Source organism: Lissotriton helveticus (genome assembly GCF_964261635.1).
Source record: "Lissotriton helveticus chromosome 1_1 unlocalized genomic scaffold, aLisHel1.1 SUPER_1_unloc_4, whole genome shotgun sequence".
Lineage (NCBI taxonomy): Eukaryota > Metazoa > Chordata > Amphibia > Caudata > Salamandridae > Lissotriton > Lissotriton helveticus.
Genome location: NW_027611681.1, coordinates 5016258 through 5304615, shown reverse-complemented (window position 1 = coordinate 5304615; position 288358 = coordinate 5016258). Strand labels below are relative to the sequence as shown.

General features: G+C 44.9%; 2 protein-coding genes, 1 long non-coding RNA gene and 1 pseudogene across 3 annotated transcripts; 2 read left to right on the top strand and 2 right to left on the bottom strand.

Annotated features, from left to right (window-relative positions):
* Positions 1-58920: 58920 nt before the first annotated feature.
* Positions 58921-80551, top strand: LOC144806016 (uncharacterized). Its single transcript, XM_078672473.1, has 3 exons — positions 58921-60459; positions 60540-60655; positions 80386-80551. Exons 1-3 carry the CDS (start codon positions 58921-58923, stop codon positions 80549-80551), a joined length of 1821 nt encoding a protein of 606 aa, XP_078528599.1.
* A 7750-nt stretch (positions 80552-88301) lies between these two features.
* LOC144806013 (guanine nucleotide-binding protein subunit alpha-12 pseudogene) lies at positions 88302-91561 on the bottom strand (annotated as a pseudogene).
* Positions 91562-99822: 8261 nt separating this feature from the next.
* Positions 99823-141509, bottom strand: LOC144806012 (uncharacterized). Its single transcript, XM_078672470.1, has 4 exons — positions 141370-141509; positions 140785-140854; positions 131489-131667; positions 99823-103230 (listed from the first exon to the last, which is right to left on the bottom strand). Exon 4 carries the CDS (start codon positions 101947-101949, stop codon positions 99823-99825), a length of 2127 nt encoding a protein of 708 aa, XP_078528596.1. The 5' UTR covers positions 101950-103230; positions 131489-131667; positions 140785-140854; positions 141370-141509.
* A 429-nt stretch (positions 141510-141938) lies between these two features.
* On the top strand, positions 141939-230783 carry LOC144806023 (uncharacterized). The gene is made up of 4 exons (XR_013605653.1): positions 141939-142001; positions 164221-164377; positions 195618-195712; positions 229078-230783. It is a non-coding gene; the product is annotated as an uncharacterized LOC144806023 (long non-coding RNA).
* The last annotated feature ends 57575 nt before the right edge of the window (positions 230784-288358 follow it).

Below are 288358 nucleotides of genomic sequence, written 5' to 3'. Positions count from 1 at the left end.
GTAGGCGAAAGAAGGAAGGCCCCGCAATTCTTAGACTCTCCGCTTGGGACTTGCAGGACCCGGACATTATAAAGGGGCTGAGAGCTGACGTGAAGGTATACCTAGCGGAAAACGTAGGGACCGTGGACCCCCGGGTGGTGCTATGGGAGGCGCTTAAAGTAGTGCTTAGGGATAGGGCTCAATGTAGACTGGCAGAGGCTAGGAAACAGAGACAGTCAGAGATCCAGACCTTGGAAGCCTTAATATTGCAACTAGAGACCGAACACTTACGCAAGAAGGACACGAGGACCCAGCGACACTTACAGATACACAGGCCCAGTACAGACAGCTGGTGACGAGGGAGGCTAAGACGCAGGCACTAGCCACTCTCCATCGCATTTACGATGTGGGAGATAAAACTGGCAAACTTTTGGCATGGCTTAGCAGGAAAGAGAGAGATGAACGCTGGGTGGACAGGTTACGTATGGGTCACGCCGATTGGATATCTACTGATGCCGGGATAGCTGACGCATTTGCTGACTACTACGAAACCCTATATAAGGCCCATGATGTGGGATCCAAACTGAACGCATTGCAATACATGTCAGACATCACCCTTCCAACTCTCGAAGACACTGACCGGATAGACATTGAATCCGATATCACCGAGGAAGAAGTCAGGGTGGCGCTAACGAAACTTCGAGTGGGGAAAGCCCCGGTCCCCAATAGATTCCCGGCAGAGTTTTTCAAGAAGATGGCTGACCTCCTGACCAGACACCTACAGGGCCTCTTCCAAGATGCAAAGAAGGAAGGACGGTTCCCGCTGGACCTCAGGCAGGCCACGATCGTCCCAATTCATAAACCAGGGAAACCGGCGGCGGACTGCGCATCTTATCGCCCCATCTCATTGTTGAACGTGGAAGCGAAGGTATATGCCACGATACTGGCTCTTCGTATGAGAAAGGTCATCCCGGGATTGATCCATCAAGACCAGACGGGGTTTATCCCAGAAAGGGCGACTAGGTACAACCTCTGAAGAACACACAACTGGCTCCGGGAGGTGGAAGGCAGATTAGAGCCACATTGGTTCTTGTCATTAGACGCAGAAAAGGCATTTGATGCTGTCCATTGGCCTTTTTTGGAGGGAGTGCTGGAACGTATGGGCTTGGGACCCAAATAAAGGCGCAAAATTGGAATACTCTATGTAGACCCTGGTGCCCGAGTAAGAGTTAACGGAATGATATCGAGGGCTTTTCCCATCCATCTGTCAGGGGTGTCCCCTATCGCCCCTGCTCTTTGCCTTGACTATCGAGGTGCTGGCTTGCGCTGTAAGACAAAATGAGAGGATGACAGGGTTCCGGGTGGGACCGGCAGATGCGCAGGGCGAGAAGTTATCAATGTATGCGGATGATGTGCTGCTGTACGTCACGCAACCACAGACCACACTACCGGCGCTATTTGATGAGCTGGCAAGGTATGGCGCTAAGTCAGGATATCAGATCAAATGGCACAAATCGACGCTCTATGACCCCCGAGGTCGGACGGACTGGCTCCAGCTACCACAGAGACTACAGACGACTGACAACGGATTCCAGTACCTAGGGATATTTCTCACAACAGACAGTGCCCTCTCTTACGACCGTAATGTTAACCGTGTCATACGTGACTTTAAGCTTGACGCCAATAGGTGGCAAACGCTCCCCCTGACGATACTTGGGCGGGCAGCTATGTTCAAAATGATCTCACTCCCAAAATTCCTCTATGCCTTCCAGAATGAATACTCCCTAGTCCCACCTGAGACCTTTCGGGATATTCAGACAGAGCTCCGGTCCTACCTCTGGTTGGGAAAGCACCCTAGAGTGGCATTGGCAACATTGCAGCGGCACCAGTATGATGGCGGAATCTCCCTTCCTGACCTTGAGGCTTACTACTGGGCAGAACACCTCACCCCCATTAATGATTGGATACACGCGCCTGCCACACACCCCACATATGCTTTGGAAAGGTACACCATGGGTGCACATTCATGCCTACACTACATATATGGGGGAAGGGTCAGACCAGACTACTACCGGCTACGAAGATCTACTTACAAGACCATTCTTCGGAAGTTAAGGTTAGTATTGGACAAGGTTCAGTTCAGAACCCACAGTGCACCACCAGCAGCACGTGGGCGCCCGGGTGCAGGTGCAAGTTCAAGGTTGGAAATCCAATCCAAATTAAGGGGGACGGGGGCAATCGGACAGAGGCTGCTTACAGGTAAGTAACAGCGGCTTGGGGGAACTAGTCTCTGGGGGTTGAGGCCAACATTGGACATGGCCCAAGGCAGCATCATGACTACACCACACCACCAGCGGCACAGGGACACAGGGTTCAAGATGCCAACACAGCATCAAAGACAGGCCAAGTTGGAAAAGGTCTGCAGGCTCGGGCCAGGAGGCCAGTCGAAGGAAACCAATAGCTGTCATGGTAAGTTTTGATTCTCTGGAACATAGCAACACCCTTTGTCCTCTTCACCGAAGCACAGGACTGATGGTTGCAAGGGTGCCTTTTGGTGTCAGAAAAGGCATACCAGAGCACATCAAGGTTGAGGGGTCTCCTTGCAGAGGCTGCAGGTAACGTCGAGGAGTCCAGATGAGGTCAGCTCATGGTGGACTCTCGCTCTAAACTAACTGGGAGCGATCCTCTAGAAAGGAGCTAATCTAACTAAGGGCTGAGCTCTGAATGCCAGCCTCCTTGACATGGTCCAATAAGATCCCATGGTCAACCCTGTCAAAGGCGGGCGAGTCCAATACCGCCAGTATTACGGTCTCCATTGAGTGGGCAGGCCGAAAACCAGCTTAGTGTGAGTCGAGATAGTTGGATTGGACAGGCACTTCACCACATGAGCTTCCAGTACCTTTGGTAATAAGATAATTGTTTCACGCCTGCACTCTGTAATTCTTTCTTTTTTGAAAAGTTGTTGCGTGCTCCAGGGTGTACCCTCCCTCAGGGTACTGATAATCAAATAGAGGGTCACGCATTTCTATCTTCCAGTACCTTTGCCAGGTCAGCAAAGAGATGGGCGGTAATTCAACAGGATCTGGGGGTCTGCCCCTGATTTCTTCAGAAGGGGAACCACAATTGCTTCTTTAAATGCCTTAGGGACACAACCCTGGACTAGGGACTCATTCAGAAGAGAGAGGGCTGGACCTGGGAGGGCGGTGAAGGCTTCTTTTAGGACGTGTGGTGGGCAGCAGTCCGTAGGGGATCCAGATTTTACTTTAGACAATAGGTCCTGGAACACCTGAGTACAGTGGTTCTCTGTAATCATCTCTTATGGTGCAGATCGGTAGAGCCCGGCTCTTCTTAGGTCATCCGGAACTGAAGTTCAGACACTGGAGATGCCACCTAAAAACTAGATTTAAGGGCGTTACAAGGGAGTGACAGGTGGTGTCCAATGGGCCCTTTGCCTGGGGTGTCTACGCCCTCTAACATGCCCACCTTCTGTGAGAGGAGGACACAGTCCTAGCCCTAACTGGATAAGTCCAATCATCTTCAAGATGGTGGGTACTGAAAAGTGTACTTGACCTAGCCTCCAGCACCCGAGGGGTGTAGTTGGCAGAGGGGGGCACATCTGCTCTTCTAACATGGGTTCCCGGCCTGTCCTGCTGCCAAAAAGGGGGTGAGGACAGGATGGAGGCCAGCTCCTTCGAACAGGAGAGGCTGGGGTTGCATTACAAAGGAGGCAAGGCCGCTGAAGCTTCCCACCACGGATGGCTCTTCCTGTGCAGGGGGAGACGTGAACACCTCCACCCAGGAAAGGCATTGTTCTAAACCTCAAAGTGGGCAGGCACTCTCCCCTGAGGTCAGAACACACTCTGGTGGTAACAGGCTGGCTCGGGCCAGTCAATGATCACACTAAGGATTGGTAGGTTTCAGGGGACCCCTCTAAGGGGCCCTCTGTATGCAATTTTCAATAAAATTGACACTGGAATCAGCACAAGTTTATTATGTTGAGATGCTTGGTGCCAAACATCACATATTTCAGTGAAGCCATCATGGAGCTGCGAACTCATAATGACGAGTGTCCAGCCTATGTACGTACTATGACTTCCCTGGTCACTTACAATATCCAGGAATCAACTAGGATATTGCAAGGGCATCAGGGGCATTTCATGCAGATATGCCCTCACAGGGGGGAGGGGATGTGGTGCAGCAGCCAGAGCTGACAACTCGGGAACTGGGGATCCGGGTTCAAGTTTCTGCTTCAGCGCAACATCCTGTGATTCTGGGCAAATCACTGTATCTCCTGGTGCCCATAGACAGCGTCTGTAAACCCTCACAGGTGATGAGCTGCAATATATAAATCTGCGAACTTTAACTCACTGCCTGAGATATGGGTAAGACATCCCTCTAGCAGTGTTCATGGGAATGGCACACAGGGATGTGTGCCAGGTCGGCTCTTCAGTTTTGTCAGTAGGTGACGGAGTCTGAATTTAATAATTGTCCCACTCAGTGAGGAGGTATCTATCACCCACTCCCCTTCTTCTCTGTTGTCGTCAGTTGTGTGCGCGTCCTCTGGTTGATGAGACATCGATGCCACCGGAGGGGGAGGCCTGATGATCGATGAAGGTAGAGGAAGAGGCTTCTGTGGGACAGATGCCGAGGGAGGAAATCGCGATAGTAGTCATCAAGCACATTGTAGCATGATGTGGAGGAAAGGGCAAGAGGCGGGTTTTAGTAACAGTGGGTTTTATTTGGCTGTACAGAAAGTCAGTACAAGTCTTTCTCCCGGGGAACCTTCGCGGGGATATACTCCTTATCGTGCTCCTCCTGGGGTACGGGCCGTCTTCTTCCCTTGTACGCCGTCGGGGACTCCGGTGGGAAGGAGGCGCTTCCAGCTCCGTGGTGACTCCAGGACAGCTGGCAGGAAGGAAAGAAAGAACAGGTATCAGGCTAATGTCCCGAGGACACAGTACTTCCAGGGAAAGGGAGTGCGGGAACAACACCAGTGTTACTTGTACAGGTTACGGTCACGGTGAGGGGAAGGAGGTGTAAGGGGAGGGGTAAGGGGATACTCGGGTCAGGGGACGGTTCTACCCCTCCTCTCCACCCAGCCCGCAATACGGCTCCGTACCTCTGTGAGCCACACACCTCCTGGCATGCGGCTGGGCGGCTCGTGATGCCGATGGCCTCCTGGCTCCGGTGCCGAAAACGGGTCTCTCCTCTTCTATGCCGGGGATGTTTCAACGACTCTTCCGGTCTTCTCTGCTTCTCTCCCTTCTCCCTTCGTCTCCTCACTCAACTCCGTTCCAATCGCCTCTCCTGTCCAGCTCCTCCTACGCCTCCGGTGAACAAGCACACCTGCGTGCTGTCTGCTGCCATACTTGACGTTGGTGTAGGCTCCTCCCCTTCGTCTGGTAGGTGCCAGTTAAAGGGACCGCCATCCTCATAGTCCTTGTCCCGGGAACAGTCTGGCTCCGGTGTATACACCCAATCATTCGTCTGTGGAGACAAGAGGGGGGGTCATATGATGAATCCCCACAAGGGGATGATGATCTCGTGGGCCGCAGGGGTGACGGCCTCTCCTCGCTACACACATGTTGCAAATTTGAGATGAGAGACATGGGTATTGTGATGTTTGCCTCTTCCCCTTTAATGCTTAAGGTTCTCTTCTCACATTCTAGTTCTCAGAACTTACATGTCTAGAAGTTCTCCCCATGTCAGTTGCTGTTGGCTGTTCATGGGATGAGGTTTTATTAAACCCACCTACTTCATAATTCATGGTTTCCTCGTTTTATTATATATATTAAATACTAATATTACACTGGCGACGAGGATGGGATGCCTCAACCTGGACAACATAGCAAAGAAGAATACCTCGCTTTCTCCTCCAGCGGCAGAAAAACGGAAAGAGAAGCGTCGACTTCCCAGCGGCTGATCCTTCACACTAGTAACGCGGTGAGGAGAGCGGGAGGACTATTTGTGCCATAAAATGTTCGAGGGTTTCTAGCGGAGCCGATAATTTGAAAGGAAAAACATTTATTTGGGGAATGCGCAAAACTAACGTTCCTCGGCTTTGCTCGCGCTAGATCTGCCTCGCGCTGCTCTCAAAGCTCGTGCGCGCATGTACGTCAGACACTGACGTGAGGTGAACGTGCGCTGCGTTTCACATCTTGGCAGCGTTGCGCTCCATTGCACTGTGATTCATTTCGACAAGCAAGGTGTTTCCCACGTCATAATGAATGCTTTGAAACACAATATGCAGCAGAGTTTGTGCACGTCATAATAAACATGTTGAATTACAACATCTGAGGAAGACGATATAAAGAACATTAACCAGAAGACAATTCTAAAATTAGAATTAACCTTTTATTGAAACGTTCCACTCACTGAATTAACTCACTATATGGACAAAAGAATAAATAACACTCTACAGTATCTGTTAAGCTATAAAGTCTGAAAAATTTGATTTGAGTATAAATAAGAAAGTGAAAAGAGAGTCAGTTTAAAAAAAAAAATATATATATATATTTTGTTTATTAAACAAAGTATTTATTACTTACCTAGAATTGCATAAATACACAAAATGCAGAATGTTACTCAGCCAGCATTTTTTCTGGTCAGTCCTGGTGAACCGAACGTGAAGTGGAAGAAGTGGAAAAAGATTTTTGCTAACTATGCAAGAGTATGTGGAACGAATCTCAGTGCTGAGAGAAAACATTCGCTTTTATTACATTGCCTAGGAGGAGAAGGGCAAGACGTTCTTGAGCATTTACCTGATCTTTCAGCTGCAGAACAAAGAAACCTAAATGAATATGAGATTGCCATAGTACAACTAGATAGACATTATTTACCTAGACTCAGCACAATAATGGAAAGATACCATTTTGGCCTGAGAGAACAAAAGAAAGATGAGTCCGTTGAGGACTATGTTTCGTCTTTAAGAAAACTTGCTTCCTCTTGTAATTTTGGTCAATCACTTGATGAGAGGATTCGTGATCAGTTTGTTTTAAGGTGTGCTCATGATGATATAAGAAAAGAACTTTGGTTAAAAGATGAACCACCTCTTGAAGAAGTACTTGAGATTGCTAAACAGGTCGAACACATGACAAAATGTGTTGGTGAACTGAAAAAGGAGAAAGATAAACCCTCTGTTTCTGACTCTAAAGAAGAAGTAAAGATTGATGAAACGATTTGCCAAGTTAAGAAAACTGATGGGACAAATCTTGATGAAAGAACATTTAGACAAATGAACTCTTCGAATATTAGATTCTTTTGTTTTAGATGTGGCCAGACTAATCATTTGGCTAATTCTCCTATTTGTCCTGCCCTGAAAACAACTTGTAATGTATGTAATAAAAGGGGTCACTATGCTAAATTTTGCAGGTCAAAACCACAAAGTAATGATAATCCTAGAAGAAGATGGTCACAGCCCCATGATCTCGCTTCTGCCTACCACCAGGTAGAGTTAGATGATACATGTCAGGACTTAACTGCCTTCATTACACCAATGGGTACTTTTAAGTTCAAAAGAATGCCGTTTGGCCTAGTTTCTGCGGCCTCAGTTTTTCAGAGGATCATGTCAAGAATTTTGAGAGGGCTAAATGGTGTAAAGTGCTACCAAGATGATCTGTTAATATATGGTGGCAGTGCTGATGAACATGATACTCGAGTTTCTATGGTTTTGAAAAGGTTAGAAGGTGCAGGCATGACATTAAAAAGGGAGAAATGCAAATTTGGTGTACAGGAGGTTAATTATCTGGGACATCGTATCACATGTAATGGTGTCTTCCCAAAGATGGAATTAGTGGAAACCATAGATAAAGTGAAGGAACCCATTTGCAAAGAGGAACTTCTTTCTTTTTTGGGTATGGTAGAATTTTATGGGAAATTCATTTTTAATTTTGCAGAGAAAACACATAACTTAAGAAAATTAACAGCAAAAAATTCTGTTTTTAATTGGTCACCTGATTGCAAATCAGAGTTTTTAAACTTAAAGAAAGAATTGAACAAGGCACCGTCACTTCATGCTTTTGTCCCTGGTCTGCCTACCATGTTGTTCACTGATGCAAGTGACAAAGGACTTGGAGCAGTGTTAGTACAGAAGAAAAATGGGAAAGATTCTTTGATATGTTGTTCTTCGCGTTGTCTCAGGGGATCAGAGTTGAATTACTCTGTAATAGAAAAGGAGTCTTTAGCAATTTTTTGGGCATTAAGAAAGTTGAGGAATTTAATCTGAGGGACAAGAATCTGTGTTTTATCTGACCATAAACCATTAAAGGAGGTTTTTTAAAAAAAGGGTTTAGACGCAATCTCTTCTAGGATAAGAAGATGGATTGTTTCCTTACAAGAATTTGATTTTGAAGTCGAATATATTCCTGGAGTTGCGAATAAATCAGCAGATTGGTTATCTAGGTTGGTGGACCATGAGAATTTAGAGCAAGATGAAGTGTGTGATCCAGAAGATATTGTAAATGTGTGTGAGGTGACTGACGGTGCCATTATCGAGTCTGAATGGAGATCTGAGTTGGAAAAGGATGAAGATATTTCAAAAGTTATTCTTTCTTTGAAGAATAATGTTCGTTTAGACAAACCTTGGTTGTTAGTTGCTGATGAGTTATCGGTAAATGATGGTCTGTTAACTCGGGGAACTAAGCTGGTTCCTCCTCATTCGTTAAGGGATAAATTGCTGTCACATGCTCATTGCGGTCATTTGGGCATAGTCAAGACTAAAGAGTTTCTTCGCATGCAATTCTGGTGGCCTGGCATGGATTTAGAAATAGAGAGATTAGTCCGTGAGTGTCCAGAATGCTGTTCTAGTGACAAGATTTTAAAGACAAGACAAATGCCTATGGTGAAGAGAGCACTACCTGCTCATCCATGGGATGAGGTAGCAATTGACATTCTTGGTCCTCTCTCTGGGGTGTCTGATACTCCTTATCTTATTGTCTTAATTGACTTATATTCAAGATGGATTGAGGTCTCTGCAGTCAGGGACATCACATCTAATTCTGTTATCAAATTCTTGGAGTCTTTATTTAATAAGGAAAGTTTTCCTAACAGTCTGCTATCTGACAATGGTCCTCAATTTTGTTCTTCCATATTTACTGATTATCTAAAAAAATGTGGTATTAACCATAAAAGATGTTCTCTTTACCATCCTGAAACAAATGGTGCTGTGGAGAGAGTCAATAAGACTCTGAAAGAGTCTATACAGCTTGCTCGCTCCTCTGGGCTAGATTGGAAGTCTACTTTACAAGACAGGATTAATGTTTATCGTTTTGCTCCCCACTCTACAACTGGCAGGTCTCCATTTGAACTGTTCAAAGGAAGGGTTCCCAACACGTTGTTGTGTCCTGGGTGGATGTGTCTTAACAAGGGTCTTGTTGATAATGATGTTAGCGATTGGAGAACTAAGGAAATTCTCAAACAAAATGCTAGAAAAACTAACTTTGATCTCAGGAAACGGGTATCTCCATGTGAGGTCAAGGTGGGTGATTTAGTAAAAATAAAGACCCCAGTAGGATGTAAACCTTGGTCCAAGTACACTGACATTAGGTCGGTTGTTAAGATCTTTAAAAATGCTGTTAAAACTGATGATGGTAGAATCTGGAATAAGAGTCGTATTGTTGTTGTTAATGCTGAACTTTCTCCCCTTGATGATTACCAGTGTTCTGGTACTCGTTTATGCACTAACTTTCCTTCTCACAGATCTACGTTTCCTTCCAGGAGAAGTCTAAGAGCACGGAAAGCACCATCTTATTTGAAAGATTATATTTAAGGCTGAATTCTATTTGAGAAGTTTCTTTCTGTTATTTCTCTGTTGTTTTTATATTCTTTCTGCTTAAGAAAGACATCTGATGTATTAATTTTCCTTTCTGTATAAGAGGGAGATGTGTGATGTTTGCCTCTTCCCCTTTAATGCTTAAGGTTCTCTTCTCACATTCTAGTTCTCAGAACTTACATGTCTAGAAGTTCTCCCCATGTCAGTTGCTGTTGGCTGTTCATGGGATGAGGTTTTATTAAACCCACCTACTTCATAATTCATGGTTTCCTCGTTTTATTATATATATTAAATACTAATATTACAGGTATCTGCACAGTTGGATTCTCAAGTGGTGCTTGAGTATTAGGCTCACGGTAATAATCATATCCTTGGTCATCATCAATATCTTGCCATTTGATGAGAAGCTCGGAAGGAGTACGAGCAGCACGGAACCGGTCATCCTCTTCCGAAACCTCCTCATTAGCCCCATAGTCAAAAAGCTCCACAGAAAGATTTGGAGATGGTTGAACTGGCAATAGATCCAAAAAAGAGTTCCTACGTTGAAGTAGGGAAACATCCGTCGTTCCTGAAGGTGGCAAAAGTGTTGCTGAAGATTTCAATGGGACTAGAGACATCAAAGCTGAAGGTGGAACCAAGGATGCTGCTGCCGACTCAGCGGTCGACGTTGAAGAACGTAGTTGAAGTTCCGTAAGGAAAGGCTTTTGTGCTGTCGACAAGGCAACCGTCGACAAAGCAGGTAGAGCCTTGAGAGCCATCGACCGTCTCGTCAGCGAGGAGGCATCCGTCAATGACTGACCGGAGATAGATCTCTTTTTTGTCAACGACGAAGTGAGGGAGGTGGCAGACGAGCGAGGATTCACCGACACCATGACAAACGTCGACGGTGAGGACGCTGACGACATAATCATTGTAGGTTGAGGAGCAGAGAAGGTGGAAGTCGTTGTTGTAGCAGTGGCGACGGAAGTCATCGTTGACAAGGAACCCATTTTTTTAGGCAAATTTGTCTCAGGAAGAGACTTAGACGCCTGAGACTTAGAGGCAGATCTCAGAGACGTAGAGGTAATAAGTAGTCCCTTAGAAGGAGCAGGAGCCCTTTTTGAGGAAGAAGTCTGACCTTCATGAGTAGAGGTGTGGTCTTTCTTGAGCATCTTAACCTTAGCAGATACCGTCTCCGCCTCACTAGCCCTCTTCTTAGAGATGACAGTCCTGAGAGAGGAATCACTCTCAACATCTGATAAGGGATTATCCTTGGTCTTGAGTTTCTGTAACCACAGAAGTAGACGTCCCTCTCTGTCTCATAAAGTCTTTTGAAGAAAAGTCCTGCAGATTTTACAATCTCTCACCTGATGTTCAGGGTGGAGGCAGTAGATACACTTTTTGTGGGGGTCTTCGGAATGACGCCGGAATTTTCCACAAGACTCACAGTGTCTGATGAGTGGCCTCTTTGTAATAGACAAAGCAGTGGAGATATTCTGAAGAGTTTCTGAAGGGAAAAAGTAGTTGTACTGAGCAGAGCTCAGGGAGACTCCCTTCACACGACGTGCGGTAAAAAATCTGAGAGCCTGAGCCTCTGAGGAGAAGGTTCCAGAGGGTGCTGTCGCCTGATTGGCTGGAGTTTGGACCATATCTAATGACTTGGACAAGTTATTAAAGTGACAAGTTTTTTCCTATTAACGTCCATGTTGCAATACTTCCTATTGCTCTTTTAGCTATGCTTTCGCTATGCTATTGCTATATTGCTATTCTATGTACCGTGGGAATCACACTTCAACGACGGGGAATGATTCAAGCATGTGAATCCATGAAAGATACCCCATTACTGGGGAACAGCAGATTTCTCACTACTGAAGCTCTTACCCAAGTTGCTTTAGCCTTAGCCATCTCTCACATTGACTACACTAACTCTTTACTTTGGCATTCCGGCATATCAATCTAAAAGACTGCAACTAGTGCCAAACCAGGCTGCTAGATTAATCTATCGCCAGCCAAGAATGCAGTATGTCACCCCTCTTATGAAAAAGTTACATTGGCTTCTGGTAGTCGAAAGCAGTGCATTCAAGTTGGGATGCCTCCTCTTTAAAGCGCTTCATGGCAACTGCCCAGTGTCTGTATCTACTCGGGTACAAAGACATATCCACATTCAGGATCTTAGGTCTTCCCATTTGAATCCCCTAGCTACTCCGTCCTTTAAACGCTAGAAATTGGGGGGGGACTAAGATTTGCGGGCCTGGCCCCTCAAATTTTGAATTCTCTTCCTCAGGACATTAGATTGATGTTATCATATTCTCAATTTTGGAAACTCTTAAAGACATGGCTCTTTCGCCAGGCTTATGAATGAATCACTTAGCGGCAGGGCTCCCTTGTCCGCAGCGCCCTGAAACCTTGTGGTGTGCGCGCGCTTCATAAGTATTTTTAACATAACATAGCATTTACCATCGTCTAAATGGGACAACCTGGAAAGTCCATCTGCATTGGCAGATCCAGGTCTCTGTTTCACTTCAAAGTCTATTCCCTGTAGGGAGATGGACTACTTTAGCCATGAGGGATTTTCACCTTTCATTTGCATGAACCATCGGAGAGGCCTGTGGTCTGTTTGAACTAGGAAGTGAGAGCCACACAGGTTTGACCTAAACTTCTCAAGGGACTAAACCACAGCAAAGTCGGCCATCTAAATGGCAGTTCAATGCCGCTCCCTGGGGATTAGCCTTCTACTGATGAAAGCCAGAGTCTGATCTTGACCTTGGTCATGTTTTTGGGATAGCACTGCTCCTATACCATGATCAGAGGCATCAGTCTTTACAATGAATTGCTTGACATAATCTGCAGCTTTCAGAACAGCTGCAGAGCACATCGCTTCCTTCAGCGTGTCAAGAGCCTTTAGACAGCTCACAGTCAAGTTCACTATTTGTGGCATTCTTTTGGAAGTTTGTTCTGTGAGGGGTGCCACAATGGTGCCATAATCCCTCACAAACCTCCTATGGTCGAAGGGAAACCAAGGAAGGCCCTCACTTGAGGCTGAGTAGTTGGAGCCACCCAGTCCAGAATGGGCTAGATCGTTGGATTGTAAGGGTTGAACCTGGTCTCCACTCACAAGGTGATCCAAGTATGCAACCTTTCCCTGCCCTATCTGGCACTTGAATTATCGTTGGCGGGTGGATGAAGCTCTCATAGGAGCTACTACAAGAAGAAAAGAGAAACCAGACCACAGATCGCCACAGGGTGAAAACTGCCCAGAAGCTGAAGAAAGAACTCTGGAACAGCAAACCTCCTCCACCCTGGAGATTCTCCAGGGTAAGAAAATTATGGTAATGAAATGCAAACTGCAGCATTAAGATCACACACTACAACATCTTTTCCTTTAAACCAAAGGTATCAGCCTACAAGAAAAAACTAAACAAAAAGCATCACAACTTGAAAATGCATTTCCAAATGCTGCAAAAGAGGAACAGTTAATACAAATGAAAAACATTAATCTTTGTTGGTACCTTAGTAATGTGCTTACTTCTGGGCTTCACTCCATCTGCAGCAATAACGCTCTGAAAGGAGAAATTACTGCTGTGAGTCTCAGAGTCTTCAGTGTTACTGGTCTCAGTCACGAAGACTGCGGTGTCGGAAGATAACTTTCTCTTATTTGGCTTTATAGTTCCACCAGTCACGCCACCACTTTTAGCAGACACGCTACTGTCGGCAGCATCACAACTTCAGGCAGATCAGCAATGCGGATCTCACCACTCACATTGGGTGAATATTCAACAAGTACGGTCTCGGCTTACCAAGCAGAACAAAAGAATCGGGTCTCATAACCATACCCAGAGCCACATTTAGCACTGCCGCCACTTGAGCGCACCCAAACACCTCAGCACTTAAGCACCAGTCCCAGGGGAGACCATCTGTGAAGTCCTTGTTAACTTGCACCACTCCGGGGTCAGCACAAGAAGCATCATGGACAGCGTCTAACACCGCTGCCACAAACATTCATCAACATCCAAATCCTCGTCACCCAAACTACCCAAAAGTGGCTTTCTAGATAAGCAGCCAGCCCTGTAGTGTCTGCCTCTGTGCACTAATTTGATGCCAAAGTTGTCATTTTAAAAACAGCCTTCGTTACATTACAGGGGCCTGACTGACACCAATATTGGGCATTCTGCAGATTAAAATATCACCCTCTTAGCTTGCAATATTCTCCATGTTCCGCCAAACACTGGCAGCATGGAAGAATGGCAACAACTGTTGTCGCACTCGAGTTTGATTTTTTAAGTCACGCCCCAATGTGCGTATGCACGCTAAGCATTGTGGTTCTTGCAGTTCAGCCTTATCACAACCATAGTGAATGCCGCTTATACTTCCCAAAATACAATTGTTAAAAAAGTTAATTAAGCAGCTTTTGTAGGTGATGTTAAGCTCTGCATTATTTTTCGCCTCACCCCAAACGGACACGCCGTTCCACACGCACCTTTCTAGGCGCAGACCTGCATGTTTGCAGTGGGACGCCATCCTGGCCGGAGCAGGCCATATATATTCCATATGAAAATGCTCAAAAGTGAAGGAGCCACACACGACGTCGGTTTTTCCTTTTATTAGGCAGACTGCAGATTAAAACACCATCCTCTTAGCTTGCAATATTGTCCATGTTTCGCCAAACGCATTTCGGGTAAGTACCCTTGACCTCTGTGTGTGCTGCTGTCTGCCATTAAAAGGTTAAATTGGAAGATTGGGCTCTTATCGCCCATTAGCACTCCTCAACACTGACTACAACGTTTTTGCATCACTATTGGCAAGGCGTCTATCTCCCGTAGTGAAAACATTGGTACACTCTGACCAAAACGGGTTTGTTCCAGCCCGGTGCACTTCTCTTAATATTCGTAATTTTTTAGAATACAGCAATATGCAACGCATAGTTGGCCTAGGTCGGGTTGCTTAGTTCTTGACCTGGAGAAAGCCTGTGACTCTCTTGAATGGCCTTATCTGGCAGCAGTCTTAGGCAAATTTGAACTGGGAGATCACTTTTTAAATACGGTTTGCCTATTGTATCAGCGCCCCAATGTCCGAGTCCCCATTGGTGGGTTGATCTCGGACCCAATCAGGGTGAGACGTGGGACACGCCAGGGCTGTCCCTTGTTTCCGTTGCTATTCTCCCTAGCAATGGAGCCACTGGTGATGATGCTCCGAGGAGATGGGGAGGCATGAGGCATTCCGTTAGGGGATGGGCTACATACTATTTCCCTTTGCGCGGATGACCTATTATTATATCTTCGGAATATCACTGCGATCGCAACGTCCATTGCAGATATACTGAGACCTTTTGAGGAAACTTCTGGACTCCGGGTTAACTGGACCAAGTCAGAGATGTGTCCCTTCAGCGCTGCCACAGCAGAGAAAGCTGTGATCTTAAATGGCTCACCTCTCACATGGTATCCCACCACGTTTAGATACCTTGGGATCTTTGTATATCGGATGCCTGACGACCTGTTTGAGGGTAACCTGATGAGAGCAATCTCGGCACTACGGGATCAGATGCGCTTCTTGAAGACACTTCCCCTAAACGTTATCAGTCGTATTGCGCTGTTGAAAATGATTGTGTTGCCTAAGCTGCTGTATTATTTTTCAAATCTCCCGCTCTATGTTCCGCCCAAGCTATCGAGAGTTAGAATAGCTCTTCCGGAATTTCATATGGAATAACGGGAGGCCGCGAGTGGCTCTGTGGAAATTGCATGCTCACACTGGTTGGGGAGGACTGGCTGTCCCTAATATGGAACTGTATTATTTGGTTGCCCAACTCCAATGGGCAACAAAATGGCTTGCTGGTCAGAATCTGGAGGACACGGCGGCCATGGCACAGCCCTGGACCCACTCTCAGATCTGCCATCTGTTTCACCCCGTTGCAAAACTTCCAAGGCCAAAACAACTACATCTCGGATTGGCAATACAATGTTATAGGAGAAGCTTATATATCACCCATGCGACTCTCCCATATGCCCCTATATTTCCGCTGCTCGGTACGCGACGTGTAAGGCTGGGTACATCAGAAACATCTCTGATGATCTGGCACGCTGCGGGTTTGACCACGCTGGGTGATCTTTACAGCGACGGTGGGCTATTGCCATTTGCGACACTAGCTGAAGACGCTGAGTTGCCGGCAGGTCAATTCCTTTTACACGCCTCCCTTCTGAAAGCACTATCAGCTGTCTGGGGGGACTTAACGGTGGAACCACAGGCACACTTGCTACTTCAATACCTGCATGTAATGGGGGAAGGCTCCCATGTGGTGCACTGGTTAGTGGAAGCGCTCCTCATGCACACACTCAAGCCCATGTTGCGACTTCGTGTTAGTTGAGAAACAGATAGAGGTCGGCCATGGACTGATAAGGAATGGGATGCTGTGTTAGCAAGCTCCAGGCACATACCAAGAAACCAATCAACAAAGAGAGAGAGAGGGTTCAAGGGCACTCTTAGTCCCCAGTCAGTAAGCAAATAAACAAAGGAAGAGTGTCCATTGGAGAAGCATTTAAAACTGATTATAGCACGTGAAATATGAGGCCAGATGAAAGTGGTCAGTTAACTAGACCAAATTTTAAGAAAAAATGCTAGATTTTTTCAGGAAACCCTCACTCACCCTAGTGGTGACATGCTTCATCATCGGGTCCACCGGGAGAGATCGAATACCTCCCCGGTGTGCTGCGACGCCAGGAGACTGCGGAGCTGGTTGTGTGAGAGTGGAGAGTGAAAAAAGTTAAGTGTGGTTAAAAATGTCTAAAGTTGTACCAAAAAATCATTTATTAACTGGTCAACTCGACATAATAAAATTAAATTAACTATGTGCAGGGAAAACTAGCCAAATAAAATATACTGGTGTTTCCCTGTTAGGGGAAGGTCAACATGTTTCTGCCCTTTGTATGTGTGAATTTACGTGGATCCACGAGATCCAGCGGGGGACAGCTAGGTGCCGAGAGGGTGCAGAGCGTTGCGGGCGGTGTGCCATTGTCGCTCCCACCCCCCCCCTGAATCTATGGGGCGTGGTTCACTGTTTGTACAAACTTCTAGGTTCCTCGCAACAGAGGTAACTCCCCTAGCCTACGGGTTTGTACTTTTTATGCACCAATTTTTACACATAGTGCTATTTTAACTTTCACTACCTTTGGCAGGGTGGGCCTTAGCGCGCCCACACCTGTCAAGGTAAACACTCGCTCATTGACCTTCCCCTAACAGGGAAACACCAGTATATTTTATTTGGCTAGTTTTCCCTGCACATAGTTAATTTAATTTTATTATGTCGAGTTGACCAGTTAATAAATGATTTTTTGGTACAACTTTAGACATTTTTAACCACACTTAACTTTTTTCACTCTCCACTCTCACACAACCAGCTCCGCAGTCTCCTGGCGTCGCAGCACACCGGGGAGGTATTCGATCTCTCCCGGTGGACCCGATGATGAAGCATGTCACCACTAGGGTGAGTGAGGGTTTCCTGAAAAAATCTAGCATTTTTTCTTAAAATTTGGTCTAGTTAACTGACCACTTTCATCTGGCCTCATATTTCACGTGCTATAATCAGTTTTAAATGCTTCTCCAATGGACACTCTTCCTTTGTTTATTTACATACCAAGAAACTCCAGATTCAAACTTATACAGACGTTTATCTTCCAGAGGGCGTATCTCTCGCCTGATAAGATAAAAAGATATTGCCACATTGCCACCTCTGCATGCCCACGCTGCTAACAACCATACGCGGATTTACTACACATGCTTTGGGCCTGCCCATCCCTGCAGCAATATTGACGGGGGTAGTTACTACACTAGCCTTATGCACAGGCACGCCCTTACCGCTGTCTTGGGAGATTTGCCTTATAGGACTCTATGCCAGATCAAAACACAATAAAATCACCTCAAGTTTCCGGGATCTGGGTTTAATCGCGGCAAAAAGACTAATAACCAAAAAATGGAAACATGCGGAGAGATTGTTGGCTGGAAAAGTTCACTTGTAACATGGGCACAGGCGGAGAGCACGGCGCTACACAGGGAGGAAACGGCAGGGCTTCGTAAATACCCTATCGCGCAGGACTGGGACTCTATGCTAGCTGCCCTTTGAAGCGGTGCTGCGGTGTGCAACCTGTTGATCTGCAATAGACATGATAGTACCCAGTGTCATGATTACAGGACGATGTTGCGCCCAGACATGCAGACAATCACGTATTCATAAGATCCCTGGTACATCAGTAGTAACCATCAAGGTCCGGCACACTTTTGGGAGGGGAGGTGCTAGCCGTTGTCTTTATGGCTGTACTTAGGCACATGCCTTTGTTTAGCCCCTGCATAGGCGAGCCAAAAGATAACAAGGTGCAGATAATGAATCATTTTGCTCAGATATGAAACGGCGACCCGACTTACATAGTTTAGATGGCAGTTAGTAGTATTGTATGTTTCAGTTTTGATTATATGCTTATTGGAGGTACAGGTCTTATTGGTATCCACGAGTGACTACCCACTGCGAAATGCCAATCTATATTATTTCACTTATATTGTTGTTCAAGTCTGAACAACAGGTTATTTTGTGTGTTAGAATAGAATGTACATCAAATATTGTAGTACTGGCCCCGATAAGATATGTAAGGATTACGCTATGTATGGCCTTGTTTCTGATTCATAGACCATGAAGTAGCAGCACCGGCGAGTAATAGCACACTGAGATTTTTCCATATGTGTCGAACATAATGTATGTATCTGGCAGCAGGACTGCAGTGTTGGTTTTATGTTCTCATTGTTGACACTTGCACTATTGAATGTCACAGGGGTTATATAATGTTGCGGTGGGCAACAGAAAGTACTGTATAACACTATGATGCCAGGTATGATAAAATCCGAAAATACCAATAAAGATATTTAAACAAAAATAAGCAAATAATAAGGCCACCTTCATCAGGACCCGCAGATTATCACACCAAAAAGTTCTCAAACACCCTGGGAAGACCTGGAAAAAACTTGTATGGAAACGTCCATCGGTTACTAGCCTGAGGCGACACAAACTCTTTATATATAGACATTGATTGGACCGAACACATGCAAAGTGTGATACAGTACACACGTGCCACCTTATACCCAGAAAAGATAGTGTCATCCATTATCAAGGTCATCCTAATGTGTTCATCCTATAAGGCTCACTAAGGCACAAAATAAAACACAAATTGTTAATCTGCGCCACCATAATCCCTAGAGTTATAAAAAAGCAAAGGGGGGAAAACCAAGAGCTTACTCCATTTGTCCTCAGATACTCACTGTAATGTATTATGTAACAAAGAGCACACGGCTCATCACTTAAAGGTTAGTGTGCCCCAATACTCTGTAAACATTCAAAGGTCTGCCTGGTTCCTAACAGGGAGAAGGAGGTGATATATCACGGTCAGATAATTTTAAACCTACGTATAACCCATCTCCCCATCAATAGACAGCTTTCTTACCAACAATATTATATTTTTTTTCCCATAGTTCCTTTGATATGAATTTGGCACCTACGGAACACCCTGTCGTAACATCGGGTTTCCGCCTAGAAAACGACAACTTGTCCGAGGATTTCATTAGACTAAGGCATCCTTTTATAGAGTGGTTAAAAGGATTCTCAATTAAGGACTTAGGGCAGGACAAAATACCTTGAATAAATGGAGGTACTCCCAACAGGAAGATCTTCTAAGAGTAGCGTCTCTGTGTACACACACAGCCGGAGGTCCAGAATCTTGGCTCCTTTTGTAACTTAGTTTTGATACTGTCAAAGAAAATAAAAATAAAAGAGGAGGAAAGTAATATCTAACCAAGCGTGGGACCCAGTCACATACCAAAATACACTAAGATCTAGGACTCAGGCATTGAAATGTAAACCAGCCCTTCAGATATTCCTATATGTCTACTACTCCTATAGCAAGACTGAATCAATAATAATGTTTGTCATCCCACTGTCTCAAACTGCATAGTGGTTAACCCATCCAGCAGGTATGTCGTAGAGTGGTTACCCATATTAAACCACCAAATAGGTGGTAGTGTTTGATAACATCCTCAAGACTCTAGTATGTTTCTTATACCGAACATGTCCCACAGGTTTTAAAAGGCAAGCTAGTAATATCTGCCCTCCATGCCGGTAGTGATTTGTGACAGTTTACTAACCTCCGCTAGACTGTACATACGGGCTGGACTCCCATAGGTTTTGCCCCGGTCGTACCGCTTCCCATTTTTTTATTCATACAACACATTTGCCTGTTTTACCTCTGACTGCCTCCAAGTTACACGGAGCATTCATGAAACCCCCTAAAAAATGCGGTACCGAAACTGACTGGATAACCCACGTCCCAAACTCACCTTCAACAACGACTTGTGTCTCATCCAAAATAGCGTGGCAGATCTGGGGTCTGAAGGGGGCAGATCTGGGTTCTGAAGGGGGCAGATCTAGGGTCTGGGGGGCAGATCTGGGGTCTGAGGGGGGGCAGATCTGGGTTCTGAGGGGGGCAGATCTGGAGTCTGAAGGGGGGCAGATCTGGAGTCTGAAAGGGGCAGATCTGGGGTCTGAAGAGGGGCAGATTTGGGTTCTGAGGGGGGCAGATCTGGAGTCTGAAGGGGGGCAGATCTGGGGTCTGATGGGGCAGATCTGGGTTCTGAAGGGGGGCAGATCTGGGTTCTGAGGGGGGGCAGATCTGGAGTCTGAAAGGGGCAGATCTGAGGTCTGAGGGGGGGCAGATCTGGAGTCTGAAAGGGGCAGATCTGGGGTCTGAGGGGGGGCAGATCTGGAGTCTGAAAGGGGCAGATCTGGGGTCTGAGGGGCAAATCTGGGGTCTGAGGGGCAGGGGGAGATCCGGGGGGGGCAGTTCTGGGAGGTCTGTGGGGTCTGAAGATGAAGGTAACTGCCCAGACAGACAGGGCTCCTTCCTCCTCTGCAGCAGGCTGGACACACCAGGAGAGGCCGGAAGGGATGTCAGCAGCGCTGCTAGTGCTGTCTCTGCCACCGCTGACCTCCTGAATGTCATGTATGTTCCTTTGCAGAAGTTTAAAAAAATGAACACATTGCTGGTATTTCACTGAGGGAGGGGGCAGAGCTGGCATGAGGGGCTGAATATGAGGCTCCTCAAGAGCACACCATGCCAGGGTGAGGCCTGTCCTTGGACTGTGAGTGTCTTAAAAACACCCATGTATTTGTCTTTACAGGCGTCAATGCTTATTTCCCTGCCGGTGTGCTATCAATAGACCCACCACATCTGTCTTTACACCCCCCGCGTTTCCACGCATGCGCAAATTTATGCGCATGCGTGGAACCCCCATGTCTTGGCTGCGTGTATTTTTAAGCTCCCCACTCTCCCAGCGGCGAACACTACTCCTGCTTGAGCAGCGTAACCACAACTGCCAGGCTTTCAAGTTGCTGTGCGTGACGTTTTTATTATTTAAGTGTCATTATCAATCCTCATGTTTTAAAAAATGAGCAACAGGTTAATGAAATAGTAAATAAGGTCGTATTGAACACCGACCCCATGTCCCATTCAAGCTTTTCTCACTGATCTGTAAACAAGCCACAGTTGAAACTTCAGGAATATTTAAAATGTTCTGTCATTGCAGAAACGCAATTCAAGCGCGGTTCCGGTAACAGAGCAAGAACAGTTGTACCAGCCCTACATAACTGTACAACTAAATAGAATAAAATCAGAATGGTGTTTGCCTGCAAACTAAACAACGACAAAGACTAAATACAACTTGCGATGGGTCAAATAAAACATTTTATAAAGATAAACATAACGGCATTTCGAAAATAAATTATTCCCCAGGATAACTGCTAGGTTACTGTGTCCTGTATAATGGTCCAGTTTGTTGAACATTGTGTTAGTTATTACTTTAAATACGTTAGTTTTTACGCTGCACATAGATGATAAAGGCATCCATCAAAAAGTATGTCTTTCTTTTAAAATTAATTGATAGCTCTCCAGGCCACCAACTGGTTCTTTTGGATAGGAGGCATTCTTATCTCAAAAAAAAAGTTCCACTGGTGTCATGGAAAAGGACTTACCACACCAAACAACAGCTAATTCTAGCCAACTACTGACCAAAATCTCCTTCCTGCCTTTTCTACAGTGCTGGAAAAAACATGCCAATTCCATCATCTCAGACTACCTTGAAAATAACAAACTGCTGCATTCCAGTCAGTCTGGTTTCAGAACTAGCTGCAGCACAGAAACAGCACTGCTGGAGGTTACTGAGCACATTAAAGAGAAGGTGAATTACGGAGGAAGGGCTGTCTTGTTTATGTTGGATCTGTCATCAGCCTTCGATATTGTCCCCCTGATAGACTATTAAAGAGGCTACAGAGAATTGGTAGTATGGCTCTAAAGCGCCTAACTTCATTTCTGGATAATAGAAGCCAGGAAGTGTGGATTCCTCCGTGCACTTCCGCCATCCAGAATCTGACGGTGGGGGTCCCACAGGGCTCAGCTTTGAGCCCTACACTTTTTAATGTCTTTATCCATGAAACCCCAAATTCAAGCAGTAGTAGGCACTTGTTTTAGGCTGCTACAAACCCTGAGGACATTTCTACCCCTTTTGTCACCTGACATAAGGAAAATAGTGATCCAGGCCCTAATCACCTCAAGACTTAATTATGGAAATGTCCTATACTAGGGTCTGCCGGACTATATTCTGAACTGCCTGCAAGTGGTTCAAAATAATGCTTAATCTGGCTCCCCGAACCCATATGTCCCAACATCTCAGGGCTCTACACTGGCTGCCAGTAACAAAAGAGGATCAAATTTAAGACACTAGTCATGGTACCTAAAGCCCTACATGGCAACGGAGCCAGTTACATCAGGAAAATATTATTGCTCTACACCCCTTCCAGAACTCTGTGGTGGTCATCTGGCTATCATTCCCAGGGTCTGCCAGGTCAGAATCTGAGGCAAATCCTTTGTGTTCCTGGGGGCCCAAGCCTGGAACCAACTCCCTCTGGCTCTTAGAGCCACAGCGGAATTTTCCTCTTTCAGGAAGCAACAAAAACCCTGGCTATTCTGCAATGAAGGGTTCCCTAGGTATTAGTGGGGGGATTCCTGACAGCTCCGGGACACTCTACGGAGTAGCTGTGTGCTTTATAAATGCTGTTTCATTCATACCTTTAAATATACTCATACTCCGATATTAACCATACCTAGGGTTTGGCCTCCTGAACTGGTCATGTAGTTGCTAAGTAGGAAATATCTGACTGCTAGCTGTTTACACTTAGAGATATAGCAGCTGTCTTAAATGGGGTATTTGCTGTACATAGCGAGGCTAAACAAGCAATAAAGAGCAGCTGACGACCCAAGGCAGGGGAGAGTCATCAAGAAATACAGATTAAAAGATTTAGGCAGCTCGGACTGGGCAGGAAAACTCAATAATGCTGCCGGCCGGTGTTAATATGGTCTCTCCTAGGCCGAGATGTCAAACAGGTTAATATTAAAATAAGTGTCAATAACTATCCGCACGTCCATTAATAACCAATAACTGTTCGTTTGTTTACTCCAAGTAAGGATTATTTTAAATGGCATAAACCGCATTGACACACATTTGGACAAACCGCTGCAATCATTTTAAACCTTTTTTTTTTAAACCTTTATTAGAACAAACCCATACAGCATTCCACATACAGATTGGTCACTTGAATACGAGGCACAATTCAATAAATTAAAATAGATGAGATCACACTTCACAGCGGGCATGACACATTAGAGTCTCAGGTACGGCCTAACATACGATGCAACGAACAATGTACAGCAGGGCCAAGGTACAAAAGGGGGAGTAACACAGCGAATAGGGTCCCAGTGCTTATAGTGTACAGTGTACGGTATCGGTAGACATCAATAACTCACATCAGTCAGTGACAATTCTAGTAATGCATATAGTGTTAGAGGTACAGAAGATGATAGCATCTTGGAGCCCCCCAAGCGTCAGAAATCAGCACCCGGCGATCACCTCTCATGGCACTCCGGTGCAGGCAGTGCTCAGCGTAATCAAGCACACCTCTCCATAGCATCAGCACGCATCCATCAGGGAGGGCTACACTCACACCACGCCACCCTGGCTATCACTGTCCGAGTCTGCCTGTTGCGTGGCCTTGGACAGCCAGTAAGTCTGCAGTGGGCTCCAGAAGTCCCTGGGTCTACATCGCACAGGCATCAAGTCAGCATATACAATCATTTTAAACCTTGCATTCAAAATGATCGCTCCTCAAAATGACCCTGGCTACTGCTTCGTAATGATCTTCTCCATCCAATGCCAGTGAAACTTGAGCCAGAAGGGCCAGCTACAGAGGAAGACCTGAGCCCACAGCCCCTGTCCAGAGCCCACCAGACCTCTTGTGGTGCCCTCACCCCGAGCTAAGAACTGTAGAGCGCCGCCAGGCCCTGGCAGTCCAGAGATTTTCCATATATTCCCAACTTTCCTACCTACTGATAGAGAAGGAAAACGTATGGGATATTTTGAATGAGAGGGTGATAGCCTTGGAGCCTGCTATCCTGAGATCAATGCTGACATCGCATTGACTGAGCAGGGCCCTGATCACGCCTCCCTACTAGTAACTACTGCAAACTACACAAAGAATCTGGAGTCAATGCTTGGCATTCTTTCCTTGAAAGCACAGGACTAGCCCCATTAAGCAACACCAACCAATGGATTAACCAACAACCTTGTGTTTCCAGAGCAGGGTGCTGCATATGGAGTTACTGGCTGTCAAATAGAGTCCCCACGATGGAGAAATTGAGTAGGGATATAATGGAGAGGGTGGTGCCAGGGGATGTAAGACTGTCTTTTTAGGTCTCACCTACTGATACCTTTTAGCCGTCTGTTGTCAAAAGACCTCTTGTAGACCCCACAAAAAAGTGTAACTTCTGCTCACTACTGGTTGGCTTTCTTGTTTATGATTTGATGGCTTTCCTTTCTCTTCTTCTATTATCCCTCACGGTGTGCATAGCCTCTTCACTGTGCTTTTGAACTTATGCATAATGTAAGAAATTGGTTCACTGGCAGGAGTGTGTTACGACCCACCACAAGGAATAATCACACCGTGTCATGATGAACTCCTCAAAGTCACTACTTTAACGAGAATCTAACCCCCACCCTCATAATCCTAGCACAGAGCAGAGAAGCTTACCTTAGGGCAACTTGTAAAGCATTTTTACAGTACCAAAACAGTAATAAAGTCAAAATGCAAAAACAAAAATCCCGAACCAAATTGAAAAAATAGAGCAAAATTTTAATAAGCAGAAGGACAAATACTGAATAGAGAAACTGGAGAATTTTGTAAATTGGCAACACAATGCACTAATGGTCACGGTAGACCAGGTCCTAAGCTCGATTTCAGGCTGCGCGTGAAGGAGCACAGTAGGAGACAGAAACTAGGTTCAGCCCAGAAAAAGATTTTAGCTTCTGACTTTGTCTTTCAAGTCCTAACCCACCACAAGAGCACACTTCTAAATCCTGAAGGACTTCAGAGGAGGCACTTAGAGACTTGCATGGTTTCAAGGCAGAGAACAACAGCAGTATCTAGTATGGGCTAGTCCTGGCCCAGATATCACTGGTCAGCTGGGTAGTTCCAGGAAAAGGCCTCTTGCAGCTTGTTGTCTTCCTGTAGCTGCGCAGGAGGTCAGCCAACTGGCCCTTGTAGTCCACTTTCATTCTTGGGTACAAGGGAGAGCAAGTCCAGTACTTCAGGGTTATTCTTGGATCACAGACAGCAGTTCCAATCCCCCTCATCTTCTGCAGGTCCAAAACGTTTTCTGAAGAGGGTGCTTAGAGACATCATTGTTATGCCTGGCACTAGCATTAGAAAGGTTTCACTCATGCATTTTTCTAGTCATCTTTACAATCAAGGAGGGAGATGGTTTTGGATTGGTGCGTCACCATGTTGATGCATCCGGACACCTGTGCTGGTGAGGTGCTGACAGTGCTTCCATTTATAGCCTGATTAATGCAAGCAACAAGACAGTTAACTGTGGCACACATGAAACACTTATTTTAGCTCTGATATGTGTTTGCTATTTTTAGTAGGTGTCTCCAATTGTTGAGTAAGGATGCAAACCTGCCGAGGACATCACTGCTAAGGCTTTTCTGTGATGCACAACATTCAGTAGTGTTCCACGATCCACTGTGTCGACCGCTGCCAACAGATCTAACAGGCAGGGCTTTCCTCCATCCAGGACACTGTAGTATCCCTTGTACCTTCAGCATCACTGTCCCTCTGCTGTAACTTTCTCTGAAATCAGAATTCTGGTTGCCGCTTGAGCCACAGCAGTTTAGTATTGGTTCAATTGTAAGGCCAAGCATGTCTCAACCCTTACCAGGTTAAGTTGATTACGTGCCTGTAGTTAGCTAGTACTTCTGGCCGGCATGTGGGTTCTGCAATATTGCGGTTACCAGTTAGCTTTCAGTTGTTTTTGAGAATTCATCTTGTTTCAGAGACGCATTGATGATATTCTGCCAGCGTGTAACAAGTAAGAAGGTATTTCTGGGATTGGACTTCTGAAACAGTCATGTGACGAAGTTTTTAGGTCTCGTGACCTTTATCAATGCGCATGCATTGATAGGTCACAAGACTATAGGGCTTTAAACAGACTTTAACTAACTGGCGATTTGGTGCTGTGCCCGTGCTCTTTTAGGTCAATGCGCAAGCGCATTGACCTAAAATGCGCGTGCACAGCACCAAATCGTCAGCCATCTGTTGCCCAGCTTGGTGCCACTCCACCCCCTGCGACATCAAAGGCTTTCACGGCCGGCCGGCCGTGCTTTCAGTTTCACGGCCGGCCGGCCGTGTCTTCTTTTGTTTTAACTTGTTTTATTTACCAGGCTTTCAGTTTCACGACCGGCCGGCCGTGTCTTCTTTTGTTTTAACTTGTTTTATTTACAGGGTATACGATTCGAACTCCAGTCCCCAAATATCTGTGAAAATCGCATTTTTCCAGAGCCTTGCTGTCACCTCGGCATTTTTAAGTATGGGCCTGTAAGAACGTATGTGAAACTTGGCTGCGGGGCAGAGACAGATCGATGGAGGCTTCAATAGGCTCACCGGTGCTCCATTGAGCCACGGCAAGCAACTACAATCCCAAACTGCCACAAGAGGCCACCACATAACAACAAAGTATTCCCTAAAATATTATTGTTCGAGGAAAAGAGCGTCAGAATACAATCAGAAGCTCTGCGCAATAGAGGCTCGACATTAGACACAGCTGGTGTGAAATCAAAGGCGCTCATTTATACGGATATTCATAACCGAGCCACTGAGCCTCTCTTCAACGCATCCCCGCCCTCCCGTCTATTTGCTCTCCTATTAGGAATACTCGTCTGTCCGAGACTTTACTGAATTCGGGCACTACTGCTGTTGGAAGAGGGTACTATCATCATACATACATTTACCACTTTTTGTCTGAAGATGAGTCATTCCCTTAGTTTAGAGCCAGCCTTCTGCTGGAGTATGCTGGCTTTCTCTAGAGTATGCAGTGGCGTAGCAAAGGCCCCAATAGGGTGGTGCGAGTTTTGGGGGCAGCAGCCTCTACCCTCCCCCGCCGAGGGGCGGCAACACGGAGACCGCCACGGGCGGCCAACGTGCTTGCTACCCCACTGAGTGTATGGCCTCGCATAGTTTTTCTGAGCGAAGAATCAGCTTTCATTAAGAAAGATGCTCTGGGAGGGGGCACTGCTACATCCATTAATACTACATCAGTCAGGCTGATTCGGATGGAGTAACTACGGATTACTCACCTTGCGTTTCTAGCCTCCAATAAATTAGCAGTACATCTGCTTCAGGAACATACTGTAAAAAGAAAATACTACAAAAGGAGAAGATGCTGCAGCGCGCGCGCAGGTCTTTATCTTCGCTCAGCCCATAATGAAGTGTGTTGAAATGATGGATGAGTCCCGTCGGCAGTGATTTGCTCGCCTTAGCATTAGCAAAATTGGCTTTCAGTATCCAAACTTTTATGTCAAGATGGTCTGCACTTGATACACGTGTGCTGGGGTTTTGTATTCAATTGCAAACACACACACACTCCCACTCACACATGCACACACAAGCATGCACAAACACAAGCACGCACACAGACACACCACCACTTTGGAAGTAAAACTAGTGGCAGGCTAAAACACTAAGTACAAAATAAATAAAAATCAGCAGATAATATTTATGACTGGTTATATGCTGCCACTGACCAAGGTAAACAAAAGTTAGCTCACGATCTGCGACACTGCACGTTCTTGTCTTCGCTCAAGTTTGGCTTGCAACTGCTTGGCACCAACATAACATTTTTCAAAATACATAAAATATACACCGTAGCACTTTGTACATTCCCCTTCCCCCCAAAAAATATAATATAATCTGACCTGTTACACTGCTAGGTGTGTGTTGGTTAGTAGGCGTGTTGGCACTGTTATTGGCAGCTCTGTGTATGAGAAATGGGTGGGGAAAGCTGCAGTGGCCTCCTGAGGAGAGCCCTGCACTTATTATTTTCACAAATTAAGCACTGACGGTAATCCTCAGGTGAACACATTGACAATGTCTTTAAGGTAATCTTCGGTCACCTTGGAAAGCCTGTCATAAAGAACGGATTTAAATCTAGAGAGCGCTTACAAACATAGACAGCATACACAAAACTTTCTCAAAATACAGCATGAGAGAATTCTTCACACACACAGACACACACACGCACTCACACACAGACACACACACGCAGGCACTTGCAAACAGACTCACATGCATGCACTCACATACACACACCCACATGCACACCCACACACACACACACACACATACACGTGTTACCATCCTTGTGGGGACTATGTGTGAATACCTGCCTTGTGGGGACTTACCTTTCCCAATGTTTTTAAAACACACAACTAACAGAAAAATGTTAAGAAAAAATTCATGATACAGGATCCTGCTTCAAATTTGCAAATATATTGTTATTTAATCGTGCGCACAGCACCATCCTTGTGGGGACTTGAACACGTGCTACCATCCTTGTGGGGACCTAGTCCGTAACACTATTTGTGATTGAATACAGTTGAAGGCACATGGCTAAATGTTTATTTTAGCAACAATATACACAAACAACATTGTAATATATTCATATATGAATTGCTGCATATATAACAGGGGTATACATTAAAGGCAGATTATCTTAATGTGTCCGAAAATATCATATCATGCTTAACGAAAGACACTTAAAGCTGCATTTAACCTATTTATTAGTGCTTAAAATCTTAGGAGATAAGGGAACTAACACATAAAGAAATTAACATATGGAACAAAGGAATATGGTCAAGTGGAATCCAGAGCTTGAGTAGCTGCTTACATTTTTACCAAAATAGATGTTTAAGTCCCCACAGAGATACTGAAATAGTGAAGTAGTGTGTACATTCAAAGCTTGAATCCCATTATAAAGGGTGTGAAGCTAATGATGTTCAAGTACACACAGAGGTTGTGTATAAATATAGAAATGCTCAAGTCCCCACAGAGATAGTGTGTTATCATAGAGATGTTCAAGTCCCTACAGAGATGGTGTGTTATTATAGTGATGTTCAAGTCCCCACAGAGATAGTGTGTTATCATAGCGATGTTTAAGTCCCCACAGAGATAGTGCATGAAGGTGATTGTGTTTAAGTCCTCATTAAAATAGGGCCCGATTCACAAAGGTAGACAAAAAGTCTAACTTTACTACTTTTCAGTATTCACAAAAAACCCATAAAGAGAATGTTAAGCTGATGATGTTCAGGTCGAAGCAAACAAAAGGAGATGATGGACGGAGTGGTGAAACCTTTCAGTCACTCAGCCCCAGTCACAGATCTGGGTTGAATCCATCATCGCTCTTTAGCTCAATTCGCCACCCCAGTTCAGCCCCAGCTACATGCAAATCAGTCTTGGCCCTGTACCTCATGGGAGCAGTCCAGCCCGAACTGCCAAGCCAGGTCTTCCCTGGATCGAAAACATGCATCCTGGGACCGGTTCTGGGATAACACCCCCTCATCAGCAGGCTAGCTTGAACCCAGTGGCAAAATGAGCAAGGGACCCACATCTGGGTCCCAACTTAGGGCGAACAAAACAAACACAAAGAGATGATGGACTGAGTGCTGAAACTTTTCAGTCACTCACCCCCACTCACAGATCTGGGCTAAATCCATAATCGGTCTTTAGATCACTTTGCCACGCCAGTTGAGACCCAGTTATATGCAAATCCGTCTTGACCCTGTGCCTCATGGCACCCCTTGTGCTTCAAGTCGAAACAGAAGTTGTGTTTAGTTACTTGAATGCTCAAGTCCCCACAGAGATAGTATGTTTTTATAGTGATGTTCAAGTATTATATATTTTTTTAAGTCCATACAAATACAGAGTGGTATTATAGTGATGTTTAAGTCCCCACAGAGATAGTGCACAAAGATGATTGTGTTTAAGTCCTCATTAAAATAGGGCCTGGTTCAAAATGGTTAACTTAGACAAAAAATCTAACTTTTGTACTTTTACGTTTCAACAATGTAAACTTAGACCAAAAGTCTAACTTTACTACTTTTCAGTATTCACATAGCCCCATACAGAGAATGCAAATTTGGTGATGCTCAAGCCAAAACAGAGCTTGTGTGTAATTAAATGAATGTTCAAGTCCCCACAGAGATGGTGTGTGACTATAGTATTACCACGGTCACCAAATAGAATGTGTGTGATTATAGACCTGCCCAGGTCCCCACAGAGATATTGTGTTATTATAGACATTCCCAGGTCCCAACAGAGATATTGTGTTATTATAGACATTCCCAGGTCCCCACAGAGATATTGTGTTATTATAGACATGCCCAGGTCCCCACAGAGATATTGTGTTATTATAGACATGCCCAGGTCCCCACAGAGATAGTGTGTGATTATAGACATGGCCAGGTCCCCACAGAGATAGTGTGTGATTATAGAGATTGAGGTCCCCACAGAGATAGTGTGTGATTATAGACATGCCCAGGTCCCCACAGAGATAGTGTTTGATTATAGACATGGCCAGGTCCCCACAGAGATAGTGTGTGATTATAGAGATTGAGGTCCCCACAGAGATAGTGTGTGATTATAGACATGCCCAGGTACCCACAGAGATAGTGTGTGATTATTGACCTGCCCAGGTCCCCTTAGAGATAGTGTGTGATTATAGACATGCCCGGGTCCCCTTAGAGATAGTGTGTGATTATTGACCTGCCAAGGTCCCCTTAGAGATAGTGTGTGATTATAGACATGCCCAGGTCCCCACAGAGATAGTGTGTGATTATAGACATGCCCAGGTACCCACAGAGATAGTGTGTGATTATTGACCTGCCCAGGTCCCCTTAGAGATAGTGTGTGATTATAGACATGCCCAGGTCCCCACAGAGATAGTGTGTGATTATAGACATGCCCAGGTACCCACAGAGATAGTGTGTGATTATAGACATGCCCAGGTCCCCTTAGAGATAGTGTGTGATTATAGACATGCCCAGGTCCCCACAGAGATAGTGTGTGGTTATAGAGATGTCTTGGTCCCCACAGAGATGCTGTGTGACTATTGTATTACCACGGTTGACAAAGAGAATGTGTGTGATTACAGACATGCCCAGGTCCCCACAGAGATAGTGTGTGGTTATAGAGATGTCTTGGTTCCCACAGAGATGCTGTGTGACTATTGTATTACCACGGTTGACAAAGAGAATGTGTGTGATTACAGACATGCCCAGGTCCCCACAGAAATAGAGTATGATTAAAGACATGCCCAGTTCCTCGCAGAGATAGTGTGTTTATAGACATGCGCAGGTCCCCACAGAGATAGCGTGTGATTAAACGGATGCACAGGGACAGCACACAGAGATAGTGCATGATTGTACTCATGTACAAGTCCTCCCAAATATATTTTGTGATTACAGTGACAATTCATTCCCCACAGTGATAATGTGTGATTACCGTCATATTCAAGTCTCCACAGTGATGTGTGTAATGATAGGTATGTTGAAAAACCAATACCGATCGTATTAATACAGATCGCATTAGTCAGTGCCGGAAAGGTGTTTCATGGGTGGAGTTTGGGTGTTCCCATGCATCCACCCATATATTCTGGCACATTCCCAGATTTACCACGACAAGTAAACCCGGGGATGCATTAACATTGTATGCCTTCCTGATAGAGGCGCAACAAGGAGAAATATCTTTATTTCTCTTTGTTTGTTCAGAATACAGCACACTTAGAAAGAGGAAAATGCATCTAAGGATTGCCTCTTTTCAGGAAGGTGTCCCTTCCTCAATAAAAACAATCTTTCCTGCAACACAGGCACCCTTTCACTACGGCACAAAGGTGCCTGAAAGGTGCCTGAGTTGGCACTAGGTAGCACATAAAATAATCCCGGTTTTATGGTATTTATTTTTTGACATTTCCGTCTGTATTTATCCAAATTTATAAATATGCACTCATGCTTGAATGTCTACTAGGTTTTCAGTGCTGTAAACACCCGCAGAAGAGAAATTAATGCACTTTTAAGAAAATATGTATCAACCTTGTGCAGATCTACTGCTGTTAAAGCCTCTTTACTAAAATTCCTTTCTTTTTTTGCTCCCTTACCTATCAATCTACACAGATATGCGCCTGGCAGTCATGGCAGACAGTATTTAGAATTACTCAAAAAGTAACACAATGTCTGTTTTTATCCACATTTAAAAATAAATACAGACAAGAAAATAAATGTTTTCAGTCTGTATTTATCTGTTAAAATCAGTAAAAACAGTAAACCGGTAGCCTTACACATAATGCAACAGCACGGTGAGAAAGCAGCAATGCGCAAAGTATTTATAAATATGACCCATTCCTGCCCTCTCCATTTGATGCAGTGCAGCATGTTGTCTTGCTGCTTTGCGCTACGTCAAATCTTGGTAAATTTGACCCTAACTCTGAAAGTTGGAATCTTCACCGTGACTTCGTCCAACGGCTCAACGAAAACGACGTCTCCTCTTTGGAAACCCTTGGCTGCCTTGCCCAGCTGAGCTTTAACTTAAAAAATTCTGCTAAATTCGAAGGTAAATGGAGACGCAGCCCAATCAACTTCTTGTATCCAAACTGTGGTCCACGATGAGATGCCCACAGTTGGTGCTTTGAACATTTAGGCACTCTTTTTCACTTTAAAATTTAAAATTTACAAATTCATAACTCTCATTCTACTGATAAAACATAAATATAAACTTAAGATAATATTCGTCCCATTTCAGACATTTCTCCATTACCATTACCTGGTGGACTATTGTTAATGTGTTTTTGACATGATTCTTGAACAGCCAACCTGTCAATGATCTTTCTCCTCATGCATCAAACAATTTGGAGATACTTTGACAGACTGCATACAACTGGCTTCACTAATGTGTTTTCTCAATAGCCTTAATGCCTCTGCTTGTTGCCTCACCCCCATGTAATGGCAAATCCATATTATCCCCTTCCTCCTGGGATTTTTTATATGCTGCACAAAGGAATAGAAGATGAACCATTCTTTCATCTGGCAAATTACATGCGGGCATGGCGCTGGACAGGCGGTATATGTTCTACCGTTTGGAACAAAAACCACAGAGTAAAAGAGCTCTGTCTGAATTTTACACATAACTAACTAGCTACAAGGAGAGTAATAAAGTAAAAATAGCGTTAATGAGAACCAGTACATTTAAAATACAGAAAGGCTACAGTTAGGAACTTCTGAGTCAGGAATTAGTCATTTGTTTCTTTGGCACAGTATTCAATGTGTTTTTGGATAGTGTTCTTTAGATAGTGGTTGGAAGTTCATCCTGTCTTTGTATTTCACTTCAAAGTCAAGTAATGTTAGCATTGACCACACACTTCTAAAACACAGGATTTTACATTGGTAAGAAATACCAAGTGTTACACCACTTTACCACCTTTTGATTTGAAATCTAGCCACAAAGAGAACATGATCGCCTATTTAAAAAAAGAACTATAGAACTTCCCGGTGATCCTATTCCATTAACTCTGCAACTTAGGTTGTCAATAGCCTTTTATTTTGCAATAAACACTCCCATCATTGATAATAAAACCCAACTTGGATCGAAAAGTCCCCAGTAATTATCAGCTCATACCATGTTATCCCAAACTGAGCTAGATCATTGAGAACCCAGTAGGATCACCACTCCAAGTGTACTGCAACCAATACCAGTTATAAAATACCTCAGTGTGGATTCCACCCAACGCTTGGACAGTATTACTGACTATTAGTGAATTTTCAGAATGATAACAGACAGAGGGGCATATGTACAAGCCCCTATCGCCACCACAATATCACTTTTTCTGACGTTGTGGTGGCGTTAGGGGCTTAGCCTTATTTACCAGGCAGCATTAAGCCACTTACCGTGGCTTAACGCTGCCTGGTAAATAAGGTCCCCTTTCATGCTATTTTTAGTGTGAAAGGTTTGGGCAGTGGGTGTTGGGGCGTTCCACCACAACACCCATTGATTTTGACGCTGCCCCCTATGTACAAGGGCAGCGTACATAGGAGGCAGCACCAAAATTAATACTAGGGAAAACCTGGTCTTAACTTGGCAAAACGAGGAGAAATGCATTATTTCTCCTCGGTTTTGCATTTTCCATGTGTGCTGCCTTGTGTAGGTCCCCCTTCTTGTACTTGAACAATCTGTAAAATAATGTCAAATATGAGGTGCTGAACAAAATAAAATGTGTGCAGCACCAGTAGTGACTATTACAGAAACACGGATGTGATAGGAACTTGCAGAACATAAGGACACTCACCAATGGAGATAAAGAGACTGCCTCAGATCTGCAAAATGTTTTTGTCTAGCACCGAAGGCACTGTTAAAAGCAATTGGGGCACATTTATGATAGGCTTGCATTGCGTTTGCACCACGCAACATTGTACATGTATGACACAAACTTCTAAGTCAGATTTTTGAAGCCATGGAAAGCCACATTGCATGGCCCTGAGTGGCTCCAAAAACCTGAAGTAACGCAAATTGCGAATTGCTGCATTGCGTTACTCTGCCCTGGGAAGGCGTTGCATGGATGTTCCCATGCAACTCCCATGGTTTTGATGCATCACCAGATTTACCAAAACTGGTAAACCTGGGAATGCACCAAAATATTATGCCTTTCCAGGGGCGGCACGACAAGGGGAAATATCTCTATTAAATAGGGGAGGGGGGAGGGAAGCGAAACTGCGAGGCGGGACCTGGAAAACTGGCAGGGGCCGAGGGGGCAATGGTGGCAGGCGGGAAAACTGTGATGCTAGAGAGCGTAAGGAAAAAAACCTACGCTACTTGTTGCACAGCTAAGGGCAGAGGGCCTCTATAAGATATTCAAATTATTTTTCAAAAAAGTTCATCATTTACCAAATGATTTATTAGTGTTCACTTAGCCTGGATTGTTCATGCAGTCTCAGTGTTAATGTACATCACATTTCTTTCTAGTTCATAAATCTAACACAAAATAATATATTCAGTCTAAGAGTTCTTATATTCACTCAATTCGATTGTATCACATGAAATAGTTTAGATTGTATCGAAACTCAATAAATACCCAATGCATTTTGGGTTCTGACCGAACCCTTCATCAGGGGGCAAGTGTTAAAACACATTTATAACGGTACAAAATTTCTTGATGACCGTTGTGTGGTTGTTGACTGGATCTACAACACAAAAACAGCAAAGTCTTAATGTTTCACATGTCATTAGGCTACGTACAATGCCTACAGTTTCTGTTGATTAAAGATAGAACTGGGGAATAACACCGCAGAAATCAAAGGGTGACGGGAAGAAAACGAAAAGGAGAAAGGTAAATAGGATTCCACACCCGTGCAAAGGCAAACAGCATGATGGGAAAATATAACTAGGGATGCCTAACTCACAAAGAGTGATGTGATTGTTTCTATGTTAATAGAATGTGTAGTCTGAGAGGAGATGCCCCGTGTACAGTCATCGTGACCTGAGTGTACTATACGTGATGTGGATACTCAAAAAATGTACCCGGTCTGCAGCCAGTGCAAACATAAAAACAAGTCTGCATTCTAATTAGCTCTTACCAATCGTTCTGTTCAAAATACTCGAGGTAATTGGTGTAAAACCACAATGAAAGCCTCTGAATGAAGCGGCGAATGTCCTGTAATAAATGGACTATGAATATGTGAATGTGCCTAAGTGTATAAACACTCTCAAAAGGTGCTCACAAGCTGACAAAATTCATACCTGACGGTTCTGAAAACAGCCGCTCGAATTCGGCTCTACTCCTTCAATGGTGCTCTGCAATTAATCAGCCATAAAGAAAGAAGTCAGTTCACACCCTGCCCTTCGTACGCTTGTGTGTCGATATTGAACAGTGAAGTTCCAAGATAAACACTCACCGAAATACTCGAAACGCCACCTTCATAACGTCTGTTCAAAAGCCCAAAACACTGATGTGGTCACATGATCGCTAAAGTTACGCGTGACTATTTCAGGGTTCTGCCTCAAAGCCAAGAACATCAACGATGGACTGTGTTTGCCACAATACTAAAAACGGACTACTAATCGATGCTGTAAAATGCTCAGATACTCAAAAAGCCGAAGTTCTAGTGTAATGTGGGTTGAAAACGGCCTCCATCCGATACTCAAGAGTTAATATGTAGAGTTCCAAATAACCACGGGCAAACGTTTAGAAAAACATGAGCACGTAAAAGATAGTGACAAGTGAAATAAACGAAATGAAATAAAATAGAAAAGTCAGAAGACAGTGACAATACTTTGTGCAAATAACATAGATACATATGAATTCAAGAACCAGGAAAGATCAAAGAAAAAAAAATAAAGAAAATAAGCTTGAAAGCAACACAGTGAAAGGTTGGAAGAGGATTTAAAGACGCAGTGTATTCCCTCACACTCTAACCAGTATGATATTAAAACAAATGTTTACAAAAAGCATAATAAATCGTAATGGTCATTCAGACCTCCTGGTATCACAGTTCCTAGGACCTTTATCCAATGGGTTTCCCTACGTGCTAAAACTGTATTTAGGTCTGTGGCTGAACCTGATTGGATACATTCCAAAACCGTAAATCGCAATTGGGGAATAGTGTGAGGTGTTTCTATCTAGTGTTTTGCAAGTGATAAATTAGTGTTTTTAATGCGGATGCGGCTTTTATGTTCCACTATCCGTGTCTTAACCTTCCTGCTAGTTCTGCCCACTTATACTAGTCCGCATGGGCATTTTATGGCATACACCACCCCTTCTGTGTTGCAATCTGATGTATGTCGCAACTCTATATTTTTACCTGTGTGAGGGTGTGTTCAGTTCTTACCCATCATGACGTTACCACATTGTCCGCAATTGTAGCATTTCATCATGCCTTTGTGCCTAATACGAGACGTTTCTTTGGCAGGTTTTAAAAGTTCTCTTAAATTGCTTGCCCTCGTGTGTGCAAACAATGGAGTGCCTTGAAATACTTGTTGGAAATCGGGTTCATTTTCAATCAATTCCCAGCGGTTTCTGATGATTGACTTAATTGCTGGTGCCTGAACCGAATGTTTATCCTCGATACCCAGAAAATATATTGAAGGAGGCTCAACATATAGTCTCTCAGAAATCGCGTGAAGATCTTTTGAGAACAAAAATCAAATCACCAATGAAACGAGAAGTATGTGTCATTAAACATTCGATTCAGGCACCAGCAATTAAGAAATTGCATGCACAAAAGTTTTTTTTATCCTATAGCACATTTAATTGTTGATACGTGCGGCTCTGCCGGAGTATTTGGTAATAACAATGTAGGTACTCTTTGTATGGATGAAGTTTCCCTATTAGAGCGAACTTGAGGTCACTCACTGTTAAAATTAAGACAATAAACTCATATGAAAAATGTAAAGCGGTACTTAGGTTTCAAGGAAATAGGAGACCACAGACTTTCACGAGATGGGAAAACACTGGGCTGTACCCCTCACACCAGCTTGACCTAGTGACGGGTCCTAATAAACTCCTGGAGTACACATCTTCTTTTACATCCAGTGGTTATACGCTGGCTAGTTTTAGGGGCACATTATTAAGGGAGACCTCCTATGCCCCTATGGAGTCTAGCATCAGGAACCCTTGTAAAACATGGTATAGGACATTCCCAGGAGATTATATTGATACCCAAGTCCCCACAGAAATAGCATTTAATTATACTCACTCTTCTGGCCTTGTAGACATAGTGTATGATTATATTGATGTTCAAGTACCTACAGAGATAGTGTGTGATTATTGTAATATTACAGTTACTGCATACATTGTGTGTGATGATAGTTACGTTGGATCCATATGTGATAGTATGTCTTAAGAATGATGCTCAGGTAGCCCCCCATTTTAGTGTGTTATTATAGTCATGTTCAACTTCTCTAAGAGATAGTGACTTAAAGTCTTGTAAAGGTCCCCACAGATAAATTGTTTGATTTTAGTCATGTCCAAGTCCCCAATGAAATAGAGCATTATGATAGTCATGTTAAATTCCAGGTAGAAATAGTCCACACAAATATACCATTTAGTAAAGTTACTCTCATGTCCCACTAGAGATCGTGTGGGGTTATATTCATGATAAAGTACCCCGAGACGTAGTATGTGATTATAATTATGTTCAAATGCCCACAGAGATGGTGTGATTATAGGCTGGTTCAAGTCCTCACATAGAGAGTGTTGTACTAGTCATATTCAAGTCCTCGTAGAGACACTGTATTAAAATAGTTAAACTTAAGTCCCTGCATTGATACTATGTTTTTATAATGATTGCCAGATCTCAGCACAGATAGTGTGTCATTATATTCATGCTTTGGTCCTGTAGAGATATTGTGGGGTTATAGTGAAACTCAGGTTCCCATAGTGATAGTGAAGATTAGAAGGATGTCACATCCTCATTGAAATAATTATTATAGACCTCTGGAGAAATAGTGTGATGACTGTCAAATTCAAGCCTGTGTTTGGATAATCTTTTTTGAAAGACATGTTGAAGACCTTATAGAGATGGTGCATGATGACAGCCATGCTTAAGTCCCCACAAAGATAGTGTGTGATTATATTGATGCCAAGGTCCCACAGAGATAGTGTGTGATTATAGTGATGTCCAGGTCCCACAGAGATAGTGTGGGATTATAGGGATGCCAGGCCCCCACAGAGACAGCGATCTGATTATAGGGATATCCAGGTCCCACAAAGATGGTAGATGCCAGTCCAAACTTGCTGAACAATCTTTGGCCATCATAAGGCAAATCAAACAATTGCTAAAGAACATCTTCTGAACAACATGCCATCAGAGAATGTTTAGGCAAACTTACAGCAGATCTAGTCTTATCTTGTCACATTTGCTCTGCATTCAAAGACAGAGGTCAAATTTCATGCTCTGTCTTACGAGGGAGCTTGGTGTTTACTTTTCTTTTTCTGACATAAAAGTTGTAGGATTTATGTGACAATCATGCTGGATACTAGATGTAAGAAAGTTTTTTTTTCTAGCACACAACAACGTTTAAATTAACGTTGCAAGTATTCCTGACTATTGCAGAATTAACTACATTTAAATGAAGGACATTTTATGTTAATTCTAAAGTGTTTTGGAAACAAATACTTTAATATGATCAAAACAAATCGATACACTAGGTGATGGCATTTCCACACAACATTGCTTGTGCACTGCCTAACTCTATTTGTAAAATGTCTGTGAAAATGTAATGGACATTTCAATTGAAATTTTGTTGTCTGTTATGGCAGGGCGCTACCATAGCATGCATACTCCATTCTGTTCTTCACCACTCCATGTCAATGCACTTTACTGTGCACCACTCCACTTTACACAACTCCATGCCACTGCACTCTGTGCCACTGCACTCTACTCCACTTTGCACCCCTTCACTTTATGCCACTGCACTCAATGCCACTTCACTCTACGCCTCTCTACACTATTATGCACAACTATACTCTATACAAATGCACTCGACGCCACTCTGCTCAACACCACTGCAGTCTTCGCCACTGCCCTCTACACCACTCCAGTCTAGCTCACTCCAATCTACTCTTCACAGCTCCACTCTATGCCACTCCACTCTACACCACTCTGCTATAATGCACTCTGCCACTGCACATAATGATAATATACTTCATCCCAATGCCCTTTACTCTGTAACACACAACTCAACGCCCTATGCACTCTACACCAGTCCACTACACTTTACGCTGCTGCACTTTACCCTGCACCACTTCACTCTACGCAACTTTACTTTACTCTGAAATAATCTATTCTATGCCACTGCACTCTAGTACTCTACTCCAGGCCACTACACTCTATGCCACTCTACTCATATACATTGCACTCTACACCACTGCACTCTTTGCCAATGCACTCCACTCTGCACCACTGTACTCTATGCCAATGCACTGTACGCCACTCTACACCACTGCACTCTATGACACTACTCTGCACTACTGCACTCTATGCCAATGAACTCTATGACACTATACTTTGCATGTCAGGAATTTACATCACTCCACTCTACGCCACTGCACTCTAGGCCACTGCACTCTACGCCACTCTATGCAACCGCACTCTCTGCCACTCTACTCTTCACCACTACATTACATTCTGCTCTGCACCACTGCACTCTACTATGCACCACTCTAATGTACGCCACTGCATTGTATGATGTTGCATTGCACTCCAGTAAATTCTATGCTGCTGCACTCTATGCCACTGCACCGTACCCTACACAACTCCACTCTACATCTCTTCAATCTGCTCTACCCCGCTGCACGATATGCCACTGCACTATACGCCTCTCAACTTCACTCTGTGCCTCTACACTCTATGGCACTTCACTTTACTCTGAAACAATCTAGTCGACATCACTTTACTCTATGCCACTGCACTCTACGTCACCCTACTCCACTCTTTCCCACTGCACTCTATGCCAATGCACTCTATGTCACTGCACTCTAAACCACTGCACTCTATTCTACCCCATTGTGTTCTATGCCACTCTACTCTATGCCACTGCATGCCACTCTACACCACTGCACTCTACGACTTTTTACCCTGCACCACTCCACTCAATGTCACTTAACTCTATTCTGAAACAATCTACTCTATGCCACTGCAATCTATGCCACTTTACTCACCTCTGCTCCACTATACTCTATGCCACTTCACTTTACTAAAAGAATCTACTCTATGCCACTGAACTCTATACCACTGCGATATATGCCTCTTTACTCCACTCAGTGCCACTCTGCCACTGCACCACTTCACTCAATGTCACTTCACTCTATTCTGAAACCAACTACTCTACGCCACTGGACTATATGCCACTGCAATCTATGCCACTTTACTCCACTCTGCACCACTATACTCTATGCCACTTCAATTTACTCAAAAAAACTACTCTATGCCACTGAACTCTATACCACTGTGAGCTATGCCACTTTACTCCACTCAGTGCCACTCTGCCACTGCACATTATGCCATTCTACTCTAAACCATTGAACTCTATGCTACTACATTCTATGACAATGCACTCTACATCACTGTACACTAAACCACTGCACTCTACTCTGCCCACTGTACTCTATGCCACTCTACTCTATGTCACTGCACTCTATGCAAATGCACCCTGAGCTACTCTACACCATTGCACTCTACGGCAGTCTACTCTGCAACACTGCACTCTCTGCCACTAAACTCAACTACAATCTACTCTGCACTACTGACAATGCACTCTACATTTCTCTTCTCTGCATCCCTACACTCTGCACCACTGAACTCTGCATCCCTACACTCTGCACCACTGAACTCACTACACTGCACAGCACTCTCTGCCACTCTACTCTATGTCACTCTAATCTACACCACTGCACTCTATGCCATTGCACTCCAAGCCACACCGGCCCACTCCTCCATGCACCAATACATGCTTCTATGCATCAGTCTAATCTATGCCACTGCATTGCATGACACTGAATTGTATGCCACTAAATTATAAACTGGTGAAGTCTACACCACTGCACTATATGTCACTGCATTCGAGGCCCCTCCACTCTCCTCTGCATCACTCGGCTATGCACCACTGCGCTCAATGCCACTGCACTCTACACCACTCTACTCAACATTCTTTGCCACTGCATTCTCAACCATTCTACACCACCGCACTCTACTCCACTGAACTCTATGCCTCTCTATTCTACACTACTGCATTTTAGGCCAATGCACTCTATACCACTCAATTCTAACATAACGTAATGTATATTTGTAAAGCGCACATTCACCCAGAAGGGCCTCTTGGTGCTGAATAACAGATGTTTATTGTTAACCAACTCAATGGTACTCATTTTATCGACCTAAGGATGAAAGTCAGAGTAGGCCTGCAAGGATTTGAACCTGTGACCATGTGGTCAAACACAAGCCCCTACAGTAGACGCATAAGTCAGACACGGCCTCTCCATTTTACTCCACTCTATGCCACTGCACTCTGCAACACTCGACTCTACGCTACTGCACTCTATGCCACTGCACTCTACAGCCCTATATTCTACTCTGCAACACTCCACCCTGCACTACTCCACCCTGCACCACTCCACCATGCACCACTGCATTCTACTGTTCAACACTCTACTCTATGCCACTTCATTATACGACACTGCATGGTATGCTGCTGAAAACCATGCCTCTGTACTCTACGCCACTGCACTCGATGCCACTATACCCTGCAACATTCTATACCTATGCATTCCACACCGCCTCACTCTACGCTACGCCTCTAGTGTACACCACTCTATGTGACTCCACTCTGCTGCGCCAATACATGACACTATGCCACAACCCTCTACTCCACTGTTCACCATTCCACTCTACGACCCTTCAGTCCACTCTTTCTACTTCACTAACTTTTAGACATGATAAACCGCAGCTATTCTTGTGTACAACATGGTTAAAATACATAGGCAAAGCCAATCACTCTTGCATAGGTAAGACCTATTGGCTTTGCTAATACTTGGTTTGTGTTGTCTTACTTTTCCAGCATGTCTTTCCATGTCAACCTTCCCTTATCTCCTTCTCATGACTCCTCATGTTTTTTCCAGGGTTTGAATGCAACTAATCAGAAAAAAGAAGTTCTGTTGCTTTTTTGAAATTTGTAGTTGCATATAGCGCAAACTCTACCCGAAAGTATTTAAGTGCTTTGTTTGAGCACCAATTACATTACACAAAGTCACGTTCGCACAGGGAGGTTAGGTTATATGCCCAGAATCATAAGAAGTTGAGCCGATACCAAGAGACCTCTAACATGGTTGCCAGCTCCAAAGTCGGTAGATTTGGTCATAATAACACCACCGCCAATCTCCTTATACTTTCCTCTCCCCTTATCCTGTTGCCACGTAATTATTTTGCATTTGCTGAAGCTCGGACATATAATTTTGCATGTCCAGTACATTTCTATCATAGAAACCATAATGTGATAGGGACTTGGAGAGTAGAACAGTTAAGAAGGGAGATAAAGAGACTGCGCAAAATATTTTTGTCTAGTGCTGAATGCACGTATAGAACGCATGTTTTCAGGAGCAAAAGTGTTAGCAATCTAAACGTTCCTGTCACAATTTATTAGGGCCCCCAAGTATTTTTCAATCGTAAATTAGTTAGTGTAAAATAAAAACGATGCTAGCTAACAGCGGCATCGCAGCATTTTACATGTAGCCAAAAAGGTCCTAGCCTGAGAAATATACTTTTTGTCATGAGACAGTCTTGCCATAGTCTTTTATTAAAAGATGCCATTGATATCCCTGTGCTGGTCTCCGAAGTATACGTTCACACAATGAAAGATTGAGAAGTTAAAGTGATGCATTTCAAATGTTCGTTTTTTAGAGTCAGCTTTTATGTTTTGTCCAATCCATTGAATCCACTCCTCCAGACTACAGTCTGGGATGCAGGGTTGCCCCGGGATGTGCACGCCCTGGCTCAGGGTGTGAAGTGGCAAGGTCGGAATGAAGCTGAGCGCCTCCAGCTCTCAGCCCTTTGTTATGCTGAACCTGGGAGCGCGCCCATTCACACCTGATCCACGGCCGTAGTCAGGACAAAGGCAGACAGAGGAGGCTCTGGCCTCTGCATCAACCTGACTGTGGGGGAGGGCTACCACGAAGGATGGGGCACTTCGGAAGAAGGACGCGCCTCTCGTCCTCTGTCATGAATGATTCACACATTCTCTGCATGTTCTCTAGTTGGCAGAAATAACAGGGACAGGGGCACAGAAACTTTCATTCCCTGGTTCTTGAAAGCGTGCATTTGAGCCCTGATATTTTTACTTTGGAATCTATTGTGAAAATCCATTCGTAAATCTAAGGCACATTTAAGAATACAATTAAAAATCAAATCGCTAAATTATATTCACATTCCTAGTAAATGCAATAAGTGTAATTTCGAATCGCATTTAGAATAATATTTTGTCTATCCGTATTAGTGAGAAAGAATTTTTGAAGCTTGAACTAGTCTGTATATGTGTGGGCTTTTCCCCCCATTTTCAATTTTATAGCTAGAAGTTTGTGAATATTTTTTATGTGGTTGTGGCATTGTTTCTCAGCATTGTATTGTTTTATTTTTCACATTCTGAAACTCGTAGTTTTATTTTTACCCTGACAGATATAGTATTACGACATCACAGTGAGAAAAGCAGATGAGATGAGAGCTGAATGTAGAATTACTTGATAACTATATGCATGTATGTTTATACATATGTTTGTTTATATGGATGGATGTATGTATGCATTTGTTAGTATGAATGTGTCTATGTATGTATACTTGTATGTATGTATGTATGTATGTTTGTATATATGTAGCACAAATCGTGCCAGAGGCAACAGGGTAAAATATGAAAGGTCACAGACACAGTAATGGCGGAATTGTTAGTATGATTTTAGGGCGGGCTGCTTTGCATAGGGAGGTAAAGGGGACTTTCCAAAAGCATTTTGTTGAAGTATAATCGAGTGCTGTCAAATATTTACACCTTTCTCAGTGAAGAAGAGGATGATAGCATTGCACTTGTCTATTGAATGTGGTATTTATCTGCCTGGTAGGGTTTTGGTGAAATGGTTAATTGTCTTGAAGAGCATTCTACTTTTGTTTGCTGCATATTTATTAGTATTGATGCGAATGTGTGGATTTTAGCAGAGTGAGTTAGTTGATAGGCCAGATTTTCTTCCATTTTTTCTTGTTAATAAATGCTGATCGATGTCGATCTACGTGGAGTACCAGGGTGCTTATGATTTGGTTACATACTTATGTGCTTTCATTAGTCCATGGATGTCTGCATAGTTTTGTAGTGAAGTCTTCAAGATGGGTCTTAATGTGGTAAGCTGAGGGCTTAGGTTTTAATGGCCCAAGAGATATGTTCAAACTGTAGCTTGACAAGAGGCACCATTGCCCTGCAGGTGCTTGGTGCTGTTCAGGTAGAAGAAGAGGATTTGGACCTAGGGCCTACCATGATCCCCGGTAGAGGACAAACCAGGGAGTGCTTTAAAGCAATGCCTTGCTCTGTCCAATTTACTGGAACCAGGTCAAAAGATGCAGTTTGCTGGGAATGGTAGCTCTAAGCCTAATGGAGAACTATGGCTTTATTAGCAGACTTTTGCAGAGTCTGACTGGTGGGAAACAATTTAAATAATGCAGGGTTTGTAGAATTTGTGGTCTGGAGCCAGGGTTGGACCGGAACGAAATATTGGTCTAGGTACAAAAATAAAAAGTGTCCCCTATCAGTGAACCAGATAACCCCCACACTTGCAAATCAGGCCAGTCTGAACTTGCAAAGACATGCTGTTTGGGTATTTGGCAAAATATGGGAGACTGCATGCATTTGTGTTTGCTGCAGCCAATGCTTGCTGTAATATCGGGGAAATCAACAGTAAAAACTAGCCCAGCTGGCCATAAAACAGGCTCACATACCAAATTGTCAAGCAAGTCGATAGGGTGGCCTTGCCTGATTGCCATCCATAATTGAGAAGGCTATTCAACAAGAGGGGCATTACAACTGAGAAGCATCTGTCTCCTGTGAACTGCAATTGGATTTGGGAGTATGGAGGAGGTTGAAGTTGATGAAATGCAAGGGTCTGGCTGGGGCATACTTTTGCATTATGAGCTGCTGGTGAAAGGCAGCTGAACCATATTTACATTTGAAGGTAAGGAAACTTTCCTAAACATTTTAAAGACATCTCAGGGACAGGTCGATGCATTTTAGATTTGCCCAAATAAAAATCATGTTTGGTTTTGAAGCTGGTGATATAAGTGGTTCTGGCATGTTTGAGCGAAGTGCAGGAAAACAGACGGATTCCCGTTAATGGATTTTCTTTTTTAGCAGTTTCAGCACTTTTGAGTACTACATATTGTGTATATTACTTTTAGATACCTTTAGGCGGCGGAACATGAATCAGCAGTAAGGGAAATTGTGGAGTCTATGGGGTTCTTGATGAATTGAAGGGAATTAGTGGTGATGACTGGCGAGAGACTTTTCTCCAGAATGTATTTGAATCAATCTGACTTGATTTCTTTCTTGGAGCAGAAATAGGAGGTGGGGTGTTCATTAGTGATTGTGCTGGGTACATGGAGGACTATATTGAAGAAAATAGTTGTCAAAGATAGTGCGATGGTCATACCAAATGGCAGGGATGATATTATGTACATGGTGAACTATGATGTCAAACAATGGCCTTTAATTTAAAGGAATGCAGTGATTGCTATTTCTAGGCTATTGAGATGGCATTTGCCAAAGAACTCTTTGAAGGATGGGATAGTTTGGTCTGTGGCCTGAAGTTGAATCCTCTATGGATAGCAGGTGACTGGAAGTGAGGAATAAGTTGATTAAGAGAGAAGTCTTCAAATAAGTATTGTGCAGGACTAGGTGGGTAAGAGTAAGTTCGTATTTTGATGGAAAGGTTGGGAAGGTCTTTCCAAGGATTCAAAAGAGTTTCTGTCACAGATAGTAAGCTTGAGAATTTGAATATTACTCTTATGGATAATGAGTGAGACATGCACTCTACCTTTAGTTCTGTTGGTGAGTTTGAGGGAGTAATTCTGTGGGCTAATGTGGTAAAATGTTGGAAGGGAGAAGGTAGTGACTCAGGTTTGAGTGGCAATGGGATAGTCTAAAGCCAGGCTGATAATCAAGTTGAGTTGGTGAGGTTCTAGGAATGTCTGGTGACATTTCTAGCATTAATAAGGCAATCCTGTACATTTTATAAGTTTCGCACACATTTAGTTTTACACTCACAATTGCTAGAGAAATGGTGAGAGTTTGGAATCCCTTGATTTTTTGGGGAGATTATAATGATTTCAGGGCTGGTAAAGTTGTAATAATAAAATGGTGCAGCTGTTCTGGCGGGTATTTCATAATCAAAGATATAGTATTCAGATATGGTAGTTGTACATATAAGTAATCAATGGACTCTATATGTCTATGTCACTGGAGAAGGGTGCTGGTTGCAGACCTTTCTAGGCCAAAACATTTAGTGGCAGGAGAAGGTAGTCATGTGACCAGCTAGGAATTTCTCTTCCCATCAGGCTGCTTAGAGACTGCTGATCCCAGCCCTTGCAGTTAATTGGCGGTCTTGGTATGTATTTCTAATGGGCCAATTAGACCCACCTTACTTTTCTTCCATACTTTGCTTTCTAGGGCTGAAGGCTGCTCAAGCTGTGCCTTCCGAAAGCACTGCCTCTTCTGCTTCTTTTCAATGGCCCAAGGCTCTCCAGTATACCTACATGGCTGTTCAGGCACTGTTGTACTGCAGGTTTTGCAACCAAAAAATGATTTGCCAACCCCAACTGACAACTGCAGCAAGTCTCCATCCTTTTCGCAATTCAAACAAGTTTCATCCACACAAATCTATGACCTCATTCTCATCATCAAATCAGGTTCCCCTACAGATCCTTGACCAGCCTCGGTATCAAAACGTTTTCCCGACCAACTATCCCCTAAACTCACAGACATCTGTAATGCCATGTTCAACACTGGTATCTACCTAGCAACCTGGAAAAAGGTAATCATCAAACCTCTGCTGAAGAAACAGCATCTCAACCCACCAGACACAAAAAATTACAGACCCATCAGGAGCCTTCCCTTTCAAGCAAAAACTTTTGAAAAAATAATAAACAATCTCCTGAATGAAACACAGTTTGGCTTCAGGAAAGGCAACAGCCCAGAAACCGCCCTTATCAAAGCTGCAGACAAGATTAGAGCCACCCGAGACCAAGGTTCTTATACTGCTGAATTTGTCAACAGCTTTCGACACGGTTGATCACGTCACCCTGATCGACCGTGTCTCAAATATGGGCATTAAACTCAAAGCCAAAGATTTACTGGAGTCGTTCTTGGCCAACCGCACTCAGCTAGTGAGTCTCGGCGAATATAACTCCCCGTCTTTTACGCTCCCATGTGGTGTGCCACAAGGATCATCCTGGAGTCCGACACTGTTTAATATGTATGTGTCGGACCTGGCCAAGGTCATCAAAGCCCATGGGATGGGGTTGCCATCTTACGCCGAGGACACGCAGCTGGTGCTCGCATTTAACAACGATGGAGGAGCAATTGTGGCCAGTTTTCAATTTGGTATCCTCGCCATCAGTTCCTGGATGGCCAAAAACTGCCTCAAGTTAAACTCTGAAAAAACAGAGATTATGATCTTTGGCAATCTACAGCCAACATGTTCCCCCACTTGGTGGCATACCACCCTGGGTCCTCCACCCCCACACAGTACCGAAAGTAAGAAACTTGGGCGTCATGTTTGATGATAAACAACTTTTTCAGCTCATGCCAATGCCATCGTCTCGTCCTCCTTCTACACTCTTAGAATGATCGAGAAACTTCTATACTTCCTTCCACCAAGCGCAGGGAAAAACCCTGATTAGCACCTTGTTATGTCCAAAATTGATTATTGCAACGGCCTGCTCCTGAATGTCTAGAAAAAGATCACTAACAAACTACAGATGGTACAGAATGCTGCTGTGAGGTTAATTACAGGTACCCCCAAGTACAAATCCATCTCCTTGGTGGTGCAAAACTTGCACTGGCTTCCAATCACAAGTCTCATAAAATTCAAGGCCCTATGCATTGTCTTCAAGGCCATTCATAACACAGGTCCGGACTTTCTAAAGAAAGCCTTTTGCGCCCACCTACCTAGCAGAAACCTACCATCCTCAGCCGCCAATCTCATCATGATCCCACGCACAAACAAGGTCTCCTGGGGAGACAAACGATTGACTGTTGCCACGGCCAGACTGTGGTACACCCTCCCTCAGCAAATTAAATCCTGTACATCGCTGCCGGCTTTCAGGAAGCTAATAAATACCTGCCGGCTTTCAGGAAGCTAATAAATACCAATGAGCAGCACACCACTTCACTACTGCCTCTCCCGTCTACAGGGCCAAGACACCGACGGGTATTTGCGCGCTCTACAAATTGCTTCAATTGCTATAAATAAATAAATAGAAAACTTTATAAATAAATAAATGGTGAAGAAACAGAAGCCACTTCTCACATACTTCTGATAATGCCTCATTCCCACTAGTGCTGTGCTTGTGTCACTCCCCTTTGAAGCACTTTAAATGAGCACCAGTTAAGTCATGTACTATTTCTTTAGGCACAGGGAAATTAAGTGACTTGACTAGAATCACAGGATGTCAAGCTAACGTCAAGAAATGCATTTGAAGTTTGCAGCTCTAGCATAAAGCCACATCCTCTCCACCCTTCCGATTTGAAGACCTTCACACTCATAAGGCAGGTGGTTGAGCACAGCCTATGCTACTGCAGTATGTTGTAGTTAAACTAGTATGATCTTGGAAGGCAAACTATATTTAAATGCACAGGAAGGGCAAATTGAAGTGGACATCAACATGAGGGTGCCCATTTTACAGCATAACTTTACACCTTAGCTAAAGCACTAAGTCCAAACAGTAATAAGTGTGGGTGCCAATGCAGTAGTGAGGGCACTATGAGCCCAAATGCAAGCTAGGGATTTGGTCTACTATACACCTCCCATTTTTTGGCTTTTAAAACATTCCCACTAATTAGGGTGAACAAGGACTCTGTGCCTCTGCACCTACTTCACTACGGTTAATATATATCAGAGTCTGCATTTTATAATTGAATAAGGCCAAGGAGGCTCTGACAACTTCTTTATATACTGTGATCACTAGTGGCAGCGTCAATGATTTTTCTTTTCCCCACCCCCTCCGTTGATAGTGTTGACCCCTCACACGCCCCCACCCTACTGCCAGCAATAAAAATAAATGTCATTATGTGGTCTGTTTTGGTTGCATCATAGTGCTTTAAAAAACATGTAATCTAAATTTCATCCATGCGGCAGAGCAGGCATGCTGCTGTACAACAGGGCAAAAAAACTCTGTCAAAGCCAGTAGCTGTCTCGTAGGTGATACCTGTTGGATTTGCCAATGCTTGTTATATGACTGTTCTTCACCCCTCTATGGGAATGAAGCTGATTTAATTTGTAAAGCATTAGGAACAGTTTGAAAATTAAGCAATTCAATTAAATGTAATTTCAACTTATGGCAATATTTGAATATATTTTTTAGGAATGTCACTAATGTTCTAAGAACATGCTTTTTCTGTTAAAATTAAACTTCCCATTGCTGTGGGCATGACATTACTGCAGTTCGGCATCTGAGAGAGCATAGCTGTTAGCACAATGCAACTCTAGGCACTCTCTCATCTAGCCATCAACTTAAGAACGTATTCCAAAGTGCATATTAATATGTAATCAAATTTTTAAAAAACAATCAGATCAGTTTATATTGTATCATGTTTTAATGCACCATCATTCTTTGATTGCAGATGAGGGTCACACCACAATAGTGATGTAATCTGGGATTCAAATCGTATCCAAATTGCTTGTAACAATGTTAAACAATTTTTAAACTCAAATAGTCTGAATTCAAAACTTTCATGTAAATACAGTTTTACTTTATTAAATGGGGAAAATGTTACTTTGCATGAAAAATATGTTTTAACCCCGGGTTTTGCAGCTTTTCCTTTGAAATATCTGTGCTTTCTGCTGCTAACTTGGGTTCCTGGTGAACAAAGTGTGTTTAAAATGCAAAGTGTGTTTAAGACTGCAGTACCGCCTCCTGTCTATGGGGGCAGAGGGAGCAAAAATATAAACACACTTTCTGAAACACAGGTCCCCACAAGGCAATTTTTTTAAAAGTTGTAAAAATTGACACAGATGTTCCTGAAGCCATTTTTTATCATTTAAAGGACATTACCTTGTGGGGACCTGGGTTCAGGTCCCCACAGTGCAATCAAGTCCCCACAGCGTGAGTGTGTTATCACACCCAAGTCCCCACAAGGATAGTAACACAAACACACACACACACACACACACACACTCCCCCCCCCTTACCTCACCGGGCACTTTTATTGCTGGAATCCCTGTTTTCTTGTGGGCTCCTTCTGCCCGGCTCCCAATGGATGGATGGGCGGGTGGGCGGGGGCGATGCGGCCAGGGGCTCCAGAGCTGCTACGGCGGGCGGGGGCGACGCGGCCAGGGGCTCCAGTGCCGTCCATCGCCTCTTGTACGCCATCAGCAAGCGGAGCCGGAGAAGCTGCCAAGAACACCCTGCGCGGAAGTGCGTGCGCCCGCCTGACGTCACTTAGAGGCTGAACCTTACGGTAGGCAGATTCAGATCATCTTTCACCGCCGCTCCTGTCCAAAGAATCGGATCGCGTCGCGCGCCTTAGTTACATTGTGTGCACTAGTGTACCTTCTGTGTCTAAGCACATGACCGTGTTCGATAAAAAGAAAAATATAGTTCTTCATGTAATGTAAATATGGGCGCAACAGCAGCCACGATAAGAAAGTTCTATACATTACGGACATTAATACTGGTCTGCTGTCAGAGTAGCAGCATGCGTCATTTTTGTACTTTTATGATAAACAACACAGTGTTTTTTAAAAAAAGTTTCTAGTAGTACCATATCCGAGTAAATAATGCCATGCTAATACTTTCATTTCTTTAACAAGCAAGCATGGGCACTTTAGAGATTCACATTCCTGGCGTCTGAGTACAGCACTGAAGCGTGTACGTTGAAAGTAGTTTCGTATGATGAGTTTTCCGCATACTTCATGGGCACGAAACCTTCTGTTTGTAAAATGACCTAATGATGTCAACATTTTGCAAGACTACTTTAATCCATGCGAGTGAATCATCGACTTCGTCATGGGGTAGACGGGGTTTGCGGATGTTTCTATTGAATTTATCTAAATACATTAGTAGGAGAGAGAGTTAATATACGCTGTTACGGTACATTCACGACTGAAGGAGTGTGATGGTTAGTAGCTGTGTTACTGTAGTTGGCAGCACTGACAGTGGCAATGACCAATGCAGGCGGAAGTGAGCAGGGTCAAGAAAGCTGCATTCATATAGAAATACGTTGTAAGTGCTATGTGGCTGTCTTCATTCTCTCGTGTACCCCCCTTTACTTCTCTCCTTTGCTCGTGTCCCTAGATCCTTATTATCACTCTCCAGTTCTCTTTTTGCCTACCTCTCACTATTCCTCTTTCTCTCTCTTCCCTTTCTCCCCGTCTCCTTTCTTTTGTTGTTCTCACTTCCTTGCATTGCTTTCTTCCCCGCTCTCCAAGCTTCTTTTGCAGTCCTTCTTTCTGCTGCTTCATGCCTCTTTCTGCATTGATGTCAAGTGCTCCCTGACAGGTGAGACACATGCAGACAGTCCTGTTTTCTTTAACCCAATAGAACATGTTTTTAAAGGCCTATTCCTGCAACGGAAAATACAAAACTTCAAAGTGCTAGAATGAGTCTGAAGGTGTCACATAGCACTCCTTTGTTTTGTGAGCTATTATACAATTTACAAGCATACCTAATATAGATGTTAGTTGTATTTATATAGCGCTTTCAGTGGATATATGGCACTAGGCAGGTCTATTGTATGCCCCTCTCTTGTTGAGATAATGCTCGAGTTTACTTTGACTTATATTGGAGCATGTCTTTCTGAAAGAATGTGCACACTATTGCAGTGCCAGAATAAAACGTATCAATTATGGAGCTTTACCGCTCACATCTTCTGTACTCCTACCTTCCCCCTCCAAGAGAGCATCCCTTCAGATACAACCCCGTCGCGTATTGTGAGTGCCTATCTTGTTCTTTGACCTAGATTCTTTTTTAAAGGCGTTGACCATCTGCCAAAGAGCCTTCTTTTCATGTCAACACTGAGTCCGTCTGCCCTTCTCGCTTTATTGGAAGTAATCCTTCCTGTTCCTCTGATTATTTTATTGTATCTAACGATGGAATCCTACCATTCGTCGTTTTTTTCTGGGAGGAAAGGGTACTCTATTTTCACCCAGCAAGCATTACCCCACAAATTGGAGTTTGTTTTTTTTATCTCGGATTGAAAAACGGAAAAAACGATTTACATGTAGTGTCTACTTTTTTAGGTTTCGGTGAGCCAACACACACACACAACCAAACACACACACAACACCCCCCCACACACACAACACACACACACAACCCTACACACACACCACACACCCCCACACACACAACACCCCCACACACACAACCCCACAACCACACACACAACTCCAAACACAACACACACAACTCAAACACAACACACACAACCACACACACACAACAACACACACACAACCACATACCCACAACCCCACACACAGAACACCACACACACAATCCCACACACACACAACAACACACAACAACAACACACACAACCACACACAACCATCTATCTATCTGTCTATCTATCTATCTATCTATCTATCTATCTATCTATCTATCTATCTATCTATCTATCGCCCTCACTCTATCCATCTATCGCATCACCACAGCATCACTCAGCATCACCACAGCATCACTCAGCATCACCACAGAATGACTCAGGGGCACCACAGAATCACTATGCGCTACCACAGCATTACTGAACACCACAGCATCACTCGTCCCCACCTCAACATCACTCAGCGCCACCACACCATCAATCTGTGCAACCATTCAACAACAACTGGTTCAAATAAGTTCTCTCAATGTTTCAAGCTTTATTACAAATGTCACAAAAAGATGTTAATATTTCACTTCTGTTCCTGGATTTTCGTCACAATAAAATACATTGAGCATAATGTTCACAAAAGTTATTTACAAAAGTTAAAGCTATTGCCATTATACATTACAATAACTTTTATTTAAGTATTCATTATTTTATAAAATTAAAAGCCATTGTTATTTGTAATATCAATACATGTAAGGTACGTAAATACAACACATATTGCATTACAAATGCTATAGTTGTCACATTTGCGAAACTTACAACTATTGGCATTGTAAATAACAAAGCTATTAATTTTGCTATTTTCAAAACCAACACATAAATAAAATATTTGTCATTTACAATACCAATAGCTCAAACTTTCCTAATGCGAGACCTATTGCATTGCAAATGCTTGTTATACTATCAGCTTGATTGTTTAGGCATGTATTTTTCATATCTGCTTGTTCCTCTGATAGATCCTTATTAGATAGAGGGTAAAAGGCTTTTGTTGGAGACATATGTTTACCTTCACCTTCACAATATGATATTTGGTCATGGTTATTTCCAGTGTTCAATCTCACTATATCTGATGCATTTGTATTTTTTATACTTTTAGAAGCTTTATTTCTTGCTTTCCGTTGTTTTTTCCTCTGTCTTTTTGATAGTTAAACTTCCGGAGCTGCGTCTGTCATTGTTGATTGTGTCGAGCATAGGTTTATCACTTCTTGATCTTTTGTTTTATCATCTATTTTTTCTTTAACAACAACAGTATTGTCTTTACATTTTATTGTATCTTTAGAGGGGCAGTCGGTCTTGATGGGTTGAATTCCCACATTAGGAAAATTCACTTTTACATCGTCAATTATTGTTTTTAAAATATCGGGAATGGTAGCTAGTTTGTTAATTAGTGGGGCACAACTATACTCTGCATACGTAGATATTGGCTGAGATTGTGCCCTTACTATTAGATTATTTTGCATTGTTATCTTCTGCTCAATTCCGGTAACAGAGGATGCCATAGCGCTCGAGATCTTTTTGGACCTCCTTTTTGTTGGACTGATATGTTAAAGCTTCCAGAGTTAATTGCGAGGTTTTGAATAATAAATCCCAAATTGCTCCCACGTTCCCACTTCCTGGTACCTGAGTACCTGGGCTATGGTGTTGCCCATTTATGAATGATAGGTCCTTATACTTCTCTTTTTGTGGTCCTTGAAAATCATGTCCCTCGTCACAAGAATGAATGAATTGTGGACTACTATTCAAAACGTCTTTATGATACGGAGTACTCCAACGCTGCAGAGTTTTTGGGCTGCTGTTGTATTCGTCCTTATTAATTTAAGATCCGTTATTTTGATTACATTTCGGCTGGTCCTGTTTTTTAACTGAATTTATTTTAGACAGAGTAAGATCCGATTTCAGTGGGGTATTGGCTTCCCTTATGATTTTCACCCCACCATTTAGTTCATTTGGAGCTTCTTGCCCTGGTTGATTTATTTGGCCCAATTAGATGGTTCCCCTATACCGTTAGCTTTTCTGATTTTTACTTGCACTTCTATTGGCTCTGGCTTCCTAGTTGGTAGTAATTGCTGAGTATCTCTCATTGTTAGATTTGTGCATTTTGCGTGGAATAGTTAATATCTCTAGGTCCGTTATTTGACCCCAGTGGTTGACTTGGTCCTTAGTTGAATTTGACATTCGTTCGACTTCATCTTCAGACTCCGGGTGGCCTGGTTCACTTACTCCTTGCTTAGGGGATATAATATTTGTTCTACTCAGTGGTTTAATTGGAGTTTGAAGAACACATGGGTTAGTTAGCAATATTAGCATAGCACCAGTTGGGTCTTTTATAAAATCAAACTTTGACGGTGACTTTCCCAGTTTCCCAAATGTATGGACCTTAGATGATTTAAAGGACTGTATGTCACCTGCCTGTTTTATTTTAAACTTATCTAATATTACTGTTTGTTGTATTTTTCTTTTCCTTTTGCTAGGAGGGAAAGGTGGCCGCTCCTTTCCTGACCTCATAATACACCCTCTATGGTGAAGAAGTCTTGCTTCTTTTAGAGAATCAAACGGGCCAGTGACAAGACCAAAGGGTGCTTTGATAGGACAAAAACACCACCAAACACCTCCAAGGGAAAACACCCCCAAAGCCACACCTCAGTACAGAATCCGCCGGTACTGCTGGTTACTTATTTATTTAATTAATCAGTTGATTAATAGCCGGGCTCCGGGTAGGGCAGTAGTCTAGGCATGATGAGTAATTTAGGGGTCGAGGGGTGCTTCAACAGGGTCAAAGTCTATTGTCAATTTTCCCTTTGCATAATTTCTCAGATTTTGTTTTACAGACTTATTACAGACTCCAATGGCTCATCGACTTACGGACCGATCAACCTTAACTACTCGCCACACGCCACACACCTCTTGCCACTTGTCACTCACCACTCACTGTTCATTGCTTGTTCGTTGCTATTTATTGCTGTCAAGAGTACAAGGCAGAATGCTGGCAATCGTTCAGGAGCAAGAGCGGGATCCAGAGCCAGTCCCACTACCGACAGCATTTGTAGGCACTTCACTCCACTCCACTCCTCTGCTCAGCTCTGCTCAATGCTTAGTAAATATGTAAAATCAGGTGGCAGGCCTATGCTCCTCTGTGCCCTCTGTGCTCCTCTGTGCCCTGCAGCAGCCACCGCACCAGCAGCACCACATGCCAAGGCTCCTTTGACCCCTTCAGCGGCCGCCACACGAGCAGCACCAGCAGCGCCGTAGCACCGCGGTGCCGGCAGCGGCCGTTCCTGCCCCCACAGCAGATCCATCAAACTTAAAGCGCCCGTATAACAGGACGCAGGAGAAACCTTCGGGAGCGGGAACCGGTCACAAAACAAACCCGGCCAGTCGGCCCAGGCTCCGCTCCTCTTGCTTGTTAACTCCTCCTCGGCTCGGCCCCTCGGCTCTACTCAATACGCTCTAAAATCAACGCCGAATCATAGGCCGACAATGACCATGAACACCAACAGAGGGAAGAATTGTTTTTCCCCGAGTTAGTAAAAAAAAAACATAATCTTGGCTGCGTCTGCCGCACCCAGAGTCTTATGCGTCTTTTCAGTCTAATTTTTCTGTCTGGAAAAAAACGGTGTCCTAATTTTCTGCACCCAGTAAATCCAGGAGCAGAAACCACTGATAATCAGGTGGAATAAAATGAACACATGAAAGTACGCCTTAATTTCATTGCCCTTGATTCATACTCTGGACCATAGTTGAGGGATTGGTCTAGGCATTGTCCTCGCAGCACACAATATATTTGCTTGAGGCAGCGGCCAAAACTCAAAAGTCAGGATACCAGATACAAGTAGGTGGTTACTCAGGGCAGGGGAAAATACCTGTTGTCCGTGGAGGAGTCATTCCCGTCCCAGAAATCTGCATTACAAATTAATTAATAGTGTATATTTTTTTAATATCAGTTTGGTGCCAGTCCATATGACTTTAATATCTGCCTTTGGGATTCTATGTTACAACTTCATAGGGTACATGTATGCTTTGTGAGCTTAATAAAATGCTGAAAATTCTACAAATCCTCACTCCTACATTCAAGTACTCTCATGCTACCATTCTACACTCTGCTCTGTCTGAAAAACAGCTCAGCATATTCAAAATTCTGCATTAATTTGGCTTGTAAATAATATTTTTGGAAATGTACATGTATTAACTATTTAATTTTAATACTATAGGTGATTGAAATTACGGACGAAGAAAGCAAGATTTAGCACTAAGCAACTGAATGTCAGTGCCATAAGAAGGATTATTTTGAAAAACTGAAGGACATCCAGCATTCTACGTTTAAACTATTTCCAAAAATCTAAGTGTGGCGAGGAAAGTACTATACCTGTAAGTGAAGTATCTAATTGTGCATTTCATTAGCCCAGAGCAAAGCCATATCTGTGCACACAGCATCAGAAATAATGTAGAAAGACCACTTCAGCATCCTCATCTGAAATATTATCAGAAAGACAAATTGTGTCAGCATGACAGAACAACGTTCATCTGAAGCATCATGTAATTGTAGAGAGGAAGCACACACTGCATAAAAGAAAGTTACAACAAAAGGTTTCTTCTGGATACCATCAAAGAAAAGATACTGAAAGAAGACTCCGAAGCTGACACGTTAACAACCAAAAGATTGGAAAATCAACTTTATTCAACAACCGTTTTTAACTAGTTACGCAAGTTTAAGACTATCTGCCTCGGGATTTAACACCTCGACCCACTCTGCTCTCTCTTGCGAAAACCTTTAAAATTCACCACTTTATTGTGTTCAAGACCATCTCAGATTGTTTCCTTTTCATTGTGTACTGTTCTGTAATTCTATGTAAATCGCCTCAACATTATCTGTTGTGCAGGAGTGATATGTAAAATTGTTAAATATAAAAATGGATTAAAGGAGCACCATTGCGTTATAGCTAATGTAAATAAATCCTCGTCTTCAGAACTACAAACCTTAACCTTTCACCAAACATAGAAAGGGTAAAAGGAACTGATGTTCTGCGACTAATGATCCACAATAGCACTGTGCACGTTCTAACGCCCTCAGTTACTGCCATTACGTCAGCGCAAAAAGGTACTTATCAGTTTAATCATTAAATATCAGACTAACACCTTATTACTGCATTGCTAAGAACCTATACAAATAGATTTGAGAAAAACTTCAGTCACAAAGTAAGTTGCTGCCGGAGAGGCTATTACCTAAAGACTATTATCTGCTAGAAACATTTCAACAGGTGTTACAGGGCTGCTTCAGACATATTTTGCTCAATTCAAGTGTTAAGAAGATTACACACAATTTATTTTAGAGATAAATGCTGAACATTATCTAAACAAGCCCAACTCTAAAATCAGGTTCACTCGTACCGTGGAATATAAGCAAGAGAAAACTAAATGTAACTCTAGGAATACACCTTATAAAAACACGGGCTGGGAGAACGAATTCAGTGTTAAAACCCGCCTCAATCAAAGCAAAATAACCCAAGTTGCAGAAAAAAGTTACCTGTGCCAAAAAAGATTCAGCCATAAATCTCATCTCACTGAATTTGAGAGAATGCACACTGGAAAAAACCTCTCTCAGTGCTCAGTGTGCCAAAAAAGTTTCAGCCAGAAATCTTATCTCACTAAGCATATGAGAATCCACAATGGGGAAAAACCTTATCAGTGCTCTGAATGCCAGAAAAGGTTTAGTATCAAACCGAGTCTATATCGACATGCATTAACCCACTCTGGGGAAAAACCTTACCAGTGCTCTGAATGCCAGAAATATTTCAGTGACAAAAGAGGACTTACTATACATACAAGGACCCACACTGGGGAAAAACCTTATCAGTGCACGGATTGCCGGAAATGTTACATTGACAAAAACAGTCTCACTCGGCATAGAAGAACCCACACTGGAGAGAAACCTTATCAGTGCTCGGATTGTCAGAAATGTTTCACTGGCAAAAGCAGTCTCACTTATCATATAAGAACCCATACTGGGGAAAAACCTTATCAGTGCTCAGAATGCCAGAAATGTTTCAGTGACAAAAGAGCACTTAATATACATACAAGGACCCACACTGGGGAAAACCCTTATCAGTGCACGGATTGCCGGAAATGTTACATTGACAAAAACAGTCTCACTCGGCATAGAAGAACCCACACTGGAGAAAAACCTTATCAGTGCTCGGAATGCCAGAAATGTTTCATTGACAAAAGCAGTCTCACTTATCATATAAGAACCCAGACTGGGGAAAAACCTTATCAGTGCTCTGAATGCCCAAAATATTTCAATGTTAAATCACTTCTAACTGCACATATGCGATTCCACACTGGGGAAAAACCTTACCAGTGCTCTGAATGCCAGAAATGTTTCTGTGTCAAAAGCAACCTCACTAAACATACAAGGACCCACACTGGGGAAAAACCTTATCAGTGCATTGAATGCGAAAAATGTTTCAGTGAAAAATTGAATCTGACTCAGCATATAAGAACCCACACTGGGGAAAAACCTTATCAGTGCTCTGAATGCCACAAATGTTTCAGTGAAAAAATCAATCTCACTCACCATATAAGAACCCACACTGGGGAAAAACCTTATCAGTGCTCTGAATGCCAAAAATGTTTCAGTGAAAAAAACAGTCTCACTCAGCACATAAGATTCCACACTGGGGAAAAACCTTATCAGTGCTCTGAATGCCAGAAATGTTTCCGTGAAAAAAGCAGTCTCACTCAACATATAAGAATCCACACTGGGGAAAAACCTTATCAGTGCTCTGAATGCCAGAAATGTTTCAGTGAAAAAAGCAGTCTCACTCAGCATATAAGAACCCACACTGGGGAAAAACCTTATCAGTGCTCTGAATGCCAGAAATGTTTTAGTGAAAGAAGTACTCTCGCTAAGCATATAAGAATCCACACTGGGGAAAAACCTTATCAGTGCTCCGAATGCCAGAAATGTTTCAGTGAAAGAAGGACTCTCACTCAGCATATAAGAATCCACACTGGGGAAAAACCTTATCAGTGCTCCGAATGCCAAAAATGTTTCAGCCATGAATCTCATCTCACTGAACATGTGAGAATCCACACTGGAGAAAAGAATTTATCAGTGCTCTAATTGTCAGAAAAGATTCAGAGGTAGAGATGGTTACAAGCGCCATAAGAAAACACGCCATCAAAATAATTCAGTACTCCGAATGCCAGAAAAGCATCAATTTCAAACGCAATCTCACTCTACATGAGCAGACGCACACAGGGGAAAAACATTACGAACGCTGTGAATGCCCGAAATTCCTATTTGATAGGCACAGCCTCACTAACCCTAAGCAACTCCATACTGATGAAAAACCTTATGAGTGCTCTGAATGCCAGAAAAGCTGCAGAGAAAAACGCTATCTCACCATGAGAAGCTCCACACTGGAGAAAATCCTTATGCCTTAAAAGTTGAATCTGAAAGACAGTGTTACACGTCATGAGAGATCCCACTCTGGGGAAAAACCTTATGAGTGCTCGAAATGCAAGCAAAGTTTTGGTTACAAATTACTTCTCACTTGACATGAGCGAACTCACACGGGGGAAAACATCCTTATGTGTGTTCTGAATGTCAGATAAGGTTTAGCCCTTGAACACAATGTCATTTCACATGAGAGAATACACACTGGACTAAAGCCAAATACAGGACGGGAAAGCCATAAACGTTATACTCAGAAAGGAGATCTCACTAAACATGAGAAATGCATCCACACCAGGTGAAAAGTAAGGCGTATCTTGAGTTGCAGAAAAGCTTTTAACAACCTGACTTTACATGAGAGAGCACATATTGTAGTTGCAATAGGATTCATCAAGAAAATCTTGCAGGATAACTTAGGCTGCCCTCATGCAACCTCCAAAGACATTTCAGGCCTTGAAATATTTTTAATTGCAACAGAATCCACAATTTGAGTATCTGAAAGTTACAAAACTCTCAAGGTCTTTACTTTACACAGAGAAGTGTTAGTGCTTGCAAAAATCAACTAATTGCCAAAAAATCACAATAATAATGTCTTAAATGTTACTCCACCCAAAAGGTTTCTACTCACCCTTGTTTCTTAACATATGACTGATATCTATTTTTTCATGATAATATTAGGCCTATGTAGAGTACCTCAGTGAGGAACTCCGCAAAGTGACAAAAAAACTCTGGCAGAGTTCCGCAAGCAGTGGAGTGCGTAAGGGTCATGCCGTTTGTGGTGATTTCATCCCATGTCGGAGGATCATTTGGCCCTTCTCTTCCAGGAAGTTATGGATCTCTTCGCCAAGGGAGCTATCAAACGCGCCTCTGTGCCAGATGTAGGTTGGGTTGCTACTCCCACTTCTTCTTGGTACCCAAGAAGGACAAAGGCCTGCATCCTATCTTAGTCCTCAGGGACATCAACCGCTTCCTCCGAAAGGAGAAGTTCAAGATGTTAACCTTGGCTCAGGTCTGGTCTGCCTTCGACCCTCGAGATTTGATGGTAGCGTTGGACTTGCAGGACACATCCCCGTCTTGCCTGCCCACCGGCATTACCTACGGTTCGCGGTAGGCCACACGCATTTTCAGTTTACCACGCTCCCCTTTGGCCTTACCAGCCCCACCCCTCCCCTCCCCCCCCCCCGGGTGTTCACGAAAGTGATGGCGGTGGTCGCAGCTCATCTGCGCAGATCAGGGGTTCCAGTCTTCCCTTATCTCGACAACTGGCTGTTGAAGGCGAGCTCGCCCAGGCTGTCGTCTCCCACCTCCAGACTACGACGGACTTCCTGCATTTGCTGGGGTTCACAGTTAACGTGCTGAAGTCGCACCTGATTCCCTCCCATAAGCTCCTTTTCATCGGAGTGGTTCTGGACACTGCACCGTTTTGGGTCTATCCTCCTTAGCAGCAAGTCCAGGATATTCGGGCTATGATACCGATGTTTCAGCCTCCATCCCGGTGTTCGGTGAGAATGACCCTGAGGCTGCTGGGCCTCATGGCCTCCTGCATCCTGCTGGTGCATCATGCCAGATGGCATATACGTGCTCTGCAGTGGGACCTGAAGTTCCAGTGGGCGCAGCACCAGGGGAATCTTTCCAATGACGTTCAGATTTCGGAGGGGACTGCATTCAGTTGCAGTGGTGGTTCACGAACCAGGATTCGGTCAACAGCAGATCCCTCTACCTTCCCCAACCTGAGTTCACAGTAGTGACGGATGCGTCACTCCTGGGTTGGGGCAGCCATATGGGAATGGTGGAGATCAAACGGCTCTGGTCTCTGGCGGTGTCCAGACACCACATCAACCTTCTGGAGCCCAGGGCGATTCGTCTTGCACTGAAGGCATTCCTTCTTTCTGTCAAAGGAAGAGTGGTGCAGGTGTTCACGGACAACACCACCGCCATGTGGTACTGCAACAAACAGGGTAGGGTTGGGTCATGGACCCTATGTCAAGAGGTTCTTCTCCTTGGACATGGCTGGAACATCATGGCATACCTCTGGTGGTTCAACACCTAGCAGGTTCCCTAAACGCCAGGGCGGACAAACTCCGCCGCCGGTGCATGATGGATCACGAATGGCGTCTTCACTTGAAGGTGGTGCAAGGTCTCTTTTAACAGTGGGGAGAGCCGTGGTTAAATCTATTCGCCACCGAAGAGAACGCAGCAGTTCTGCGTGTTGGAGTTTTCAAGGCGGCTCGCTCGGCAACGCTTTTCGTCAGGAGTGGAGTTGTGGCCTCCTGTACGCCTTTCTCCCTATACCACTTCTTCCAAAATTGCTGAAGAAGATCAAATGCGACCGGTCCCAAGTCATTCTTGTGGCTCCGGACTGGGCACGAAGAGTCTGGTACCACGAGCTCTTGAGCATGGCCATCGATCCTATTGTTAACAGATTTCTGAAGTGCATTACTCATCTCTTTCCTCCTCTCCTTTCGTAATGCCCCAGTGGGACTTGAATCTTGTCCTCACTTATCTTATGTGTGCTTCCTTTGAGCCCCTACATAATTGTCCTCTTCGCCTCCTTTGAAGACTGCTTTTTTGCTTGCCATCACCTCTGCTCGCAGGGTGAGTGAGCTTCAAGCTTATCTTCCAGACCTCCCTTAGTTGCTGTCCATCCAGACAGAGTAGTCCTCCGTACTAAGCCCTCTTTTCTGCCCAAAGTGATTACCTCTTTCCACATAGGTCAGACCATCACATTGCCCACCTTCTTCCCGCCTCTGCACACTTCTAAAGAGGAGGGTAGATTCCACTGTCTGGACCCAAAATGTTTGCTGTCTTTCTACCTTGACCGCACTAAAGACTTCCGGGTGGACGATCAACTCTTTGCAGATTATGTGGGCACCAAGAAAGGTTGGGCAATGCACAAAGGTACCATCTCTCGATGGGTCGTCCTATACATTAAGATCTGTTATTCTTTGGCTAAAAAGGAACCTCCAGTAGGACTCTGCACCCACTCTACCAGGGCGACGGCAGCCACTACTGCTTTGGGACGTGGAGTTCCGCTGGTTGACATCTGTCACACAGCCATGTGGGCATCCCTGCACACGTTAACTAAGCATTACTGCCTGGACAGCCAAGTCAGGAGAACTGGCTTTTTCGGCAACAGGACTTCCTGGTGTGAACTTAGTTCGCAGACCCACCTCCTGGTTTGGTATTGCTGGGGTATCTATTCTAAGGTAAGGAATCTATAACTAATAGTCTATTTCAGATGAACAAGTTACTTACCTTCGGTACCAATGTTTCTGTAAGAGACATATATTAGTTATAGATTCCCACCCTCCCCACCTATCCTCCCCATTCTGCACACTGACTTCTAGGGATAGGGACTCCCTTACAGGGCCCTAGTTTTGTGCACCAGGGGTCAGTGTCTTGCATGGCTCTGCGCTTCTGGCATGGAACATCGTATCAGAACTGACATTAGTGTGCAGGAACGGAGTCTAAATAGACACCACTGCGTCATCCAGGCGACCACGACGCCTATGACAGATGCTGAGTTGACCAATGCCACCTACCGACACATAGGGGTACTGCTAAGTAAAAATTTCTTCGGATCCAGTCTGACGCCTCGGGGTAATTCTAAGCTAAGGAATCTATAACTAATATATGTCTTACAGATACATCATTACCGAAGGTAAGTAACTTGTTCGTTTTGTGCTTACCAGGGATGGTGCATCAATTGAGAAAGAAGGCAGATAATGAACAACATTAATATAGAAAGAAAACTGGGTGGGCGTCTGTGCACAACCCTGGTGAACACCTTAATTGATATTTAATTGTTCAATCACCTGGCCCTGGGTTCTCCAGCAAAGCTGGGCATAATTACCCTCATGTAGACTGATCAATAGGTTCAAGAGCCTCCTGGGATGGCCCATATCACCCCAGACCTTCCATAGCCTGCATCGTGGAACCAGGTCAAAATCAGATTTAAAGTCGATGAAGGCAAAATACAAGTTTCCCTGCCGACCACAACGATCTTCCAATAGAGTAAAAGGAAGCGGAAACCTGATGAATCTTCTTTCTAAAGCCTGTCTGAAAGGGGGATACAATGGCTTTAGCTGCAGTCCATTCCTCAATCTTGCTCAAGACCAATTGGGCAGAAATGCTCTTCGCACAATTGATCAAGCTGATCAGCCAGTAGTTGGCTGGATGGAATCTATCCCCCTTCTTATATATCGGGACGACGTCCGCTCCCTTCCAAGAGTCAGGAACTGGGGCACCACTGATAATGGCATTAGTTAAGAAAAGGTTATACCAAGACAATTTATCTCTTTCTAGCAGAAGGATATAAGCTGGAATGCTGTCTAATACTGGAGCTTTACCTCTGGTTATTGCATTCAGAGCTGAGGATGTTGGCCAGGTCAAGAAAAGGCCCAGGTACAGCTATGGAGTTGTCTGTTTACACAGTCCCCAGCATAGTGTCTGGCTCATTAAAAGGAGTGACTGAATAAAGATTGGAGAAATGATCAAACCAGGTCTGGGGAGAAATGTTATTTTGCAGAGGTGAAGCAGAGACCTCTCTCCCCTCAACTTTACAAGTGCCCATAACCTGGTGGAGTTATGGTCTCTCTGTTTGTTATATCTGTAATTTTTTCTGCACCGAGGCAGCGTGTTCCCTGTATACAGGAATGGGTCCCTGAACCTACCTTTTTGTTTAACTTGAATCTTTTGTGCATTGAGCGCGTCTTTTCTTTTTTTTTTGTTATGAAAAAGTAAAGAATGCTGCATTCATGTTAAAGATATGGAAGTGTCAAAGCACACTCTCTCATGTCGTAGGAAAGTGCACATGTGGCAGGTGTTGTGTCTTGAAAACAAAGCACGCTGCACTCATGCTGAGGTCAACTATTTTAAGCCCATTTACTCCACTGCATCGCAGCTTTGTTATTGCAGTGCACATCAAACACATCCACAGTTTTCAACTTGAAGAATGCTGCATCTATGTTTAAACTAGGCAGTGTTATCATGTGCCTTACCGCTACATATTTTAATGGGGCAGTTGCTTCTGAAATCTAAGCACGCAGTACTTGTGTGTTAGGCTAACTAGCTCTAAGAGTCTTTTTTTCCCCATAACACCACATGTTTCCTTTGGAAGTTACTGCACTAGGTTCTGCCTTTGTTCACCCTGTGCTGCCGCAACACAAGCCTGTTATGAGGCACGAGCCATCAAAAACATTGATGCACAAACTTCAAGGCAGACACACGACTGCCTCCACGGTCTTGGCGTGTCTCCCCCGTCTACACCAGTACGCTGCCCACTTGTCTCGATAAACCTTAGTGACATTTGAATACATGCTCAGAGAACGTATTAAGGACTTCACAGCCATACGTAAATACCTCAGTCACTATTGCAGACACCGCCTATGAGTATATGGACAGTTTTTAATCTACATGGGCACACTTTTACTTTGCACTTGTTCTGAAATGCCTAGAACTGTTACAGCCTTCCAGAAGACTTATTTTCTTACCATGCTCACCTTCCTCTAATTCTTTATTAAGGCGGAGAGTCACCCTGAGCCGCAAGCCACTGGAGTTGAGGCACATTTCCCAACGTCAGATGATTAACCCTTCTACAGTATATTGTTATTGTAGTGAATCTTGTTGTCTATAAATTATTTTATTTCCCACCTATACTAAGAATAACAGACATTGACTATACAGTATATGGTTGTGTCCAGTTTGGACGGGTTTGTATGTCCTGGACTGAATAGCTTTGAAATGTAACGCTAGCACAGTTGTTCAAATGTCTGACCTAGATTTTTTCAAACCATTCTTATATGTCCTATGTATGTATTCTTTTAGGTACCACCAGTGAATTCACCACTCTATGTAGATTAATATGATCACTAGATGGTTTTGTATATCAAAACCCTTCTTTATACTTATATTGGTTCGTACACCATTTTTAGGTCTCGCCTGAGCCAGGCCGCATGCGTTGCTCTGCGAGGCTTTTAGTAAGGGCTTTAAACTCTGAACACACTCTTGCGCCTGTGCTTATTTATCCTTGCTGTCTCTGTTTATCACCTTCCCCCTTTCTGCCTTTCCCTCTCTTGCTTTGGACCTTTTCAATGTTTAACAAAAAGCTGTAAAACCTGCTGACCGATCTTTGTTCTTTTAATAAAGCGTTTTTTTATCGCCCTGTGCCTGGAAGCTGATGAAGATTGGAGTATGACAAACCCCTGAAAAATGGACCTCGTCTGCCGGTTTCTAAGCATTAACCAAGGAGAAATGTATTGCATGATAGCTTGGAGAGATGAACTGACCATTCTGAGATCCCATGGCAGCTCTGTGGAGACTCAAATTCACTAGCTCCTTCTTGCAAGGAGTTATGGGAACCAAATCATGCACGCCATGCCCTCTGACCTTTTGTAGGCGACATAGTTAATTTTAAATCCCCCCCTTGCACACAAAAATTCAGAATTCCTAAGAATCCATTCTTTTGAGGTCTGGAGCGTGGGGTCTGTCTTCTATATCTATGCGTTTTAATACAAAATAATGAAAGCGCCTAGATTTTTGCACCATATATGTCAAGGTAGTTAACGAGAACGCTGCGTTCCCCATTGCATCTGTTCCCTGCGGCACGTGCATCATTCCAGAAATCCGACCCAGAGCTGGAGGCTCCCGGTGCATTCCTGTGCTTTGGTAGCCTGGTTCATCGAATTGTTGCCTTCTGAAACATTTAACCCCGGTTTGTCCAAAATGCCTTCAGTATTGATATAGTGCCTATTTATTCCTTTACATTTACTTTCCAGTTTGGCCAGTAACATTTTCTTTTTGGGAGGAGGTATGTTTTTGATAATTCAAATGTAACTCCTGTAGAGGCACACATTTCCACAGAGGATATCGCATTCACAGTGTATCCTTCCTGCCACATGGGAGATGGATGTGGGCCGGAACGTTTCTCTAAATCATCCAATTTTATTTTGTATATTTAGAAAGCTTTTTTCCTATCCTTGTGCTTGCGAACATGAATTGTATTAAAAATACAAGCCTTGACTGAGCCAATAGACTCTTCGCTAGATATTGTTTGCTGTGTTTTTCTCTGCCAGGCCCATAACATATAGACTGTTCACAGACTTTCTGTAGTATGCTTCATTCTGGGCAGATCAACTCTAAGCCCCACTCTACTTCTATCCTCGTGTTAGTGCAGCCCGATGTAAATAGTAATTGTAATGTATTTGCATTTATATAATGCTTACTGCCCCTGACGAACATTGAGGCGCTTTTTCGGCGAGTAGTACGCTACTCCAGAATCCAAAAATGGTTAGTGATGAATTAGTATAGGGAAATATAAAATTAATTTGAGAGCTGGACATGTTGGTCTGTTAGTTCGGTTGAAAAAGATGGTGGAGGGATAGAAGAGGGAAGGGTTTGCATTTATATAGCGCTTGCTACCCCTGATGAAGTGTTGAAGCGCTTTTCGGCAAGTAGCATGCTACTCCATAACCCAAAAAGATGAATAGATAGATCAATTTTGGTGGGTAGGTTGTTTTATTGTATACACACAACTGTACAAAAATTAATAAAATTCCATTGTAAAGTTGTATCCAAGAGGCAAGTATAGTCTCTGATAATAATGTATACAATACTGATAAGTTTTAAGTTGGCTTGCCATCAAGACTGATTCACCGTAATGTTAATGCAAAGTTATCTGTGCTGGAGTATCTTAGACTCTTGTTGAATTGTAACATCCACCTTGTAGGTACTGCTATTTGTATCAGGTCCACGTTGTAGGCAGACACAAATGCCTAAATTGTGCACTATTTATATTAAGCATAATGTAGGTGAACAGATGACAGTAACCACTGTACAAGCTGTATTAGGTGCTTAGAAGTAGAGTGACATAGAGGGCAATAAACACTCCACTAAATCTTTTTTTATTATTAACAGTCCTCATAAGACCATACAATTCAATACCATGTACAAATAGCCCATTGGGGAACAGTTCAGGCATCATCTGGGGATTACACATCCGAGAAACACAAGTGTCTTTCATGAATACAAATTGACTACTCCTCCAATGACTGCACTGTATTATTGACACGGGCGAAAAGGCAAACAAGCAGTCAGGAGACGCGCACTGATTGTATACCCCCCACCTGACAGGATGGTGACAGACCCCAACCACCTGCAGGGGAAACGTGCCACCTCATTTAATAGCTGCCGGACGCTTTACTATGTAATCAGACTGGTGGTTTACAACTGCGCCTACGTTGGGGCACCACATGTTTTTTCCAGCATAATCTGGTGTGCTCCCCCCTGTGTGGGATGATAGCACCCTCTGAAAACTGCACCGTTGTGTAGACTGCGACAGTGCACCTTCCATGTAATTCTGAACTGGGCCTTTATATATGGTACTATTTTGTGTGCCTATTTAATTCAGGTATTCAAAGAGTGTGGTACTACTTGTACACTAGGGTAGGACAAGGAAGATTGAATTTCTATGGTGGCAGAAATGTTTTTGTCAAAGTGCTTTATGCCCTAAATACTCTCCCGTACACTGAACATAATGAGATTACGTAGAATACACCTCTGCGTGCCTAATGCTGCCATTTGTATTTCAAGACCAGTGATTAATGTGGCTTTATCAAGTTCAAAGCCATTGGGCATTTCCGACCTGTCTGATACTTGCATATGGAAAAGATGGGTCATTTGAACCTAAAGATAGATAAACATATTCATAGGTCACGATTTATGTCTGCATCTAATATAAAACTGTAAATTAGGGGAGGTGATAAGTGAGAAGTTAAAGGCAGCCTCTAATCGAGCTGCATTTGTACATAGGCCTTCCTATATTATGACATCTATTCCTGCTTAAGTCTTTAATTGTAATGAATACTTTAATACCCAGGCATGAAGTCATCGTCGAGCTGTTTAGATAATCCACCTGTCTCGCCACCTCTTTCCCACTGCATCTTTAACCAGTGGTCTAGCCAGTGTGCCCTGGGCCTCAAGGCAAGAAAGGAAATGTGACCTCTGCCGTTTATTTGGACTGTGGAAAACAGCAATAATCATTGTTCTGTGGGCCCCTCAGGCCTCTGTTTGAACTGTGACAAACAGCAGTTATCAGGGTTCAGTGGGCCTTTAAGGCATCTGGGACCTGGTGCCACTGCACCTGCTGTACCAATGGGAAGCTAAGCCCCTGCCCTTAACAGCTTCTATTCTAGCCCCACTGGAGAACCGAAACAGCCAAGTACTGATCTGGCCATTTCTGCAGTCATGCAGCCGCCTCTTCCACTGAAGGGATTTAAGTCGCATGAAAGTAGCATGCGGGAAACAACCATTTTCTGAGGTAAAGTCAACCAACACCTCTTCTGTTCCAACCTGAATCCATTTAAAACCAGGGACGAAAAAACGGTTCATCGTCATCCCTTGCTTATCAGAAGGGTAAAACAGATTCATCTAACATTACAGTGTACCACATAACAAATTGTGATTCTGTTTACAAATTAAAACTAGCATGCATATAGAAAGGACAGCCTTTGGCCAAAATAGCCATTTTCCCTACCCACACTTTTAACACATCTTATACAAAAAATGCTAATTACATTGTCATCCGGAAATAGTCATTAGCGCCTACTCATAACCAAATGCCACTTAGAATTGTCTTTCACTTCAAGCTTTCAAAGGTATATTAATATAAATGCAGTATTGAATTTTTTGACGTTGTGTACTCTTACCAAATTTTAAAGCATCAACTTTATATGACACACCATACAAAAAAGGAGTTGTTTATATATACTAAACCTCCAGAAACGTTTGATTAACCAGTTATAAAGTCACGTTTAGCTTAGTTAGTTTATAGTCTTCTTTTTTTAATAGTAATTATTTCACATTGTTACTGAATATGCATGGCTAAACACTTATAAGGTCCCAAAGGCGAGACCTATTGGCTATGACAATGCTTGTTATTGATTGAGTACATTGAGCGGCAAAACTTTTTGATTAAGTCCTGAAGAATGCCGCAAACACCTATTTGGAGGGTTAATAGGCCGAAACATGTTGACCTCTTATTGACTCTTAACAGTGCATATATATTTCTCCCACAGTGTCCTATTTTTAATCCTGGCCCAGGGGTGTACAAATAATGGAAACCACATACCCTTTAGCACGTTTTAACTTTCACTCTGCTGCCCCCACTACCCTGAGCTCATTATTGTGGTATTTAGTATACCTTTCTCTATAACAAAATATGCCTGAACTCCTCCCTCTCAGTTAGGGGGTTGTTTCATGGTGCAAGGAGATTCGCAATAAGGAAGCATGCCAACTATGGTGGGAGAGGGAAATCGTCCTTTTAAAGGGATATTTCATCTTAGCTAGGTCTTCATTTGCAACAGTAATCCTCAGAGACCCAAGGGTTTCTTGATTGTGGTAGAAATGCATTTTTACCCCTTCATTGTACGTTCAAGCACAGACCATTGCATGAAATGTGATCTATGTAGGGAAAATACTCTGTGCACTGACAAAATGTGTTAAAATAACAGAAAGTTGATCATCGCAAATATAACTAGAATGTTAATTCTAGCATATTTTTGATACCACATTAAGAAATTTGGGGATCTTTATCTGATGTCTTTATCAGTAAGTTATCTGAAATTATTGAACATAAACTTTTCCAAGTATTATTTCGAAAGATTAAGGAATTGGTCTTTTCTAAACTAACCCCAGTGTGTATGACTACAATATTCACCTCTCTCAAATCAATATTGTGCTTGTTTTAGTTAAAACGCTAAATGATCTAGGAGAAACCAGGAACTGGCGTCAGTATTTTTCTTAGGAAGCTTCAAGTTAGAGAGTGGAAACACTTTTTAGAATGCCCCAAAATTGGGATAAAGATATTTCAATATGTTTGACAAAAAGAATAGGTACATTTCATGACAATATTGAAATTCTGAACTAACAGGAACAAATATTTACACAACATTACAAAAATATTAGGTACGAAATTTCAACAATATAGGAAATACTGAGGTTCATGTACTAATAATCCATTTGGTGAAAAGTGGTTGCTTGTAGAGTCAACACACTACTTTGTCTGTGATAGCTTTTAAATAAAGGAATTTTTAATACACCCTATTTTACTTTCACATTCACAAATGTCCCCTTGGCTTACTACCTCCTGTTACTGTTTTTCAGCCCACACATGGTTTCAAAGCTCAATACATACCTTAACAATGTATTAAATATTCAGAAGGGAAACTATTAACATTCCCCTGCCAAATTCTGAATTGTTAAATGGGCTTAGTACGTTTCAAAAAGGGGTTTAGCATTTGCAAACTCTGTGAATTACTGAACCAGTAGATTTTTTTAACAATAAAACATGAGGCAATTTTTCTCAATTCCCTCCAAATTAAGTTTGCTAATATTGTTAGTTGAATGATAACCGGTGCATGTACCTATTTAGTGTTAGTGTTGCTTCAGATCAAATAAAAACCATCGCACATAACTCTTTCACAATACTTAAAGACAGAATTTCTGACATCCAGCGTTAATGTTTTGTTAAATATATTTGCAAATGTTGTCACTTAAACAGGAAAGCAGCTAAAGCAGTCTCTGGACATAAAATAGGATGTAATCATAATCTTTAGATACATTTTCTGAGTTTCAGGAACAATGTGTGTCTTCTGGGTTTACTCTAAACCACTATAATAAACATATTCAATGCTTTTAGATTTGATCTGTTTGTACTGGTTTCTATTGCAGACAATAATCTAGATTTAGACCGAGGATCAATTCCACCCATGGCTTTTAAAATCTATTTATCAATGATCTCTATTAGTGTTATCGCAACTAAAACTGTAATAGAACTGATCTGAGAGATGGACCTTCAAGTATTATGCTAAGTCAATTTATTGAACAAACTCTGGAGTTAAAACCTGAATAGATTAGATCCACAGGCATTGCCTGACCACTGTATTTTACATCAATAGATTACTTATCAGCCCATTTTCTCTAAGTACAATTCAGTCATCTTCTATTTTTTGCGGAGCTCGTGCAGGGTCTGTTTAAACTTTTAAAATATGACATTTAAATGTCCAAAAGTTCAGGAATTCTGATTTCAAGCCTGGTCAAACCTTAATGAATGCTATACCTAAAGATGCCCTTCTGTTCCTACATTTTATTCTGCACCATGATTCAGAAATGGCATGTTTTTGCTTTCAGAGGTAAAATTCAAAACATAATTATTGTTGTTGCCATCCGAAAAATTATCACTAATTGGGAAGATAACAACAAGTGGTCCTGTGATGCTTGCTGGAATGGGTAGTGTTTAATTAGAAGGTCGGTTGAATTAAAGTTTAGGTGACAATTTTACAAAAGTGTGTGGATTTTGTATATATTTAAAATTGCTGATCTCCAAAAAGGCTTACATCAATAAATTGAATTGAAATTCAAGTTTATCATTTGAATCCTATTGTTGGAAAAGATGTGATTTTGAACCCCATGAGGCGGTTCCTTTCCAGAAAGCATTCAGGTTGTAATCATGAGTCAAATAATGCTGAGGAGGTTAAAATATTCAAATTGAATTCTAATTACCCATGAAATGTTCATTGTTCAATATATTTCTTAGTATTTTAATGTGCGGACTTTATTGCTTATGGAAAATAATTAGTATTTGTTTTTCTATATGTAGGAAGCATTACATTAATGACATCACTGTATCCCAACTTCTTTCCTTTCCTGTTCTTTATGAACGTTTCTATTGTTGAACTTTAAAGATTGCCCGAAATTAAGAATTGTGCTCTACATAACTTTGCTGTGTTACAGTATGTTCATTTTTATGTACAACTTTTTTCTCTTATGTGTATAGAAACTGATGTTTTGTTTTGCTTTAATAATCAGCTTATGTTTATTAGGTTTTATTATTCAATAAAATGTTTCAAACACAACAAATGGAAGTTGATATGTATTTACAGCTGCAGCATTTTTATTGTATGGGCACTTACAAAGGGGCCAAAAATATGGTCTGCGGGATTACGGAGGACCGCTTTGGCATCAGCAGGGAGAGGTTTGGGCAGGTGATTGGGGGTACATGTAAAGTTGGAGGTAGGGGAAACAAAGCATGTACATTGTGTGAACTGTGACTCCTGGAGTTATTGTGAGGGATACCATGCTACCCTGTAAATGAATCCCCTAGTGATTATTATCAACAAACTTTATTCGGTTTTATAAAAGAAAACCATAAAAGTCATACATAAAATGATAAAACATTTTCCAAGTTACAGATTGAAAAAATATAATATGTCCAAGTTAGTCAGAACACAAGATACAAATTCATGAATTACAGTACAGAAGTGTATCGCAGCTTGACCTGAGTCTAACAGCGACCCGTAAAAAGTTAAGCGTATGCAAAACAGTGTCATTAGAGCAGTTTTTAAAAGATAAGAGCTGGTCTCACCCTCCTAAAACCCACTTTTTTGAGAATGGGAATAATAAATAACTTTCTAAGGACAGCATAAAAACTACAAAACCTTAAAAAGTGCATCATGTCCTGAGGAGACTCTCCGTTGCAGCCACAGGGCATGAGGCACAGGCCTCTATGAGATCCACGAGGGTGTGCCAAGAGGTAATGGAAGAGGTTGAGCCGAAACAGGGTCAATAGAAAACGATCATGGATGCTTTTAAGCCCTAGAAGATAAGGTTCGCTGGTTGGTCCGGTTTTTAACACGATGTACATACGCACACTAGGCTTACACAGCTCATTTCCCTCTCTTTCACAGCAGCTCATTCTTAAAAAAACACTCTTTGACCAGAGAAAGGTCCCTCTTACATATGCACTCAGGTTTAGCAAATATTTTCTACCTACCCTGGAGAGACCAACTCTGATATACTGGAGCCATCGGATGCTTGAGACATGGTCAAGTGAAAGTCATTCCTGTAGGACATCTTTGCAAGTGTATTTTCTTAACACCTTGGCTGCGGGGCATATTCCCCTGCTGTGCTGGGGGAGTGGAGGGGCGCGCACAGTGCCCCGGTGCTCATGACGAGCTCAGCTCGTCATAAGCCACGGTTCTTGTGTACGAGATGAGCTTGTCACGGCCATGCCCGTTTCAATAGAACGCTCAGCACGGGAATAATCCCAGCGTGTGAGCATTCTAACGGCCGGGACGAGCTCAGCTCGTCATGAGCACACTGAAACCGTGGCTCATGACGAGCTGAGCTTGTCATGAGCATGGGAGGGGTTAATAAGCCCAAATATTAAGCCACAAAGACAGGGGAAGGAAAGCCAGTACATCTGAGAGGAAAGAAATCCCCAACTCTTTGTGCACAACATAAAATGGGTTGCTTTGTGGGACAGAAAGGGCACGTCGCAGGAAAGAGTTTTCAGCACTTTGCACTGCCCCTACCCCAATGTGACCGCATATCTCACTCCCATAACTAACCTTTGAGATATATTTGGCTTCATATATCTTCAAAAGAGCCCCTATTGGCTTCCCTTCCACTCTGCTGGCAAAGTTAAGAACAGCTGCAAAAGCTTTCACTATATCCCCTTTCTTGCAAGTCAGTAAAGGGCACCAACTCAAGGGATCGTTACACAACTCCTAAATAGGAGAAAACATTGGTCTTGGGTATTGACGAAAGGTGAACTGCTTAGCTTTACGAGGTCCCACCTGCAAAAATGAACGCATTGGAATGATTAAACGAAAGATTCAAGTTCTTCATAAAAAGGGAAGAAGAATTAAGAAGAAGTTGTAGGCCCCTAGTTGTCCTCGCCCAAGGACTGCGTCGTCCGCGTAAAGGAGGACTGGCAGGCTACGCTTGCCTACCTGGGGACAATCAGCATTTGTGCTTTGCAACATCTACATGAAGTCATTACCGGTACTGATCATTCAATTTCACCTCACGTGCTATAACTATTCCGACGACACACAAATACTCCAACTGGAACACCCCAAAGACATTGGAAAATCCCCAATTTTCAGTTGTCTCAGAGCTGTGGATCAGTGGATGACTTGGAGCCATCTCAAATTGAATGCTTCCAAAATGGAAATACGCAAATGTGGCGATTGGAAACATTATGACCCGCTTGCCACCTGGCCTGATGAACTGGGATCACCGCCTAAAGTATCGAAGGAAGTTAGAAACCTCGGAATGACCATGGACTCCAAGCTATCAAAGAATGCCCAAGTGGATAAACTAGCAAGATCAAGCTTTGTCACTATAACAACACTGCAACACATTTTCCCTCATTTGGGATTTCCACACAAGGTCCAAGCTACGATCTCCCTTGTTCTGTCCAAACTCGATTACTCCAATAGCCTCTACCACGGATCACATTTAACGACCATGAAAGACTACAACGGATTCAGAACTCGGCTGCCAGACTACTCTTGCATATCAAACCGGGAGACCACATCTCACCTGCCTTGAAAGCCCAGCATTGGTAACCGGTTGCCAGAAGATCCACATTCAAGCTACTTTGTATCACCCACAAAGCACTACATTGAATGGGACAGCTCTTCATCAGAAATAAAATCACCAAACACATTCAACAAAGGAACCTCTGCTCTAAAGGGGCATCTTGCCTCAAAATCTTAAGATAGCAGAAAAAAACATGGGTGGCACATCCTTCTCTGTTCAAGCAGCCAAACTATGGAACTCTTTACCCCCCAACATAAGATCCACTGACAACCACCGTATCTTCAGAAAACTACTCAAGAATTGGCTCTTCCCCACAAAAGCACCATACACAAACAGGCATTTACAGCATATCTCACTGTAAATAAGCATTTATTTCACCATAGATATGTACCTATCTTTGTGTATTGCTTTGTATGAACATGTACAATAATTATGTTGTTAATAAAGAAATGTAAAAATGATCTTTGGTCTACATGTACTTGCTTTCATTGTGCATCTATGTACCTTCCATGTTCTTGGATCTGTGTGTTATTTACTTTTCTCCTGAAAAAGCATATCCAGTGTATTACGCTATTTCTCATCATGTACCTCTATCAATATCTTTAATCTGTATATACTTACCTCCATTATGCATCTATATACTGTCAATGTACTTATGGAGCTATACTTTTATCACTTTCTTCTAATTTAGTATTTCCAATGCACTACCCTATTTCTCAGCCTATACCTCTCTCAATATATCTTCTAGCCCAACTATCTGTCTCATCTCGACTACTATTTCCAATGTGCTACCCTATCTCTCACCCTATACGGCTATCAATATATCCTCTACATTCACTCTCTCGTTTATACCAAACCCCATACCACTACTATGATCCCCAATATAACCCTTTCTAGACTCTCTCCTACTCTACCCCTCCCTGCATCATCTGACATCTTTTACTATACCGATCCCCAAAGCAAACCTTTCTAAACTCTTCCCTCTGACTCTTCCCCTCCAAAACCCTTTTACTCATCCAAAATCCCCCTCCTACTGCTATGATCTAAAAAATAAATCCTTGACTATCCCACCACTATCCTTTTCAACCAAAATAACAGACTAACATGTTCACTTCTCAAATTCCATATTCCACTATACTAATTCACCACTAATCCTTTATGGGTTCCTGAGTAGCGTGCTACTTACCAATGAAGCGTTTCAACACCCCATCAGGGTTAGACACGCTATATAAATGCAAACCTTTTTTTCCTTTTCTACTCCTCCCCAACCCTTCTCAATCCAAATAACTGACTAACATAGCCACCACTCAAATTAATTTCCTGTTTCACCATACTAATTCAACACTAATCCTTATGGGTTCCGGAGTAGCATCCTACTCACCAAAAAAGCACTTCAAAACCCCATCAGGGGTAGCAAGCGCTATATAAATACAAACCTCTTTCCCTCTTCTATCCCGCTGCCTACCCTTCTCTATCCAAATAAATGACTGACATATCCACCACTCAAATTAATTTCATGTTTCACCATACTAATTCAATGCTAATCCTTATGGGTTCTAGAGTAGTGTGCTACTCGCCAAAAAAGCGCTTTAAAACCCCATTAGGGGTAGCAAGCGCTATATAAATACAAACCTCTTTCCCTCTTCTATCCCGCTACCTACCCTTCTCTATCCAAATAAATGACTGACATATCCACCACTCAAATTAATTTCATGTTTCACCATACTAATTCAATGCTAATCTTTATGGGTTCTAGAGTAGTGTGCTACTCGCCAAAAAAGCGCTTTAAAACCCCATTAGGGGTAGGAAGCGCTATATAAATACAAACCTCTTTCCCTCTTCTATCCCGCTGCCTACCCTTCTCTATCCAAATAAATGACTGACATATCCACCACTCAAATTAATTTCATGTTTCACCATACTAATTCAATGCTAATCGTTATGGGTTCCAGAGTAGTGTGCTACTCGCCAAAAAAGCGCTTTAAAACCCCATTAGGGGTAGCAAACGCTATATAAATTCAAACCTCTTTCCCTCTTCTATCCCCCCACCTACCCTCCTCTATCCAAATAACTGAATAATGTATGCACCACTCAAATTACTTCATATTTCACTATACTAATTTTCAACACTAATCCTTTATGGGTTCCAGAATAGCGTGCTAGTCGCCAGAAAAGCGCTTCAACACCCATCAGGGGTAACAGGCGCTAAATGAATGCAAACCTTTCTTCCCCTTCTATCCCTCCACTATCCTTCTCACTCCTGTTGCAGGGATTCTGCTCAAACACAGAACTGTGCACAGAGACCCAGGACCTCAGTGAATTGTGGTGTACCAAAAAACTCACCTCAGTACCTAGAACCCCTAACCGACTAGCATCAGTGTTTAGCTCTTCGTCCTACAGCAAAGTAACGAAAGATTAGACAACCCAGAACATGCGACTTAGGTTACTCTCAGGAATGGTGGGAATCAAGAACACTCTTTTGTTGTTACTCTCATACCAGTCCACAACATGGGTAAAAAAAAGACACAGTAAAGTTTAAAATGTTTATTTTAACAACGTGCTCTAAGATGCAGTATTTTTGCGAGCATAAGCAGGGATATGATTAAAAATAATACAAGCAGCATTGTTACAATTCCATAAAACACAAAAGGGGAAATCATATTATAATGATGGTGGGAACAGGTCCCATAGTCCCTTGTATGCCACACCCCCTAGTGAGGAACTATGTTTTATAAAATATAGAAGGTCTCTTAGGCTTGTGAGGGGACCCCATACCTCCAAGTGTTTCAAATCATGTATGCAGTGGTCACGTTTTTATTTTCACTCACCGTCCTTGCCGTGATTGCATGCCCCACTTCCCAGCAGCCTACCTCTTCCTTTCGGACTTTTTCAAGCAAACAAGGGACCTGCTGCCCCTGAACCCAGTACCCCTGCACTCAGACATACACACTGCTCAAAGAACCGCACACTCACACACGAAAGCATAGCATGTACCCCAAACAAACCACTTCTGCACAGACATAGCGCAATCCCCCCTGCTCCTGCTCCTTGCAAGGCACAGATGTAGGAAACAGTGCTTCTGCTCTTCTTTGGCACACGCAGCAGAGGGAAAAATAAGCCCAGGATCACACGTTTTTATTTTCACTCACCGACCTTGCCATGATTGCATGCCCTATTTCCCTGCAGCCTACCACTTCCTTTCGGACTTTTTCAGGCAGACAAGGGACCTGATTTTGATGGTTATCTCGAGTTTCTTTTTCTATAATAGCCAGAATGGTAAAATACTTGTCGGGAAGCAACCCTACCTGATGGATAGATGGTATTTATCACACCCGTTCAAATCTGATACCCAGGAGCCAAGCAGCTTTGACCTGCTGAAAGCTACACTGGAGGGGGTTGGGGCTTGGGGAGGGGTAGTTTGGTCTTTAAACCAACCGGTAATTACAGGGTTGTTGAAATGCGACCCACTTGTAAATGCACTCCTCGTGCGGCCTACACAGAGTTTTCAAATTTCGAAGAATTGGCTTACCGAGCGCCTGGAGAGCAGAGGCGGCTCCGTGGTCTCTGCGTCGGAAAGGGAACAAGGCCGCACGCTCAGCTTCTCCTTCCTCTGCGTACGTCGCTGTACTGTACTGTGTCACTGAATGCAAGCATTTGCCCTAATATGTGAGTGACGACACGTCATCGTCGCGCGACACACCCACACATGGGGGCGACACACACTTTGGAAAGCTCTGCCCTAACAGATCGTCTAAAAAAGAATAAAGAAGCAGAATTAAGGTTACGTCATCCCTCCTAAGCGGTGCTATTGAATTTCTATACCTTACAAAACATTCTCATCTCAGAACCCATCCTTCGCAGTCACGATTTTACAAAACCTTTTATTCCCAAAACAGAAGCTTTGGGAGTCAGCTTAGGTACAACACTGTCCCAAAAAGATGAAAGAGGAGAGGAAAACCCCATCCTATATATGGCTGCATGCTATTTCCCCAAGAAAAGAACAATGCTACAGTGGAAAAAGAAGCCTTAGCTATTAAATGGACTTTGATACTACTTGGAAGGACAGGAAATTGCCCTATATATATATATATATATATATATATATACATATATATATATATATACCATGCTCCTCTTGAATGGATGGCTCATAACAAGGGTAGAAACCCTTGCATACTAAGATGGTTCCTGGCCCTTCAGTCTTTTCATTTTAAAACGCAACACCGTAAGAGAAGGGGGAGAACAAGAGAAAGATGCCAGCATGGAGGAGAGAGAGAAGCGAGACCAGCAAAACAAGAAGAAATCAGAAAAGAAGCCTCGAGTCAGCGCCACACTGGAGGAGAAGAATCGGCAGGACCGCAGCTAGACAGAAGAGATCCACTATGTGTGGTTCGCCACCGAATGGTAGACATTGCCAGAGATACTGCTGCAGCCGCAGCAGCTCAGGAGAGCTCTGAGCAAGGTGGGGCGCATCATTGTGAGAGGAGGAGTACCTGCATGGAGGGGAAAGGAGAAAAACTGGAGGCCCATGCATGTGTCTTAGAAAGTGCCAATATACAAGTAGGGGGAGGATAATATGAAATTCTCCCTTAAGTTGGGCACAGGAACTGAGAGATCCGAAGCTTCCATTTCTTTTCTCTTTATTTCCTTCCCCACCTTCTCCTTTTGCACTTATCTGTGAACTTCTTAATAACCTTGGGCACTCCCACCGGTCCACCATGACGCTCCTACCAGAGAGAAAAGGGACACAGAGTCTTTAGAATCCTTCATCGAGGGTGACCTGGTGACGGGAGAAAATCGTAAAAGAATAGAGTAGCTTACACCTTGCATCGTCCCTTTTCTTATGGGAGGAGACTGCCAGTGGCACCATCCCTCAAGAAACCTGTGGAGAGAAAAAGGAATCCATTACCACACCTGTCAAGACCAAGAAGCTGGGGCCCCCACTCCTTACCCTTTTGGAATTGTGTTCATCGATATTATTTATTTATAAAACCGTAACAATATCCTAACACCCAAATAAAAGTCAAAATTCACCGAAGAACCAAGTCATCAAAGCCATATTTCCCTCCCACAGTGCCTTTGGGAAAATTGCTGGTTGACAACATTTTAAAAGACAGGTAGTCAGTCAAGTCAACCAAAAATGTTTTTCTCCTAATGGACGAATAAGGCTATAAACAGATAAAAAATGAACCACAATGAAGGGGTAGAAGGGAATGCAAAGGACATATGGTATTGGTTGGGAATGGTATCTCATTCCTGCCATGATGCAATTTAATTTGCATTCTGGGAAAACTTGTTCTTGAGTGCGTTGCAGCTCTCATGCCCTGCATCTGTTCTAATAATATTGTTTCACCTAACACATGGATTACAAATCTATCTAAATGCCCTATTATAAGTTCAGCCTTCATGAATAGCAATAACAATATATTTAGGGTGATGATCGGTTCAGTTCTAAGATGCCACATAAGGAAGTAGATACATATAAGACACACAGGTATATAGTTCATCTAGTGCAGTATTTTCCAGCTCCAACTGAATCAGCAACAAATAGACAATTACCCCTAAAACACAAGGGGCCAGATGTAGGTAATTCTATTTTACCGACTCATAAATACCGAATTTTACCGATTCGGTATTTATGAATCGGTAAAATAGAAGTACCGAGATGTAGGTAAATCCAGATGTGGATTTACCGAATCTTTAAAAGTCGGTATTTACCGTTTCGGTAAATACTGACCGGTAATGCTCCATTCATTCCTATGGGCTTTGAAGCCCATAGGAATGAATGGGGCATTACCGGTCGGTATTTACCGAATCGGTAAATACCGATTTTGACAAGGGTGCAGGGAGTGTCACTTTGACACCCTCTAGCACCCCCAAAAAAGGTACGGGGGCCATGTGGCAGGCATACCTGCCCTAAGGGCAGGTCTGCCTGTCATATGGCACAGGTGTGCATGCACACATGTGCATGCACACCTCAATCGGTATTTCACCATCAAATTGAATTTGATGGTAAAATACCGAGTTCTTAGGCCTTGTGGGACTCATAAGAGTCCCACCTACATATCAATTTTACCGATTCTGTAAAAATACCGGTCGGTAAATTTACCGACCAGTATATTTACAGAATCGGTAAAATTACCGATTTGCCCCGTTTCTGTCCTCCTACATCTCGGTGGCCAAATACCGGTCGGTAACGGCCGAATTCGGCCGTTACCGACCGGTATTTGGCTACCTACATCTGGCCCAAGGTGTCTTATGACAATGTATAAAGAAGATTATAGAACCCCGCCACTAGCGATACAATTAAACTGTCTGCTTAACGTGTTTAGCATTTCGATTTTTTTATCATATAACGCATTGCCAATTCGATAAGATAACAATTCTGTTAAACCAAGACTTCTGACATGTAACATGCATGTAAATAACAATAAGTGACAGAGGGATGGTGTCTGCAAAAGGAATATATGTATGTATTTCATGCACGTGGTATATGGAATTAACGACAATGATAAGACTGTATTCCTACAGAAAGATGGTTCTGCATATGTACCTCGATAAGTTAGGCACATAAATTTGATGAATCCATTTATTTATTTATAGGTTTTTCCCCTGACGAAGGGACGCTCAGTCCAGAAATGCATTGGGCTCAACTCATAAACTCTCAATCGCTGCAGAAAATGTATGATTGCAAATATAATTATTAATTGAGAAATGTTTCAATAGAAAAACACACTGTTGGTTTCACACAAACCATGCAATGATGATTACATTGCTATAATTTAAATGAAAAAGCAAACTGTTTAAAGAGTTACTAATCAATGGATAACTAGAAAACTTAGTCAGTGTTTAACTACATTGCAGTGCACATTTGAGTTCAGGTCGCCCGAGTGGGCCCTGACCACTTTCATGTTACAGTACATGCCAGGCAGGCATAAGCAAGCGTAGCATGCCATAAAGTTTAAAGCTTATTTAAATATTTAGGTTTAGATGCATAAACAGGAGTGCACGTTTCCACCCTCTCATTGTTAACTATTATAAGTTCAGCCTTCATGAATAGCAATAACAATATATTTAAGTTGATAATCGGTTCTTTTTCACAGATGCCAACTCCGAATAAGCATTGCTTAGGAACTGGAACTAAAACGTGGAAAACTTAAAAATGGCGGGGAAAAAAGGGACATGTTAGCCCAATTGTAAGAATATGGACAACATGATTCTCCCGGCCACCTTCACTTAAGCGGAAAAAGAGGGTGTCTTGGGTTTCAGAGCTCATAGCAGCCATCTCTCCTCTTACTTTGCCAGCTTGATGTGACCTTGTTTATGGGAATTTTAGTCCCTCAGAGTCGAGATGGCCATTGTTTATAAACAGATACAACATTGGACCCCACCAGATAGGTCACTCCCCCTCCGCACAGCACCACCTGTGTGTCCCTGCCCCAGCTGCCACTGCTGAGGAAGTTCGAGGCCCTCCACCACCCGCAGGCTACCACCTGCACCTCATTCCTGGTGGCCAGTGGCAGGCGGTGGGTTTGTTCTTATTCCGCTTTATTGTTTTATTGTATTGCCTGTATTTTAGTGTTGTGTCTGTGACTGCTGTTGTTCTGTCTTCCCCCGCTGCCTGTTTGTGGTCCGTGCCAGTTTTCCTCCCTCTGTTCCCCTCGCTGTCCACGTTTCTCAGCCCGGTTTTTCCTTCTGTACCCCTCGCTGCCTCCGTGTCTCTGCCCGGTTTTTCCTTCTGTACTCCTCGCTGCTCCCGTGTCTCTCAGCCCGGTTTTCTCTTCTGTACCCCTCGCTGCACCTGTGCCTCTCAGCCCGGTTTCCCCTTCTGTTCCCCTCGCTGCCGCCGTGCCTCTCTGCCCAGTTTTGCCTTCTGTTTCTCAGCTGCCCCTGTATTCTTGTGTCCTTTTTGCCTTTTGTGCCACTCGTTTTTTTCCCTGTATTTCTGTGCCCTCTTGCCTTCTGTGACACTCATTTTTTTCCCTGTATTTCTGAGCCCTCTTGCCTTCTGTGACACTTGTTTTCCCTCTTTTTTTGTGCCCTTTTTGCCTTCTGTTCCCTTCATCACCCCTCACTGCCCCTGCTGTTGCATCCCCTGTGGCCCTGCCCCCATGACTGTCCACTCGCTACCCCCGCCTCCTGCCTCCCAGCTGCTCCTCCCTCCAACCTCCCCATATATGCCGGCCGCTGTGAGGCCGTGTAGCGGACGCGTGCAGCGGGTGCGCCTAAGGCAAGTCCGTCTGTGCCTGGACCGCGCCCAGTGCCAGAACTCCTGGTCCCCGCACCCGCCACGACAACTGCTGCCACTGCGATGCCAGCACACTCTGCACGCTCTCAACTCCAGATGGACCCATACCTGCTTCAAGGCCGCCCCGAAACGCACACACAGTCGCTTCACCTGCCGGAACTGCAGCTACATCAGCCTCAGAGCTGACAAACCACCCGCCAAGAAAGACCTCGACCACCTCTGATGCATACTACTGAACATCCGCTCCACACGCAAACACGCCGTCGAGCTCTGAGACCTGCTCAACACAACATCCCTGGACGTCGCCTTCCTGACAGAGACCTGGTTGAACGACTCCTCCGCACCCGACATCGCCATAGCCATCCCAGACGGCTACAATATCACCCGCAAAGACGGCACCAACGGAGTCGGAGGAGGAATTGCCATCAACCACAAGAACAGCATCAGGGTCTCGACTAGCACCAACGATGCGCTCAGCACTGCCGAGCACATGCACTTCCAGATCCACACAGACCCTAACTCCACCCTCAGATACACCCTCGTCTACCGACCCCTCGGACCCCGTCCCTAGTTCAGCGACTCCATCTCTGACTTCATCAGCACGCACGCCCTGACCTCCACGACTACATCCTCCTCGGAGACCTGAACTTTCACCTTGAGAACAACAACGACAACAACTCCACAACCCTGATCGATAACCTCACCAACCTCGGACTGAAGCAACTCGTTAAAATGCCCACCCACTCCGCCGGCTACACGCTCGACCCCATCTTCTCCTCAAGCCCACACGTCTCCGTCAGCCACACCACCGAACTTCTCTGGAGCAAAATCTATGAAGACCAACTACATGCAAACCTCGTTCTCAGCCCACACACCGAAAACTCCAACACCCACGACTGCGCCAACACTCTCGCCCTGCTGAAGACACCCCCATGCAGAGACACTAGCAAGAGGGCCAGCTGGTTCACCCCAGAACTCTTTGCCTCCAAGCAAGCCTGCCCGAAACTAGAGAAGGAATGGCAAAACGAACAAACTCCGGACAGCCACGCAGCACACAAGGACGCAATCCGCAACCACCACCACCTCATCAGGGCGGCCAAGAGGACCTCCTTCAAAGACCTCCTCGACAACAATGCACACAATAGCAAGGAGCTCTTTAACATCGTGAAGGAACTCTCCAACCCCAGCTCCAATACCAATAACATCCCACCGTCGCAAGCCCTGTGCACCTCCCTCGCCACCTTCTTCCATCGTAAGATAGCAGACATCCACGACAGCTTCAACACCCAGACAGCCCCAAAAGACAAGTACACAACAGACCCTCTACTCACCATCGACCACGACGCCCTACTAGCATGGGCCAGCGTGAGTGTCGATGACACCATCAAGACCATGAGCACAATCCACTCCAGCTCTCCGTCAGCCCCATTCCCACACCACGTCTTCAACAAAGCAATCAGCTCCATCGTACCCTACCTGCACAACATCATCAATCTCTCCTTCGAGACTGTGACCTTCCCAGAGAGCTGGAAACATGTAGAGATCAACGCCCTACTCAAAAATCCTAAGGCAGACCCAAGAGACCTCAGGAACTTCCTGCCCATCTCTCTGCTCCCCTTCCCGGCCAAGGTCATCGAGAAAATCTTAAACAGACAGCTAACCTGATACCTCGAAGAAAACACAATCCTGGACCCTTCCCAGTCAGCGTTCCGCAGCAACCACAGCACCAAGACTGTCCTCATCGCCGCCACTGATGACATCAGGACCCTGCTGGACAACGGTGAGACCGCAGCACTCATTCTCCTAGACCTCTCTGCCACCTTTGACACCGTCTGCCACCGCACTATACGTGCACGCCTCCACACCGCAAGGCTCTGGAATGGACCACCTCCTTCCTCTCCGGCAGAACCCAGAGCGTCCGGCTCCCCCCATTCCGTTCCAAAGCCTTCGAGATCATCTGTGGCGTACCCCAGGGATCCTCCCTCAGCCCGACACTGTTCAACATTTACATTGCCCCACTCGCACAAGTCGCCCGACAGCACGACCTCAACATAATCTCCTATACCGACGACACTCAACTGATCCTCTCCCTCACCAAGGATCTCATCACCGCCAAAGCCAACCTCCACGAAGGTGTGAAGGCCGTCGCCGACTGGATGAAGATCAGCCGTCTGAAGCTGAACGCTGACAAGACGGAGGTCCTCATCCTCGGCTTCAACCCTTCAGCCTGTGACGACTCCTGGTGGCCGATGGCACTGGGGGCAGCCCGACACCCACCGACCACACACGCAACCTGGGACTCATCCTCAACTCAATGTTCTCAATGACTAAGCAAGTCAACGCCATCTCCTCCTCCTGCTTCGACACCCTCCGCATGCTTCGCAAGATCTACAGATCCTGACAGATACAAGAAAGACAGTCACCCAGGCCCTCGTCAGCAGCAGACTCGACTACGGAAACGCCCTCTACGCGGGAGCCCTGACCAAGCTCATCAAACGACTACAACATATCCAAAACACCTCGGCACAACGGATCCTTGACGTACCACAACACGGCCACATCACCCCCCACTTGAGAAACCTGCACTGGCTCCCTGTCAACAAGAGGATATCCTAAAGGTTAGTTATGGGAGTAAGATATTGGGCCACATTGGGGTAGGGGCAGTGGAAAGTGCTGAAAACTCTTTCCTGCGACGGCCCTTTCTGTCCCACAAAGCACCCTGTTTTATGTCGTGCAGAGTTGAGGATGCCTTTCCTCTCAGATTTACTGGATTTCCGTCCCCTGGAATTGTGGCTTAATATTTGGGCTAAGCAAGAAAATACACTTAGCAAAGACGTCCTATGGGAATGCCTTTCACTTGACCATGTTTTAAGCATCTGATGGCTCCAGTATATAAGAGTTGGACTCTCCAGGGTAGGTAGGAACTATTCATAAACCCTAAGCGTATTTCTAAGAGGGACCTTTCTCTGGTCAAAGAGTGTTTTTTAAGAATAAACCGCTGTGAAAAAGAGGGAAATGAGCTGTGTAAGCCTAGTGTGTGAAAATACATTGTGTTAAAAACTGCACCAACCACCAAACCTTATCTTCTAGGGCTTAAAAGCATCCATGATCATTTTCTATTGACCCGGTTTCAGTTCAACCTCTTCCATTACCTCTTGGCACACCCTTGCGGCTCCCACAGAGGCCAGTGCCTCATGCCCTGTGGCTGCAACGGTGAGTCTCCTCAGGACATGATGCACTTTATTTTCTGTAGTTTTTATGCTGTCCCTAGAAAGTTATTTAATATTCCCATTCTCAAAAAAGCAGGTTTTAGGCGGGGAAGACCAGCTCTTATCTTTTTACAACTCCTCTCTAATGACACTGTTTTTCTTACGCTTAACTTTTTACGGGTCGCTGTTAGACGAAGGTCAAGCTCCGATTAACTTCGGTACTGTAATTCATGAATTTGTATCTTGTGTTTTGATTAACTTGGACATATTATATTTGTCAATCTGTAACTTGGAAGATGTTTTATCATTTTATGTATGACTTTTATGGTTTTCTTTTATAAAACTGAATAAAGTTTGTTGATAATAATCACTAGGGGATTCATTTACAGGGTAGCATGGTATCCCTCACAATAACTCCAGGAGTCACAGTCCACACAATGTACATTGCTTGTTCCCCTTAATATCAACCTTACATGTACCGCCAATCACCTGCCCAAACCTCTCCCTGCTGATGCCAATGTGGTGCTCCGTCATCCCACAGACCATCTTTGAAAGTACCCATACAATAAAAATGCTGCAGTTGTAAATACATATCAACTACCATTTGTTGTGTTTGAAACATTTTATTGAATAATAAAACCTAATAAACATAAGCTGATTATTAAAGCAAAACAAAACATCAGTTGCCATACACATAAGAGACAAAAGTTGTACATAAAAATCAACATACTGTAACACAACAAAGTTATGTAGAGCACAATTCTTAATTTCGGGCAATCTTTAAAGTTCAACGATAGAAACGTGCATAAAGAACAGGAAAGAAAAGAAAGAAGGTGGGATACAGTGGTTTCATTAATGTAATGCTTCCTACATATAGAAAAACAAATACTAATTATTTTCCTTAAGCAATAAAGTCCTCACATTAAAATACTAAGAGAAAAATGTTGAACAATGAACATTTCATGTGTAATTAGAATTCAATTTGAATATTTTAACCTCCTCAGCATTATTTGACTCATGATTACAACCTGAATGCTTTCTGGAAAGGAACCGCCTCATGGGGTTCAAAATCACATCTTTTCCAACAATAGGATTCAAATGATAAACTTGAATTTCAATTCAATTTATTGACTTAGGCCTTTTTTGGAGATCAACAATTTTAAATATATACAGAGACTTTAATCAACAGGCTCACATGGCCTCCTTTTGCTGGAACAGTTAAAAACGTATTCCATTTACATGTAATTTATTCTGAAACAAGCTATACAAAGTAAGTGCACATAAAAATTATATTGACTTCTAATCAATGTCAAAAACAGCATTGGAGGAATTTGTGCCGTGATCTCTAGGGTTTTGACCTGATTGTACCACATGGTAGACTTGTTCTCCAGAGTCAGTCCCACCAGAAAGATGCTGAAGCACTTTAATGAAAAGCTTGGTTAATTTAGATAGCCATGTAGTCAATCAGTTTAGAAGACAATTTCACACAGTGTAAAGCACTCGGCAGTTCAAGACTACATAAACGTATTGAGCTAGAAGCCAGTCAGCTCGCATCACTGTTCTTCACAGACTCTTGCAATTTCACATCGGAGAAGCAGAACCTGATCTAGGTCATGTGCTAAGTTTGATGTTCTGTTTTATGCATCTGCCTTAATACAGGCTAAAGATCCCTGTGGAACAGGATTGGCAGAGATTAAGCTGATTTACGTAAGAAATTCTCATTGCCCAAAAGAATTTGCGATCACACTGAGTTAAAGAGATACAAATTCTTCAAGCAGATCTTCCATACAACGAAGCGTTTCCCAGTATTCCAAATACAAGTAAACAAATACAGAAAAATCCAAAGCCTTTTCATCAAGAAAGAAAATTTCTACATCTTAAATATCAACATACGTAGATCCTTGCTACCACACCGTCTCCTTCACCATTCTAGTTAGCCAAGGGCCCAAAATCTGAATGTGTCCTGACAAGTTCCAGTAAATACCTTTCACATCATATTGGCAACGTTTTTTTATTTTTTTATTTGTCCAATTCTTCAAATGGTGAAAATAAATGTACCTGTAGAGCAAACTAAATGTGGTTCTACATCAGTTAAGCATTCCCTGCAAAATTTACAAGCTCGAAGGACTGCTTAGATCAATCAACTGGCTCGGACAAGAGCCCCCCCGGGCACCCCTCTTGAGTGTAAGATTCACACCGACATACAACCTTAAGTGGTAGTGTAAGGCCCATGGCAAAACAAAATCAAAGTGGGCAAATAGGCTGCCCTTATTTCCAAATCATCACCATCAATTCATGTTGCCATGTACCCTCAATGTAATCATATTCCTGTTTGGAACCGAAATGTTACAACAAACACCAGATGGTTTAAATGAGAACAACATGGCTTGTTCTACGAGCTGGTGTCAACAGCTTCGAAACATATCCATTCTTATACTCCATTTGAACGTTTCAGTCCCGAACGTCAAATTTCTCATTGAATTTGGGAATTGTCGAACAGGGACAAATGTTTTCAGTAGTTTCACAAGTTCAGACGATTCAGTAGCTAACCTTAAAAGTATCCAAAGCGGTTCTGCACATAGCTCATCTGTTTGAACTGGCTAGGTTACAGCATTCCTGAGCTTTGTACTAATAGTATGGATGCTGGAACTAGGGAGAAAGATTATTTCACCCACTCCAAGGGTGTTAAAGACAATCACTCTGACCTATAGCCCTGAAATAAATTAAAGGCAACACAAGAGAGGAGGTTTCGCCCCTTTCACTGCAACATAATGTCCTTTAGATTCTCTTGGAGAATGGTGTCTTTCACGGCGTGAAACACAAAGCGAATGTTTTGAGTGTCTATGGCTGTAGTGAAGTGGTGGAAAAGAGGTTTGCTACGATTCTGCCGCTTTCTGTCAAAACATTGCACCAGGTAGAGCTGGACATCCTCCATGCGCTGTGGATCCCCCTTGAAATCAGAGAAGTACTTCTTAATGCTGACAGTTTTTACTTTGTCCACAAGAAGATCCATTTTGTTGAGGAAGAGGATAATGGAAACGTTGGAAAAGAGCTTGTTGTTGACAATTGTCTCAAAGATGTTCGTGGACTCCAGCAGACGGTTGGTTCGCCGGTCCTCCATGAGAACTTGATTGTATTCACTTGACGAGACCATGAAGAGGATGGAAGTAATGCCATCAAAGCACTGGAACCACTTCTGCCGCTGGGATCGCTGGCCGCCTACATCCACCATTTTGAATGGGATCTTTTTGATTATGAAATCGTGCTCCACAATTCCCTTTGTGGCTTTCCGAGCTAGCAGTATGTCTTGCTTGCTTGGGAAGTAGTTCAGCTGCCCAATGCGGTCCAAGTTATCCAGGAAGTACTTCACAGACTCGCCCAGCTGGAATTCACTTCTCCTGTTGAAGGCTTCCTTGATCCCCGAATCCCTCCAAAGGGCACGGAGCGCAGGCACGTACAGCTGAAAGGTGGAGGGCTCGACGGGCACACCCACCTTGTTCTCAAAAGCCATCAAAAACATGCCATGCTTCTCGTTCTCGGTGTACTGCCAGGGGATCCCCAGTTTATCCCGTGCATCCACCAGGACCCTGGCACCCTTGATGATGTTCTCAAAGATGGTGTCCCTGAAGTCCAGCAAGGCCTTCTGGTCAAACTCTTTGCCGTGAATGATCCTCATCTGCTTCAGAAAGATAGACTTCCCACTCTCTCCAGCTCCAAGGAGAAGGATCTTGACCAGCCGCCGGACAGCACGCCTCTCCCGGGATAGCATGGCGTCAATGTCCCGGCTGCGGCGGCGGGCCTCACGCTCAGAATCCCGGTTCCTCTCTTTGCTCTCGCCCCGTACCCGGCTAGCCTCAGCGGGCAACAGGCAGCGGCTCAGTGTCCGGACCACAGAGGCCATGGTGACAGTTAAGACAGTCAAAAAAATGTCAAAGTCTCGGACGCAAATCCAACAGCATGGAAACTAAACCAAGAGACAGCCACCAGTGTAAGTGCACCGAAAAAACTCCTAATATTAAGCTTTTATATAGGGATTGTAATGAGCCAACATAGTGTCAAGAAGCCTAACTAACTTGGGGGGCGGGAGCTAGAATAATAAATACAACAAAGATTTAAGACCTCAATTAATATCCATTGGTTGCTTATGAAAATTAAGATCTCTCTTCCATTCTGTATGGCGAACTTTGCCAAAGTTGGCAACAGCTTCTAACAAAAAAAATAGTTCACTCTAGGAATCACATGACAGGGCAGGAATTTCTCCAAGTTAACTAAATACATGCATTTCTATAAACTACTACATAGGTCAAGATACTAACAACCTTTTTGCTGAATTCAGATCTAGTTTCAACCTAAGCTGACCCCATGTCAAGGGTGTAACTGTTCGTCCTTATTTAATTTAAAGTTACTGTGCCCTGGTATAAAGTGTTCGGTAGTGTCAGTGTAACCTACCAAACAGTGAAAGTGTACTAAAGTGCAAGTTGTCTGTCCAGCTCCGACCGCCGCCATCTCGACTAAGAAAGTCGCTGCCGATAGAGAGAGAAAAAGCCCAAAAGTCCAGCACCGCTTCTGCATTCAGGAGGAACAAACGAGAGGAAAGTCTGTTGTCTCCAAAACTAGTCGTCGCTGAAAGTTTTTGTTTGTTTCCAATAAATCTTCGGTGGTGTCCCGCCCAGCCCTGCTGCTCCTGCCGGGAATAGGGCGGAATCTTGAAGGAAAATCCAAACTGGTTTGGAGCCACAAAGGGAGCGCTGGAGACGTCCCTCCACCCGCCTCCCGCCTGTTTAAATATATACAAAATCCACACACTTTTGTAAAATGTAAATGTCATATTTTAAAAGAGTTCAAACAGACCCAGCACGAGCTCTACGAAAAATAGAAGATAAGTGAATTGTACTTAGAGAAAATGTGCTGATAAGTAATCTATTGATGTAAAATACAGTGGTCAGGCAATGTTTGTGGATCTAATCTATTCAGATTTTAACTCCATAGTTTACTACATTAGAATACTTGAAGGTCCATCTCTCAGATCAGTTCTATTACAGTTTTATTTGCGATAACACTAATAGAGATCATTGATAAATAGACTTTAAAAGCCATGGGTGGAATAGATCCTTGGTCTAAATCTAGAGTATTGTCTGCAATAGAAACCAGTACAAACAGATTAAATCTAAAAGGATTGAATATGTTTATTATAGTGGTTTAGAGTAAACCCAGAATACACTCTTTGTTCCTGAAACTCAGAAAATGTATCTAAAAATTATGATTACATCCTATTTTATGTCCATAGACTGCTTTAGCTGCTTTCCTGTTTAAATGACAACATTTGCAAATATATTTAACAAAACATTAAAGCTGGATGTCAGAAATTCTGTCTTTAAGTATTGTGTAAGAGTTATGCGTAATGGTTTTTATTTGATCTGAAGCAACACTAACACTAAATAGGTACGTGCACAGGTTATCATTAAACTAACATTATTAGCAAACTTAATATGGAGGGAATTGAGAAACATGGCCTCATGTACCAAGGGTTTTATTGTTCAAAAATCCACTGGTTCAGTATTTCACAGAGTTTTCAAATGTTAAACCCCTTTTTAAAATGTACTAAGCCAATTTAACAATTCGGATTTCGAAAGTGGAATGTTAGTGTCCCTTCTGAATATTTAATACATATTTAAAACATCCTTAAGATATGTATTGAGCTTTGAAACCATACGTGGGCTGAAAAACAGTAACAGGAGGTAGTAACCCAAGGGGACATTTGTGAATCTGAAAGTAAAATGGGGTGCATTAAAAATGCCTTTATTTAAAAGCAATCGCAGTCACAGTAGTGTGCTGACTCCACAAGCAACCAGTTTTACTAAATGGATCATTAGAACATGAACCTCAGTAGTTCCTATATTGCTGAAATTTAGTCTCTAATATTTTTGTCATGTGGTGTAAATATTTGTTCCTGTTAGTTCCCATTTCAATATTGTCATGAAATGTACCTATTCTGTTTGTTTCTGGCTTTCCCCTCCTGTATTAGGCTTTAGTCCAGTGTGAATTCTCTCATGTGAAGTGACATTGTATCTGACATTCAGAACACTCATACGGCTTTTTTTCCCCCGTGTGAGTTTGCTCATGACAAGTAATTTGTAACCAAAACTTTGCTTGCATTTCGAGCATTCGTAAGGCTTTTCCCCAGAGTGGGATCTCTCATGAAGCATAACTCTGTCTTTCAGATTCAAGCGTTTATGGCATAAGGATTTTCTCTAGTGTGGAGTTTCTCATGGTGAGATAGCGTTTTTCTCAGCAGTTTTTCTGGCATAGAACACTCATGAGGTTTTTCATCAGTATGGAGTCGCTTATTTTGAGAAAGTGCCATCTTTCTTGCATTGGTATGCCCCCACTTTTTGCTGAATTGCTGATGTGCTTTGCCTGAGTGTGCCCTGGACTCCTGCCAATCAGGTGTCCCGGGCCTGTGTTCCTTCCCTAAAACTGTATTGAAGCTGAAACACAATTGGCATCTCTGGTCACATGTCAGCCCCTGGTAAATGGTACCCTAGGCATTGTGACCAGAGAAGACCCCTAAGGGCTGCAGCACTTCTTGTGCCACCCTTAGGGGCCCTGCACCCTGACACCCACACACTGCCTTTGCAGACTGAGTGGCCTGGTGCAGAACTAACCAAAGAGTCGACATGGTACACATTCCTGTGTGCCATGCCCACACACCCACTGCCCTGGCATACATCAGTCACCCCTCTAGCTGGGTGCCCTGTGCCAGTGGTGAGGGCACAGATGCAGGAGTCCTGTGCCCCCTACAGTGCCCAGGTCCATTCCTGGGACCTGTAAGTGCAGTGCTGCCATTAAGAGTATATGATGCTGGGAGGTTGTCATTACGAACTACACAGCACCAAAATGTCTACAATGAAGACTGTTTTAGTTTAATTTAGTTTATTTGTTTAGCACAGTTAATTAAAACCACTGCTGTGAAATATCCATATTAGCACAATTATCACATCAAGAAACAAAACCGAAGAAATACACTGTCATTTTTAAAAAAATCTATACATTTAAAAACAATTTTAAAACTACCAGTGTTAAGTTACTATTGAAGTCCAAAAAGTGAAAAGATTAGAACAAGAGGTGCTAAACAAGGGGACGAAAAAAGTCAGTAATACGGTTTTTGGGGGGGGGGCAGGAAGCGTAGGAGCCGAGGAGGGTGAAAAGAAGTTTGCCAAGAGTCTCACAAACTTTCCAACCCTGGCAAGCGCTTGAATATCTGTGGAGGTAAAACACAGAGCCGTCGACTCCCAGCATGACCTAGTGCCCCATTTTAAAAATAAAGGTTTTAATAAATGCCTTCTGGGGTCATCCATAGCGGGGCAATAACACAGTAGGTGCGGCCATGATTCTTTGTGATATGAGCACAGTCTGCAGGCCCCCCCCCCCTCCTTTGAAGGAGCTCATCTGTAGGACGCCGTAGAGCACAGGTATAGAAGGCGCATAGACAATATGTTCTTCCGTGCCACTGCGTTCAGGTTTTCCAGTAGATAGAACTGCGGTACCCCAGGCTGGTATGAGACATTCAAGGGAAGCAAGACAGTTGGTGTGTTTAAAGCCTTAGTTATGTTATGTTATGTTAAAATGGCTTTTGTAGAGCGCACGGCTACTCAAAAAGAGTGTCCCGGCGCTTTTAATTAACGAAGGCTGCAGTAAAACTAACATAACACATTAAAAAGAGAGAATTACAGATACAGAGAAAAAAACAACACACACAGGGGGCCTACTGGGAGAATAACCACGTTTTAAGGTCCTTTCTGAAGGCTAATAAACTAGTGGCTCCCCGAAGTGACAGGGGCAGAGAGTTCCACAGTTGGGGCAGAGCAGCCTGAAGGTCCATCCGATGGGAAATTAGTTTTGCCTGCTTATTTATGACTTTTTTCCACACTGAGTATGGATTTGTGTCTGAGATTAGCAGGGAGCTGTCAATCTCTAATGATTTAATGGCCTTTGTCATTTGACGGTTCCATGGGTTTCCAGGGCTGGTAAAGATCTCTTTTAGGCAGAATTTTAGGGTGGTATCTGCTGCTTTTGATGACCTTATAAAATATTTCAATGTATCTGCCTCGCAGTAGATGGACTGCCTTTGTAGTCCCAGCTCCAGACGTAGTCTTGTTCTCTGAATGAATTTCGGGAGATTAAGTATTTTTTTGTAAATGGAAACTTGGGCATGGTCAAGGCAGACACAGCATGCACCGGGAAAGGCCTGATGTCCATAGTTCAAGGCGGGGAGTAGTGTGGCTTTGATCACTTTCAAGATAGGTTCTGCAGAGGGGCTGCTCAGAGACTGATTCAAACGAGTCAGGGAGTATGTTATTGCAGAAGTGGAGAAGTGTGTCTCACTGGTTAGAAGCGGCATACCCTGAAGCAGAGGTCGGCCCGGGACCAGGGTTCAATTCCCGACGCGGCAGGGTCTTGGGTCAATATCCGCGGACTCGATAATTCTCACTTAGGTGCCTACGCTAACCATGGGTCCCACTCTGCAACTCTGGGCAATAGCTTGCTTAATCTCCACAACGGACCTAGCAACGCCGGAGATGCCTGGCTTCACCTTGGGGTGCCCTCTCACAGGGAAAGCCAGGACGGGTTCCCCAGCGGTATACAGCGCCAGGACGCCACGTAACGAGGTAACAGTGCGCTTTACAAGTATAAATACATTACATTACATTACATGCTCTTTTTTTCATGGCAGCTAAATGAGCTGTTGATCTTGAGGTCTCGCAGAACCATACTCCTAAGTAATTGTATTTTGCTGTTGAGTTGATCGTTGCGGGCCCAATGTGCCACCTTAAACTTCTCTTGTTCTTACAACGGCCGAATATCATCACCTTGGTCTTTTCTTAGTTGATTTTTAGCACGTTGGCCGTATTATATGTATGAAGCTTACTTAATGCTCGTTGGAGCCCCGTTTTTGTCTGGCCCATTATGACAATATCGTCAGCATATTGTAAAATATGCAGATCCCGTTTTGCAGGACCCAGCTTTGGCGGGAGTAAATTGCTTTTCTTCACATATGTTCCCAGATCGGCAGTATAGAGATTGAAGAAAAGCGGGGCGAGAACACAGCCCTGCTTCAAACCGTCTCCGATGGCAATTTTTCTGGAGACTGTCTTGGGGCCAGTTTTAATTCGCACCCAGGTGTTCTTGTGCAGGGAGATAAGGGCTCCTAGCAGGTTCTGTGGAATCCCGATTTGTCCAGTTTCCTCCATAGAATGTCGCAAGACACTTTATCGAAGGCTGCGCTGTAGTCAATAAAGCAGCAATATAGTGGAAGATTATTTTTTTGTGCCGCCTGCTGACTCAGGAAAGCCAAAATTGTGATGTTGTCTATGGTGGATGCTGAGGAGCGAAACCCTGTTTGAAAGTAAGGTAGAATATTGTTTTCTGCTACCCAGTCTTCTAAGAGCTTGAGAAGACACCGGGCATATGCCTTCGCCTCAAAATCTAGTAAGGCAATAAGTCGGTAGTTTGCTGGGAGCATAGGGTTTTCTTTCTTAAAAATGGGGCATAAAATCGAGCCGAGCAAAGAGTCTGGTAGCTGGCCGGTCATAAACACGTTGTTAAATAATGAGGCAAGAAGTTCGGCCCACTCTGCCAACGCACATTTAAAAACCCCTGCTGGAAGGTCATTAGGCCCGGGGGCCCCGTCGTTTTTCATTGCCTTCAGAAATTTGGAGACTTCGGCTGCAGAGGTTAGCTCATGGGGTTCAGTCAGAATTGGATCGACATTATCTATTAAATCGGTCGCCACGAAGTCCGACGTGACTCTGCCGTATAGTTGAATTACATGCTGGGCCCAGACTTCTTCACAGACTTCCGTTCCCTCTGTTGTGATTCGACGAGCGGAGCTTGTTCATATAATTCCAGAACTGGGATAGGTTCTTGCCCTGTAACAGTGCGAATATTTTTATCCACTCTTTTTGTTCTTTTAATCTCTTCGCAGCCCATACTCATTTTCTGATGGACTTGCGCAGTAATGCCATATTGTAGGCCATTCAATTTGTGCAGACGCACAGCCCTCCTGAGGGCTTTTCTTTTGGTGGTTAGCTCTGGGTCATACATCCGCTTCGGGCATAGCTCGTAAGACTTTTGTTGGGCCTCAGTTCCCGTTAAGAGAATTTGCAATTTTCTAATTGCGCTGTCCCACCGAAGATGTAAGTCCGTTGAAGAGCTATGCCTAAAATTTGGAGTCTCTCCTGTAAGCCAAGTGCTCACCTTGGTAGAACCTGATGAATCCCCTTTGATTTTCCTGACTAAAGTGTGGAATTCAGCTTGCATTGTGTGCCCCGCAGCTGTTATTTCTGCGGCGGCTGGCACTAACAATTCAATTGTTACCGTTAAGGGGTTGTGGTCACTCTCGTGACGGTAAGGGATTTCCATCCTAGTTAGTTTATTTCCTAAAAACGGTGAGAGGACAATATAGTCAATTGTAGAGATGTTTTTGAAGGTTGGAGGAAGACTGACAAGTTTGATATCAAACTTCTCAGCACATTAAACCCACACTGATGCCAGTGTGGGATTTAATGTAAAATGCACTACAGAGGGCATCTTAAAAGATGCCCCCTGAAACCTAATATACAATCCACGTCTTGTCTGCCTAGGCTGCCACAAAGCAGACATGTTGCTGGACCCCTGGGTGGAGAGCCCCCGCTCTCCTGGGCCTGCAACACTGCACATCCTGGGCGAGGTGCTAGGCCTCCTCGCTGTACTCAGCAACTGTCCCCCACCGTTTCTGACCCCCACTCTGGCAGGAAGACTGGCGGGAAAACCTATGAGAGGAAAGGGGTGTGTCAGCCTGTGCCAACTCCACCCCTCAGGTGGGAGAGGCGAGGTGAAGCACAACTCCGGGCTCCGGCCATCTTGAGGATGGGGAGCCCTGCCCAGTTAGAGATAGGCTCCTGCCCCCCTCCCACAGGGGGTGTACTCACCCAAGGACAGGGACCTATTGGTCCCCGCCCTTCCTCTACCTGTAATGACCCTAAATGTAGAATTTAGGGGCGCCCTGAACCTTCCTTCCTCAGATCCCGATTTCGAAACAAGAAAGAAGACCAAGAAGAAGAAGACCTGTCGTGCAGGTGCTAACAAGAGGACAGTACCAACTGACTTGGCCCCAGTCCTACAGGCCTGTTGATCCTTGAACCTGCTCCTGCTAAATCCCGGCATCTCCTGTGGACAGCAACCCCAAGTACCCCGGAGGACCTGCCTGCCTTGACCCTCTTAGAGACTGGGACTCCCAGGAGCAGTGGCTCTGCTCAAACAGCAATACCCCTGGTGCCAGCCAGGAACCGCTAATCCAGCCCCCTCTGCACCCGCCGAGCCCGGCCCGTGCCTGAGTGGGCAAAGACCCTGAGGATGTCCCCCCGGCGATTCTGACCTGGAATCAGTGCCCAAGGACCCTCTTCGATGGCCCGGACAACGCCTGCTGACTCAGAACCAGGGGCCTCTCCAACTGCGACCACCAGAGGGTAAGATTTCCCAACATCCAAAGACACCCCTGCACCATGAGCCCTCCAAAATCCCAACTTACCCCCCGAAGTTCTGGTCACTCCAGAAGATCCTCCGTCCCCGAGCCTGCAGCCATTGTTCCCTTTTTGAAGATCTCCATTGAATAACATTGAGCGTTCGACGGCTCAAAAGCACCCTGCACCCAGCCGCCTGAGTGTCCCTGGCAGTGCAACCTTTGTCCTATCCTACTTCCCCATTTGACCTAAGCAAGTGACCAGGAGCATAGCTCTCACAGCCGCATGGCCTGCTAGCCAGCAGCCATCAACCGAAGGCCCCCTGCCTCTCATTGGATAACATTGGGCCTACCTACCTCTGCACCTGGCTACCCTGTGCCGCTGAGGGTGTACCAACTGTACCTACCTGACCCGGGGAGACCCCTGAATCTATCCCCAGAACCTTAACTCTGCCAGTTGAGTACTTACCTAAAAGCCGATAACTCACTTTTCTTCCTTAGGCTAACATTGACTGGTTTCACTTGGAAATTCTTCTAAGTGTGGAGTTTAGGAACTTTAAAATATTCACCTAAAATCAGCCGAACAACGAATTCCAATTTACTCACCTGTTTTCAGGAGAGACCCCAGTGCTGCACTTGTAACCATCTCTACCTCTGAATCTTTTCTGACATTTAAAGCACTAATAATTTTTTTCCCCAGTGTGGATTCTCACATGTTCGGTGAGATTAGATTTACGGCTGAAACACTTTTGGCATTTGGAGCACTGATAAGGCTTTTCCCCAGTGTGGATTCTTATGTGCTGAGTGAGAATGCTTTTTTCACTGAAACATTTCTGGCATTCAGAGCACTGATAAGGTTTTTCCCCAGTGTGGGTTCTTATATGCTGAGTGAGACAGCTTTTTTCACTGAAACATTTGTCGCATTCAATGCACTGATAACGTTTTACCCCAGTGTGGGTCCTTGTATGTTTAGTGAGTCTTCTTTTGTCACTGAAACATTTCTGGCATTCAGAGCACTGATAAGGTTTTTCCCCAGTGTGGAATCTCAAATGTGCAGTTAGAAGTGATTTAAGTCTGAAATGTTTTGGGCATTCAGAGCACTGATAAGGTTTTTCCCCAGTGTGGGTTCTTATATGTTGAGTGAGACTGAGTTTGTTTCTGAAACATTTCTGACATTCAGAGCATGGATAAGGTTTTTCCCCAGTGTGGGTTATTGTATGTTGAGAAAGACTTCTTTTGTCTCTGAAATTTTTCTGGCATTCAGAGCACTGATAAGGTTTTTCCCCAGTGTGGGTTCTTATATGCCGATTGAGACAGCTTTTTTCACTGAAACATTTGTGGCATTCAGTGCACTGATAACGTTTTTCCCCAGCGTGGATCTTTGTATGCCGTGTGAGACTACTTTTTACACTGAAACATATCTGGCATTCAGAGCACTGATAAGGTTGTTCCACAGAATGGGTTATTGTATGTCGAGAAAGACTTTGTGTGTTATAAAACCTTTCCTGGCATTTAGAGCACTGATAAGGTTTTTCTCCAGTGTGGAATCTCAAATGTGCAGTTAGAAGTGATTTAAGTTTGAAATGTTTTGGGCATTCAGAGCACTGATAAGGGTTTTCCCCAGAGTGAATTCTTGTATGTTCAGTGAGTCTGATTTTATAACTGAAACATTTTTGGCATTCAGAGCACTGAAAAGGTTTATCCCCAGTGTGGGTTCTTCTATGCCGAGTGAGACTGTTTTTGTCAATGAAACATTTCTGGCAATCCGTACACTGATAAGGTTTTTCCCCAGTGTGAGTTTTCATATGCAGCATGAGATGGCTTTTTTCACTGAAACATTTCTGACATTCAGGGCACTGATAAGGTTTTTCCCCAGTGTGGGTTCTTGTATGCCGATTGAGACAGCTTTTTTCACTGAAACATTTGTGGCATTCAGTGCACTGATAACGGTTTTCCCCAGCATGGATCTTTGTATGCCGTGTGAGACTACTTTTTACACTGTAACATATCTGGCATTCAGAGCACTGATAAGGTTGTTCCACAGAATGGGTTATTGCATGTCGAGAAAGACTTTGTGTGTTATAAAACCTTTCCTGGCATTCAGAGCACTGATAAGGTTTTTCTCCAGTGTGGAATCTCAAATGTGCAGTTAGAAGTGATTTAACTTTGAAATGTTTTGGGCATTCAGAGCACTGATAAGGGTTTTCCCCAGAGTGAATTCTTGTATGTTCAGTGAGTCTGATTTTGTAACTGAAACATTTCTGGCATTCAGAGCACTGAAAAGGTTTATCCCCAGTGTGGGTTCTTCTATGCCGAGTGAGACTGTTTTTGTCAATGAAACATTTCTGGCAATCCGTACACTGATAAGGTTTTTCCCCAGTGTGGGTTCTTGTATGCCGTGCGAGAGTGCTTTGATCACTGAAATATTTCTGGCATTCAGAGCACTGATAAGGTTTTTCCACAGCGTGGGTTATTACATGTCGAGAAAGACTTTGTTTGTTACAAAAACTTTCCTGGCATTCAGAGCACTGATAAGGTTTTTCCCCAGAGTGGACTCTCATATGTTCAGTGAAATAAGATTTACGGCTGAAACTTTTTGGGCATTCAGAGCACTGGTAAGGTTTTTCCACAGAGTGGGTTAATGCATGTCGATATAGACTCGCTTTGACACTAAACCTTTTCTGGCATTCAGAGCACTGATAAGGTTTTTCCCCAGTGTGGATTCTCATATGCTCAGTGAGATAAGATTTACGCCGGAAACTTTTTTGGCATACAAAGCACTGAGAGAGTTTTTTCCCAGGGTGCATTCTGTCAAATTCTGTGAGATGAGATTTATGCCTGTATCTTTTTTGGCACAGGTATCTTTATTCCCCAACTTCGGTTATTTTGCCTTGATTGAGGCGGGCTTGAACACTGAATTTGTTCTCACAGCCCGTGTTTTTATAAGGTGTATTCCTAGAGTTAATATCTCTATGTTTAGTTTTCTCTTGCTTATATGCCACGGTAAAAGTTAACCCGATTTTACAGTCAGGCTTGTTTAGATAATGTTCAGCATTTATCTCTAAAAGAAATTGTGTGTAATCTTCTCAACACTTGAATTGAGCAAGAAATGTGGGGAAGCAGTCCTATAACACCTGTTGAAATGTTTCTAGCAGATAATAGTCTTTAGGTTATAGTCTCGCCGGCAGCAACTTATTTTGTGACTGAAGTTTTTCTCGAATCTATTTGTATAGGTTCTTAGCAATGAAGTGATAATGTGTTAGTCTGATATTTAATGATTAAACTGATAAGCACCTTTTTGCACTGTTGTAATGGCAGTAACTGAGGGAGTTAGAACGTGCACAGTACTTTTGTGGATCACCAGTCACAGAACATCATTTCCTTTTACCCTTTCTTTGTTTGGTGTAAGGTTAAGATTTGTAGTTCTGAAGACGAGGATTTATTTACATCAGCTATAGCGCAATGGTGCTCATTTAAACCATTTTTATATTTAACAGTTTAACATATCACTCCTGCACAACAGATAATGTTGAGGCAATTTACATAGGATTATAGAACAGTACACAATAAAAAGGAAACAATCTGAGATGGTCATAGACACAATGAAGTGGTGTATTTTTAAGGTTTTTGCAAGAGTGAGCAGAGTGGGTCGTGGTGTTCTATCTAGAGTCAAATAGTCTCAAACTTGCGTAACTGGTTAAAAACGGTTGTCGAACAAAGGTGATTTTCAGCTTCAGAGTCTTCTTTCAGTGTCTTTTCTTTGATGGTACGCAGAAGAAACCTTTTCTTATAACTTTCTTTTATGCAGTGTGTGCTTCCTCTCTGGAATTACACGACGCTTTAGATGAACGTTATTCTGTGCACAGATATGACTTTGCTCTGGGTTAATGAAATGCAAAATGAGAGACTTGGCTTACAGGTATAGTACTTTCCTCAGCTCCCACTTCCTCACCACACTTAGATTTTGGAAATTGTTTAAACGTAGAATGATGGATGTCCTTCAGTTTTTCAAAATAACCCTTCTTATGGCATTGACATTCAGTTGCCCGGTGCTAAATCCTGCTTTCTTCGTCCGTAATTTCAATCACCTATAGTATTAAAATTAAATAGTTAATACATGTACATTTCCAAAAATAATATTTACAAGCCAAATCAATGCAGAATTTTGAAAATGTTGAGCTGTTTTTCAGACAGAGCAGTGTGTAGAATGGTAGCATGAGAGTACCTGGATGTAGGAGTGAGGAATTGTAGAATTTTCAACATTTTATTAAGCTCACAAAGGATACATGCACCCTATGGACTTGTAACATAGAATCCCAAAGGCAGAAATTAAAGTCATATGGACGGGTACCAAACAGATATTTAAAAAAGAATACTATTAATTAATTTTTAATGTAGATTTCTGGTACGGGAATTTCCCTCCACGGACAACAGTCATTTTCCCCTGTCCTGAGTTACCACCTACTTGTATCTGGTATCCTGACTTTTGAGTTTTTGCGTGCGGCAGAGGCCAATCTGTTGTGTGCTGCGAGGACTATGCCTAGACCATTCCCTCAACTATGGTCCAGAGTATGAATCAAGGGAAAGGAAATTAAGGCGTACTTTCATGTGTTCACTTTATTCCACCTGATTATCAGTTGTTAGGTTTTTCTGCTCCTGGATTTACTGGGTGCAGAAAAACAGGACACCATTGTTTTCCAGACAGGAAAATTAGACTGAAAAGACGCACAAGACTCTGGGTGCAGCAGAAGCAGCCAAGACGTATGCTGTTTTTTTTACTAACTGGGGGAAACACACAATTCTTCCCTCTGTTAGAAAATGCTTTCCTCTTCCCTCCCTTGCTTCACCATTCTCCCCCCAACCAACCACATGCATATATATACCACCTGCTTAAAACACTTTGTTAATAAAAGCAGAAACACACTATGAAATAGTGAATGGCATGTGGTTTGACAGGCAGAAGAATCTGTTCCTCGTGGCAACTACCCAGTTCATAGCATCAAACTTGTGACAGCACGTTACTGGGGTAAATCTACCACAAAGTAAAAAAAAATACGTGTAATTTTTCTGCCACCCCAGTACTGTGCAACTTCTAACAAGTGACTATGAGAGGTCTTGGACCGGTCCTGTGACCTGGAGGGTCACACTAAGTGTGCCCTCATTTATGGCAGAGGACTGTCATGGGTTTAACAGCTAGAGCGGTGGTGGCAATGCACCCTGTTGTAAGGATCAATAGCCTGATGAGATCTTTGCATCATGGTCAGTGGAGTGGCTTTCTACTGACACACCCATGTAATGCTCCATTTCTATACCTGTGCCCAGACGTTTCGTTAACATCAAGTGCGTGTTTAAGGTGTTGGTGTGCGTAACATAAATGTAATGTGCGAGTGCGACAGAGTAAACTGCATCTCCTGCCTGCCAGTTGTGTATACAAGTGCGACCATCTATCCCTCTTTTATATCCTCATTCAAAGTCCTCTGTAACCAAGGAATAATGTGCTCTACAAAGTACTCAGGTGCCTGCTGTGACACCAGGGATGGTGTCAGCCTGACAGTCTATCTAAGTTGAAGGGACATCACCTGCAGGCTGAATTACTTAATGGAGAAGCTGTGTACCTGTCCTAAAGAGCCTAGAAGTCTGCCTTGAAGCCTGCCTGTCTGGTAAGAAAGGGAAGGGAGGGTGACTATCCATCCGGAGTACAAGGCTGTCCTGGAAGAAGCAAGGTCTGACACATCCCCGGTATCTGTAGGGCGGGCCGGAAAGCCATCCAGCAGGGCCAGCTAATCTGAGGGACAACCCCCCTGCCCTCCCCCACCAAGACTCTCCCAACAGTTCAAGGCAGAAAATAAAACTCTACGACAACATGATTGCTGAGGGCCAGTTGGACATTTGTGTGCTGCCAACCGGCCATTCATGGTTGCATTAGCCAAATTCCTAACACAACGGGGTCTGAATTTACTGACTTCCAGGAGAGCCTGTGTTGGGCTTTTAGCTGCTGAATTTCTGACTACTCTGTGTCAAAGGCCCATGAGGGACGACGACGACTCCAGTGTCGAACACGCCGGCCACAGTGTGGGCTCAATTGCTGATGGTTGGGCCTCCAGAGGGGCTGCACTTACCAACAGGCCAGGTGTGACTGCTACCTTGGGACTGCTGATCTTCATGCAACTGCAAAGAAAAGACAGAGTGGGTGCCCTACTAAATGCAGTACTACATCCAGGACAAAAGCTTGCTGGTGGGTCACTGCTCTCTCGAGTCCATTCAAGTGTCAGGAAACAGGAAAGAGACCCAGACATGATTGACTCATCCTGTGAAAGGGTAAGACGCTTACGACAGAGCATACACGCATTGGGGTGACTGGAGTGCCAGAACTGCACCTATACTATATTCATGATACTCCTAAATGCCCCTAGAGGGGAAGAGGATATCAGAACCGGATGCACCTGTCTGCCGCACATGGTAGTCTGGCATGTCTGGTAGTCTGACTATCTTTTCACCCAGACTGTCCATAAAGATGATTTTAGCGCCGCTACACACATAGCAGGGTCGATCTCAGACTATTCGCTGGTGGAGTTGCAACTCGATGGTCCGGTTGTGGCCTTCATGCTACCCCCAAGGGTTGATCCGTGATATTTAAAAGACAAGACGTTCAAAGCTCATATGAGAGATGGAGCAGACTTCTATTTTAAGGACAAAAGGCGGCCTGTTGAATCAGCTTGCGTGCTACAGGATGAATTCAAGGCAGTGATTCGAGGCCAGACACAAGCCTTGATTGGGGGAATGCAGAAGGAACGTAAATTGAATGGCGAGGCTCAGGACAGGGAATGTGCTTGGCATGTGGGGAATCAGTTTCTACCCCATTACACCGTCTACTGAAGCAGCACACATTACGCACTAATGAAAAATAGCGTGCACTCATACGCTGGCTACCCAGCATTGTCTCTATGATGTCGGTGATAAAGCCAATGAGTTGCTTGCATGATTAGAGAGACAAGACAAAGGACGGTACTGGATCCTTGAGGACACTGACAACAAGGGGACGGAAATACTTCCTGAAAGACCTGACCTCGCCAATGCCAACGAATGAGGACCGAGACGCACTAGACCAAGAACAGACAGTAGACTAAATAAATAAGACAATAAGAACCTTGCAAACAGGGCAAGCGACGGGGCCTAATGAGCTCCCCTTAGAATTATATAAATTCCTGATGGATAAAATCAGGGAATGCCTTTGGAGGAGGTTTAAGACTGCCTGAAAATAAGGGTGTCTCCCAGAGGACCAAAGAACGTCTGAGGTGGTGGTCATCACAAAAAAGGACGAACCAGCAACTGAGTGGGGGTCTTATAGACCTATCTCCCTGCCTAATTTTGAGACTAAGGTCCTTGCATAGGCCCTGGCGATCTGCCTGCAGACAGTAATTGCATCAGCATGACTCATCCTGGACATCCCCCGTCGCAGCCACATCTCCGGACACCTGAGAGACCTGCACTGGCTCCCGGTCAACAAGAGAATCACCTTCCGTCTCCTCACCCACGCACACAAAGCCCTACACGACCAAGGCCCCGGATACCTCAACAGCCGCCTCAACTTCTACGCTCCCACACGCCAGCTTCGATCGGCCGGCCACGCCCTCGCCGCCGTCCCCCGCGTCCGAAGAGCCACCAGAGGGGGAAGGTCCTTCTCCTACCTGGCCGCCAAGACTTGGAACTCCCTCCCGACCCACCTCCGCCTGACCCAGGACCACCTCGCCTTCAGGAAGCAGCTCAAGACCTGGCTGTTCGAGCAGTAGCGGACCCCCCCCCCTAGCGCCTTGAGACCCTCCGGGTGAGTAGTGCGCTATATAAATGCTGTGATTGATTGATTGATCCTGATCAATCAGGCTTTATGCCACACCAGGGAACGCGCTTAAATCTCCGACACCTTAATGGAGTATCGCATGCAACAGGGGATTCCTTTGCTGAACCAGTGGTGCTGCTGTCAAGCTCTTGTATGTGGCCCCTCTAGCTTGCATGCGCGTCAATAATACAGTCTCCTGAGTCTTTGCCCTCCGACAGGCATGCTCCTTGTCTCCTATGCTCTTCACACATGCATGGGTTCGCCAGGACCTCTCATATGAGGTATTCCAGTTGATCAGGAGTGGGATGAGAGATTCTCCCTCTACGCTGACCTTTTGCTATATGACACGTAACAAGTCTTCTTGAGTAAACAAATTCTACAAATTTTTCACATATTTGGAGATCATTCAGGAGATCAATTGAAATAAGTCCTTAATATGCCTGCTGGGGCCAGGGACCCTGTGGCTGCACTCTAGGTGCACAGTTAGGGTGGCACTACATGGCTTCAAATATTTGGGCATGTTTATTAGAAGAGCGCCACAGGCAGGAACGTAGTCCCAAAATTAGACCGGCTTCGCAGGGATGCCCCACACTTGCGGGCGCTCCCGCTTTCCTTACTGGGCCGGTTGGCCCTAATTAAAGTGATGACCCTCCAAGGCCTCCTGCACATCGTGTAAAAAACTTCCTTTAAGATCCCACCAGACTATTTTTTCAAAAGGTAAACTGAGAACTTCGGCTCCTGTTGTGAGATGGCAGTTGCAGAGGGGAGTTTATTAGGGTGGACTGGCGGTCCGGAGCATTCTTAAGTATTACTGGGCCACGCAGCTGGTGGCAGTCAACAACTGGGTTTTTATGGACCGTGAGGATCCTGCTTACTGGGTAGATAGATTGGCCATGGGCAAGAGAGGTTACCCCACCCTGGTGCTGTATCGAAGAAAGTATGAGTGCACCCTACCTACTCACACCCAAACATTGGTAAAGGTGTGGAGAGAGGCTACCAAGTGTTTAGGCTGAGAAGGTAAGCTGACTGAAATTACTCCACTGTATGATGGTGATCTCTTAAGTGCAGTGGGACGATGGCAGGGCTTCACAAAATGGGGATTGATTAGCTTAGAACAGCCCGGCGATGTGTGGAGGGGACAGGCGCTTGTGTCCTTCACGACCCTACAACAAAAGTATAAATTAGGTGAATAAAAACGGTTCTGACATTGCGGATGAGTCACGCTCTGCAAGGTCACATCTGTGTAGGGGAGCAGTTGCTTGATGCATCCCCCGACTGAAAAAGCAATCTCACCCATCTTTAAGAAGTTGATCTACAATTCTCTGGATGCCTTGGGGACACGGAGAGCTGTGCGGGAGGGATCTAGGCACGCTTGGCGATGGTGATTGGGTTACGGCCATTCAGGGTGCCAGGGAGGTGGCAATTAGAATTTATTTTTGTCTAATTTAACTACAGATACTGATACTGCCAAATCAATGACCCTGTTTACATTAAATGGCAGCTTGAATTCAGAGCTCAATAATAGACTTGATTGAAAAAATCACCAGCACACTGTTTATCTTGCCAAGACACAGGTACTTTTTTAAATTCTTTTTGTTGAACTAGTCCTCAATCGAAGGTGTTGACACCGAAAATACGGTGCACATTAGTGAAAGTTATTAGACCAAAAACAAAACGTCTGCAAAAATAGAGTGAGTAACATAGCTTGGCTTGTCTTGACACTCCCTGGCCAAATCCCACTACATAAAACTAGATTGCCCTTTATCGAAGGCAGGTAGTCCTCCCAAGGTTCTGGAGGTCGCTGGGCTGCAAGACGACTTGCCTTTTGGTTCAGGATCATCCAGGGATGCAGACAGGCCAGTAGGACTGGGACCAAGTCCATAGTTCTCTACAGAGCCTCACCAGCAGAGAAGGCCGCAGAGCCCGGCTCTTCTTAGGTCGCCAAGAACTGAAATTCAGGGTCTGGGGATGCCACCTAAAATCTTGATTTAAGGGTGTTACAAGGGAGTGACAGGTAGAGGCTAATGGGCCCCTTTCCTGGGGTGTCTATACCCTCTATCATGCCCACCTCCTGTGGAAAGGGGACACAGTCCTAGCCCTGATTGAATAAGTCCCATCATCTTCAAGATGGTGGGCACTACAAAGTGTGCCTCACCTCGCCTCCAGCACCTGAGGGGCGGAGTTGGCAGAGGGGGGGGCGCACCTCCTGCTCTATCTAAGATTTCCCACCTGTCCTTGCACCTAAAAGGGGGTGAGGCCAGGAAGATAGCTTGCTCCCTCTAACAGAAGAGGCTGGGGTTGAACACCTCCACCCAGGAAAGGCATTGTTCTCGACCTCAAAGTGCGCAGGCACTCTCCCCATGAGGACAGGATACTGTCTGGTGGTAGCAGGCTGGCTCAGGCCAGTCGATGATCACACTAAGGATTGGTAGATCTTAGGGGACCCATCTAAGGGGCACTCTGTGTGTAATTTTTAATAAATCGGACACTGCAATCAATGCAATTTTAATATGCTGAGATGTTTGGTATCAAATATCCCATATTTCAGAGAAACCTTCATGAGGCTGGTGAACTCGTAATGACAAGTGTCCAGCCAATGTGCTTTCTATAGATCGTTCCTGGTCACTTGTAATATCCAGGAATCAACAAGGACATTGAAGGAGGTATCCCTAAAGCAGCATGCACTATAAGGCCTGCTAGAGGGGTGTCTACCTATATCTCAGACAGTCCCTATGGGCATCGCATACAGGGATGTGTGGCATGTCGACTCTTCAGTTTTGTCTGCACCAAGACACACAGCTGCAGAGGCAGTATGTATGTATGTGTGTATGTATATATGTGCTTGGTGAGGAGTCCCTTAGGGTGGCATAATTTGTGCTGCAGCCTTTAGAGACCCTCTTAAACAACAAGGCCCATGGTACCAGAGGTATCTTTTACAAGGGACTTATAAGTGAGCTAATGGGGTGACAACCGTGGAAACGACAGGTACACTTAAGGGAAGGAGATCGGGCTCAGGGGACCTGGTTGGCAGGGACCCTGTGCACTTCCAGTAAATACTATATCATTTTCCAGGTAAAAAGGGAAGGCTAACCATGTCCAAAACAGGCCCTTTCCTACATTGAGACATATTTCCTAGGACAGCGGAAACTCTACAACAGGTCTTGCTCACAGTCCTTATACTGTGACTGCCACTACTGGACATTAATCTTGAACTGTTAAAGCAGGGCCAGGATCTGTACAGGAGCCAATGAACAGGTTGGCAACTCACCAGATAACAGAAGTCTTTTGTCTTCACACGTACTCAGAGAGAACAATGTCATCCCATATATTGCAGGAGAAAGAGGCCACAACCCTCAGTGAAACACTCACTGCTCAGATGTGATTCGTTAATAAGAATAAAATTAACATAATGCGTCCCTGGGGACCACACAGATACACCGTTCCTACAAGTACCATAAATGCTTGGGGTCCCGCAGGTAAACCTAACTGTGCTACAAAGGCTAAGGGGCCCTACAGGTACACCTTTCCTAACCCAGTGCTACAAATGCTATGTGTTCACTGCAGCAGGACTGGGCGTTCTAGGGGGGCAATTAAGTTGCTTGGCATTTATCTACCCTTAGCTAAGCCACGTGATAAAGGCAGTAGATCAGGATGATTTTCTTCGATCAGAAGTAGCTCTCACTATTGAAAAGGGTAAGACCCTGGTATAACACAAACGCAGACATGCGGTTAGGATCTGTAGTAAACTATTTATTTATGTATATGTAGGATTAGATTGCATTGCAGGTTAATTCTTATTTCACTATTTTCCGCACACAACATACAACATACATTCCTCACGAGCGCCCCCTGATGAAGGGAGAACCCCCAAAATGAATTGGGAAGACTAAATTTGAATTTACTTGAGGATCAGTGGATTTTGAAACTGATTCTATGAGAATAAATATGCTTAAACTGGAATACAGGTGGATTTGCTTCCAAGGGAAGGAGACATTGATGCACTTTTACGGGTACAAGCTGAGAAGCAGGAGACACAGACCAGATCTAGTCTGGGCTATATAAACAACTGTAGCCACCCACATCTCCCTTCTGGCACGCGATGAGTGGATTTCATAAATACTACAATAATGAATGAAAAATACACGGCATGCATAGACAAGGTTTGCTATGCAACCTCTGGACTCCTGTAAACCTAAACAAACACCAGTAATCAGACACTAGGGACATCACCTGAAGCTCCTAAGATTCTCCTTTTGTTTGGTATCTTGTTTTTGGAAGGTGGGTTTTTAGGATAAGCTATTTTTAGGCGTGTCTTCTTTTATTCCAGGATGGGGATTAGTTTTAGAATTGTCATCTTTATACTCTGCATACCAAGGCAGTACATAAAATGCAGCCTGCATACAACAATCCATGGCTGTATCCCATAAAACATCCTTACCTTTTAACAAAAAGAACCCAAGACCTTCTGGACTTTATTCAGTTCACCAGACGCATCTCCCAGTCGATTGACATTAGTTATAGGACTCAGAGTTAAGGAACAGAAATGCCTCACAGTAGCCAACAATCTAGCACCTAAAAAAAGAGCGCAATAAAGGTGTCTGGTCTCTGTCACAAGGGTTGGTAATTAAATGCCACTCTAGATTTTTACATAGTGACTTTTCCGGGCTCAGCTCTGTAGGATAGCAAAGGGCGCCAGTCCTTTGTTTATTATTAGAATGCGTTCTAAAAGGAGCAATGTTATCAAAGGCATAATTTAAAGCCTTACACCAGTCCGCTAAGGTGTGGTTTATGTCGTGTTCCTTTGAGGTTACAGAGAAATTCAATTTTTCAGCGATAGGAGTAATGCGCTGACATTTTCAAGAGACTCTTTTGCTCAGGTCTTGTTTCTTAGGCAACCCTGCTTTAGGTATTTGAAAGAAGAGTACTGAGTGGTCAGTCCACGTCAAAGGCATGGGCTTCACAAGTCAGTGCAGTAGAGGTGGTGAAGATTAATGAGTGGTCAGTCCACGTCAAAGGCATGGGCTTCACAAGTCAGTGCAGTAGAGGTGGTGAAGATTAATGAGTGGTCAGTCCACGTCAAGGCATGGGCTTCACAAGTCAGTGCAGTAGAGGTGGTGAAGAGTAATGAGTGGTCAGTCCACGTCAAAGGCATGGGCTTCACAAGTTAGTGCAGTAGAGGTGGTGAAGATTAAGTCCAATATTGTGGCGCACCGAGTGAGTAGAGCCTGTAATCTTTCGTTGCAGTCCTCAAGTCTTTAAGTCTGATAATAGTTTTGCTACTTCCATATCTAAAAAATCTTATACACCATAATTACAATCCCCAAGCAGGAGAAATGTTTGTGATGACTACACATAAGTCGCTAAATAAAATAGTCAGGTTCCAAACAACTAGTCTGCTAATTTGCCCCTACAGCTCTGGATGTGGGGCTTGAAAGACTTACTCTGCTCAATCGGGGAAGTCCTTCTGCAGACCGGGATATCAAAAAGATACAGCACAGTCTATAAAAAACATAAAGATGGTATATACAATAAAAACAGAAGCAGCCAAGTTTTTGTCTTTAAATTTAAAAGTATTAAGAAGTACTAATGCTCTGTTTTCACTTGCCTGCAAGGTCCGCTGTGTATTCCTTATATATTTCTCTGAGAGAAAGCATGAGTGACTGTGCAAAAGGGCTATAGATTTGTTACCACAATTCCTAGATGGAGACGGGGTAGTCATGTTCGGTGGCTGCGAAAACCATTGTCTACCTTTCTAGGTTTAGGGATGCTTATAGTTTTGTTGCTTGCTGTTGCATTATTTTTCTGCTTTACTGAGGGTGTTATACTCCTTTTTTTCCTGCACTAGTACTTTGAGGAGCTGTTCCTGCCCGGGTGGCCATTTTGTTCGGCTACACTCTCCCTCCGAGAAAGCGCTCTAGTCGATGCAGGCGTCCTGCCTAACCCCTACTCAATGCCCCCAGATCGGACGCGTGCAGCTCGCTTAATTTTCCCAATGGCCCCAAGCGCCGGGATGCCTCCAGGTAGCTGTGCGCTTTACAAATACTGGATTTACAAGTTACTATTTATTTTACACAATGTTTCTTACTGAAACATGGCTGCAGATGAGCTCTGGCCCTGATGTAGCTGCAACTTTACTGTTTAACTATGCTATAGTCAGGAAAGGCAGGGACTCCAAGACAGGTGGTGGCATTGCTATAATTTATAAAATGTCCTACATGTGCAAATTTGAAGACCTGCCATTTACGAGCTGTGAGGCAGCTTTATTTAAGCTTGCCCTGACCCCTAAGTTCACCTTCTCAGGCATACTAGTTTATCGTTCCCCTGGGCCATCCGGTCCATGGGCTTCATCCTTTCCTGACCTAATAACCCCTTTTCTCTTAAATGCCACCAACTTCTCCATCTTGGCGACCTTAACTTACGTTTGGATGACTCTGCATGTACTAATAGCGCTACTTTTATCTGGCAGCATTGAATATTGCACTTTGCAACTCCGGTCCCATTCATGTGGCCGACCACCTACTCGACCCTATTTTCTCCAGTTTATCCAACATTCAAAGCCCACCAGCTCTTCCCTAATGTTGGTCTGATCACTTTGCGATCGGCTTGGTTTCGAGATCTCAGTGAACTCACCTGTAGCCGCACCTAGCATCAGGAAACCAACTATGAACTGGGGAAAACTGGACATTGAAGCTCTCAATAAGATTCTGTCTTCCAATGTCCTATCACAAAACAAATGTCTGTCACTCTTTCGGGTGTCGTCCAAAAGTGGCTTTTACATGCCATTGATCCCTGTCTTCCACCCTCTATTAAGAAGGTGAACAACCACCGCCCCCTGCCCCTTGGTTCACTGAGAATTTAAAAACAGAGAAAATCAAATGCAAAGCTTTGGAAGGAAGCTGAAGGAGGAACTATGCGCCGGACACCAAACTCGCATATAAAAGGGAAAAAAGAGAATACCACACTCTCTGTAAGTCAGCTCGTGCTGAATATGTCTCCTCGACCATCTCTAGTGCGCTGAATTGTTCCAAGACATTATTTAAAATGGTCAAAGAACTTTCTGGATCTGAAACTCAATCTACTCCCCCTTACCTGAATGGTTTACAATGTGAAGACGTAGAGAAATTCTTCCTCCATAAAGTGGAGAAAATATACTCTGAAATGAAGGGCATAAAACCAGGTACCCCCCCTTCAGCAAGCACCTACATCCCCTCAAGCAGCCAGAACTATCTCTCACAGTGACAACAGGATCGCTGAATCCACGAATAAACTGGAAATGTGGGCTCCATTAGATATGAACTCCCTTATACGACTCATAGCCAGTATTAAATCTGGCTCACCCTGTGACCCTCTTCCGATCTAGGTGCTCCAGCAGCTTGAGTCGCTTTCACTCACAATAATCATGGAACTCTTGAATGCCACCTTACAGGAGGCAATGGTTCCCCCAGAGTGGAAACATGCAATGGTGCTTCCTCTTCTGAAGAAGGCTAACTACCGGCCTATTTCATTGCTCAACGCAAAAAGAACAATGGATGGACAGAATGCAGAACAATGTCATATATTCACCCCAGTACAGCGATCTGGGCCTAAATCCATTGTTTTTTCCTCACTATCCCAATCCAGTTTGGACCCGGCCATATGGAAATCAGTCTTGACCCTGCACCCAATGGGAACAGTCCAGCCCGAACTGCCAGGCCAGGTACTTCCGGAGCGATAGTCGCGCTATATAAACCCCAATAAATATCAAATATCAAATACTCCCTGGAATGGAATCAAGCATCCTAGGACCGGTGTCGGGCTTTCAACCCTCCTCAGCCAGGATAGCTTGACTTCAGTGGCATGGAGAGCACGGGACCCACGTCTGGGCATACCTGTCCCACTCGGGTGACAAATGGAAAAACAATTCATGGACATAATGCAGAACAATATCATACATTTAAAATAGTACAACGATCTGGGCCTAAATCCATAGTTTTTTTGCTCACCATGCCATTCCAGCTTGGAAACAGCAATATGCAAATCAGTCTTGACCCTGCTTCCAATGGGAAAAGTCCAGCCCGAACTGCCAGGACAGGTCCTTCCTGGAATGGAAACAAGCATCCTAGGACCGGTGTCGAGCTTTCAGCCCTCATCAGCCAGGATAGCTTGACTCCAGTGGCATGGAAAGCACGGGACCCACGTCTCGGTATACCCGTCACACTCGGGGTGACAAATGCAAAAAGAACAATTGATGGACAGAATGCACAACAATGTCATACATTCACCCCAGTACAGCGATCTGGCCCTAAATCTATTGTTTTTTTAATCACTATGCCATTCCTGTTTGGACCCAGCCATATGTAAATTTGTCTTGACCCTGCAACCAATGGGAACAGTCCAGCCCGAACTGCCAGGTCGGTCTTCCCTGTACTGGAAACAAGCATCCATCAGCCAGGATAGCTTGACTCCAGTGGCATGGAGAGCAAGGGACCAATGTTTGGGCATACCCGCCCCACTTGGGGTGACAAATGCAAAAAGAACAATTGATGGACAGAATGCATAACAATGTCTTACATTCACCCCAGTACAGCGATCTATGCCTAAATCCATCGGTTTTTTTTGCTCACCATCCCATTCCAGTTTAGATCCAGCTATATGCAAATCAGTCTTGACCCTGCACCCACCCAATGGGAACAGTCCCGTTCTGAATTCCGTCCATCAATTGTGTGTCTTTTGCTTTCTCGCCCTAAGTGCGCCGGTAGTATGCCTAGACGTGGGTCCCAGGCTCAATGTGCCACTGGAATCAAGCTATCCTGGCTGATGGGGGTTGAAAGTCCAAAACCGGTCCTAGGATGCTGGTTTCCGGTCCAGGGAGGACCTGGCTTGGCAGTTCAGACTGGACTGTTCCCATGAGGCACAGGGTCAAGACTGATTTGCATATGGCCAGGTCTAAACTGGGGTGGCATGGTGAGCAAAAGAATGATGGATTTAACCCAGATCTCTTGACTGGGGGTGAATGTTTTGATTTGTTCTGCATTCCGTCCATCAATTGTGTGTCTTTGTTTTTTATTTCATTGCTCCTGGCCTTCTTGAAAATCCCAGAAAGACACATTAATTCACAGCTATCTCAGTTTGTCGAGTCACAACATTTTTTACACTCATCTCAGTCAGGCTTTAGAGACAGCTTTTCAACTGAAACTACCCTTCTTGGAGTTACGGAAAGGCTGCAACACCGTTTAGATTCTTGAGACACATGGCCCTCATATTACTTGATTTGAGAGCAGCTTTCGACACGGTGTCTGACACCGTGTTAGTGAAAGCCTTACGATCTTTGGGTGTTACCAGGCCGGCACTCAACTGGCGTATCTCTTTTCTCGCCGACTGAACGTTCCAGGTCTTCGCCCCAACGGACAGTTCAGTTACTCATTCCTCTCCCGTGACTGGCGCCTAGACTCCGAAAAAACCACAGAACGCTACATGTGGTAGAAATATGCTCTGGCTACTGAAATAACTCAATGGACTGAGAGCGCCTGGGCAAGAGAGACCCCCGGCAGTGACAGAGCTCACCTTTGGAAGGCAGTGAGTAGGGGACAGAATTATCCAAACCCTGACTAACACTGAGGCATGCACCCCTCTACCCATGAAGCTGAGTCGGGTTACAAGGTGCCAAGTGCTCCGAAGAGGCGTTGTGTTAGACATAGGTCGTGAAGTCTCCCCTCCCCCATATCTCAGCCTCCATTTCCTTGGCGATACAGAGACAGGCTTGCCCTTTTTAAACCCCAAATATTCTTCTTTTTACATAATTATATTTTCATTTTATATAATGAAAACGTAGCTGAAATAACACCTGTACTTCACTTGATAACTCATCCCCGATTCTCCTGCACGTAGAAGCATGATCACAGTGCACGCACTCTTCAGCAATCACCATTACTGGGAAGAGATCGGCTCAACCAATCAGCACGTGCTCTTCAGCCATCACTGTGAAGAGATCGGCTCAACCAATCAGCATGCTTAGAATGCTACAACTAATACTGTCATTTGTCTGCATTATAGGCCTTGTGAGAGTGAGAAGTATGGACATCGACCGGAAAGTAAGAGTGTGCCTATCTGGGTGTGGTATGATGAGGGAGAGAGGATATAAACTTGTTTTTAACATGCCGTCTGGCATTAACAGTTGTTAATTGTCTGTCCCCTCGTTGCATTCCCTCGCCTTTGGCTCTTTCACTTAACAGCAGTTAACATCCTTTGCAGGGCGTTATTCTTGTTTGTTAACGCCCTCAGAAGCAGGCGATAAGGCTTAAGGGATAAACTGTGATAAAAGCAAATCGAAAGTCCTCCCAAGAGGCTTGATACTATAGTCGGTTCTTTTCTGCCGTACGGCACACTCATTCACACATTCAATGTACACTTATGTCAGTCATGCCTTCAGTCATTCCAAGGGGCCCTCGAAGGTAAGCTTTGTATCGCTTCTACATGGTACAGGAATGTATGCCAATAATTTCTTGGGTATTTAAAAGAGACAAAGTTTCAGAGGGTTAGGTGCTTCTTGTCACACCTACACAACCATATCTAGGTGCTTCCGGGCGCTACAGCAGGGTCCAGTTATTTTATTTAGCCCTTAATACTGGCCTTCAGAAAACAGTTCTCTGCATTCAGACAAATAAAGAAGCTAACACACAGGGAATAAACACCAATTTTTGATAGATACTCCCAATCCTATTTTAACTCTCCACTGTCCATCTACACAATTCTGGCCCCACACCTGCACTTCACCATACGGCTTTTGGATAAAAGATCATCAGTAAAGTGCCCCTTTTTAGGAAGCCCATCTGTGATTTTGCCATTAGAGGATCGGCATAACTCTACTTCTTGGATACTGTGACGGGGCTCCCGTTTATGCTGGACCTCCCACTCCCTTGTGAGTGGAAAAAGCCCGAAAGTCCCTCCTTTTTGTATACAGTTCTTTGCACGGCTAAACCCCGTGGGACTTATTTTTGGTGGGTAAGATTTGGTCTGTCCCCCTCAAATTTGGATTACACACCACTATATTTGAGTGGTCACATTCCAAGTGAGGGTGTATTTTATTCACCCAAACTAGACACTCCCAACCAGGCAATGGAAGGCCAGGTTTTGAGTTATGGTGAGGACTAAACAGTAGTGGGCCTCGACAGTGATGGCGCAACTGGAAGCCAATCAGAAGATTGGCAATCACTATCAGACATGAAGAGGGAATGGGTTAAAATCACCTTACATGATTTTTATATAATGCTGGAGTCTGGGCGACAGCCCATTTTCTGGCATATGTGTATTTTTTATGTATTAGAATATGATTTGAGAAGGCTGGCTTAATGATCTCTTCGCCATGTGGGCACTCTCTGACAAATTCAGGTGGCCAGTCTTTTTCAGCTAGAAGAATGTCATAACCCTTAGATAGCTTCTCCCAAAAGAGTGCTTTTATTTTCCTAGTTATGTCCCCCTCCATCCGGAGCGTTATTTCATATAACTTATGGGGTACACTAACCCTAGTGTCAGCAGTTTCAACTTGAATGTACTCATTCAAGTCCACTGTCTCCAGATGATCCTTCAGGATCTTGCGAGCTCTGGTGACTTCTGCTGCGCTGTCTAGCATTGTCTGAGCCCACTCCCCGTTCTTGAGTGGTGTCCTCAAGATCCTCGGCATGTCTGATTTTTAGACCTGCTACCTTCTTTTTGGTGAATTGAGTTTTATTTTTCTGAACATGTTGATCGTCTTTGAACTTCACGCGTTCTAGCCTTGTGTTCTGACCGTCCTCTTCTTTCTTTCCGATTTCTGTGAGGAAGTCTGAAAAGGTACGAGAGGAACGTGTATCAGTATCTTGATATCTATCAGGTTTTCTCAAATTATCCCTATTCATGAGGTTATACCTCTTTTCAGAGGGCTCCTTTTGAGGAGACCTACCTCTGGACTGAGAACGCTTCTCTTTAGGAAGTGTCTGTTTAGTGTTTTCCCACTTCTTTTTAGGAGTAGTGAGATTATTTTTAATAAAGACTTTTTCATGATTTTCAGTCAGTTCAGGTTTTACTGGTTTACCACCCAAACTGTCTCTGCCTAAATCTTCATAGGATTTTTTAAATGAATCTTACAAGTTCATATGGTTGCTCAGTAATATCAAGTTATTTTAGTTTTTGGCAGATTGCCATGAATACTGCTTCACCTTTAATTTTAGCTAATAATATAGCCGAGACCTGTTTGAAATCTTTTAGTAATTTCATACCAAGATATAAGGCAGGTTCTGGTCCGTATTCATTTTGAATCTGTTTCAGGACGTCTGGTATCACTGCCATAGATGGAACGCCATGTGTTTTTGTGTAGATTGCAGCAAAGACTGTACCCCAAGTGCTCTAAAATTACATCGAGTCCATGAACATGTCCTGTTTATTTAAAATCGCTTTTTTCATGAAAAAAGAAAATATAGTCATGCTCCAATAAGATTCCTTTATTTTGGTTTCAATATGACCATCTTACATTTGAATGCAGTGCTCTTTAACTATATCATGTCTATATAGTGGACTAATTCCTTTCGATACCACAGAACACTACAGATAAGTTCTGGCTTAAAAAGCCCCTAACTAATGTTACTAAGTGATCCGTTTCTAATTGTATTCTGGTCTGTCTGGCACATTACTAATAGTATCAAAATAGGGTACATAATGATATGATGATTTAATTCATAAATATGTAACTTGACTAAGAATACAACGATTAGCCACCTTCCAGCTTTGTCAGAAATCTGTGCCCCAAGAACCACCTGTGCCCCTCTCTTTACTAGAATCACCACCCCCTTTGTTACATTCGTATGGGATGTGCAAGCTACCTGAGAGATCCAGTTTTGGGCCCTAAAAAGATCCAAGGCCTCCTCCTTTGATAGGTGGGTTTCCTGCACAATGATGATCTGGGCGGAACAATCCTTCAGGTACTGTAGAATTTTGTCCTGCCTCGCTTGTACTCTAAGACCATTGACATTCCAGGACAGGATTTTAATTTGTATTGTTTTCCCTCCCTTCTCACCCATCTTTCTTGGGGATCAAAGAACCAGCACCAAAATTCCAAACACCTAATCAATACTAAAAACTTTATAGAGGCAATAGAGGATCTTTTTTTTGTCTTTTACCCCACAGCTCCCCATCCTGTGCTCTCCCAATACCCCACTCCCCATGGGAAACCCTCCCCTATTTCTTCATGAACCAAGGCCATATGGGTGTCCCCCCAGAGCGGACCTGATATTTGAAAGTAGATATAAGGTGTAAAAAAATTATATCTAAATGCATTTTGCCATTACCTTTTTATTAAGCTTGAAAAATTCATACCCTTAGGATAAGATCAAAGGATTTTACGCCCTATCCCAATAGTGTATTAATAATGTAGTAGTGTAGTAATAATGCGATACAATTCAGGAGAGAGGTCTAGCCCCCTGGTTGTAAGTTTTTAATAAAATCGTCCAACGTTTCTACAGAATGGAAGATGTGCATCTTGTTATTTAACATAACCTTTAAAAAAGCTGAAAATCTCAGCTGTACAGAGGCTCCTAAACTCTTTAGCCTATCGATCCTTTGTCCCATCTTCCACTGCCTATTAGAGGTGGTCCATCACCGTTTTTTAGCTTTTGGTGCAGTGAGCTAAAAAACGGTGATAGATCTTGGTGCAGTGAGCTAAAAAACGGTGATGGATCGAGCCCTGATCTTTTGACGGGGTATGAGTGTTCTGCTTAGTTCAGATGCTCTGTACATCACCACCCCCTTTCATGAATCGTTTTGGCCACTATAGGAGTGGCAGGGTATGCTCAGATGTGAGTCCCTTGCTCACTGCACCATCAGGATTCAAGCCAGCCGGGCCGAAGACGGCTGCAATGCCAGAAACCGGTCCCCGGAAGCTTGTTTCCTTTCCAGTAAAGAATTGGCTTGGTAGTTTGGTCTGCCCTATTCCCATGATGCACTGGGCCAGGGACCGACTAATTTGCATATAGCCAGGTTCTGAACTGGGATGGTGCAGTGAGCTAAAAAACGGTGATGGATCAAGCCCTGATCTTTTGACGGGGTATGAGTGTTCTGCTTAATTCAGATGCTCTGTCCATCACCACCCCCTTTCATGAATTATTAGAGGTGGTAACAGAAACATCTGATCTAATCTCGTATCTAGCACCATCCACCTCAATAAATGTAATCCCCAGGGTTTTTGACAGTATTTTCTCTTTCAGAGAATACATTAGAAAATTAATTACAATTTTCCTGTGTTTAGACCTGTTTGTATGTCTTTTGCTTTGTCCTCTTCTGACTCCTCCATCTGAAGCTTATTCTTAATCAGTTTTACTACATATGATTTAATATCACCACCCTCTCTGCTTCCAGGTACTATCAGGATTTTCAAATTATTTTGTCTCTGGAAATTTTCTAACCTTTCGATCCTGTCCAAATTCTCTCTCTCTGCAGTCTTTAGTTTGTCTATTTCTGCGCAGTTTGCCTGTACAGTTTCCCTAAGCTCTATGACCTCCTCCTCTAATGCTGTAGTTCCGCTACTGAGGTCATCTATCTTTCTTTCCATTACCTCACAGGCCTTCTTTATCTCCAATTGATTCGACTCTGATATTTCAAACCTGTTTTTGATTTCCGCTGATAATACTGCTAAGGGTGCTCCAACAGATGAGTCCTCCTTCTGTAGGTGGTGAGGGCCCTGTGCGAGGTCTTCAGAGATAGGGACTAGGCTACATGGATTTTTAGCGGAAAGCTGATTGCCTGTGTCGGTATCAGAGTCGGTATTCATCTGAGACTTTGCTACCCCGTCTCCATGGCCCACCTTACCGGGATCATCTAGGTGGCTTTTAGGAGTTACAAGCTTGGGACAGAACTGATTATGACATTTTTGGCCCGTCGGAGCTGTTGAAGATTCCACACCATTTCAAGATTTCCTTGAGTGACTTTGTTTCATCTAGTACCTTTTCTGATGATTGGGACTTCGAGACTGTTAATAATATGATGTCAGATGTAGAAATGTCTGCAAAATTCACAAATCGTGAATATTTAGTAGGTTCATCGGATTATGAGCAAATGTATTGTTATAATCACTATGGTCATCATTTCTTGCATAAATCTGCAAATCCTACAATGTATTAACTTATAACCAATAGGAACATTGTCCTACGCCACCAAAGGGTAGCTCAAAAACATTTTATGGCAAATTTCCATACTTTTCAGGTTTTAATGTTTCAAATCCAGAATCATTTTACTTTAAAAATGTTAATAAGACAGGAATGAAAAGTATGTTGAAATATACCAAGCAAATTTATTATGCGGCCTTTTATGCTCACCTGTCTTCACTAGATTTTGACTTTTGGAAAGACAACATTAAGACAAAAACTGTCTGGGGCACAAAAGACTGGCAAGTGCAGGGATTGGAAGCCTTATTTAGAGCCTGCATCATCCCAGAGGAAATAATGTTTTTGAATGACACTGTCCAGCAGACGTCTTGTCTTTTGTTAGCCAAGATAAAAAACTTGAACAAATAATCCATACCTACACCTACACCTGATAGGAACAACACTACAGTGGGGGAGGTCGACGTACATACTATTTTGCTTCATAACAGAACAGATCCTGATTGGAAAAAATGGTTAATCTGGCCCACAAACACCTGTCAAGATAGATCTCTGAAAAAGACACAAGGGTTCACATTCACTAGGCCAGATCCAAGATATGTTCAGAGACAGCATCCAGGAATAGTAACATCATACAGTGTAGGGAAACTGTGCCTTGAGTGGCTACACAAATCTACACTAAAGGAAGTAAAACAACACTTCTCTTTACTTAAAGATGGTGCTGATCTGAGGGACTCCTTACAAGTACCTACTAAACCGCGTCATAAACGTTTTATATATGCCGGTATCTATGCATTGTATAATGAAGCATGGAAGATTACACAAGCAGAGACTGCAGAACGAATACGAGAAATTGATCGTATTAATTTAGAGAAATCTCTCTCTGTAGTTGACAATGGGTTAACGGCTCTGTCATCCAGGATATATTCTTTGGACAGCATAGCATCCTCTGCCATAGACATAATAGAACAGGACTTGGTCATGTTGCAACATGGTCAGTCGCAACTACGTTCTATAATGCTATGAGGCTGGACGTTACAAAACCTACATTCAGGCTATGTGCCTTGGCGCCTAATCAACACCACGTCACTGTTTTCAGAATTTAATCTCACTGATAGATCAATCTGGCACAGAGGGGAGCAGACTATATGGGGCTGCGCATTGAAAAACTGGAAAGATTGCCATTAACTGTCGCTGAAAGACCAGCCACAGAATGGATAATACACTGAACAATCACTCTGCCTATTACAATTTTCCATTTTCAGTATTGCTTAAAACATATACCAGCAGGCACATATGAAAGGTTGGGTAAAGAATACATCAAGACATCCTGGTACTTACCATATACACACAGATGTTGGAGTGGGGGGAAATAAGTGTTTCTTAGTGGTAAAAATTGTGAAAACGCACTAAGCGGTTCTCTCCTTTGCCAGGGTATTAATTTACACAGGGCCTGCAATGGTTCCTCTAACAACTTATCCTGCCACCTGCAAGGTTCACCAGCTGCAGTGATTGATCCAATTTTTGGACAGCTTTCTAATGGAAGTTACCTCATGTTGAATGATCACAGCTGCTGTGGCATGTTGCCAGGTTTGCCCTATCTCGTAACTGTGTCAGCCAGGGTCACTTGCTGTATGCAAGTATTGTTTCCAAAAACCAAGACAGACTGGGAGTCACAACTTTGGCCTTCACTGAACATCTCTTCTATACGAATTGATACTTTAAGCAGAATGAAAGCCATTCTTTTGCAAAAAACGGTGTCATTGACCTCGGCCAAAGAGACGTATGATCTACAAGTCGCAAGGACTTCTGCAGAGATACATGCCCTTTTAACAACAAATTGCCCTATACAGTTCTCAGAAATGTTAAGTCGTATCTTAAACATGTCTGATACGAGAGGTATTGTACAAGTATTTAAGACAGTTTTTTTCGGGACTGTTAGCACCTTTTGAAGCAGTCCTAGGCATATTTCCAAACTTCGTGCACTCTGTGTTTGGCGGACTGCCTCTCGTTCTGGGACTCGCAGCAGGGATACTATTTTTGCTGCTACTGCTCCGATATGGCAATCCAAATAACCAGCGATACCCAGTTCACTGTGGAGAACACTCTACTGGTGATGAAGTGTTGTGAGCGCATAGTCCAAATTTTGGGATTAACTCGTTTAAAAGAATTGAATACTACATGGTTTATGTCATTTAGACCAATCTGGCAAGATTGCATCTTACTTGTTCTACGATACCTGCTATGCGGAGAAAAATGCGTGTTAGACATCTGTCTCTAGCTCCCATTAGTCCTGCCAACGGATGCTGATATTTTGCTTGGACCAGTAACGGCTCATGCACTGTGTTGTTCCCAACGGCTACCAATCCTGATGACTGCAAAAAACACAGTTGATGGACAGAATGTAGAACAATGTAATACATTCACCCCAGTACAAGGATCTGGGCCTAAATCCATCGTTTTTTGCACTCCACACCACCCTGGGTTAGACACTGGCTATATGCAAATCAGCTCTGACCCTGTGCCTCATGGGAACAGTCCAGTCCGAACTACCAAGCCATGTCTTTCCCAGACCGGAATCAAGCATCCAAGGACCGGTTTCTGGCTATCAGCCTTCATCAGCCTGGATAGCTTGACTCCAGTGGTGTGGAGAGCCTGGGACTCACGTCTGAGCATACCCAGCCCACTCGGGGTGAAAATTGCAAAAAACACAGTTGATGGACAGAATGTAGAACAATGTCATACATTCACCCCAGTACAAGGATCTGGGCCTAAATCCATCGTTTTTTTGCACTCCACACCACCCTGGGTTAGACACTGGCTATATGCAAATCAGCTCTGACCCTGTGCCTCATGGGAACAGTCCAGTCCGAACTACCAAGCCATGTCTTTCCCAGACCGGAATCAAGCATCCAAGGACCGGTTTCTGGCTATCAGCCATCATCAGCCTGGATAGCTTGACTCCAGTGGTGTGGAGAGCCTGGGACTCACGTCTGAGCATACCCAGCCCACTCGGGGTGAAAATTGCAAAAAACACAGTTGATGGACAGAATGTAGAACAATGTCATACATTCACCCCAGTACAAGGATCTGGGCCTAAATCCATCGTTTTTTTGCACTCCACACCACCCTGGGTTAGACACTGGCAATATGCAAATCAGCTCTGACTCTGTGCCTCATGGGAACAGTCCAGTCCGAACTACCAAGCCATGTCTTTCCCAGACCGGAATCAAGCATCCAAGGACCGGTTTCTGGCTATCAGCCTTCATCAGCCTGGATAGCTTGACTCCAGTGGTGTGGAGAGCCTGGGACTCACGTCTGAGCATACCCAGCCCACTCGGGGTGAAAATTGCAAAAAACACAGTTGATGGACAGAATGTAGAACAATGTCATACATTCACCCCATTACAAGGATCTGGGCCTAAATCCATCGTTTTTTTGCACTCCACACCACCCTGGGTTAGACACTGGCTATATGCAGATCAGCTATGACCCTGTGCCTCATGGGAACAGTCCAGTCCGAACTACCAATCCTGATGACAGCATTCATTGAGATCTCACAGATGCACCATGCTACTGCTGAGGTACGAGACGAAAGCGGCACACAGGTTCCTTCAAATTCAAACATAGCTAATGCTACCAACGCGGACGGCGATGCTTCACATCTATGTGCGATTGATCTACTTAACGAGGTAATCCAACTTTCACCTACAATGGTAGACAAATTCTTTACAGACTTAGAAGACTTGATATTTCCCCAAACAATAACACTGACTTTTGATTTGGCACACAGTGTCTGAGAGACTCTGAATTCGACCTTCATTTTTAGTTTTTTCAAAACAAAGTTTCTAACTTTGGAACTCTTTTTTCTATGATTAATTTTTGTTTTTCCAAATTTGTAATTTTTCATTTTTTGGCACAAAGTAATCTGCTTAAAGTAGAACTATTCATAGAGAACCAGAATTCTTTGAAAAATCTTCCAAGTAAGACAATATTTGGTCTCGACTTTTTCTTCTGTATTTAAGAGCCATTTCATAAATGTATTTTTGTGATTCATTCGGGTAGCATTTTCAAGTATCAAATGATCTGCTTTGAATGAAACATTGCTTCAAATGCGTACAGCACAAATGCTTTTTTTTGTGTACAACCAATTCTAATGCATTTTTAATGTATTTTGGGTGGGTTTTTAACATATCATGTTTAGATATGTTTTTATTTGTTTAGAACTTAGTATTGTCGTACTTAAGAAAGTGGAGTGGGTGTTGTGTGGTGTTTTAGGCCCTGAGTGAATTTTCCTGAGTCATGACCTTATATAGGTACAATTCACATTGCCCTTATATAGGCATAGAAATAAAGCCCTTATTTAGGCAAAGCCCATGCTACTCAAATACAGGCATGGCTACTTCCACCCGTACCAAACGTCACAACGATTTGCTTGAATATTGATTTCTCTAAGAACTCAGTTACTTACAATGAACAACTATTCCCCAGGGGTTCATTATGACGTTCATATGCCCGACTTTACGTCAAACTATGGCATTCCTAAACACCTTCAAGGTATAAATATACCTTCACTTGCTGTGGCAAACTACGGTGGTTTGGAGCTGTTCGTCTATCTACTTGCCCGACGCAGCTCGCTACAGCAAGTGCCGAAGGACGCCGACTCTCCAGCTGACGCACTGATCAGGAAGCTGCCCTGCTCCTGATGAGAATCCAGCTCCAGTGTTTCTGGCTCCCCTTGCGGGATGTTGGGAAATCGAGTCCCGAGGCTGAGATACCAGACATCCTTCATTCTAACCAAGGTATGGAGCTGATTAGAACCTAGAGGAACCTTTGGTAGAGTCTTGGCAAAGAAAACTAAAACCTATGCTACACAATACCTACTTCTTCAAGCGTACTAGACTTAGGTTAGGTACATTGGGGTAGGCGTATTTTAGAAGCACCAGGGAGTATTTTAGCCTGTGTATTTATGTATGTATTTTTATATGGCTTAGAAACCATATAATGCTCTTACAGTATTATTGTATATTACTATTTACGCTGTACGCATTATACTTTGAAGTCTGCTTAACGATTGTAGCAGTTCACTTCTCTTGCATGAGAAAGAAGACTGTTCAATAAACCTTTTATTGAAAAAGCCTGTCTCTCTATTTCTCTGCAACTCTGTAGAAACTAAGCATGCACGATTGACTGAGTGAAATACTTATCTATTGTTTCCGCGACTCTAAGAGATATATTCTTATTCTTGGGAAACAAAGTTGTCATGTTTATGCGGTTGTCAGAAACTAATCCCTTCTTGTGTATTCGAGAAAGTTTCTAGTGACCTCTGAGTTCGCTGGCACACACACAATTAAGTTTAGTATATTCGATAGAGGCCTAGTTGACCTAAGTCCTACGTTAAATCTATAGGATATATTATTCCAATGAGCAGAGCCTATTGGGAATATAGGAACTACACTACAGGACAACATGGATTTGTCTCAGTTAACCCTTTTAGTATGGAAGCTAACCGAAGAAATGCAGGAACTAAGGTAGGAAAACCAGGCCCTTAGACAAGAGCTGGATAGAACCCGAAGAGAATTTACTAATTGGAGAGACTCACAACCAGGAGAAAACAAACCTATCATTGCTCCCGGTAAATTTGGTCCCTCATCTGTTTTTAGGGCTCGCCCCTTTTCTATTTCGCAGAAATAGAAAACAGGGTCGTGAGCCCTTATGTCGCTGATCTGCATCTTTCCCCAAAGGCTCTATTGAGGCAGCTGATTGGCTCTCTTCAAGCCGGATTCCTAACAGCTCACGAGAAATAGAATTACGTGACAAGCTCCTCGTGCACGAGCTTGCCTGAGCCTTCTGCCTATCAGCCTGCCAGTTCTCCTCCCCTAATTATTCACTTCACTTATTCATGGCCGTGACTCTGGCTCTTCAAAGGCTCTGCCCTCCCCACCCCCGCCTGCACTTCACGTGCCCCTGTCGCTTTATCTGCTTGCCTTCTGTCCCTTAATCTCCCTGTGACTCCCCCTCACCTCTCCCACTCCACTGTTTCAGGCCTCCACCATTTGCTCAGGACATTGCTTGTTTTTTTTGTCCCCTCTTGGAACAGACCTCGCCCGACCCCCTCCCTGTTCTCACAGTGCCCGCCTCCCTGCCCCCAACACAAAATACCTCCAGATGATGAAAGGCCCCTGCATGCTACCAAGGTCTCTCTCCTGTAGGCACCCCCCCCCCTTCCCCCTCCGAACAACCCCCTGCCCGTGGAGGTGCCTTCACCTGACTATGGAAGTGCCTTCATAGTGCGTTCTTTCTTGTTGTTGGAATGTTTACCATTTATTGCAGTATTATCCTTGTTTCCTGATGCTGAGCATTAGCAAAACACATTTTTTTTCTCTCCTTGCTGACGCTGTTTAAGGGCTGCAGTAATTGGTCTCTGTGTGGCCATGACACTGAGTAATGAGGGCAGAGTGGCCACGTCCATTTCACCTACACTAACTTGTTTGCATTTTTCTCCTGTGTTCCGTGAATTCATTTTAATCTAGCGCTTAATGCTGCGCTCAATCTGTTTCTAAGCTCCCAGACGCCTGGCAGTTCGGAGTATTCACAAGAAATATGTACAGATGTCAGTCGTTCACTTCTTTACATGAGTTGACTAGATTTGCACATGTTGCCAATACACAAACTTGAATAGAACAGCGCGATCCGATAACCCCCTTGGGCCTGGGTATGTTCAATACTCAAACAGCAACAGAAGTACGTATGGCAGTTTACACAAATCCTATACTTTCAGACATACATCTTGCTCAGCACACGTTGCGTTTAATTGTTTACATGTGCTGAACATTTCAAACTTTATTATTTTCAACAAGGAATGAATGTCCTTTACTCCAGCTTTTTTGCGATGCCTATATTTGTGTGAATCAAGTCCCGGATGGGGAACGACCGGCGTCCTGTGAATAGCCACAGGTGTGACTTGTGTGTCTACGTCACACCGTATTGTGCCTGGCCACGCCCTTGAAATCCACACTGTGTATTGGTAAAATGCAGCATGAACCTATCCTTGGGAGCAGCGGCGTGCATGGTGTAATGTGGTGGGTGGGGGGTTGGTTACAATACTAGATCATGCACATCAAGGGGCGTTACACCTCTGAAAGTAGAATTGTATAACATATGACATATATAGAATGACGTAACCGTATGCATATTTACAGTCATTGTCTCAAAGAAATGTAGTAAATTGTCAAGAATCACACATTTATTAGTCAATTGTTGCAGCTGAGATTTCAACCCAGGTTGCAAGGTTCCAAAGTCGCCCTCTAGCCGCTATACCACGCGTACATCCTTTCCCCTTTCATTACATCTGTGGCTAAAACACTTGGCTGTCGCGTTTGTAATTACCATCTCCAAATGGAATTGCTCAGTGCATTCCAAACTACTGATGTGATGTTTGCACTTAAACGTTCCTTGTGCTTTCACAAAAACCTTGCTGTGAGGCCCAGGAACACACACTGGTCTGTCCCTGAAACCAGGTCTAGAATTTGGATTAAAAAGTAGACAGTTTAGCCAGTGCACACGCACTCCTCCCCTCCCCTTTAATTCCTCCCGTCCCCTCTACTCCTCTTTAATTCCTTCTCTTCTAGCTCTCGCTTCCATTTCTTCCTTTTCGGTTCATTCTTTTACATCTCTTGAATTTTTCTTCTCTCCTCCTGTCGGCCCTTTCTTCTAGCAATTCATTCCCTTCCATTCCTCCACCTGTTATTTTTAATATTAACCCCTTCCATGCTCATGACGGAACGGTTCCGTCATCAGCGTCGGTGCTCCGGTGCTGATGACAAAACATTTCCGTCATGAGTCAATGTGATTTATGACCCTTCAGCACTGCAGCGAAATTTGCGCAGCACTGAAGAGGTTAATATTAATACATCTAAGTCATGTAAATACAACACATATTGCATTACAAATGCTATAGGTGTCTGTTTGCAAAAGTTAACACTATTGGCATTGTAAATGACAAAGTTATTAATTTCGCTATTTTCAAAACAAAAACATAAATAAAAAATGTGTCATTTACAATACTAATACCTCTAACTTTACTAATGCGAGCCCTATTGCATTGCAAATGCTTGTTTCCCCTAGTACATAAGGCCCTAACAATGATCAGAACCTGCAAGTCACCGTGGTAACTCCAATCCCAGTTCCCTTGGCAAACCCGGAACGATTTACTGGTGGTAGTAGTCATTTTACTACTTTTATGAGCCAATGCCAGTTACACTTTTTATGTATACCGCAGGTTTTTTCCACCGACACCTCCAAGATAGCTTTCATCATCTCTTATTTAGGAGGCGTATCGCCCACCTGGGCTATGCCTTTGGTTGACACAAATAATACTTTATTGCACAATCTAGCTGCTTTTAAAACAGCTATGTCCAGTTTACTTGCCAAACATGTTTTTATTCAAGCATCCGATAACAAGCTTTTAAATCTACGCCAGGGGTCCAAGGATCTTTAACCTATGTAACAAATTTCAACAGATTGTTATCAGAAACACACTGGCCGGAGGAGAAAAGAATATCTTTATTCTATCGGGCCTTAGAGATGAATTAAAAGATTCTTTGGCACACATTGTTAATTTGCCTGAGGACTACGCAGAATTTTTAGATCTAGTGGTTAAGTTAGATCACAGATTGGGAGAGCAAAATAGTGAAAGACCCAGAAGTAATTTAAGAACTTGGCATTTTAGAGTTGAGAAAAAAGAAACAGAAGAAAAGAACACACACGTGGAACCAATGCAGATTGGTGGTCTGTTTATCAGTCGATAAACACAAAACATCAGCACCACCCTATAAAGTAGGGGCTCTCGTCTGGTTATCATCCAGAAATATCAAGATTGAAGGCCCCAAGAAACTAAAACCTAGGTTAATTGGCCCCTTTCCCATAAATAACATTTTGAATCCAGTTTCAATGAGATTAACTTTGCCCTCTGAATATGCCATCCACCTAGTTTTTCATGTATCTTTGCTCAAACCACATGATCCCTCCACACGAAAAGACAACCCTCCTCCACCTGTTGTAGTTGGAGACAATATTGCATATGAAGTAAATCGCATTATAGATGCAAAACGTATACATGGTCGATTACAGTATTTAATTGACTGGAAGGGTTATAATGTGTCAGAAAATCCTGGGAACCAGAAACACATGCACATACTCCAAGATTGGTCAGATCTTTCCATGCCTTGCATCCGGAAAAACCCTGTCACATACGGTCTTGGCATGTACACGTGAATTACCTGGGAAAGATCTAAGGACCAAATCACCTTCACATGCACACGTGAGAAAACCTGAGACCCAAAGCTATTTAAACTCCACCTACTTGGTTTCCGATGCTTCGCTTCGTGCCTAAACACTCACCTGACTCCGGACCTGGGTGGCAGATCATCTGAAGCTTTTCAGCGCTCCACCCTGCTTCCTTCCCTGTCTTCACTCAGTGTCTTAGGCTGTGTTCTTGCTGTTCGGAGCACATTTCAGACGTTCCTTCCTGTTTCTGAATTTCCGGGTCCAAATCCTCTCCCAGCATGGTTTCCGATTTCCTGCAAAAGAGAAAAGAAAAGAGATTCAACAAAGGGTTGCCCAGCAACACCTCGCTCTGAATGGTAAAGCGTTAGCATGCTTGAACACATACCAGTAAGAATTTAAACTTTATCAGAACTGTGGCAGAGACCTCTTGACCTTCTATAAATCAAGAGAACGTTTTGAAACTCTTTCTGAAACAATCCAAGGACTTTATGGACATTGAGTAAGTGAAGAACGTTAAAGTAAAACGGACATTTGTGTAAATACCTTGAGTCTGATTAGAAGACTGAAAGGGAACAGAGAGCTTGATTGCTATTATCATTTATGTATATTTAATGTGAAATTACGGAGCAAATATTGTAAAGGAAATCAGTAACTCTTGTGATAATTTGAGCAATCACAGATTATTAGTGCACCTGTAGTGTTTTTTTTGTTTATTCTTTCTTTTAGTTTCAAGAATCCTTTTGAGAAATGGTCAAGGGTAATTCAGGTATACCCAATTAAGAGTTCCAAAGCAGATGTTTGACCTAAAGAAGTGATTTAGGATGTTCAGATTAATCGGGTACATTTATCAGATTATACACGAGGTGAAAACTGAAGCCCAGTAACAATTTGCCTTTCTCGAGAGACATTCTACACCACTGAATTGTCAAGTCGGTCTACAAGAATCCAGTGTGTCTTCTCTTTTCTCTCGTCCCTATTCCCCTCCCTCCCCCGGGGTTCGATCAGGGCGGCAAGTGAATCTTATCCTTGCCTCTCTGGTGGAGTTCAGAGGGAGTTTGGTAATAGCAGCATCAAGGAAGGAACAAACCGGAGTACAGGTGGGTGAATTCATGACACCCTGGGCCCCGGGGACCACCACCTCCAAGGGGCTTTGTACTCGTTGGGAGGGGGGCCGCGCAGCCCCCATTCTAGAGCCCTTGATGGCCTGGGGACCATCACCCCCTAGAGCCATCTGCAATGTCTCCCGCTATGCCATAGCAAACTCTACTTTGCTTCTTGGAAGCGAGAGCAGGAAACTTGCTCTCGCTTCCAAGAAGCAAAGCAGAATTGCTTTTGGGCAAAGGGAGCTGCATGTTAGCAGCTCCCCTTGCCCAAAAGCAATTATGGCTCCCGCAGGAGGCAAGGAGCCGGCAGGGACCGTGGGGCATTGGGGCTCCCTCCAAATTAAGGGTCAGCCCCTGGGGATGGGGTCCCTGAGGCCAGAAATTGCATGGGAGGGGGGCACAAAGCCCCCTCTTCTTTAGTTTAGATTTTTTTTAAATGGAAGGGCAGCCCTGGGGGATGTGGTTCCGGGACTAGAGGTGGCCCAGGGGAGTGAGGCCACGCTGCCCCCTCCCGGCAATTTTTTTTTTACACAAGGCCAGGTCCTGGGGGATTGGGTCCCCGGGGTCACAAGTGACCTAGGGGACCCCCTCCCTGCAAAAAAATAAATAAAACAAGGCCAGGCCCCCTTCCTATTTTTTTTAAATGCTCAGGCCCTGGGAGATGAGATCCCCAGGGCCCAAAAATTGTTAAGAGAAGGCGGGCCACACAGCCCCCTCCTAAAAAACGAAAAAGAAAACCTAACCTGGATCTCGCCGGAAGCCCCGCCCCCTCCCTGCACCACTTGAAAACACACCTTCTGGCGTGTTTTGGGTTGGGGATGAAGTCCCCTCGCATCTTATGGGTCCTTAAGGGCCAACTAGCCCACCAGGTACCTCCAGCAAGCACCACACAGTGGGATTGCTGAAAGGTGGTACGAGGCCACACCTTTGTTTACACCACTTTGCAAACGCGCCTTGTGGCGCATTGCTGATGGGGCAATGAGGTTCTGTTGTGTCCTGAGGCCCTCAGGACTAAAGTTTACAAACCATTCTCAATGTTGCCATCGAAAAGGGTACCATCAGCAACGAAGACAGAAACTACCTCACCAAATCCAATCTTGCAATACCCTACATTTACATGATACCTAAGATTCACAAACATGCAACCATACCTCCGTTTAGACCGATTGTCTCTACCATCAATTCATTACATGAACCGATTGGAAGAATCTGGACAAACATTTACAGCCCTTGGTACAATCCATGAGTACATACATCAGAGAGACCACTGACTTTTTAAACATCTTAGAAACCATCCAGGACTATATATATCTATACCCCATGACAAAGGCATGGAGGGAGTTGAATCTTTTCTCCTGACCACAGACAAACCTGATGACCACGACTGCTCTGCACGTGACTTAAGTGATGCCTCAGAGGTCAGAACCCGTAGGTCTATCTCTTCAACACCTTCTACCTTACAAGAAAAGAGGATATAAAACGGAAACACAGTCTGTTGTTTTAGACAAAACTATAGATGCTAAATAGCTGGAACTACATTTACTGACTCCTCTTTGATAACGGAGTGATTTCACACCCCATACAATCTCTCTGATCCTTATAAAAATGTACATATTCGCACTTTAGTTTAACTGCTGTTAAAATTAGTCTGAAAAATGCAGCTTTTTATCCCATTTCCAGTTAATAAGATTTGCACTGGAAATGGCGACTAATCTCCTGAAAAAAATGACATCCCGCCGCCAACCCCCACAGCATCCCCCCGCCCCCTCAAGGCCAACCTCACCACTCTCAAACTTCACCAGCCGCCACTGCACTCTGGAAGCCCATAGTTGGGGGGCAAGGACAGGCAGCAGAACAGGGGTGTAGTTACAAGGAGTTGGACTCACAAGAGGAAGAGTCATGAAAGGCGGAGTCTGACAGTCGAAATACACATCTAGGGCCAGATGTACCATAATTTTTCAACCCTTTTGCGACTTCAAAAACTGGTAGTGGTATGTACCAACGCTATTTTGCGAGTCACACACTCGCTATTAGGAAGGGGCGTGCCAAGAGCGTCACTTCCTAATACCATTGTTTACACTCGCAGTTTACAACATTCACAAACGGGAAGGGGTCCCGAGGGGACACTTTCCCATTTGTGAATGGGTGCGAAAATATTTTTTAAGAGAAGGCAGTGGTCCCAATTTAGGTAATCGCAATTTGCGAATCCCTTTTGCAAATGAAAGAAGCCTTTCCTAAATGCGAACTGTGCATTTAGGAAAGGCTAATTACCATCAACTTCAAGTTGATGGTAACCATGTGCAAACTGTGAAAAATGTACAAAAATGCATTGTTCAAAGTGCCATGTAGCGGCATGTGGGTGCTTTACAAGTACACACTTCTCTTTTGGGGGTAGTAATTCGGGGGGGGGGAGGCTTAGGCCCCTAGGCACCCTTGGCTTTGCATTCGCTGATTGCGATTACCAATTTGGTAATTGCAAATTAGCAAATGCAAAACCCTTCATTCCTATGGGTTTTTAGGGCTATAGGAATGAATGAAGTCATATTACCTAATAGCGATTCGCTATTTACAGAATCGCTATTAGGTAATGTTAAGGAATCGCAAAATAATTTGCAATTCCTAAATAAATTGCATTTTGAGATTCCAAAATAGCGATTCGGTAAAATTCGCTATTTCAGAATAAAAACATTTAAAATCCAAATCACATGTGACCAGAAAAAAAAAGAATCAATGTTACAAAATCAATTTCATAGGCATATAAAAACCCCAATAGCCAATTGCACGAATATAGATAAAAGGACTACCACGTTAGGGGTATTTTCAAGAAAGGCAGCAAGGCAGCAAAAAGGAAAGCAATGATCATATGTGTACAGTTGATGCTTATGTAGCATTTATCATAGGGTACCTTTTTTGTCTGAGACGAACGGCTGCTACTAAGAAGCTTGCAATATTAAATATCTCCCATGGATCAATCAACATTTGGAGTTAAATTAAAGCAGGTTTAACCTGTACAAAACATTTTTTCTCTTAAAATAGGAACTAAGAACTTCCTGCGAATCACAGTATAATGGTCGCAAAACATTATAAAATGCATAGTATCCTGTGGTGAGAATTTGTCACAGGTACACGGACTCAAATCTTCTTGCCTACTCCATCCTTGGGAATTACCTAAAAAGAAGTGAATTAGGTTAAAACAGAACCTAGTTAAAAGCAAACGGTGGAAGGGTTTAGTAACAATTCTCAGGTAAGGTTCAGTCCGAGGGGAGGTTTTTAACCAAAAATAAGCCTTTACTGATGGTTTCAGTAGCTCCCGCTCCTCACGCTCCACCGACTGGAAATTCAAGAATTGGGTTTTAATCCAAGTCAGGTCCTCTTTTTTTATCATATCCGGTGAATTAAAAAGAACTGGGCGCCCCAATTTTAACATGCTGTGCTTAACGTAATAACGCCACGGGATACTACTAGCTTTAGTCCCTAATAATCTGATGGTTAAATGTTGAGTCTAGATTAAGCCAGGTCTGACACATACATTACCCCTAGCAGAATGGACAGAGAATGGTGACCATACGCGTTTGTTAAAGCTCAGAGAGCGGGGAACGTCGTATATGCTCGGAGAGGTTATTAAGAAATTCATTGACGTTCCATTAGTGGCATGTGAATTAAAAGAAAGTAATGAAGTGAGATTTCCTGGACATTTGCTTGTTCGTCATGAACTGGGTTCTGAATGCAGGGCACCTGGACTTTGCTCTACAAGTTTCCTCACCCTTGTCCTGAGGAGGCCAAGAAGGATATAAAGGCTGATAAGTGTCAATTCTTGATGGATAACAAAAATTGAAGTTAATTGGGGGACTGATAAGAATGTATGCAAAAATGTATTTTCAACTTTCTGGACCCCCACCATATACTTATAATCCCAGATGGGTAATGTGACTGCTATAAAGAATGTGTGCCATGCAGACAGTGTTGCCTCCCCCATTGGGGAGTGGGGGCGTCGCCCCCCCCTGCTTTCTTGGCGTGCGAGAAAGCAGAAACATAATGGTATTAAGTTTCATTTTATGTTTCTGCCTTCTTGTACGGCGAGAAAGCAGAAGTGCCTTTTTGGGGTGGGCAGTCCTGCTCCAGGGCAGGGGGGAGTGGCTTGCCCACTGTTGTGCATGCTGAGTGTTTGATCGGCTCCAGGGCCGACCAAACAGTCAGTACGTACAACAGTGGGCAAGCCACTCCCCCCTGCCCTGGAGCAGGACCGCCCACTCTCTCCTTTTTCTCTATTAGGCTGGTGCAGCGGCCTACAATGGAGAAAATGGCCCGGGTGGGGCGTGCTCCAATGCGCCTCACCACTTGTGATTGGTGGAGCCTGGAGGGGAGGGACGCTGCCTTTGCTGATGACGAGAGCTGCAGGCACAGAAAACGCAGGATGGCGGGAGCGGGAGCCGGGACCCATCCAGAAGCGGGACGGTAAGTTTTATGTAATATATTTTTTTTAATTAAATGAACCCCTCCCCCCTCCGTGACGACCCAATTTCCACCCCCCCCACCCGCCCGTCATGCGGGCCGCGTCTGGAAGTACATCTAGAAGGCCTTACATCATAATTAAGTCGTTTAATGTGACTAAACAACAATGGCCTCGAGGAAACCCTCCACGCGGTAGCTACTAAAGATGGTAATTCACTCTGGGGCTCAAGCATGGAGGCAGGGATAAAGAATCTGAAGCGATAATTCTGTATCCATGAAAAATAATGTTGTAGAGGGTGTGACATTTACACGTCTTAAGATATGCAGAAATGTGGACAGGTTGTAGGTATTTACACTGCATTTGTCTGTACCTTCCCCGTGCATCGTCCAGGCCAGGCCCCCTACGAGCCTTCATGGCCCCCAGGTAGAGTCCAGGCACTGGGCCAGCTGCATAGAATGCCGCGCTCACCTGTCACAGCTGCATTATGTGACAACTGATATCTGTAGAAGGGCAGTAGACGGTGCTTTCCTGCCTGCCACCCCATGGGCTTCTCTCGCCCCTGCTGCTAGGATCAGGATTCAGCTAATGAGCAGGGCGAGCAGAATATTCCCAGAGAGGCACCTAGCGCCCACTTAATTAATAATTAAAAGCTCGGGTCCACCGGGAGCTGAATTCCAAAGACGGCGAGGCACAAACACCGTGTGGGAAAGCTGCATGGATAAGTGAAAATAAATATTTGAAGGGAACAGAAAGGTGTGGGTCACTCAAGGTGTGCCCAGCCTGCGTAAAGTTGTGACCCTGCCGTGTGGTTAAACACACAGCACTGCCCGCCGCTGCAGGTGTAAAGGCTGGGGAGAGGCCTAGAACAGAAGGGGAGCTTTGATTTGTTAACAAAAGAAAGAGGGCGGTGACCCGTGGGCCTGCTATTTACCTAACTTTGTCTGCCACGGCCTTAGAGTTCATGGTGGCCCACCACGGGGACTAGTTCTTTTAAAGTACTAGTCCCCGGCGCGGGTGTACAACCATCCCTTCGAGCTCATCATGGCAGTGAGTGAAATCAACTTTTGGTTACATTCAGAATGCCCGGTGCAGAAAGAGCTGTGAGTGTGTGTGATAGAGGTGAAGGCCACGTGGACTCTGTGCTGAACGACGAGCACACAGGGGAATGAGCAGCCTGGAAGGGCATTGTTCACCATGCTGGTGTCCAGCGAGATTCCTACTAATGACCGGTTTACCCAGTGCAATATAATACGCAATGGAGCCGTGTCGCATTAAAAGCAATCCTTCCTCGTTTAATGTTTTTTGGCAACTTAACTTTTCTTATGACGAGAGTATCAAGTCTGCTTTGACAATTTAACTTGCGTTTTTCTTAGACCGCGTACATTGTCAGGGCACTCTTAATTTCCATGCATGTTGGACAGTCCTGGCATGGATTCGTCGTTTTAATAGTTGGTGGGTGTAATCAATGGATGGTGCACGGACATGATAAAATAGTATTCACCCTAATGTTGTACACCAAGTGCTTTACTTATAAGAGGATAAGTATGGATTTAGTGGGTCCTCTCCCAAAATCAAAAAGATGATATATCGATATACTGGTTATTGTCGATTACGCAACTCGATACCCAGAAGCATTTCCCCTACAAACACCAAGCACGAAAAAAACATCAGTGAAAAGTTAATAGAATTGTTTTTGAGGGTAGGATTTCCAAGAGAGATTTTGACAGACCAGGGTACCCCCTTTGTTTCTCGTTTAATGAAACAAGTCTGTAAAACCTTAAAAATTACCCAAATAAAAACATCGGCTTATTACCCTCAGACAGATGGTCTGTGAATGCGATATAACGCCACCTTCAAGCTAACCATGAAGAAAATGCTAACTACCGAAGGGAAAGAATGGGACATGTTGTTGCCACTCGCCCTCTTTGTTATTTGAAGCCACGTTCAGAGAAGCTTGGGTTGTTCTCCCTTTGAACCTCTTTACGGGAGACAGCCACAAACCTTGCTAGAAATGACAAGAGGAGCGTGGGAACAAGAGAAACAAGAAGAGACACAACACCATCTAGAATACAGCCAAAGCCTAAGAAACCGCATACAGAAATTGCGAGATTTTGCTCCCAAAAACCTAGAAAAAATTCAAAGAAGCCAGCAGATGGCTTACAATAAGGGAAAGAGGTGACAACAGTTACAGGTCCATGACTGGGTGCTCCTATTCCTACCTTCCTCAATACGCCAAAAACGGGCAGAAAGGAAGGGACCATATGAAGGCGCTGAAAGGATAGGCCTCACTACTTACCGGTTACACCTTTCCTCAACCAAAACCCAGATATACCACATAAATCTACTAAAGAAATGGTTGGGACCCCTCCCAAAAGACACCCATTACGTTTTGTCTGACTCAAAACCCATTCCTTCAACATTGAATAAATTGCCCATAAACGAACATCTAACAGAGGAACAAAAAGGGTCTCTTCAGCCCCTCTTAGAGTCCTTCTCCACCATCTTTTCGGACCTCCTGGGAAAATCAACAATACTCGAGCATGCCATTGTTACCACACCAAATAAAGTAATAAAACAACGCCCCTACAGAATACCAGGCGTTAGGCGGGACGCAGTTCCTGCCGAAATACAGAGCATGTTACAACTAGGGGTCATAAAACCTTCCAGCAGTAACTGGTCTCCCCCATTGTCATAGTTCTGAAACCTGATGGTTCCATCCGTTTTTGTATAAACGTCTGAGCAGTCAATGCCATCTCGAAATTTCACTCATACCCATTACCAAGAGTCGATGAATCGAGAAATTAGGCTTAGCCCAATATATAACCACATTCGACCTTACAAAAGACTATTAGCAGGTACCACTTAAACAGGAAGACCAAGAAAAAAACACCTTTAGTACCTCTAATGGGCTATACGAGTTACTGCACTGCCTTTTGGGTTACACAGAGCACCAGCAACGTTCCAAAGACTTATGAACAAAGTTTGTTCCCAACATCAAGAGTACTCCTTAGCCTTCATAGACGATATCATAATATTTAGCCCTAACTGGGAACTACATCTCGTCCATTGTGGGAAGATATTCCAAGCACTTAGGACTGCAGGGCTCCACGTGAACTCCAAAAAGTCCAGGATAACCTTCACCAAAGTCAAATATTTGGGCTAATTATTGGGAGATGGGGTTATCGCTCTGCAACAAGAGAAATTGAGAGCAGTCTTAGACACCCCCTTCCCTACCACCAAAAAAGGCATTAGATCCTTTTTGGGCTTACAAGGCTACTACCGCCGGTTTAAACCCAATTATTCTGAAATAGCAGCACCACTAACCGAGCTACTGAAGAAAGAGAAAAGGAACTAAGACTTGGTAAATCCTCCCCAAGCCGCCAGAAAGGCATTCCACAAGCTCAAGTGAGCCATAACCTAAGGCGGAGAAACCAGTAGGGAAGACCGGAAGAAACAGAACATCGAACAGCCATCCGAGAGGGAGAACTGGAGCCTTGGGGAGGTCACAGCTTGTTGGCGAGGAGGGAAAGTCGAAACAGAAGGAGACCAGACCTCACTGAAGGACGTGGAGTCACCACGCCACGGCCCCGGAGTGACGTGGCTCTTACAGGTGAGTGGGCGTCTATGGGGCTTTTGGAAAGGGGCTGAGTCAGAGAGGGATGGGAGGGGAGGCCGAGGGGTGAAAGGGACCCAGGGAAAAGGAAATAAGTGAGATGGAAACAAAGACAAGAGCAGAAATCATCGGCTACTCTTCTTGTTTTGGTTGCTCCAACCCCCTCCCTTCACATATACGCATAGCTATTATTTATCCTTCACATCCTCCTTTGATTAAATCATAAAGCAAAAACACTTACCTGAGTCTTTACCTTCTGTCTGAGAGACGACCGCGGCCGAGGCTCACCTAAGGGAATGAAGTGGAAGACCCTGTGGGAAAGAAGAATACAAAAGAGACAATCAATCATTGTGATTTCCTGTAATAATAATAAAAAGTGCATACCAAGAAATGATTCAATGCAGTGAGCTCCTTCTTGACCGACGCTTCTACAATGGGGAGCTACAAACTCTCCCTACAGGGAATGGGAGACAGACACACAAAGACCAACAGAGACACACAGACAGACACAGACACACACACACACACAGACACACAGAGACACACAGACACACACACAGACACACACACAGACACACACACAGACACACGGGAAAGCAAAGTAGGACAACGCTACATACAGTTGTTCTATGCTGGCATATATACATTATTTTATAAAGATGGTGGAACTATTGATTTGAATGCACTTTCTTTTCTTAAGTCACACATGTATGAAACAGTTCAGAGTCTGGAAAGCCCTGCAGCCCCTGCCCTGAGTGTTGCCTCTCAGTGTCCTGAAGATGCCCCCGCGCTCGTGCGTCACCCCGGGGTCAGAGGCCCCCCTCACCTCTGCTCGAGCCCCGCTCAGTGGGGGCTGCAGGGCCTAGGGGAGGGGGCACCGGGGGCCCGGATGCCTGTGTGGGAGTGTGTCCCGGTGTGTTATTCCCCCTCCGAGTGACGCGCGAGCTCAACAAAACAAAACAAAACATGGGGTCTCACTGCTGCGCACGCGCAGTACCGCGCGTCACGGCTGCGCATGTGCGGAGCAAAGACACACGTCCTATCGCCGAGTTAGGCCCTTGCACGGGGTACAGACTGTAAACCGCCCTGGACAGAGGGCGCGCAGCCTCACTGCGCCTGCGCAGAGAGACACTTCCCGCTCATACGCTTGCGCAGAGGAAAGACACCTCTCCCAGAGAAGTCTACCGAGGAGCTTTGCATTTAAATACATCTCACCCTGTGCTGTGGCGCGAGGCGCCACGTGCTCCGCGGCGGGAGGCAGTTATATCTCATTCATTGTGTCCCCGCGCGGACACTGGAATTCAAGGCCTTCCTGACCTCGCGTTCCTCGGTGGGAGGCAGTGTCTGTCCTCAGCGCATGCGCAGTTGTCCATCTATGGTCCTCTCTAACCCGCGCTCATAGTTCAGAAAGCTCAACCCGACCCCAGCAGGGCCCTCAGCACCCACGTTACACCCCAGGTGAGGCCAAGAGATACAAAGACTGTCTGGTGCTGGAGGGTCTCGAACCTGCTGCCCGGGATTCATCTGTTGTTTGTTGTTGTTGTTGTGTCTGCATCGATCGATGATTATTTTGTATCAACAATGCTCCTTGGCCCTCACTGCTGGAGTTGGGTTGCTCTTTTCAAGGCCTCAGCAAACGGGGATATTTGTTTCGCCTCAAAAGTCTGTCATGAGAAGATCGACCAGTAAAAGTAACACATGTACAGGATAAAAAAAAATAGAAAAATAAATAGATAGCAATATCCAATCCATAATGTGGCAAAATACAGTAAACCTAGGTAAAGTGCATATAGTGAATATTACTATACGAATGACTTCACAGATCGCACATAGATTTCCGTGCACCCGTAGCTACTCTCCAAAAGGTGCCAATGCGCAAGATCGATGCAGCATTGTCCAATTTAAATTTGCAGTCAAGAGCGTCTGTTAAATCAATAGGTGACAATATTTTAAAATACGGAATTAGCAACCATTGTGCAACTTTCATATAGTATTTACTAAAGACTAAAAAGTGTAAAAGTGTTTGACCGCTGTGATCATCACATGGACATGGCAGGGAGTCACGTTTTGCGTTATACCCATGGGGAAAACAAAGCAAATATCTTACGGTCCCAGCTCTTAGACGGAATAGGAGCCTCTCTCCCATTGGGACATGGGTAGTGTAATATAACTTGGTAGACAGTGCTCAGGGTGCTCAATGGATATAAATTTTGCGACCGTTTTTATATTCAATTCCCTTTCTAGTTTATCCGCGCTATAAAGTGCGTACAATGCTGTCTTTAAAACGTTTTTGTCCATTGTTACAGCTATGTTTGAGTTGGCAAACAGTCTACCAAGGTTAACGCTTTCCAGACCGTTAACTACCCCAGGAAGCCATGGAATATCCATCCCTTTCTCACAGCGAAGACTATCATCTATTATGTCCCTTGTGAGAGAAGCCTCGGGATTCTCCATTATGGCTAGCCAAAATAGTACAGGGCGGGCCCTATGATGTCTTCAATGTATCCTAATTTCAGTTTGCCGTGACATATGTACAGAGGGGTGGAGATTGGAGCGCCCAAGAGTTTTCTACAAAATCTACTTTCCTCTGATTGGACGCAAGAGCAGTTGGCAACACTCCATTCCTCTGCCTCATAGGTAGCTATTGGTACACACAGGATCTTAAAAATCTTTAAAAAGGCTGGAATTGTTCCAGATTTTCTAGGGCGGAGGAGACCGAGGATTGAGTTAAAAGCCCTCGAGAACTTACTTTTACAATATGCCAAGTGTTCACACCAGGTGCCGTTCGCAGCGAAGACCATTCCCAGATAAGGGGAAGTAGCAGTGCAAGTTAATTTTTGGTCGCCCACAGAGATAAAATATTAACAGACATTTCCTTGGCCCACAAGGCATTATAAAAGATTTCTTAACATTTGTGCATAAATCTAGGCGGGACATAAAATCTGTGAAACCTCTAACTAAAGTGCGTAGTGCATTTGGTGTGCGACCAATTAAAACTGCATCATCTGTGTATAAAAGCACTGGGAGAGGTTTGCCTTGAATTCTGGGAACATCATTAGTTAGTGTGATCAGTAAATTGTTTATATATATGATAAATAGAAAAGGGTCCAGAACACACCCCTGTCTGACTTCTCTATCTACACTGATGTAATTGGAAACTTCTCCCCCAACACCAATCCTGACCTCGCTTTCAGGTCCGTATGGAGATAGGCTAAATAATGAACAAGGGCCTCATCCAGTCCATATTCTAAAAGGATGGACCATAGACGGGACCTATTGACAAAATCGAAAGCTGAGGACAGGTCCATAAAAGAAAGCTAAGTAAAGTGGCAAGTGCTGTGCAAAAGTGTACTTCCCTATGATCAAATTAAGATTAAGACTTTGCTCGTTTGTGCCAACTTTACCCCTGAAACGTAGTTGGCATTGTTCTAAAACTGATTGTCCTCTGTCCAGGTTAAAATGTTTGTGTATAAAACTCTGCCTAAAATTTTAAGGGTGTTATCTATGAGGGAGATCGGTCTACAGCAACAAGGTTGTGTGCAATCGCCGTTTTTAAAAATGGGAACGATCGTGCTAGTAGACCATGTCTTAGACAGTGGGGCATTGGTTAGAATATGAAAAATATTTAACAACAGTGGGGCCCAAAAATCTGGTTTATATTTAATAAGATCAATGGCCAACCCATCAGGGCCTGGAGTTTTATTGCCCGCACTCTGACGTATAGCCTCCTCAACCTTGTTTATTGATAATGGGATTCCAGGTGGCACCCTGTTAATAAAAGGGTCGGATTAAAAAGCAGGCTCTTGGTAAATAGTGGAAAAGTGACTTTCCCAGGTGGCGCTCATTATGTTGCATCTGATGGGAGGGAACGGTTGTCCAATTGATCTTTAGCGGTAGTCCAAAATATATTCCCATTATTTAAGCTGGTGGCATTAATGAGCGCATCCCATTACACCTAGGGCTTTGAGATAGGGCCTTGCGGAGCTTCCTGTTGACAATTGAGCACTCCTGATTGAACCATCTAGGTTCACGCAGTACTGTACAAATGGGTTTAGACAGCAAGGATTTAATGGTCCACTGAGTTCGGTAAAGGCGCTGATAGCCACTGGGTGTGGAACAGGGCCTCTAAGCAGATGTTAATAAGATTCATGTTTCCCCTAACCATAGAACTGAATCGTTCTGTAATATTAATGCCTCGCCAGCCCATTCTGAGGTTATCTGTAGATGGTGATCGGTCCCTAGCACCACATTCTGTCTGAGGCGTTGGAACTGGAGACATCCGTAACGTTATTTGTATTGGGTTATGGTCCCCAAAGATTGTGGCCATAATTTCGGCTTTAAGCAAGCCTGCTTCTCAAGCGGGGGAGATAAAAAACATTATCAATTGTAGATGAGCAGCCCCTCCCTCTGAATGTCGGTTCGGGGGGGGCATTATCTTTTGTAGTTGCATCAATTTCCATAACATTAATTAAGTTAAGGGTGTTCAAATGGTCCATTAGCTCTCTACCCCATTGCATGTTTGTCTGCTGCTATGTGAATATTCACTTGACCATTAGTAAGTTAGCTTAGCATTAAAATCACCCCAGACAGATTCTGACTGACTTGAAAGAGTTGTTGGATTTTACAATAGATGCAATACAATTAAACAAATATATAAAATGCATATTTGGAACAGAATGAAAATCACAAGACCTGCCAAACGCCATTCAGCTACAAGCAATGCGCCCGCATGTTTATGGGTAATTCCTTCCACCCGAAAAGGAGCGTTTTTCAAAGCACAGCAAGGGGGTGTTTGACCCTTCATCAGTATGAACGCTGTACCCTTCAATACGTTTTATTTGGTAGCCGAAACTATGCACCTTATTGCTGCTCTACTATAAACAAAAATCACACTTTGATACTAATATACACCTGGGGTATACTTAGACGTGGGCTATTGTGTAAAACTAAACAAGCCCACACACAGAGCGTCCCGTATGCCACCCATAACCGTCAAAGTTCCTATTTTACACACACAAGCAAAACATCTGGTGAATATCTGCGGTAAGGGACCTGTAAAAAGCACAGTTTAATAAGGACCAGTCTGGGGTAAACTTAGGGGGGGGGAGGGGGATGACGGAACTGCGAATCATCACTACCTGAATAATGTGTCCCGGTTTAGCGTATCACAGGGATCGTGGCAAAGTTGAAAGGGTCCGCAGCAAGGGGCTTGCAATAAAAGGGAATCATGAGATCCATTCTATTGCATATGCCAAGAAGGAAATGAAGATGCAGCGTCAGGGATTACCTGTTAGCTATGTGGGGTCCCAAAGAAAGCGTTGTGGAACGATCACGAGGGTGAATTCAAATGGCGGCCAGGGACCTGAAATTAAGGCAGATAGCGAGCGCCGCTCTAACAAATAAATTGTGAGAATGGGGCAAATAAACGTGCTCCACAGATACCTGTTTAGTTGTAAGGAAGCGCGGGCACAGTCAGTGTAGTCGGGCACGCCGGTCGAGGGTCCGGGAGCCTGCTCGTAGCGCGTGAATCGCCAAAAGCGCTAGGGAAATGCGGAAGTGAACTGGGGGATGTGTCATGAGGTCAGAGGGGAGGGGGCGGGGTCGGGAACCCAGTGCGAGTGCTCCGAAGGTTAACCCTATAACACCCAGGGTATTTTCAAAGTAAGTTTACAACTGACACTCTTGTCAGCTCAACATTTCTTTATATGAAAAGAAACAAAACAATTTGGCAAGGAACCAATAATATCACTGGTACAGACTAAATATTTTTCAGAAAGATGTCTGCCAAGAGGGACCCAGTTAAAGCATATAAGTATATATCCAAAAGGAAGGGAAAGCTAAAGGCTGATGTTACCTCTGGTTTGAACACCCTCGACGAATGGAACAGTACCATCAGCCTTTAGCTATCCCTTCCTTTTGGATATATACTTATATACTGATAACGTTCCACATCTGTGCTTGTAGGTTGTCCTTACAGTGAGACCTCCCAGACCCCTATACATCTAAGTGGTCCCTACTCTTTACATTTATTATCCCAATATTAATCGATCCAGTTCTTAGTGTCTATAATAGTGAACTTGGCAGACAACTCTGTATGGTATGCTTTAACTGGGTCCCTCTTGGCAGACATCTTTCTGAAAAATATTTAGTCTGTACCAGTGATATTTTTGGTTCCTTGCCAATTTTTTTTCACGCGCTACAAGCAGGCTCCCGGACCCTCGGCTGGCGTGCCTGACTACACTGACTGTGCCCGCGCTTCCTTACAACTAAACAGGTATCTGCGGAGCACGTTTATTTGCCCCATTCTCACAATTTATTTGTTAGAGCGGCGCTCACTATCTGCCTTAATTTCAGGTCCCTGGCCGCCATTTGAATTCACCCTCGTGATCATTCCACAACGCTTTCTTTGGGACCCCACATAGCTAACAGGTAATCCCTGACGCTGCATCTTCATTTCCTTCTTGGCATATACAATAGAATGGATTTCATGATTCCCTTTTATTGCAGGTCCCTTGCTGCGGACCCTTTCAACTTTGCCACGGTCCCTGTGATACGCTAAACCGGGACACATTATTCAGGTAGTGATGATTCGCAGTTCCGTCATCCCCCCCCCCAAGTTTACCCCAGACTGGTCCTTATTGAACTGTGCTTTTTACAGGTCCCTTACCGCAGATATTCAATTCTGCATTGATTACTTTGTGACGCCCTGACCTACTGGGCAATTGTTTAAGGTAACCTTCAATACATCAGTATTGGCGTGGCCCGACCTCATTCCGGTTCGGTACATTCACCCCCTTTTCCTCTGATTGCTGCCCCTGGGCGGTCATACGCAACTTGCCGGATCCCTCGGATCTCGGCTGAGACCCTCTTGCTTTCAGGTAAGACCAATTCTGGTCTTTCCCACTTCCCCCACTCCCGCAGATGAGTCACTTCTCGCTTAAATCTCTATGGTAATATACCACGACTAGTATTTTTGCCAGAGCACATTTTCGGACCGCAACCTGTCCTATATACTTTCTCAGGCGATTTGAGGGCATTTAACGACCAACTTTACTAACGTCGCCCTATGCCTTCCTTCCTCTTCCCTTTCCCACCCACCCCCCTCTCTTCCTATCCTCCCCCGCCTCTGCCCGTCCGTTACCCAGTCTGCTCCAACCACTGTAGTTATATTCCTTTCCCTTCCCCCGGCTTGTCCTCCTAGTTCCCTCCCCATTCCCCATTACCCATATGTCATTTATTTTCCCGGGTGCTTAAACTCATTGTTTCTCACCCCACAGCGCCTGTAACGAGACAACCCCGTCCTGAAGATGGTCCGCATTGGTTAAGGACCGAAACGTTGTCGACCTCCCAGCACAAATTATAGGCGCATGCTGTTGTGACCCCAATTGAAATTACAATCTGTATCATAGATAGTCACTGATTTTATGTCACTGTTTGGGCTATTCACTGTAAATAGATCACTTTGCTTACTTTGCGCCGTTCGTCGCTGCTCACGCTTTCACTTGAGTTGCCACACCTCACTTGTATATACTGTGCACCAAGTTCTCTTCGGGTTGTCACCCCAAGTATTTGATTATGTGCTGTATATAACTGAGTATACTTGAAAAAAAAATTCTTCTTGAATATCAAAACTAAAAAAATGTACTTTTCGAAAACTATTTGAATAGGTGTCTCCTTTCTCTGATCCATGTAATGCTTGTTGCATACAATGTAAATTGCCTTCACACTTATACCTTTTGGGATACTGTTTTACCTTTATACTAATCTTCTCCACAGCGTGAGGAGCTCTGTAACTCAAAGCCCTGCACCGTGCATAGGTGAAAAGGTGCCTATTAACATCTTACTACCACAGGTGAGCACTGCCTAACAGAGTGCACTAGATACGGTAACCCTCCTAAAATTTGTCCAATAGCAAGGACACCGCATCAGAGGGCCACTGGTTTGAAAAGCACATGCTTCCTAGGGTGCCTGCGTTCAGTTAGAGATAATGTCTGTGGGACTGAACCTCCAGAACAGTATACAGTGAGTTGATTTATATGAAGAATGTGTATACTGGACTGTCCTATTCCTAGTCATCTCTTATTATATGTAAAATAAAACACAACACACCTGGAGGCCAACCAATCTATCATAAATTTAATGCAAAAATAGCAAAAGGCCAAGCAAACTAACAAGTGACAATTGTCTTTGCAATGGACGAGAACATCCACCCTAAAGCAAGTTGGAGTATATAATGCTAATGCTACCCATGTATTTTTATACACTTTTCGCCTAATACAAGTCAATGAAACATGAACACGTGATAGAAACAGTTACTGAAATAACACTAATGAGTAGGAGGCAGGATCTTCTCTCGAGAGGAATGTAAGGAATCCGTGAGGTGCAGATAAAAGATACACAGACAATCTGCAGAATTCACTGTTTCTGGAAATAACACTTCTGTTTGTCAATATTCAATTTACTACAAGATGCAGGAAAGTGTGCAGATGGACATCACTAAATAAAATAGTTCTGGGCCCTAATAGTATCATATAACTTTGCAGGCAAATTAAGGCGAACAGTCACATCAAATTAATATAAGAATATGGTAATTTGGTAATGTAATATATCAGTGCACGGTGAGGCATTCATGTGTACCTAATTATCGGTATTAAAGCAACCAGTATATCCAGTTATGCTTTCTCAATTCCTTCTTCCTAGAGGCCACCACTGCTGCTATCCAGCTGTGCAGCACCCGTCCGGATTGTTGACCGGCGATGTCAGACTTCATTTAATGGGTCGACTGCTTTCTCCTAAGACACAGGAGTTTGGCCACCCAGTGGTATCCGCCAACTTTGCCGCTTCCCTGAGGATTCGTCCGGGGAGAACTATATAATTAAAAGGTCCCCGGGCACGAAGTTCTTCAAACCTCCCAATTGCCCTGACGAAAGCGGAGGGGAATAATATAATTCAGGTTATTGCACCATTGTTCGACCCCCTGAGACGCCCATCTCATCAGACTTAGGATTCAGTCCCTGGGCGACTAAATGCAACGTGCCGGTTTTAGTTAATCACGGCCGTGATTCCCCTTTCGCAGCACCCCCAATTGAGACAACCCTGTCCTGAAGATGGTCCACATTGACTAAGGACCGAAACGTCGTCGACCCTCCAGCGCAAATTTCAGGCGCATAATATTGTGACCCCAATTGTTTCCCTGCAATTATAGACTGCATTATAGACTGTCACTGATTTCATGTCACTGTTGAGCTACTCACTGTACATACTGCACCTTGCTCACTTTGCGCCGTCCGCCGCTGCACACGCTCTCACTTGAGTCGCCACTTTTCACTTGTACATACTGTGCACCAAGTTTTTCTTTGGGTTGTCACCCTGAATTTTGGTTTATGTGCTGTATTCAACTTTTTGTTTCCAAAAAATTGCTGCTTGAATATAAAATAACTAAAAATGTATTTTTTCTAAAACTATTTGAATAGGTGTCTCCTTTCAGTACCTTATGTAATGCTTTCTGCATACTGTGTAAATTGTCTTGACATTTATACCTTCTGGGATACTGTCTTACCTTTATATCCAGCTGTATTCAGCAGTGCCTCCTGCATTAATACCAAATGTTCTCAATGCTTCTAGCCAACTCTGGTCACTGGTGCCACTCGCACCCCACCACCCTGGGGCCTGTTATTCTTTTAGCAAGCTCCAGTCAGTAGTGGCCCCTTGGACCTATATGTAAGCCTACTAGTCCGCTCCTGTTAGTACTGCCCCCTGGGACCTGTTCTCATTCTAGCCAACATAAGTCATTAGTAGCACCTTGGGACTAGTGATCATACTAACCAGCTTCAGTCAGTATTGGCTCCTGTACCTTAAATCCTGCAAATATTCAAAACCAGAGGTTAACTCTACTGCCAACCAGTTCCAGTCAATATTGACATGTATTGTTACCCTGCCTGTAATGTATACCAGAGGCCAGCGTTGCTGCTAGCCAGCTCCAGTCACCAGTGCCCGTCACATATTATCCTCAATAGGATCAATGCCCAAGGCCTGTGCAACTGCTAACCTCCTCTAGTCAGCAGTGACCTCCCAGCCCTGTTATTCTGAATATAATCATCAAGGCTTCGGCCCTAATAACACTCACTCCACATCCTTATGGTATATTAGCAACGTAATTTATGTACAGCATACGGTAGGCACCGCACTATATCACACAATCCCAAAAACAAAGAAAATCAAAATTTCCCTAACCGTTCAGCACTCCACCTTGTCAAAAATGACCAAATCACATCAAGCACTATAGCCTGCCACATCACATGGCACACTCAGCCACAACATGACAAGATACCACGGCAGGGATTTGGAGCCATTAATCCTCTTTTTGAGGCATGTATGCTGTAGATGCACATGCTATGCATACTCCTGCCATCTTGTGTTGGGTCGGGATGTTTGCAAGTTGTTTCATTATTACGCCTAGATTTTTATTCCAGCGTAAAAATTACCTGCACCACTCCTTTTTGATTTGGGTTATTTAATTTAATTTGTTGCAGGCTATTTTCACCTTGAGCATGCTCAATTAAACTTCCATTATTTATCATTTCAATCTTTATTTCGGCCGGTTTGACCATCAAAGATATACAATAAGAACACATTTGAAACATTATAAAATCATCAAAGATAAACAACAAATGCGTATTGTACAGAGTAAAATCGTTCCACCCTAAAAATTAAGTACTACTAGAGTGAAAACAGATAAAAGACCATACATTTAAAATTGTTTAAACTAAAAATTATGTGGGAACCTGCGACTTTAAAATACGGGTGCGAGTATGCCAGACATTTACAAGAAATTTAGCCAATGCAAACACAGTTGGACCCGAAAGATCAGTTTTTAAGATTCTATACATGGGGAGGTACTCCCTACAACCAAAGTTTCTAATGAGTGGTAGGAGCCAATATTTACTCGCGGCCTTGTAAGTTGGGCAGAACAAGACCACATGTAAATCGCTTTCCTCAGCACAAGGACATGCAGGGCATTGCTTGGTAGAGGGCGGTGTTGACCAGGAGCTAGTATAGGATCGCAGGGGTAATGTGCCATATCTCCATTGGAGAAATAGCTTCCTGGCCTGCACGGGGGACATAGCATCCAGGACCCTCTCCAGCCTATATGAATCCTTGCATTGCGTAAATGCAGATGTTAATGACCCCTCACGCTGAGAGTCCAAGGCCATAGCTAATTTCTGCTCATGGTAAGCATTGGCCAAAGCTTTTCGTGGGATCTTTAGTGAAGCATTCGCTGGATCGAGCCACAAATCGGGGAGCCCCAGTCTCACACAAGACTTTTGAATATATTTTATCCACGGGATCTGCAAAGCTTTGGGGTGGGTTAAAAACTCCCTCAGTTCCGCCCTATAAGTAGAAAGTTCTTCGCTACTCCATAGCCTCCGCCAGAAGGCTATGGGTCTGAGACCTAGTTCATCTGCTATTGGTCTCAGTCCCAAATCCATCCTCAAAGGGAGGAGCGGAGTACTAGACGGGAGTGCAACTATCTGCCTAATGAAGTTATTCTCGGTTATAGACAAACTGCGGGAGGATGTGTGACCCCCACAGTTCCGCCCCATACATAATGGCCCCCCTGGCCTGTGCCTTGTAGATCTGAATAAGCGGCCCCAGTGGACGATATGTGGAACTTTTCAACATCCGAGCAATGCCCCCTGTGGTCTGCACTAATTTAAGATTAGCCCTGGTCTGGTGTGTTCCCCAGGACATGGTTTCATTCAACGTTACACCAAGGTATTCAAAGGTGGAGACTCTCTCTAAACTTGATGATCCCAGTAGGGGATTCGGGCGTAATCTTGGGGTTGGGTTCAGGACCATAAACTTAGTTTTTGCAGCATTGATTTCCAACCCCCTATCAGTGCAGAAGGCCACAAAAGAATCTAGGATCCTCTGTATCCCCATGGGGGTTTTGGACAGCAGCAGGGTGTCATCAGCAAACATGATTGCAGGCACCCTGCTGCCGTTCAGCCTTGGGGCGTCAGTGTATTCAGTGCCATTGAGATGGGCGATTACCCCGTTGACAAAGAGGCAGAACAGGGTCGGTGCCAATACACAACCCTACCTAACCCCCCTGTCAACGGAGAATCTGTCCGTCAGTTCCCCAAGTTTCCCGCACCTGACCCGGGCATAATTATTGTGATGCAGTCTCTGTAAAATTATCAGAATATCCGGGGGAACCCCCATCTCGGCCAGAACGCTCCAAAGTTTCCCTCTCGGCACCAGGTCGAAGGCGGCCCTCAGATCCACAAATATTGCGTATAAGCTGCCACCTTCGAATATCGCTACCCTCCAGTAGATGATGTTCAGACGAAAAACCTGGTCCACTGTAGAGACTCCCTTCCTGAAGCCCGCCTGATACGGGCTAAGGGCGCCCGTCTCTTCCACCCAGTCCTGGAGCCGGTTCAACCGTATCCTGCCAAACAACTTCTGTGGCACATCAATTAAGCTGATGGGTCTGTAATTGGCTGGGAGCAGAGGCGAGCCCTTCTTAAATATAGGAACCACCTCTGCCCCCAGCCAAGTACTCGGGATTTCCATGCCCTGCAGAACTCCATTGAACACAGCGGCAAGGTAGGGGGCCCAAACAACGGGCTCCTGCTTAAACAGGTCCCCGGGGAGGCCATCCAGCCCCGGCGCCTTTCCCGATGCCAGTCCTGCTATTGGTACCTTGACCTCCCCCACTGATATCAAATCCCCGTCATACTCAGCCAGTCCGTTACCTATGTCATTCATGGTTTCTCCCAGCTCAGAGCTGTAGAGAGACTTGAAGTGGGCCTGCTGCAATGTTTGGCTCTATTGCCGAGTGGAGGCTCCCCGACCCCCCATTTACTACTCTCCAAACCGTTCGATGGTCTCTTGTTGCGAGGGAACTAGTAAGCTCCTCCCATTGGTTCTCCTCCCATTCAATTTTAGCATGGGCGACTAATTTTTTGTATTCCCGTCTACTTTCTCGTAGCTTCTCTCCTCCTTGTCCCTCCTTAATACTTTTAAGAAGTTTTCCCTTTGCCTTCCTACAGGCTGTGTTGTACCATGACAATTTGTGTTGCTGCCCCCTCCTCGAATTCTGAACCTTGCCAAAGAGCTCAGAGGCCGCTCCCTTTATGAGGTCCTCATGAGCCTGATATAGTTTATCGTGGGAATCTTTAGTGCCCACCCCATTCACTAGATCTCCCACTTTTTCAATGATAGGGATTAGTCCTGCATAGAGCCTCGGGAGTTTCACTTGGCTCGTGGCTAGTTTTTCCCACCTGACTCTTCTCCTGTTGTTACCCAGTAGAAGTTCAGGTTTGTTCTCCTCCCTAGTTGTTATAGAGGCTTGTAGACCGGGGTGGATAAGATCGAGTTCAAGGGCATTATGGTCACTATCTAGTCTCTCAGTGACCCTAAAGTCCAGGATAGATGACAAATTCACTATCTGTACAAGGGCGTAGTCCAAACGGGACTCTCTTCCCACTCTGTTATACGTAGTTTTACTTGGTACATCTGACTTAATACGCCCATTGCAGGCTCTAATTCCATGCTTTAGGGTGAGGGCAGTGATCTGCAGTGCTACAGGTGTCCAAGCCTTCGGGGGAGGTGCTACTACAGAAGGCACTGACCACCTGGACTCTTCTCCCATAGGGAATCCCTCTAAGAGACCAGCCAGCAGCTCGAAATGAGAATTTAGGTCCCCTCCCACTACATAGGGTATGTCTCTTGGCAATTCAGATAAATAAACTGAAAGCTCATCTATGGTGGAAGATTCTCTCGAAACTCCCACTGGCCTGGAGTATATGTTTATCAGGGCAAGTTTCGCTAGGTTCGGCCATACCAATATAACCACTATGATGTCATCTGATGGCACCGGTGAGCGTGAAGCCTGGCAACCTAGGTGGGATGCCACCCAGGTAGTTAGTCCACCTGAAGGGCGGCCCTTGCCCTCCCACCTGGCCGGGATGGAAAATGACAGGTAGCCCTGGTGCCTATAATCTTCCCTGGCCCAAATCTCCTGAAACATGCAAACATCCCCAGACTCAATATATGTTACCCAGTCTTGAATGTCCAGCTTATTCGCTAGGCCGGCCACATTCCACCAGATTAGTCTCAGGTACGCCGGAACAACAGCGGGGGGGGTTGCAGGGGTAGGAGTGAGAGGGGAACCAATGCCAGATACTACTCCAATTACTACATCAGGACCATTGTCAATGGTAAGTCCAGTTGGATCAGATGGTTCACTGGAAACGTTGTCCGAGGTCACAGGATTGAGGTCAGGGTTTGAGGACAGTCAATCGACCCCTTCCAGTCCACTCAGGCAAAGTCTGTTCCAATTCAACCATTTGATGATTTTCCTCTTGAGTGATTGGAAGTTCTCGCTTTCGCCCATTTCGAGAGGAGGAGCACCCGCCAAAACCACCATAAGGCTATTAGCCTCCGGCGGCAAGTCGGGTCTCCATGGTCTGGGAGCGGGCTTGCCAGGGAATAAGGAAGCAAGACTAGCATTGGGTGGGACCCCAAGATTTATACCAGGGGCTAAACTGTGGGGGGCAGGGCCTACTGTCTGTGGAGGTAAGGTGTTAGAATTGTTAGATGGATTTACAACTTAAACTTCCATTATGATTACTAACAGTTTAAGACCATGATTTTCGATGTTTATGAAACTGCTTCGTTTCGCTTCCCAGATCTTGTGGTAATTTAATATCCTTCCAGGTTTTCAACAAATCTCTATTCGTTTCATCCCCTCTGATACTCTCCCTCTTTGCTCTATGTGTTTCCAATTGTGATGGCTTATTTTCCACCTGTTTATTACTTTCCCCACTTGCAGCATTTCTAAGGACTGAATTTTCCCATTCTCTATCATTTTTAAGCTATCAGCTTGATTGTTTAGGCATTTATTTTTTATAACTGCTTGTACCTCCGATAGATCTTTATTAAATAGAGGGTAAAAGGGTTTTGTTGGAGACATTTGTTTACCCTCACCTTCACATATGATATTTGGTCATGGTTGTTTCCAGTGTTCAATATCACTATATCTGATGCATTTGTGTTTTTTATACTTTTAGAAGCTTTATTTCTTGCTTTCCATTGTTTTTTCTCTCTTTTTGATAGATGAACTTCCGGAGCTGCGTCTGTCATTGTTGATTCTGTCGAGCATAGGTTTATCACTTCTTGATCTTTTGTTTTATCATCTATTTTTTCTTTAACAACAACAGTATTGTCTTTACATTTTATTGTATCTTTAGAGGGGGAGTCAGTCTTGATGCTTTGAATTCCCACATTAGGAAAATTCCCTTTTACATCGTCAATTATTGTTTTTAAAATATCCGGAATGGTAGCCAGTCTGTTAATTAGTGGAGCACAACTACACTCTGCATACGTAGATATTGGCTGAGATTGTGCCCTTACTATTAGATTATTTTGGGTTGTAATCTTCTGCTCAATTCCGGCAACAGAGGATGCCGTAGCGCTCAAGAGATCTATTTGGACCTCCTTTTTGTTGAACTGATATGTTAAAGCTTCCAGAGTTAATTGCGAGGTTTTGAAGAATAAATCCCAAATTGCTCCTGTGTTCCCACTTCCTGGTGCCTGAGTACCATTTATGAATTATAGGTCCTTATACTCCTCTTTTTGTGGTCCTTGAAAATCATGTCCCTCGTCACAAGAATTAATGAATTGTGGACTACTATTCAAAACGTCTTTTTGATACGGAGTACTCAAACGCTGCAGAGTTTCTGGGTTGCTGTTGTATTCGTCCTTATTAATTTGAGATCCGTTATTTCGATTAAATTTTGTCTGCTCCTGTTTTTTAACTGAATTTATTTAAGACAGAGTAAGATCCGATTTCAGTGGGGTATTGGTTTCCCTTATGATTTTCACCCCACCATTTAGTTAATTTGGAGCTTCTTGCTCTCGTTGATTTATTTGGCCCAAATTAGATGGTTCCAGTATACCGTTAGCTTTTCTGATTTTTAATTGCACTTCTATTGCCATTGGCTGCCTAGTTGGTAGTAATTGCTGAGTATCTCCCATTGTTGGATTGTGCATTTTGAGTCCTCTTGTTGTGAACGACCAGTAAGTGGAATAGTTAACATCTCTAGGTCCGTTATTTGACCCCAGTGGTTGACTTAGTTCTTGGTTGAATTTTACATACGTTTGACTTTATCTTCAGACTCAGGGTGGACTGGTTCACTTACTCCTTGCTTAGGGGATATAATATTTGTTCTACTCAGTGGTTTAATTGGAGTTTGAAGAACACATGGGTTAGTTAATAATGTTAGCATAGCACCAGTTGGATCTTTCATAAAATCAAAATTTGACGGCGACTTTCCCAGTTTCCCAAATGTATGGACCTCAGATGATTTAAAGGACTATATGTCACCTGCCTGTTTTATTTTAAACGTATCTAATATTAGTGTTTGTTGTATTTTTCTTTTCTTTTTGATAGGAGGGTCTGTGCTTAATTTGTGCCGGTGCTTTCCGGTGCTTAGCACCGGCACTTATTTATCAGGGCCAGGTCTAGAAGTCAGGGCCAAGATACAACTCACATCAATGGCTGCACAACGTGCGTAGTGTCAGCCAATATAAACAACTGTTGAAACTACTCTGTCTTTTTGGTGAAGAGCTGAACTGAAAATAAATTAATGCCTTCCGTCTGTTTTGCCCGTGGGCGGACCCCTATTTGGGCTGGATTTGGTCCTGGGCAGCGGCAGGAGCATGTGTAACCTTAGTGACACAGATCCCTATCACGGTGTTAAAACTGCTCCGACCTCTTCTAAGATGAAATGAGCCTGCTTCAGTGCACTCGTGTGATTTTTCAAAGGTGCTGCCCTTGCAGAAAGTCGGTGAAGGGTATTGCTTTCCTTTTATAAATGTTGTCAGGGGCAACACTTCCCTTACTTTACGGGAGGGTCGGTGCCCGGACAATACTATTTCTGCAGAGGCACCTATCTTCCTAACAAAACGCATCAATTACTCTGACTGTTTTTGTGGCATTGAAGGCGAAGAAGCTATTTCAACTGGCGCAGCCAAAACTGCTTTCTGTTACAGCTCCCCGGGTTACCACAGGTCCCACATGGACACACTGTTGCGAAGGAGGCATCTCCGGTCGGCGCGCATTCTGAGGCAGGTTGTTGAATTTCCTGCCTGCCAGTGGGGCCCCAAAGCACACAGGAAATCAATCCTTGGCCTAGTGCAAGGATGCCGGTGTTTAAGGATTGACCACCTGCTCACTACTTTCTGACCTTGACCGGTGCTGTAGCTGTGCGTGCCCTGCCCAGGCAGAGCTCAACTTATGCCCTGGACTCACCACGCCAGTGCGAGTCTCCTAGTGGGAGCAGGTGGCACAGGCTGAGGCTGAACTGCAGCTTGGCTCGCTGTCTGACTCTGAACAAGAGACAGGCTAGTGATCCACGCAAAGCCACACCTGCATCTCCTCTGGTAGATCATTCTGACAGCAATAAAGAGATTCAGGTAAGTCAGATATTCATTTATTAATCTGTTTCTGCTCACATTTAAAAGGTTTGTGATACAAGAATCTAGAGGGAACTCCAGCACGGAATAAGCCTTGAAAATGGGCACACTAACTTGTCAGTCTGTGCTGTAAATGAAGGGCCTTCTAAGGTGGAAGTTTTGCCTCAACTAGCAGATTTGCTGATTTATTAGTGAAAAGTGTTTAATATCCGTGCTTGACAGTGGCACTATGAAGCAGCAGCCATTATTTTCCCAGCGCAGTGAGACTTGCTGAGTTAGAGGTAAGTCAGGTGATTAATGTTACCCCTGGAGAGAGGTCAGACTTTTGTCTACTGGCAGTTTTCACTCTGACCATAAAGCAGCGCAGAGGGTTAATATGCCTACTGCAAAGAAAGTCTACCACCATATTGTATTGTATTAAACTGCAGTATTTTATGTGGATAACTCAGTGGGTTGCTGCATTTGTCACAGAGATCTTTGTTACATATGTTTCAGCCGCTAACTGGAGTGGAGGTTGGGGTCGCTAACTGGAGTGGAGGTTGGGGTGGAGGGTGCTGAGTATTTAAAAATTAAATAATAACTATTTAACAATTAAATAATAGCTTTAACTGCACCTGCTGCAGAGTTCTATTTTCTTCTTGCTCAAATGAGTTTGATTTCTGATATTTGTTTATTTCCATAGACATCATTGTATGATTTTGGTTGTAAGAAAATGCCACGCAGTTAGTCGTTGAATGATGACTCTCATAAATCCACTGAATCTATGACAATCTCACACATAAGCAATCTGTACATTAGCAGCTATACTCAAATGGGTGCAATTTTGTTATATATATATGATTCCCTCGTCTTCATTACTTGATTTTGCTACAAGAAAGTGTCACTCATATGTGTTGGAATAGCAGCTATGCATGTCGTCTTGAGGCACGCATGCACGCACTACACACTAGCCAGCAGTCCGGCACAATTAACTGAAGTAGCAGCATGCGGTGCAGCGTGCAGCAGCAAGCCTGTTGAATAACCAAGTAATAAGTAACTCTGCTTTCACCTGAGCGTGCCACATAGGTCATTGAACGGTGGAATCTGCTTGTTCATAAATGTTTTCTGACCGTAGTTTCTTCACGGGCACCTGAAATGTAGCATCTGTTTATTTTGCAAGGTTCAGTGTCTGCCATGTCTGTACAAGTCAATGAAAGGTTTGATTGGTTTGTCCTGGAAGCTTCGGTGTGCAGCTGGCGCTCGGTGATGCAAGTTCGTTTTGCACAGTGTGACTATCACAGGCCAATTAGTAGCAAAGACAAAGTATTTAAGTGGGTTCATGCCGGTGCGAGATATTGAATTAATGTGCAAATTATTGGTTTCCGGCAGTCAGGCCACAAGCCTGAATAAGAAAGATATAAACAGAGCGATGGGACGTGTAGGATGAGGACAGGTCTTCGCACTTCCCTGGTGCAAGCACCTCGTGGTACCCTCAGGTGCCAGCTTGTCACACTGCTTATCAATGCCAGACAAGGGATTATCCAGAAAATGAAAATACCACCCTCTTTGACCATCCCTGTAAAGCGCCGATGAGCAAGAGGGACCCCACCATCCTTGAGGTTTTCAGGGGAGTTTATACTTAAGAAACCTTTTGTCGTAGTTAATGATAAAATAGGGTTTTAAAGAAATTCTCCAAACAAAAAATGGCTTCTGAATGCTTTCCCATAAAAAAAATACAAAACGTATTTCCAGTTTGATGAGGCTGACAGTTGGGGTTTTCTTCCTTTTGTCACCCTTTCTCCACTTTTCCTTTCATTAATGTTTTTTTCCTTTTCTCACCTCTATACTTTTTGTTTCCCTTTTGAAAATTGCAGCCTTTGTGACCGCAGAGCGATTTCAAAATAGCCTTATGTGGGTAAATGTAAAGTCTGGAGTGCTAATAAAAACGAATACTGACAGTATAACACCTGATGTAACGCCAGGGAACATTTCCAGTCCTCAATTCAAATATTCATTTGTTTCAAACACTAAGTGTTGAAGTTAAATTGTATTATATATTTAATGGCAATCGAACTTTGATACAGAGTAAACAACATATGTCTTGTTGTGGGCTCGAAATAATGAACATAGGGGGAGCCAGTAAGTGCATTTGTTGTTACATTTGTCATCTCAAACCACCAACCTCATTGATGCTTTTCAAAAACATAAATGTCACACAATGATTAGCATTCAGCACATTTAAGTCAGCTTCCTTTTAGGTTTGACTTGATGACCCCTGCGTCATTCATGGCAGATGTTTCCATATGATATGCACGAATGGACTAGATCAGAGTTTTGAAGAATTGCTTGCATTTGTTTGAAAGAGATATGCAATTATGTCATCCAGGTGTTAGATATGTCAGCACAGACAAGCTTGAGGCAACATAGAATGTTGTGACAACTAACTTTCTCAACTAGGATGGTACTGAAGCCTTACTGGACAATCTATGCCACAATACATCACTGCTTTCTGCAAGTTGGTACCAACCAAAACAAGAACCACTAAATTTGGCACTAAATCCACTAAAAATGGTTCCATGTGGTGCCTGTGGACGTAAAACAAACCAGTCTCAACCTGTAATGCAAGTTGCACAAGACTATTTTACCTGAAGATAGTCCCTCTCTAAAAGATACCTGTAAGGCCTCTATAGTGCCATAAGGAGAGCCAAAAAGTCTTAATTTACAAAATGCATCTAGCTGGTCTGACTGAATAAGAGAAATCTTCAGCATCTTTCAAGAACTGTCTAACCCAGATACCCAGAAGAACAACCCCTGCGCATCACAACAATATTGTGGCAAAACTCCTGGATTCCTTTTGTTCAAAATTAGCACCATCAGTGACTCCAACATTACTGTCCTGTACCATCTGCCTGACACTCTCTCTCCTTTCTTCACAGTTTTAATCCTTTCTCTGCCTCTGTCTATCTGTGCTATATTGCTTCACTTGCAGCACTTAACCTTCCCTGTTAGCTCTGGCATGGCATTTTAATGGCATTTTATTTAGGAGTGTAGGCATAAACAACAGGAAGATGGGAGCCCAAAAGGTAGTAATTATAGCCTAGGTGTCCCCTTTAAGTGCATTAGTCATTTCAGCCAATTTATTCCAAAATTGTGCTTTAAGTGCACTTTTTGATTTAATTTTTCTCAAAAAGTTCTTGGGCTGGAGGAACCTACTATCAAACCCTTACATAAGGTATGCTTTGTTGCTGAAAATTCAGATGCGGTATTACATATGGCTTTCAGCAGTGGCAGTTGAGGATGTGGGTGGAGCCAGTAGAGGAAGTGGGTGAAGCCGGGGGAAGAGGTGTGGTCTCCTAAAACATGTGAGCACCTGCACCTAATATTTTACAAATTAAGCACTGGAAAGGTGGCTGCTCCTTTCCTGACCTCGAAATACAACCTCTAAGGTGAAAAAGTGTTGCTTCTTTCAGAGAATCAAACAGGCCAGTGACAAGACCAAACGGTGCTTTGATAGGACAAAAACACCTCTAAACACCTCCAAGGGAAAACACCCCCAAAGCACACCTCAGTACAGAATCCGCAGAATCGTGCTGCTGGTTACTTATTTATTTAACTTGTTAATTAATCGATTGATTAATATCCGGACTCCGGGTAGGGCTGTAGTCTAGGCATGCAGAGTAATTCAGGGGTCGAGGGGTGCTTCAACAGGGTCAAAGTCTATTGTCACTTTCCCCTTTGCATAATTTCTCAGATTTTGTATTACAGACTTATTACAGACTCCAATGGCTCAGAGACTTACGGACCGATCAACCTTAACTCCTCGCCACACACCTCTTGCCACTTGTCACTCAGCACTCACTATTCATTGTTTGTTCATTGCTAATCATCGCTGTCAAGAGTACAAGGGAGAATGTTGGCAATCGTTCAGGAGCAAGAGCGGGATCCAGAGCCAGTCCCACTACAGACGGCAGATGTAGGCACTTCCCTCCACTCCTCTACTCAGCTCTGCTCTGCTCAATGCTTGGTGTATACGTAAAATCAGACGGCAGTTCCCTGAGTTCTGAGGAATGATTGAAGCGTGCGATGTCGGACCATAGATGCGTCCATTCCTAACCGGAATTAGGACAGTGAATTAAGTCTGCCACATAGACATATACCGGGGGCGTGGGGAAAGAACTGTTTTAAGGAGGAAGATCTAGATAAATAAGATCACCCCTTTCATGTTGGCAGTCTTGGTGAGTAAGGCCTCAAATGTTGTGAGAGGTCAAGTAGCCGCCTCCCGTATCTGAGGTGTGAGGGTGCAGTGCATCTATTGGATATACTGATATGTTTCCGTGTTCTTTGATTCAAAGTCCCTTTGACATTGATCCAAAGTAAGGGGATCAAAATTATGAAATAAATGTAATAGAGCTAAGCACCCTCCCCTTATCCAGGCATCAAAGGGTCCCTCATGTTGGGCCGGGGGGGAAAGCTGGATTGAAATGGATTGGAGTGAATGGAGATGGAAAAGAAGTCCACCTGTCGTCGCCTGAAATTGAGTCCCAAACTATGAGAGTGGTGCATGTGGGGCAGCTAAGGTCACCATGGCAGTCTCCTTCCTCTCCCATGGTCTTCCGTCTGCGGTGTGTCCCTCCAACATCAGAGCCCTCCATCTCTTCCAGTTTTGAACACAACTCCAGTGTCGACCAACCTCTCATTAGTATGAACACGCCGCCACCACGGGTGAGGTGGGGGTGTTTTTTTTTCTCTTTGTTCCTTGTTAGATTCATAATTACTTATCCCATGTTAGGATGAGTTTGTCCACGCTTTTTGGCTATTCCGCATACAACAACTCGGTGGAGCAACCTGGAGAAATGACCGTTACAGAAAGCCGTTGAGTTTTCTTTAGGCCTATCTGCTGGCTTAGCAAAGTTGCATGATCTTTTTTTTCTCTTTTATCTCTCTGTCTCAGCTTCGGGTCACTTAGAAGCTGTATCTTTCATTTGGCTTATCTACTAAGAGGAGGAGCTGGTTTATATTGATCAATGCACTTTGTCCACCTATTATAATTCTGTTGGGGCTTTCTGATCCCCTGTGTGGGACCAAGTGATGATGTAATTTTTGCCTGTGGACTGTGAAAAAAATTTTTTATAAACACATTTTTGACTAAAATCAGGCGGCAGGCCAAGGCTCCTCTGTGCTCCTCTGTGCCCTGCAGCAGCCGCCGCACGAGCAGCACCAGCAGCGCCTTAGCACCCGGTTGCAGGCAGCGGCCGTTCCTGCCCCCACAGCAAATCCGTAGAACTTAAAGCACCTGTATAACAGGACACAGGTGAAGCGGGAGAAAACTTTGAGAGCGGGAACCGGTCACAAAACAAACCCGGGCAGTCTTCCCAAGCTCCGCTCCGCTTGCTCGCCAACTCCTCCTCGGCTTGGCCCCTCGGCTCTAATTGATTCGCTCTGCACTCAATGCCGAATCACAGGCCGACAACGACTGTGAACACCAACAGAGGAAAGAATTGTGTGTTTCCCCCAGTTAGTAAAAAAACCAGCATAAGTCTTGGCTGCTTCTGCTGCACCCAGAGTCTTATGCGTCTTTTCAGTCTAATATTTCTGTCTGGAAAAAAATCGTTTCCTGGTTTTATGCACCCAGTAAATCCAGGTGCAGAAAAACCTAACAACTGATAATCAGGTGGAATAAAATGAACACATGAAAGTACTCCTTAATTTCATTGCCCTTGATTCACACTCTGGACCATAGTTGAGGGATAGGTCTAGGCGTAGTCCTCGCAATACACAATAGATTTGCTTGAGGCAGAGGCCAAAACTCAAAAGTCAGGATACCAGATACAAGTAGGTGGTAACTCAGGGCAGGGGAAACAGCCTGTTGTCCGTGGAGGAGTCATTCCCTTCCCAGAAATCTGCATTACAAATTAATTAATAGTATATATTTTTTTAACATATGTTTGGTGCCAGTCCATATGACTTTAATATCTGCCTTTGGGATTCTATGTTGCAACTCCATAGGGTACATGTATCCTTTGTGAGCTTAATAAAATGTTGAAAATTCTACAAATCCTCACTCCTACATCCAAGTACTCTCATGCTACCATTCTACACTCTGCTCTGTCTGAAAAACAGCTCAACATTTTCAAAATTCTGCATTGATTTGGCTTGTAAATTATATTTTTAGAAATGTACATGTATTAACTATTTAATTTTAATACTATAGGTGATTGAAATTACGGACGAAGAAAGCAAGATTTAGCACTAAGCAACTGAATGTCAGTGCCATAAGAAGGATTATTTTGAAAAACTGACGGACATCCAGCATTCTACGTTTAAACTAGTTCCAAAAATCTAAGTGTGGCGAGGAAAGTACTATACCTGTAAGTGAAGTCTCTAATTTTGCATTTCCTTAACCCAGAGCAAAGCCATATCTGTGCACACAGCATCAGAAATAATGTAGAAAGACCACTTCAGCATCCACATCTGAAATATTATCAGAAAGACAAATTGCCTAAGCATGACAGAATAACGTTCATCTAAAGCATCATGTAATTCTAGAGAGGAAGCTCACACTGCATAAAAGAAAGTTACAACTAAAGGTTTCTTCTGGATACCATCAAAGAAAAGACGCTGAAAGAAGACTACAAAGCTGACGTTAACAACCAAAAGATTGGAAACTCACCTGTGTTCAACAACCGTTTTTAACCAGTTTCGCAAGTTTGAGACTATCTGCCTCGGGATAAAACACCTTGACCCACTCTGCTCACTCTTGCAAAAACCTTGAAAATTCACCATTTTATTGTGTTCTTGACCATCTCAGATTGTTTCCTTTTTATTGTGTACTGTTCTGTCATTCCATGTAAGTCGCCTCGAAATTATCTGTGTGCAGGAGTGATATGTAAAACTGTTAAATATAAAAATGGATTAAAGGAGCACCGTTGCGCTATAGCTAATGTAAATAAATCCTCATCCTCAGAACTACAAACCTTAAACTTACCCCAAACATAGAAAGGGTAGAAGGAACTGATGTTCTGCGACTAATGATCCACAATAGTACTCTGCACGTTCTAACGCCCTCAGTTACTGCCATTACATCAGTGCAAAGAGGTACTGATCAGTTTAATAATTAAATATCAGACTAACACCTTATTACTGCATTGCTAAGAACCTATACAAATAGATTTGAGAAAAACTTCAGTCACAAATTAAGTTGCTGTCGGAGAGGCCATTACCTAAAGACTATTATCTGCAGAAAAATTTCAACAGGTGTTACAGGGCTACTTCCCGACATTTTTGCTCAATTCAAGTGTTCAGAAGATTACACACAATTTCTTTTAGAGATAAGTGTTGAACATTATCTATACAAGTCCGACTCTAAAATCGAGGGAAATTAACCAAAGTTGGGGGAAAAAAGTTACCTGTGCTAAAAAAGATACAGCCATAATTCTTATCTCACAGAATTTGACAGAATGCACACTGGGGGAAACCACTTTCAGTGCAAAGTATGCCAAAAAAGTTTCAGGCGTAAATCTTATCTCACTGAGCATATGAGAATCCACACTGGGGTAAACCACTCTCCGTGCAAAGTATGCCAAAAAAGTTTCAGGCGTAAATCTTATCTCACTGAGCATATGAGAATCCATACTGGGGAAAAACCTTTTCAGTGCTCTGAATGTCAGAAAAGGTTTAGTATCAAACTGAGTCTATATCGACATGCATTAACCCACTCTGTGGAAAAACCTTACCAGTGCGCTGAATGCCAAAAGAGTTTCAAATTAAAATCTTATTTCGCTGAACATATGAGAATCCACTCTGGGGAAAACCCTTATCAGTGCTCTGAATGCCAGGAAAGGTTTTGTAACAAACAAAGTCTTTCTCGACATCTAATAACCCACTCTGGTGAAAAACCTTACCATTGCTCTGAATGCCAGAAATGTTTCAGTAGAAAAAACAGTCTCACTCAGCATAGAAGAACCCACACTGAGGATAAACCTTATCAGTGCACGGATTGCCAAAAATGTTTCATGAACAAAACCAGTCTCACTCAGCATAGAATAGCCCACACTGAGGATAATCCTTTTCAGTGCTCTGAATGCCAGAAATTTTTCAGTTGCAAAAGCAAACTCACTGAACATACAAGAATCCACTCTGGGGAAAACCCTTATCAGTGCTCTGAATGCCCAAAACATTTCAACCGTAAATCACTTCTAACTGCACATTTGAGATTCCACACTGGGGAAAAACCTTATCAGTGCTCTGAATGCCAGGAAAGGTTTTGTAACGAACAAAGTCTTTCTCGACATGCACTATCCCATTCTGTGGAACAACCTTTTCAGTGCTCTGAATGCCAGAGAGGTTTCAGTATAAAAAGTAGTCTCACACGGCACATAAGAATCCACACTGGGGAAAACCGTTATCAGTGCACTGAATTCCACAAATGTTTCAGTCAAAAAAGCTGTCTCACTCGCCATACAAGAACCCACACTGGGGAAAAACCTTATCAGTGCTCTGAATGCCAGAAATGTTTCAGTGAAAAAAGACATCTCACGCTGCATATAAAAACCCACACTGGGGAAAAACCTTATCAGTGCTCTAAATGCAAGAAATGTTTCAGTGAAAAACGACATCTCACGCTGCATATGATAACCCACACTGGGGAAAAACCTTATCAGTGCTCTGAATGCCAGAAATGTTTCAGTGAAAAAAGACATCTCATGCTGCATATAATAAACCACACTGGGGAAAAACCTTATCAGTGCTCTGAATGCCCAAAAGATTTCAAACTTAAATCACTTCTAACTGCACATGTGAGATTCCACACCGGGGAAAAACCTTATCAGTGCTCTGAATGCCAGAGATGTTTCAGTGACAAAATGAGACTCACTAAACATACAAGGACCCACACTTGGGTAAAACGTTATCAGTGCACTGAATGCGACAAATGTTTCAGTGAAAAAAGCAGTCTCACTCAGCATATAAGAACCCACACTGGAGAAAAACCTTATCAGTGCTCTGAATGCCACAAATGTTTTAGTACAAAAAACAGTCTCATTCATCATATAAGAATCCACACTGGGGAAAAACCTTATCAGTGCTCTGAATGCCAAATATGTTTCATTCAAAAAAGAAGTCTCGCTCAGCATATAAGAACCCACACTGGGGAAAAACCTTATCAGTGCTCTGAATGCCAGAAATGTTTCATTGGAAAAAACAGTCTCATTCATCATATAAGAACCCACACTGGGTATAAACCTTATCAGTGCTCTGAATGCCAGAAATGTTTCAGTGAAAAAAGCAGTCTCACTTACCATATAAGAATCCACACTGTGGAAAAACCTTATCAGTGCTCTGAATGCCAAAAATGTTTCAGCCAAAAATCTCATCTCACTCCACATGTGAGAATCCACACTGGAGAAAAAAAAATATCAGTGCTCTAAAGGTCCGAAAAGATTCAGAGGTAGAGATGGTTACAAGCTCCTTAAGAAAACACACCATCAAAATAATTCAGTTCTCCAAATGCCAGAAAAGCATCTTTTTTAAACTCAATCTCACTCTACATGAGCAGACGCACAGAGGGGAAAACATTACCAATTTCTGTGAATGCAAGAAATTCCTATTTGATAGGCACAGCCTCACTAAATATAAGCGACTCAATACTGATGAAAAACCTTATGAGTGCTCTGAATGCCAGAAAAGCTGCAGAGAAAAACGCTATCTCACCATGGGAAACTCCACACTGGAGAAAATCCTTATGCCATAAAAGCTTGAATCTGAAAGACAGTGTTATGCTTCATGAGAGATCCCACATTGGGAAAAAACCTTATGAGTGCTAGAAATGCAAGCAAAGTTTTGGTTACAAATTACTTCTCACTTGACATGAGTGAACTCACACGGGGGGAAAAAGCCTTAAGTATGTTCTGAATATCAGATAAGGTTTAGTCTTGAATACAATGTCATTTCACATGAGATAATTCACACTGGACTAAAGCCATATACAGGAGGGGAAAGCCAGAAACGTTCTACTCGGAAAGGAGATCTCACTAAACATGAGAAATGCATCCACACCAGGTGAAAAGAAAGGCGTATCTTGAGTTGCAGAAAAGCTTCTAACAACCTGACTTTACATCAGAAAGCACATATTGTAGTTGCAATAGAATTCATCAAGAAACTCTTGCAGGATAACTTAGGGTGCCCGCATGCAACCTCCAAAGAAATTTCAGGCCTGGAAATATTTGTAATTGCAACAGAATCCACAATTTGAGCATCTGAAAGTTACAAAACTCTCAAGGTCTTTACTTTACACAGAGAAGTGTTAGTACTTGAAAAAATCAACTAATTGCCAAAAGAATCACAATAATAATGTCTTAAATTTTACTCCACCCAAAAGGTTTCTACTCACTCTTGTTTTTTAACATATGACTGATATCTATTTTTTCATGATAAGATTAAGCCTATGCGGTGTTCCTCAGTGATGAATTCGGCAAAGTGACAAAAAAACTCTGGCGGTCTACGCGGAGTTCCGCGAGCAGTGAAGTGCGTAATGGTCATGCCGTTTGTGGTGATTTCATCCCATGTCGGAGGATCATTTGGCCCTTCTCTTCCAGGAAGTTACGGATCTCTTTGCCAAGGGAGCTATCAAACGCGTCCCTGTGCCAGAAGTAGGTCAGGGTTGCTACTCCCACTATTTCTTGATACCCAAGAAGGACAAAGGCCTGCATCCTATCTTATTCCTCAGGGACATCAATCGCTTCCTCCGAAAGGCGAAATTAAAGATGCTAACCTTGGCTTAGGTCTTCTCTGCCTTCAACCCTGGAGATTTGATGGTAGTGTTGGACTTGCAGGACACTTACTTTCACATCCCCGTCTTGCCTGCCCACCAGTATTACCTACGGTTCACGGTAGGCCACACGCATTTTCATTTTACCACGCTCCCCTTTGGCCTTACCCGCTACCCCGGGTGTTCACGAAAGTGATGGCGGTGGGCCAGCGCATCTGCGCAGATAAGGGGTTCCAGTCTTCCCCTATCTCGACGACTGGCTGTTGAAGGCGAGCTCGCCCAGGCTGTCGTCTCCCACCTCCAGACTACGACAGACTTCCTACATTTGCTGGGGTTCACAGTTAACGTGCTGAAGTAGCACCTGATTCCCTCCCATAAGCTCTTTTTCATCGGAGCGGTTCTGGACACAGCGCAGTTTCGGGTCTATCCTCCCGAGCAGTGAGTCCAGGATATTCGGGCTATGACACCGATGTTTCAGCCTCCATCCCGGTTTTCGGTGAGAATGACCCTGAGGCTGCTGGGCCTCATGGCCTCCTGCATCCTGCTGGTGCAGTATGCCAGATGGCATATACGTGCTCTCCAGTGGGCGCAGCACCAGGGAATCTTACCGATGTCGTTCGGATTTCAGTGGGGACGTCAGTTGCAGTGGTGCTTAACAAGCCAGGATTGGGTCAACAGCAGATCCTTCTCTCTTCCCCAACCTGAATTCACAGTAGTGACGGATGCGTCACTCCTGGGATGGGGCAGCCATATGGGAATGGTGGAGATCAAAGGTCTATGGCCTCTGGCGGAGTCCAGGCACCACATCAACCTTCTGGAGCTCTGGGTGATTAGTCTTGCACTGAAGGCATTCCTTCTTTCTGTCAAAGGAAGAGTGGTGCAGGTGTTCACGGACAACACCACCGCCATGTGGTACTGCAACAAACAGGGCAGGGCAGGGTAGGATCGTGGACCCTATGTCAAGAGGCTCTTCTCCTTGGACATGGCTGGAACAACAGGGCATACCTCTGGTGGTTCAACACCTAGCAGGTTCCCTGAACGCCAGGGCGGACAAACTCTGCTGCCGGTGCATGATGGATCACGAATGGCGTCTTCACTGTAAGGTGGTGCAAGGTCTCTTTTAGCAGTGGGGAGAGCCTTGGTTAGTTCTATTCGCCAACAAGGAGAATGCGCAGTATCTGCAGTTCTGCGTGTTGGAGTTTTCGCGACCGGTCCCAAGTCATTCTTATGCCTCCTGACTGGTCACGAAGAGTCTGGTACCCCGAGCTCTTGAGCATGGCCATCGATCCTATTGTTAACAGATTTATGAAGTGCATTACTCATCTCTTTCCTCCTTCTCCTTTCGTAATGCCCCAGTGGGACTTGAATCTTGTCCTCACTTATCTTATGTGTGTTTCCTTTGAACCCCTACATAATTGTCCTCTTCGCCTCTTTTGAAGACTGCTTTTTTGCTTGCCATCACCTCTGCTCGCAGGGTGAGTGAGCTTCAGGCTTATCTTCCAGACCTCCCTTTCTTGCTGTCCATCCAGACAAAGTAGGCCTCCGTACTAAGCCCTCTTTTCTGGCCAAAGTGATGACATCTTTCCACATAGGTCAGACCATCACATTGCCCACCTTCTTCCTGCCTCTGAACCCTCCCAAAAAGGAGGGTAGATTCCGCTGTCTGGACCCAAAACGTCTTTCTACCTAGACCGCACGAAAGATTTCCGGGTGGACGATCAACTCTTTGCGTATTATGTGGGCACCAAGAAAGGTCGGGCAGTGCACAAAGGTACCATCTGTCGATGGGTCTTCCTATGCATTAAGATCTGTTATTCTTTGGCTAAAAAGGAACCTCCAGTAGGACTGCGTACCCACTCTACCAGGGCGACGGCAGCCACTACTGCTTTGGGACATGGAGTTCCGCTGGTTGACATCTGTCACACAGCCACGTGGGCATCCCTGCACATGTTAACTAAGCATTACTGCCTGGATATTCAAGTCCGGAGAGACGGTTTCTTTGGCCGTTCCTTCTGCCAGGCAGCCACGTGGGCATCACTGCACACATTCACTAAACATTACTGCCTGGATATTCAAGTCCGGAGAGACGGTTTCTTTGGCCGTTCAGTTCTCCAGGACTTTCTGGTGTGAACTTGTTTCGCAGACCCTCCTCCTGGTTTGGTATTGCTGGGGTATCTATTCTAAGGTAATGAATCTATAACTAATAGTCTCTTTCAGATGAAAAGTTACTTACCTTCGGTAACGATGTATCTGTAAGAGACATATTAGGTATAGATTCCCTACCTCCCCACCAATCCTCCCCATTCTGCACACTGACTTCTAGGGATAGGGACTCCGTTACAGGGCCCTAGTTTTGTGCACCACGGGTCAGTGTCTTGCATGGCTCTGTGCTTCTGGCATGGAACGTCGTATCAGAACTGACATTAGTGCACAGGAGCGGAGTCTAAATAGACACCACTGCGTCATCCCGGCGACCACGACGCCCATGACGAAGGCGGAGTCGACCGATGCCACCTACCGACACGTGGGGGTACTGCTAAGTAAAAATTTCTTCAGATCCAGTCTGACGCCTGGGGGTAATTCTAAGCTAAGGAATCTATAACTAATATATGTCTTACAGATACATCGTTACCAAAGGTAAGTAACTTGTTCGTTTTGTGCCTACCAGGGATGGTGCATCAATTGAGAAAGAGGGCAGATAATGAACAACAATATTATAGAAGAAAACTGGGTGGACGCCTGTACATAGCCCTGGTGAACACCTTAATTGATAGTTAATCGTTCAGACACCTGGCCCTGGGTTCTCCAGCAAAGCTGGGCATAATTACCCTCATGTAGACTGATCAATAGGCTCAAGAGCCTCCTGGGATGGCCCATATCACCCCAAACCTTCCATGCCCTGCTTCGTGTCAAAAACAGATTTAAGGTCGATGAAGGCAACATACAAGTATCCCTGCCGACCACAACGATCTTGCAATAGAGTGAAAGGAAGCGGAAACCTGATGAATCGTGGATATCTTCTTCCTAATGCCTGTCTGAAAGGGGGATACAATGGCTTTAGCTGCAGTCCATTTCTCAATCTTGCTCAAGACCAATTGGGCAGAAATTTTCTTCGCACAGTTGATCAAGCTGATCAGCCTGTAATTGGCTGGATGGAATCTATCCCCCTTCTTATATATCGGGAAAACGTCTGCTCCCTTCCAATAGTCAGGTACTGGGGCACCACTGATAATGGCATTAGTTAAGAATAGGTTATACCAAGACTATTTATCTCTTTCTAGCAGAAGGATATAAGCTTGAATGCTGTCTAATCCTGAAGCTCTACCTCTGGTTATTACATACAGAGCTGAGGATGTCGGCCAGGTAAAGGAAAGGGTCAGGTACAGCTATAGAGTTGTCTGTTTACACAGTCCCCAGCACAGTGTCCGGCTCATTAGAAGGAGTGACTGAATAAAGATTGGAGAAATGATCAACCCAGGTCTGAGAAGAAATGTTATTTTGCAGAGGTGAAGTAGAGACCTCTCTCCCCTCCACTTTATAAGTGCCCAAAACCTGGTGGAGTTCTTATGAGAGCAATCCAATGTGAGTTCCTGCCATCTTTCTTCCTCCCATTCTTTCTTAGCCCGAGCCTGGGCCCTTTTATAGCTCTCTCCGTCCAGACTGATTTCTGAGATGTCCTTTGTGAAGGATATCTACATGAAAGTCTGAATTCCTTATTAAACCAATTGTTTACTTTATGAAAATTCAGTTTGTGGACTTTAATAGGGGCTATAAGGTAGTACAATATTTTCTTGAAGTTGTTGTGGAAGCAGTCATTGGCATGCCACACTCTTAGTTCTTACAAATCAATTTCCCAAAGGTAGTGATAGATTGATCTCACCTCGCCAGATGACCAAAATATCGTTGATACACACATATAACTGAAATCCCAATTGGCACAGACAAACCACGGGATCAAAAGCAGTGATTGGGATAGGACAGGTACTAAACACTATTTTCCCTTGTTCATGTAAAATAGTCCCAAATCCAATACAATAAGAAACCTCTTATCTGGCCTATATTACTTTTCAAATGGTAATGACTCTACAAAAAGCATTTATCTTACATCATAGACACTATACACAAACATTAGTCTTATATTGAAGTTTGTTTATTTATCAAAAATATTTATATATTTACTTTTTTTAAACATTTATATTTTTTTCCAGATTTTTTTGTTATTTCTTGTAAACATAGTGATACACAAAAACACAGTTCTCATTACTCTTTCAAATTGGACAAGAAAATATTAAAATTTTCAAAACAATGTTTTATGTGGTCCGACAGACCCCAAATTTATCTCTGTCATTCTTCCATTCTCACCTATCATTCCACTCTTTCATACCCTCCAACATACCACACAAGCTAAATCACAATAAAAAACACATCTGGTTCGACAAAGCCTACTCCTTATTCCTCTTTGTTCTTTTTCATAAAGTTCCAAAATTCAAGAGATGCAGTCCGTCAATTTGGTATTAGCTATTTCTTCTTTTTGGTTTAATCCTCGAGTAGAACTTTCTGATGTGTCACTGGCCTACGTGCGTTTCGGTTAAACATAAATTAAATTCACCTTCTTCAGGACCAAAGCGTTCCAAATTTCATCCTTGGGATTTGTCTGGGAGTTTATATGTCTCTCAGAACACTGAGGTTTTTTGGCATTACCATCTTTTAATCCGATCCTCACAGATAGAAGATGAAGAGAGGAATCAGTCATCTGTTTGATCTCCTTCTATTGGACACAAGGTATAAAATGCTGCATTTTGTGGAGCTTCAAGCTTTGCTTTTGTTATCCAGATTCCGCAGTTGTGGTGACTCTATCTGTTAAACTAGTTTAAAATGGGACTTAATGTGTCCCAATCTCTCAGTAGTGGCTTTTATGTTTTCTTAGAGTTTTCAAAGTAGGAGTGATTGTCTCTTGGGATAGTATTATGTATAACCCAATTAGTGTCCTGCGCTTGCGTCCGTGGCTGCATCCATCTGATGTATCACTACTAGGGTAGAGCGCAGGACTCTAATTGGGTTATACATAATACTATCCCAAGAGACAATCACTCCTACTTTGAAAACTCTAAAAGACCATAAAAGGTACTTTAATACCCAGGCATGAAGTCATCGTCGAGCTGTTTAGATAATCCACCTGTCTCGCCACCTCTTCCCCACTCCATCCTTAACACCTTCAATGCTATGGCTTTTCCCGTCCTGTGCCGAGATTTCTGAAATCTCTTTATTCCATGACGAGTTCACCTTGTCATCCGCACAGGGTATGTAAAGCTGATGACGAGCTGAGCTCGTCATCAGCATGGAAGGGGTTAACCAGTAGCCTAGCCAGTGTGCCCTGGGCCCCAAGGCAAGAAAGGAAATGTGACCTCTGCCCTTTATTTGGACTGTGGAAAACAGCAATAATCATTGTTCTGTGGGCCCCTCAGGCCTCTGTTTGAACTGTGACAAACAGCAGTTATCAGGGTTGAGTGGGCCTTTAAAGCATCTGGCACCTGGTGCCACTGCACCTGCTGCACCAATGGGAAGGTAAGCCCCTGCCCTCTAACAGCTTCTATTCTAGCCCTACTGGAGAACCAACACTGCCAAGTACTGATCTGGCCATATATGCAGGCATGCAGCCGTCTCTTCCACTGAAGGGATTTAAGTCGCATGAAAGCAGCATGCGGGAAACAACCATTTTCTGAGGTAAAGTCAGCCAACACCTCGTCTGTTCCAACCTGAATCCATTTAAAACCAGGGACGAAAAAACTAATCATCGTCATCCCTTGCTTATCAGAAGGGTAAAACAGATTCATCTAACATTACAGTGTACCACATACCAAATTGTGATTCTCTTTACAAATTAAAACACGCATGCATATAGAAAGGGGCGCCTTTGGCCAAAATAGCCATTTTCCCTAACCATACTTTTAACACATCTTATACAAAAAATGCTAATTACATTGTCATCTAGAAATAGTCATTAGCGCCTACTCATAACCAAATGCCACTTTGAATTGTCTTTCACTTCAAGCTTTCAAAAGTAAATTGATATAAATGCAGTATTGTTTTTTTTGACATTGTGTACTCTTACCAAAATTTAGAGCATCAATTGTATATGACACACCATAGAAAAAGGAGTTGTTTATATATACTAAACCTCCAGAAACGTTCTATTAACCAGTTATAAAGTCACATCTAGCTTAGTTAGTTTATAGTCTTCTTTTTTTCTAATAGAAATTATTTCACATCGTTACTGAATCTGCTTGGCTAAACACTTATAAGGTCCCAAAGGCGAGACCTATTGGCTATTACAATGCTTGTTATTGATTGAGTACATTGAGCAGCAGAACTTTTGATTAAGTCCTGAAGAATGCTGCAAACACCTCTTTGGAGGGTTAATAGGCTGAAACATGTTGACGTCTTATTGACTCTAACAGTGCATATATATTTCTCCCACAGTGTCCTGTTTTTAAACTTGGCCCAGGGGAGTACAAATAATGTAAACAACATACCCTTTAGCAAGTTTTAACTTTCACTCTGCTGCCCCCACTACCCTGAGCTCATTATTGTGGTATTTAGTATATCTTTCTCAATAACAAAATATGCCTGAACTCCTCCCTCTCAGTGAGGGGGTTGTATCATGGTGTAAGGAGATTCCCAATAAGGAAGCATGCCAACTATGGTGGGTAAGGGAAATCGTCCTTTTAAAGGGATATTTCATCTTAGCTAGGACTTCATTGGCAACAGTAATCCTCAGAGACCCAAGGGTTTCTTGATTGTGGTAGAAATCCATTTTTACCCCTTCATTGTACGTTCAAGCACAGACCATTGAATGAAATGTTGTGATCTATGTAGGGAAAATACTCTGTGCACTGAGGAATTGTGTTAAAATAACAGAAAGTTGATAATCGCATTTACTACCATCTCATACCTGGATTTATCTAGAAGAGAAGTCTGTTAATTCCAGCAGATTTTTGATACCACATGGTATAAGAAATTAGGGGATCTTTATCTGATATCTTTATCAGTAAATTATCTGAAATTATTGAACATAAACTTTTCCAAGTATTATTTCTAAAGATTAAGGAAGGTCTATATTGGTCTTTTCGAAACTAACCCCAGTGTGTATGAGTACAGTAACCACCTCTCTCAAATCAATATTGTGCTTGTTTTAGTGAGAAATCTAAATGATGTAGGAGAAACCAGGAACTGGTGTCAGTATTTTTCTTAGGAAGCTTCAAGTTAGAGAGTGAAAACACTTTTTAGAATGTCCCAAAAATTGTAATAAAGATATTTCAATATGTTTGACAAAAAGAATAGGCACATTTCATGACAATATTGAAATGGGAACTAACAGGAACAAATATTTACACGACATTACAAAAATATTACAGACTCAATTTTAGCAATACAGGAAATACTGATAATCCATTTGGTACAAAGTGGTTGCTTGTAGTGTCAACACACTACGTTGTCTGTGATAGCTTTTAAATGAAGACATTTTTAATGCACCCCATTTTACTTTCAGATTTACAAATGTCCCCTTGGGTTACCACCTCCTGTTACTGTTTTTCAGCCCACATATGGTTTCAAAGCTCAATACATACCATAACAATGTATTACATATTCAGAGAAACTATTAACATTCCCCTTCCAAATTCTGAATTGTTAAATGGGCTTAGTACATTTCAAAAATGTGTTTAGCATTTGCAAACTCTGTGAATTACTGAACCAGTAGATTTTTTAACAATAAAACATGAGGCAATTTTTCTCAATCTCCTCCAAATTAAGTTTGCTAATAATGTTAGTTGAATGATAACCGGTGCACATACCTATTTAGTTGCTTCTGATCAAATAAAAACCCTCACACATAACCCTTACACAATACTTAAAGACAACATTTGCAAATATATTTAACAAAACATTAAAGCTAGATGTCAGAAATTCTGTTACTTAAACAGGAAAGCAGTTAAAGAAGACTCTGGACATAAAATAAGATGTAACCATAATCTTTAGATACATTTTCTGAGTTTCAGGAACAATGTGTGTCTTCTGGGTTTACTCTAAACCGCTATAATAAACATATTCAATACTTTTAGATTTGATCTGTTTGTACTGGTTTCTATTGCAGACAATAATCTAGATTTAGACTAAGGATCAATTCCACCCATGGCTTTTAAAATCTATTTATCAATGATCTCTATTAGTGTTATCGCAACTAAAACTGTAATAGAACTGATCTGAGAAATGGACCTTCAAGTATTACGCTCAGTCAATTTATTGAACAAATTACGGAGTTAAAATCTGAATAGATTAGATCTACAATCATTGCCTGACCACTGTATTTTATATCAATAGATTACTTATCAGCACATTTTCTCCAAGTACAATTCAATCATCTTCTATTTTTCGTGGAGCTCGTGCTGGGTCTGTTAGAACTCTTTTAAAATATGTCATTTAAATATCCAAAAGTTCAGGAATTCTAGTTTCAAGCCTGGACAAACCTTAATGAATGCTACACCAAAAGATGCCCTTCTGTTCCTACATTTTATTGTGCATTATGATTCAGAAATGTCATGTTTTTGCTTTCGGAGGTCAAATTCTAAACGTATTTATTGTTGTTGCCAGCAGAAACATATATATATTTTTTTTGCAGAGATTTTTATAGCGCGAACTTGACCCGAACCGAATCGGGTATCAGAGCGCTTTACATAGCACCAGTTACGTTACATGAGGACACATATTAATTTTTGTTAGGCACGGGGAGATTAAGTGATTTGCCCAGAATCACAGGATGTCTGGCGTTGTTTCCGAGACTCGAACCCAGATCCCCAGGTCCGAGGTTGAGCGCCCTAGCCGTTAGGCCAACTCCTATCCCACATTATCACTAATTGAGAAGATAACAAGTGTTCTTGTGATGCTTGCTAGAATGGGATGTGTTTAATCAAAAAGTGGATGGAACTCCAGTTTAAGAGACAATTTTACAAAAGTGTATGGATTTTGTATATATTTCAAATTGTTGATTTCCAAAATGGCCTAAATCCATAAATTGAATTGAAATTCAAGTTTATCATTTGAATCCTATTGTTGGAAAATATGTGATTTTGAACCCCATGAGGTGGTTCCTTTCCAGAAAGCATTCAAGTTGTAATCATGAGTCAAATAATGCTGAGGAGGTTAAAATATTCAAATTGAATTCTAATTACTTATGAAATGTTCATTGTTCAATATATTTCTCTTAGTATTTTAATGTGAGGACTTTATTACTCAAGGAAAATAATTAGTATTTGTTTTTCTATATGTAGGAAGCATTACATTAATGAGATCACTGTATCCCACCTTCTTTGTTTCCTTTCCTGTTCTTTATGAACGTTTCTATTGTTGAACTTTAAAGATTGCCCGAAATTAGGAATTGTGCTCTACATAACTTTGCTGTGTTACAGTATGTTGATTTTTATGAACTACTTTTGTCTCTTATGTATATGGCAACTGATGTTTAGTTTTGCTTTAATAATCAGCTTATGTTTATTAGGTTTTATAATTCAATAAAATGTTTCAAACACAACAAATGGTAGTTGATATGTATTTACAACTTTTTATTGTATGGGCACTTTCAAAGGGGCCAAAAATCTGGTCTGTGGGATGACGGAGGATCACATTGGCATCAGCATGCAGAGTTTTGGGCAGGTGATTAGGGGTACATGTAAGGTTGGAAGTAGGGAGAACAAAGCATGTACATTGTGTGGACTGTGACTCCTGTAGTTATTATGAGGGATACCATGCTACCCTGTAAATGAATCCCCTGGTGATTATTATCAACAAACTTTATTCAGTTTTATAAAAGAAAAATATCTTCCAAGTAACAGATTGGCAAATATAATATGTCCAAGTTAATCAGAACACAAGATAAAAATTCATGAATTACAGTACAGAAGTTAATCGCAGCTTGACCTGAGTCTAACAGCGACCCGTAAAAAGTTAAGCGTATGCAAAACAGTGTCATTAGAGAGCCGTTGTGAAACGATAAGAGCTGGTCTCACCCTCCTAAAACTCGCTTTTTTGAGAATGGGAATAATAATTTACTTTCTAGGGACAGCATAAAAACTACAAAACATTCAAAATGTGCATCATGTCCTGAGGAGACTCACCGTTGCAGCCACAGGGCATGAGGCACAAGGACTCTGTGGGAGCCGCAAAGGTGTGCGAAGAGGTTATGGAAGAGGTTGAGCCTAAACTGGGTCAATAGAAAATGATCATGGATGCTTTTAAGCCCTAGAAGATGAGGTCCGGTGGTTGGTACAGTTTTTAACACAAAATACATACGCACACTAGGCTTACACAGCTCATTTCCCTCTCTATCACAGCGGCTCATTCTTAAAAAAAACTCTTTGACCAGAGAAAAGTCCCTCTTACATATGCGCTTAGGGTTAGCAAATAGTTCCTACCTACCCTGAAGAGGCCAACTCTTACATAAAGGAGCCATCGGATGCTTGAGACATGGTCAAATGAAAGGCATTCTCGTAGGACATCTTTGCTAAGTATATTTTCTTAATTAGCCCAAATATTAAGCCACAAAGCCAGGGGACAGAAAGCCAGTACATCTGAGCGGAAAGGCATCCCCAACTCTTCATGCACAACATAAAACGGGGTGCTTTGTGGGACAGAAAGGGCCCATCGCAGGAAAGAGTTTTCAGCACTTTGCACCTCCCCTACCCCAATGTGGCCCCATATCTCACTCCCATAACTAACCTTTAAAATATATTTGGCTTCATATATCTTCAAAAGAGCCGCTATTGGCTTCCCTCCCACTCTGCTGGCAAAGTTAAAAACAGCTGCAAAAGCTTTCACTATACCGCCTTTCTTCCACGTAAGCAAAGGGCACAAATGCAAGGAATTTTCAAACACAACTCCCAAATAGAGGAAACCATTGGTCTTCGATATTGACGAAAATCCGAATTTAAAAGTGAACTGCTTAGCTTTACGAGGTTCCACCTGCATAATGAACGACTTGGAATGATTAAACGAAAGGTACAAGTCCTTCATAAAAAAGGCAAAAAAATTCAGAAGAAGTTGTAGGCACCTAGCTGTCCTCGCCAAGGACTGCATCGTCCACGTATAGGAGGACTGGCAGGCTACGCTTGCTTACCTGGGGACAATCCGCATTTGTGGCCGAGAGGGCCTTCTCTAAGGAATTATTATATAGGTTAAAAAGAAAGAATACTAAAATGCACCCCTGACACACTCCTCTCTTAAAGTCAAGCTGACTGGACACTTTCAGATCCTTTGAATAGCAAACAACCGCGGTTGAATCACAGTGAAGATCCCTCAGAAATAAAATTATGTTACTGTCAATGCCAATGGAGGACATCAACAGCCACAGCTTGGACCTATTGAAACAGTGGAATGCTGAGGACAGGTCCATGAAGGCTAGGTATATGGGGCTGGAACGAGCCACAGTGTATTTGTTCAGTACCATGTACAGGTTTAAAGACTGTTCCACAGTGGAACGACCTGGGTGAAAGCCGTATTTGAATTCGGATAAAAAGTTGTTTTCATCAACCCAAGATACAAGTGTGTCAAGTACCAAGTGGCCCACCATCTTCACCACAGAGTCCAGAAGATAAATGAGCCTATAACAATAGGTACTGTAAATTAGCATTATCTCCAGATAGAAACGGGCTGTTAATAATGCCCCAGAACTTTGAGCTATTACACAGTGTACTAGCCTCCACTAAATCGATCCAGGCCTCCATCTTCAGGGCCGACTCGCAAGTTGATAGTGCAGCCTTATATGCTATTCGTAGGCCTTTGACCGCCAGCTGGTCTCGGGGCTTAACACCCAAGGCCTGTCTCAGGTTCCTGGAAGCCTGGGAGCACGTTGAACCACCGTGGACCTGGTTGCTTACAGCCCCCTCCCGAGGCCCATAGTAACTTCCTTATGACAGTAGACATGGATCCAAATGCACCCATGATGTCCAGCGCACTTGCCCCATCATCGAGACAGGTTCCAAACTTGCTGCAACACTGAGTTAAAAGGGACTCTTGGAGTAGCTCTGGGACACTACACCCCCACTTTACGCGCCTTCCCGCTTCCACCACTTTAAGGGGGACACCAGCCCACCTTGGCATGTCATAGTGTTCGGGTCTAGCCTGTTAAGACACAAATGGGGTTGTGGTCACTACATTCACTCGCCGGCACAGAAAAATCTGTAACCAGAGAATAAGGGGGATAGATACAAAGGTGAATTCAATAAAGATCTCACACCCTATTCCAATAAAGGTGGGAGTAATGTCTGTTTTCCCCAGAGGCAACTTATTAATTACAGATGTTAGATCAAATTCAAGCATGATGGAGTTAAGCTCAATGTTCAATGTGTAAGCCTGCTTGTCGTGCACAGCCCATAGCTTCCGCTCCTCCTTGCCTGATGTTCCCACAGATATGAGTGTTAAAGTCCCCTGTCAAACAAATGTAGTGATAACTCTGACCTTTCAAGATGCTATCCTGAAGTACAGACCCCAGCAGAGTTATATAGCTCGCATCCAGGTGTGTAATTCCCACGTTGTAAAAGTTTACCAGAAGTAGCTCGCTCTTTCCACTGGATAACAACATCACATGTAAATTGGGAGAGACGTATAATGAGGTAGTGGAGATGCCAAGGACAGCTGGAGAAACAAAGTTGATAAGCCCCTCCTTTGCTCTCCCTGACCTGGATGGGGTAGCTGGAATGAAGAGGCTTTTATAGCCATCCAGGTGATGATTATTGTCTACAGCCCATGTTTCCTGTAGGCATATCACATCAAAACTCTTAACAAGAGCCAACCATTTGGTGTTCTCAATCTCGCTCTCCAGCCCCGCGATATTCCAAGAAAGACATTTACACCCTCCATTCACACTCCATGCCTGTTCCGGGGGCGATACATTTTCCTGGGATGCGGGTGCCACAGGGTCCGAGAGACCACACATCGTCAATCACAATCTTCCAATGAGCTCAGATGAGTAAACCTATTTGGTGTGCTTACCCGTCTAATCCTCTCTGTACGACCCCTATGGCCCACCTCTTGGAGCTCCTCGCTCTGGGACCGTAGTTGGTAATAATTGAGTCTGTTGAAGTATCTCCGCGTCAAGATTGCTGAGTTCCAACACCTGTAGTTAGACTGGACAACGTGCTTAAAATTCGGTTTACCATGACTGGATTGTTAAAATTGATGATAATGCAGTCCCCCAGCCAGGATTTCTTGGTACTACCAACCCACTGTGTCTGGCGCACCATGAGAGTTTGCTTTTCCTCCCTAAGCCCTGGGGCAATGTTGGAATTGAGCCAGTGCACCACCTTTTTGTTCAGCTGGTAAAAGTCTTGGTCCCGGGGTTGAGGCATGGTACTCTAGTTAACACCACAACAAGCGGAGTGGACTCAGGTAGGAGATGAACAGAGCCCAAACTAGGAGAATAGTTATTCAATTCCCCAGGGGGCATGGCTTCCAGCTTCCCACCTATCATCGGAACTGTACAATCCACCCACTTTGAAACCCTGAGATTGTAGACTGAGAAGAAACTGGGTTCAGGGTGACCCCCGCCCCCTCCAGTTGGCTGGACGGTCTTTAGGGTCAGTCCTGGGCATAATAGGTGGCGTTGTATCTCCTACCATGCGACTAGGCTGCTTCGTGATAGACACTGCTCTGTCTCCTGCGCCCGTGCCACTACCACTGGACCTGGAAATGGTGGTCAAGATCATAGACCTTGTAGGAGGGATACTTGTGGAGAGAAGGGAGGCGATCAGTGCAGACTGAGTGATTTCCAGTGCAGAACGTCGTAGTAGGATGGGGTCCAATTTAGTTCCAAGTGCTGACAGCAAGGCCGCTTTGAGCATGTCTAACGAAACAGCATCCAGGTTAGGCACTACTCGGTGTACTGCTGAAGATGCCTGTGATCCAATATTCTTTCTGCGTTTACAAGGGCCCCCATCCGAGGGGCGCTTCCTTTTAGTGCCTCCAAGGCCCAACCCATTGCCAGGGGTCATGTCCGGGGCTGACCTAAAAATTGGCGACTGGGCACCGACCCACGTGACAACAACTGGTGTAAGGGGGGTTAATACCCACAGCCTGGTTTTGAGGCATATCTTGAGATATGTCCACCAAGCCTACTTGAGGAGACTGAGGCTGAGTATGGGAACCGGCATATGGAGCAACAGAAGAAACCACTAGGGAAGGGTAGGAAGGTGAGCGAGATAATTGTCTAATAGCCAATTCAATCTCCTTGTCCCGAACCTCAGCAGCGTGCTACAAAAAGCATCCTATGTATAACTTTTAAGTTTTCTTTCTTTTATAAAACCGGATACATTTTGTTGAATCCCCTAATGTATAGAAGAAACATAGATTAGACAGTACTTGATCTTAAAGTAAGCCTTTTCTGCCTGCTATTGCTTCATTTGGGGAGCCAAGTTTACACAGGCAGTAACTTGATTGGTATGAAATACAATCTTTGGCATCACTATCTCCTTATGCCTTTAGTCTCTTATCTGTAAACACTTTGAGTGCTTGGAAACGGGCTCTGTTAAATTACAGAGTGCTTTAAAAAATCCGTGTGAACCCCCCAACAAGATGTTTAGTTCACTGAGTTGGGCAGACACAAACCTCGCTCATTTATTCCTGGCTTGACCTCTTTGCCAAAATATTGTGTTTGAGAACTCTCTATTCAAGGTCTGGGCAGCTTGCACTCAGTGGCATTTTCTTGATAAGAACAGTCCCGGTCTCACCATCACAGACAGTGACATCCACTTTGTGTAACAAACAAGATGGAAGCTATAAAACCAGGAGATTTGTTTTTCAGCCTCCCCTTGTGACAACTTGGGTTCCCAAGAGCTATCTCTTCGTTTTTAACAGTTACAGGAATAACTTAATTCAAACTAAACATTTGAAGTAAGTTTGTGATAGAAAAACAGGACTGTAACATTGGGTAGTCTGAGATACATACTTCGTATCATCCCACTTGTACCATACAGCAAGCGGCAGCTAAACCACCACCCAACTGATTAGCCATCTTTAAACACTGTAAAAACGTGCATGTACACTCTGGGGCTGCCAGCTGCATCCCGCTTATGTTGTAGGTCCTCTCTGCCGTGCTCGACTCCGAGCATAATATTGCATCTAGTCGGACATGGAGATCATGCAGTGCCGAAAAATAGGAGTAGTCCCGGTTATGCGGGTGATGGGTTGTCCACACATCTACAAAATTCCATCTGGCTTGCCAATCTTGTCTATATTTCGATAACCTGTGGACCGGAGAATCCGGTAATGGAGGATGCGACCTATCGTGAGCGAAATCCGATATTGAATTAAAATCTCCTCCCAACACTACTGGACCCGTGAAATAGTGTGTCAATGTGCCGGACATGCGGTCCAGGAACCGCGCCTGGTCTATATTTGGTGTATATATACTACATAACTCTACGTCCCTGCCATTTAATCGCCCCTTAACCGCTACAAACCTCCCCTCTGAGTCTATGGTTTGCTTAGTCACCTGAAAGGGGACCCCTGCTCTAATCCAAATCAATGCCCCCTCACGAATAATGAGTACGATGTACTAAAAACCTGCCCCGTCCCCCGCCATCTGCACTGCAATGCAAGTCCCTCCGATCTTGTACGCATGAACCTTATGTCGTCTCGTCATGGTGCGTGGTCCCCTTACATTCCAAGTGATGCAACGTAAATCAGGTATTGTCCCCATCGTAGTAAAGTAACCATTTCGCCTCTCCTTGCACAAATATGAACACACCGGTGATTCCCATGCCCGAACCAATCCCCCAACCTCCCAAGAACAGGTCCTAGAACAACACTGCTAGACCCCATCCAAACGAGTTTAACCGGTAACATACTCCTAAGCCCACCAGTAGTCACTGCGGGCGTGCCTTATGGGCAATGGGGGGGGGGTCAGTGCCAACGGGCGACCGCTTATGTACATTATATATCTTGCTTCGATCCCCCAAGTAGCCACAGTTTCATTAGCCCACCCGTACCCCTTCACTTAGATATGCGATCTGCTGCACACTGTTCGAAGTCCCACCTCGGTTCGGCCTCCCAAAGGACCCCTGGAGCTGCGTCCTTCGAGCCAGAGAGGCTGCGACAGAACGGAGATGCCGTGAACTGCAATGTGCCAACATCCCTCTTCTTAAATGGTGCCTATGGACCAGCCTTCCCTTCACATATACCAGCCCCTGTGACAGCCCCCTAAACTGCAAAACATCATTCATCCAATAGTCCGTCTGCTGTGGCCGGGGTGACCTGCGGCATCCTCAGGCTTCCTGCTTCCGAGGCATCGGTGTCAGACTGTGCTTTGTCTCTCTCTGAGTCCGTACTCCCCGATGACTGCGACACCCTCTCTCCAGTCAGCGCCGTCACCGCTTCAAAAGCCCCCTGCCTTTCCAACTCCGTCTGTGACTGAGATAGTTTCTGCATACCCAGCCATCGCCTCCTGATCCGCTGTGGCTTGCTCCAGTGAAATTCCCTCGAGGACAACTGGTGGCGCCTCTCCATGTGGTCTGTCCCTGCCCTATAGGCTTCCAACCAGGGCCATGCGTCCTCTGGGATATCATGGAAGTGAGTGCCCCATCTAACATTATTTTCAGTCTGGCTGGGAATAACAAGGAATATTGGAGGCCTTCCGATCTCAGCTCTCTCTTAACTGCTAAGAAGGATGCGCAGCAACGCTGGATTTCCAGAGGATAATCCGGAAAAATAGAGACGTTGCTATTTTCAGCCTGATACAGGCCATCTTTTCGCGCTTTTTGGAATAATAAGTCCCTGTCCTTATAATGCAGAAGTCTTGCTACCACTGGACGGGGAGGACGCCCCGGTAGTGGTGGTTTCGCAGGTACTCTTTGGGCCTGTTCCAAGGTGTAGAAGGGCGACAGCTGATCGGCAGCCACCGTAGTCCTCAGCCAGCTCTCCAAATATTGCACCATGTCCGTCCCTTCCACTTTCTCAGGCAGGCCCACTACGCAAATGTTATTCCTACGGTTTCGGCTTTCTGCGTCTTCCGCCCGTTTCTCCAATGCTTGTATCCGCTCCAACGCATCTGTCATCTTGGTCTCCAGTACAGTTTGGGCTGGCGCCACCTCCTGCAGCGTTACCTCCACCTGTTTAAACCTATCCACCAGCTTAGAGTGATCAATGCAAAACAGGCCTAGTCCCTTTGCCACCTGTGCGATGTCTTGTTGCAGGGACGTGCACAAGCCAGCAACCGCCTCCAGAATTCTGTCGAACTGCTGCTGCATCTTGGGGTGCCTCCATCTGGTCGGACTCGGCCCCAAATTGCTTTCCTTTCGTTTTCCCCTTTCTCCAGCTCCCCGGATCGCGTGCTGGTATATATGGACTTGCCACGATGCCCAGTCTCCAGGTGTGCAACCAGCAATCTAGCCCACTCCAATTGATCCCAGGAGCCCAGCCTGCCAGTGGCTCCTCGTTCCGCGGTCCAGGTGTCCCGTAAAACGGATCTTCACCCTTCCCCAGTAGCGCAGATCCACGGGTGCTAGATCCCGTCCCGCTGGTGCCAGTCCCCGCTGAGCAACGTTCTGCCCCCTGCGCACGAGTCCAGCAGTGGCGGGTGATGAACAACAACCTGTTTCCTTACAGGGGACTTGCCTGCAGCACCTTTACCTCCTCTGGCCCCAGTTGTACCGTGCTCTCCGCACTGGACCAGGCAAGGACCCAAGCCCCACTTTCCGGGGCTCAACCTCCTGACCAAAGCCCACCGGTGTATCCTTGCTGCTCGGGGCTGTGTCAGGGACACCCTCCTCTAGGCCCACATCCGTCTCCTTGGGTCCAGGGGCCAAATCACGCACTGAGGGATCTTTGCTGGGCCTCCCGCCGCACCTCAACAGGCAGCCTTCCAGGGTCAAGTGCCGCACCCCCAAGGCTCGTGTCTCTGCCAGCTCCCCTCCGCCTCCGCCTCCAACCGGTATATCTTTCATGCTGCAGTCCCTCCTCTGTGGGCCCACGTCCTGCCGCCAGCGCCCACCAACCACCCCAGCTCTCAGGCCGCTGCCGCCCCGGAGACCCACGCCCGCCTCCGCAGCCAGGGGCTCCTGGCTAAGCTGCACCCCACTCACCGAGGTAGGACCGACGGTGCCGCAGCTCCTCCGTGTGCAGCCAGGCGTCTCCGTTCCGTCGCAGCCTCTTTGGCTCGAAGGACGCAGCTCCAGGGGGACGGAGCCTTAGGGTTCCCACCTCTGGTCACAGCTCCTTCCGTCCAGAAGGCCGGCACCGCCCGATGCAACCACGAAGCAGGATTAGTATAAGAAAGTATTATAGCTAGATGCTGATATCAGTAGAAATTTAGAAAATTAGAAGATTAGAATATTAGAATACCTCTAAAAGTATCATAAATTGCAATAAGAGAGATAGACCACCCTGAAGTATGTGATCAATAACCACATGGAAGATATTTATCAAAACAGTATATTTATTTATTTTATCTTTTATAAACATGATTTATTTGATAGATCAAATGTCCAATTGTGCATAAAGGATACATAATGATGACTACATAGAATAAAATATCATTAATCGACATTTGATTTGTACAAATACATGATGGTAGACGCAAAGTTGATGTAGGCAGTGCGGCAGATGTCTACAACGGCGTTTCGGCATACACGCCTTCATCAGGTAGCCGTCTATTGCACTAAAAAGTATATATAATAATTGTGTAAATGATATATTTAGGGCGCTAACATACTCTTAAATAGCAACTAGAGGTATTCAATCATATAAATGATGTTCTATTTAACATAACATTTATAATTATCTTCACATGGAAAAGTCGCCAAAATACAACACCATATTTACAATATTTACAATGTTCTTAACCTGCACATAGTGAATAAAGACATACAAAACACCTCACTTGTGAAATACATATATATACACTAAAAATTGTTATTCTTACATACAAATATTTACATAACTTTAAAATGTCATGTTTCCATTGCACAATAGCTAATTCTGTTGACCACAAGAACATGTTCACATGGTTAGTCGGCCCCAAATTAACCATGCATTATCTAAGATTATATGTTTAGCTAGTAAATCTCTGAAATCTTGTAATAGCAAAGAGATAGATTCTCTTATCATATATCTATTTCTAGACATTCAAGATGTTATGCTGTTGCGTCGAAAAAATGTCTGCTCATAAGGCTTGATCTGCGAATAATTAAAAGCATGCGACGGATAAATAGTCACACTGAAGATAATAAACCTTATATTGATCTCAAATATGAGATAACCATTTAGCTAGATAACAATTCGAGCTTTAAGCAGGAGGATATAATCCATATTGTGTTCATTCTGTATAAGTTCAGGGCACCTTATATATTTGCGTATTCAAGAGAGAGAGGTAGGACCAGAAAGCTAGTCCAAGTCCCCGGTTAATATATGATTAAATCAAAAAGAGACTAGCTCAAGTTACTTTAGGGGAGGGGGAAGACTCTGATATGTTTTGTCACGGAGTGTGAACACCCAGCAGGTGTGTTCAAAAAGCCCTCACCCACCAACCTAGTTGGTGGCATGCTTCATCATCGGGCCCACCCAGTGGCACCTAGCGTGCCCCGGGTGTGCTTCAACGCCTGACTACAGCGGAGCTGGTATTTTACTGAGTGTGCGGTGAAGATAGTTAAGGAAGTGATGTTAAAACGGCTGAACGGGGGTCCCAGTACCCGAAGGTAAAATTAGACTTTAATACCTGGGCCTCCGTCAGCGGTTAAAAATAAGGCAAGGGGATGTAAGAGGCGAGTTACGACCTCTCACATCCAATGGGTCAACATGTTTCAGCCAGTGCCTTATGACTAGACTGGCTTTCTTCAGGACCTAAAATAAGTGAGTGCAAATTACCTAGTGGGGGTGTAGGGGAGACTATGTGTCTACACGCCCTAAAGTGTATCTACGTGTGAGAGGGGGATTCCCTTCTCAAGACCACCTGTACACATAACATGGAAGGACAAAACAAAACACACAGGGAGAAGGTAGAGTCATTAGGATGTACAGTTTTACGCACATCTGATGCCGTCACTATAGCGAGTGCTGGTGGGCTATAGGCGGCTATGGTGTGATGGTATTGGTGGTACCATCACAGTGGGAATCGCACTGATAACTCGAGAGTGAGGTGTTTTAAGAGACGGAGTAAAACAAGGTGCATTAGTGAAAATGCGGCGCAAGGAGGGATTCTTACGCAAGTTATTTGCTCAGTCTGACCTCAAGGTTGGGAGGTGGCAAAGGCTTGACCCTGGGGGGACAAACATTTACCATACTGATTAGGGAGACCTGTTAGGAAAGAAAATAGCGCTTACCAGGAGTCGTGATGGTGGTTTCTCATACTCACAGTACTTCTGGGTTGAGCCTGCTCTGGACCTGTAGTGCCTCCTTCGCATACCGGTGGGGAATGAGTGTTTTCCCAGGTCTTAAGTAGTCTTGTTAATTGGTCTAATTAAGTGCACCTGTGATGGAGGGCAATGGTGGAAAGACTCACAGGCCTGAGTCATGCTGCCTGGAGTAAGTATGGGCGCCTTAGGTGCGCGCGCGCTCTAGCGTCCTGTCGCGCTGGGAGGCATCGTTATGGGCCACTGGGGAACCACCCAGGCGCTCGCGTCTATAGTTAGCGCATGCGCGATAGGTCCAAGTGCAAGCTCCTCAGGGGAACGCCCTGGAGGGTAGTGTTAGTTGTACGCGCATGCGCATTATGACCGGGCTGGTCTGCGCATGTGCGGCGTATGCCGGGTGATCGCCCGCGCATGCGCGGTGTTTTGTTCACCGGGCACATTTTATTTCGTCCATTGAGTGGACCTGGGGCATGTAAATAATTTCATTTCGTCCATTTCATGGACGTCGGGCATGTAAAAACATGTAAACAAGTGTATTGTGAATAAATGGGGGACAATCTTTAGCAATTTTCAGGAGAAAGACTGCTTAGAGGACGTAGTCGTTTCAGTGATACTGCGCCCAAACATATGTAGTTTGATGATGGGGGTAGTGTGATCACTGGCGGGTCAAGGAATTCCACGGGATGGCATCATTCAATCCCTGGGTGGATGTGGAAAGGCGATAGATCCACCGTTGTTCAGCCTGCAGTAGTTTTTGGTCATTGTCCATAGCGCTTGAGGTGATCTGCTCTATCACCGTCCATGATAGGTCATTTGGTGTGTGACCTTCGGTGATGAAATGGTTGGTCATCTTGCTTATGTTCTTTTTGCATCTGATGGTACTGCGGTGTTCGGTTATGCGGGTTTTTATTTTCCGTGTGGTCATCCCAATGTATCGGAGTCCACATCTACATGTAATTAAGTAGATGACATTGCGGGAGTTGCAGTTAGTGTGGCTACGTTGGGTCCACATCTTGTTTGGTTCCAGATCCAAGGTTTTGGTGTGGGAGGTGAGGTGGCACACACTGCAGTCATTGCACGGATAGTGCCCGCTGACATTGGGGAGGCCCCATATGTTGCGGAGGGTGTTGGTGGCAGGTGGGGGTGGTGGTCTGGGACGGGTATTGACAAGGCGGTCTTTTAGATTGGAGTTTCGCTTGTATGCGAATCTTGGAAGGTCCCATTTCCTCTGTCCTGAAGTGATGATTTTCCAATGTTTTTTTATAATTTTCGACACCTCATTCGATGCTGTGTTATAGGTCGTAACGCAGGTGATGGGTGGGTTATCTTGGGTTCTGGTGACAGTCTCGAGGAGGGCCTCCCGATTTTGGTTTCTTGCTCTTTTCTGTGTTTTGTTGATGATTGGTCTTGGATAGCCCCGTTGTGACAGCTTGTTGGTCAAGTCCATAGCCTGTTTTTTATAGTCAGAGATGTTCGTGCAGTTCCTGCGTATACGCAAGAACTGTCCATAGGGCAGGTTCTCTCTGAGGGGGCGTGGGTGGAAACTGGTAAAGTCAAGTAATGAGTTCCTTGCTGTCGGTTTGTAGTACCGACCAACCCCATATTTCTATACTGTGCCTAAAGTTCACAAGGGGGTCACTCCCCCTCCGGGAAGACCCATAGTATCAGGGATCAACTCCCTATTGGAACCACTGTCACGCTACTGCGATTTTTTCCTAAACCCCCTGGTACAGTCGACCCCGACATACATCAAGGACACCAAGCATCTCTTACAAGTCCTCAACAACAAGGAATTCAACCCTACCACACAACTGCTGGTGGGACTAGACGTGGAGAGCCTCTACACCAGCCTCCCACAAGATGCCACTCTCCAAGTACTCCATGACATCCTTATGGCTGCTAACTGGGAATACCACACGCCAAGAGCCTTTATACTGTCATGCGCAACCTTGGCACTCAAAGAAAACTTCTTTGAGTACGACGGCACCCTCTACTTACAGACCAACGGGACATCGATGGGCAGTGTCTTCGCTCCAAGCGTGGCGGGACTATACGTCCACCACTTTGAAGAGTGCCATATAACTACAGACACCAACCCCTACATTAACCACATCCTGAGTTGGCGCAGGTATATAGATGATATTCTGGTGGTCTGGCAAGGTTCCCACTCCGACCTGGACGAATTCATGACATGGCTTAACAACAGGGACCCCTACCTCAAGTTCACCAGCACGGCCAGCAACAGCCATCTCCCCTTCCTAGACCTGGATATCAGAGCCAAAGATGGCACTCTGACCACTACCACGTACTACAAACCGACAGCAAGGAACTCATTACTTGACTTTACCAGTTTCCACCCACGCCCCCTCAGAGAGAACCTGCCCTATGGACAGTTCTTGCGTATACGCAGGAACTGCACGAACATCTCTGACTATAAAAAACAGGCTATGGACTTGACCAACAAGCTGTCACAACGGGGCTATCCAAGACCAATCATCAACAAAACACAGAAAAGAGCAAGAAACCAAAATCGGGAGGCCCTCCTCGAGACTGTCACCAGAACCCAAGATAACCCACCCATCACCTGCGTTACGACCTATAACACAGCATCGAATGAGGTGTCGAAAATTATAAAAAAACATTGGAAAATCATCACTTCAGGACAGAGGAAATGGGACCTTCCAAGATTCGCATACAAGCGAAACTCCAATCTAAAAGACCGCCTTGTCAATACCCGTCCCAGACCACCACCCCCACCTGCCACCAACACCCTCCGCAACATATGGGGCCTCCCCAATGTCAGCGGGCACTATCCGTGCAATGACTGCAGTGTGTGCCACCTCACCTCCCACACCAAAACCTTGGATCTTGAACCAAACAAGATGTGGACCCAACGTAGCCACACTAACTGCAACTCCCGCAATGTCATCTACTTAATTACATGTAGATGTGGACTCCGATACATTGGGATGACCACACGGAAAATAAAAACCCGCATAACCGAACACCGCAGTACCATCAGATGCAAAAAGAACATAAGCAAGATGACCAACCATTTCATCACCGAAGGTCACACACCAAATGACCTATCATGGACGGTGATAGAGCAGATCACCTCAAGCGCTATGGACAATGACCAAAAACTACTGCAGGCTGAACAACGGTGGATCTATCGCCTTTCCACATCCACCCAGGGATTGAATGATGCCATCCCGTGGAATTCCTTGACCCGCCAGTGATCACACTACCCCCATCATCAAACTACATATGTTTGGGCGCAGTATCACTGAAACGACTACGTCCTCTAAGCAGTCTTTCTCCTGAAAATTGCTAAAGATTGTCCCCCATTTATTCACAATACACTTGTTTACATGTTTTTACATGCCCGACGTCCATGAAATGGACGAAATGAAATTATTTACATGCCCCAGGTCCACTCAATGGACGAAATAAAATGTGCCCGGTGAACAAAACACCGCGCATGCGCGGGCGATCACCCGGCATACGCCGCACATGCGCAGACCAGCCCGGTCATAATGCGCATGCGCGTACAACTAACACTACCCTCCAGGGCGTTCCCCTGAGGAGCTTGCACTTGGACCTATCGCGCATGCGCTAACTATAGACGCGAGCGCCTGGGTGGTTCCCCAGTGGCCCATAACGATGCCTCCCAGCGCGACAGGGCGCTAGAGCGCGCGCGCACCTAAGGCGCCCATACTTACTCCAGGCAGCATGACTCAGGCCTGTGAGTCTTTCCACCATTGCCCTCCATCACAGGTGCACTTAATTAGACCAATTAACAAGACTACTTAAGACCTGGGAAAACACTCATTCCCCACCGGTATGCGAAGGAGGCACTACAGGTCCAGAGCAGGCTCAACCCAGAAGTACTGTGAGTATGAGAAACCACCATCACGACTCCTGGTAAGCGCTATTTTCTTTCCTAACAGGTCTCCCTAATCAGTATGGTAAATGTTTGTCCCCCCAGGGTCAAGCCTTTGCCACCTCCCAACCTTGAGGTCAGACTGAGCAAATAACTTGCGTAAGAATCCCTCCTTGCGCCGCATTTTCACTAATGCACCTTGTTTTACTCCGTCTCTTAAAACACCTCACTCTCGAGTTATCAGTGCGATTCCCACTGTGATGGTACCACCAATACCATCACACCATAGCCGCCTATAGCCCACCAGCACTCGCTATAGTGACGGCATCAGATGTGCGTAAAACTGTACATCCTAATGACTCTACCTTCTCCCTGTGTGTTTTGTTTTGTCCTTCCATGTTATGTGTACAGGTGGTCTTGAGAAGGGAATCCCCCTCTCACACGTAGATACACTTTAGGGCGTGTAGACACATAGTCTCCCCTACACCCCCACTAGGTAATTTGCACTCACTTATTTTAGGTCCTGAAGAAAGCCAGTCTAGTCATAAGGCACTGGCTGAAACATGTTGACCCATTGGATGTGAGAGGTCGTAACTCGCCTCTTACATCCCCTTGCCTTATTTTTAACCGCTGACGGAGGCCCAGGTATTAAAGTCTAATTTTACCTTCGGGTACTGGGACCCCCGTTCAGCCGTTTTAACATCACTTCCTTAACTATCTTCACCGCACACTCAGTAAAATACCAGCTCCGCTGTAGTCAGGCGTTGAAGCACACCCGGGGCACGCTAGGTGCCACTGGGTGGGCCCGATGATGAAGCATGCCACCAACTAGGTTGGTGGGTGAGGGCTTTTTGAACACACCTGCTGGGTGTTCACACTCCGTGACAAAACATATCAGAGTCTTCCCCCTCCCCTAAAGTAACTTGAGCTAGTCTCTTTTTGATTTAATCACCTTATATATTTCTCAGTAAATGTGGACAATTAGGATGCCTGTAGATTATTGCCTGATATGTTTACTGCCTGTTAGTGCAAGGGCTGACAAAGGGAGAATCCCATATAACATATCTCAGTAGAGTGGATTGGTATATAAACCAATTCCGTAAAAGTCAAATAATTGCAGTTATCTTTTCTTAGATGGTAAAATATTTTAAGATATACTGCATAAAGTATTAAGGCGAATAATTATGTATTATCCAAACATTATGAAATTCTTGCAAGGCTGATTCTATATCAAGTTAATTTGAAGACTTACTTAGTAAAGTTATTTCTTCTGACAAGACCGTAGAGATGGTTGGGGGACAGGAGAACAAGAATGTTCTGGGATGTTGTGCCATAGGTAGCAAGTCCTGATTTTATAAAAATATGAAAGGCACAAGGGGTCCGAATGAATTTGGCTTCTGGCTACAAGGTACTTAACTTAGCTCCATATTAAAGATGGATAGTTACGGAGACTACTTACGCTATGTGTTGATATGCGAGCCATTGGTGTCTGGTCTATACAATTACGTATGTATTGACTCTGATCCGAAGATAGTATCCGATATAAACCTGTCCTGAAAATATATCAAAGAAAGAAAAGAAAAGAATGCCCATAAACTCCTACTTCTAAGTATGATGTTCCAAATATATCTCCTCAGAAGGTGTAATTGTAAAAGGAGGCTACTGACACAATGCGGTCATGTATGAGCGATAGCGTCAGGACACGTATTTTTAAGAAACTACGGCGTGCCGTGGGAAATTTCCTATGGAAAAGACATAAACTATAATAAATAGTCTGTCTAGAGTATCGAGGTTATCTAGTTATTGTTATGGTTATATTCGCATATACGCATTTACCTGGCATATGGATGCTTCCAATTTATAAATCCTCTCGCCGAGACGCCGTGGGCTAAGGGATGGTCGGGTTCTATGTTCTGAACCGAGCCGTATAATGGGCTGATTTAAATATGAGCGGCCCGTGCATGAACCTATCAAAAAGCCGAGATTGTTCCGGATATGGGCGCAAGAGTATCCAATGCAATAGCCATCAAATTGTTTACAAGTGATGTCTTAATACGATTGGCCACCTAAGTAGCAAAGAACTACCACGAGGACGCTATTGGTTAGACGTGAGGCTGACGTTATATGGAGCAGTGTGATTCGTGGTCCGAATTAAACGTGAATATGACTGCCTAGATGTTAAAAGACTACTCAGTGGATGCTATTGGTTAGTTGGTACGCTGAGATTGTGTGGAGCAGTATAATTCGCTCTCAGGGTCCAGCGTGGATATGCCAAGCTTCTTTAGTGGATAGAAGAGAGTCTACTTCCCAAAGTAGCGTGTATGTGACCTAACATAAACTAATTAAAACATAACTTAGGGCCACGACATATTTACATGTATGGGTATGATCGTATGATATAAATTATAATTCGGCAATTAGATTGATTAGCCGATGTAAACGCTTGATGAAAGCGGTAAGGATCTCCTAGAAAAAATCGAGGAAGTATACGTTTAAACTACTCCATGATTTCGATGCAACAGCGTATCATATTAATATGCTGTCCCTCCTCTTTTTCTTCCTTGCTTTAGATCATGACACTGTAACGGCATATCACGGCCGCCTCACGCATGATCTCAAACCTCCCCTTACAGACTTGCTTGGAATAAAGAGACATCAGATCTTAGTAAGTTAGGCTTATTATCGATAAGTATATCAATAAGTCGGCACACTATTGTGCTTGTCATTTACTTTGTGTGTATATATTTTTTTCCATGCAGTTGTTTTCTTGTGTTTCCTAATTACGGATTAAATTGAACATGGACTTTATGTCATATTACCTTATTGTGGATTTCCTTTGGTGGTGAATGGCTATTGAGAAAACAATCACTTGTATGTGTTTAGAGCTTTACACCGATTTTTTTAAGCAAATAGGATTACTTCAGTTCATTTATGCATGTTCTTTTAATCCTTTTCAAAACATGTTTTTCATTCAATCTTCTTTTGAACCTATTGGCTAGTGGATTGTTTCTTCCCTTATCATAGGGGATTTGCGCATCTTATATTTAGGAATGTTAATAGACAACCTACTAGCTCAAGCTTTGAGATGACACACCACTTTTTGGTTGTCCTTGATTATAACCTTAAAATCTCTGGTATTGATATATTCCCTCCCTGATTGGTTTATTGTCATAGACTGTGACGGTCGTAGCATATCAACGTATATGATTATTTTTATCTGTATACAGCTACTATTGATCCGTATCGGTGCACTTCTCACCTGTTCGTCATAACCTATTTTTGGAACAACTCTAAACCTGATTCATCAATATTTTCTGGTGAGATTTGTTTCATTGCCTCTTTTTATTCTTTTGTCCACCAATACAGGACAGACTGCACTAAACATTGATTTAGTACTGGTTTCTTTCACATTGCAAGTCTTCTTGTTTGTCTCTTCTTCTCACTCGTGCTCTTAGCTCTTCTCTCCATTCTTTTTCTCTTTTTCTCTCTCTTTCTGGAATGACCTTTTCCCTGAAACTTATTTCTATATATATATATATTCACTGAAAAAACCATAGGTTATAGACCATATATAGTTAGGAATTAGCATTTAGAAAACCTTATTTTACTCACACAAAACCATTGAAATTCCATATATAGTTAGTTGCACTAACTATATATCGCGCACCCGCAATCCACTGCTGATGATGTCACATATTACATCATTCATGACATGGTCAGTGACATCACTGATGACATCACTGATGACATCTCAAATGACATCACTGATGACATCATCTAGTGTCTGTGTGTTTTTGTAAAGTTTAAATACGTTTTACATATTGAAGAATGACTGGATGTATGGAAGACTGAGTGTGTGTGTGGCTGGCTGGGAGGTGTGTGACTCTGTGCATATCAATGTGTACTTGTATCAGTGATTGTATAAGAGAGTAAGTATGTGTTAGTATATGTGTGAAAAGTATGGTGTTCTGTGTTTAACTATAGATGAGGAAATCGAAGTGTGATTGATTCTTCACAGGACTGACTAGGTGTATGAGTGCATATGATAGTGTTCTAATAATAACTGACTGTATGTATGAGTAATTGTATGGGTGAATGAGTGAATGTGTGTGTAGACGTACGAATCAGTGAGTGCGTATGTAGTAACTGGTATTGGTGTGTCATGATGTCATCAGTGATGTCATTTGAGATGTCATCAGTGATGTCATTTCAGATGTCATTAGTGATGTCATCAGTGATGTCACTGAAGTATGGTGTTCTGTGTTTAACTGTATAGATGAAGAAATGGAAGTGTGATTGATTCTTTACAGGACTGACTTGGTGTGTGAGTAACTCCATGGATGAGTGGCAGTGTGTGACTGTCTGCATAGGTGTATGAGTGCATACGATAGTGTTGTAATAATAAGTGACTGTATGTATGAGTTATTGTATGGGTGAATGAGTGAATGTGTCGTGTATTTCTATAGGTTCTGAATCGATCCCCCTATTCCTGACCCTATTCTGGTTAAACTACCTAGCTAGTTAACTAACAGTCAGCCCATGAGGCAAGAAATTCCCCATGATGCAGATACCGTTATCTGACGCAGTCACACTACGGCACAGGAACGTGTTATCTGATTAGGTCATAACGCTTGAGATCTAATTAGACAAGCGATATTCCTCCAGCCCCTGATAAGGCATACGACGTTCTCATAACAAATCAAACCTATGACAACCTGGATAATCCGTGCGGCCATTGTTTTGATTTCACAGAGAACTTTAGTAAAGAATGTGCTAACGAGCAAGTCGTATGACATCTTTATTGACGTACCTATGTCCATCCTTACGTCAATCCCGGCACCTTTAAGGTATAAATATTGCCGATCTTGCCCTATGCAAAAACACACGCGTGGTGACAAGACGGAGCAGCCATACTTGCCGAAGCCGAGAGCAGAAGCAGACCCCGCAGGCAGCAGCCCCGCCTTCCTGACGCGCTGAGAGACGCGCTGCTATCTCAAGCCGAGAGACCCAGCACCGGCGCTTCTGGGCAGCCCTCGCAGGCAGCCTGGAATATCGAGAGCAGAGAAAGAGATACCATTCCTCATTCATCCTAAATTCCAGGTACAGAACTGAATAACCCCTCCTAGAGAATTCTTTAGTTATTCACTTGGCAAAAACAAACTTAACTTAAACTGTAACTTTCTATTCCCGCCCACGCATTACACTTAGGTCAGGTACACGGGGTAGGCGTATTTAGAAACACCAGTTGAGCACGTTTAGTCAAATGTATATGTGTATGTAAATATATTTTAATCATTTTAAACATCATATGGCTCAGAAACCATATCAATGTTTTTACAGTATTATTTTATACTATTGCTTCTAATGTATGCACTTTACTTAACTATAAGTATTGCAATAATATCGATCCATTTCTCTTGTACGAGAAAAGAGACTGATCAATAAATAACATCTTTTTATTGAACACGCCCGTCTCTTCCTTTTCTCTACATTCTGATGAGACTAAGAATGCACGTACTGACTGAGTAAAATAATTGCCTTGTGCTCACACGACTCTGGAGATTGACTCTTGATTAGGGGAGAGCAAAGTTGTCATGTTCTATGGTTGTCAGAAACTAAATCCCTTCTTGTCTAATCAGGGGAGTTAATCCTTCCTTGAACATTCGAGAAAGTTTCTAGCGAACTCTGAGCTTAGCTGGCAAACCCAAAAATTAAGTCTAGTATCGACAGTAGTAGACCTAGTTAACGTCTGGCCTAGGCCTTTACTGCTGTAGGTACTATTCCAATGCGCAGAGCCTATTGGGAAAATAGGAACTACACTACATGGCGCCCAACGCGTTTGGAAAGGGCGATAAAACTAACGTAAGACATTTAGAGTAACTCAGTCGTGCTTTCTCACTCAGACCCCTTTTCCCAAATACTCCAAAGACGTCTGGAGTGGGTGAAAGGTTATAAAATCCTCCAAAACCTCGCAGGAGGAAACTCCTATGTATGGTTCTTGGTATAGTCAACGTTGAAGGATAAAACAGTTCCAAAATATTGTGCACCTAATCTCTGTTTCCATAAAGAAACCTGATCTGCAAATAAACATAATACCATCCTGTCTGTAAAATGGGAGACAGTGATGGAGAAAGAGAAGCAGTTAGATTAGCGGCTGAAATAGCAGCAGCTGATAATGCTGCACTAGATGCGGACGCGGATATAATACTCATTCCGGTCGCCAAAAGGAGATCTATAACCTTAAAACTTATAGAAAATGGACTGACACCTAGAGGTGGCACAGTCATATTCGTAATCGAGGCACACGAATATCGGCAGACAGAGGTATACTATACATGGATACATTTTCCAGCAGCAAATGCTGTAACAAAGTACTTCCACTATTACAAAATAGAGGTTCCTCCAGAAACGTACACTCCTTTCGAGGAGGTGGAAGTACCACTCAAATTCCAAGAGCATTTGCTCTTATTTGATGGCGCCCTAAAACATAATAATCACATTACAAGGCTCGGTCCTTTAGGAAGACCAGGAGCAACGTGGCCGGTCTTAGCCGGATACACACCACATCCAGACATCGACGAGATGCCTGCACCAGAGCTATTAATACAGCTAAAACAACTACTAAAAATTCACAGACAATTAGTTCAGTATGTAATGCGGACTTCAACAATTCAGCCAGCGATTAAACTTCCACAGCTGACCCCTCACCAGGGGAACACAAATAAAATTACACCACAGAACATCCAATCCTGCCTAGGTAAGGTTCCAGCTAAACGGGAACAGATACCATTCTGGTTGGCACAGAAAATCACCCAAATAGAGGCGGTGTTTCCTGACACCACCTCGCTAGAAAAACACAGGATTCTGACTATATGTCTCCCAATGGGAATCGCACCACACATTGAGGACTGTGACACTTGGGGTACAGTCTTTGCTTCCATCTACACAAAAACGCACGGTGTCCCATCCATTTCGGTGATACCAGATGTGCTAAAACAAATTCAAGATGAATACGGTCCAGAACCTGCTTTAACTCTTGGTATGAAATTACTGAAAGACTTCAAGCAGGTCTCGGCTATATTACTAGCCAACATAAAAGGTGAAGCAGCAAACGTGGCGATCCGCCAGAGGTTAAAAGAGACAGATATAGCAGACCAACCAGCTGAAATTGCCAGAATCATAGAAAAAACCTATGAAGAACTAGGCAGAGATAGTCTAGGTGGAATACCAGTAAAACCGCAACTGACTACAAGTCCAGAAAAAATATTTTTTAATAATAATAATTCACCAAAAAAGAACTGGGATGGAAACAAACAATCCAATCCAAAAGAAAAGAAATTCCAGTCCAGAGGAAGGTCTCCTAGGCGAAGAGAGAAATCTCCAAACCCGAGACAAAGGTCACCTCAGAGTGAACCCTCTGGGAATAGATATAACCTTAGAAATAGGGATAATATTAAAAAACCTGATAGATATCAAGACATTGATACACGTCCCTCTCAATCTTTTCAGAATTCCTCGCAGAAATCGGAAAGAAGAGGACGATCAGAAGAGCACGCCAAGTCCAAAGACAAGGAACCTGCTCAACTGAAAAAGAAATCACAATTTCCAAAAAAGAAGGTAGCCAGTATCAAGGTAGTTAACAATGCCGAGAATACTGAGGACACAATTGAAAAACGGAGAGTGGGCTCAGACAATGCTAGACAGCGCAGCAGAGGTGAGCATAGCTCGCAAAGTCCTTATGAATCATCTGGAGACAGTGGACACGAATGAATACCTTCAAGTGGAAACTGCAGATACCAGAGTTAGCAAGCCCCACAAAATATACGAGATAACATTACGTATAGAGGGAGATAAGACTAGGAAAATAAGGGGACTATTTTGGGATAACCTATCCAAAGGCTATGACATCCTTCTAGCTGAAAAAGACTGGCCACCGGAGTTTGTCAGGGAGTGCCCTCATGGCGAAGAAGTAATTATGCCTGCCTTCTCGAATCAAATACCGATTCATAAAAAATACACACTTGCTAGAAAGTGGGCAGTGGCCTTAGCACCTGCTTTATATAAAAATCATGTAGGATGGGATGAGGATTCTCCTCCTCACAAAATCCAGTTAAAATCACAACCTACTGCACAAAGGCAGTACCCAATTAAGCAAGAAGCTAAAAAACAAGTAAATGAAATACTAGATCAGCTAGAATACCAAGGGGTGATTGAAACTTGCACCTCACAAATGAACAATCCTTTGTTTCCGGTCTCCAAACCAGACAATTCGTACCGTCTAGTTTTGGATTACCGACACCTTAACACATGTTGCAAAACTTTTGCAGTACAAAACTCACACAGTGCTGCACTAATGAATAACATAGTGCGCAAAAAATACAAAACAACCTTGGACATCTCCAACGGATTCTTTTGTCAAAACATAGCACCAGAGAGCAGATATTTAACTGCATTCTCAGTAAATGGCACTCAAAAACAATTCTGTCGGTTAGCCCAGGGGTACAAGAATAGCCCGGGGGTATTCTCAGCGAGAGTAACAGAATTACTACAACAATATGATGATGAAGCATTATCTTATGTCGATGACATTTACTTAACAGATGATGACTTGGAAACTCACTTGAAAAGAGTGAACACCATAATACTTGGTTTCGCTGCAGAGGGTTACAAATTCAACTTCAAAAAGTCCAGAATTGCCCATCTGACGGTCCTATTCTTAGGATATGAGTTATCAAGTGAAGGCAAAAGCCTGGCAGACAATTTCCTAGAGAAATGTGCCGTAATCCAAGCTCTTAAAACACTAAAAAACCTACAGTCAATTCTAGGCTTCCTAAATTTCGGAAGAACTTACATTGCTAATTACGCAGAAAGGGTCAAGCCCCTTTACGATCTAATTAAACCAGACTTTAAAAGATCCAGTTGGACTCAAACACACACAGAAATTTTGAGATCCTTACAAACAGACATACTAATTAAAACAAAATTAGAAACCCGTGATAATACACGCAACCTTGTGATCCGAGTAATCCCAGGGAAATGCGGATACACATACCTGACCTCTAATGAGGGAGAAAAGGTACCAATTGCATTTAAATCGCACTTGTACACTAAGGCTGAAATGAAATTTAGCCCAACGGAAAAAATTCTTACAGCAACACAGACAGCTATAGCAAAAGAACGAGCCCTGGCACAAGGCAAACGAATAATAATCGTGACACCAATACCAGCCTTAGAGGCAGTAACAAAGGCAAGCATTCCAAATGCGAAAGCACTCCATCCGAGATGGATACAATGGGCTAACTCTCTTGCTGCAACAGACGTGGTGTACGAATTTGATCCTTACTTAAAAACACAAGAATTTCTACAATATGAATTCGAATGTCCTCTGCCAACCGAAATTCTGCCTCTAGACCAATACGGCTGTATAATATATACAGACGGATCAGCACAACCCGCAGTAGGGGGTAAACAAGCTTACAGTGCTGCGTGCGCGATTGTTAAAGGTCGTTGGCACGAAGGGAAATCTAAACCAACCCTAACTAAGACCCAATCTCTAGGAGATTGCACAGCTCAGCGAGCTGAATTACTAGCATTCAAGATGGCGCTTGAAAATACCGATCGAGAATTCCCCACACTCATAGTGTGCGATTCGTATTATTGCGTTCAATCTTATAATGAATACTTGCAGATCTGGCTTCAAAATGGTTTCAAGGATGCGAAAGGAGGCACAATCAAGCATAAAATGCTATGGGAACAAGTAGCTCTTTTACAAAAAGAACTACCAAAGACTCACGTGATACATACACTGAGTCATCAACGTGATGGCGTTCACGTTGCAGGGAATTCATTGGCTGATGAGGCCGCGAAGGCAGCTGTGCAAACGGCTTCCGTAGCTGCCATCACCCGGTCAAAAACAAAAATAGACAGCGAAATATTACAAGCTGTCAGCGCTTCTGAAAAGGATTCGATAGAACCACTCCCTAAAGGCTTTCCATTAAAGTACTCATACATAACAGATGAAAAGAATGTTCCTTTTGCTCAAATCCCTGGAGTGGGGGATAGGGCAATTCCAAACATGGAACACAGATTAGGACTAATAATAGCGGCACACGAAGGGCTTGCTTCTACCCATGCTGGCGTCTCAGCCACAATATCATTATTAAAACAGAGATACTGGTGGCCGCAAATGAGAAGACAAACAAGGAACTATGTTCTAGCATGTGAAATATGTCAAAAAATGAAAGTATCAACTGTGAGACGTCCAGCACAGACGCCCCTTCTAATCTCGGATAAACCATTAGCCTGTGTTTATCTAGACCACTGCGGTCCCTTACAAAGGGACGGTAACTATAAATATATCTTGGTCGCAGTGGACTCATGCACGAGATTCATATGGATGTGGCCCCAGCGAACGGCTGACGCCAGAACTGTTATAAAAGATTTGCGGGTCTTTATCGGCACATACGCAATTGGCATTCTGCATTCGGACAATGGTCCTGCTTTTAGCTCTCGGGCTTATAAGGAGGCCATGGTCAGCATGGGCGTGCAATTGCGGTACTCTTGTCCATTTCACCCTGAGGGGAACGGAATTGTTGAAAGAAAAAACCGTGACATAAAGCAATCTATAACGGCAAAGGTATTAGGTTCGGGAGCTGGGTGGGTCAAACATCTAATAAGTGTCCAACGTAGTCTAAATAACTTGCCAAGAAATTCTCTGACGGGATTCAGTCCGTACGAATTATTATTCGGAACTAGGATGTTGATCTCTGACCTTGATAGTCAGACTTCAGTGGTAACAGAAAAAACCTTTGATGTCAAAGACCGTTTGGCTATTTTGCAGGACTTAAACAAAACAAGAAAAGACCTGAGCAACATACAGTTGAAACAACAGCCAACAACCACTGAAGATTCACCACCTGTCCCAGCAAGACCTGTCTGGATTCCAAAAGTCGGGGATCTAGTCAGGGAAAAGATCGCGGTAAAGAAGGAATTTGGGCCTTCTTACAGAAAAGCAGTTCCTGTCTTGTCTGTCAACGGGACAAGATCAGTTGTACTACCGCCACTTGCTGGAAAAAAGGAGAACCGAGTTGTATCCATCGACCTGGTAAAACCACAACATGTGGCCGATAACAAACAGTAGGCCAAGTGGACTCCCAATAAGTAGCAGAACACCAAGGTTTGCTACCAGTACAGAGGTTCTATCAAAAAGGCTCATCACATTCGAAACGCCTACAGAAGAACAACAAGGACTATGCAACAATGCAATAGAACTTAGACCTCTGAAAACCCAAATAAAGACATTTAGTAGAGACACACCAATCTACACTGAAGTACCAAGTGAAAATGCAAGAAACAAAAATCCTGAACCAATTGGAACAATTGACAGAACTGCATCTGGTTACTTCATCAACTTCGATGATTCCTCTGAAGGTTTCAGCGAACAAAAGACACAGCCACCATCAAAATCCTTTAAAGACAAAGCTAAGGAACTTTTGAAACAACTGAAAGAAACATATCTGATTTCTCCATGGATTGAATTTTGGGTGGGTTTTGGTGCATTTATCCTCATACTTTGGCTCATCATGGTATTTACCTTGGGACGCTTCATTGAGGGAAAATATGCTAAAATGGACACAGCAAGTCAGAACATCAACTTGGTCCTCAAACCACACACATCTTCACACGTCGAGAAACGAGAACTTTCTTCAGAACTTTCTTCAGCCAACTTCACAGCAATTCCAATACCTGGTGGGGTAGCCTGGGACAACACTGACTATGAAATTTATGGTCCGGTCGAGATCCTGAAATATCCACACCAAATCAAGATCTCCTTGAGTGACTTTGCGAAACCAAACTCATTTGCTGATGATTGGGACTTTGAAAGTATTAACAATATGATGTCTGACTTAGTAATGTCTGCTAAATTTACAAAACATGATTATTTGCAAGGTTCTACAAATTATGACAGCATGTACTGCTATAACCACTATGGTAACCATTTCTTGCATAAATCTGCACAACCTAGAAATGTTTTAAGTTATAATCAATGGGAACATTGTGCTACACCTCCAAAAGGGAGCTCTAGAACCGTTTATGACAAATATTCATATTTTTCAGGTTTTAACATAACTAATGCTGAAACATTTTATTACAAATTGTCAAACAAGACAGGGATGAAAACCATGATAACCAACACAAAATTGATATATTCAGATTCTTTCTTTGAAAAAATGAATACTTTTGGATTTGATTATTGGGACAAAAATGTTGATTTGAAAAGTGTTTGGGGTACAAAAGAATGGCAAGTACAGGGTTTAGAAGCTTTGTTTAGAGCCTGCATGATCCCAGAACAAATGATATTTTTAAATGACACTGTTCAACAAACTACCTGTCTTGGCCTAGCAAAAATCAAAGATTTAAATAACCTGTCTATTCCAAAGCCAACAATGTTTAGCAATAACTCTGATACAGATGAAGAAATAGACATAAACCATATACTTAACCAAAACAGAACACATCCTGATTGGAAACAATGGTTGATCTGGCCCACAGATACAAATAACTGTCAAGATAGATTCCTGAATAAAACACAGGGTTTCAAAATGAACAGGCCAGACCCTAGATATCCTCAAAGACATCACCCAGGGATAATAACAACCTACAGTGTGGGCAAATTATGCCTTCAATGGCTACAGACTTCCACACTGCCTGAAATTAAGCAACACCTAACTTTACTTACTGATGGTGCTCACTTGCGTGATTTCATACTGGGACCACGCAAACAGCGTCATAAGCGTTTCATAGCAGCCTCTGTATATGCAGCATACAATGAGGCCTGGAAGGTTACTCAAATTGAGACAGCAGAAAGAATACGGGAAATTGACCGTATTAATTTGGAAAAATCACTTTCTGTAGTGGACAATGGGTTAATGACTCTGTCCTCCAGAATTTTTTCATTTGACAGCATTGTGTCTTCAGCAATCGATATATTATCGCAAGACTTACTATTATTACAACATGGTCAGTCACAATTGCGTTCTATTGTACAGCTTGGTTGGACGTTACAAAATCTGCGTTCAGGCTATGTGCCTTGGCGTTTAATCAACACAACGTCACTATTCCAAATCTTTAACCTTACTGATAGACAAATCGGTATGGCGCAGAAGGGTGCTGATTATACAATCTTGAGCATTGAAAAACTAGAAAGATTACCAATGACAATGTCAGAACGACCTGTCAGTGAATGGATAATACACGGAATCATAAATATTCCAATCTCAACCTTCAGGTTTCAATACTGCCAAAAATATATACAGGCTGGCATGTACGAGAAATTGGGAAAAGGGTACCTTAAAACAACTTGGAACCTGCCCTATTCACATGCATGTGTCAGTAACAAAGGACAGAAAGTGTTTCTTAGTGGCAACAATTGTGCTATGTCACTGAGCGGCACGCTTCTGTGTAACGGTATTAGTTTGCACGGAGCCTGTGAAGGGAATTCATACAACCTTTCATGTCACCAGCAAGGCGCACCTGCAACTGAAATAGAACCATTCTTTCAAAGACTCTATAATGGGAGTTACATTCTTATTGTAGACCGCAGATGCTGTAGTCTTATGCCCGGGACTCCTTATCTCGTCACTACGACGGCGAAGGTCAAGTGCTGTGGACGTTCTTTGTTCCCCAGCTCCCTTCCAGACAGGGAGGCAAGGGCATGGCCCGGTCTGAAAATTACTTCTATTCGAATAGACACTTTAAGCAGAATGAAAACAGTGCTTCTTCAGACGCCTACAAGGCTCACGTCATCTAAAGAAACGTATGATCTACAAGTCGCAAGGACGACTGCAGAGATACATACATTATTATCAACCAATTCTCCCGTACATTTCGCGGAAATCCTGAGCGAAATCTTAAATATTTCCGATACCACAGGGGTCTCAAAGGTATTTAAGACAGTATTTTCGATGGCATTAACACCATTCAAAGCCATACTGGGTATTTTTCCAGACTTCGTCCATTCGATTTTTGGCGGACTTCCCCTGATCCTAGGACTAATTGCAGGAATCCTATTCCTGGTCCTTATTTTTCGTTATGGCAACCCATGTCACAGAACAAAATCTCACGACAATGGAAGATACGATCCTAGCCATTGGATACCGGGACCGGATATCAAAAATCCTGGGACTCTCCCGGCTTAGAGACCTAAACATGACTTGGTTTCTATCATTTCGACCAATGTGGCAAAGGTGTGTTTTACCTGTACTAAGGTGTCTGCTATGCGGAGAAGAATGCGTGTTAGACACCTGTCTGACGCTACAATCGATTGCGCCAGTGGATGCAGATACACTGTTGGTTCCTACCAAGGTTCACGCACTGTGCTGCCCTCAAAGGCTGCCAATTCTGATGACGGCATTCCTGGAATCTTCACCACTGCGATTGAAGAGTAGTGAAGTTCAAGATGAAAGCAGCATCGAACAGGTACGACCTTCTGTCAGCAATGCAAATCAGAATGTCAATGGAGACAATCATGCGCACGAATGCATGGTTACCCCTATTTCCGACTTAGTGGAACTTTTCCCATGAAGCTGTTGACAGTTTTTTCGAAAGCCTGAATGATATGATGTTCTCTCCGGAACAAAAATAGAGACTTTTGAGTAAACTCGCACACGGCGTTCCCTGAATTCGGCCTTCAACTTTAAAAATAAAGTCACATGAACAATTACAATCCAGTTCACGGACAGCAACTTTTTTCAGCAAGCCCTTAAAATATTTTTCTATATATTTTTTCCCGGGACACTGATCTTCTGCTTAAAGTAAGAAACTATTCCTAGAGAACTAAGATTTCTATTTTTTTAGATTCTTTATAGACTTTATATAGACTTTAGCTGCCCACTGGTATGTTCACAATATATTTTATGTGATGAAATGGTTTCGACTTTTTTTCTGTATAGCCATATTAAGAGCCATTTCATGTGTATTTCTCATATACCAACAAACAATAATGCATAACAATGCGTGTTTACTTTTGCATTTGATTCATAGCTTAAGTGCATACGATATATATGACTGCAATTTTTCAGTATATTTGAAAATTTCAAAATGCATTTATGTATTTTGGGGTGGAAAGGTATACACTATACTCTATAGTATGTTGTACTATGTTATACTATGCATAGATTAGTAGATATGACCATAGTTAGCGTGGAGTGGGTGTCGTGTATTTCTATAGGTTCTGAATCGATCCCCCTATTCCTGACCCTATTCTGGTTAAACTACCTAGCTAGTTAACTAACAGTCAGCCCATGAGGCAAGAAATTCCCCATGATGCAGATACCGTTATCTGACGCAGTCACACTACGGCACAGGAACGTGTTATCTGATTAGGTCATAACGCTTGAGATCTAATTAGACAAGCGATATTCCTCCAGCCCCTGATAAGGCATACGACGTTCTCATAACAAATCAAACCTATGACAACCTGGATAATCCGTGCGGCCATTGTTTTGATTTCACAGAGAACTTTAGTAAAGAATGTGCTAACGAGCAAGTCGTATGACATCTTTATTGACGTACCTATGTCCATCCTTACGTCAATCCCGGCACCTTTAAGGTATAAATATTGCCGATCTTGCCCTATGCAAAAACACACGCGTGGTGACAAGACGGAGCAGCCATACTTGCCGAAGCCGAGAGCAGAAGCAGACCCCGCAGGCAGCAGCCCCGCCTTCCTGACGCGCTGAGAGACGCGCTGCTATCTCAAGCCGAGAGACCCAGCACCGGCGCTTCTGGGCAGCCCTCGCAGGCAGCCTGGAATATCGAGAGCAGAGAAAGAGATACCATTCCTCATTCATCCTAAATTCCAGGTACAGAACTGAATAACCCCTCCTAGAGAATTCTTTAGTTATTCACTTGGCAAAAACAAACTTAACTTAAACTGTAACTTTCTATTCCCGCCCACGCATTAGACTTAGGTCAGGTACACGGGGTAGGCGTATTTAGAAACACCAGTTGAGCACGTTTAGTCAAATGTATATGTGTATGTAAATATATTTTAATCATTTTAAACATCATATGGCTCAGAAACCATATCAATGTTTTTACAGTATTATTTTATACTATTGCTTCTAATGTATGCACTTTACTTAACTATAAGTATTGCAATAATATCGATCCATTTCTCTTGTACGAGAAAAGAGACTGATCAATAAATAACATCTTTTTATTGAACACGCCCGTCTCTTCCTTTTCTCTACATTCTGATGAGACTAAGAATGCACGTACTGACTGAGTAAAATAATTGCCTTGTGCTCACACGACTCTGGAGATTGACTCTTGATTAGGGGAGAGCAAAGTTGTCATGTTCTATGGTTGTCAGAAACTAAATCCCTTCTTGTCTAATCAGGGGAGTTAATCCTTCCTTGAACATTCGAGAAAGTTTCTAGCGAACTCTGAGCTTAGCTGGCAAACCCAAAAATTAAGTCTAGTATCGACAGTAGTAGACCTAGTTAACGTCTGGCCTAGGCCTTTACTGCTGTAGGTACTATTCCAATGCGCAGAGCCTATTGGGAAAATAGGAACTACTGTGTGTAGACGTAGGAATCAGTGAGTGCGTATGTAGTAACTGGTATTGGTGTGTCATGATGTCATCAGTGATGTCATTTGAGATGTCATCAGTGATGTCATCAGTGATGTCACTGACCATGTCATGAATGATGTAATATGTGACATCATCAGCAGTGGATTGCGGGTGCGCGATATATAGTTAGTGCAACTAACTATATATGGAATTTCAATGGTTTTGTGTGAGTAAAATAAGGTTTTCTAAATGCTAATTCCTAACTATATATGGTCTATAACCTATGGTTTTTTCAGTGAATTTTCAAGGTTTTGTAAATGCTAATTCCTAACTATATATGGTCTATAACCTATGGTTTTTTCAGTGAATTTCATTGGTTTTTTAACAGCTAATATCTGTAGCTGTAAAATGTATTCTTCTTTAAATCCAAAAATATATTTTATATGTTTATGAATAATTTTTTTTTTAAATATTTTTTTTTCTTCGTTCCCGCTTCGCGAATCGGGAAGCTTCCCGTTAGCTGACCTTGATGCCGCGAAATAGACCGCGAGCCGGTAAACGTTTCTTTACCGCAAGTGCCGCGTTAGAAAACAACATCGTGACGCCTCCCGTCCGCATGACGTTTCACGTTGTCGCGTGATACGTCATATGACGTGCTACGTTAGCGAACTGGTACGCGAAGCGAGTCGCAAAGCGCAGGTTTCTGGAAGCAAACCGGGAGGCCCTGCAAAGCGCTTAACGTAAACACAGCAAGTCATGTGACTTGGTAATAACACTTTTCATTGGTTCATTTCACTTTTGGTTTCCTAATGATGTAAGACTAGGTCATATAATCTAAAATGAACACTTTTGATTGGTTGAGAACTCTTGTTTTTCCCAAATGATGAAAATCCCTCCTTCTTTCCTCACTCTGACTTTCATCATTGTGAGAGAAAGACCCTTTGTGATCACTGAGCAATGGCTTCTTTAGTAGCTTCAGCTGGTGCTTCCCCACCACCTCCACCACATCCAAGGAAGAGTGGACCACCTGCTCAAGTTATAATTCAGCAAGAAGAGGAAGAAGAGGAAGACGAGGAAGAGCAGGAAGAGAGGCAGTTTTTGCCTGAGGAACCCAGGACGTCTCACCGGAAAGAAAACTTCATTTGGCAATTTTTTAAAATTCCCAAAGGTCAGAAAAAAGTAAATGCAAGATACGTAACTTGCCTTATATGTCAAGATAGACTGTCCAGAGGAACCGACAAAAAATACAGTTTCGGAAACTACACAATGCATCGCCATATGACTAGGTGGCATCCTAACAACTACAGTGCTGCACAGTTTCGGAACGACCTAGATAATCTCCCTATTATGGCCAGAAGATCTGTTGTACCGGAAGTAACGGGACCAGAGGGCAGGGAGATGGTGCCAAATATACAAATGAGATTTGGTGAAGTAAAACACATCTGCGTATTTTGCGATGGATTCATTTGCTACGGAGAAAGAAGCATCACTCTGATCAACAGAGCTATTGACTATCATATGCAAGTTTGTACGAAACGCCCAAAATAATAAATACTTTTATTTTGTTTTGTTGCTCCTGTTGAGCCCTTTACAATGAATCGTTTTCATTGCCCCCTCCAAGAAAAACCCCAAAAAATATAAAACTGTTCAGAAAAATTCAAAAAAAGTAAAAAAATGTTCTGAAAAATAATAAAAAAAATATAAAACAACAAAAACAATAAAAAAAAGTTCTTTTCAGAACTACCTCCCCGTTATTAAAAAATTGGTACAATATTTGGAACTGTGCCAACCTCTATTTCTCTTAGTTCGCTTCCCAGTTCGCTCGCCGGTACGCGAACCGGAAGCGAACCAAAAACAGTAAGTATAAGGGAAGGAAACAGACACTTATGTTAAAAGAAAGACAGCTATAGGGGAGTAAACTAGAGATACTATTACCCGTAATCCACTGCTGATGATGTCACATATTACATCATTCATGACATGCTCAGTGACATCATCAGCAGAGGATTGCGGGTTTTTTGGCAACGTGCCTTATCCACGGTTTAATAACGCTGCCTTTTGCTTTATATAAGTTTTCAAATTGTATGAAATATATACCAATAGGTCGTTATGAACCTTTAGGTAGTGCTTTTCTTCATGAGGTCTGGTCGCTTCCATACACATACAGATGTTTTAAAGATGATCAAGAAGTTTATCTGAATGGAGAGGAATGCACTGAGACGCCAGATCATTCACTAATGTGTAGGCACATACAGTTACACGGTTCATGCAACAAACACCGACCAAATATGGCTTGCGTGTTGCAAGGCACGCCAGTTCCTGCTATCATCCCCACGTTCAAGTTGTTGGAAAATGGTAGTTATTTGATGCTCAATAATGAAGATTGTTCTGAGTTAATTAAAAGTATTCCTTTTATCGTAACAGTAAGTGAACGGGTTATTTGCTGCAGAAATGTTCTATTTTCTCCCACACATGAACATAGGGAGTTTTCAATCTGGCCACAAATACCAACCTTGGGAGAGATTTCAACGGCATGGCAAGAATAAGAGCTCTTTTGTCTCAGAGAGAGGTGGCCTTGAGTTCGGCCCGTGAAACTTTCGTGCTTCACATAGCGAACACCCGTACAGAGGTGCAGACCCTTTTCAATTCAGATTTGCCTTTCAATTTCAGCAAGATGGTTCGGACTATCTTTAACGCATCCTCCACAAAGGCCCTGGCGCACTTTTTTAAAGTTGTTACCAGTGGTCTCGTGACTTCATTTGAGAAAATCTTTGGAGTCATCCCTGCTTTCTTTCATTCTATTTTCTCCACTCTGCTTCGTGGATTGGCATTTTTACTTGCATTACCAGCGGACGCTCTTGTGCTTTTTTACATTTTTAAATATGGATGTCCCTCCTATGCAACCTCCCACCCTGCAGCTGCTGACACTGTTCCGCAATCGCATGCTAGAATATTATGGCACAATGCCGTTGGCGATATTAAGCACGGCATATGGATTATCTTTTCGATTCTCCTACTTCACCTGTGTCCAGCCTGTATTTCACTGCCTGACCTGTGATTTCGATTGGGCCATTGATTTGTGTCTCTGCGGACCGGTTTCTCCTGACGTCGACTTTAATCAGCTGATGACTCCTATCATTACTCACGAGTTGGTTTGTCCTGGCGAAAGGATTATGGCTGTGGCATTGATGCATGGACTAATTGGTCCCTGGAATTTATTGGCGGCAGCACAGTCTTTCTTGGAACAGAGCTTTCTTGAAAACCCACCGAGCTGTCCTCTGATGGTGATAGAGGATCCGGTGCTGGGAGAGCACGTATGTTCTTTTCCGCTTTTAAATTGGATGGCTGAACTGTTTTCGGATGAAGACGGTGACTTCCTATTGGAGGCTGTTGCAGCTTATTTTGCATACACAGTTATGTCATAGACCTTTTTCATGTTTGATATGCTGAGTACTAGCATTTCATTGACAATTCATTGACTTATTTGTCAAGTTTTTATTATTTACCTTGCCTATTGGCTTAAGACTCGATAAAGTACTTGCCTGTTTTATTTTTCTTTAGCATTAAATTTTCCTAGTTTTTAATGCTTTACCTTGCGGACCGTCCACATATAAACTTGCAATCTGCTCTCATGAGATGGCACTTCTATTATCTTATTCAGTTCGTTTCCGGATCATGGGGAGGTGTCATCTAGGTCCTGGATATCTTTACACCGTGTTAAGTTAGCATGGGCTCATTCCCGGTTTAAACGCCATTTTTCCTTTTTTGCAACTTCTGCACACGACACTTAGTTGTTGCTTTAGCTTTCCACCTAGTAGTTCATCGTGGTTTACATGAGAATAATATGTTATTGCTCTACTATCTGCTTTGCTTGTTAAACTATATCTGTACAGCGAGTGCTAAAGTTTCAAGAACAACACGATACAGAATTGTTATGAGGTCTGATCTCCACGACTTCATACTCATAACATAAGTGCAACTTCTGCCAATTCTGGGCATGAGGCGGGTTTTATATTGCTTTGCCGAACACACATACACAACAGTTGATGCGGTTCACATGAAGAGAGAGCTGGTGTATGCTGATGTGATTCCTTCAAATCTAAGACACTAAAGTATGGGCACGCCCTAAACCAACACAAAGAGACCTTCTTAGCAAATAATATAATATGTGTATTAGGGAGGGTGAGATATAAGCAGCCGCGGGCCGTGGAGGGAGTTACGGTGAGGCAGGGAGGCGGGGAGCGGGAGAAGCAGGGTGGAGCCCTCTCTACCCTGCCTCTCCCCCTCCCCGCCTCCCTGCCCCACCGTAACTCCCTCCACGGCCCGCGGCTGCTTATAAGTGTTGCTAACTCTTATTCATTTACAGCATGTTAACATACTGTCACCATTCGCTTTTTATGTACTAGTAACTATGCTGGTAATTTTGCTACTGATAATATGTGTACTTGTATTCTCCACCCTGCTTCTCCCCCTCCCCGCCTCCCTGCCTCACCGTAACTCCCTCCACGGCCCGCGGCTGCTTATAAGTGTTGCTAACTCTTATTCATTTACAGCATGTTAACATACTATCACCATTCGCTTTTTATGTACTAGTAACTATGCTGGTAATTTTGCTACTGATAATATGTGTACTTGTATTATCTAAGATACTACGCCTGAGAAGACGGCATTAGTAAATAAACATTTCAAATACACATGTGTTCTTCTTAACTCCATGTTCTGGTTTCTAAGAAATATATAACGACCGACTGTTCATGAGTTCCACGTATCCTGAGGTACTATAAGTTCATATTCTGGATTGTCTAAACATTGAGAGTTTGTTATATCCAATGTGACACTGTACCTAGCTTGCTAAGGAGTTTTTGATTACTAACGTGAGTTTTGGGACACCCTAATTCGCCGAGGTTCCAATCCTCTGTCCACAGTTCTGTGTGAGAACAGAAACCCTGCGACAGGGGCACCCCCGACCCTTGCTGGAGCTTCATCACACTTGCGATACAACTCCAGCAATGCGCCACCTTTACGGCACAGATACATCACGCATCTGTGCTGTTTTTGCCCCATGATGCGCCGCATTGTAAATGCAGCACACCATAGGTGACGGAACAGCGGCACAGAATGACTAACACATCCCTGGTGATGCGCCAGTCATCATAAATGTATCCCTATGCTTCTTATCTTGTTAGAGATGAACCGCCATATGTATCATCAAAGTTTTTTGCATTTCCTAAATAGCGAACTTTAAGGAATAAATAGCGATTCTTTACCATTCCTAGTTTGCGATTAGCTATTTGCTAATTACAAATTACCCATTCATTTCCTTCATTTCCATAGGGCGGTTGGACTCACTTTTAGCTCGAACGGCTGAATGGATTTCCACGAAACTTGGCAAAATTGTAGGGACTGGTAGGCCGATGTGCCTTTGCTATGTCTCAAGATATATGCTCCAGTGGTTTTTACGAAAATTAACTTTGAAAAATATATATTGGGCTACATTGGCCTATATATATGTTGGAGCCCAAATGTAGCCCAATGTAGCCCAATGAAGCCCAATGTAGCCCAATGTAGCCCAATGTAGCCCAAAGATGGCCGCCAGACACACAAAAAAACAAATGTAGCCCAAATATCAGCCAGATGTAGCCCAACTATAGCCCAGTGACAGAATGACCAATCAGCTTCGCAAACCTCCGTTACGCGAAGCGGAGCGCTGTTACAGATATATATCTTTTTTTGAACGTTAATTTCTCAAAATCCACTGGAGCACATATATTGAGACCTAGCAAAGGCACATCGGGCTACCAGTCCCTAATATTTTGCCAAGTTTCGTGCAAATCCATTCAGCCGTTCGATTATTATTATTATTATTTTTTTTGCCCTGCGGGGCCCTTTTAAAACCTCCACATCAAACCTAGGGGGTCAGCGAGGATCTACTATGCCCCCTTATGGTTATTTCCCCCTTTGTTTTGGCCTCCTCTTGTCTCTCGATCCTACCGAGAGACAAGATGGCGGCCGCTACGGACTTTTTGGAATGTTGACAGACGCCAGAGAACCAATCAGCTTCGCTTCACAAAGCTCCGTTGCGCGAAAAGTACGCGTCCTGGGACGCTTCCCGGTCCGCTGTTACAGATATATATCTTTTTTTAAACGTTAATTTCTCAAAATCCACTGGAGCACATATATTGAGACCTACAAAAGGCACATCGGGCTACCAGTCCCTACAATTTTGCCAAGTTTCGTGCAAATCCATTCAGCCGTTCGGGCTAAAAGTGAGGCCAACCGCCCTATGGAAAACTCAATGTTAAAAACACGTTTTGGGACCCCCCTTTTTTCTCGGCCCCCCCTTGACGAACCCCCCCCCAAATTTTCAAGGGCTGCTCAGAAACCATTTTCCTGAAAATTTCAGCCAATTCCGTCCACAAACGCCAAAGTTATTAGACATAGAATTTTCAAAAATCCCATAGAGAAAAAATCCTAACTATATATACCTACTGGCGACCGCCAGTAGGTAATATATATATATATATATATATATATATATATATATATATATATATTCAATGGTTTTTTAATAGCAAATATCAAAAGCTGTAAAATGTATTCTTCTTTTAAAAAAAATATATATTTTATATGTATTTAATATGATTTTTTTATGTATATACATTTTTTGAGGGAACGAATTTATCAACTATCATGCTGAAGAAGAGTGTGGGGAAAAAAACCAAAGAGGAGGACTAAGAGGAAAGAACAATCAGTTCAAAAATACAATTGCTTTAAAGCATGAAGTGCTTTTCCACACATTTACATTTAAATAACCCATATTAGAACATACAAAATATCTACAGAGGAGACGGTGTACATTGAATTTTAGACTCTCCATTGGTACCTACATGTTGGTACTTACATCACCCACACAACACAACAGCTCTATTCAGAGCTACCCTACCTCAAAGCACTCTAAAATATTATTTTAATATTTCCCTTGGTTTTCCCCTTGTTACGCTTTCCGGAACGCTACCCGGTGCGCGGACCAGGCGCTAACCGTGCGAAAATTTGAAAAAAAAAGGATTTTATTTTTTTACATATATGGGCCTCCTCAGCCACCCTCAGAAAACCTAGGGGGTCAGAATATGTCTCCCGTGCCCCCTTAGATGGCGGCCGCTCTGGACTGTTTAGAATGTTGACAGTCACCGGAGAGCCAATCCGCTTCTCCTCGCGAAGTTCCGTTACGCGTCTGGTACGCGAACCGGGGCGCTAACCGGGACGCTGTCACAGATATATATATTTTTTTGAACGTTAATTTCTCAAAATCCACTGGAGCACATATCTTGAGACCTAGCAAAGGCACATCGGGCAAACAGTCTCTACAATTTTGCCAAGTTTCATAGAAATCCATTCAGCCGTTCGAGCTAAAAGTGAGTCCAACCGCCCTATGGAAAACTCAATGTTTTTTGACTTTGTGAGGGTGTCTACTGTGTTTTGCGGCTGATAGCAGGATGCCAATAAATCCCCTGACTGAAGTTGCTGCTGCTGTGTGTCTTTTCAAATTTGAGTAACTGCACCGTGTTGGATTTATAGCGGCCAGCTCTGGTCGCGGAAAGACCCCGTGTTACATCACGCTTCCTGCCCGAAGACTGTATATGTACGGACATTATGGAAAGCAGCAGGGGCTGGACGAGGATGCAGTACCTCTGCCTGCTCCCAGGATTGACACCATGAAGCTGGGCACGCTAGCGCAGTAAGATGTTCCTTCCACCCACTTGGGGTTAATATGTTTTAATCAGGACTGTGAACACATCCACTGTGATATAGATTGGCGCACCACAAGAACCAGAAAACCTTGCGTGTGGCCACGCCCTTTGTGCAGGTATCACCGCAAGCTGTGCTGTAAAATCTCGTGCTTGCAGTCCTTTCTCGCCGCAGATGAAGGGAAATGGATTCCCGAAACGCGTCCGGCGTTTTTTGACTTTGTGAGGGTGTCTACTGTGTTTTGCGGCTGATAGCAGGATGCCAATAAATCCCCTGACTGAAGTTGCTGCTGCTGTGTGTCTTTTCAAATTTGAGTAACTGCACCGTGTTGGATATATATATATATATATATAACATTTCTATGGCAAAATGAAACCCCTCATTTTGTTCCTTTTCAAATTAAATGTATTAAGTGTTACCACTTTATTCCAATCAAGATGACTTCAGGTGTGCCATACTTTTGTCATAAGTAAGACTGTTAGCGTTCTAGTTGTTCTTTAGAACACTCTGGGACATTCTGTCATTGGGCTATAGTTGGGCTACATCTGGCTGATATTTGGGCTACATTTGGGCTCTTTTGTCTCTGGTGGCCATCTTGGGAGACTGCATATCAGAATTTTTTTAATGAAATATAAGAGGATTTGAGAAGTCACTCAAAATGTGCCCTAATTTTTCTTTCTTCAGCACTAATCATAATTTCTATGGCAAAATGAACCCCCTCATTTTGTTCCTTTGCAAATTAAATGTTTGGCTAGAAAGATCAAAGATCAGTAAAAGTAGTCTGGCACCAACAACGAAAAGGAAAAAGGAAAAAGAGGGGAAAGGTACAGAATTGAGGATAACTACACAATTGGGACCTGGAAATCCTAGCCGTAGTAAGACCACCAAAGAAAAAAATTAGGGAGACATTCCAACAAAGAGAAGGGAAGCTAGATTAATGGGAGACATCCACGGCGTAAGGCAAGATTGTACCCCCAACTTATGGGGTTTCCTAGAACCTTCCGGCCAGGACAAAGGCGGGAAAAAAGTCAGGAAATTAAACCCACTAAATCGATCACAACTTATATTCTCCATGTCAAAATGTGCAAGCCTCGGCAGCATTGGCATAGAGGACCTTAGAAAAGTAGGGTTTGTTACAAATAGCAAAGGGGGTGATGTGACCAAGCTCCTCTTCTACTCTGCCTTGGTGAAAGCCGCTGCAGAAAATGCCAAAAATAAGCTGCAAAAGGAGGGGATTAGATTGGTAAGAAGGGAGGAATTCCAGGGGCAGCACTTCCTTACGAATCATGCTGGACTAGGGTACGGCAGATAAGGTTAATCAACTCAAGTTGGAATAAGAAGGAGGATCTTGCAATACCTATAACTGAAAACGAATTTGCAAGATACTACAGATATATTTGCTGGAAATAGGTTTAATGTCCTAGCATCCCCAGAATTTAGGGAGTAAGAAGAGGAGGGGTTCCTGAGTGAAATCGACTAGGAGCATGGGTCGTCAGTTCTATCATGGAATATAAATGGCTACAAAAAAATATTGACTCAGAATAATTTTGATAAATTCATTAAGAGTAATGATATTGTCTGCCTGCAGGAGACTTGGCTGTGTGACGATACACTAGCAACCCTAGTTACAGAAGGTTTCGTCCAACACTATAAAGCAGCAAAGAAAAATACTCTGGGGAGGCCATCGGGCCAACTAATGCTGAGTTCCACACAAATAGCTAGGAAAGTTGAGAATTTGAAACTACATTGTGATTGGGCATTAGGCTGTAGGGTCCTACTGCAGAAGTCGGATCCCTGCTATGATGGAATATGTATTATAAACGTATATATACAGAAGGGAAAGGACAATGAATAGAAGGTGAATTTGGGAAAACTGAAAGAAGATATAAAGTATGTTAGCCTAGAGTATCAGAAGGATATATTATTGGTGTTAGGTGATTTTAATCATAGATTAGACCCCCGAAAGGGTGGATAATTGGCACAAGGAATGTTTAGAATCTTATAATATCGAATTAGCCATTTTCCCTAGAGGAGAGATCTCGCCACAGGATGCGACTTTTACTCAGCTGATGGGTTCACTGGGCATGGTATGCGTAATTGGAAGAATGAAGCCAGATCGGCCAGCAGGACGCACTTTTTTGAGGGGCCTGCAACTTTGCCCAATAGATCCCAATAGTATCATGCCTGGTTCCTGAGGCCTTGTCTCGAGCATTGTTTACAGGTCTGGGGGGCGGGAACGTCGACCGGGAGGTGGGGAGAAGGGGGTAAAACATACGAAACATATTTTTTTTAACAAAAAATGGTCACAACAATAGTCGATTCAAAATATGTTAAAATGCTTCGAAATGGTCCAATTTGATATCTGACAGACTATCGCGGCACCCGCGCTTTACTTTTAATGTTAAAAGTAAAGGCCGGGTGCCGCGATTATCGCAAAAGTAAAGAAATAGAAAAAACATTTTATTCTTTACTTTTGCTATAATTGCGGCACCCGCGCTTTACTTTTTAACATTAAAAGTGAAGCGCGCGTGCCGCGATTATAGCAAAAGTAAAGAAATAGAAAAAAACATCTATTTCTTTACTTTTGCTATAATCGCGGCACCCCAGCTTTACTTTTAATGTTAAAAGTAAAGCGCGGGTGCCGCGATTATAGCAAAAGTAAAGAAATAGATGTTTTTTTCTATTTCTTTACTTTTTCTATAATCGCGGCACCCGTGCTTTACTTTTTTTTTATTTTTAAATTTCCAAAACCTTTATTCTCTTGCAAAATATTGTACAGGGCGTGTAGCCTACAACCCAGGGGCCGGCAGCTGATGCTCACCAATTTCATTCGATCATACCAGGAACTTCTCACACAGCCAATTAGCCGACATCCCAGAGGCTCGGCGGAATTCAGTTCGTATGTGACGTAAATGGTCTCCAAGTATGTCAACAGTGCCATGTCTGTAATATCGTCGCACGCTCCCTTCAACTGCACATTCGCCTGCATACAAGCAATTAGCACGCCAAGCCCAGCAAATCGCAGGACCAACACAGCTGCCATATGAAAACTAAATTCCTAAATCCTACCCCAACAACCCCCCCACCCAGAACTTGCCAGCAGTTCGCTTGCCCAATCCACAGCCCAGACAAGTAATTTCAAGTCACCCTTCTTTAGGTATGGGAGTGGAAGACCAGCACCCCTCAAAGACTCTAGCCCACCACCCCCTCCCGCATAACCTCTCACAACACCTCTCGTAGGTATCTCTTTGCTACTTTTAGAGAGCGCTGCATACTCCGCCCCGGACTCCTAGCTGACTCATATCACCCCCGTCCTGACTCCAGCTTTACTCTGTGTTCTCCCCATTCCCAGGATTAGTCCCCGCAGCGTGCTCCTCTGGTATGGCAACCTCATCAGTGTTCCCACCCTGCTCTGTCTCCTCCTCTACCTCACTCGTGTGGACATATGTCCGGTACAGACTCCAGAAGTTCTTGGGGCGACTCTTAGGCGGGAGCAATTCACTGTATGTTTCAGATTGAGTACAGCAATACAGCATATCCCTAGCCCATCTCTTCTTTGTAGGCAACGGACCCCTCATCCAGCAAATAGCCACGACGCGCCTGGCCACTAGTAAAGCCATATCCGCCAGTCGTCTGAGCGCCGCTGGCAGTGTTTTCGAGTGTCCCAGCAGTGCTAGTGCCGGGTTGGCTATTATCTCTACGTCTAATATCTGGCTAAGTTCCGAGAAAACTTCCACCCAAAATTTGCTGATACCAGGACAGTTCCAAGCCATGTGGATAAAATCAGCCACTTGTGCGTGACAGCGTTCACACTCCGCAGACCGCCTTAGTCCATACCTGTATAGCCTCTCTGGGGTATAGTAGACACGATGCAGATATTTGAAATGCACCAATCTGTGCCTCCCATTCAGCGACAGTCTCCTAGTGCTAGTGCAGCAATACTTCCACATCTCGTCATCTATCTGTGTTTGGAGATCGCGTTCCCATTCCGTTCTAGCCTTGGAATATTGAAGCTGCTTTTGCCGAACTCCCAGTTTATTGAGGTTCGTAACCATCTTGCGAGGGGATAACGTCTTTATCACATAAGTAAGTTCCGGTACCTCAGGTGGTTCCGCAAGGTCCGGCCCAATAGGTCCTGCAGCGCGCTCCGGACTCTGTGATACTGGAAGCGCGTCAAAAGTGAAGCCTCTGTCTGCGGGGGGGGGAATCTGCTCCCAGGTTCTCACCACCCCGTCAACAAATAGGTCCTCTAACATCGTGATTCCCAACTTGTTCAGTGCTCTCGTGACCCCTTTCTCTTTCAGTAGTGGGAGCCATACTGCCCATTAAATTTGCATTTGTGGGGAATATAGCAGTTCACAGCCCTGCGCCCGCATCAACTCATGCCAAGCATGGTTCGTGGTCTTGATGGAATCCAATCTACCTACACTACGGTAAGGAAAAAGGTTCCGCAAACAGACGTTCCAGTATTACGTGTGGGATGTGTGGAGTACCATGTATCCACGTGTGCAGATGAGCCGCCTGCGCCACCCTGTAATATCTCTCCAAGTCCGGGGCACCTAGGCCCCCCATCTGGTATGGTAGAGTCAAAACCCTCCACTGGATTCTGGGTTACTTTCCTCCCCACGCAAGTTTAATGAGTACTTGTGTCAGCTACCTTGGAGAGGACGACCGGGATATTAGAGATATTATAGATATTAGAGAACAAAAACAAGAACCTTGGCAAGACCACCATTTTCATGATGGCAATCCTGCCTATTAATGACAGGGGAAGTTTTCACCACTTTTCAACGTCATCTACGAGCTTGGAAAAAGCTACCCCATAATTCTCCCGAATCAGTATTTCTGGGTCCGTATGTAAATGTATCCCCAAGTACCGAACCGGATCAGTCGACCACTGCAGTGGATATTCCATCTCAAACGGCCCAGTGACTGGTGTCAGCGGAAACGCCACTGATTTGGTCCAATTAACTTTCAGCCCTGAAAGGGCCCCAAATCGCACCACCTCTCTAAGTACCGATTTGAGATTTGTTTCCGGATCACGGACATACAGCAGCGTGTCATCTGCGTACGTGGAGATACCTATTTTGTACGTCGGAAAGTTGATACCCTCTAGACCATGATATTCCCTAATCGCACATGCCAAAGGTTCCGCAACCAGCGCATATAATAGGGGTGAGAGGGGGTATCCCTGCCTGGTTTCCCTGCTTATTTCGAAAGCTTCAGTGACCGTGTCCCCTACTCGTAGCCTGGCTGTGGGTTTGTAATACAAGGCCCCCTGCATTTGCAGGAAGGGTTCACCCAACCCCAGCTTCCGCAATACTCTCAGCATGAATGGCCATTCCACAAAGTGGAATGCCTTCTCCATATCAAGGAAAATGGCTAGAGCTTTATTTTCTTGCCGTACATGTTGCATGGTTCCCAGTACCGTGCGGATATTATACGTGAGATTTCGATCTGGGACAAAGCCGGCCTGCTCTGGTGCCACAAGGTCCGGAGCAAGCAGTGCCAGCCGCGTGGCTAACACCTTAGCATACAGTTTGGCATCAATGTTAATTAGGGAAAGTGGCCTATAGGAACCGCAAGAGTTGGGAGGTTTCCCTGGTTTCAAAATTGTGATCAGCAGCGCCTCACTCATGGAGGCCGACATACTACCCTCTGCGCAGATATCATCAAATAGGGAAATCAAGTGTGGCATTAATTTGTCTATAAATGCTTTGTAAAAGCTCACTGTGAGGCTATCCGCCCCCGGGGCACTACCAGAACGCATCCCACCCAACGCCTCCCGTATCTCATCTTCCTGGATTGGTGTCATCAAAAACTCCCTCTGAGTATCAGACAAGAAGGGCATTTTTATGTAGCTGAGATAGTCATCGATCTCCTCCTCCATCTGGGAGGATTTCGACTTATAGAGATCTGCATAGTAACCTCTAAACTCATCAAGGATCTCCATCTCATCAGTAAGCACATCTCCTGTGGCTGTTAGTAACTTATCAATCACATGGGGTCGCCTTTCCTGACGCAATATTCTGGCTAACACTGAACTGGGCCTCTCCCCTTCCCCATATGTCCGAGCTGTGGCATAATTGCCCATATGTTGCACTTCCCTATCTGCCTCCTCATTATAGTCAGCAAGTAATGTTTTTAGCTGTGCCGTGACTTCAGCATTTGGGTTGCCCTGCTGCCTCGTCTCAAGTTCCTTCAATTGAGTTTCAAGATGTTTCAACCTTTGTCTAATGGACTTAAGGACACTAGAATACTTGGCAATAGCCATCCCCCTGATATAGACTTTGAATGCGTCCCATATAGTCTGGAAACTGTCAACAGATCTCAAATTAGTCTCAAAGAAGGTATCTATATCATTTGCCAGTTCACCTCATCCAATAGGGAATAAGGGGGAAATCACCAAGTAAATGGAGGGATCCGCTTTATTGGCGCTACCAGCATCAAAAGTAGGGGGAATGGTCTGAAAGCGTACATGGTAGCACCACGCAGCTCCGAGCACAAGGAAGCATCGACTGAGAAGCCAGGAAATAATCAATTCTTGTGTGTACATTGTGAAAGACCGAATAGTGCGTGTACCCCACCTGTGTGGGGTGCTTGGATCGCCAAACATCAGCAAGGTCTAATTTAACCAAATCCGCCTGCATGTGGATGGCTGCTGCAGATGGCCGGCGAGGCGGCCCCCTGGATCTGTCCAGGTCCGGATTAAACACAAAGTTGAAGTCTCCCCCCAAAGCATTTTAAAGGAAGCGTGTGACCTGCAGTGCCCGGCCAGTGCCGCGTAGAACTCAGGATGGTCGTAATTGGGCCCATATATGTTAACTACTATAAGGTCGTGTCCTTTACCAACGCATCTGGCAATCAGATAGTGACCTTCCGAGTCCGTCTCAATCAGTGTTAGCTTTAATTGGGATCGAGGATTGACCCACGTTGCCACCCCCCCTGGAGTGTGTAGTGAAGCCCGCGGCCAAACTGTTACCCCCGAATCCTTTAGCAGTAAGCATCTTACTCGTTGGAGGGAGGTGAGTCTCTTGTATTAGTGTGAGATCAATGTGATGCCTATACAAATAGTTTAATACCTTCCTAAGTTTGCGGTAATCATTCAGCCCTCTCACATTCCAAGTCAAAGCCTTCAGTGTGTCAGGACCGCTGTCTGCGGCCATCACATTCGTTTCTGCCATTCCAGTTGTGCAACAGAAGCGGTATCAGAAGGCGCCCTCCCAGCACTGCTAAACAGTCTCTGCGAGGCCATTTCGGTATCAGTGGTTCTCCTACATGTAAAATCGGGCAGCTCACTGCTTGGCTCAACTTTCAGTACCCCCTGTGCAAAACAACAACATCCCATCACACACACACACCCCCACCCACAGCAGACCACCCCCAACCTGGCCTGGCAGGACCCAATCAAGCCCACCAACTTCCAACTTGAAATGTTTCCCTGAGTAGTCTCAGGTAAAGCCCTCATAGGGGCAACTAGTGACAAAAGCGCTAGGGCAGAGGTCGGCATAAGAATCGCACAAAAGTGCATCAGCATTTTACAGTGCAAAAAAAGAGACCCCATCGCCATCACCCTGGTTAATGTCCATCGACGGGAGGCCGAGCCTCGGCCTATCGAGTGTCTCCCAATCGCGCCCCCTCTCATTGCCGCCTCTCACCTCTAACATCAAAGATCTATGGCAGTGTTAAGCAAGAATCATGTTGGAACTTTGCCCCAAACTGTACCATGAAAGTCACATGAGTGTCATCTGGTGCATATATAATGAAAAGATCTCACCAATCCGCCATGCGCAGTCCAATCTCAGGACGTGACAGTCTCTCGTCTGCAGCACTTCGTCACACCAAGGAGTCATGACAAAGCGGTGTCCCAAAGGCACGCCACTGCTCCGAGTCAAATGTGTTCGGGAGCGGGCAGCGCATCAGATCGCCAGTGAATTTATTCTTGTTCGTCCAGGTTGCTGCTTTCTTCTTGTTCTCCGGCCTGTCTGTGCGGGCTGTTCCTCTGTTCCTTGGACCACTCCTTTAATGATTTCTGTAGTTCCCTAGGGTCTGTAAAGGATTGCGAGTGACCCCGTCTGTTGATCCTCAATTTTCCCGGATACAGCATTGCATAGTCTAGACCAAGGTCTCGCAATTGTTTCTTGTACGTAGCAAAGTGCCGTCTCTCCTCCTGGACCTTCGCTGTGAAATCAGGGTACAGGGACACCTCCATGCCCTCATATTGTAGCTTCCCCTTGTCTCTGGCCACTCTCAGCGTCGTGTCGCGGTCTCTATAATTCAGCAGTTTTGCTATTATCGGCCTCGGAGGCGTGCCAGAGCGCAGTCGCAGTCCCAGCGTGCGGTATGCCCTCTCAACTATAAACATCGGGGAGAAGACATCGTCTCCTAGCAGGGTGACCAGTAGTATCTCCACGAAGAGTTCCATCTTCCCCGTTTGCGTCATCTTCGCAATCCCCGTGATGCATATGTTCGAGCGCCTTGAGCGAGCCTCCAAGTCTTCCGACTTATCCTGGATAACCTGTAGTAGTCTGGAGAACTGTTTACGATCTTTATCCCACTCCGTCTGCGCCTCTTCAACCTCCGTGATACGCCTCTCTGACATGTCAAGTCTTTCCGTATGCTTGTCTACCCACTCCGACATGCGATCCATACGATAGGTGAGCGCGTCGATCTTCGTACCAATGGACGCCATGCTGTCTTGCAACCCTTTCTCCATAGATACAAGCATATCTTTTATGTCCGTGTACATTGTGCCTTCTGACCCTTTGTTCCTTGGAGATGGATCGGGCTCTGTGTCGTCCGGTGCCTTTGTCTTGCGTTGTTCAAACGCCAGCTTAGTCTGGGTCCTGTCGTTCTTGCCCATATTGCGCCGCTGGGTAAGGTCGGTTCCCTGTTTCACTGCACGAGCTCTGGGTTAACGGTCGCTACGATCAGTGGCACTGGTATCACAGCGGCGCTCTCACCACGAGATGCAGACTCTCCGCCACTACCCACTGCTCGCGGTCTCTGGTTCCCGCCGATAGGGCGGCACAGTACTGTTAAAGTCGTTGTCACCTCACAGCCGGTAGGGAGACCGTGCCTCTGGGATTCATTAATTGCAGGCGCTATCAGTTGTCTTTCCGTTGGGGTGTCAGCCGCGCACCCCTCGTTGCGCTGAGGTATAGCGGTCACCGGGTCAGCAGACTATATGTACTAGGGGAGTGCTGCTGTCAGTCCCTTAGTGCGGCCCACCCCGCTGAATCTCCTAGTGCAACGTGGTCCTGCGCCATGCACAGTACAACTCGAACACTTCAGTACCCTGCCGGCAAAGATCTTCGAATATGTGCGATCTCCCATTTAAGACAGCTATTCCGCTGGGCGATCAGCGCCCAAACACCACCATGAAGCGTCTTGGGTGGGGGGAGTACAGATGACCCGTGACCCCACCGCACAGGGACCAGGAGCTAAATCCACTTTGGAGGGGGCCGCAGTCGGTCGCACACCTCGCTAGTCCGATCACCCCCTGTGTTCCTACTGCCAATGCAGTCCCACAGTTTGGCTCCTCCGGGACTCTACAGTCTGATTGTAGGGAGCGCTGGGGTATGGGGGGAGAGGGTGGACCCGGTGCAGCCGAGCAACCCACGGGCCGGACAGTATTGGCCTCAGCCTGCACCTCGGCACCTATGTTGAGGAAACGCCAGCTCCGGGGTAGCGCCCAGGCAGCACAAACAATGTCCAATGGCCGCAGGGAGGGCCGCCGCCGAAGCGCCAAAATGGGCCCAGTGCGCAGGAAAATGTTTGCATCCCAATCCGGCGTTGTCCCGAGGTCCTATGTATGGCCGCTGCAGTCCGAATCACTGACCACTGTATCTCACCTCAGAACCCTTCGATGGTACTGTGTCTCACTGCCTCGTTGTCCTTCTCTGAGGTGTACCGAAGGTCCCCGAGTCTCCGCCTCCCCACCAGCCGCACGTCGGATGACGCACGCCGGCCGGGCGCACAGGAAAGCCCGCTGCTTTTGGGCATGGGCAGCCAGTCGCTCGTGTGCTCTCCCACACCTCCGGTTTTCAGCCGATTTTCGCCGGCGACACCACCGCTTGTACCGGCAACGTTGGTGAAGTGTATTCGCCCTCTGTAGGCTCTTAGAGTCCGTCGAGGAAGAATAATTTGCAGGATTTTAACGGGTGATGGCGCGGAGCTCAGCGCTCACACGTCTTGCATCGACTCTGGCAAGCTCCGCCCCCTGCTACTTGCAGTCTTTTGGCCTGGTTACATTTCCACATTACGTTGGTCTTGTAGTCCAGGACTCATGTCCCTCAATTGTGAAATGCACCCTCCTCATCTGTTCCACAGGTGTGGCCATTACAGTCTGTGACTTGTCTCACTTGGGCACTGGGTCCTTGCAGTCAGCTATGCTTAAGGTTCTGGACAGCATCTATTACCGGAACTCTGTTGTGTGCTTTGTGGGTGGGTCAATTGTTTACACAATGCCTGAAAGCTAACATGTGATCTGTGTGGGCCTTTGATATGAATTGCTGATCTGACTTGCCACATGTGCCTGGGGTATTTAAAACACACCCATGCAGCAGGTGAGACCAATTTTGGGGCCTCATGAGTATGTATATCCAGTGTGTCACACTTGCTTAGCCACCTGCCTACTGCCCAGGGCTATACACTGTTTCACGTTGACCAGGGCAGTCATGCCTACTCCAGGGAATTAAAACACTTAGTACTCCCACTCATGTGTATCAACTTACAGATTGTGCATAGTGAAATGTGTGCTCAGGTGTCTGCCTCTGTGTCATTGTGGTGTGGCTTCCTTTTTAGGACAACTGGGGTGTTCATAAGTTTGAGGGTCATCAGGCCATCTGAGATGTGACTATAGGAGACGAGACCTGTGTGACATATAGGTGTGTGATCACTTGACTCTGCACAATGGTGTATGCAACTGTGAAGTTCAGGCAGCTGTGTTTCATTCACAGCAGACTGGGAGGTGCTCATGTTCAGGGAGTTGTGTTCGCAGTCACTCATCTGTCTGATTTGTATGCTGCGGGATCATCAGAGTCCGGAATATGTTGTTTGCAGGGCATAGACATGTGCACTTGTCAGCTGCAGAGCTTGTATTCCCCATGACCTATGATTGAGAGACAGTGCAGACTGCTGTTTTCTGGTTGCCCTACCCCTGTGACATGGAGTAGTGATGACTGACCTACCAGGCATGCCTGTGCCATGGCATTGAACTTGCTTGGAGGGATCCTGCAGTGGAGTCAAATGTGCTCCATGCACCCCATTGTGGCATTGACTATCAGGACATGAGGACATCATGGTGTTTGGTGCTGGCATGCATCACAAGCATGTCAAATGAGACTCTGGCCATCCCTTCATCCTGACACCTGTAGTGAGTCAGTGGCAAGAGATGTGATGTGTGTATAGTAACAAACTTCTACATGCTCACTTGCATATCCGACAACTGTGTAGGTGGTGCATGTGTGCACATTGGGGTATTAGCATCCAACATGCAACAGATATATGGGTGCAAGGCCAGGAGGGATATGAGTGCCATGGTTGATGGTCAGACTGACAATTGGCTTATTCAAAACAGTGTGAGCACTTTGAGCAATGTTCAGCTGATGATACCAGGGCTTGCCCTGTGATGTGCTGTACTCACTGTGGTGTATGCGGTCAGTGCAGGTGACTAATGTTGGTTTGGTTTTTCCAATTCTATCCAGATACATCCACGGCCACAGGAGGGGACAGCGCCACGGACCAGGAGAAGCTGCAGAGCCAGACTGGGACATCAACCGGGGAGTTAAAGGGACCCAGTGGCACGGAGGGCGAGGGAAGCCACACCAAGGAGTCCTCAGCACCATCCACCTCAGCTGAGGACCACAGCAGCTCGGAGGATGACTCCCTTGTGGAGGTGGTTGTCAGCAGCCACCAAACCCCAGCTAGTGAGGCTGTCCCCGCCACCACCACCATCACCACCCTCCCATCGGCTCCCATCCCAGAGGTCCGGGGAGGCTCCTGTGTTCGGAAGCATGTCTCCTGGGTGCCAGGCACCACAGCCCCTGTGTCCCCTGATGCCCTGAGTGTGGAGTCTGTGGACTTGCTTCGACAGATTTATGTAGAGCAGACATCAATGCTGAGTGTCCTCCATGCACACACTAGTCTGTTGACACAACTGGTGTTGTTCATGGAGGGCATGTCATCGGGCATGTCTGCCCTACAGAGGACCAATCAGTCCATGGTCTCCTACCTGACGGCAGCAGTGTTCCTCCTCTAACAGTCCCTCACCCCTCCTATCTCTGCCCCATCCATAATTCCTAGCACCCTACCTGTCCCAAGCACACACACACCAGCACAGTCACGCAAACCAACAGACACGAGCAGCACACAAACACCCAAACCAATGTCTAAACGTGCACACAAGCAACCTCAGGGGACTGATACCACACTCACAGGGGATGGTTTGCAAACACACACACAGGCATCCACAACCACTCCACAGTCCTCCGATAACTCTCCGTCCAAGACCCCTTCCCTTGCCTCACCTGCAACCCCATCGTCCAAGCAGCTCTTCCTCTGTGACCTTGGCCTCTTCCCAACCGATCCAGCTGATCCAGCGTACAAAGGGAAGAGGAAGTCCCCACACAGAGGGGAGTGCCCCTCACACCCGGATACCTTCCCCCAGGCACAGGCAGACTGAGGCCCCCACTCGCAAGTCCTCCCAGACCTGGAAAAGAAAGACCCCACCCCCGCCCGCAGCTCCACAACACAGTCTCTGTCCTCCATCCCCCAGGCCACCACTCCACAGGTTCGCCTGCCACACCCTGCCCCAGGTTCCCCCACCCACAGAACACCATCCCCAAAATGCTCAGGCCCTCCCCCTACCACTTGCTCTTCTACCCCCGGTCAGCCTGTTTGTGCCCCTGGTGTGGGGACCGTGGCCCCCCTCTGTCCTGCCGACCTCACCTGAACCCCATTCTGCTCCCATGGAGTTAGGCACTGCAGTGGAGTCCACGACCACCCCGTCTGACTTGGGCACTGCAGTGGGGACCCAATCCACTCCATCTGACCTGTGCACTGCGGTTGTGCCGGCACCCACCCCATCAGACTTGTGCCCCACAGTTGTGATGGCACCCACTATGTCAGACACCTCCACTGCAGTTGTCAGTGACTCTCCTGCAACCACCACCCCTTCCCTGCCTCCGCCTGCTGAGCCCTGATCCTGTCCCTGCGGTGCCTGGCCTGCCCCCATGTATGCCCCTCCGAGTGGATGTCCCCTGGCCTTAGCAGTGCAGGCAAGCAACGGGTGATAGTTGTCACTCACAACCTATTTGGAGTATTGCTATGGACTGGCCATTGGCCTTTGTTTTTTCTGGACGTTAAAATTTGACTTTCCCATTTGCTGAATAAAGCATTTGTTATTATCCTTGTGAATTGGATTTAGCTGTACATTATGATGATGATGTTTAACCTGTTATAATGCTGGATTTTCAATGTTGAACACTGAGGTGTTGATGTGATGTACTCCATGTGGTCCATTAGATATGTATCCTATTCTGGTCAGTATCCATGTCATCCTTAGCAGCAAACTGGGTGTGTCATGATTAACACATTTTGCACAGGGATGTTAACATTTCATTTGCATGGTCACATCTGTGGCTTGCACCCATGCACATATGATGTGCTTCCCATTGTCCAATTTGTCTATTTCCCTGCCTGTGGGCCCATCTCCAGTGGACATGCAGGTGTGGGCATCATTGGTGCAGTCAACTGTGTCCGCTGTGCAACTTGCTAGACATATGTATTGAGTATGTGCAGATGACTTAAGGGACACTCCCGTACCCAGGCTGATGTGACATTGCCTGGGCCCATGGTGTGTGTTGTGTGGGCATGTCTGTGTGTGTTCCAATCCCTTTTTTTACACAGGCTGTGTCCCCTTAATATGTTTGTGTTGGTGATGCTTGCTGAGTTGTCCTGTGTTCACCCCACATTTTTGTCCTGGGCTTCCAGAAATGTGGGTGCATGACACACTACTGTTCTTTGGTGTATCATCATTAGGATTTGTCAGTTCTGAGTGGTGATGATGAGGTCAGACGCAGATGGGACACAATCAGGGGTCCCCATGGCAATTGTTTGTTCCCAATATCATGTAGTTGTCCCTAGGTGGTACCTTTCAGTGTTTGAGACACGTGTATGTGTGTGTGACTGCTCCCACTCGTCAGGTTCAGAGGTGCAATGTTGGCAGGTGTCAGCATGTGTGCGTTGTGGTTCTCCTTGGCTTCTACATTGTCCTGGGACTGTGGCAGGTATTCCAAAGATTACGGGAGCTTTGACATCATGGCCATGTACCGCATACCTTGCAGTATGTCTTTCATTCACCGGGGTTGTAGACTGTCTTTGTGTGATGAGTCTGTGCACCTTAGATCCTCCTAACATCTCTGTGTTTGTCAGGGTGCATGTGCGATATCACCAGTCCATGTGGGCTTCACTGGTGCACATTGGTGCAGTTCAGGGTGTCTGGTGTTGAGGGTGGACAAATGTGAATGTTTGCATGGCTCGGCCTCTACCTCCCTTTTGTCCCTGGATGATGGGCCATGCTGAGTGATTTGTGTTTGTGTAGGTGTGATGTACGTTTGTGGCACAGGACACATGTCTGAGTTTCACAGTTTTAACGACATCTACCTTTGTCATCACAGTGGACGTATCATGCAGGCTTGTGACACCCCAATCCATGGTCCCTGGGGGTAGTGATGTTGTGGGTCTGTCTCTTGCTGCTTTAGTTGATGTTCCTGTTCCTGTTTCTGTTGGGATCCCTCTCATCTTACAATGGCTGATTGCCCACTAAAGGGTGTGCAATTCATGGGTAACTTTTGTATGGCACTGTGTCCACATCTATGTGATTGTAGTTCAGCCCCCTCTTGTGTTGTGTAGTTGCCTGGGGGTACTGAGGCACACACATACACATGTTGGTGAGATGTGCAGTGTGAGGTTGAATGTTTGTGTTTGTGCATCTGCACTGGTGCATTGGTATTGCTGTTGTGGGCCATTGGCTAGATGTTGTTTGGGTGTTTTTCCCTGCTATCCCTGTGAGTCATATCTCATCATTCTGCACATTCATCCTGGTTGTTATGTCCAATTGCTGCCATGGAATGGGGAGTTTGTGACCTGACACCTACAGTCTACACAGGATGTATAGATTTGTGTGTCTATTTTTGAGATGTGTGTATGCATATGATGGTCACTTCTGCTTTTGTGTCATTGTACACTCTGTGTGGCTCCCTTGAGCTTTGAGCCAACGGGCTCCTGGACGACGCACCTGCGTGCCGGTTCGGGCATCGAGGCCATTGACGGTTGTTTGGCGGCCTTCTCTTCCACCCCTAACTATTTTCTCTACTGATGAGGGAAGTTATCCCGAAACCCGAGCCATGTCTCGGGCGATATCCAAAAACCCGGGACATGTATCGGGTCCAGAGATCATCAGTTTTACAAGTACCTACTTGCACCCACATGGGTGAACCACTCAAGAACTCCATGTACCAGATTCCCGAGGGGCGATCCGGAGGAGGGGCTAGCGGTGTGCGCTCCATTGCGATTGCTTATACACTCTGTGCAATGTCAGGCCCCATGGGTAGTCCTTGTCTGCACATGGCCGAGAGTATGTTTTATTTCAACTGCACTGTTAGCCTCACCACATCTCTGTGGGTATGTGACACAACGACTACTTTGCCACTAAAGTGTTTCATGTGTTGGGACCAGGAATCATACATGCTTTTTGGCATTTGCAGCTTTTACCATGATGACACTTACTTTTTGGTCACTGTGATGATGGGGGGTTTAGACCCCATTACCACAATGCTCAACATTTGCTGCAGGTTAGAACCCCACACTTAACTTTTGTTCTACACAGTAATGAGGGTTAGAGCACATTCACACAGTGCCATTTTGATGCTTGACTTGTGTAGCCCATAGTTTTTGGTCACACATGTGATGGGAGTTACATTGTATGTTCAAAGTCATATTCACTGTTGTGGGCATTTGTCACAGACTACACACTGTTGTCATGATGTTAGAGGGGACATATTTTGCTGACATACCTAATGTTGGTGTATGATGGATGTGTGGCGCATCACCATCCGATGGGTCTGGGTGTTGATAGTGATAGTCACACAGCACCCTATGAGTGGGGTGGTAGTAGTGATAAGCAACAAGTCCCCTATGAGTAGGGGTGGCAGTAGTGATAGGAAACAAGTCCCCTATGAGTGGGGGTAGTAGTAGTGATGGGCAACACGTCCCCTATGAGTGGGGGCGGTAGTAGTGATAAGCAACAAGTCCCCTATGAGTGGGGGTGGTCGTAGTAATAAGCAACATAACCCCTATGTGTGGGGGTGGTAGTAGTGATAAGCAACAAGTCCCCTATGAGTGGGGGTGGTAGTAGTGAGAAGCAGCATAACCCCTATGAGTGGGGGTGGTGGTAGTGATACGAATCAATTCCCCTATGAGTGGGGGTGGTAGTAGTGATAAGCAACAAGTCCCCTATGTGTGGGGGTGGTCGTAGTGATAAGCAACATAACCCCTATGAGTGGGGGTGGTGGTAGTGATAAGAAACAAGTCCCCTATGACTGAGGGTGGTAGTAGTGATAAGCAACATATCACCTATGATTGGGGTGGTAGTAGTGATAGGCAACAAGTCCCCTATGAGTGGGGGTGGTAGTAGTGATAAGCAACACGTCCCCTATGAGTGGGGGTGGAAGTAGTGATAAGCAACAAGTCCCCGCTGAGTGGTGGTGGCAGTAGTGAAAGGCAACATACCCCTTATGAGTGGGGTTGTAGTAGTGATAGGCAACAAGTCCCCTATGAGTGGGGGTGGTAGTAGTGATAGGAAACAAGTCCCCTATGAGTGGGGATGGTAGTAGTGATAAGCAACATATCACCTATGAGTGGGGATGGTAGTAGTGATAGGCAACATACCCCTTATGAGTGGGGTGGTAGTAGTGATAGACAACAAGTCCCCTATGAGTGGGGGTGGTAGTAGTGATAAGCAACAAGTCCCCTATGAATGGGGGTGGCAGTAGTGATAGGCAACAAGTCCCCTATGAGTGGGGGTGGTAGTAGTGATTAGCAACAAGTCCCCTATGAATGGGGTGGCAGTAGTGATAGGCAACAAGTCCCCTATGAGTGGGGGTGGTAGTAGTAATAAGCAACAAGTCCCCTATGAGTGGGGGTGGCAGTAGTGATAGGCAACATATCCAGACGAGTTGGGATGGTAGTAGTGATAGGCAACAAGTCCCCTATGAGTGGGGGTGGCAGTAGTGATAGGCAACATACCCCTTATGAGTGGGGTGGTAGTAGTGATAGGCAACGAGTCCCCTATGAGTGGGGTGGTAGTAGTGATAAGCATCAAGTCCCCTATGTGTGGGGGTGGTCGTAGTGATAAGCAACATAACCCCTATGAGTGGGGGTGGTGGTAGTGATAAGAAACAAGTCTCCTATGACTGGGGGTGGTAGTAGTGATAAGCAACATATAACCTATGAGAGGGGTGGTAGTAGTGATAGGCAACAAGTACCCTATGAGTGGGAGTAGTAGTAGTGATAAGCAACACGTCCCCTATGAGTGGGGGTGGTAGTAGTGATAAGCAACACGTCCCCTATGAGTGGGGGTGGTAGTAGTGAGAAGCAACATAACCCCTAGGAGTAGGGGTGGTGGTAGTGATACGAATCAAGTCCCCTATGAGTGGGGTGGTAGTAGTGATAAGCAACAAGTCCCCTATGTGTGTGGGTGGTCGTATGATAAGCATGGCTCAGTGGTTAGAGGCGGCAGACCCGGATGCTGAGGTCGGCCGTGGACCAGGGTTCGATTCCCTGCCTCGGCGGGGCTCGGGCTCAAAAATTCCACGGACTCGACAATTCTCGCTCCGGTGCCTACTCGACTCACGGGGTCACACTCTGCGACTCTGGGCAATAGCTTGCTTAATCTCCACTACGGCCCCTCGCGGCGGGATGCCTGGCTTTCACCTTGTGGATACCCTGCCGGGGTATCTCACAGGGGAATACCAGGACGGGTTCCCTAAGCAAGCGCCTTGATACCTTCGGGTGATACGTGCGCTATATAAGTCGCAATACATTTACATTTACATTTACAACATAACCCCTATGAGTGGGGGTGGTGGTAGTGATAAGAAACAAGTCCCCTATGACTGGGGGTGGTAGTAGTGATAAGCAACATATCACCTATGAGTGGGGTGGTAGTAGTGATAGGCAACAAGTCCCCTATGAGTGGGGGTGGTAGTAGTGATAGGCAACAAGTCCCCTATGAGTGGGGGTGGTAGTAGTGATAAGCAACATGTCCCCTATGAGTGGGGGTGGTAGTAGTGATAAGCAACAAGCCCCTATGAGTGGTGGTGGCAGTAGTGATAGGTAACATACCCCTTATTAGTGGGGTGGTAGTAGTGATAGGCAACACGTCCCCTATGAGTGGGGGTGGTAGTAGTGATAGGCAACAAGTCCCCTATGAGTGGGGGTGGTAGTAGTGATAAGCAACATATCACCTATGAGTGGGGATGGTGGTAGTGATAGGCAACATACCCCTTATGAGTGGGGTGGTAGTAGTGATAGGCAAAAAGTCCCCTATGAGTGTGGGTGGTAGTAGTGATAAGCAACAAGTCCCCTATGAGTGGGGGTGGCAGTAGTGATAGGCAACACGTCCCCTATGAGTGGGGGTGGTAGTAGTAATAAGCAACAAGTCCCCTATGAGTGGGGGTGGTAGTAGTGATAAGCAACAAGTCCCCTATGAGTAGGGTGGCAGTAGTGATAGGCAACATATCCAGATGAGTTGGGGTGGTAGTAGTGATAGACAACAAGTCCCCTATGAGTGGGGGTGGCAGTAGTGATAGGCAACATATCCCTTATGAGTGGGGTGGTAGTAGTGATAGGCAACAAGTCCCCTATGAGTGGGCGTGGTAGTAGTGATTGGCAACAAGTCCCCTATGAGTGGGGGTGGTAGTAGTGATAAGCAACATATCACCTATGAGTGGGGATGGCAGTAGTGATAGGCAACATACCCCTTATGAGTGGGGTTGTAGTAGTGATAGGCAACAAGTCCTCTATGAGTGGGGGAGGTAGTAGTGATAAGCAACATAACCCCTATGAGTGGGGGTGGTAGTAGTGATAAGCAACAAGTCCCCTATGAGTGGGGGTGGTAGTAGTGAGAAGCAACATCACCCCTATGAGTGGGGTGGTGGTAGTGATACCAATCAAGTCCCCTATGAGTGGGGGTAGTAGTAGTGATAAGCAACAAGTCCCCTATGAGTGGGGGTGGTAGTAGTAATAAGCAACAAGTCCCCTATGAGTGGGGGTGGTAGTGGTGATAAGCAACAAGTCCCCTATGAGTGGGGGTGATAGTAGTGATAGGCAACATATCCCCACGAGTTGGGGTGGTAGTAGTGATAGGAAACAAGTCCCCTATGAGTGGGGGTGGTAGTAGTGATAAGCAACGTACCCCCTATGACTGGACGTGGTATTTTTGATAAACAACAATTCCCCTGAGAGTGGGGGTGGCAGTAGTGATAAGCAACAAGTCCCATTTGAGTGGGGGTGGTAGTAGTGATAAGCAACATGCCCCCTATGAGTGGGGGTGGTAGTAGTGATAAGCAACAAGTCCCCTATGAGTGGGGGTGGTAGTAGTGATAAGCAACAAGTCCCCTATGAGTGGGGGTGGTAGTAGTGATAAGCAACATACCCCCTATGAGTGGGGGTGGTAGTAGTGATAGGTAACATACCCCATGAGTGGATGTGGTACTAGTGATGGGCAACAAGTCCCCTATGAGTGGGGGTGGTAGTAGTGATATGCAACATACCCCCACGAGTGGGTATAGTAGTAGTGATAAGCAACAAGTCCCCTGTGAGTGGGGGTGGTAGTAGTGATAAGTAACATACCCCCTATGACTGGAGGTGGTATTTTTGATAAAGAACAATTCCCCTGAGAGTGGGGGTGGCAGTAGTGATAAGCAACAAGTCCCCTTTGAGTGGGGGTGGTAGTAGTGATAAGCAACATACCCCCTATGAGTGGGCGTGATAGTAGTGATGGGCAACATGTCCCCTATGAGTGGGGGTGGTAGTAGCGATAGGCAACATACCCCCACGAGTGGGGGTGGTAGTAGTGATAAGCAACAAGTCCCCTATGAGTGGGGGTGGTAGTAGTGATAAGCAACATACCCCCTATGAGTGGGGGTGATAGTAGTGATAGGTAACATACCCCAAGAGTGGATGTGGTAGTAGTGATAAGCAACAAGTACCCTATGAGTGAGGGTAGTAGTAGTGATGGACAACAAGTCCCTTATGAGTGGGGCTGGTAGTAGTGATAAGCAACAAGTCCCCTATGAGTGGGGGTGGTAGTAGTGATTGGCAACAAGTCTTCTATGAGTGGGGGTGGTAGTAGTGATAAGCAATATATCCCCTATGAGTTGGGGTGGTAGTAGTGATAAGCAACATACCCCCTATGAGTGGGGGTGGTAGTAGTGATAAGCAACAAGTCCCCTATGAGTGGGGGTGGTAGTGTTGATAGGCAACATACCCCATATGAGTGGGGATGGTAGTAGTGATAAGCAACAAGTCCCCTATGAGTGGGGGTGGTAGTAGTGATGAGCAACAAGTCCCCTATGAGTGGGGGTGGTAGTAGTGATTGGCAACAAGTCTTCTATGAGTGGGGGTGGTAGTAGTGATAAGCAATATACCCCCTATGAGTTGGGGTGGTAGTAGTGATAAGCAACATACCCCCTATGAGTGGGGGTGGTAGTAGTGATAAGCAACAAGTCCCCTATGAGTGGGGGTGGTAGTGTTGATAGGCAACATACCCCATATGAGTGGGGATGGTAGTAGTGATAAGCAACAAGTCCCCTATGAGTGGGGGTGGTAGTAGTGATGAGCAACAAGTCCCCTATGAGTGGGAGTAGTAGTAGTGATAAGCAACATATCACCTATGAGTGGGGTGGTAGTAGTGATAGGCAACAAGTCCACTATGAGTGGGGGTGGTAGTAGTGATAGGCAACAAGTCCCCTATGAGTGGGGGTGGTAGTAGTGATAAGCAACATGTCCCCTATAAGTGGGGGTGGTAGTAGTGATAAGCAACAAGTCCCCTATGAGTGGGGGTGGCAGTAGTGATAGGCAACACGTCCCCTATGAGAGCGGGTGGTAGTAGTAATAAGCAACAAGTCCCCTATGAGTGGGGGTGGTAGTAGTGATAAGCAACAAGTCCCCTATGAGTAGGGTGGCAGTAGTGATAGGCAACATATCCAGATGAGTTGGGGTTGTAGTAGTGATAGGCAACAAGTCCCCTATGAGTGGGGGTGGCAGTAGTGATAGGCAACATATCCCTTATGAGTGGGGTGGTAGTAGTGATAGGCAACAAGTCCCCTATGAGTGGGCGTGGTAGTAGTGATAAGCAACACGTCCCCTATGAGTGGGGGTGGTAGTAGTGATAAGCAACACGTCCCCTATGAGTGGGGGTGGTAGTAGTGAGAAGTAACATAACCCCTAGGAGTAGGGGTGGTGGTAGTGATACGAATCAAGTCCCCTATGAGTGGGGGTGGTAGTAGTGATAAGCAACAAGTCTCCTATGTGTGTGGGTGGTCGTAGTGATAAGCAACATAACCCCTATGAGTGGGGGTGGTGGTAGTGATAAGAAACAAGTCCCCTATGACTGGGGGTGGTAGTAGTGATAAGCAACATATCACCTATGAGTGGTGTGGAAAAGTAAATTTTGCCATGTTCTGTGTCCCTACGCCTCATCCATCATATGTTATGTGTGCATGATTAAATATGCATATGCATTCCCCATGTCTGATTAATGACGCAATTACAGTTGTGTCCACCTCTAGTATGCCAGTTTCCAGTCCTCGTGAATACTACGAATATCAGGCCTATGTAAAGTTACGTTGCCACGTTTCCCAGTGTGCACGTTATTCCATTATGAAGTCCCCGTTTCTAGGCCTCAAAAGGGCCTGGACATCAGATTCAGCTCCTGTCTCCTGAAATCCTCGCTAAGGAGCGATGCAGCCCCCACCTGTATCCTCGACCTTTCACTTACTTCCTGCCTCGCAGTGCCCGGTGCAGCTTGGCTCTGCCTCTGAGTCTGCCAAAAGTATGTTATAGTTCCAGTTATCAGTTCAGTCCTCCTTCTCTGCATTCCTAAGCTACTGAACTACATCAATAGTTTCCGTCATTGTCTAGCCTTCTCGTCTCCACGTTAGAGAAATACTGCATTTAATGGTCATTTAATATTCTCCATCACGCACTACATGTAGAATAATGCATGGTCCAGTCTTAGAATCAAGTTAGCCTTTCCCCTCTTGACTTCTAGTTTATATCAACATGTTCTCTAAACATCAGATACTAGATAGGGTTTAGGTACATGTCGCTCCGACTTTCCAGACTTTAGTCTCTGCTCCTAGCACAGAGTTCATAGCCCCCAGCTTCTCCTAGTAATACGTCATTGCCAGTTTACGCGCACCACCAGGTTAGAGGTCCCGGCTCCTTAGGTAGCCCCCTCCTATGTTTCCGCCCCATTCATGACATATTCTGTTACGTCTGCACCACATGTCTATGTATACGCCCAGTTACACCTACTTTTACTCTTATCTTTCGCGACTGCTACGCGTCACGCCTTCTGCTCCACCCACTGCTACGCCTACTGCAATGTAATGCTATGTGTTTGCGTTATGTATATAAGTTCATGTATTGTTATTAAAAGTTAGCGCGCTCATCCCAGATCTAGCCCCGGCAGCTGTCGGGCCCCTGTCTATGCAGGTTGTCCTGTTCCTGTCCTTATGCTGTATTAAACCTGCAAAAACTCCTACTACCTCGAATCTTGACTCTTATTTATTGAGCTATCTGTTATGATATATGTCTAGTCAAAAATAGGGTATTATTTATTTATTTACCACATAATGGCGCCCGAATAGGGACTTGCCCTTTCCCCACGCGTCGGTGAAGCCACGCCGACCCCCTGACCCTCTGCAGTCGTGACGGAACTCTTCTGCGCAGTGGCAGATATTTCTGCTCAAGTATCCCTCAGGCCCACGGAGGAGACGGAGGAGGCGGTCCAGCATCCAAACGAGACGGTGGAGGAACGCGGCGAGTCCCGACCAGAGCCCAAGCCAAGAGTCCAAGGTCCGAGGTATCCGGAGGCCCACCCGTAACTGAAGTCCGAAGTTCGTCGTCCGTCGTCGTAGCAGTCCAGTCCAGTCCGAGGCCTTTCCGTTCTTGCTGCCCGGTGAGTACCATTACTGGGGTAGTATCTAGACAGGGTCAGTCTAAATTGACTCCTGGTCCGTGGGTTGGTGGTACCCAGGCCCACAAACGAAGTGTTCACCTAGGTGGATACGGGTCTTGATGCGTCCCTTTATGGGACCGGTATGTTCCGTACTGTTTCAGCAGTGCATCCAGTAACTCTAGTCTGTTCTGTTCTCGAGAAATTCTTGTGTTTCTGTTCTCAGTATTCCAGGTAATATTCTGTTCGAACTGTTATTTATAATGTTCTTCATGTATTTCAATGTTGTGGTATGAGTGCGACGTGATTTCGTGTTTTCATTGTGTATTGTATTATGTCCAGATTATAGTCCAGTCATGCCGCTCTTCTCAAAATTACGTCAGCTAAAAACTAGAAAGGGTCTGCTGGAAGCAGCAGTTCCCGTTCCGCCCAGGGACAGTCCAGGTTATTTTATGTATCAGAAACATGGCATAAGCGCCATATTGTATCTAGATTTATGGGTAGAGTATACCAAACAGTTAGAAGAAAAGTATAGATGGCCCGTATCGGGTACATTGGATGCCGAATGCATCATGCGAGTAGAAGAAGCATTATGGAAAAAGAAAGCCAGACAGTCACAGAAAGATGCCATCGAGTTATGGCGCAAGGAAGCTCATAAAAGAACCGAAAAAGAAATCAGAAAGTCAGAGTTAAGTAGAGAATCCCAAGAACGAGCCCAAGAAAGAGAATTAATCGAGATAGGTGAACAAGTAAAAGCCGAACAGTCAGACAGACAGAGGCATGCCCTCATTAAGGGTATGTATCCTCTTCTTGCCGAGGGCTTGCCAAAAGCGACCCCAGAGGCATCCAGTAATTTCCCGCCACCATTAGTTCCGACCAAGCTACGTCACAAACCGACCGCAGCTGATATTTTTATTTCGTCCTATTTGGACGACACAGTCCCCGAATATGCAAATCCTGTTCGCGCTCCGCCAGTCCCTGTAAATCAGGTAATTCCTGCTCCTTCAGACACCGGGGTGCCCTTAACAGCTCCCCCGGGTCAGCCCGCCATACAAGTCCAGCCCACGTTACAATTACCGACCCTGCCAGGACGAAAAGCATCAGTTGATGATTCCAGTTTAGGGGCTGCAGGGGGAGGTCTTCCTCAAACCCCGCCGCCATACAAGCGTTTATCAGCACTCGAATTACATGCTCAAGCATCACAGCGTACTCCTAAGAGTAATAAGTCTGTTGCAGAAATCAGGCAAACCCTTGGCGAATGTGTCTATGACCCAGTTCCAGGCGAGTTTAATATGGTTTTATATTCCGTACGCGTAAGGAGGGTGACCGAGTATCTAGTCACCTTGCCGAATATGAAAGAAGATCTAGACAGAATATATCGTTTCATCCGTACAGGGGATGATCCAGAAAGTATTAGTGATGCCATGTCTCAAAGGAAAGCCGAGATTCAGCGTATGATATTAAAGTTCTTAATTAACTGTCTAATAAGAGAACAAGATTACCCGTCTAAAGATCCAGCGGAAATGAAAACTCTGACAAAGTGGAGTGATAATATAGCCGAAGGAAAGCACAATACCATTAGTGCCATGGAAAGTATGTACAAGAAAATCCGTAGAGAGATAATAAAGATACACGAACAGCGTAAAGCAGCACAAGTAAGCGAGAAAGAAAGTACCTCTGATCCTGAAGAGGAGGACGACGAGAATACTGCCAGAATAGCGTATGTAGGGAAACCTAGATTTCCAGATCGCCATTTACGTCTAGAACACAAGCCAATTTTCCATCATCCAGCACCAGAACAAGGTTCCCTAGAACAAGTATTTCAAGCTACCGATCACATTCTGAAATCACGAATCGGTTATAGTGAGTATGCATGAACAGGAACTAGTCCGATCGGCAGTCAGATGGATTACTGATTCTACCACTTTTCCAGACGAAATAGTGGCACAAATGTTTCTGAAAATGCCCCCAGCCGAGCAGCGACTGGTGGGTATGTATATGATTCAGCACCTCATTACTCTGTATGAGGGTCAACATTCTGATCCAGGCCCGTTACATGATATCCTGAACGAGTTACTCCAGTACAAATGGAGAGGTCTAGGTACCGATTTAATTAGTGTCATTCTAGAACAACGCCACAAATATAGAACGTTTTTGAACCCGCATTTTGTTCATGTCTCACCCCCAGAAAGTAAATCATTCTACATAGACAGACAGAATCCGTTACGAGAAGTCCACCCAGTTAAAGGAACGGGTGGCGAAATGCAACGAGTGTTTGTATACACTCCAATCACAAAGATGGAACTCCTTGAAATGAAGAAATTAATTCCCTGTCATGACAAAGATCCAGCGGGGTTCCATAGAGAATTAAAAGACATGCTCCGTATGGGAGAATACACTTACCCAGATATCATTAAAATGTTAAAGGTCCTGTTGCCCGCAGGGGTGTATGAAAAGCTAAAGGAAAAAGAATGGGAGGTGGGAGAGAAAAAGATCGATTGGACAGCTCTAGAAGTTGAAGACAAGGCACGAGTACCAGGTACCGGTCTTGGAGATAAATGTAGAGAATTACCAGAATTATTGATTCAAGTTTTACCCAGATTATTGACAACTAGAAAAGAAGACTGGGATGCAATCTCAGCCTGTAAACAGAAGCAAGATGAAGATATTAGTGATTTTTATTCTAGATTTGAAAAATGTTTCAGTATCAACAGTGGTCTCAAGACAAGTAGTGAGTCATACCCTCACCTTTTTGTTACTAAATTAGTCGAGAATTCAAGTCCACCAATTAAAAACCGAGTTTTGAAAGTCGAAAGCACCTGGCAAGCTAATACTCCGTCCCAGATGCTCCAGATGCTCCAGTACCACCAGAATAGAATCAGGGAAGAGCAAGAACACGAGAGAAAACGTATGAAAGACACGAAAATGAAAGTACTAGTTGCACAATCTGTTCCTCAAGACAGTCAGAAGAGGGGTCCGAATCAAGTCAGTCATCCTGCAGCTCCCGTTAAAGGGAATTGCAATTATTGTAAACAGCCAGGTCATTTTATAAATGAGTGTGCAGTTCTGAAACATAACATAGCTACTGGTAAGACTAAAGAAAGACCACGTCCGCCTAGACAAGAGCAAGTTTCACAGACTCCTCAGTCACAGAATGCACCACAGACAGTTACAGTACCGCAGCCTATTGCTGCAACACAGCACGTTACATCGCAGATGTACCAGTATGCACAGTCTGAGTATCCAGAGTACCAGCCATATTCATGAAACAGCCTAGAGAGGGAGGTAGGCTTGCCTCTCATCGAGATACCTGTAGATCAAGAAGGTCCCTATGTTCACAGTCAAGTATTAGGGAAAGACAGAAAGTTTTTGATTGACACAGGGGCAAGTAGGACCACAATTAGTCATGCCGAAGTTCCAGGGGCTCCGCTCTCAGGCTCAAGAAATGTTTCCCTTGGATTTTCAGGAAAGCCTATCGTTAATGAGATTTCAAAGCCAGTTACTCTAGAAGTAGGTCCATTGTCCCGCACTACTGATCTGTTACTTACTAAGTCATGTCCAGAAAACCTATTAGGCATTAAGACACTGAAAGAATTAGGTGCAGTCATTTGCTGTTCCCCAGAGGGAATACGTCTGTTCCTACGTGACTTTAAGGGTCACTATGTATTACGAGATTTTGATTCAAGACTGTCTAAAGTTCCGCAGCATTTATGGGCGCAAGGTCCAACTGATGTAGGTTACATGCAAATCACACCCTACCGTGTGACTCTCAAGCCAGGTGTAGTGTTACCACGAATCAGGCAGTATAGATTGCCACCTGAGGCTGTAGCAGCCTTATCCAAAATTATTGACGAGCTCATCGCTCAAGGAGTAGTTGTAGAAACTGACTCCAATGTATGTAACTCTCCGATCATTCCAGTCATGAAACGTACTGATCCAAATGCACCTCCAGTATATCGATTAGTGATTGATTTACGAGAACTTAATAAATGTATTATTCCGCAGTACCCAGTTGTCCCAGACATCTCTTCTCTATTGACAGCCATTGATTCCGAAGCCATGTTCTTTACAGTAATCGACCTCAAGAATGCATTTTTTAGTGTTCCAATTCATCCAGACAGCCAGTTTCTTTTCGGATTTTGTTTAAATGGAAGGAGCTATATGTTCACACGCGCTCCTCAAGGTTTCACAGAAAGTCCTAGTATTTACAGTCAAGCACTCAAGAGACAACTAGACAACATTCACATGCCAACTGATACTGCCCTGCTCCAGTATGTCGATGATCTCCTGATCACAGCCCGTTCTGAACGTGATTGCGAGCGAGCGTCACTGACGGTTCTGTATTTCCTAGCCGAGATGGGGCACAAGGTGTCCCCTTCGAAGCTTCAATTCTGTGTCCAGCAAGTGGTATACTTAGGACACTTGCTGTCCAAGAGGGGTAGGCAGTTGACACCAGACCGTATCCAGTTAATAGCGAGTCTTCCCCAGCCCAGAACCCAGAAGGAGGTACGTGCCTTTATCGGCCTTACTTCTTATTGTAGACAATGGATTCCCCAGTATGCATTTCTAGCCAAGCCACTGATACAGTTAACGACACAGGAGGCAGCCGTATCGACTGTTCTCCCTTGGACATCTGAACATACACTTAGTTTCAACGAGTTAAAGAAAGCCCTATGCCAAGCTCCAGTTCTAGCTACACCGAACTACAGTAAGCCTTTTACACTTTTCGTTACTGAACGTGAAGGTACAGCATTATCTGTTCTCACACAAGATCAAGCAGGACAATACAAGCCCTGTGCTTATTTTTCTAGCACATTAGATCCAGTCGCCCAGGCGTTGCCTGCGTGCCTCAAGTCAGTTGCCGCCACAGCATTAGCTATCAGACAAAGTGATTCCATAGTTTTAGGACACTCCTTGACAGTACAAGTTCCACATTCAGTAGAAGTTCTTTTAAACCGAACACAAACTCAGCACTTGACAATTGCACGTTTAACAGGTTATGAATTGACACTGTTCCAGCCACACATAGAAATTAGACGCTGCAATGTCCTGAATCCTGCTACACTGTTACCATCAGTTAATTCAAATTCTGCCACACACGACTGTGAGGAAGTAGTCAACATTACGACAAAGCCAAGACAGGACCTGACAGACATTCCGTTACCAGACCCCGACCTGACACTTTATGTGGATGGTTCATGTATGAGAACTAGTACAGGAGAACTAGTCGCCGCGTATGCAGTGACTACTGACACCGAAGTTATTGAAACACACCGTATTGATACCCTGTCCGCTCAAGCAGCAGAGCTAGTTGCTCTGACACAAGCCTGTATACACGCCAAGAACCAGAGAGTTAATGTTTACACAGATTCACGTTACGCATTTGGAGTTGTACACGACTTCGGAGTGCTCTGGCAGGAGAGAGGTTTCATGACTTCTCATGGAACCAAGATTCAGCATGGTCTCCTTATTCAAGCCCTGTTAGATGCCATACATTTACCGACATCCATTGCTATCATGAAATGCAAAGCACATACGAAAGTCACTGACATTATTTCCCAAGGTAATGATCTAGCAGACCGCACAGCCAAGCTTACAGCACAGACTCCAGACATTCCAGTTAACATGACACATACTCGAGATCCGGCTACATGTATGACAGTTAAGGACCCTACACAAGATGTCATAGACATCCAGTTACATGCTACTCCCGATGAAATCAAGAAATGGTCTGAACAAGGAGGGGTCCAGACAGATCAAGGATGGTTAACGAAGGGTAGAGCCACATGGTTTCTCCCCGACTCTATGGTTCAAGTTATCATTAATACCGCACATAGTCCAGCACATTTAGGAGAAAAAGCTATGTTAGACAGTATCCAGAACATTTGGTTCAACAAGCATTTACGAGCTGCAGCCAAGCAGAAAGTCCGTACCTGTATGATATGTTGTCAGTTTAATCCAGGTAAAAGTGTCCCGGTGGAACAAGGTGGTTTCCAGCCTCCTGACCACCCTTTTGAAGTCCTCCAGATGGATTATATTCAGATGGAGCGATGTCGAGGTTTCAAGTATGTCCTTGTAGTTGTATGCGCTTTGTCCAGATGGACAGAAGCATATCCAGTCCCAGATTATACAGCCGCGACCACTGCCAAGCAGTTGGTTCGTGAATTTTTCCCTCGATATGGACTCCCTAGAGTCGTATATTCTGATAACGGTCAGCCATTCTCATCTGAGTTGATGAAGCACGTTTCCCTGTTGTTAGGGTACCAGTGGAAGTTTCATTGTGTACGCCATCCTGAAGCAGCCGGTCTAGTCGAGAGACATAATCAGACTCTGAAAATCCGCATCGCCAAAGTATGTAAAGATAAGGGTGTAGACTGGCTAGTAGCTCTGCCAGTTGCTTTGTTTTATATGCGCATGGTCGCACATTCCAGATCAGGTCTGTCCCCGTATGAGGTCGTATTCGGCCGCCCCCCTAACATGTGGGGTACTCCTAGACCCCGAAGTATTACTGATGTTTCATGTAATATGCTGACAGATTACCTAGCTTCCTTGATGTCTGCCCTCAACTCATGTCGTTCACAGGTTGCTGCCGCATTTCCAGACAATACCGAGGTGGCACCGCATGAAATCGTTCCAGGTTCCATGGTGATGGTCCGTAACTTTGACAGATCAAGTCTGCTGGAGCCTCGATGGAAGGAGCCCCGTCAGGTCCTCCTCACCACCCGTACAGCCGTGAAGTTGGAAGGCCGAAAAGGATGGATACACCTTTCTCACGTTAAACTTTTTAAAGGACTGAAACCGGTCTCTAAAAACATTTCCCAGGATATCAAGACTTGCCAGAACATTGTTCCTAAGGACTGTCCCGCAAATGACATTGTTACAACCCCTCCCTTGGTAGAGAAAACTCCGCAGCAGGAGTATAAGCAAAAGTTAAGGTCTAGTAAAATAAGTCAGTCAGTTTGATTGTCTAAGTCCTCCCCTAGGTGAAACGGTTAGACTGTTTCTGACATGTATAAAATAGACCCCCATAGTGAGAGAGTTAGTAAAAACTCAATTCAATGTATCGTTTTTCTAAGTTTCATATTAGTCATCAGCATTATGATTTCCTGCACCAGTTATGCCTTTTTCCTATATTTTCCAGTTCTTCATGTAAATAAGTCTGCTAATGCTACAGTAGAGCACACGTTTAGTGATCTGCCTCCTCACGAATATTCCTACCGCCTCGCTATGCGTAATAACTCATTTATCCGCATGTTACATTACTCACACCAGACCAGCAATACCACTAATTGTTGGGTGTGTGGTCGACTCCCCCCTTTCCAGACACCGAAGGGAGTTCTGTCACTTTTTCCTTATCCATTCTCACATAATGGTTCGTGTGGAGCATGGTCCACGTTAACGTCATCCTCAACAGATATGTCTTTTCTTAACAGTACATGTTTCCCAGACAAGCAAGGTTTCCCCCACAGAACAGGTTTAGATCTAGAAAATGAAGTGTATAATTTAGGTAATTATTCGTCGAATTTCATGGTCCTGAATGTTCAGTCAGATACTACTCCAGACTTACCTGCTATTTCAGTACTACCAGTCAAAGGCGAATTATGTGTCCGAAATAAGGGTTCCGTACATGTAGGACATAGTGAATGTACTACTATTGTCAAGTATAGTGACAGTGGGAAATCTATTTTCAAAGCTTCACGTCATTCATATTTTATTTGTGGTCAAACCGCATATGTTCGTCTGCCCCTCGATTGGGAGGGAACCTGTTACATTGCTTTCCTACTGCCACCTGTTTTTCTAGCCCCACCTGACTACCATAGGAATTCCTTCCTAGTACATACTAGACACAAGAGAAATCTCCCGATTGTCGATTATACTGAAACTGCTGCAGAGCAATTCATTGATATTGATAAAGGTGTGTTCCCTTATTTAGGCACAGTTGTAAACAGTAAGTTAATCCGTAGGTTAACAAGAACCCTTGAAGCTGTAGTAGATGAGACTGCCTCTGCTCTAGGTAACTTAACTGAAGAGCAATCCTTTATGAGAATTGTTGTGCTCCAGAATCGTCTCGTCCTTGACGTCATACTGGCCGATAGGGGCGGGGCCTGTAGAGTCATCGGATCTAGTTGCTGCATTTTCATTCCAAATAACGCGCCGTCTGTTTATTCAGCTATAACCAGACTCCATAAAATTGCCCATCTGTTACACCAGAATCCAGGCACCTGGACATGGTCCGGTTGGTTCTGGAATATAATTTCCGCATGGGGATGGAAAGTCCTGTCCTTTCTAGGTATTGCAGTAGCGATCATATTTAGCTGCTGCCTCTGTATACAATGTGGCCCTGCGATTTGCGGCATTTGTGCTACCTCTTGTATTCCTAGTCCCAAGCCCCGTTCTAAATCCCGTTCCAAGACAATTCGAGACGAGCAAATGGTACTGTATGAAATGATAGATGGTATCATGAATATTGATGTTTCCTGATGGAAACGTAGTGACAAGGAGGGAATGTGGAAAAGTAAATTTTGCCATGTTCTGTGTCCCTACGCCTCATCCATCATATGTTATGTGTGCATGATTAAATATGCATATGCATTCCCCATGTCTGATTAATGACGCAATTACAGTTGTGTCCACCTCTAGTATGCCAGTTTCCAGTCCTCGTGAATACTACGAATATCAGGCCTATGTAAAGTTACGTTGCCACGTTTCCCAGTGTGCACGTTATTCCATTATGAAGTCCCCGTTTCTAGGCCTCAAAAGGGCCTGGACATCAGATTCAGCTCCTGTCTCCTGAAATCCTCGCTAAGGAGCGATGCAGCCCCCACCTGTATCCTCGACCTTTCACTTACTTCCTGCCTCGCAGTGCCCGGTGCAGCTTGGCTCTGCCTCTGAGTCTGCCAAAAGTATGTTATAGTTCCAGTTATCAGTTCAGTCCTCCTTCTCTGCATTCCTAAGCTACTGAACTACATCAATAGTTTCCGTCATTGTCTAGCCTTCTCGTCTCCACGTTAGAGAAATACTGCATTTAATGGTCATTTAATATTCTCCATCACGCACTACATGTAGAATAATGCATGGTCCAGTCTTAGAATCAAGTTAGCCTTTCCCCTCTTGACTTCTAGTTTATATCAACATGTTCTCTAAACATCAGATACTAGATAGGGTTTAGGTACATGTCGCTCCGACTTTCCAGACTTTAGTCTCTGCTCCTAGCACAGAGTTCATAGCCCCCAGCTTCTCCTAGTAATACGTCATTGCCAGTTTACGCGCACCACCAGGTTAGAGGTCCCGGCTCCTTAGGTAGCCCCCTCCTATGTTTCCGCCCCATTCATGACATATTCTGTTACGTCTGCACCACATGTCTATGTATACGCCCAGTTACACCTACTTTTACTCTTATCTTTCGCGACTGCTACGCGTCACGCCTTCTGCTCCACCCACTGCTACACCTACTGCAATGTAATGCTATGTGTTTGCGTTATGTATATAAGTTCATGTATTGTTATTAAAAGTTAGCGCGCTCATCCCAGATCTAGCCCCGGCAGCTGTCGGGCCCCTGTCTATGCAGGTTGTCCTGTTCCTGTCCTTATGCTGTATTAAACCTGCAAAAACTCCTACTACCTCGAATCTTGACTCTTATTTATTGAGCTATCTGTTATGATATATGTCTAGTCAAAAATAGGGTATTATTTATTTATTTACCACAGTGGGGTGGTAGTAGTGATAGGCAACAAGTCCCCTATGAGTGGGGGTGGTAGTAGTGATAGGCAACAAGTCCCCTATGAGTGGGGGTGGTAGTAGTGATAAGCAACATGTCCCCTATGAGTGGGGGTGGTAGTAGTGATAAGCAACAAGTCCCCTATGAGTGGTGGTGGCAGTAGTGATAGGTAACATACCCCTTATTAGTGGGGTGGTAGTAGTGATAGGCAACACGTCCCCTATGAGTGGGGGTGGTAGTAGTGATAGGCAACAAGTCCCCTATGAGTGGGGGTGGTAGTAGTGATAAGCAACATATCACCTATGAGTGGGGATGGTGGTAGTGATAGGCAACATACCCCTTATGAGTGGGGTGGTAGTAGTGATAGGCAAAAAGTCCCCTATGAGTGTGGGTGGTAGTAGTGATAAGCAACAAGTCCCCTATGAGTGGGGGTGGCAGTAGTGATAGGCAACACGTCCCCTATGAGTGGGGGTGGTAGTAGTAATAAGCAACAAGTCCCCTATGAGTGGGGGTGGTAGTAGTGATAAGCAACAAGTCCCCTATGAGTAGGGTGGCAGTAGTGATAGGCAACATATCCAGATGATTTGGGGTGGTAGTAGTGATAGACAACAAGTCCCCTATGAGTGGGGGTGGCAGTAGTGATAGGCAACATATCCCTTATGAGTGGGGTGGTAGTAGTGATAGGCAACAAGTCCCCTATGAGTGGGCGTGGTAGTAGTGATTGGCAACATGTCCCCTATGAGTGGGGGTGGTAGTAGTGATAAGCAACATTTCACCTATGAGTGGGGATGGCAGTAGTGATAGGCAACATACCCCTTATGAGTGGGGTGGTAGTAGTGATAGGCAACAAGTCCTCTATGAGTGGGGGAGGTACTAGTGATAAGCAACATAACCCCTATGAGTGGGGGTGGTAGTAGTGATAAGCAACAAGTCCCCTATGAGTGGGGGTGGTAGTAGTGATAGCAACATCACCCCTATGAGTGGGGTGGTGGTAGTGATACGAATCAAGTCCCCTATGAGTGGGGGTAGTAGTAGTGATAAGCAACAAGTCCCCTATGAGTGGGGGTGGTAGTAGTAATAAGCAACAAGTCCCCTATGAGTGGGGGTGGAGTGGTGATAAGCAACAAGTCCCCTATGAGTGGGGGTGATAGTAGTGATAGGCAACATATCCCCACGAGTTGGGGTGGTAGTAGTGATAGGAAACAAGTCCCCTATGAGTGGGGGTGGTAGTAGTGATAAGCAACATACCCCCTATGACTGGACGTGGTATTTTTGATGAACAACAATTCCCCTGAGAGTGGGGGTGGCAGTAGTGATAAGCAACAAGTCCCATTTGAGTGGGGGTGGTAGTAGTGATAAGCAACATGCCCCCTATGAGTGGGGGTGGTAGTAGTGATAAGCAACAAGTCCCCTATGAGTGGGGGTGGTAGTAGTGATAAGCAACAAGTCCCCTATGAGTGGGGGTGGTAGTAGTGATAAGCAACATACCCCCTATGAGTGGGGGTGGTAATAGTGATAGGTAACATACCCCATGAGTGGATGTGGTACTAGTGATGGGCAACAAGTCCCCTATGAGTGGGGGTGGTAGTAGTGATATGCAACATACCCCCACGAGTGGGTATAGTAGTAGTGATAAGCAACAAGTCCCCTGTGAGTGGTGGTGGTAGTAGTGATAAGCAACAAACCCCCTATGACTGGGGGTGGTATTTTTGATAAAGAACAATTCCCCTGAGAGTCTGGGTGGCAGTAGTGATAAGCAACAAGTCCCCTTTAAGTGGGGGTGGTAGTAGTGATAAGCAACATACCCCCTATGAGTGGGGGTGGTAGTAGTGATAGGTAACATACCCCATGAGTGGATGTGGTAGTAGTGATAAGCAACAAGTCCCCTATGAGTGGGGGTGGTAGTAGTGATGAGCAACAAGTCCCCTATGAGTGGGAGTAGTAGTAGTGATAAGCAACATATCACCTATGAGTGGGGTGGTAGTAGTGATAGGCAACAACTCCACTATGAGTGGGGGTGGTAGTAGTGATAGGCAACAAGTCCCCTATGAGTGGGAGTGGTAGTAGTGATAAGCAACATGTCACCTATGAGTGGGGGTGGTAGTAGTGATAAGCAACAAGTCCCCTATGAGTGGTGGTGGCAGTAGTGATAGGTAACATACCCCTTATTAGTGGGGTGGTAGTAGTGATAGGCAACAAGTCCCCTATGAGTGGGGGTGGTAGTAGTGATAGGCAACAAGTCCCCCTTGAGTGGGGGTGGTAGTAGTGATAAGCAACATATCACCTATGAGTGGGGATGGTGGTAGTGATAGTCAACATACCCCTTATGAGTGGGGTGGTAGTAGTGATAGGCAAAAAGTCCCCTATGAGTGTGGGTGGTAGTAGTGATAAGCAACAAGTCCCCTATGAGTGGGGGTGGCAGTACTGATAGGCAACACGTCCCCTATGAGAGGGGGTGGTAGAAGTAATAAGCAACAAGTCCCCTATGAGTGGGTGTGGTAGTAGTGATAAGCAACAAGTCCCCTATGAGTAGGGTGGCAGTAGTGATAGGCAACATATCCAGATGAGTTGGGGTGGTAGTAGTGATAGGCAACAAGTCCCCTATGAGTGGGGGTGGCAGTAGTGATAGGCAACATATCCCTTATGAGTGGGGTGGTAGTAGTGATAGGCAACAAGTCCCCTATGAGTGGGCGTGGTAGTAGTGATTGGCAACAAGTCCCCTATGAGTGGGGGTGGTAGTAGTGATAAGCAACATATCACCTATGAGTGGTGATGGCAGTAGTGATAGGCAACATACCCCTTATGAGTGGGGTTGTAGTAGTGATAGGCAACAAGTCCTCTATGAGTGGGGTGGTAGTAGTGATAAGCAACATAACCCCTATGAGTGGGGGTGGTAGTAGTGATAAGCAACAAGTCCCCTATGAGTGGGGGTGGTAGTAGTGAGAAGCAACATCACCCCTATGAGTGGGGGTGGTAGTAGTGATGAGCAACAAGTCCCCTATGAGTGGGAGTAGTAGTAGTGATAAGCAACATATCACCTATGAGTGGGGTGGTAGTAGTGATAGGCAACAACTCCACTATGAGTGGGGGTGGTAGTAGTGATAGGCAACAAGTCCCCTATGAGTGGGAGTGGTAGTAGTGATAAGCAACATGTCCCCTATGAGTGGGGATGGTAGTAGTGATAAGCAACAAGTCCCCTATGAGTGGTGGTGGCAGTAGTGATAGGTAACATACCCCTTATTAGTGGGGTGGTAGTAGTGATAGGCAACACGTCCCCTATGAGTGGGGGTGGTAGTAGTGATAGGCAACAAGTCCCCTATGAGTGGGGGTGGTAGTAGTGAAAAGCAACATATCACCTATGAGTGGGGATGGTGGTAGTGATAGTCAACATACCCCTTATGAATGGGGTGGTAGTAGTGATAGGCAAAAAGTCCCCTATGAGTGTGGGTGGTAGTAGTGATAAGCAACAAGTCCCCTATGAGTGGGGGTGGCAGTAGTGATAGGCAACACGTCCCCTATGAGAGGGGGTGGTAGAAGTAATAAGCAACAAGTCCCTTATGAGTGGGGGTGGTAGTAGTGATAAGCAACAAGTCCCCTATGAGTAGGGTGGCAGTAGTGATAGGCAACATATCCAGATGAGTTGGGGTGGTAGTAGTGATAGGCAACAAGTCCCCTATGAGTGGGGGCGGCAGTAGTGATAGGCAACATATCCCTTATGAGTGGGGTGGTAGTAGTGATAGGCAACAAGTCCCCTATGAGTGGGCGTGGTAGTAGTGATTGGCAACAAGTCCCCTATGAGTGGGGGTGGTAGTAGTGATAAGCAACATATCACCTATGAGTGGGGATGGCAGTAGTGATAGGCAACATACCCCTTATGAGTGGGGTTGTAGTAGTGATAGGCAACAAGTCCTCTATGAGTGGGGTGGTAGTAGTGATAAGCAACAAGTCCCCTATGAGTGGAGGTGGTAGTAGTGAGAAGCAACATCACCCCTATGAGTGGGGGTGGTGGTAGTGATACGAATCAAGCCCCCTATGAGTGGGGGTAGTAGTAGTGATAAGCAACAAGTCCCCTATGAGTGGGGGTGGTAGTAGTAATAAGCAACAAGTCCCCTATGAGTGGGGGTGGTAGTAGTGATAAGCAACATACCCCCTATGACTGGACGTGGTATTTTTGATAAACAACAATTCCCCTGAGAGTGGGGGTGGCAGTAGTGATAAGCAACAAGTCCCATTTGAGTGGGGGTGGTAGTAGTGATAAGCAACATGCCCCCTATGAGTGGGGGTGGTAGTAGTGATAAGCAACAATTCCCCTATGAGTGGGGGTGGTAGTAGTGATAAGCAACAAGTCCGCTATGAGTGGGGGTGGTAGTAGTGATAAGCAACATACCCCCTATGAGTGGGGGTGGTAGTAGTGATAGGTAACATACCCCATGAGTGGATGTGGTAGTAGTGATGGGCAACAAGTCCCATATGAGTGGGGGTGGTAGTAGTGATATGCAACATACCCCCACGAGTGGGTATGGTAGTAGTGATAAGCAACAAGTCCCCTGTGAGTGGGGGTGGTAGTAGTGATAAGCAACATACCCCCTATGACTGGAGGTGGTATTTTTGATAAAGAACAATTCCCCTGAGAGCGGGGGTGGCAGTAGTGATAAGCAACAAGTCCCCTTTGAGTGGGGGTAGTAGTAGTGATAAGCAACATACCCCCTATGAGTGGGCGTGATAGTAGTGATGGGCAACAAGTCCCCTATGAGTGGGGGTGGTAGTAGCTAAAGGCAACATACCCCAAGAGTGGATGTGGTAGTAGTGATAAGCAACAAGTACCCTATATGTGAGGGTAGTAGTAGTGATGGACAACAAGTCCCTTATGAGTGGGGCTGGTAGTAGTGATAAGCAACAAGTCCCCTATGAGTGAGGGTGGTAGTAGTGATGGGCAACAAGTCTTCTATGAGTGGGGGTGGTAGTAGTGATAAGCAATATACTTCCTATGAGTGGGGGTGGTAGTAGTGATAAGCAACATACCCCCTATGAGTGGGTGTGGTAGTAGTGATAAGCAACAAGTCCCCTATGAGTGGGGGTGGTAGTGTTGATAGGCAACATACCCCATATGTGTGGGGATGGTAGTAGTGATAAGCAACAAGTCCCCTATGAGTGGGGGTGGCAGTAGTGATAGGCAACATACCCCTTATGAGTGGGGTGGTAGTAGTGATAGGCAACAAGTCCCCTATGAGTGGGGTGGTAGTAGTGATAAGCAACAAGTCCCCTATGTGTGGGGGTGGTCGTAGTGATAAGCAACATAACCCCTATAAGTGGGGGTGGTGGTAGTGATAAGAAACAAGTCCCCTATGACTGGGGGTGGTAGTAGTGATAAGCAACATATAACCTATGAGAGGGGTGGTAGTAGTGATAGGCAACAAGTACCCTATGAGTGGGAGTGGTAGTAGTGATAAGCAACACATCCCCTATGAGTGGGGGTGGTAGTAGTGATAAGCAACACGTCCCCTATGAGTGGGGGTGGTAGTAGTGAGAAGCAACATAACCCCTAGGAGTGGGGGTGGTGGTAGTGATACGAATGAAGTCCCCTATGAGTGGGGGTGGTAGTAGTGATAAGCAACAAGTCCCCTATGTGTGGGGGTGGTCGTAGTGATAAGCAACATAACCCCTATGAGTGGGGGTGGTGGTAGTGATAAGAAACAAGTCCCCTATGAGTGGGAGTGGTAGTAGTGATAAGCAACACGTCCCCTATGAGTGGGGGTGGTAGTAGTGATAAGCAACACGTCCCCTATAAGTGGGGGTGGTAGTAGTGAGAAGCAACATAACCCCTAGGAGTGGGGGTGGTGGTAGTGATACGAATGAAGTCCCCTATGAGTGGGGGTGGTAGTAGTGATAAGCAACAAGTCCCCTATGTGTGGGGGTGGTCGTAGTGATAAGCAACATAACCCCTATGAGAGGGGTGGTAGTAGTGATAGGCAACAAGTACCCTATGAGTGGGAGTGGTAGTAGTGATAAGCAACACGTCCCCTATGAGTGGGGGTGGTAGTAGTGATAAGCAACACGTCCCCTATGAGTGGGGGTGGTAGTAGTGAGAAGCAACATAACCCCTAGGAGTGGGGGTGGTGGTAGTGATACGAATGAAGTCCCCTATGAGTGGGGGTGGTAGTAGTGATAAGCAACAAGTCCCCTATGTGTGGGGGTGGTCGTAGTGATAAGCAACATAACCCCTATGAGTGGGGGTGGTGGTAGTGATAAGAAACAAGTCCCCTATGACTGGGGGTGGTAGTAGTGATAAGCAACAAGTCCCCTGTGAGTGGGGGTGGTAGTAGTGATAAGCAACATACCCCCTATGACTGGAGGTGGTATTTTTGATAAAGAACAATTCCCCTGAGAGCGGGGGTGGCAGTAGTGATAAGCAACAAGTCCCCTTTGAGTGGGGGTAGTAGTAGTGATAAGCAACATACCCCCTATGAGTGGGCGTGATAGTAGTGATGGGAAACAAGTCCCCTATGAGTGGGGGTGGTAGTAGCGATAGGCAACATACCCCAAAAGTGGATGTGGTAGTAGTGATAAGCAACAAGTACCCTATATGTGAGGGTAGTAGTAGTGATGGACAACAAGTCCCTTATGAGTGGGGCTGGTAGTAGTGATAAGCAACAAGTCCCCTATGAGTGAGGGTGGTAGTAGTGATGGGCAACAAGTCTTCTATGAGTGGGGGTGGTAGTAGTGATAAGCAATATACTTCCTATGAGTGGGGGTGGTAGTAGTGATAAGCAACATACCCCCTATGAGTGGGTGTGGTAGTAGTGATAAGCAACAAGTCCCCTATGAGTGGGGGTGGTAGTGTTGATAGGCAACATACCCCATATGTGTGGGGATGGTAGTAGTGATAAGCAACAAGTCCCCTATGAGTGGGGGTGGCAGTAGTGATAGGCAACATACCCCTTATGAGTGGGGTGGTAGTAGTGATAGGCAACAAGTCCCCTATGAGTGGGGTGGTAGTAGTGATAAGCAACAAGTCCCCTATGTGTGGGGGTGGTCGTAGTGATAAGCATCATAACCCCTATAAGTGGGGGTGGTGGTAGTGATAAGAAACAAGTCCCCTATGACTGGGGATGGTAGTAGTGATAAGCAACATATAACCTATGAGAGGGGTGGTAGTAGTGATAGGCAACAAGTACCCTATGAGTGGGGGTGGTAGTAGTGAGAAGCAACATAACCCCTAGGAGTGGGGGTGGTGGTAGTGATACGAATGAAGTCCCCTATGAGTGGGGGTGGTAGTAGTGATAAGCAACAAGTCCCCTATGTGTGGGGGTGGTCGTAGTGATAAGCAACATAACCCCTATGAGAGGGGTGGTAGTAGTGATAGGCAACAAGTACCCTATGAGTGGGAGTGGTAGTAGTGATAAGCAACACGTCCCCTATGAGTGGGGGTGGTAGTAGTGATAAGCAACACGTCCCCTATGAGTGGGGGTGGTAGTAGTGAGAAGCAACATAACCCCTAGGAGTGGGGGTGGTGGTAGTGATACGAATGAAGTCCCCTATGAGTGGGGGTGGTAGTAGTGATAAGCAACAAGTCCCCTATGTGTGGGGGTGGTCGTAGTGATAAGCAACATAACCCCTATGAGTGGGGGTGGTGGTAGTGATAAGAAACAAGTCCCCTATGACTGGGGGTGGTAGTAGTGATAAGCAACAAGTCCCCTGTGAGTGGGGGTGGTAGTAGTGATAAGCAACATACCCCCTATGACTGGAGGTGGTATTTTTGATAAAGAACAATTCCCCTGAGAGCGGGGGTGGCAGTAGTGATAAGCAACAAGTCCCCTTTGAGTGGGGGTAGTAGTAGTGATAAGCAACATACCCCCTATGAGTGGGCGTGATAGTAGTGATGGGAAACAAGTCCCCTATGAGTGGGGGTGGTAGTAGTGATAAGCAACACGTCCCCTATGAGTGGGGGTGGTAGTAGTGAGAAGCAACATAACCCCTAGGAGTGGGGGTGGTGGTAGTGATACGAATGAAGTCCCCTATGAGTGGGGGTGGTAGTAGTGATAAGCAACAAGTCCCCTATGTGTGGGGGTGGTCGTAGTGATAAGCAACATATCACCTATGAGTGGGGATGGTGGTAGTGATAGGCAACATACCCCTTATGAGTGGGGTGATAGTAGTGATAGGCAAAAGTCCCCTATGAGTGTGGGTGGTAGTAGTGATAAGCAACAAGTCCCCTATGAGTGGGGGTGGCAGTAGTGATAGGCAACACGTCCCCTATGAGTGGGGGTGGTAGTAGTAATAAGCAACAAGTCCCCTATGAGTGGGGGTGGTAGTAGTGATAAGCAACAAGTCCCCTATGAGTAGGGTGGCAGTAGTGATAGGCAACATATCCAGATGAGTTGGGGTGGTAGTAGTGATAGGCAACAAGTCCCCTATGAGTGGGGGTGGCAGTAGTGATAGGCAACATATCCCTTATGAGTGGGGTGGTAGTAGTGATAGGCAACAAGTCCCCTATGAGTGGGCGTGGTAGTAGTGATTGGCAACAAGTCCCTATGAGTGGGGGTGGTAGTAGTGATAAGCAACATATCACCTATGAGTGGGGATGGCAGTAGTGATAGGCAACATACCCCTTATTAGTGGGGTGGTAGTAGTGATAAGCAACAAGTCCTCTATGAGTGGGGGAGGTAGTAGTGATAAGCAACATAACCCCTATGAGTGGGGGTGGTAGTAGTGATAAGCAACAAGTCCCCTATGAGTGGGGGTGGTAGTAGTGAGAAGCAACATCACCCCTATGAGTGGGGTGGTGGTAGTGATACGAATCAAGTCCCCTATGAGTGGGGGTAGTAGTAGTGATAAGCAACAAGTCCCCTATGAGTGGGGGTGGTAGTAGTAATAAGCAACAAGTCCCCTATGAGTGGGGGTGGTAGTGGTGATAAGCAACAAGTCCCCTATGAGTGGGGGTGACAGTAGTGATAGGCAACATATCCCCACGAGTTGGGGTGGTAGTAGTGATAGGAAACAAGTCCCCTATGAGTGGGGGTGGTAGTAGTGATAAGCAACATACCCCCTATGACTGGACGTGGTATTTTTGATAAACAACAATTCCCCTGAGAGTGGGGGTGGCAGTAGTGATAAGCAACAAGTCCCATTTGAGTGGGGGTGGTAGTAGTGATACGCAACATGCCCCCTATGAGTGGGGGTGGTAGTAGTGATAAGCAACAAGTCCCCTATGAGTGGGGGTGGTAGTAGTGATAAGCAACAAGTCCCCTATGATTGGGGGTGGTAGTAGTGATAAGCAACATACCCCCTATGAGTGGGGGTGGTAGTAGTGATAGGTAACATACCCCATGAGTGGATGTGGTACTAGTGATGGGCAACAAGTCCCCTATGAGTGGGGGTGGTAGTAGTGATATGCAACATACCCCCACGAGTGGGTATAGTAGTAGTGATAAGCAACAAGTCCCCTGTGAGTGGGGGTGGTAGTAGTGATAAGCAACATACCCCCTATGACTGGAGGTGGTATTTTTGATAAAGAACAATTCCCTTGAGAGTGGGGGTGGCAGTAGTGATATGCAACAAGTCCCCTTTGAGTGGGGGTGGTAGTAGTGATAAGCAACATACCCCCTATGAGTGGGCGTGATAGTAGTGATGGGCAACAAGTCCCCTATGAGTGGGGGTGGTAGTAGCGATAGGCAACATACCCCCACGAGTGGGGGTGGTAGTAGTGACAAGCAACAAGTCCCCTATGAGTGGGGGTGGTAGTAGTGATAAGCAACATACCCCCTATGAGTGGGGGTGGTAGTAGTGATAGGTAACATACCCCAAGAGTGGATGTGGTAGTAGTGATAAGCAACAAGTACCCTATGAGTGAGGGTAGTGGTAGTGATGGACAAAAAGTCCCTTATGAGTGGGGCTGGTAGTAGGGATAAGCAACAAGTCCCCTATGAGTGGGGGTGGTAGTAGTGATGGGCAACAAGTCTTCTATGAGTGGGGGTGGTAGTAGTGATAAGCAATATACCCCCTATGAGTTGGAGTGGTAGTAGTGATAAGCAACATACCCCCTATGAGTGGGGGTGGTAGTAGTGATAAGCAACAAGTCCCCTATGAGTGGGGGTGATAGTGTTGATAGGCAACATACCCCATATGAGTGGGGATGGTAGTAGTGATAAGCAACAAGTCCCCTATGAGTGGGGGTGGTAGTAGTGATGAGCAACAAGTCCCCTATGAGTGGGAGTAGTAGTAGTGATAAGCAACATATCACCTATGAGTGGGGTGGTAGTAGTGATAGGCAACAAGTCCACTATGAGTGGGGGTGGTAGTAGTGATAGGCAACAAGTCCCCTATGAGTGGGGGTGGTAGTAGTGATAAGCAACATGTCCCCTATGAGTGGGGGTGGTAGTAGTAATAAGCAACAAGTCCCCTATGAGTGGTGGTGGCAGTAGTGATAGGTAACATACCCCTTATTAGTGGGGTGGTAGTAGTGATAGGCAACACGTCCCCTATGAGTGGGGGTGGTAGTAGTGATAGGCAACAAGTCCCCTATGAGTGGGGGTGGTAGTAGTGATAAGCAACATATCACCTATGAGTGGGGATGGTTGTAGTGATAGTCAACATACCCCTTATGAGTGGGGTGGTAGTAGTGATAGGCAAAAAGTCCCCTATGAGTGTGGGTGGTAGTAGTGATAAGCAACAAGTCCCCTATGAGTGGGGGTGGCAGTAGTGATAGGCAAGACGTCCCCTATGAGAGGGGGTGGTAGTAGTAATAAGCAACAAGTCCCCTATGAGTGGGGGTGGTAGTAGTGATAAGCAACAAGTCCCCTATGAGTAGGGTGGCAGTAGTGATAGGCAACATATCCAGATGAGTTGGGGTGGTAGTAGTGATAGGCAACAAGTCCCCTATGAGTGGGGGTGGCAGTAGTGATAGGCAACATATCCCTTATGAGTGGGGTGGTAGTAGTGATAGGCAACAAGTCCCCTATCAGTGGGTGTGGTAGTAGTGATTGGCAACAAGTCCCCTATGAGTGGGGGTGGTAGTAGTGATAAGCAACATATCACCTATGAGTGGGGATGGCAGTAGTGATAGGCAACATACCCCTTATGAGTGGGGTTGTAGTAGTGATAGGCAACAACTCCTCTATGAGTGGGGTGGTAGTAGTGATAAGCAACATAACCCCTATGAGTGGGGGTGGTAGTAGTGATAAGCAACAAGTCCCCTATGAGTGGGGGTGGTAGTAGTGAGAAGCAACATCACCCCTATGAGTGGGAGTGGTGGTAGTGATACGAATCAAGTCCCCTATGAGTGGGGGTAGTAGTAGTGATAAGCAACAAGTCCCCTATGATTGGGGTTGGTAGTAGTAATAAGCAACAAGTCCCCTATGAGTGGGGGTGGTAGTGGTGATAAGCAACAAGTCCCCTATGAGTGGGGGTGACAGTAGTGATAGGCAACATATCCCCACGAGTTGGTGTGGTAGTAGTGATAGGAAACAAGTCCCCTATGAGTGGGGGTGGTAGTAGTGATAAGCAACATACCCCCTATGACTGGACGTGGTATTTTTGATAAACAACAATTCCCCTGAGAGTGGGGGTGGCAGTAGTGATAAGCAACAAGTCCCATTTGAGTTGGGGTGGTAGTAGTGATAAGCAACATGCCCCCTATGAGTGGGGGTGGTAGTAGTGATAAGCAACAAGTCCCCTATGAGTGGGGGTGGTAGTAGTGATAAGCAACAAGTCCCCTATGTGTGGGGGTGGTCGTAGTGATAAGCAACATAACCCCTATGAGTGGGGGTGGTGGTAGTGATAAGAAACAAGTCCCCTATGACTGAGGGTGGTAGTAGTGATAAGCAACATATCACCTATGATTGGGGTGGTAGTAGTGATAGGCAACAAGTCCCCTATGAGTGGGGGTGGTAGTAGTGATAAGCAACACGTCCCCTATGAGTGGGGGTGGAAGTAGTGATAAGCAACAAGTCCCCGCTGAGTGGTGGTGGCAGTAGTGAAAGGCAACATACCCCTTATGAGTGGGGTTGTAGTAGTGATAGGCAACAAGTCCCCTATGAGTGGGGGTGGTAGTAGTGATAGGAAACAAGTCCCCTATGAGTGGGGATGGTAGTAGTGATAAGCAACATATCACCTATGAGTGGGGATGGTAGTAGTGATAGGCAACATACCCCTTATGAGTGGGGTGGTAGTAGTGATAGACAACAAGTCCCCTATGAGTGGGGGTGGTAGTAGTGATAAGCAACAAGTCCCCTATGAATGGGGGTGGCAGTAGTGATAGGCAACAAGTCCCCTATGAGTGGGGGTGGTAGTAGTGATTAGCAACAAGTCCCCTATGAATGGGGTGGCAGTAGTGATAGGCAACAAGTCCCCTATGAGTGGGGGTGGTAGTAGTAATAAGCAACAAGTCCCCTATGAGTGGGGGTGGCAGTAGTGATAGGCAACATATCCAGACGAGTTGGGATGGTAGTAGTGATAGGCAACAAGTCCCCTATGAGTGGAGGTGGCAGTAGTGATAGGCAACATACCCCTTATGAGTGGGGTGGTAGTAGTGATAGGCAACGAGTCCCCTATGAGTGGGGTGGTAGTAGTGATAAGCATCAAGTCCCCTATTTGTGGGGGTGGTCGTAGTGATAAGCAACATAACCCCTATGAGTGGGGGTGGTGGTAGTGATAAGAAACAAGTCTCCTATGACTGGGGGTGGTAGTAGTGATAAGCAACATATAACCTATGAGAGGGGTGGTAGTAGTGATAGGCAACAAGTACCCTATGAGTGGGAGTAGTAGTAGTGATAAGCAACACGTCCCCTATGAGTGGGGGTGGTAGTAGTGATAAGCAACACGTCCCCTATGAGTGGGGGTGGTAGTAGTGAGAAGCAACATAACCCCTAGGAGTAGGGGTGGTGGTAGTGATACGAATCAAGTCCCCTATGAGTGGGGTGGTAGTAGTGATAAGCAACAAGTCCCCTATGTGTGTGGGTGGTCGTAGTGATAAGCAACATAACCCCTATGAGTGGGGGTGGTGGTAGTGATAAGAAACAAGTCCCCTATGACTGGGGGTGGTAGTAGTGATAAGCAACATATCACCTATGAGTGGGGTGGTAGTAGTGATAGGCAACAAGTCCCCTATGAGTGGGGGTGGTAGTAGTGATAGGCAACAAGTCCCCTATGAGTGGGGGTGGTAGTAGTGATAAGCAACATGTCCCCTATGAGTGGGGGTGGTAGTAGTGATAAGCAACAAGCCCCTATGAGTGGTGGTGGCAGTAGTGATAGGTAACATACCCCGTATTAGTGGGGTGGTAGTAGTGATAGGCAACACGTCCCCTATGAGTGGGGGTGGTAGTAGTGATAGGCAACAAGTCCCCTATGAGTGGGGGTGGTAGTAGTGATAAGCAACATATCACCTATGAGTGGGGATGGTGGTAGTGATAGGCAACATACCCCTTATGAGTGGGGTGGTAGTAGTGATAGGCAAAAAGTCCCCTATGAGTGTGGGTGGTAGTAGTGATAAGCAACAAGTCCCCTATGAGTGGGGGTGGCAGTAGTGATAGGCAACACGTCCCCTATGAGTGGGGGTGGTAGTAGTAATAAGCAACAAGTCCCCTATGAGTGGGGGTGGTAGTAGTGATAAGCAACAAGTCCCCTATGAGTAGGGTGGCAGTAGTGATAGGCAACATATCCAGATGAGTTGGGGTGGTAGTAGTGATAGACAACAAGTCCCCTATGAGTGGGGGTGGCAGTAGTGATAGGCAACATATCCCTTATGAGTGGGGTGGTAGTAGTGATAGGCAACAAGTCCCCTATGAGTGGGCGTGGTAGTAGTGATTGGCAACAAGTCCCCTATGAGTGGGGGTGGTAGTAGTGATAAGCAACATATCACCTATGAGTGGGGATGGCAGTAGTGATAGGCAACATACCCCTTATGAGTGGGGTTGTAGTAGTGATAGGCAACAAGTCCTCTATGAGTGGGGGAGGTAGTAGTGATAAGCAACATAACCCCTATGAGTGGGGGTGGTAGTAGTGATAAGCAACAAGTCCCCTATGAGTGGGGGTGGTAGTACTGAGAAGCAACATCACCCCTATGAGTGGGGTGGTGGTAGTGATACCAATCAAGTCCCCTATGAGTGGGGGTAGTAGTAGTGATAAGCAACAAGTCCCCTATGCGTGGGGGTGGTAGTAGTAATAAGCAACAAGTAGCCTATGAGTGGGGGTGGTAGTGGTGATAAGCAACAAGTCCCCTATGAGTGGGGGTGATAGTAGTGATAGGCAACATATCCCCACGAGTTGGGGTGGTAGTAGTGATAGGAAACAAGTCCCCTATGAGTGGGGGTGGTAGTAGTGATAAGCAACGTACCCCCTATGACTGGACGTGGTATTTTTGATAAACAACAATTCCCCTGAGAGTGGGGGTGGCAGTAGTGATAAGCAACAAGTCCCATTTGAGTGGGGGTGGTAGTAGTGATAAGCAACATGCCCCCTATGAGTGGGGGTGGTAGTAGTGATAAGCAACAAGTCCCCTATGAGTGGGGGTGGTAGTAGTGATAAGCAACAAGTCCCCTATGAGTGGGGGTGGTAGTAGTGATAAGCAACATACCCCCTATGAGTGGGGGTGGTAGTAGTGATAGGTAACATACCCCATGAGTGGATGTGGTACTAGTGATGGGCAACAAGTCCCCTATGAGTGGGGGTGGTAGTAGTGATATGCAACATACCCCCACGAGTGGGTATAGTAGTAGTGATAAGCAACAAGTCCCCTGTGAGTGGGGGTGGTAGTAGTGATAAGTAACATACCCCCTATGACTGGAGGTGGTATTTTTGATAAAGAACAATTCCCCTGAGAGTGGGGGTGGCAGTAGTGATAAGCAACAAGTCCCCTTTGAGTGGGGGTGGTAGTAGTGATAAGCAACATACCCCCTATGAGTGGGCGTGATAGTAGTGATGGGCAACATGTCCCCTATGAGTGGGGGTGGTAGTAGCGATAGGCAACATACCCCCACGAGTGGGGGTGGTAGTAGTGATAAGCAACAAGTCCCCTATGAGTGGGGGTGGTAGTAGTGATAAGCAACATACCCCCTATGAGTGGGGGTGGTAGTAGTGATAGGTAACATACCCCAAGAGTGGATGTGGTAGTAGTGATAAGCAACAAGTACCCTATGAGTGAGGGTAGTGGTAGTGATGGACAAAAAGTCCCTTATGAGTGGGGCTGGTAGTAGGGATAAGCAACAAGTCCCCTATGAGTGGGGGTGGTAGTAGTGATGGGCAACAAGTCTTCTATGAGTGGGGGTGGTAGTAGTGATAAGCAATATACCCCCTATGAGTTGGAGTGGTAGTAGTGATAAGCAACATACCCCCTATGAGTGGGGGTGGTAGTAGTGATAAGCAACAAGTCCCCTATGAGTGGGGGTGATAGTGTTGATAGGCAACATACCCCATATGAGTGGGGATGGTAGTAGTGATAAGCAACAAGTCCCCTATGAGTGGGGGTGGTAGTAGTGATGAGCAACAAGTCCCCTATGAGTGGGAGTAGTAGTAGTGATAAGCAACATATCACCTATGAGTGGGGTGGTAGTAGTGATAGGCAACAAGTCCACTATGAGTGGGGGTGGTAGTAGTGATAGGCAACAAGTCCCCTATGAGTGGGGGTGGTAGTAGTGATAAGCAACATGTCCCCTATGAGTGGGGGTGGTAGTAGTAATAAGCAACAAGTCCCCTATGAGTGGTGGTGGCAGTAGTGATAGGTAACATACCCCTTATTAGTGGGGTGGTAGTAGTGATAGGCAACACGTCCCCTATGAGTGGGGGTGGTAGTAGTGATAGGCAACAAGTCCCCTATGAGTGGGGGTGGTAGTAGTGATAAGCAACATATCACCTATGAGTGGGGATGGTTGTAGTGATAGTCAACATACCCCTTATGAGTGGGGTGGTAGTAGTGATAGGCAAAAAGTCCCCTATGAGTGTGGGTGGTAGTAGTGATAAGCAACAAGTCCCCTATGAGTGGGGGTGGCAGTAGTGATAGGCAAGACGTCCCCTATGAGAGGGGGTGGTAGTAGTAATAAGCAACAAGTCCCCTATGAGTGGGGGTGGTAGTAGTGATAAGCAACAAGTCCCCTATGAGTAGGGTGGCAGTAGTGATAGGCAACATATCCAGATGAGTTGGGGTGGTAGTAGTGATAGGCAACAAGTCCCCTATGAGTGGGGGTGGCAGTAGTGATAGGCAACATATCCCTTATGAGTGGGGTGGTAGTAGTGATAGGCAACAAGTCCCCTATCAGTGGGTGTGGTAGTAGTGATTGGCAACAAGTCCCCTATGAGTGGGGGTGGTAGTAGTGATAAGCAACATATCACCTATGAGTGGGGATGGCAGTAGTGATAGGCAACATACCCCTTATGAGTGGGGTTGTAGTAGTGATAGGCAACAACTCCTCTATGAGTGGGGTGGTAGTAGTGATAAGCAACATAACCCCTATGAGTGGGGGTGGTAGTAGTGATAAGCAACAAGTCCCCTATGAGTGGGGGTGGTAGTAGTGAGAAGCAACATCACCCCTATGAGTGGGAGTGGTGGTAGTGATACGAATCAAGTCCCCTATGAGTGGGGGTAGTAGTAGTGATAAGCAACAAGTCCCCTATGATTGGGGTTGGTAGTAGTAATAAGCAACAAGTCCCCTATGAGTGGGGGTGGTAGTGGTGATAAGCAACAAGTCCCCTATGAGTGGGGGTGACAGTAGTGATAGGCAACATATCCCCACGAGTTGGTGTGGTAGTAGTGATAGGAAACAAGTCCCCTATGAGTGGGGGTGGTAGTAGTGATAAGCAACATACCCCCTATGACTGGACGTGGTATTTTTGATAAACAACAATTCCCCTGAGAGTGGGGGTGGCAGTAGTGATAAGCAACAAGTCCCATTTGAGTTGGGGTGGTAGTAGTGATAAGCAACATGCCCCCTATGAGTGGGGGTGGTAGTAGTGATAAGCAACAAGTCCCCTATGAGTGGGGGTGGTAGTAGTGATAAGCAACAAGTCCCCTATGTGTGGGGGTGGTCGTAGTGATAAGCAACATAACCCCTATGAGTGGGGGTGGTGGTAGTGATAAGAAACAAGTCCCCTATGACTGAGGGTGGTAGTAGTGATAAGCAACATATCACCTATGATTGGGGTGGTAGTAGTGATAGGCAACAAGTCCCCTATGAGTGGGGGTGGTAGTAGTGATAAGCAACACGTCCCCTATGAGTGGGGGTGGAAGTAGTGATAAGCAACAAGTCCCCGCTGAGTGGTGGTGGCAGTAGTGAAAGGCAACATACCCCTTATGAGTGGGGTTGTAGTAGTGATAGGCAACAAGTCCCCTATGAGTGGGGGTGGTAGTAGTGATAGGAAACAAGTCCCCTATGAGTGGGGATGGTAGTAGTGATAAGCAACATATCACCTATGAGTGGGGATGGTAGTAGTGATAGGCAACATACCCCTTATGAGTGGGGTGGTAGTAGTGATAGACAACAAGTCCCCTATGAGTGGGGGTGGTAGTAGTGATAAGCAACAAGTCCCCTATGAATGGGGGTGGCAGTAGTGATAGGCAACAAGTCCCCTATGAGTGGGGGTGGTAGTAGTGATTAGCAACAAGTCCCCTATGAATGGGGTGGCAGTAGTGATAGGCAACAAGTCCCCTATGAGTGGGGGTGGTAGTAGTAATAAGCAACAAGTCCCCTATGAGTGGGGGTGGCAGTAGTGATAGGCAACATATCCAGACGAGTTGGGATGGTAGTAGTGATAGGCAACAAGTCCCCTATGAGTGGAGGTGGCAGTAGTGATAGGCAACATACCCCTTATGAGTGGGGTGGTAGTAGTGATAGGCAACGAGTCCCCTATGAGTGGGGTGGTAGTAGTGATAAGCATCAAGTCCCCTATTTGTGGGGGTGGTCGTAGTGATAAGCAACATAACCCCTATGAGTGGGGGTGGTGGTAGTGATAAGAAACAAGTCTCCTATGACTGGGGGTGGTAGTAGTGATAAGCAACATATAACCTATGAGAGGGGTGGTAGTAGTGATAGGCAACAAGTACCCTATGAGTGGGAGTAGTAGTAGTGATAAGCAACACGTCCCCTATGAGTGGGGGTGGTAGTAGTGATAAGCAACACGTCCCCTATGAGTGGGGGTGGTAGTAGTGAGAAGCAACATAACCCCTAGGAGTAGGGGTGGTGGTAGTGATACGAATCAAGTCCCCTATGAGTGGGGTGGTAGTAGTGATAAGCAACAAGTCCCCTATGTGTGTGGGTGGTCGTAGTGATAAGCAACATAACCCCTATGAGTGGGGGTGGTGGTAGTGATAAGAAACAAGTCCCCTATGACTGGGGGTGGTAGTAGTGATAAGCAACATATCACCTATGAGTGGGGTGGTAGTAGTGATAGGCAACAAGTCCCCTATGAGTGGGGGTGGTAGTAGTGATAGGCAACAAGTCCCCTATGAGTGGGGGTGGTAGTAGTGATAAGCAACATGTCCCCTATGAGTGGGGGTGGTAGTAGTGATAAGCAACAAGCCCCTATGAGTGGTGGTGGCAGTAGTGATAGGTAACATACCCCGTATTAGTGGGGTGGTAGTAGTGATAGGCAACACGTCCCCTATGAGTGGGGGTGGTAGTAGTGATAGGCAACAAGTCCCCTATGAGTGGGGGTGGTAGTAGTGATAAGCAACATATCACCTATGAGTGGGGATGGTGGTAGTGATAGGCAACATACCCCTTATGAGTGGGGTGGTAGTAGTGATAGGCAAAAAGTCCCCTATGAGTGTGGGTGGTAGTAGTGATAAGCAACAAGTCCCCTATGAGTGGGGGTGGCAGTAGTGATAGGCAACACGTCCCCTATGAGTGGGGGTGGTAGTAGTAATAAGCAACAAGTCCCCTATGAGTGGGGGTGGTAGTAGTGATAAGCAACAAGTCCCCTATGAGTAGGGTGGCAGTAGTGATAGGCAACATATCCAGATGAGTTGGGGTGGTAGTAGTGATAGACAACAAGTCCCCTATGAGTGGGGGTGGCAGTAGTGATAGGCAACATATCCCTTATGAGTGGGGTGGTAGTAGTGATAGGCAACAAGTCCCCTATGAGTGGGCGTGGTAGTAGTGATTGGCAACAAGTCCCCTATGAGTGGGGGTGGTAGTAGTGATAAGCAACATATCACCTATGAGTGGGGATGGCAGTAGTGATAGGCAACATACCCCTTATGAGTGGGGTTGTAGTAGTGATAGGCAACAAGTCCTCTATGAGTGGGGGAGGTAGTAGTGATAAGCAACATAACCCCTATGAGTGGGGGTGGTAGTAGTGATAAGCAACAAGTCCCCTATGAGTGGGGGTGGTAGTACTGAGAAGCAACATCACCCCTATGAGTGGGGTGGTGGTAGTGATACCAATCAAGTCCCCTATGAGTGGGGGTAGTAGTAGTGATAAGCAACAAGTCCCCTATGCGTGGGGGTGGTAGTAGTAATAAGCAACAAGTAGCCTATGAGTGGGGGTGGTAGTGGTGATAAGCAACAAGTCCCCTATGAGTGGGGGTGATAGTAGTGATAGGCAACATATCCCCACGAGTTGGGGTGGTAGTAGTGATAGGAAACAAGTCCCCTATGAGTGGGGGTGGTAGTAGTGATAAGCAACGTACCCCCTATGACTGGACGTGGTATTTTTGATAAACAACAATTCCCCTGAGAGTGGGGGTGGCAGTAGTGATAAGCAACAAGTCCCATTTGAGTGGGGGTGGTAGTAGTGATAAGCAACATGCCCCCTATGAGTGGGGGTGGTAGTAGTGATAAGCAACAAGTCCCCTATGAGTGGGGGTGGTAGTAGTGATAAGCAACAAGTCCCCTATGAGTGGGGGTGGTAGTAGTGATAAGCAACATACCCCCTATGAGTGGGGGTGGTAGTAGTGATAGGTAACATACCCCATGAGTGGATGTGGTACTAGTGATGGGCAACAAGTCCCCTATGAGTGGGGGTGGTAGTAGTGATATGCAACATACCCCCACGAGTGGGTATAGTAGTAGTGATAAGCAACAAGTCCCCTGTGAGTGGGGGTGGTAGTAGTGATAAGTAACATACCCCCTATGACTGGAGGTGGTATTTTTGATAAAGAACAATTCCCCTGAGAGTGGGGGTGGCAGTAGTGATAAGCAACAAGTCCCCTTTGAGTGGGGGTGGTAGTAGTGATAAGCAACATACCCCCTATGAGTGGGCGTGATAGTAGTGATGGGCAACATGTCCCCTATGAGTGGGGGTGGTAGTAGCGATAGGCAACATACCCCCACGAGTGGGGGTGGTAGTAGTGATAAGCAACAAGTCCCCTATGAGTGGGGGTGGTAGTAGTGATAAGCAACATACCCCCTATGAGTGGGGGTGATAGTAGTGATAGGTAACATACCCCAAGAGTGGATGTGGTAGTAGTGATAAGCAACAAGTACCCTATGAGTGAGGGTAGTAGTAGTGATGGACAACAAGTCCCTTATGAGTGGGGCTGGTAGTAGTGATAAGCAACAAGTCCCCTATGAGTGGGGGTGGTAGTAGTGATTGGCAACAAGTCTTCTATGAGTGGGGGTGATAGTAGTGATAGGTAACATACCCCAAGAGTGGATGTGGTAGTAGTGATAAGCAACAAGTACCCTATGAGTGAGGGTAGTAGTAGTGATGGACAACAAGTCCCTTATGAGTGGGGCTGGTAGTAGTGATAAGCAATATATCCCCTATGAGTTGGGGTGGTAGTAGTGATAAGCAACATACCCCCTATGAGTGGGGGTGGTAGTAGTGATAAGCAACAAGTCCCCTATGAGTGGGGGTGGTAGTGTTGATAGGCAACATACCCCATATGAGTGGGGATGGTAGTAGTGATAAGCAACAAGTCCCCTATGAGTGGGGGTGGTAGTAGTGATGAGCAACAAGTCCCCTATGAGTGGGGGTGGTAGTAGTGATTGGCAACAAGTCTTCTATGAGTGGGGGTGGTAGTAGTGATAAGCAATATACCCCCTATGAGTTGGGGTGGTAGTAGTGATAAGCAACATACCCCCTATGAGTGGGGGTGGTAGTAGTATTAAGCAACAAGTCCCCTATGAGTGGGGGTGGTAGTGTTGATAGGCAACATACCCCATATGAGTGGGGATGGTAGTAGTGATAAGCAACAAGTCCCCTATGAGTGGGGGTGGTAGTAGTGATGAGCAACAAGTCCCCTATGAGTGGGAGTAGTAGTAGTGATAAGCAACATATCACCTATGAGTGGGGTGGTAGTAGTGATAGGCAACAAGTCCACTATGAGTGGGGGTGGTAGTAGTGATAGGCAACAAGTCCCCTATGAGTGGGGGTGGTAGTAGTGATAAGCAACATGTCCCCTATAAGTGGGGGTGGTAGTAGTGATAAGCAACAAGTCCCCTATGAGTGGGGGTGGCAGTAGTGATAGGCAACACGTCCCCTATGAGAGCGGGTGGTAGTAGTAATAAGCAACAAGTCCCCTATGAGTGGGGGTGGTAGTAGTGATAAGCAACAAGTCCCCTATGAGTAGGGTGGCAGTAGTGATAGGCAACATATCCAGATGAGTTGGGGTGGTAGTAGTGATAGGCAACAAGTCCCCTATGAGTGGGGGTGGCAGTAGTGATAGGCAACATATCCCTTATGAGTGGGGTGGTAGTAGTGATAGGCAACAAGTCCCCTATGAGTGGGCGTGGTAGTAGTGATAAGCAACACGTCCCCTATGAGTGGGGGTGGTAGTAGTGATAAGCAACACGTCCCCTATGAGTGGGGGTGGTAGTAGTGAGAAGCAACATAACCCCTAGGAGTAGGGGTGGTGGTAGTGATACGAATCAAGTCCCCTATGAGTGGGGGTGGTAGTAGTGATAAGCAACAAGTCTCCTATGTGTGTGGGTGGTCGTAGTGATAAGCAACATAACCCCTATGAGTGGGGGTGGTGGTAGTGATAAGAAACAAGTCCCCTATGACTGGGGGTGGTAGTAGTGATAAGCAACATATCACCTATGAGTGGGGTGGTAGTAGTGATAGGCAACAAGTCCCCTATGAGTGGGGGTGGTAGTAGTGATAGGCAACAAGTCCCCTATGAGTGGGGGTGGTAGTAGTGATAAGCAACATGTCCCCTATGAGTGGGGGTGGTAGTAGTGATAAGCAACAAGTCCCCTATGAGTGGTGGTGGCAGTAGTGATAGGTAACATACCCCTTATTAGTGGGGTGGTAGTAGTGATAGGCAACACGTCCCCTATGAGTGGGGGTGGTAGTAGTGATAGGCAACAAGTCCCCTATGAGTGGGGGTGGTAGTAGTGATAAGCAACATATCACCTATGAGTGGGGATGGTGGTAGTGATAGGCAACATACCCCTTATGAGTGGGGTGGTAGTAGTGATAGGCAAAAAGTCCCCTATGAGTGTGGGTGGTAGTAGTGATAAGCAACAAGTCCCCTATGAGTGGGCGTGGCAGTAGTGATAGGCAACACGTCCCCTATGAGTGGGGGTGGTAGTAGTAATAAGCAACAAGTCCCCTATGAGTGGGGGTGGTAGTAGTGATAAGCAACAAGTCCCCTATGAGTAGGGTGGCAGTAGTGATAGGCAACATATCCAGATGATTTGGGGTGGTAGTAGTGATAGACAACAAGTCCCCTATGAGTGGGGGTGGCAGTAGTGATAGGCAACATATCCCTTATGAGTGGGGTGGTAGTAGTGATAGGCAACAAGTCCCCTATGAGTGGGCGTGGTAGTAGTGATTGGCAACATGTCCCCTATGAGTGGGGGTGGTAGTAGTGATAAGCAACATTTCACCTATGAGTGGGGATGGCAGTAGTGATAGGCAACATACCCCTTATGAGTGGGGTGGTAGTAGTGATAGGCAACAAGTCCTCTATGAGTGGGGGAGGTACTAGTGATAAGCAACATAACCCCTATGAGTGGGGGTGGTAGTAGTGATAAGCAACAAGTCCCCTATGAGTGGGGGTGGTAGTAGTGATAGCAACATCACCCCTATGAGTGGGGTGGTGGTAGTGATACGAATCAAGTCCCCTATGAGTGGGGGTAGTAGTAGTGATAAGCAACAAGTCCCCTATGAGTGGGGGTGGTAGTAGTAATAAGCAACAAGTCCCCTATGAGTGGGGGTGGAGTGGTGATAAGCAACAAGTCCCCTATGAGTGGGGGTGATAGTAGTGATAGGCAACATATCCCCACGAGTTGGGGTGGTAGTAGTGATAGGAAACAAGTCCCCTATGAGTGGGGGTGGTAGTAGTGATAAGCAACATACCCCCTATGACTGGACGTGGTATTTTTGATGAACAACAATTCCCCTGAGAGTGGGGGTGGCAGTAGTGATAAGCAACAAGTCCCATTTGAGTGGGGGTGGTAGTAGTGATAAGCAACATGCCCCCTATGAGTGGGGGTGGTAGTAGTGATAAGCAACAAGTCCCCTATGAGAGGGGGTGGTAGTAGTGATAAGCAACAAGTCCCCTATGAGTGGGGGTGGTAGTAGTGATAAGCAACATACCCCCTATGAGTGGGGGTGGTAGTAGTGATAGGTAACATACCCCATGAGTGGATGTGGTACTAGTGATGGGCAACAAGTCCCCTATGAGTGGGGGTGGTAGTAGTGATATGCAACATACCCCCACGAGTGGGTATAGTAGTAGTGATAAGCAACAAGTCCCCTGTGAGTGGTGGTGGTAGTAGTGATAAGCAACAAACCCCCTATGACTGGGGGTGGTATTTTTGATAAAGAACAATTCCCCTGAGAGTCTGGGTGGCAGTAGTGATAAGCAACAAGTCCCCTTTAAGTGGGGGTGGTAGTAGTGATAAGCAACATACCCCCTATGAGTGGGGGTGGTAGTAGTGATAGGTAACATACCCCATGAGTGGATGTGGTAGTAGTGATAAGCAACAAGTCCCCTATGAGTGGGGTTGATAGTAGTGATAGGCAACATATCCCCACGAGTTGGGGTGGTAGTAGTGATAGGAAACAAGTCCCCTATGAGTGGGGGTGGTAGTAGTGATAAGCAACATACCCCCTATGACTGGACGTGGTATTTTTGATGAACAACAATTCCCCTGAGAGTGGGGGTGGCAGTAGTGATAAGCAACAAGTCCCATTTGAGTGGGGGTGGTAGTAGTGATAAGCAACATGCCCCCTATGAGTGGGGGTGGTAGTAGTGATAAGCAACAAGTCCCCTATGAGAGGGGGTGGTAGTAGTGATAAGCAACAAGTCCCCTATGAGTGGGGGTGGTAGTAGTGATAAGCAACATACCCCCTATGAGTGGGGGTGGTAGTAGTGATAGGTAACATACCCCATGAGTGGATGTGGTACTAGTGATGGGCAACAAGTCCCCTATGAGTGGGGGTGGTAGTAGTGATATGCAACATACCCCCACGAATGGGTATAGTAGTAGTGATAAGCAACAAGTCCCCTGTGAGTGGTGGTGGTAGTAGTGATAAGCAACAAACCCCCTATGACTGGGGGTGGTATTTTTGATAAAGAACAATTCCCCTGAGAGTCTGGGTGGCAGTAGTGATAAGCAACAAGTCCCCTTTAAGTGGGGGTGGTAGTAGTGATAAGCAACATACCCCCTATGAGTGGGGGTGGTAGTAGTGATAGGTAACATACCCCATGAGTGGATGTGGTAGTAGTGATAAGCAACAAGTCCCCTATGAGTGGGGGTGGTAGTAGTGATGAGCAACAAGTCCCCTATGAGTGGGAGTAGTAGTAGTGATAAGCAACATATCACCTATGAGTGGGGTGGTAGTAGTGATAGGCAACAACTCCACTATGAGTGGGGGTGGTAGTAGTGATAGGCAACAAGTCCCCTATGAGTGGGAGTGGTAGTAGTGATAAGCAACATGTCACCTATGAGTGGGGGTGGTAGTAGTGATAAGCAACAAGTCCCCTATGAGTGGTGGTGGCAGTAGTGATAGGTAACATACCCCTTATTAGTGGGGTGGTAGTAGTGATAGGCAACAAGTCCCCTATGAGTGGGGGTGGTAGTAGTGATAGGCAACAAGTCCCCTATGAGTGGGGGTGGTAGTAGTGATAAGCAACATATCACCTATGAGTGGGGATGGTGGTAGTGATAGTCAACATACCCCTTATGAGTGGGGTGGTAGTAGTGATAGGCAAAAAGTCCCCTATGAGTGTGGGTGGTAGTAGTGATAAGCAACAAGTCCCCTATGAGTGGGGGTGGCAGTAGTGATAGGCAACACGTCCCCTATGAGAGGGGGTGGTAGAAGTAATAAGCAACAAGTCCCCTATGAGTGGGTGTGGTAGTAGTGATAAGCAACAAGTCCCCTATGAGTAGGGTGGCAGTAGTGATAGGCAACATATCCAGATGAGTTGGGGTGGTAGTAGTGATAGGCAACAAGTCCCCTATGAGTGGGGGTGGCAGTAGTGATAGGCAACATATCCCTTATGAGTGGGGTGGTAGTAGTGATAGGCAACAAGTCCCCTATGAGTGGGCGTGGTAGTAGTGATTGGCAACAAGTCCCCTATGAGTGGGGGTGGTAGTAGTGATAAGCAACATATCACCTATGAGTGGTGATGGCAGTAGTGATAGGCAACATACCCCTTATGAGTGGGGTTGTAGTAGTGATAGGCAACAAGTCCTCTATGAGTGGGGTGGTAGTAGTGATAAGCAACATAACCCCTATGAGTGGGGGTGGTAGTAGTGATAAGCAACAAGTCCCCTATGAGTGGGGGTGGTAGTAGTGAGAAGCAACATCACCCCTATGAGTGGGGGTGGTAGTAGTGATGAGCAACAAGTCCCCTATGAGTGGGAGTAGTAGTAGTGATAAGCAACATATCACCTATGAGTGGGGTGGTAGTAGTGATAGGCAACAACTCCACTATGAGTGGGGGTGGTAGTAGTGATAGGCAACAAGTCCCCTATGAGTGGGAGTGGTAGTAGTGATAAGCAACATGTCCCCTATGAGTGGGGATGGTAGTAGTGATAAGCAACAAGTCCCCTATGAGTGGTGGTGGCAGTAGTGATAGGTAACATACCCCTTATTAGTGGGGTGGTAGTAGTGATAGGCAACACGTCCCCTATGAGTGGGGGTGGTAGTAGTGATAGGCAACAAGTCCCCTATGAGTGGGGGTGGTAGTAGTGAAAAGCAACATATCACCTATGAGTGGGGATGGTGGTAGTGATAGTCAACATACCCCTTATGAATGGGGTGGTAGTAGTGATAGGCAAAAAGTCCCCTATGAGTGTGGGTGGTAGTAGTGATAAGTAACAAGTCCCCTATGAGTGGGGGTGGCAGTAGTGATAGGCAACACGTCCCCTATGAGAGGGGGTGGTAGAAGTAATAAGCAACAAGTCCCCTATGAGTGGGGGTGGTAGTAGTGATAAGCAACAAGTCCCCTATGAGTAGGGTGGCAGTAGTGATAGGCAACATATCCAGATGAGTTGGGGTGGTAGTAGTGATAGGCAACAAGTCCCCTATGAGTGGGGGCGGCAGTAGTGATAGGCAACATATCCCTTATGAGTGGGGTGGTAGTAGTGATAGGCAACAAGTCCCCTATGAGTGGGGGTGGTAGTAGTGATAAGCAACATATCACCTATGATTGGGGATGGCAGTAGTGATAGGCAACATACCCCTTATGAGTGGGGTTGTAGTAGTGATAGGCAACAAGTCCTCTATGAGTGGGGTGGTAGTAGTGATAAGCAACATAACCCCTATGAGTGGGGGTGGTAGTAGTGATAAGCAACAAGTCCCCTATGAGTGGAGGTGGTAGTAGTGAGAAGCAACATCACCCCTATGAGTGGGGGTGGTGGTAGTGATACGAATCAAGCCCCCTATGAGTGGGGGTAGTAGTAGTGATAAGCAACAAGTCCCCTATGAGTGGGGGTGGTAGTAGTAATAAGCAACAAGTCCCCTATGAGTGGGGGTGGTAGTGGTGATAAGCAACAAGTCCGCTATGAGTGGGGGTGATAGTAGTGATAAGCAACAAGTCCGCTATGAGTGGGGGTGGTAGTAGTGATAAGCAACATACCCCCTATGACTGGACGTGGTATTTTTGATAAACAACAATTCCCCTGAGAGTGGGGGTGGCAGTAGTGATAAGCAACAAGTCCCATTTGAGTGGGGGTGGTAGTAGTGATAGGCAACATATCCCTTATGAGTGGGGTGGTAGTAGTGATAGGCAACAAGTCCCCTATGAGTGGGCGTGGTAGTAGTGATTGGCAACAAGTCCCCTATGAGTGGGGGTGGTAGTAGTGATAAGCAACATATCACCTATGAGTGGTGATGGCAGTAGTGATAGGCAACATACCCCTTATGAGTGGGGTTGTAGTAGTGATAGGCAACAAGTCCTCTATGAGTGGGGTGGTAGTAGTGATAAGCAACATAACCCCTATGAGTGGGGGTGGTAGTAGTGATAAGCAACAAGTCCCCTATGAGTGGGGGTGGTAGTAGTGAGAAGCAACATCACCCCTATGAGTGGGGGTGGTAGTAGTGATGAGCAACAAGTCCCCTATGAGTGGGAGTAGTAGTAGTGATAAGCAACATATCACCTATGAGTGGGGTGGTAGTAGTGATAGGCAACAACTCCACTATGAGTGGGGGTGGTAGTAGTGATAGGCAACAAGTCCCCTATGAGTGGGAGTGGTAGTAGTGATAAGCAACATGTCCCCTATGAGTGGGGATGGTAGTAGTGATAAGCAACAAGTCCCCTATGAGTGGTGGTGGCAGTAGTGATAGGTAACATACCCCTTATTAGTGGGGTGGTAGTAGTGATAGGCAACACGTCCCCTATGAGTGGGGGTGGTAGTAGTGATAGGCAACAAGTCCCCTATGAGTGGGGGTGGTAGTAGTGAAAAGCAACATATCACCTATGAGTGGGGATGGTGGTAGTGATAGTCAACATACCCCTTATGAATGGGGTGGTAGTAGTGATAGGCAAAAAGTCCCCTATGAGTGTGGGTGGTAGTAGTGATAAGTAACAAGTCCCCTATGAGTGGGGGTGGCAGTAGTGATAGGCAACACGTCCCCTATGAGAGGGGGTGGTAGAAGTAATAAGCAACAAGTCCCCTATGAGTGGGGGTGGTAGTAGTGATAAGCAACAAGTCCCCTATGAGTAGGGTGGCAGTAGTGATAGGCAACATATCCAGATGAGTTGGGGTGGTAGTAGTGATAGGCAACAAGTCCCCTATGAGTGGGGGCGGCAGTAGTGATAGGCAACATATCCCTTATGAGTGGGGTGGTAGTAGTGATAGGCAACAAGTCCCCTATGAGTGGGGGTGGTAGTAGTGATAAGCAACATATCACCTATGATTGGGGATGGCAGTAGTGATAGGCAACATACCCCTTATGAGTGGGGTTGTAGTAGTGATAGGCAACAAGTCCTCTATGAGTGGGGTGGTAGTAGTGATAAGCAACATAACCCCTATGAGTGGGGGTGGTAGTAGTGATAAGCAACAAGTCCCCTATGAGTGGAGGTGGTAGTAGTGAGAAGCAACATCACCCCTATGAGTGGGGGTGGTGGTAGTGATACGAATCAAGCCCCCTATGAGTGGGGGTAGTAGTAGTGATAAGCAACAAGTCCCCTATGAGTGGGGGTGGTAGTAGTAATAAGCAACAAGTCCCCTATGAGTGGGGGTGGTAGTGGTGATAAGCAACAAGTCCGCTATGAGTGGGGGTGATAGTAGTGATAAGCAACAAGTCCGCTATGAGTGGGGGTGGTAGTAGTGATAAGCAACATACCCCCTATGACTGGACGTGGTATTTTTGATAAACAACAATTCCCCTGAGAGTGGGGGTGGCAGTAGTGATAAGCAACAAGTCCCATTTGAGTGGGGGTGGTAGTAGTGATAAGCAACATGCCCCCTATGAGTGGGGGTGGTAGTAGTGATAAGCAACAATTCCCCTATGAGTGGGGGTGGTAGTAGTGATAAGCAACAAGTCCGCTATGAGTGGGGGTGGTAGTAGTGATAAGCAACATACCCCCTATGAGTGGGGGTGGTAGTAGTGATAGGTAACATACCCCATGAGTGGATGTGGTAGTAGTGATGGGCAACAAGTCCCATATGAGTGGGGGTGGTAGTAGTGATATGCAACACACCCCCACGAGTGGGTATGGTAGTAGTGATAAGCAACAAGTCCCCTGTGAGTGGGGGTGGTAGTAGTGATAAGCAACATACCCCCTATGACTGGAGGTGGTATTTTTGATAAAGAACAATTCCCCTGAGAGCGGGGGTGGCAGTAGTGATAAGCAACAAGTCCCCTTTGAGTGGGGGTAGTAGTAGTGATAAGCAACATACCTCCTATGAGTGTGCGTGATAGTAGTGATGGGCAACAAGTCCCCTATGAGTGGGGGTGGTAGTAGCTAAAGGCAACATACCCCAAGAGTGGATGTGGTAGTAGTGATAAGCAACAAGTACCCTATATGTGAGGGTAGTAGTAGTGATGGACAACAAGTCCCTTATGAGTGGGGCTGGTAGTAGTGATAAGCAACAAGTCCCCTATGAGTGAGGGTGGTAGTAGTGATGGGCAACAAGTCTTCTATGAGTGGGGGTGGTAGTAGTGATAAGCAATATACTTCCTATGAGTGGGGGTGGTAGTAGTGATAAGCAACATACCCCCTATGAGTGGGGGTGGTAGTAGTGATAAGCAACAAGTCCCCTATGAGTGGGGGTGATAGTGTTGATAGGCAACATACCCCATATGAGTGGGGATGGTAGTAGTGATAAGCAACAAGTCCCCTATGAGTGGGGGTGGTAGTAGTGATGAGCAACAAGTCCCCTATGAGTGGGAGTAGTAGTAGTGATAAGCAACATATCACCTATGAGTGGGGTGGTAGTAGTGATAGGCAACAAGTCCACTATGAGTGGGGGTGGTATTAGTGATAGGCAACAAGTCCCCTATGAGTGGGGGTGGTAGTAGTGATAAGCAACATGTCCCCTATGAGTGGGGGTGGTAGTAGTGATAAGCAACAAGTCCCCTATGAGTGGTGGTGGCAGTAGTGATAGGTAACATACCCCTTATTAGTGGGGTGGTAGTAGTGATAGGCAACACGTCCCCTATGAGTGGGGGTGGTAGTAGTGATAGGCAACAAGTCCCCTATGAGTGGGGGTGGTAGTAGTGATAAGCAACATATCACCTATGAGTGGGGATGGTTGTAGTGATAGTCAACATACCCCTTATGAGTGGGGTGGTAGTAGTGATAGGCAAAAAGTCCCCTATGAGTGTGGGTGGTAGTAGTGATAAGCAACAAGTCCCCTATGAGTGGGGGTGGCAGTAGTGATAGGCAAGACGTCCCCTATGAGAGGGGGTGGTAGTAGTAATAAGCAACAAGTCCCCTATGAGTGGGGGTGGTAGTAGTGATAAGCAACAAGTCCCCTATGAGTAGGGTGGCAGTAGTGATAGGCAACATATCCAGATGAGTTGGGGTGGTAGTAGTGATAGGCAACAAGTCCCCTATGAGTGGGGGTGGCAGTAGTGATAGGCAACATATCCCTTATGAGTGGGGTGGTAGTAGTGATAGGCAACAAGTCCCCTATGAGTGGGCGTGGTAGTAGTGATTGGCAACAAGTCCCCTATGAGTGGGGGTGGTAGTAGTGATAAGCAACATATCACCTATGAGTGGGGATGGCAGTAGTGATAGGCAACATACCCCTTATGAGTGGGGTTGTAGTAGTGATAGGCAACAACTCCTCTATGAGTGGGGTGGTAGTAGTGATAAGCAACATAACCCCTATGAGTGGGGGTAGTAGTAGTGATAAGCAACAAGTCCCCTATGAGTGGGGTTGGTAGTAGTAATAAGCAACAAGTCCCCTATGAGTGGGGGTGGTAGTGGTGATAAGCAACAAGTCCCCTATGAGTGGGGGTGACAGTAGTGATAGGCAACATATCCCCACGAGTTGGTGTGGTAGTAGTGATAGGAAACAAGTCCCCTATGAGTGGGGGTGGTAGTAGTGATAAGCAACATACCCCCTATGACTGGACGTGGTATTTTTGATAAACAACAATTCCCCTGAGAGTGGGGGTGGCAGTAGTGATAAGCAACAAGTCCCATTTGAGTTGGGGTGGTAGTAGTGATAAGCAACATGCCCCCTATGAGTGGGGGTGGTAGTAGTGATAAGCAACAAGTCCCCTATGAGTGGGGGTGGTAGTAGTGATAAGCAACAAGTCCCCTATGTGTGGGGGTGGTCGTAGTGATAAGCAACATAACCCCTATGAGTGGGGGTGGTGGTAGTGATAAGAAACAAGTCCCCTATGACTGAGGGTGGTAGTAGTGATAAGCAACATATCACCTATGATTGGGGTGGTAGTAGTGATAGGCAACAAGTCCCCTATGAGTGGGGGTGGTAGTAGTGATAAGCAACACGTCCCCTATGAGTGGGGGTGGAAGTAGTGATAAGCAACAAGTCCCCGCTGAGTGGTGGTAGCAGTAGTGAAAGGCAACATACCCCTTATGAGTGGGGTTGTAGTAGTGATAGGCAACAAGTCCCCTATGAGTGGGGGTGGTAGTAGTGATAGGAAACAAGTCCCCTATGAGTGGGGATGGTAGTAGTGATAAGCAACATATGACCTATGAGTGGGGATGGTAGTAGTGATAGGCAACATACCCCTTATGAGTGGGGTGGTAGTAGTGATAGACAACAAGTCCCCTATGAGTGGGGGTGGTAGTAGTGATAAGCAACAAGTCCCCTATGAATGGGGGTGGCAGTAGTGATAGGCAACAAGTCCCCTATGAGTGGGGGTGGTAGTAGTGATTAGCAACAAGTCCCCTATGAATGGGGTGGCAGTAGTGATAGGCAACAAGTCCCCTATGAGTGGGGGTGGTAGTAGTAATAAGCAACAAGTCCCCTATGAGTGGGGGTGGCAGTAGTGATAGGCAACATATCCAGACGAGTTGGGATGGTAGTAGTGATAGGCAACAAGTCCCCTATGAGTGGAGGTGGCAGTAGTGATAGGCAACATACCCCTTATGAGTGGGGTGGTAGTAGTGATAGGCAACGAGTCCCCTATGAGTGGGGTGGTAGTAGTGATAAGCATCAAGTCCCCTATGTGTGGGGGTGGTCGTAGTGATAAGCAACATAACCCCTATGAGTGGGGGTGGTGGTAGTGATAAGAAACAAGTCTCCTATGACTGGGGGTGGTAGTAGTGATAAGCAACATATAACCTATGAGAGGGGTGGTAGTAGTGATAGGCAACAAGTACCCTATGAGTGGGAGTAGTAGTAGTGATAAGCAACACGTCCCCTATGAGTGGGGGTGGTAGTAGTGATAAGCAACACGTCCCCTATGAGTGGGGGTGGTAGTAGTGAGAAGCAACATAACCCCTAGGAGTAGGGGTGGTGGTAGTGATACGAATCAAGTCCCCTATGAGTGGGGTGGTAGTAGTGATAAGCAACAAGTCCCCTATGTGTGTGGGTGGTCGTAGTGATAAGCAACATAACCCCTATGAGTGGGGGTGGTGGTAGTGATAAGAAACAAGTCCCCTATGACTGGGGGTGGTAGTAGTGATAAGCAACATATCACCTATGAGTGGGGTGGTAGTAGTGATAGGCAACAAGTCCCCTATGAGTGGGGGTGGTAGTAGTGATAGGCAACAAGTCCCCTATGAGTGGGGGTGGTAGTAGTGATAAGCAACATGTCCCCTATGAGTGGGGGTGGTAGTAGTGATAAGCAACAAGCCCCTATGAGTGGTGGTGGCAGTAGTGATAGGTAACATACCCCGTATTAGTGGGGTGGTAGTAGTGATAGGCAACACGTCCCCTATGAGTGGGGGTGGTAGTAGTGATAGGCAATAAGTCCCCTATGAGTGGGGGTGGTAGTAGTGATAAGCAACATATCACCTATGAGTGGGGATGGTGGTAGTGATAGGCAACATACCCCTTATGAGTGGGGTGGTAGTAGTGATAGGCAAAAAGTCCCCTATGAGTGTGGGTGGTAGTAGTGATAAGCAACAAGTCCCCTATGAGTGGGGGTGGCAGTAGTGATAGGCAACACGTCCCCTATGAGTGGGGGTGGTAGTAGTAATAAGCAACAAGTCCCCTATGAGTGGGGGTGGTAGTAGTGATAAGCAACAAGTCCCCTATGAGTAGGGTGGCAGTAGTGATAGGCAACATATCCAGATGAGTTGGGGTGGTAGTAGTGATAGACAACAAGTCCCCTATGAGTGGGGGTGGCAGTAGTGATAGGCAACATATCCCTTATGAGTGGGGTGGTAGTAGTGATAGGCAACAAGTCCCCTATGAGTGGGCGTGGTAGTAGTGATTGGCAACAAGTCCCCTATGAGTGGGGGTGGTAGTAGTGATAAGCAACATATCACCTATGAGTGGGGATGGCAGTAGTGATAGGCAACATACCCCTTATGAGTGGGGTTGTAGTAGTGATAGGCAACAAGTCCTCTATGAGTGGGGGAGGTAGTAGTGATAAGCAACATAACCCCTATGAGTGGGGGTGGTAGTAGTGATAAGCAACAAGTCCCCTATGAGTGGGGGTGGTAGTAGTGAGAAGCAACATCACCCCTATGAGTGGGGTGGTGGTAGTGATACCAATCAAGTCCCCTATGAGTGGGGGTAGTAGTAGTGATAAGCAACAAGTCCCCTATGAGTGGGGGTGGTAGTAGTAATAAGCAACAAGTCCCCTATGAGTGGGGGTGGTAGTGGTGATAAGCAACAAGTCCCCTATGAGTGGGGGTGATAGTAGTGATAGGCAACATATCCCCACGAGTTGGGGTGGTAGTAGTGATAGGAAACAAGTCCCCTATGAGTGGGGGTGGTAGTAGTGATAAGCAACGTACCCCCTATGACTGGACGTGGTATTTTTGATAAACAACAATTCCCCTGAGAGTGGGGGTGGCAGTAGTGATAAGCAACAAGTCCCATTTGAGTGGGGGTGGTAGTAGTGATAAGCAACATGCCCCCTATGAGTGGGGGTGGTAGTAGTGATAAGCAACAAGTCCCCTATGAGTGGGGGTGGTAGTAGTGATAAGCAACAAGTCCCCTATGAGTGGGGGTGGTAGTAGTGATAAGCAACATACCCCCTATGAGTGGGGGTGGTAGTAGTGATAGGTAACATACCCCATGAGTGGATGTGGTACTAGTGATGGGCAACAAGTCCCCTATGAGTGGGGGTGGTAGTAGTGATATGCAACATACCCCCACGAGTGGGTATAGTAGTAGTGATAAGCAACAAGTCCCCTGTGAGTGGGGGTGGTAGTAGTGATAAGTAACATACCCCCTATGACTGGAGGTGGTATTTTTGATAAAGAACAATTCCCCTGAGAGTGGGGGTGGCAGTAGTGATAAGCAACAAGTCCCCTTTGAGTGGGGGTGGTAGTAGTGATAAGCAACATACCCCCTATGAGTGGGCGTGATAGTAGTGATGGGCAACATGTCCCCTATGAGTGGGGGTGGTAGTAGCGATAGGCAACATACCCCCACGAGTGGGGGTGGTAGTAGTGATAAGCAACAAGTCCCCTATGAGTGGGGGTGGTAGTAGTGATAAGCAACATACCCCCTATGAGTGGGGGTGATAGTAGTGATAGGTAACATACCCCAAGAGTGGATGTGGTAGTAGTGATAAGCAACAAGTACCCTATGAGTGAGGGTAGTAGTAGTGATGGACAACAAGTCCCTTATGAGTGGGGCTGGTAGTAGTGATAAGCAACAAGTCCCCTATGAGTGGGGGTGGTAGTAGTGATTGGCAACAAGTCTTCTATGAGTGGGGGTGGTAGTAGTGATAAGCAATATATCCCCTATGAGTTGGGGTGGTAGTAGTGATAAGCAACATACCCCCTATGAGTGGGGGTGGTAGTAGTGATAAGCAACAAGTCCCCTATGAGTGGGGGTGGTAGTGTTGATAGGCAACATACCCCATATGAGTGGGGATGGTAGTAGTGATAAGCAACAAGTCCCCTATGAGTGGGGGTGGTAGTAGTGATGAGCAACAAGTCCCCTATGAGTGGGGGTGGTAGTAGTGATTGGCAACAAGTCTTCTATGAGTGGGGGTGGTAGTAGTGATAAGCAATATACCCCCTATGAGTTGGGGTGGTAGTAGTGATAAGCAACATACCCCCTATGAGTGGGGGTGGTAGTAGTGATAAGCAACAAGTCCCCTATGAGTGGGGGTGGTAGTGTTGATAGGCAACATACCCCATATGAGTGGGGATGGTAGTAGTGATAAGCAACAAGTCCCCTATGAGTGGGGGTGGTAGTAGTGATGAGCAACAAGTCCCCTATGAGTGGGAGTAGTAGTAGTGATAAGCAACATATCACCTATGAGTGGGGTGGTAGTAGTGATAGGCAACAAGTCCACTATGAGTGGGGGTGGTAGTAGTGATAGGCAACAAGTCCCCTATGAGTGGGGGTGGTAGTAGTGATAAGCAACATGTCCCCTATAAGTGGGGGTGGTAGTAGTGATAAGCAACAAGTCCCCTATGAGTGGGGGTGGCAGTAGTGATAGGCAACACGTCCCCTATGAGAGCGGGTGGTAGTAGTAATAAGCAACAAGTCCCCTATGAGTGGGGGTGGTAGTAGTGATAAGCAACAAGTCCCCTATGAGTAGGGTGGCAGTAGTGATAGGCAACATATCCAGATGAGTTGGGGTGGTAGTAGTGATAGGCAACAAGTCCCCTATGAGTGGGGGTGGCAGTAGTGATAGGCAACATATCCCTTATGAGTGGGGTGGTAGTAGTGATAGGCAACAAGTCCCCTATGAGTGGGCGTGGTAGTAGTGATAAGCAACACGTCCCCTATGAGTGGGGGTGGTAGTAGTGATAAGCAACACGTCCCCTATGAGTGGGGGTGGTAGTAGTGAGAAGCAACATAACCCCTAGGAGTAGGGGTGGTGGTAGTGATACGAATCAAGTCCCCTATGAGTGGGGGTGGTAGTAGTGATAAGCAACAAGTCTCCTATGTGTGTGGGTGGTCGTAGTGATAAGCAACATAACCCCTATGAGTGGGGGTGGTGGTAGTGATAAGAAACAAGTCCCCTATGACTGGGGGTGGTAGTAGTGATAAGCAACATATCACCTATGAGTGGGGTGGTAGTAGTGATAGGCAACAAGTCCCCTATGAGTGGGGGTGGTAGTAGTGATAGGCAACAAGTCCCCTATGAGTGGGGGTGGTAGTAGTGATAAGCAACATGTCCCCTATGAGTGGGGGTGGTAGTAGTGATAAGCAACAAGTCCCCTATGAGTGGTGGTGGCAGTAGTGATAGGTAACATACCCCTTATTAGTGGGGTGGTAGTAGTGATAGGCAACACGTCCCCTATGAGTGGGGGTGGTAGTAGTGATAGGCAACATATCACCTATGAGTGGGGATGGTGGTAGTGATAGGCAACATACCCCTTATGAGTGGGGTGGTAGTAGTGATAGGCAAAAAGTCCCCTATGAGTGTGGGTGGTAGTAGTGATAAGCAAAAAGTCCCCTATGAGTGGGCGTGGCAGTAGTGATAGGCAACACGTCCCCTATGAGTGGGGGTGGTAGTAGTAATAAGCAACAAGTCCCCTATGAGTGGGGGTGGTAGTAGTGATAAGCAACATGTCCCCTATGAGTGGGGGTGGTAGTAGTGATAAGCAACAAGTCCCCTATGAGTGGTGGTGGCAGTAGTGATAGGTAACATACCCCTTATTAGTGGGGTGGTAGTAGTGATAGGCAACACGTCCCCTATGAGTGGGGGTGGTAGTAGTGATAGGCAACATATCACCTATGAGTGGGGATGGTGGTAGTGATAGGCAACATACCCCTTATGAGTGGGGTGGTAGTAGTGATAGGCAAAAAGTCCCCTATGAGTGTGGGTGGTAGTAGTGATAAGCAAAAAGTCCCCTATGAGTGGGCGTGGCAGTAGTGATAGGCAACACGTCCCCTATGAGTGGGGGTGGTAGTAGTAATAAGCAACAAGTCCCCTATGAGTGGGGGTGGTAGTAGTGATAAGCAACAAGTCCCCTATGAGTAGGGTGGCAGTAGTGATAGGCAACATATCCAGATGATTTGGGGTGGTAGTAGTGATAGACAACAAGTCCCCTATGAGTGGGGGTGGCAGTAGTGATAGGCAACATATCCCTTATGAGTGGGGTGGTAGTAGTGATAGGCAACAAGTCCCCTATGAGTGGGCGTGGTAGTAGTGATTGGCAACATGTCCCCTATGAGTGGGGGTGGTAGTAGTGATAAGCAACATTTCACCTATGAGTGGGGATGGCAGTAGTGATAGGCAACATACCCCTTATGAGTGGGGTGGTAGTAGTGATAGGCAACAAGTCCTCTATGAGTGGGGGAGGTACTAGTGATAAGCAACATAACCCCTATGAGTGGGGGTGGTAGTAGTGATAAGCAACAAGTCCCCTATGAGTGGGGGTGGTAGTAGTGATAGCAACATCACCCCTATGAGTGGGGTGGTGGTAGTGATACGAATCAAGTCCCCTATGAGTGGGGGTAGTAGTAGTGATAAGCAACAAGTCCCCTATGAGTGGGGGTGGTAGTAGTAATAAGCAACAAGTCCCCTATGAGTGGGGGTGGAGTGGTGATAAGCAACAAGTCCCCTATGAGTGGGGGTGATAGTAGTGATAGGCAACATATCCCCACGAGTTGGGGTGGTAGTAGTGATAGGAAACAAGTCCCCTATGAGTGGGGGTGGTAGTAGTGATAAGCAACATACCCCCTATGACTGGACGTGGTATTTTTGATGAACAACAATTCCCCTGAGAGTGGGGGTGGCAGTAGTGATAAGCAACAAGTCCCATTTGAGTGGGGGTGGTAGTAGTGATAAGCAACATGCCCCCTATGAGTGGGGGTGGTAGTAGTGATAAGCAACAAGTCCCCTATGAGAGGGGGTGGTAGTAGTGATAAGCAACAAGTCCCCTATGAGTGGGGGTGGTAGTAGTGATAAGCAACATACCCCCTATGAGTGGGGGTGGTAGTAGTGATAGGTAACATACCCCATGAGTGGATGTGGTACTAGTGATGGGCAACAAGTCCCCTATGAGTGGGGGTGGTAGTAGTGATATGCAACATACCCCCACGAGTGGGTATAGTAGTAGTGATAAGCAACAAGTCCCCTGTGAGTGGTGGTGGTAGTAGTGATAAGCAACAAACCCCCTATG

Bases quoted from the DNA above. Each gene is read 5' to 3' on its own strand.
- LOC144806016 (XM_078672473.1), top strand. From the start codon at position 58,921: ATGCACACTGGAAAAAACCTCTCTCAGTGCTCAGTGTGCCAAAAAAGT. The intron at 60,460-60,539 runs GTGCTCTAATTG...AAAATAATTCAG, and splicing joins CTGGAGAAAAGAATTTATCA to TACTCCGAATGCCAGAAAAG. The intron at 60,656-80,385 runs GCACAGCCTCAC...CTGGCCCTTCAG, and splicing joins CCGAAATTCCTATTTGATAG to TCTTTTCATTTTAAAACGCA.
- LOC144806012 (XM_078672470.1), bottom strand. From the start codon at position 101,949: ATGCACCCTGGGAAAAAACTCTCTCAGTGCTTTGTATGCCAAAAAAGT.